General features: G+C 42.5%; 11 protein-coding genes and 1 long non-coding RNA gene across 26 annotated transcripts; 7 read left to right on the top strand and 5 right to left on the bottom strand.

Annotated features, from left to right (window-relative positions):
- Positions 1–3,193: 3,193 nt before the first annotated feature.
- On the bottom strand, positions 3,194–17,395 carry LOC118223486 (transmembrane protein 50B). Of its 4 annotated transcripts, none has more exons than XM_035410095.1 (7): positions 17,285–17,395; positions 15,159–15,453; positions 11,882–11,994; positions 11,473–11,540; positions 8,207–8,308; positions 6,763–6,823; positions 3,194–6,537 (listed from the first exon to the last, which is right to left on the bottom strand). In XM_035410095.1, exons 2-7 carry the CDS (start codon positions 15,255–15,257, stop codon positions 6,492–6,494), a joined length of 489 nt encoding a protein of 162 aa, XP_035265986.1. In that variant the 5' UTR covers positions 15,258–15,453; positions 17,285–17,395; the 3' UTR covers positions 3,194–6,491. The 4 variants fall into 4 exon arrangements, with proteins under 4 accessions (XP_035265986.1, XP_035265984.1, XP_035265985.1 ...); XM_035410093.1 differs by having other exon boundaries at positions 17,246–17,388; XM_035410094.1 differs by having other exon boundaries at positions 15,159–15,450; positions 17,246–17,322.
- Positions 17,396–18,230: 835 nt separating this feature from the next.
- Positions 18,231–22,294, top strand: LOC118223487. The gene is made up of 3 exons (XR_004764450.1): positions 18,231–18,395; positions 20,294–20,386; positions 21,604–22,294. It is a non-coding gene; the product is annotated as an uncharacterized LOC118223487 (long non-coding RNA).
- Positions 22,295–45,004: 22,710 nt separating this feature from the next.
- Positions 45,005–57,773, bottom strand: rrp1 (ribosomal RNA processing 1). 2 transcript variants are annotated; one of them, XM_035411923.1, is made up of 16 exons: positions 57,556–57,773; positions 56,935–57,017; positions 55,875–55,932; positions 55,384–55,469; positions 54,699–54,760; positions 53,617–53,746; positions 53,093–53,157; positions 52,484–52,695; positions 52,062–52,192; positions 50,423–50,520; positions 50,136–50,155; positions 49,294–49,458; positions 47,213–48,117; positions 46,487–46,663; positions 46,154–46,232; positions 45,005–45,427 (listed from the first exon to the last, which is right to left on the bottom strand). In XM_035411923.1, exons 1-16 carry the CDS (start codon positions 57,683–57,685, stop codon positions 45,240–45,242), a joined length of 2,589 nt encoding a protein of 862 aa, XP_035267814.1. In that variant the 5' UTR covers positions 57,686–57,773; the 3' UTR covers positions 45,005–45,239. The 2 variants fall into 2 exon arrangements, with proteins under 2 accessions (XP_035267814.1, XP_035267815.1); XM_035411924.1 differs by having other exon boundaries at positions 46,166–46,232.
- Positions 57,774–58,304: 531 nt separating this feature from the next.
- rsph1 (radial spoke head component 1) lies at positions 58,305–65,428 on the bottom strand. Its single transcript, XM_035409917.1, has 8 exons — positions 65,269–65,428; positions 65,073–65,186; positions 62,287–62,392; positions 61,920–62,010; positions 61,461–61,596; positions 60,322–60,393; positions 59,464–59,587; positions 58,305–58,574 (listed from the first exon to the last, which is right to left on the bottom strand). The coding sequence occupies exons 1-8, from the start codon at positions 65,326–65,328 to the stop codon at positions 58,396–58,398; spliced, it is 882 nt and encodes a 293-aa protein (XP_035265808.1). The 5' UTR covers positions 65,329–65,428; the 3' UTR covers positions 58,305–58,395.
- Positions 65,429–66,202: 774 nt separating this feature from the next.
- slc37a1 (solute carrier family 37 member 1) lies at positions 66,203–86,149 on the top strand. Of its 3 annotated transcripts, none has more exons than XM_035409915.1 (20): positions 66,203–66,394; positions 67,795–68,021; positions 69,247–69,328; positions 70,847–70,952; positions 71,540–71,618; positions 73,857–73,992; positions 74,408–74,484; positions 76,996–77,162; positions 77,406–77,458; positions 77,845–77,922; positions 78,277–78,402; positions 78,683–78,773; positions 79,811–79,873; positions 80,496–80,581; positions 81,037–81,085; positions 81,596–81,669; positions 82,334–82,412; positions 83,131–83,228; positions 83,780–83,844; positions 84,523–86,149. In XM_035409915.1, the coding sequence occupies exons 2-20, from the start codon at positions 67,966–67,968 to the stop codon at positions 84,536–84,538; spliced, it is 1,581 nt and encodes a 526-aa protein (XP_035265806.1). In that variant the 5' UTR covers positions 66,203–66,394; positions 67,795–67,965; the 3' UTR covers positions 84,539–86,149. The 3 variants fall into 3 exon arrangements, with proteins under 3 accessions (XP_035265806.1, XP_035265805.1, XP_035265807.1); XM_035409914.1 differs by having other exon boundaries at positions 67,789–68,021; XM_035409916.1 differs by lacking the exons at positions 66,203–66,394; positions 67,795–68,021; positions 69,247–69,328 and adding an exon at positions 69,935–70,354.
- A 3,241-nt stretch (positions 86,150–89,390) lies between these two features.
- Positions 89,391–130,563, top strand: pde9a (phosphodiesterase 9A). Of its 2 annotated transcripts, none has more exons than XM_035409261.1 (19): positions 89,391–89,648; positions 102,641–102,711; positions 104,255–104,332; positions 106,124–106,167; positions 108,420–108,474; positions 108,642–108,712; positions 113,566–113,650; positions 115,946–116,006; positions 117,436–117,552; positions 119,706–119,792; positions 120,106–120,210; positions 122,636–122,718; positions 123,393–123,549; positions 123,798–123,911; positions 124,303–124,407; positions 125,387–125,515; positions 128,182–128,277; positions 129,329–129,390; positions 130,315–130,563. In XM_035409261.1, exons 1-18 carry the CDS (start codon positions 89,586–89,588, stop codon positions 129,377–129,379), a joined length of 1,572 nt encoding a protein of 523 aa, XP_035265152.1. In that variant the 5' UTR covers positions 89,391–89,585; the 3' UTR covers positions 129,380–129,390; positions 130,315–130,563. The 2 variants fall into 2 exon arrangements, with proteins under 2 accessions (XP_035265152.1, XP_035265153.1); XM_035409262.1 differs by lacking the exon at positions 117,436–117,552 and adding an exon at positions 117,232–117,306 and having other exon boundaries at positions 89,393–89,648.
- A 310-nt stretch (positions 130,564–130,873) lies between these two features.
- On the bottom strand, positions 130,874–136,916 carry wdr4 (WD repeat domain 4). 2 transcript variants are annotated; one of them, XM_035409263.1, is made up of 11 exons: positions 136,681–136,916; positions 136,456–136,520; positions 136,068–136,214; positions 135,812–135,968; positions 135,321–135,433; positions 134,586–134,646; positions 133,801–133,905; positions 132,703–132,767; positions 132,057–132,243; positions 131,667–131,736; positions 130,874–131,313 (listed from the first exon to the last, which is right to left on the bottom strand). In XM_035409263.1, the coding sequence occupies exons 1-11, from the start codon at positions 136,783–136,785 to the stop codon at positions 131,102–131,104; spliced, it is 1,287 nt and encodes a 428-aa protein (XP_035265154.1). In that variant the 5' UTR covers positions 136,786–136,916; the 3' UTR covers positions 130,874–131,101. The 2 variants fall into 2 exon arrangements, with proteins under 2 accessions (XP_035265154.1, XP_035265155.1); XM_035409264.1 differs by having other exon boundaries at positions 136,456–136,518; positions 136,703–136,916.
- Positions 136,917–137,078: 162 nt separating this feature from the next.
- On the top strand, positions 137,079–148,055 carry LOC118223110 (calphotin-like). 5 transcript variants are annotated; one of them, XM_035409260.1, is made up of 9 exons: positions 137,079–137,309; positions 137,406–137,448; positions 137,963–138,029; positions 138,945–139,047; positions 143,436–143,998; positions 144,047–144,776; positions 146,425–146,488; positions 146,996–147,120; positions 147,925–148,055. In XM_035409260.1, the coding sequence occupies exons 3-9, from the start codon at positions 137,985–137,987 to the stop codon at positions 147,954–147,956; spliced, it is 1,662 nt and encodes a 553-aa protein (XP_035265151.1). In that variant the 5' UTR covers positions 137,079–137,309; positions 137,406–137,448; positions 137,963–137,984; the 3' UTR covers positions 147,957–148,055. The 5 variants fall into 5 exon arrangements, with proteins under 5 accessions (XP_035265151.1, XP_035265147.1, XP_035265150.1 ...); XM_035409256.1 differs by having other exon boundaries at positions 137,079–137,269; positions 143,436–144,776; XM_035409259.1 differs by having other exon boundaries at positions 137,079–137,269; positions 137,940–138,029; positions 143,436–144,776.
- A 1,278-nt stretch (positions 148,056–149,333) lies between these two features.
- ndufv3 (NADH:ubiquinone oxidoreductase subunit V3) lies at positions 149,334–158,765 on the top strand. Of its 2 annotated transcripts, none has more exons than XM_035409253.1 (5): positions 149,334–149,481; positions 150,027–150,150; positions 150,652–150,757; positions 153,467–155,605; positions 158,450–158,765. In XM_035409253.1, the coding sequence occupies exons 1-5, from the start codon at positions 149,369–149,371 to the stop codon at positions 158,629–158,631; spliced, it is 2,664 nt and encodes an 887-aa protein (XP_035265144.1). In that variant the 5' UTR covers positions 149,334–149,368; the 3' UTR covers positions 158,632–158,765. The 2 variants fall into 2 exon arrangements, with proteins under 2 accessions (XP_035265144.1, XP_035265145.1); XM_035409254.1 differs by having other exon boundaries at positions 149,427–149,578.
- An 833-nt stretch (positions 158,766–159,598) lies between these two features.
- Positions 159,599–174,025, top strand: pknox1.1 (pbx/knotted 1 homeobox 1.1). Of its 2 annotated transcripts, XM_035410979.1 has the most exons (11): positions 159,599–159,698; positions 161,973–162,081; positions 167,288–167,421; positions 168,542–168,713; positions 169,278–169,448; positions 170,268–170,382; positions 170,933–171,030; positions 171,996–172,124; positions 172,434–172,510; positions 172,970–173,133; positions 173,661–174,025. In XM_035410979.1, the coding sequence occupies exons 2-11, from the start codon at positions 162,031–162,033 to the stop codon at positions 173,852–173,854; spliced, it is 1,305 nt and encodes a 434-aa protein (XP_035266870.1). In that variant the 5' UTR covers positions 159,599–159,698; positions 161,973–162,030; the 3' UTR covers positions 173,855–174,025. The 2 variants fall into 2 exon arrangements, with proteins under 2 accessions (XP_035266870.1, XP_035266869.1); XM_035410978.1 differs by lacking the exon at positions 159,599–159,698 and having other exon boundaries at positions 159,716–162,081; positions 173,661–174,024.
- Positions 174,026–177,796: 3,771 nt separating this feature from the next.
- Positions 177,797–190,670, bottom strand: tmprss3a (transmembrane serine protease 3a). Its single transcript, XM_035409442.1, has 13 exons — positions 190,593–190,670; positions 188,909–189,173; positions 187,656–187,769; positions 186,333–186,449; positions 185,372–185,495; positions 184,687–184,815; positions 184,209–184,255; positions 182,850–183,015; positions 182,384–182,553; positions 181,855–181,950; positions 179,620–179,762; positions 179,087–179,239; positions 177,797–177,976 (listed from the first exon to the last, which is right to left on the bottom strand). The coding sequence occupies exons 1-13, from the start codon at positions 190,668–190,670 to the stop codon at positions 177,932–177,934; spliced, it is 1,647 nt and encodes a 548-aa protein (XP_035265333.1). The 3' UTR covers positions 177,797–177,931.
- A 9,023-nt stretch (positions 190,671–199,693) lies between these two features.
- On the top strand, positions 199,694–224,410 carry LOC118224326 (pyridoxal kinase-like). The gene is made up of 11 exons (XM_035411747.1): positions 199,694–200,043; positions 202,399–202,453; positions 211,932–212,036; positions 219,117–219,200; positions 220,900–220,934; positions 221,855–221,940; positions 222,085–222,130; positions 222,670–222,781; positions 223,039–223,175; positions 223,708–223,774; positions 224,259–224,410. Exons 1-11 carry the CDS (start codon positions 199,954–199,956, stop codon positions 224,369–224,371), a joined length of 930 nt encoding a protein of 309 aa, XP_035267638.1. The 5' UTR covers positions 199,694–199,953; the 3' UTR covers positions 224,372–224,410.
- The last annotated feature ends 576 nt before the right edge of the window (positions 224,411–224,986 follow it).

Below are 224,986 nucleotides of genomic sequence, written 5' to 3'. Positions count from 1 at the left end.
ATTGTACAGAGCGTACATGGGCTTGGAAAGTGAACGATGCTGTCTCGGCCATCATTACAGAGCATCCCATAAAATCCTTGATTGGATACAGACTTATAGGCTACCCCTTTCACACAGAAGAAAATAGAATTTTTCGAGACAGCTTATGTCTGTGTGAACACGTTGCTACAGCTTTTTAAATACCACATCAAAAACATCAAAAACGCCTCTCCCGGTGTTTTCGAGGCGCTTCGACTACCGCATTTTTCCTGTGGGAACGGGAAGCAGCATCGACGACTGCTTTCTGGGCGGCTTTCGAATTACGTTACAGATCTGCGTTCACACGCACCTATCTATCAACCGAAAAAATGGCATACAGAGGAAATACCTGGACCCACAAAGAAGTGGAAATATTATTACAGTTATTATTATTGACCCACACAGATCGTGTACTGCTGCACCCAAATACCAGACACCAGGCATTTCATTTCTCTCATTTGATTTCTTTTGAAGACATTGAATCTTCTTTTTTTGATTTCGTAGCCTCTTCGCCTATGCCTACGGTCCGACTCATATGGGCTTTGTAAAAAATGCGACCACTTGCACTTCAAAATGGAACATGTTTGTTTGTTTGATTGATTGTTTTGTCGGAAATGACAAGAAGATTGCAACGAAAATAAATAATAAGTAACGTTATAGCTTTGGGCCTACATCAAGTGTGTTACTATGGTAACCGAACGTAAACAATTCATTCACGAGAGTTGAGTTCTGTGTGTGAACGGTAAAGAAGGCTCGAATACCGCATTACAACTTCTGTGGGGAAGGGAACCTGTTACCGCATCGGAGGCGGCTCAGATGCGGTATTAGCTGTGTGAAAGGGGCTTTAGTAACTCAGAGGGGCTTATGACAAAGGATATCTGTCGCATGCACCTCAATGTATTGGGTGACTTCGTATGCTCTGTGGATGATCAAGATGCCTCAGTGCTGGAAAGAAATGCTGCAAACAAGTGAAGGAAATACCTTTATTTAATAAGGTATAAAACGGCAGTCTTCTTATTCTCAAGCAAAGGCATTTTGTTAGGAATGTTTAAAGTGATGTTTTTTTAAAAAAACGCAATAAATACATTTCTGGTGCCTTCAAGCAAACTCCCCTTTGTCATCAAATGTATTCAGTACTGTGAAATTTGAAACTGAGATTTGTATCATCTCATTGAATCAAATACAGATGAAAACATTTGAATGAGCAGGACCCCGGAATCCTTGTTCTCTAGAAGTATGTGATATAAAGACACCTGCTTTTCCACTTGAGCTGGAGTTACAATACATAATTTATCTTAAGTCATTACGTCTATAAAATCTGAAGTCTAACGGGGGGTGTCTCGAATCTTGGTCTGATTAATACTTCTCTTAAATTTAGATTTATGTATTTAAATAGCCATTTCAGTTACGGGTCTTGTGTCCCTATATGAAACATTTTTCTGGTTCTGTACCAAGTGATCCGACGTTGTTGTGGAAAACTGAGCAAGCCTGAAGGGTGAAAACAAAAACCTGCACGTACCTCTTCACTCCGGGAAATGGGAACCCCCTGCTTTTCTTTAGTTAATACAGCCTGAAGCGCAAAGGCTGAAACCAGAGACTGTAAAAAAATAGTCATGCGAGTTTCACAACGAGGTTCAGGAAAGTTGCTGTAGCGTGAAAGCAGAACTGAATCCACCGTGTGACGAAGTATGCGTCACTGCAAGCCGAAAGTTGGAAATGTCCAAATTTAAAATAGGCCTACTGATTACGCTGCTTATTACAGAGCATTCGGCTGTGAGTACCAGCTGCTACTACAACTTAGGTGTTTTTTTACTGTTGAATATATAAAGCAATATCGATTTCAGAAAGGAGTCGCCACAGTCAATCCCACTTTATTCAATGTTCTGCTTTGGTATTTACTTTTTCACTGTTTTTACGAGTACATGACAAAATGAGTTTGTATAGAACAAAAAACTGAACGAACTCCAAGCAGCAGATTCTAGTTCGAGTACAATAATTAAAAGTTAAAACGATATCAGAGATTGAGAAAAAATGTGTTTTGACATTTTCTGTAGTTATACCATCCAGTATTAAACATGCTTTTGCTTTTTGTTTTTCTGTTCGGCGTAATTTTGAAAGACCGTCGGTCGAAACCACTGGTAGGCCTACTTACAACTGAATCCACTGTAAAAAAAAATATAAAAAAATAAATAAATACAAGCAGTCAAGTAGGTAATCTCAAGCGTGGAAATCTCTACCTGAACCGAGTCATAATGTCGACTACTGTGCTATTATTTACAGTATTTACTTTTATGATGGCTAGTGTTGCTACTGTGATTGAAGATTTTGGTTTGAGTTCACACAGAACACGAATGTAGCGCCAAATTACTTACGAAGCAGGATGCAAAAGCTGCACACGCTGTGTTTAAAACACTGACTTGCAGACTGATTTATTGCATCGCAGTATTTGTAATTTTGTTTCCGCGTCGATTCTTGAAAGTCAAGGCATTGTGTTAACCTTCCTGTACAATTTGACTGCTATCATTAGAACAGGCCACAAAACCCCCACAGGCACAGATGTTCAGCAGTTTATGAGAATGTTGATTAAATAAAGGGCTAGAGGAGGAAGCAGAATCCTGTGTTCATTGCAGAATAAAGGCTTTTTGTTTGAGCGATTGTGCCCCTTGGTCCTAATAATAGCACTCACTCAACATTCTTCCCCATTGTGCCACATTTCCAGTGCGTTCATTACATCACACTTCAATGACTTGTCATACTACCTTTTCCAGAACAACTTACAAAAGGAGTTGCAGTAGTCCAGGCGGGAGATGAACAATGGGACTAAGAGGAGAGTTGAGGAAGGGTCAGATTTACCTCATTTTGTACAGGAAGAAACTGCATTTGCCACCTACTGCTGTTCTCAGAGAGGGGACATTCAGAGTGTTATATAAGCACTCAACACCAAAAACAGGACAGGCATAGCTGACTCATGCTGATCCTGCAGTCAGGGTAAGGGAGACCTTTCTTTGAGTGTCTGAAAAGGTACGGCACCTATTTGTTGATGAAAAGCTGAAAGCAGCCCTTTGATTGTTGTTTGGCGCCTGGGAGTACGCTTTTCTTTTGGGGAGTGTGTGTTGGGGCCCAAGGTATAGTTGCCAGCAAAACATTTCAATAATCACTCAACAGGACAGGCCAGTTTCATGTTATGATGTTTTTATTTTACTGTACGCCTTTTGTACATTTATATTCCAGTGTAAGACATTGAAGCAGAACTTGAATAATGACCAATTACATTATGTGCTACTAAACCAGACTCAAATATGACTGGCAGAGAAAAATTTGTATAATCACTATTGTTGTGAAATGTAGTGAAAATCTGCTCACATTTTTACATAATTTTTTTATAATAAATAATTTTGAGGGCACAGGGGGTGACTATACACAGTCATTAAACAAGCAATTATATAATTAAATGTACTGAGAATGCACTTATATAAAATAACAACAACAAAAAAACATTTTTTAAAAGAAAAGATATAATCACATTATACCTATGAGTGGAAATTATACAACAAACTCAGCCAAAGAAAATTTCGAAGATATAAAAATTTCTACAGCATTTCTACAGTGTTGCAGTAACACTGCTCAAGTGTCACAATGTTACTTTAACGTTTTGAATATACAGTACATTAGCTTAGATCACAATTCATGGGCAGAAAGGTTAAAAAAAAACTGGAGACCATAGAGAACAAAAGAATGAAAACAAACAAAAAATAAATTTCTCCATAAGCCACATATATATGGGCACAAAAGACTTTCAAATAAATGGCTCAAAATGAGGCTGGTCCACAATGAAATCCAATCAGACAGGAGCTCTCCACTGTACAGTCTGAGTTAAAAAGGAATTGATTTGTTCTCAAACTAAACGGCTGATGAGTTACAGATTTTAACTCATCAGGGTCCTGAAATTTGGTCTTCATGATGAACAACATACTCGTCAAGTTAAATAAGGAATGGCAATAAACTGTGACAGAATCACAGTTACACAACACGGTTTTCATGCTTTTCTCACCAATTTGGAATGCGCAATCAAGTAGGCTATACCCAAAATCATTTTGCCATCCCTACTGATGACGTGAGAGTGCACACAAGCCCACACTCTCCTCCATAGCACATTACGTTGCCACGTGGTTTTTTTTTTTTTTCACACCACGCCCCATAAGCCAAGCTTGCACATACATCAGTCAGACACCTCATGTCATTAGCAAACAGACCACAGGCTTCCGATGGACAAACAGGGCCTCTACAGAGAGCTATGGGCCATGGATCCTGGCTGATGGAACCCTCCCTGACCCCAGGCAATGCTGCTGCTGATTATGCGCCACCCAGTGGGGCCACCAGCCAGGCAGCACTAACAGGACCAGATTTGATCCCGGACCGCGGGACCCATCTGAGCACTAGAACGGTGCCTTAACAGGACAGTTTTTTTCTTTTTTATCCTTTTTTAAATCAATTTGGGCTATTTTGAACTAAAAACAGCCAATAAGCCTGTTTTCTGGAAGCACTTGACATGGTCACACACATCATTTAATCCACTGTGCTTCACGTTGATGTCACATCCACAGTACTCTCAGTAAGAAAAAACTCAAATATTAATTCAGCTGATGGCTACGTACTCTTGTTTGAACGTATGGTACTTTGGTTGTTTCCGTCACTGCCATTGTAGATAAGAATGAATGTTGAGTTTTGGCAAACGCATCAGGCAAAGCTTATTATAGCGAGCCAATTATTATTATTAGCTCAAGCCTCAACGAGCATCTCATGGGAGAATTAATGTTCAGGGTTACTCACAAAGGTCTATGAATATTCTCAAGGCTGTGAGTCTGGACTTTTTGACTAACCGTTTAGTGCAGATATCTAAAAGACAGGTCAAGTTGCCTGTTAGCTGGGAATTTGTTTTCAAAACTTAAAATAATTTACTCCCAGTTTTATAGCTTTTTCCATTACAACTCTCAAGATACATTCTTATGATACTTGATCTTTTGATCTTCTACACAGACGTTTTTATGGAGCCAGACTTGCCAAATTTTCACTCAGGCAGAGGTCCAGTAGTATGGAACAGTTCACTACCTTCTCACTTCGTAGTCACTTATTTAATACTTAAAAATATCTAAATCTGTTCCTCTCCTGAAAGAGTACAGCATAACACAGAATGTTGCACTCCATGTTTCCCTTTAATTTCATTCCGTAAATTGCCATATATATTATTTTATTATTATTTTATGTACAGCATTATTGATTCTTGTATTATTACAGGTAATATTAATTCATGTATTTTTTTTTTGTTAATTTGAATCTGTTTGGTTTGTACGTTATGTACGTTATGCATTTTGTATGTGTGTGTACAGTATATGTGCATAAAAATGTGAGTATGCATCTAGTAATATGCATTTGAGTTTGTGTGTTGAAAGTGTGTGTGTTTGTATATGTTTGTATATCTACGACAGATGTATATTCATTTATAGAATGCACGTTTTTACGTTTTTTTTAAACTACAAGCCCTTCGCGTTCTTTATACCATCCGCACACTTTATATTGTCACTATATTTTTTTCTTGTTTTTTCTTTCTTTATGAACTGCAAAAAAATAAAAATAAAAATGAAGAACAGTTATGGCGTTTGGAGCTGCTACAGGTATAACATAGCAGTTGGCACCTCTGAGGATCAGAGAAAATAAGCATGGAAGCTCTACAATAAATGATTAAAGCACTTAAAAGTAATTGTAAAAATTAAGCTACAAGTTCATGCAAATCACTTTTTCCCAAACTTTGAGGATGTGAATAATAAAAGGAGCATTGCAAAACACCCCGATAAATTGCAAACAGTTTGGTGATGGTCAGCGAATAACGGCTCGATACTCTGCCCCGCCTGTAGCTCACTAGAAGCCTGCAGCACAGAGCCTGGATGACTCTGTCTTTGAGGCCTTTGAAAGGGCTGGGCCCAGTCACAGCAAGTCATCCTGTGCCTTGCTGGCCTGCTTCAAGCTTTTGGGGGGGGGGGGGGGGGGGGGCAGGGGAGGGGTCTTGAGTAGGCAGCCACGCACTAAGCTTTGCTTTTTCTCTCTCACTCTAACAGTGCTGTTGCATGAACATAGCGCAAATACAGAATTTTTTTTTTTTTTTTTGGGGGGGGGGTGGGGGGGGGTGGTATTTCAGCTGATGCCCTGGTGGCACAGGTGTTAGTTTGAATGGTGGTGACACATGTCTGAGGTACTTGGCCGGGGGGGATTGGTCCACAGTGTCAAAGGAAATTGGTCCACTGAAACACCTGCAGTGGCATCCACAAGAACATCCGGCCCCAGAACTCAGTCCATGCAGGTGAGTCCAGGGAGGGGTAAATTAGATCAACACAAGAGAAGAGGAGGGGAGAAGAGGTTGGAGGAGGGGAGTAGAGGGGCAGAGTGGATGTTGAAAAATCTTGGTAGAGGCAGCTGCTCTAGCCCCACAGGTCCTCTGTCCTCCCAAACTTGTAGATTAGTGTGCTGAAAAACAGGTAGACAGACCTGATTATAAAACAGAAAAGCTGACAGACAATTGATCTGTTACACAAAGTGTGTTCATTGTTTGCTTTTCACAATAAGTTATACAGAATCAGCCCCTTTGTATATGCATCCGTCTGTACATATGATTCAGCGTGTGTGTGCATGCATGTCTGTGTGCATGGGCGAGAGACAGAAGAGGGAGAGAGATAGAGTAAGATCACTCACCTGAAAAATATCAAGGCGTTCTGAAAAAACACTGCAAGCCCAGGGTACACGGTTTCCCTCTCTGGGAACAAAAGAAAAAACATTAAAATGAGTACTTCTGAAACAGGACATACAGATCCCCTCCCCCCACCTTTCCCCACCCCCAAACACATCACCTCCTGAATTTGGAGACTCTGATTGGCTCAGAGTCATGTAAAAGGAAGCTGTGGTCGAAGGGGCTGATCGTCTCTCTGTGATGTTGTGATAAAACACCAGTGAGCAGCAAAATCAGCCTTTGCCCAGCCAGACAACATGGTTTCTGTTTTACAGTGATGCATCCTATGACTCATATTCACATGGAAGCGTATCACTGAAACACCAGGCCTCAACACTCACACCCAGCTTGCCAGATCAAGAAAGAACAACTGAAAAAAAGGACCATTCATATGCATTATCTTGGATTTATATCCAAACATTCTGTCTACATGTACATGCTGCAACAATGATTTCCATAGTGATTAACCAATGCACATTGCACCTGTCCCTGGAAACAGTAACCAAGTTTGTGCTGTCACAGTGTACAATAGCTTATGTGCTTGTGTAGAAGGCTGTAAGGTGACGTTGTCATTAGAAATATTTCCTAAAGCCTACTAAACCAGGACAAATGCAGGGGAAACCTCCAAAACATACCGTGTATCACTATAAAGAAGGAAGAACAGCCATACTGCTACCCATAGAGAAGGAAACTGGGCAGTACAGCCACACTGCTAACCATAGAGAAGGAAACTGGGCAGTACAGCCACAGTGCTAACCATAGAGAAGGAAACTGGGCAGTACAGCCACAGTGCTAACCATAGAGAAGGAAACTGGGCAGTACAGCCACAGTGCTAACCATAGAGAAGGAAACTGGGCAGAACAGCCACAGTGCTAACCATAGAGAAGGAAACTGGGCAGTACAGCCACAGTGCTAACCATAGAGAAGGAAACTGGGCAGAACAGCCACAGTGCTAACCATAGAGAAGGAAACTGGGCAGTACAGCCACAGTGCTAACCATAGAGAAGGAAACTGGGCAGTACAGCCACAGTGCTAACCATAGAGAAGGAAACTGGGCAGTACAGCCACACTGCTAACCATAGAGAAGGAAACTGAGCAGAACAGCCACAGTGCTAACCATAGAGAAGGAAACTGGGCAGTACAGCCACACTGCTAACCATAGAGAAGGAAACTGGGCAGTACAGCCACACTGCTAACCGTAGAGAAGGAAACTGGGCAGTACAGCCACAGTGCTAACCATAGAGAAGGAAACTGGGCAGTACAGCCACACTGCTAACCATAGAGAAGAAAACTGGGAAACTCTGCAGTGAAGCCACACTGCTAACCATAGAGAAGGAAACAACAGGACCTGTAATACCAGTCCAGCATGAAATGAGAGAGGACAGCGTGCGAGCAGGCACACAGACTTACCGGGTGATGGAGATGCAACGTAGGCCCCAAAAAGGATCCACATAGAGGCGATGAGAGAGCCAAACATCATCATGAAGCCAATGAAGAGCCAGACACGTGCCCCTGCAAGACAAAAATCACACACAGTATGGATATTGACAGACTTTGATCAAAATTCTATTAGAATATTTGTTTTTTAAAAATTATTATAATGATTAAATTATAATAAAATATTTCTCCTTAAATTTCCATAATTACTGCACTGCCATAAAATGTATAGGATACTTTTAGGTGTTTCTGGTTATGTGTGTACTGTCCACAAAGGGGACAGAAGGGCACAAAGACAAAGGAAGGTAACAAGCTGCTTAATGATTTTACATAAATCGCTGATGGATAGTGAAGAAACAAAAAGTAGGGTTGCTTTTTTACTACAGATAACAACTATTATCATGTGTCACAACTGCCTGAAGTATACAAACACCTTGAATATCACACCATAAAACAAAAGCAGTCTAGATCACGCACCAACAGTCTCTATCATGCATACAAACCTAACAATTAAATCCTTGTTCTCTATCGACCACACTATTATAATCCTGTAAAACCAACCAAGGGAACAAAATAGGCTACGCAGTGATAAAAAAGGCACTGAAAAACAGTCAGTTTGGCAGCCTGTATTGGCACAATCCACTTAGTGATTATTTTAAAAAAAACAAGACGATCTAGTTGGTTAGAGGCAAGGCAAATGCTGTGCGTTTTATTTATTTATTTATTCATGTTCCTGCTGAGGAAAAAACATGCCTCGCTTGAACATTTGTAGTGGAAATGCAGAGGTATTTCAGTGCTAGCTTTGCAAACAGTTCTCTCACCACAGGACAGGATGCCATCCCGCTGCCAGTGCTTGCTGTCAATCATCTCATGCGGCAGGACATTAATCTATGGTCATTTTTTAACATTCAAAACCTGATTGGCTATGCACCAGTGACAGGTCATTCAGACACACAAACAAAAAGGTAATTCAGATGCCAAAGATAAAGTTTTGAAACAAAGACCTTATTACACTTTTTTGTTATTAATTTTCTTTCCTATTTGAGGGTGATTCATTCTTACGGTTCATCATCAGATTCACGTTTCCGTCTCTGGTTATTCGGTTTGAAAAAGCCGCCGTTTGCCACTTACCAGTGGAGACTAGCTCTTCAGACTCATGCTTTGTGTGTTGTGGGTAGTATTTGCTTCATTTGACTTTGTATATTTGACCCTATTTGGTTTGATTCCGATTCCTGTCCAGCCCTTCTACATTGTTTGCTCAGTGATTTTGCGTGTCTGACCATTCACTCTTGTATTCCATTCTGATTCTTGCCTAGCCCCTCTGCTTTGTTCGCTGATTTGATTTTGTGTGAGACCACTAGCTCGTTCTCGACCTGGACTCTCGTTTTTCTACAAATCCTTCCATCGGGACACTACTTTGTCATACTTTGTTATTTTTGAAGGTAAGGCTGGGAGGAATTTTAAATCTCTGTTGGGGGTACGCTATTCAGACAATTGCTTCTCAGACTGCAGACTGATTGCCTCAGTAAACCTTTGAGCACTAGTCAGGCTTTAGTTAGTTCTGGACAGGCAGATAGGGACTGGAGTTACTCATCGGTCTGCAGTACATTTCCCATACCCACTCCCCAATCATTTCCCTTATCATACATCCTGTTACGGTCTGACCCTGGACCAGGTCATAACAGCTCTTTTATGGGCACAAGATAAGCCTAACGACCCCCTCAGACTGGAGGAGGCAGAAACCAGGATGAGTCATGGGGTAAAACAGATGGCCAGGACAAGGTATGCTCAAAAAGCCCCCCCAGACACCCCTGGGTTAGACCGGAACCTGGCTAAAACCAGTACCTACACTATGCACTGAAAGAAAGCATTACATAGCTGGGGATTATATGATAAATGAGGTGAAGTGTGAAAAATATCAACTGAAATGCAGGGGATATTGTATGTTATACATAGACAAGCACACTGAACCATTATGAGATGGTAAAATGAATTCATGACCACGTGTATGCATGCAGGGGAAAGTAAAGCATATTTATAGATATGTATGCCTACATAAGTGTTTGGATTACAGAGGGGCCACCACCTTGGACCTCCATAGAAAGGTATCTAGAGAAATGATAGGTACAATCATAAGATCGCGTGGCATCACACAAAACATCTTACTATCACTAGATTATGGTAGAGTATACTATGCAGTTTCTGTTTTCCTGGAAGAGAGGGGCGTCTCTTGGTGGTGGGTGGGGTTACTGTTGTTACAGCCTTATTCCTGGCCACACCTTATTTGGGCATACTAAGGGAATGGTGGAAGGCTTGCTCAGGATTGCACTTAAGGGAAGTCCAAAGAAACATTAAGGAAGAATCTGCTTAACAGTTATCCTGGTACCATAGTCATTGCCGTATGGAATCATCTGGTTATGTACTTTATTGGCAAACATGTTTAAGTTCATTTTCTTTAGCCAGCATGTCATCCTGTATTCAGCTAGAGGTACTGAATGTGTCCATATTTGCTCACAGACTTAACCGAAGATTATTTGTATTGACAAACCATCATGTTTCCACCTCATCTTCTATACAGCTTTACAAATACGTAGAACACAGTTATAAAACTCACTACAGTTGGTGTGTATGTTCTTAAGTGTAATGGTATCACGTGCACTATTGTACATATACTTCGGTCTCGTAGTCAGCCCCCAAATCCGCACTCGGAGCTAGGAGTTGCAGCACTAGATTTCTTAAGGGAATCTTAAGTCTTAAGGGACCTCTGACTGCTGCGCCAGATACAGGCTCAAAACTGAATTTCTAGCAATAGTTTACAGGTCTTAAAGGGCTTCAGAGTACTTAATTAGGTGACAAGTTTTAAGATTGAGCCTCTAGCAGCCTATTCTCAGTCAAAGACTTCTGAGGCAAAGCCAGAGGGGGTGCTGGTGCCAGAAATGGACTCCAGGATGCAGGTATGCTGTCCAGCACCAAAGCATACACACCGGTTTATCTCTGGGCTTCTCATCTTTCTCTAGCACCATTCAAATCTCTTTCTAACAAAATGTCCTAAACATTCCAGTTACATGTTTCAAAAATTAATGTCAGAGTCAGATAAGCTTGTTTTTCCTTCCTGCAACAAAACCCAAATCCTTACATACATTTTAGTGTAGTTCATTACAACAAAAGGGTACATGCACATATGCATGATTACAAACACCTCCATTCCAGAACAAAGAGAAGAGAAGCCTTTTCTTTACCTGTCCGGCCAAAGCAGCCCTCTCCATAGGTATCCCCCCGAACCTGGCCATTGGAAACAGCATTAATCCTGCAACACACACATACACAAGGACTTCAACAGGACTTCTCAACATATTCTGAAACCGCATGTTCTTCCCTAATGCAATAACAATTTGATAACAGTAACTCCAAAATGTGTTCCTCAGCTTCATCTGCTTTGTATGATCTCAAATTCCGCTTGTGCTAAGAGCAACATTTGCCATGTAATCAGCCGATCCAAAGAAGGACTGGCGAACACACAGTACATCTCCACCTGGCCCTGGTGGCACAGATTCCTCATTCTCAAACGGCGGCATTTTGACACAGCTGTGTTTACGAAGGCTCTCAGAAAGAGTGCTTCATCTCCCGACCCCGGACTCAGTCACTCACATGAAGAAGGCCAGCGTGGAGAAGACGCCGCACGTGTGAAATGCGTGGTTCAGGTCCGCCGGCTTCGGATAAGACACTGCAGCGTCTATCATGATCCACCAGCCAGTGAAGAACTGAGAGAAAGAGAAAGAGAATTAGAACTGAAACTGTCACAATTTCACAACATACTTAAGTACCAATGAAAACGTAATCACAAGATCATCAGACACCCCTGTAATGAGAGAAAACAAAACAACACTAATGTGTAGGCAAACTACAAGTGAAGGTCCAGCCTCCCGTCCCCACTGGCATGACACAGGGTCCCATCAATCCCCGACAATAACACCAACTTTGTTACATCATGCACAAGTGAGTGATTCGAAAATACCACCCTCAGCCTCACTGCCACCAGTCACCTCAGAACATCACCTGGCTCCACAGACCCTGTCGCCAGCCTTCTATTCTTTCTGCTGAGCCAAGCAGCCAGCTTCGCCTGCGCAAAAATAAAACTGAGCAAGCACACTCTCCCCTTCTCTGACACCTTGTACCTTGCCCCACCAATATACACCTGCCTCGAGAACTGAGTTTCTAGCTCTGCACACCAACCCCTTACTATCCTCTGCAGCCCCTCCGACCCACCACACTCAACAAACAAGTGCTCAACTGTTTATGGCTCTCTACAGAAGGAACCCACCCCCACAGTTGGATAAAGGTGTGCCACGTGTCCTTGCAATGCCCCTGTGAGTAATCCTCCACTGTAGATCAGCAGTATGCTTCTCTATAGGAGCCTTATCTGTAATCTGTAAGTGGACGGCCATGACCCTGTTCTACAAGTCCACAAGGCCCTGTCTACCCTCCTGCAAAGGGAGATACAGCAACACTGCTCGAGTCAAGTGCTGCTCTAGTCAAGCCTGATCAAAAAATGTCCATCAATCGTCTCCACAGTTCCTCACGTAGACCCCAGGGAAGCTCCGCCTGAGCCAGAGCACAGAGGCTGCCAGGATATTTCAGACCAAGGCTCTCCCTCAAAACGACAGAAGTGGCAACAACCATTTAGAGAACTTGGCAATAACCTTGCCAAACAAACCCTGCCAGTTCTGCTCTTAAAACTCTTCACTGCTAAGGAACATGCCCACAGAATTCATCCCACTCTGAAAAAGTGTGGTCCCTCCCACCATAAGCCCAAGTCCACCTCATTATCCCCAACAGCATGGGTCTCCTGAAGGAAGAGCACATCTAACTTCTGCTGAAATGCCTCTAAAATGAAAGCCCTCTTCATAAAATTCATTTCCACGCCTCCAACTCTGTTCATTAGCGCAGGAACTATTTACAAGGCATGAAATAAACAAATGTTTTTGGCAAGTAGCTAGTGGAATGCAGAAGAGCGAGCGTGTGTGCGTGTGTACAGGGATGGAACGCCATTCTCGGTTTCTCAAATGTACTGCAAGGCTTGAGGGCCAAATTAATACCCACAGGGGGAGGGTGTAGAATAGTTACTGGTTCACAAGCTAGTGCATCGTGGGAATGCACGCAGTTCATCTACCGTGCGCTCTGTGTGGGTGTGGGCAGCACATCATCGGCTAGATGCGCATAAACACCCATCCCAACCTGGGCAAAAATAACATTACAGTTTCAGTTCTGTAAGGAATGCCCCATCATCCAACCAGAACGCAGCCCTCAGATTAGACGGATTTCTGAAAAATCATTAATTGTGTCCTCGAAACTGGGTATGAGATGACTCTGTGGGTAAGTGCGTGTCATAAATTAGTCTGTGCTGAGCTGATAATGCAGTTAAGTTCCCCACCCAGCTCAGAAATCTGCTCTGAGCAATATTCAAAAATTGTCAGGTCATACACAACATACAGTGTGCCAAGCATGCAAATCTCAGCCTTAAAATTAACTCCATCCAGAAAATTCTGCTTGGTCCTTTCAGTCCCAGTGAACATTTTCTGTGGCATGTAGGCCATTTCATACATTAAGAAAAAGTATTTCATCTGTAACTGAAAAAGAACATCTAAAGTGATGACATCATTCAGATACAACTCTTCAATGTATGAATGGTTTTTTAAATACAAGAACACTGTGTAGCAAGAAATTATACATTTCTGGAGTCCTGATCATAATATTTGACATAATTAAAGGTTTAGAGACTTGCTTTAGTTTCATCTGAACAACAATCTCCACTAAATTGTCTGAATATTCATATTCTCTACAACAGTAAAAAGGATGGGTGTTGCTTGGGGTAGGGTAAATTTGTTGTAGGCTAAAGTATTACATGTCACACATTAGAAATCAGATGAATAAATAATATTTAACGTGAGGACCAACACACTAAAACAACTTCTGGTGGGACCACACAGCACATCAACAGCGGAGAATAGTTTCAACATCAAAATCAGAAGGAACGTGGCGCAGAATGCATTGAGCCACAAAGAACAGTTCCGCAGATTCAACAAGCAAGATTTCTGAGCACCTACCCTACACAGACCAGAATCACTGTCCTTTCATTTTCCCTTAATAGATAAAAAAAGATTTTCTAATCCGGTTTTCAGAATGACACATCATGCGAGACCAGGAAGCGCACTTCATGTGCTGTTGGTGGAGGGCAGATATGAACAAATAAAACTGAGATGGTGATGCGTGAGCAGAGGTGGTGCAATCTCTCCTGTCTGTATGTGGTCATGCAGGTGTGCAAGTGTGCCAGAATATAGGCTATGTGCTTGTGAGTCCATGAGTGTGAGTATGTGCGCATGCTAGCGAGTATGTGCGTATGCTTGCGTGCATTCAATAGAGAGTCGATTGTGGAAATCCCCCAGTGAGAGCTCACAATGTCATTTCCTGCTGAACATTCTCTCTCCATTTTGAATCACTCAACCCGTACAGTCCTCTGTGCCTTTCTTCCTCTGGCACTACTGCAGTCTCCCAATTACTGTTGTTCAGACAGATCTCCCAATCCTTAAGTTAGTCTCTTTACACAGATCTCACGTTCGCTCTTACCCAGGGAAGGCACTTCCATGCAAGCACACTGACACTTACACATCTCACACATACTGCTCATGCCCATGTATGTGTCCAATGTGCTCCAATGTGCTTGTGTGTGTGTGCATGCACACACACACAAGCATGTTGTCTCTTACTAACATAGACACACATTCAATCAATCACTCTCACACAAAACGTGCACGAAAACTTATACACTCTTATACCCTCATACAGGTGCACACACACACTCATTCACATTCCCCGACACACGCAGTCAAACTTATACACACAAACGCACATCCTGTCCAACACTCACCAGCACTCCAGCGACAATGGAGGCCACGGTGTTGCGCCTCTCTGCCCAGTCGATGCATTCGCACTCCGGCCACCGGAAGTTATCCAGGAACCCGGCCATGTCAGCTCCAACCCCACAGTTCTGCCCAGTACAATCACAGATCCCCCTCTGCCTTTCCTCACAGCTTCCCCTCTTCAGTCTGCTCTACTAGCTATCCCCGGGCACTGTCCCTTTGCCTGGGGTCAGTCCAATACAGTTTGGCTCAGCCTGGCTTGGCTCTCTGCTTCTTGGCTCTGGATTCTGGCAGCTCTGCCTGCTATAAAAAGCACAAGAGACCGATGAGACATCCCCATCATCACTCTGCACGTTATTTTGTCCAGTTAAAATCACATAATACTACAAATTAATTTTTGTAATTAATTACTGAAGACTTGTTCAGGAAACAATATTTATCTATAAAAACTAACGTACATACATCTTTTGCTAAATCTTGTCAATATTCGACGTGTTTGAATATCTAGATATAGGCCTAAATATTTGGAGCAGTAAATGTGGCTCGCAGTCAACCCTGAGTCAGGGAATGGTTGATTTACCAAGTTAAAGGAAAAGTTCTCTTTCTAGGTTTTTTGAAATATTGTCACTTTTAGTGTATGTTTAAATTGGCCCAGATTATTTCTGTCTGCAATGAAGGTTGTTTCAGATATTTAGACTAGGACCTGCTAGTGTTGTGCTGTTTTGCAACTCCCCTACAGATTTTGGCTGCCCTTCATGTGAGCATACACATCAAGATACATGCTATAAACAATCTCAGCTTTCCTATTTCTTTATTTCTTCAATCAAAATAAAAATGGTAATTAGTGTGTTAGTAATGGACAGCTATAACCCATGAATTGTAGATGGTTTATTGATTGCAATGAACCATATAACTGCAAAAAGTCACAATGTTGAACATTGTCTTTTTCATTGCAAATTGAGGTAAAAATCAGGAAGAGTAAAGTTTTCATTGGAATATCATTGAAGTGCCACAAAGCAAAGTCCAAGGTCTGACTCTAGCAGAAGCACAAAAAAAAATCCCAAGTGTTATTTTGAAACTCATCGGATCTATTTGCCGTCATTTGTTTCAAGTATTCTTGCAATTTAACTGTAATTATTATTTTTTTTTTAATGGCGAACATATCGCTCAACCCTCCTCGGTAACGCGTTGCATGTTTGCTTGTATTTTTGCGTAGACTGCGTTGTTGCTGTTCTCGTTTGTGTTGGTATTAATCAGTTTATCCTTCAGGGTCCAAGTTGAACTATGCGGTTGTTCCTTGCACTTGGAATGGTACTTCTCTCCAGGGTTTTCGACACACTTGTTCCTGGTTATGGTTATACACTTTGTTGTACGTCGCTCTAAATAAGAGCGTCTGCCAAATGCCTGTAATGTAATGTAATGTAATGTAATGCATGTATAATTACTCGGTTTTTCTATGGGAAAAGTTTAACTTCTGAGTTCCGGTGAAGTAAATCTAGCTAATCTTTGATTGTGCTACTGATCTGTTTTCGGATTTAATACTGTGGGGTGTATATGCTAGCTTTCAATAGCTAACAAAGTCGGCAGTTTGAGACTCCGTAGTTGACGTAGGTCAGCGACATGAAATCAAAAGCGAAACAATGTAACGCGGTAGCTATCAGTCTTCGCATAAACATCGTCCATTAACTGAGCATTAGCTAGTTAGCTAAATGTACAATAATTAGCTAAATGACAACGACCCACCGGAACCATACCTTTTGGGTTAACCTATCTAGTCTAACCGATACACCACTGCAGCTAGACACAATTTCTGATGTCCGTACTCGTGTTCGTCCAATGTTAAGTATAAATGAATACCGGGCCAAAGATGCTCCCGTGCAAAATATTACAGCTAGATAACGTTAGCTCGTTTCCTTTCTGGCAGTATAGAATATGGGTTGCAAGATTCTTGTACTTTTCTGTCTACATGGACATGCCATTAGCTAATTTCTAAATTAACGTAGCTAACGGAGTAGTCGAACTCATTTTCCACAAACTGTTTTCCATAACAATTTACTAACAAGCTCAGTTTGGACACTCGGAAACAAAACATTACCTTCAACAAACCGTTTTGCCCACCAGAAAGTCCCTTTACCTTTATCCAAGTTCCGCTTCCTGAAACCGTTCCAACCAACGATTGGGTAGGACCGCATACGTAAATGACGCAACGAGCATGGGAATCCTATCAGATCAGGATAAACGCTAGTGTGTCATCAGCCAATCAAATTACACCATGCTTCCGCACAATGTACATAGAAAGAAGACAAAAGGCAACTGCGACATCTATAGGATGTTAATGTTGTTCCATTGTATTTTCAAAATAGACTACTCAGAGACAGTACACAATAGTCGCGTCACCGTTCATTACAATGGTAAGGCTTATTAACACAAAAGCGCTACGAAAAAGTTGTACGTAGGTCCTTATTGAAAAAGCATGCTACGAAAATTAAGTCAAATAGCATACAAGTTAAACATAATAGAAAATACAGAACAAAACACAGAACAATACAGTTGCAGCTATAACGTGTATAAGCAAGGCATAAGTTCTGTGGTATAGCGCTCGTCTTTCAACACGATCAGAAGCATTTCCCCTAAATGGATACATTCATGTGTTTATATGTGGTGCTTTGAGTGTGCTTGTATCCGTAGGTGTGTTTGAGGGATTCAAAACAAATTCAGTTACCCTACTGTAAAATAAATATGAGCTACATTGAATTCCCAAAAATACTTTTAAAAAAACATATTTAAGTGTATATGGTCTGAAGGTTCAATATCTATCTTATTAGCTGACATCGGTTTTTACATTATGAGGTTAAATTAATAAAAATCCGAATTTTGTTGGACTAATGTTGTTTTGTATACCTAAAATCGCTACATGCAACCTTTTGCACACTATTTTCTGAGGTTTAGTTCCTAAGACGATGCAAAAGCTTTAGTCGACACAGCCTACACCTGTGAATCTGCCCGAGATAGCAAGAGTAATCTAACCTATTTTTTATGGGCGTTCCAGGCCCGATTCGAGGACTCCGCCCATATCAAAGTTGCGCTTCTTGAAAACAAGGGAGCAGGGAAACTCTCACAAGAACTCAGATCGATAGGGAGGTGAAAACAACAAAGGCTTATTAAGTAACAAAGTAGCTACACTACGCGCGTTGTGCGAAGAGTGAAAAATATTCGTCTGAAAATGGTGTGACTGATCGTGAACGGTGAGTTTACTACTTCGAGGTCTGGGGTATTTATTAATAAAAAATATATGGAATATTGTAATGCTAAAAGACAACGACAACCACAAACAATAAATTCAACACGGAGACCTAAAATTATCGATTAAGTTTACCATATGTGCTCGGGTAACGACAGTGTCACGAACAGATTTTTAGGCACGGTTATTTAAAAAAAAAAAAATCCCAAAAACTGTTGCTCGTTATCCTTTCACATTACAGCTGTTGCCGTGAATTGTCGGCGTATTATCTTTCCATAGTGTCCATAACGTAAGAGTTCGCGCAAGAGGATACGTCTCCCTGGTTGCAGCATCATGTTTAGTGGCAGTAGGCAAAATTTGCTACTTTAATATTAAATTGAGGAAATTATTTCCATCTGTAAACAAGTAATGTAAAAAACTAAAGTGTCTCTTGCCAAATGACTCAGCAAATGTATATCTGGCTTGGAATTTTGACAACAGGAAGAGAACATTTGCGTACCAGGAAGCTACAGTTGTTGGGTGTGGACGGTTCTGGGTGTAGACCACACTAAATGGGGGCGGGGTTGGGGGACGGGCCAAATGACATCTTCCATATACGTCATGACTTTCCACTGAGGAGCAATTTCCCTATTCATTGCCTTAACACAACCTTATCGCTTGTGAGCTGAAATGCAAGACTGATCCTAGACTGGAACTCCTCTTCTGAGAGTCTGTATGAATATGAACCTGGGTGTAAGGTTCTCTTCTCTTATCAGGGATGGAGCCACTTACCCAGCTCTCAGACCAGAGTCTGTATTATTTGAAATCGAGATTGAACTCCTGTGTGGAACTGAGGAGTGAAGAATAAACAGTTCTTTGACCTTATGTTTATAAGGACTAAGGTGCCAGTTAAGAGCTCTACATAGAAAAGATATCTATGTCTTGATCAACACCATCTCTTAGGTGAATAGTGCCCAACACTAGGTGCTTCTAAAATTTTAAGTGTGGCAAATAAATGTTATAAATGTGTGCATTGGCATGTAGACCTATGAATTCAACTGCTTTTATTTGTCAAATATTATTTATAAGACCACATACAGTCTGCCTCAATTGCAGGAAAATGTATTATTGCGATTAACAATGAGGTAGGCCTAATAATGTATGGAGACAAATTGTTGTCAAACATTTGCATAACATCTCTCTTCCCTCAAAAGTGCCTGTACACCACCTCTGGCAGGTGCCTGTTAGCAAGTCCTCATGGGCTAGCTCAGCAAGTGAGGATTCCTAAATATCTGTTGAGATGAGGATACTTTTACCTACAATGGCTCTTGTAAAATCAATTTAATTTTTAGGAATTAAAGTAGCACAAAATTTGCAGCACTTTCAGAATTTTCTGGCACGTATGACCCATTTTTTACTCTTGAGACACATGACAATTACTAGCTGAGAGCCATAAACGAATCCACATACAGAGTGTTAGTCACCAGATTATTGACAAGCATCTGTGCATTAACCAACAAACAGTGGTTTTGCATGTCTCATGATCAATATGTAGTACAAGCCAAGACAGTCCACTGCCATGGTATCCAAGGTCACTGGCCTTGGGTTGCTTGTAATATATGTTAACTAGGGCTACAGAAAGTGACTCACAAGGGGATGATTTTTCCCCCCCTGATTTTATTTGTCCTGATTGATCAGGAAATAATGTTTTTTTCCACATCATTAATGTCTCTGAGACCCAATAGTATTTTGGCTTCATTAGGAAACGTTCTTTCTAGCTACTGGCTGTCATTGTGCAAAAGCTTTTGGTGTGCGTTTAGGTTCTATCCAAGTCCTCTGCCTCTGACAGAGAAGTATTGATGAATCAGTATTTCTGGGGGGAATGTCGGATCTTTGAACTGGCATCTCTGTTCCCTCTGCCAGGTTGCCGCTACGTGGCGAGGAAGATCAGAGCTGCCGTCAGGGGGGAGGAGCAGCCTGAGAAGCCCATCAAATCGGCATGTAGCGCAAGCAAAGGTGAGAAAGCTACACCCCTCAGCTGGGAATGGGTGAGGTTGGGGGGTGGCACAGATGGATCTCTGGATGACTGGATTGACCTTTTCCAAAAAAAAAAAAAAAAAAAAAAAAAAAAAAAATTGGCCCAAACATTATGGGATGGTAGGGCTTCATCAATCCCCTTAATAGGCGCATTAGGTGGAGCTACAGTGAGCTATTAATCACAGAATATTTTTGAACATTTTTTTCAAGCGCATATCTTTATGGGCCCACCCCACTGGTTGCAATACTGCAGGAGAGTTAGTGCTGATTAGAAGAGAGCTGCATCTCTCACTGATTGCACCCTGTGAGCATCTGTCTTACTGTGGGGAGGAGCTAATGCTGTGGTAACCCATGGAGGCCCAGCCCAGCATAAATCCACCCTACCTCGAATCTGAGGGGAGATGAGGCCAGTATTATCCCAGCTTCACAGTTATGGCCGTCTAATGACTTAACATGAACGTGTTTGTACAGCATGTGATCGTAGCATGTGGTCTGTGCATTCCAAGTGCCCCCCCACACCCCTTGGATCTGTTGTGCATGGAAGAGGAATCTGATGATCTATATCAAAAGGGCTTATGTGGGAGAGGTTCTAGACAACCCCCATCTTGTACATCTGCCTTCCAAGACCAAATAAATGAACTTTGTCTCTTGTTACAGTGAGAGCAGCAGCAAACTAATGGCACAGCTGAAGCTTAAGCCTGTGATATCTTCAAAGAGCCTAGATCATGTAAATTCTGACCTGTGTATATTTGCTTTGCATCTCATTGACTGTCTCTTCTGAAACACTCATTCCCATTTGTGTCCTTATATAACAAACTTCAGAGATGCCACTAAGTTTTTGAAAGTTCTCTGCTAAAGATCACATCACCCCCTGGAGAAGTAATTAGTGCCATTATTTCCCTTGGTTGGAGACCTTGGTCTTTAGCTTAGCAAAGTTAATTGTATCTTTCCTTGCAAATCAGCCAGGGAGGACCACAGTTTGAAACGCACCGCAAACCTGGCCCTGTTACTCTTAATCAAGTACAATTCTTAAATGCTTTTTCCATTTACGGTATTTGATTTATTGCTATATGCATTTCTGCCATGGACCAAGGTTGGCATAGTCACCTTAAAGAAGTGCTTGAATAATGTAAAGTATACACCTGCTGGTCTGGGAGTGTTGTAAAGACCTGTTTTTGTTTTCTTCCTGCTGGCAGCGTGGAAGGGGGAGGGCTCCCGGCGTGAGCACAGTGTTCAGGACCCCATGTTCGAGCCCAAGCCTGAAGGAGCTGCTCCAGCCCAGAGCGTGGAGGAGTGCAGGTCCTGAGGGTAGAGCAGAGGGCGACTGACGTGGGGGCGAGGAGAGGACTGCAGCCTAACCAGGCTCTGCCCATCACAGCCATGGCCTTTCAGCCAGAGAGAGCCACCCTCTGTTAACTTTCCAGTCTCTTTAAAATCACTGAATCGGCCAGGACCAAAAGTCATCACCCCCAGACAAGTCAAAATATAATTTCCATTAAAAAATGTGAAAATGATTAAATTCTTACCTTCCCCTTTTCCTCCATTCCTTATCTCCATCTCCTTCTTTGTCTCTCCCTCTCTCTTTCCTTTCCCCTTCCATATATCTCTCCTCCCCTCTCCCTCCCACCCTTGCTCTCTCTGCCCCTCTGCTCCTCCCCCACTAATTTGCCCTCTGCTCTCTCTCTCTCCCTGGGCTCAGAAACAGGACGTGGTTTAACAGCAAGGCATGTGAAGGCCTGGGCAGAACTTCTCCACAGTGGGAAATGTCCAAGCCTGAAGACAACCCTTTGGGTCCTTGCTGTTGTCATTGTCCTTTGTTATTAATTCTATGTGTAGCTATTATGATTTGTAATGATCCTCAATAAATAAACTGGACTTTAATGCGTAGGCCTCTTCTATTTGCTTTTGTGGTTTGTGTGAGTATGTGTGCATGTGTGTTTGTCACACCTGGATCAAATTAGTGTTCTTAATTCTTTAAATTTTCTGCAGATTTCTGGACCTACTGTACCTACAGGCATATTATGCTATGCCTGAGCTTGCCTCTTCCTATTTATCTGACATCCTGCTCCCTTGGTAACCGACCATCCCACCAGGTACCTTAGAGCTGCTAATGTCAGGCTCCTCCACACCCCCAGCATCACACCTTTAGAGCCTTGGTGATTTGCAGCCTTTGTGCTTTTTCCAGAGCTGCTCCACAGGCTCCACAGCTATGGAGTGCTCTCCCCACTCCTGTCCTGTTCTTCTTCCATTGCTAAGGCTTTCTATTCTGATCTCAAAACTCACCTCTTCAGTGTGTCCTGTGAATAGTTGCTATATCTGCAAAGCCATTAATGCTCATGTTGTGAATTTATTGATCCTTTCTTCTGGTCTCCTGTTAGTCTGATTGTCTATGTATTTTCCTGTCCCTGATAACTATGCAGCATCTTTGTTAATGAAAAACACAAGAAAGTACTTTATTATTACTATTATTACGATTTAGCTGGGGGGTTCAGAGTTGAGGCTGGAGGCGTAAGGTTGCTATCACATTTTCTGACTGCTTTCATTTTGTACCAGCTGTGGAGTTGTTTGTTTTCCACTTGAAAGCTCTTCTATCATCCTATGAAAGCATCCTGCTCTCAAAGCATCTTGGGCCAGGGATTTAACAGGAAAAGATGTTCAGGTGTATGCTATCTACCATAAGCCGTGGGAAGCAAACCATGCTGTCAAGCCTCGCTGCAAATGAAAAAATCCAGTTCTGTCGTATTTAACTTCAGAAGAGTAAGATAGCTGATAATCACAGCCAGCTAAGAATAATTCTACGCGCATTTTACCGGTTAGAGGCTATGTGCTGTTAATTTTGAGTCATTGAAGAATGATTATTGTGAAACCTCAGAGCATGTTGGTAATAGGCCCAGTTACATAATGGTGCTGATACATTTCCCAGTAATGTTTACACAGCAGCAAGCCTTTAAAAAGCCTCTCTCGAGAGTGCTTTTTAAGGTTGTCTGCTGTATGTTTAATCACTCGGAAGTAATATTGTTGTTGATGCTGAGATGAAAGATTGAAAGAAGGGTCCTGCTACATGTTTTTGTGTAGCCCATTGGGGACACACAAGCAGTTTCAGAGCTGTGATACTGGGAAAAAATGGAACTTCTCTCCTTTAACCTCTGTCAGAGCTTCCTGCTGTCTTTTAAAGCCTAAAATCCTCCATCCATCCACACACATCCTTATAATTTCATGACAGATCTAAAATTTTGGGGGGGGGGGGGGGGGGGACAACTGTCATTCACAGTTTTGCTGTAGGAGACACCCATAAAAGGGGTCAGAAACAATATAGTATGCTTACATGTCCAGATTACAAGGCATTAAAAAATAGTTATGGAGCAACCAGCCACAGGTAGCGAGGGAACCACAAAAATTAGTTCACCACCATCAATATAACAGAAATAATTCTTAACTTCAACCCAAATATTCTACAATGAGCAAAGCAAAAGAAAAAGCAAAGTGAAAAACATACAAAGCTAAAATGAGCTGTATGCATTTAACGTGGGCCAGTGAGCTGTGCGATGAGTTGAAAGTTGATTTTATGTTTTGGCCCAAGAAGTTAAAGTTTTTGGCCCTTTGGAAAAAATGTTCAAACAGGCTATCGGCATAAGAGGGTCAGATGTATTCATCTAGATGGGGTCTGGATCATAAACCATGGCCTATAATCATAAAGTGTCTCAGACTAGCGATCAGTTTTGCCTTGTCCATATCCTAATCTTATCTATTATCCACCAAAAAACCTAAACTGATCCTAGATCCAGGCCTGTGCTCAAAAAAGAGTAGGACTCATGATCAGGACCCTGTTTTCCTCTGTCCATATCCTAACTTTATCCATTATGAGCTAAAGGCAAAAATGATCATAGATCAGTACTCCTACTCTAGCACGATTTATGACAATGGGCCCATATCTTGAGCTGTCAGTCATCGGTTTGCAACGAGACTAACCTGCATTGTCTTAAGAACAATAGGCCTCATTCACCAACCGTTCTTAAGAAGAATGTTCTTCTTAAAACCCACATACACAGTTTTCACAAAGATTCTGACATTCCCTAATGTTTTCTTATTTGGGATTTGTTCTTAGGTAAGAGACAGAATCTACGCACACTCAAGAACACACTTACGCACATTTGAGTGCTGACATGTTTGTGCAAAATAATTGGTAATTGCATTTTCATCAATTCTAGTTGTATAATATTATATTACATTTAAATTACAATAATATTTTTATCATTTATAATATTTTTAAATAATTATTTTTATTATTTTAAGGTGCATTAGCATTAAGGTGCCAGGTTCCGCCTCAGAGGGTGGTTGCCTCAGCGGAAGTTCATCTGTAAATAAATGATAAAAATCAAACCATTGTAATGACCTTTCATTTTTGAGGGTTTCAAAATGTTTAAATTTTGAATATAAACTAAGCACTTAGGTAGGCCTAACACTTTTTAAACACATGGACATGTTGAAGAAGAGAACACTTATTCAGAGGCATCACTAGGAGGGTGCGGACCGCACCGGGTGACACCATCAGAGGGGGGTGACACCGAAATGACTGGCAATAAATTTTTTGTGCAGTGTTTTGTGTAGCGATGGGTTGAAACAGCTAATTTCTCCAATGCAGTTTACTGCCGGTGATTTAATTAGTGAGACGAGAAGCGTTTTGTCGTTTGAATGCATAACACACATTTTTTTTGCCTCAGATTTGACATCAAACCATTAATTTTTTTACTTCATCAGTTGTGCGACCTTCTCCGGATACAGCGTTCACTGAACAAGTAATAGCATCCCATGCATCTTTTTTTTGTGCTATTTTATATCCACTACTGACGCTACTAAATATGACAGGTCGTTTGCTGTTCACTTCCTGCAGTAGTACCTCCACTTCAGAACTACTGAAGTTTTTCTTACATTTGGAGTGCTCCACTGTCTTTAGATTTTCGTTTGGGCATTCTTGACTTCTCTCTCAACTTTTCTTTTCAATTTCTGTGTGTGATTTCTGCGTGTGCACATGGCCCTGCAGTCTCATGCCCTTTTATGTGGATTGGTGGGGTGTTTACCTATGCTAATTAGGAACAACTGGCACTCAATGGGATTCATCATTATAAGAACACGGTTGCGAACAATTCTGTGGTTTAAGAACACGTCATGAATCTGACGTAGACTTTTCTTAGGACCTTTCTCAAGAACAAATTTAAGAAAAAACTTAGGAAGATATTGGTGAATGAGGCCCAATGAACATGACTTAAGAATTACTGAGTGGCTCTCTATGAAAATCAGATCAAATCACATTCCTCATAGAGCGAGGTATCCCACCCTCAATGGAAAAATGTAAGAACATTTTATTACTACGACAAAAACCATGAATTGAGTGAACCCACCCAAAAAAAACAAAACAAAAATTGGAAACTAAAAAAGGATACAGTGCGTTATGGGAAGACTGCTACTCTCTGGAGAGTGTAAATACACTTTCACAGATAGTAACTAGAAACGCAGCTTCAATATCCTTTCAGGAATCTTGGTTTGTCAATATCAGCGAGACATCTTTTCTGTAGCAAGAACTCTCTCTCTCTCTCTCACACACACACACACACAGACACACAAAAGGAATGGGAGCCAACACATCTGAAAGTGACAATTATCAATTTTCTGACAGCATCTATTCATGTGGTATCTTGAACAATATTGGATGAAATTCTTCCTGAAGACAGTTTCAGAAATCAGTTTTTTTTAACCCCGAATGAACTGGAACTGGGCCTGTTCCTGACTTACTTTAAATCCTTTCCTGGAAAAATTCAAGATAGCTAACTTCACAATTGCATCCTTGTAAACCTGGACATGTGAGCCAAAAATCACAGACTGGAGCTAACAATTATCGTATGTGAAAGAGAGAGAGTGAGACAGTTGTGTAAAAGCCAGCATTGAATAAGTGGCTGTCAGCTGAGTGAAAATGCAATGCAGAATAAGTAATGAGATGAGGGTCCCTAGTAGGGGCACTGGTGACAGGAAGAGGAGCCCTGGAGTGGTATTCATTCATTTCTAATGTCATTCTTCCCCCCTGCTCATATAATTATTAAAGACAGGGTGGCCTCGAAGAATCTTGTTAAACTTGGTTCACAGGCAGCCACATATAGAGCCAAATCATAGCCAGCTGGTTGACAATAAATGTTGGCAACCATTTTGGGGGGGGGGGGGGGGACAACTGTCATTCACAGTTTTGCTGTAGGAGACACCCATAAAAGGGGTCAGAAACAATATAGTATGCTTACATGTCCAGATTACAAGGCATTAAAAAATAGTTATGAAGCAACCAGCCACATGTAGCGAGGGAACCACAAGAAAGAGAAAACTTACATTTTCAGACTGGGAAATATAGATAATGGCCAACGAAATACAGCATAATGCCATATTGCAGTATAGGAATACAACACCAACGGAGAAGACAAAAATTTGGAATGACATCACATGCAAAATTAATTCATTGTGTACATATAACACAAAAAGCAGCAGAGAATATAAAGAAAAGATGGCATGATGTTAGCATACAAAAGAAAAAGTTTATGAGGGTAAAAGACAAAGGTTGTGGTCCAACTAAGTAAAGAAAATTAACATTGATAGAACAACAGGTTGAAAATTCCCTGAAAAATGATCAAGTTGTGCAGGCGAAAGGAATAGACATGGATGAACTTGTGATGGGAGAAGGCCACAGAGCGTGTAAAGATAAAACTGTATTCACAATTCATTATAGGCCCAATAATGATGGCATGCACGGAACAATTGTTTAAATTGTTTGCGATCAGAACTGCGTTTTTATACTAACTGATAGCTGCTAACTTCAATAGAAGTCTTGCATCCTTTTAATAAAGCAAATATAATTTCATATTTTATCTGAAAGTAAGTGAGAAGTGATTTGTAGAAACATGTATGAAACATATTTTAAATATTATCTCCTTTCCAGGAGTTCTAAAAATTATCATGCAAAGATGGGACTCACTGCAACCAGTAAATCCGATGTAGATATTGTAACCTTGCAACAACTTTTGTGTCCTTTAGTAAATCTGGCCCTTGGTTCATAAATGCAGCCCTGAGCCTGAAGACCACCTGTGGATTGACAGGTATACCAAGGTGTTAGTCCAGTCTGAGAGGAGGCAAAACCCCAAATGGCAACACTGCTTCCCACAATTAAGCCTGCTTGTTCTCTCTGATTTTGCAGACAACCAGCTGTAGATGTAGCTGATTTTTTTTCTATTCACAATATTGATTATTTCACTTGTTTGATGCAGCACAAGGCTCAATATAATGATTAGTTCTATCTTCCCCTTACCCTATAATTGTTTTAGATGAGAACTGTGCACAGCTGAAGATAAGTGCTCAGTGATGACCCTCAATTGGAGTTACACACATACACACACACACACACATACACATACACACTCACATTAAAAACTCATCTCGACATGACAGATAACACAATTCAAATTCAAAGCACAGGTTGGTTTCAATGTTCACTCCAGCATAGCAACAGTTGTCCTGTGTTCTTAACTTGGCCAATGGACAGCAAACTCAGATATCACACATTTTGATGCACGCATTGTAACATCAGAATGCCATTGCAGAGCTTTCTGGCCAAATTCAACCCCTGAAAATAAGAGCCGTCTCAATTTTGAAAGTGACCACAAGTTTAAGGTTATAAAAATAACCTTTCCAGTTTTCACAGAAGTATTCACTATAGAGAGTTGCAAACGACAGTGATGACTTATTTCCTGCTAGAAAGAGGAAAATCAGAAAAGGCATTGTGAGGAAAGTGCCATGAAACACAAATGCAAGCCCATGGGTAATGATTTCAAGGTCACGATGCATGCCACTCTGCTATCTCTCAGAGAACCTACTGCTTCCTGCAGAGTTGTAAGGAAAGAAGCTTCTTCAGAAGCAAGTGAAAGAGGCACAGCGGGTTTCTCTTCTGTATTTCCTCACCCAGTGCTGCATGCATGTTCAAAGGCTATTCTGGAAGTGCAGATTGTATGCCCAGCTTTTCAGTTAAAGAGTGTCGCGACGAGAATGGGTTTATGATATTTAAATGATAAGTCAAGGACAGAGAGGTCCCCTGTCAGATTAAATCATGCCAGACACCAGAAATGAACAATTGGTGGGCACCATGTCACAAGAAGATATTCATTATTACAAAATAAGCAATCTGTCTTTTTGTGTTTCCATAGCCCATATGGAACATCGTCTGGCCTTGTTAAATGGATTCTCTGTAAAACCTTAAATGATGACAAAGCTAATTACAAAGGTCCCTAGCCAAGAGAACAATATACCTCCTTATTGCTTGTCTGGGGTGATGTCAAATTGTACATTTGTAGTGGATGTCCATACTCTAGCTGAAATCTCCATTACACATTTACAATGTGGACAGGTAATAGAGTGAGAGAAGATGCAATTTGGTTTATGCATTCTTCAACAAACACATCTTTATTATGGTTTATCTCAGACTTTAGTTACTTTATTTCACATACCAAGAATGGGAAAATGTACTGGTGGAAATGTCAAATATGATGGTGGTTAGCACATAGTCACAGTTAAACGTAATGACAACAGTCACCAAAACAAGCTCACCAGGAAAAAAAGGAAACACCTGTTTATATTTATGATTTAGTTACACAAAAATGTTTATTGAATCCAGGCCCCAACACATCCTGACCAGACCTGGGTCAAATACGTATCTGTTTTGGATTCAAATACTGTTATACCCTTTACTGATCTTGTCTGGTGTATTGGAACCAATGAAATACTCTCAAAAAGTGCGAACCCCGCCTTCTGGTCATATTGGCCGACTCAATTACACCAGGCAAGATCAATAGAGCACATTTTAAATCCAAAACAAATACGTACAGTATTTGACCAAGGTCTGATACTGACATGATGGGCAGGGTAAGATCTCTACACAACCTTACAGGGGGAAAAAAACACAAAAAAGCATTGTGAACCAACAGCTATCAAAGAGATCATTATTTAATAATAAAGCTCCTCGCTACAAAGCTTAATGGTCAGAACATTATGTTCTCCAGACCTGTCTCTGAGCACTGCAGATGATCAGGACCAAGGTACGCTGTTGTTCATCCTAAAAATTCAAATTGTTGATCTCATGTCCATGAAACTCCTCAGCCTGTGAGCAGCTTTCCGATGTCAGCCAGTTCATTCCTTTTGTCCTTGGGTCCCTTATGTCTTTAGTCTTGCTCTGATTAAATGGGAACTAATGTTCTGTTTCTGAAAAGACAAGAAACCACACACCCAGCCACACGTACATGCAGCAGCAACACATACGCACACACACACACACACACAGCCACAATCTAACACACACACACACACGAGCACACACACAGGCACACACACAGAGTATCTCCCACACATACACATGTGTGCGTGGCCCTGCTACTACACCTGTTCTTCAGACTTGTTGGGATCCATCTGGGAGAGGGGGGCCACCTGTGTGGGTTTGCAGCAGCCAGTGCAGATGTACTTGAGGAAGCAGAGATAGGCACTGCCAGACACAATGACGGTTATGATGATGATGACGGTGGCTCCGAAAGCTGGGGACACTGTGTCGTTCAGTACCGACTGCAGTCCCCCAACTTCCCCCTCCCTGCCATCTGCGGGGGCCCCTCCAGGTCTGCTGGTGCTGTCAGCTGCGAAAGACGGGGTGCAGGGCGGTCAAATGGATCAATTCTTGATAATGACACCAAATAATTTAATATTACATTATTTCATAGTTTACAATAGCAACTTCTGACTATTAAACACATACACAAGCATGCACACACACACACACACACATACACACGCAAACACACATACACATGCACAAGCATACACATACACACACGCACACACACACACATACGCACACATGCGCACACACACAGACACACACACATATGCATACGCACACGAACGCACACGCAAACACACATGTACACGCACACGCATACACACACACACTTCAGCCTAGGTTCATTATGAAATTCATGCTTTTTGTGACTTTTGTTATTGCGGGTGATCATTGTTGTTTGTTGATTTTCTGTCACGTGATTATTGTTTGTGCTATTGTCGCATTGTTTTCACTGGTGATTTTGTTGTGCATTTGTGCTGTTGATGTTCCACTGTGTTATTTGTTATACAGGGTGAATTGTTTTTTATTTAGTTGTTGTGCTGTACTGATGTTGTTGTTGCACTATTTGTTTATTTTTTTGCTGTGGTTGTGCAGTTTTTGGTGGAGGAGGTATTGTGTTGTTAGTGGAATGTCATTGCATGGTGCTGGTTGTGATCCTGGGTTGATACCGTAATTGTAAACAGACAAGTCTGAGAAAGTGTGAAATAATAAATAAGAGGAATGCCAGGGTAGATTGGAAGGAAAGATTTCAAAAACATCTCAGAGAAGGGGTTGTGTCTAATTTATAAGCCTTTCACCATGATTTATCAGATGAAAAATTAATTTGGGGAATCACTCATTTGGCCTCACAGCATGGAGTGGGACATAGAATGGTTGTCACGCAAAGCTTTGCATTTACTATGACATCATACTTTGAAATGGTGAATCGGTAGTTCAAACATTTACACTTAAAGCTCATTAAAATGAGACACCAATAATGTAGGTAGAAGCTGTCTCACAGTGATGCTGATGATGACGATGATGAGATATAGACTTACCCTGTTGAATTCATGATAACAATGACAATTCATGACAATAAATAATGAAATATACTGAAATAGTAACAGCAAGTTGAAGGGCATATACAAGCAAAGCTGTCTCCCATATAACACACAAACACACGTACATACACGCTGCAAGCTTTTCAAAAGCCCTTATGTATGGCTGAACCAACGGTTGGACAATAAGGCTGAAAATTGTACACAAAGGTACCCAAAAGTCTAACAGTTTAAAAGACACAGATGAATATAACAGCATTCCATTTAGTAAGAATGTTGCATAAACGTACAAATATGGATTAAATCCAATGACTCATTTAAGCCATGAGGGTCCAATGAATTTCAAGTAAAAATCCAAAAGGCTTCCTTTTGTAATAAACAATCTCTAAGCCTATGAACCTCAAGGTAGCTGCAGAGCCATGTTGTCAGCCTTTATAGTGTCTGGCTAATGCGTAGTCCATATTACCATTGCATATGGCTGCCTTGTGTTCTGCTATATGTAGTTTTCTATATGTAGTTGTGTTTGGTTTGACCAGTTTAAACCATAATGCATGGGCATTTTAACATATAAACACATAACATGTGTTGACATACAGTTAATAAAATTGTTAATGGCTTATCACTGACCAATTTGAGGGTGATTGAAGGTTCTGTTAGGTCGACAATTGAAAAAACCACCAAACACGGTTGCTATTGACTTTCTCGAGATAAATAGGCGTACCAATTTGCCCCGGCAGGGCGCTCTGCCATCTTCCTCGTTAAGAGCAGGAAGTGACACGTAGCACAGCTCACAGGAATCTGCCCCTGCCGCTCAGACATCTGATCTGCACGAAATCTGAAATGTGCACTTTTCCTTTAAGCGATGGAGAAAGGGACGGGTAAGCTGCCATGTCACCAAAGGGAAGTTAGACAGGATGTAATTTTCTGAGGCAGTGTTGAGGAAGCTTTTGAAACCTGCTCTTTTCTTCATGGCTGGCTCAATCATCACTTAGTGTATCGCTATTTATAACCGTCACACAATGCTTCAGAGGGAATAAAAAATGTGGAATCTGTCATTATTGTGCACACCCGGAGTTGAGAGCTGGGGACCCTAGACCCAGAGGGGCATAACGTCAGCTACCACTTATCACGTTTTGTCCTTATTGCAGAGGTTACTGTATTCAAGAACTCAAGCGTGTGCATATATAATGGATAATAATGAACTTACGTTCTCCAAGATCGACTTTGTGGTATTAAATTCCGACAGTTCATCTGCAATTGTAAATTGCAGAGATACCATACAAGCCTATACCAGTGTAATTTGGCATTAAAACATGAACAATTAAAGAAATATTGGGGTAAAAATCTGAAGTAACAGTACTGGAGACTAAAGGAATACTAAAGCTTCTTTTTTTGTGCGAGCATTCTTTTTTTTGGCCCAGGATATCTTAGATGAAGGATATTTTAGATGCTTACAGAAATTTATCATGACATGCAAGCCACAATGGTCACTATATGGTATTTGGGGGGTTGTGGTCTAAAGCAGGAAAATACACTTCAAGTAAATACAAAGCAGCTTGCACAGCTAAGGTGTGCCTCCAGAGGCTATACATGTGTGCACTGCCAGATTATTCTCAAAAAAAAATTAAGTTTAATCTTATTTTGGCTTGGAACTATTTCCTATGGTGCATGCAACCTGAGACCATTATACCGCTGCCCTGTGAATGTACAATGCGAACACCTCTGGTTTACCTTGGGTACAGCAGGCCTACAGAAGGTGAGGTTGGTGGAAAGCCTCGTGGCTCAGTTAGTATCAGCCAGACTCCCCAGGACAGGAGAGAGGTGGGGCTGACAGCTGGGGTGTTATATTCATGGAACAGTCAGCAGCCTGTGCCCTGCCAGTAAACTGCAGCCGCACAATTAAGCCAGTGCCAATTAGAACCCCATGCCGAGGCAGTGTGGCCTCGTAGCAGACTTGTAACAATATTTCCTCTTCAGCACGGTGCTTACGCAACATGTTTATTAGAGCCTTTTATTTGTTGATGTTTTATTTTACTGTTATGCTATGCTAGATTGTGTTACAATCTATATATATCTATATATATTTTGATCTATGTGCCCTTCAGACCTTATTATCTTCTAAAGAGCTCTGTGGTAGAATGTATGATGGAAAATGGATGCAGAGAAGCTGGAGGTAGAGGGAGTGATGCTCCTGCTTCTCACCTTTGTCTTCTTTATCAGAGGTAACACCCACCATTCTTTTCTTTCCACCTCCCCTCCCTTCCTACCCTATTGTTGGGATAGAGGAACAGGTGAAAAAGCTAGCTATTGAATTGAATTGGTGTGAAATTAAGAGTAATCATGCAGTTTTCAATTGAAATAATGTAATGTTAACAACCTTCATGTGGCAATAACAGGGCAGCACCAGGGTTGAAGACTAATTAAATTAATGAACAGTGACCTAAACCCCTGGAAGGGAGTATTTGAACATTTTTGAATGGGCCACATCTATTCTCTAATAAGGATTGGTTCTTTATTACTTTGACACAAAGCCTTGATTCCTAATTAACCTTGTATTAAGGCGCTTTGTTTCTATTGTTATAAGAAGAGTTGTGTGCCTGTGTGGTTGCAGAACAGCACATATGCACAGGGGATTGGTGTATTGGGCTGTATGTGTATGTGTGTATGCGTGGGGGAATTATGTCGTTGGACATGTAATTCACCATTTGGCCGGTCTCAGCTATAAGAAGCATCAAAGCGCTCAGACAGCATAGCCTAGAAATAAGAGCAGGACCTGGGGCCATCTGAGGTGTAAATGTGTGTCTGTGTGTGAGTGTGTGTCTACACGTGTGTGTGTGTGTGTGTGTGTGTGTGTATGTGTGTGTGCGGGCGTCAGAGGGGGTGTCCATCCCTCTCCACCTCTCATCTCGTTCACTAGATAAAATATGCAGCTTCCTTTTAGTTAAGTCAGTTTGGGCAACTTGGCAAGAAGTTTGTACCAGTTGGAAGTGGGCATCTGAGTCCTGCATCTAGGTCTGGCATCCTACATTTCATCTGTGGTCTTTTGGAATATCCTGCTGTCTTTTGGCTTTTGAATTTCAGTCTTTGCACATCCATGGATTACTTTAGGACAAACACGCTGTGGTCTGGTTATTTTCTTTCATTCATTTCTTGAGTGACTGTCCATGTCTGTGACCTTTGTTAATTGTTTTAAGGTAGTTGAACCTCATCTTTAGATTAGATGTGAATATTTATTGTAATTGTAATTTAGTCAAAATCTTAATTTTAATCTGGTTGTGCAATGTACATTTTGATGAAGGTTGATACAACAGTTTGCTCTGCATATCAATTAATTTGGCGATTTAATAGATAACTGATATCTTTGGTAATAATGACCAAATTAAATCAAATAAATATATTTTACATGTTGGATAAGTGAGGTGTTTAAACTGTTGACGCACTTGTGTTCAGTATTCAGAGTGCCGGACGTCAAACGAGGGTGTTAACGGTTAAAACTGCTGGGTTCAGAAAAATTAAACATATTTCACTTAATCCTCACATCCCTGACAATGCATTTAGTTATTTTTTCAAGTGGGTACATAGTGGGGAAGGGGGATGGGCGAGATGTACATGTTGAGGTACTTGTACTCCACATTAAGGTGCAGAAGCAATACTTCATTTCAAGGACACATGCGGCTTCTACTTTTTTGTACCTATATAGGCCTCTCAAAAGCCACAATAAAGAGATTATAGCAAAAAGAGCCTTAACTCTTCTAATTTTGTGTTTGTTCATTCTTCATTGTAATGTCCTTGGAGCAACCCAAATGCAATTGGAGTATCCCTAGCTCAGTGTTTCGAGGATCCCCCCTCCCCCCCAAAAAACAAAAACAAAAGAATTGCTTTCATTGCTTTGGCAGTGTACATACTGAATTCTTTGTCTTCTTCTTCTCTTTTTGTTTATTTCCTTTTTTTCAGTAGCATAGTTTTGACAGCTACACATGCTATCACACCCATAGCATTGAGTTGTCTTCTCACAGCAGAAGAATGGACAGAAACACCTGAGCATTTCTTCAGATCTGAAGCTAGAGTGGAGCTTGATTTTTTCCTATTTCTCAAACATAAAATCTTTGTGATGGTGATAGTTTCGGTGGTCTACCCAGTTCTTGTACGGTTGTTAGGAGTCCCATTTTCTCTATATCTTACAATAATCTTTTCAACTGCAGTTCTGGAAACTCCTGTTATTTCACTTATTTTCCTTTGAGTTTTACCGTCCTAATGCAGTTGAATTATCTTATATCTAATCTCACCAGAAATATCTACTTTAGCAATTTTAGATGCACATAACAAAGAAATTTGCAAGGCAGATAAGATGTGTTTGGGTAATTGTTTGTTTGAATTTTTGAGTCACTTCTGAAGGCAAAGGGTTCTAACATAATGTCATTGACACTTTTGGTAACAACTTTTGTTGAGAGGACACTGTGTAACTTGTTTGTTGATTGGAAGTGGCAGTAGGGTGCACAAAAGAAAGAGTGGACAAATACCCAGATGTCATATTATATGTATTGGTGGAGGTTTTCAGAAATTTTCAGTAAAACGTTTCCTGCATTAAGGTCTGACAGAGAAAAAAAATTTAACTGAATGGCTGATAAACAAAAGGGTGGTCTCTGACTTTTGCACAGTACTCTATATGTTGAGTAAATATTTGTCACCCACAAACAATATGCATGTCTTTGCTATTACTATAGACCATCAGTGCAGTTCTACAACTACAAAGTAGCGGAAGTGAAATACAACTTGGGTATGTTGTAACAGCATCTGAAAAGTTTTAGTATAAGTCAAAGGTAGCTGAAGCCAACATTTCTTAGCATCTTTGATACTTGTCATGTAGGAATGGCTCATATTTTGTCTAATCTAATATGACACCTGCCATATTCAATTAGATGTGATGAATGTCTACAAAGACATGGATGAGAGCGAGCGCTTCCCATTGCCTATAGTAGCCTACAGCTGTAGGACATAGTAAGTACATGGTATACATGGAATATACAATGTTACATGAAAAGTTATTGTGGCTGCGCTTACAATAAGTGGGGCATGTTATAACACAGCGTTACAACGTGCCCCGTGTAGCTCTAGTTGTGCTCCTGTATGGCCTGTTAGTGTCAAGCGTCAAAAATATAAAATGATCTTATAACCCACAAGACAGTGATTTAAACTACATATATTTGTAGTTATCGTAGGCCTACACAAAACATTAATTAATCGAAAAAACACTATGGCGAAAACAATTACTTGCATTACGCTAAAACCACTTTTGTTGTAACTCGATTAAGTTTTCAGATCATCCCGCCACTCACAGGAGAGGTGCGTGGCTATAATACAAAAGTGAAAACAAGTACAGTACATCTTTCTAGCTCAGGTGCAACAAAAATGCCCATTTTTTAACATTCCCGCGTTAGTCTGTGCTCCGGTCTTCCCTAGTTGCCAATCCTCTGGTTGTGCAAACAGTTGAAAAATACATGGGCTAAAATTTCAGATATATACCTTGAACGGATGCAAGTGACACAACAGCAAAGAGCAGCGCTTCAGGAGACACAAAAATACCGCCTGCAGGCATCTTCTGAGAATATTCTATGGAGAGGGGCACAGTAGAAATTGATTTCAAAATTAAACTTATTATCAATAGCAGCGCTTTTGTTTGCATACGGTGATTGACATCATAACATAAATATTACACTATTATTACCGATATTAAATTTTTTTAAAAGACTGAGGGAAAACGAAAAACTATTGCCACCCACTGCTACAACACATCCTTCGACCACCCATAAATCCCCGAAATTGCCATTAAAATGTCAGATATCTACCTGTACAGTAGCTATACTTCCAGGTCACACCACCTAAAATCCTCCGCGGGAAATTCTCCTGGTGCCCGTCCGCGATTGTTACCTAAAGTGCAGGAATTCCACGCATTTTCGCAGCGATGTTTATCAGCTCCTTTCCGTCGAAAGCATCCATTTCCTTCGCCGATCTTCCAAAACGTAGGTTTATGGCAGTAAGTAACGTATTTACAATGAATAGTAAGCTCACTGTTGTACATGAAGGTAAAAATCGTTGTGGCTCCACGTTAGAGAAGTGAGGAGTAGCCTAATATATCCTTCACACCCGCCCTTAACTCCGTCAACAGCTCTCCTGTGAGAGATGAAAACTGTGCCGCGCTATGTATAGTGGAGACATCTGAGAGAAACCTTATGCCTAAAACTAAATCCACGCCTTCTAGTTTTTTGTAGATGGAGTTCATAGCGTTCTAAAGGATGCCAGTCAAATGACCGCATGATATATTAATAATAAAAAAAATATTTACTTTATGGTCTGTAGTTTTGATTGTTGTTGTTGCAATAATAATAATAATAATAATAATTATTATTATTATTATTATTACAAATGAGTGAGAGCGTTTATTAATGTAATTGGATAAACAGAGCAAACGCTGTATAAATAGTTTGTTTTCATTTCTCCATATTGACCAGCAACTATACCGTGTTCTCTCCAGTTTGATGGCTGAAGCTAAATATGGTTGGGTTTGACTAGTACTTGTTAGACCAAGGATGTCCTATGATTTTTTGGTGAGTTTTGACACACTTGTGTTAGATAGACCCTGTGGGAAAACCAGGTTTCTGCTGGAGGTGGTATTGGTGTGCCACTAGGGGTCAGTCTTCCCTCTGGACCTGGCAGACATCCATTACCTTGGTGCAATAAGAGGGATGCTGTAGTGTAGGAAACCTCATCATTCAAGTATTTTAACTGTGGTCCCAGCACACAATGCTCATTAAATATTGGATGACACAAGGGGTTCCTTGTGTCTTGGCTAAATGAGCAGTCTGGCCATCTGACTCCCCCAGGTTATTTTGGCTAAATTTCTCCTTAATGTCTTCCCACCGTAGCTGTGTGGTGAGCATTATGCGGTAAAATAGCTGTTTTGTTCCCTTTGAGCTAGACGTAGTTTGCCAAAGTAATGATTGTGGTAAAAACTTTTGGATGTAAACTAAAACTAAAGTAAATTTTGTAAATATGTTCTAAATCCAACAAAACCCTTCAAGAGTTTTATGTATGAAAACCAAGCTAGGTGTAATTCAAAGCCTTGTACCAAAGCCTTGCACAAAATTATTTAATCAATACTGTAGCATTTAACTTTTCCTTCAGTTTGATTCAGTAAGTCCAATTTCCATGTCCAAAAATATCACTGCTTGCTCTGCTTTCACAAGGAAAATGACAATATTCATTGTACTGTGTAAGCATTTGGACAATTACACAGTCTTTGTTGTTTTGGCTCTGTACTTTAGCACATAGGATTTGAAGCAAAACAATGAAATATAGGTTAAAGGTCAGACTGTCAGCTTTAATTTGAGGGTATGAATATCCATATCTGTGATCCATGCAGGAAATGCAACGCTTTTGTTAAATTGGCTGCTCAGCCGTCTCCTGGCCAGCTGTGTGTCTTTGTATCATTAGTTCATCGTTTTTGCAACATTCATAGTTTGTCTGATAATGGGTTCAAATTCTAGCCTGGGACTTTCTGTGTGGAGTGTGCATGTTCTCCCATGTTCTTTCCTCTAGGTACTCCGGTTTTCTCTCACAGTCCAAAGACATGCAAGTAGGCTAATTGGAGATGCTAAATTGCCTAAACTGCGTGTGTGAGGGAATGGTGTGTGTGCCCTGCGACAGTTTGGCAGCCTTCCCAGGGTGTATTCCTGCGAGAGCCCAACGCACACTGGGATAGGCTCCAGCACCCCCCGGGACCCTGCCAAGAATAAGAGGGTATAGAAAATTGATGGATTTAAAAGAGCAATGAAATAAAGCACCATAATAAAATTAATAAATCTAGCATGCACCACGTATGTTGTATATGACAATGCTGCTGTTGATAATGAGGCAGGACAAAACCACACAAGAGTTAAGGGAGTGCCTTGATAAGTGAATAGGAACGGATACAAACCTTCCCTGAATCTTCCTATTTTGTAAGAGAAAACAAATGTGCCATCTTCTGCCTTATAGGACACATGCCCCTGTTCATAATCTACGTAATTTAGGTACACCCCAACAATCTTTGGCATTAGATCTCCATGCAAGGTGGCGTACTCTGGTTTGGTCAGACGTCGCAGTTTTACGTCAACTGACCAAATCCCTTAAAAACCAAACTCCTGCCGTACAGAGGAATTGTACATTTGGGCTATGTCCACCATTTGGTGAGCCAGCCCCACTCTCCACCTCATATTGAGCCCCATGTCCACCTCTCAGCAGTGCTTCCCCGAGGTGAATCCCTCTCACCCAAAAACTCAGAGGCATCCCCCAGCAATGCGATACGCCCAAGATTGCTTCCCGTCTGGCTAGACCGTCCTTCCGAATACGGCTGTAGCTGGGTCCCAGCTTATATTTTCAGAGAAACATGGGACATAAAGAGGAAGAGATGGATTAAGGCAACAGGCAACAGCTCTAGAAATAGTGTTGGGAAACAGGACAGACACAGGAGGAAGAAAACTGCCTTTATAAAAAAAAGTCACATTTAACGACCCAGAATATTTGAATTTAGAAATCTGATCAGATTCTTGATTAGACTGCTTATTCACTGTCTTCATCAACAACATACTTGGAAATGGCATGAGGAGCTTGCCATTACAGCATATTCCATCATTTTCCATAAGCTCAGCTTTGTCACCTTTTAATGGGATGGAATAATTTTGGGTCGGTGACATTTTAGGTTTTCAAAATGTCAAAAATTTTAATAGTAATCATAGCAATTTTGAAAGCTTTTATAAGTTGTTTAAAGTGCCTCCTTGACTTTTAAAAATGTATTTGTTTAGTATTTACTTGGATAATTTGGTAATTTACAAACAATTTGTGCGATTTTGCTCCCTAAAATGTCATTCAGTGACACAATATTTTTGTTGAAAATGATCTTATTTAAAATACTTTTATTGTGAATACAACTCAACTAAAATCCATCTTCAAGCAAATAACAAATTATACTAGACAGATTTCCATCTAAAAAGGTATTAATACCAAATAATTATAATTTTATAGGAAACGTCTCTACTTTCGTAGAGTCAGTTCCCCATCGTTATAAAAACATTAAAATTTAAAACGCATTATTCAGTCACTTGTGATTATCATCAGATGTTTCAGTGGAATACATGGTTAATATTTTTTTAAATGTTTAATTTAATTGTTTTACTGAATTACATGATTTTGTTTCACTGAATGACATTGAGACTTTTGCTAAATAATTTATAGTGACATAGTATTATGTAAATTTAATCACATTTAGATGCAAGCCTGCACTGGCTGGCAGACAGGTGTTTTGGAGGAGAACCCTGGATTGCCTTTATACTCCTGAGCCAGCGGCAGGAGCCACATATGAGCATGCATGTGCATAGTTTGCAAATTGGAGACGGAAAATTTAAAAAAGCAAAAGATTAGTTTGTGTGTGAACTGTGAGAGTGTGTTTGCATGTATGCACATGAGCAAGTGCATGCACGTGTGTGGATGTGTGTGTGTGTGTGTGTGTGAATGTGAAAGAAAGAGAGAGATAGTATTGTGTTAAAATGATTTGGGTTTGATTAAAACTGTGATACTGGTCACGATATATGACAGCCTACATTGGCAATCTCTAAAACCGCATAACCCTATGACAGAAATACCCCTCTCTTGTCCTGGCTAGCCTCTCTTCAGGATCGGCCCCCAACTTTGCCCTGTAGTGTGCACATCTCTCTTTACTAGTTAGAGGCACCTAATGCAAAAAGTAAAATGAAAAAGAAAAATGTGGAAAATGGATAAAAATATAATTTAATCTTTTAGTATTGTGTATTAGACATAAATCTTATATTACATAACCTACCTGCAAAAAACGTGCAGTTCTTTATAAAGTGAGCCACTGGTTGTGTTTCTGTTATTTCACAGCACTATAAATTATTAATTAAAGCAGATAATTACACTAAATTCCATTCACCCAGTTTCTTCAGCCTAAAATTATTACTGACTTTCGTTTTAAAACAAAGATCAAAAGATCCTTTGGATTTTCAGGACAAGAGTTGGCTACATATTAGCTAGGATGCACCAGTGCACGGAACCATGTGCACGAGAACCTGACATTACTAAAAATGTGAAACTATCAACATCAAGCAATATCTGACATTCATTCTTTCATAAACTATATTTTTTGAAATATACGCTCACAAAATCAGCATTAGCTGTCGAAGTGGCACCTCAAATAAAAACCAGTCTTGGGCTGCTGGGTTGATTATCCTGTTAAGGAACTGTTTAGTATGTGGATGGACCCTACAGTTTGCTACAATAGGGTGACACACAATTGGCTGTAGCATCTCCAATGGACAGGAAGGTTTCAGTTAGTCTGAATTACAGTGTCGTATCGCACACCAGTGACCCCTGTAGTCCAGTTGTTAAGTAGCATATTAATGCTGAATAGTATATTGAAATACTGATCTTTTTGATTGTGAAACTAATGATTTATCAATGATTAACGAATTATTTAATTCAATATATTTAATTTAATTCAACAGGCAAAAATCGTAACGCACATTATGCACAGTTGCACTCTAACTCTAACAATTGGGTTTGAAATGTGGGCTGACGCACCGCTCCACTTCAAGCAAGCACACACACACACACACACACACACACTCACAGAGAACTGCTGGGTGATCCTGAATGTTTTTTAAAAAAGACAGACAGATGCTCGCTGGAATGGAAGTTAATAATTAGATTAATTAACTGGCTTCTTAAAAGCATTAAACTAACAGAAACTCCAGCAGCAACCCGAAAACAAGCTCATATATCCCAGGGAGTTTGCTAGCTATATTGAGACTGAAACAAATAGCCCCAAAAATCATAACTATAGTAGGCCATTTGGTCATTGAAATTAGTTTCAACATTACATCATCACCTCAAAACCACTATAGCTATAGCAAAGTAGGCAATTAAATTATCCATGATTGTGTGGTAATAATATTTCATTGTCATTTCGTAATTTACCATCAACTCAACATTTTTTAACCTTATTAACAGGCAGGAAGTTGTGACGATATGAGGTATTAAGTAGTCAACAGGAGGAGACCCACTAAATTAAGAGAAAATGAAAATGGCCTCGGTTAAAATTTGGACGTTCCCAGCTGGGGAGAAAAAGGGACAAAAAGCATTGTATAAATTTATTAAATTTTAAATAATTTTGTTTAGCCATTCCCATATCTCTATCCTCTCAGCAGTCCCACATATGCAGGAGACAGCAAAATAATAGGCATGCACCTTATTTGATCTTTAATTTTGCTTATATGGATTGGCTACGTTGACCTTGAGCCAAAAGATTCAGTTGGAAATAAGGTGTGATTTTTCCTTCTGTTTGGTTTCATTCTAGAAGCTGCATGATTGTGATAAATCAACCTGTCAGTCCTGTTCAAACAGTTTCTAGCTTGCTGCTCACTGAGACTACATATCACAGTTTCCCACTAACTGGCGCATGGTCAGGCAGTCTTCAACTGGACAACAGCCAGCCATCAGCTAATCAATGCTGGCTTGCTATGATGCAAGTTTGAAACCTTACATGGTTTGCTCCCTCATTCAGTAAAATTATTAACTGAAGTGAGCTAACAGCATCAGGATCTCTTCCATGTCCTCAATTTTTTCTGAATCAAAACAGATATAAGGGTTTAATGTAAACTCTAGCAAGTCTGACTAAAGCACAAGACAAGAACTTCAGATTACCATTGCAGACTGGGGACCCTGCAGTAGCCTACTTTCACGAATGAAAACCAGCCACACAGAAGTCCCCTCTGCTACAATAGTTCCTAGAAAGACGAGAGCTTCTCCACTGTTTTTAAAACTGCATTAGAATTTTAATTTATTCGTTTATTGTTTTGTTTTTAGCTTTGCCAAGACTAAAACTTTGTGATATACAATATAGGCTACGGCGCAAACTAGTACTTGTGGTGTGAGCCTTTACTGACTAAGCCTCTCAGGTCTACTGCTTCATCATGAAAACTAGATCATCCATTTAGGCGTTTCTGTTTTGATTTTGTTTTTTGGTCTCAGGCAAAAGAAGCTGTAATCATCGCAGACAGGACTGAGGATAAAAGTGGCTTATATATAACTGAGAGGAAAACGTAGCAGTTTAAATACTAACTCCTGTGGGACACAATATTACAAGTGGTTTTGTATGTTAAATACTGTGTGTGTGTTTGTGTGTTTGTGATTACTTCCCATTGTCTGGGATCAAATTGACCCCTAGGCAGACATGGCTTTCATCTAGTATTTTATGTAAGGAACATTGAGGTTTTAGCATGCCCAGCTGTCCAACAGAGTTTGGTAAAAATTGCTTTTTAACCTCCAGAAAGGAAGTTCACAAAATAACAGTCCATAGATGAATCATGAATCATAGATGAGTTTCTTAGAGACAGACAGACCTATTTTCCTCGGATGGTTTGTATTGTGCATATGCTTCGTTAATTATCTCTGGTTTACTGTAGCTGCAGTGTGGGTTTTAGTAATTTGAGTCCCAATGACTCATTCACCATTTCAAAAACACCTTCTGCAGATCCATGTGTGCTGGGGGCTTTAATGCATTCTTTAATTAAGTTTTTTTTTTAATTGAACAAATTTGTTTTTTCCCCATTTTTTTGGCACTTAGGTGGTAAGTGCAAGTTATGTGTTGAAGTGTGAACAGAGGAGCAAGGAGAGAATGAAAGGAAGTCTGAATGTACAACTACCCATCTACACTCACCATCCCCAATTATGCCTATAACTTGCTGGCCATTCTACACAATTTTTCTCCCAATATTCCTTTTATTGTGTCTGGGGGGTATGCATTGCAAATGGGGAAAAAGGCCCATGTGAAAAAATAGTATGCTGAAGGACACCTATTTTATACTTAAAGGGATATTTCACTTTGGAAAAACACATTTTGTGGAGCTTGCCCCATTGTATTTACATTGCGTGAATGCTAGCATCATCAGCTGTCCCTGTTGGCCCATCGTCGTTTTCCGGCTCCCAAGTCACTCCCATTCATTTTCGAGATTTATCGTTTTAAACCACAACTAAGAGGATAATAGATCAATAAAAGAGAGCATGAACAATACATGGTCTATGTTTTTCTGAGACAAGCTGTTTTCAGGTGTAGGTTAGCTATAAAGCAAGTATTTTCAGATAGCCTGGGCTACAGCATAGAAATACAAAGCCGTATTTTAATTTGTTTTGATGTTATGACATAAGCCTACACAACTACTGTACTTCTTGGTGGATTACCACTTTTGTTGAACAGATACAATGTTGAGTCAATGGTTTAACAAAACTTGTCAGATCTTCTTTTTCTTTTATAAGACAGGAAATATCTAAAATGCATCAGATATTTTTAAAACAGACCATTGAACATTAGTACTCTCTTTTATTGATCGGTTATCCTTTTTAGTTAGTTTGTACTTAAAATTTTTTGGCAAAGCCTCCAAAATTAAATGGAGTGAATCAAGAACTGAGAAGCCAGAAAAAAACAGCGATGGAACATCTGATGTTGCTAGTACTCATGTTATGCAAATACAGTGGGGTGAGCTCCACAAAAGTGAAATATCCCTTTAAGAATGATTGAAGTATAATGAAAGTTTATATCAAGTATATGAAGTATGCTTAGTATACTATTTTTAACATGGGGGTGCTTACATGCCTTGGGACAAAAAGGCTAAAGCACCTGTCCTCCTGGTGCAGCAATGAGCACTATGAGATCAAGCATAGAAAGCCAAAAAGAAATTATCCTTGAGAGCAAGCAAGAGGCCCTCTGGATACAAGATTAAAACCTCACTTAGCACAAAGAAACACAAAGAACATCGTCAGTAAAGTGAAGAATAATTTTACTGAAATGCTCAGTCACAGAAAACATAGAAGGGCTGTATTATTTATACAAAACTAATTATCTTTGTTTTGCCCCCCCCCCCAACAGGGGTCACACAACTTCAAATGTCCATTCCATTGCCTCTGCTGTGAAGAGAGATTCCAAACATACACAAAGAAATAATAATAAAAGGGTCCGTCCCACCAGGAAGTCTTTCGGGAGCAAGGATTTGGGGTTCTAAAAAAAATCTGCCGCCGTGGGCCGGCCCTTGGAGGAGCCATTCTTGTTTTTGTCATTTGTTGCCTGGGGTTTCATAGCAGCAGGTGACTTCAGCACCCCGAACAGCGGCTTCTGCTGGGGGTCAAAGGGCACACGAGAGGAGCCATCTGGACTCACCATCAGACTCCGATCCGACTTCCTGAACTCTAGGGGACAGAGATAAATAAAGTTTTATAGTTAATACACTCCATGAATATACATTCACACACACCAAGTTCACAGCTTTCAAGAAGTATTCACCCCCTTGACATTTTTCGTATTTTGTCCCGTTGCACCAAAAAAACTTTAATGCGCCAAAATATTTATTTTTTCACCAATACAATGAATTCAACACAATTACAATGCAAAATTATTTTTATTTAACTTTTTTCCAATCACTTAATTTGAAATTTGCAAAGGTATTTTCACTAAAAAAGTGCTTTGAGGCCAAAAAGCTCAATGTCAGCCTTATCAGGCCAAAAAATCATGCAACTGGACACGGATTTGAATGCTTAAGTCATTTTGAGGTTTTTATTTTTATTGTAAATCTGAAGACAATACTTTACTTCATTTTGAAATTAGACAGTTACTCATACAGTAGTCAGAAAAAAAAATCCTATTTGTGGGATGAATACTTTCTGTATGCACACGCATACATACACACACAAGAAAAAATATATCACCAATTAATTTACCAATTGTTGTCTCAAAGCCATCCCACAAATGTAATCAATTTCTCTGTCACATAGAATGTGGGTTGCCATGCTACTCTTTTGTAATGAATATAAACTTTACAATTTTTTGGTGAATTCAGCAGGTGTTCTCCTACTTAAACTGGAACGATGCTTTGCCCCTGTGATAAAGTGCTGGACGTGTGTAGGAATTGTACGTACGGCTCCACCGACCTGCGGTCTGGTTGTTCTTTAGCCCAAAGGTGACTTTCTTGGACTCGGATGATGGCGTCAGGGTTAACTGAAATGAGAAGACAAAATGAAAAAAAAATGAAATCAAACCGACGCTTCGTTCCTCTTCTGCAAACCTCTCATTTTCCGAGCCAGCTGACAGGACGATGAATGGGCCCCGTGTCTGGCACAGTCCCACTTTCCCCACATAGGTTAGTGTGAATAGATTTCCAGTGGCTGCAGTGCTGACTCGGCAAAGATCATGCCCGCTATAATGTACAATACAGCAGTGTGCCGTTAATGGGACACGGGTCTGGGCTGTACCTGTTTTTGTGACACGGGTGTACTGGGGCTTCCTTTAGCTTGCCTGCAGAACAGGGGAGTGGGGACAATGGGGCTCTGGAACTTCATGAAATCGGAGGCTGTCCCGGATGAGGCCTTTGCCTTCCTCTTCTTCTGGGCTTTCTTGGTCCCAGTAGGTGTAGAGGCTTCTTCACTCTGCTGCAGGGCACAAATAAAGAACAGGGGTCACGCCTATAACCAAGCCACCCTTTTCCAATTTCCCCCCTTGTTTCCCTTAACCTCCCCAGTTTAGAACTACCGGTCATCATGCCTTTAGATATCAGATAGCCAGTGGCCATTTCACCAATTATAGTCCTCACAGCACTTCAGGAAAGCCAGTGATGATTCTATACTCCACAGGCCTACATAACGCTTCAGGACAGCCTGTGACTATTCCACACCCTAGAGGTCACACAGTACTACAGGTGAGAGCTAGTGGCGATTGAAGTACAGGTGTGCCAGCTCACATCTCCAGGCCTAGATTTCCAGTGCTGAAGCTTGTTGTAACTGTTGCACACCCACAGAGTTTCTTCCCTTTCCAGCAAATGTACAGAATTACAGTTTTTATAGCATTTAGCATTCATTTTAAGTGCATGCATTTAACAAAGGTTTATTCCTGTTTTAGCCTTGTTTTTGAAGGTTTGGTTAAAACAAAAGCATGTAACGAGAGGACAGATTGATTTGGGGGGTAGCACCAGGGTGACTCACACTGCTCTGTTTGGCTTTCTTGCCTGCCGCCTCCACCTCCTCCACGTGTCCGTTGACTTGGGTTTCCTGCTCCTCCGTCGCCTCGTCTTCCTGGGTCGCCGTCGCCTTCTTCTTCCTCTTCCTCTTCTTCAGCTGCACAGCCGGGCTGCCGTCGCCGGGCTGCTCATCTGCGCAGCTCGCGTCTGCGCAGTCGCTCCCGGCGTCTGGCTGCGTCGGCTCTTCGGCTGCGGCGGGAGACTCCACCGTCTGCTCCGGCGTCTTTTTGTTCTTCTTCTTCTTGCTCTTCTTCCTGTCGGCCGCCGGCGTAAGGGGCGGGGCTTCTGCTTCATCTGCAGCCATCGTCTCTTCCTCCGCTGGAGCCGACTGGCTCTCTTCCCCTTCTGCTACTGCTGCGTTGGTCTGCAGCTCTTCCGTGTCAGCTTCCGACACTTCCACTCCTTGTGTGGATGCCTTCTTCTTCTTCCTCTTCTTCTTCTTCTCACTGCCCTGGCTGGAAACGCCGTCTGTGGAGAGTGTTTCTGATTGGCTCTCGGTCTGCATGTCAGCCACAGCCCCCTCTTCACCAGTCAGGGAGTGGTCCTGAGCCTCTGTGCCTGTCTGAGACAGGTTCTGAGTCTCTGCCAGCGGGGCAGACTTCACCCCACTGTCCGTGGACTCTTCCGCCGCAGGGCACGCCTGCTCGGTGCCAGTGTCCAACTGCGCAGTCGGGTGTTTCTCGGAGACCTCCTCAGCGGGTACCTTCTCCCCTTCCACCCCCACAGTCTTCTTCTTCTTCTTCCTCCTTTTCTTCTTTTTCTTGGCACCAGCTCCGTCGCTGGGCGTTCCGGTGGGCCCAGCAACGGAATCTGCCAGCCCAGTTGTGCGGCCCTGTTCTGAGCTGGTGGGCTTCCCAGCATCCTTCTTGACTAGGAGACAATTTGAAACAGGAAAAAAATGTAATCAATTAAATAGCAGCCTGCTTATGAAAATGAAAAACATGGAATGTGTTTGGCTGTACAAGGATACCATTCATTAACATACTTTGTGAGATCCATTCACCTGGTATACTGGAGCTCCTAACTCAAAGCTCCCAACAGGTTTCAATTTCAAAAAAGATGAGGCCTTTTTCATCTTTATTCCTAATACGGCTAGCTTCTGCCTGTAGATGTTCATAAATGCCTGTGATCTTATTCATTAATTCTGTGAAGCTATGTTTTACTGTATAAACGTGAATATATTTGTGAAGTGCAAACCTAAATAAAGAAGTAAAAAAGGTTACCCATTTATCTACTTGAATGCAAACAAGTTGGGGAATGTCACTTTCAGGTACTGAAAGAGAATTTAAATAATGCCTATTATCTTACATGGAGGAAGGGAAGGAGAAAAATGTTTCTAGTATTGTGCAAATTTATTAGTTCTTGCAATTAAGGAGCCTTCATAGTCCAACTATCCTCAGCAAGTTGCTTAAAGGGGCAGTTCATCCAAAAATGAAATTAAGGTATGCTTCCACTTACCAGAGTATTATCTATCCATCCAGATAGTTTACTGAAATTTTACAAGTTTTCTAGATATCCACGGCAGCTCACCCTGATGCTATAGACCTCAATGGGACCCACTGAGCTATTGTGGCCTCAAAGCACCAAAAGTTTACTTTAGAAAAACTCAACAGCAACATCTCTTTTCAAATAAAATGCCACAGTTACAAACATCAACAGAGCTTAACTGCATGGTTTCATCGAAATTGCTTTCGAGTTTTTCAAATTTTTGGTGTATTGAGGCCATAAAAGCTGGGACCAACTGAGGTTGATAGCATCAGATATCTAAAAAACTTGCCAAATCTAAGCAAAACCACCTGGATGGACAGATCATATTCTGGTAAGTGGAAACATACCTTAATTTAATTTTTGGGTGAACTGCTACTAATTGCAACATTTCAGAGTTTTTATTTTTACAACCCGTGTATTCAATTTTAACCCTTGGTTTAAGTTAAGCTGTACTGCACTGCAATGTATGACTTGCAAGGTGAAATAAACAATCATCAATTGTGCAATTGTGAAAGCTGTTGCCCGGGTAGCCATCACTGTTCAGGTGAACAAAGTTACCTTTGCGCTTCTTCACCGCAGAGCCCCCCTCTTCACCTGGCTCTTCCTTGGGCTCATCCTCCCTGTTCCTCCTCCTTTTCCTCATCTTCCTCCGGCTGCCGAACATCTCGTCGTCGTCTTCGTCCGTCGAGACCTCCGCGGGGTAATCGTCTTGCGGGAACACGCCTGGAGGGGAGGGAAGCGGTCAGTCCGGTTTCACAGTAAAGGCTCGGGGACACAGACCTCAGTCACAGATCAGCCGGCCAACATGTATGAACACAGACGTAGCATTATGCGAATATACCACATCATTACTGATGCACAAACGTGAGCGCTAACGCAAAATGAGCTACACTTTCAAGGCAAAGGGGAACGTCTCGTCACCATTGCTAAAAAAAACACAATGTGGGAACATCAGAAATGTTTGATATGAAGAAGACAGAGGAGGAGAAATGCAAACAAGTTGCATAAGAGGCCAAAGACAAAAGCTAGGGAAAAGGAAATGTATTTTTCATAAGGCATAAAAAAAAAGAATAGTTATTGTTGGTTTGGTTATATATTACACTAAGGACCGCTGTAACACAATGAGAATGGCCCGGTAATGTAACTAGCCAATACGATTCCACGGATTCAATTCATAAAACTGGTGTATTTTTGCATTGCTTTCAGTGTCGCCTCGTACAGAATACTTCAGTTCCGAATAACCCTCTTTCTCTTCACTCTCTAGACGCACTCTTGGGGGGTTCAGGCACACACCCATTTTAAAAGGTAACATAAGATAAACTTTATTATCCTTGACAGTGACATTTCTCTCAGAGGACAAATTCTGCTGTGTTACAAAAGAGAAGGATCGAAGCTCTTACCTTTACTGAGATTGCGGAAGCTGTAAGGGAACAAAGACAACCTGAGTTTAGGGAACGGTGCAGACTCCCCTCCCCAAAGACATACATGTAATCTATGTTCAGGATATCTAGATACTGCAAAGCTAGCAAATGACCAGTTTGCCTGAGCATGTACATGCGAGTGCATGTGTCTGCATATACTGCATGTGCCTCCATACGAGTGTGTGTTAACTGTGACATGTACGTGTACGCTGGCACTCACAGTACATGCTGAGTGAGGAGAATTTTAAAATAAGGAGTTTACTCACGTTCTGACCAGCTTGTACAGTTTCTTCCTGTTGAATGAGGGAATGTTGCTGCGGCTGGCCAGCTCAAACAGCCTCTCACCCAGGGCCTGGTAGTCAAACTACAGCCGAGTAAGAGAGAGGGAGGAACACAGAGATAAGCCTGATACCCAGAGAGAGAGGGGGGGACGGACTGCAGAGATACCCATAAACAGCTAATAAGGACATACAGAGCCCCCGCTACGATAAACACTACAGCCCAGAAGTGCAGTAATACCAGCTGGCACAATACAGTCACAGATGTATAGTTACTCTATTATTAAGGACAGTCCAGATGCACACAAACTATGTTCATGAACACAGCACAGACATACAGTAACACTGTCTTACTGAACACAGTCCAGATGCACACAAACTATGCTCATGAACACAGCACAGACGTACAGTAACATTGTATTATTGAGCACAGTTCAGATACAAACTATGTTCACTAACACAATACAGATGTACAGGAAAACTGTTAGTGTAACCCACTTACTGAACAGATAGCACACTTTACATATGTTAAAAATATGGTTTTAAAATATTTTGATGTCACATCATTTTTTTTGATGCACACTAGCGCAATATAAATAGTGCTTAGCAAGTAACTGGTGTAGTGTTTAATTTGACAGGCGTGTGTGGGGAAGTGTCTAACAACAAATAACACAGAAGTTATTTTTCTCATTTGTATCTCGAGTCGCATCTCAAACCCCTCCCACAACCCACCCGTGTGCCTTGACCCCGTTTGGCATGCACTGTTTACCAGCACAGAAAAGAAAAACAGCAACTGCTATGCAGTACTACTGTGACACAGAGCCCAGCAGGGTATCTACATTTACATTTCAGCATTTATCAGACACATTTATCCAGAGCGACTAGTACATATTACATTTAATTCATTTATAAAGCTGGCCATGTTCACAAAAGCAATTTATATTCGTTCCTTGCTCAAGGGTACAATGGCAGCAGCCCAGTTGGGAACTGAAACTACAACTGAGGACATACAAGTCAAGTTTTCTAACCATTATGCTAGACTGCCCCAAATCTATATCCGTAGGGAGCCACACAGTTACACAGAAATGGCTAGCAGAACCAGAAACACACTGTACCATTCGGTCCGCTGGAGAAGCAGATTTGTTATGGCCATGCCGACTGGCAGAGACAGCACACGCACCTGGCTTACGTTAACAATCAGCACAGGTGCTTAAAGGTGTGTTCCTCTCCACAGTTCGGGGTCAAGACCAGGAGCACACGCCGAGAGAGCGAGTCTGTTTTGTATTGTTTGTAAGAACACTAAAGATGGAGAAAGATGCTGGCAACTGAGAAGTTGTCCAGCTGAAAGCAGCAGCGGCCTGAAAAGCTTTTTTGCTTGTTGTTTCAGTGTACTGTTTCTGCCCAGAACCCGTGAGGGGGAAGCGTATGTTTTTTTTGCTTTATGTGATTTTGTGTTTGTGTGCGTGCGCTGGGGTGCGTGTGCTCTCCGTGCGACAAACGACGGTGCACACCCGGAAATGCCGCATCTCCCTCCCAGGGGTGTCACACCGGTGTGTGACCCACGCACGCACACACACACACACACACACACACACACACACACACACACACACACAGACAGACTGACCTGCAGCACTGGCCCTATTCCGTCATCATCCTGGGGAACATCAGAGTCTTCCCCCAAATCTGGCAGGTCACCTTCCTCCTCCTCCTCCTCCTCCTCCTCCACATCATCTTCATCTTCAGTTGTGGTAACTCCTGGAAGCAGTCAGGAAACAAAAACGATTAGGGGGAAAAGAAGGGCGGAATTCCAATCCTGCAGCTGTAGTCTACCGACACAGAAGGGTGTGAAGGCCCAACAGGAGGCTGCATGCCATACTGGAGGCCGTCACCCTGCCCAACAGTCACTGCTGCAGAATCAAATAAGGCCAGTCAGGAGCTGCAGCAGGATCACACAGACCAGGCCAGTCGTGTGCAACTCAAGTGCAAAAAAAAAAGACCTGCTGGCTCGGTGGTTTTAGCACGAGGGAGTTCTGCAGTTACACTCACCATTGACCCGCTTCCCACTGGCTTTCTTAGGTCTGTTCTGGACTGCTGTGCTCGCCGTTTCCTCATCTTCCTCCATCTCCTGGTCCTGGTCAGATTCAGACCCACCCCCGCCTCCCCTCCGCAACTCCCGCATGAGGTCCTCGATTGCAAAGGGGGCGTGGTCAACAATCTCATGGAATATGTTGCTGCATATGGCCTCTACCAAAACGTGACTGAGGACAGGGGGGAAAGGAAGTAGGTACAGAGTCAGAACAGGAAGTAGACAGACACAGGACAAGAATACGAGGAGCAGACAGACAAACTATGATCCCAGATATCAGTGGATATTTACCAACAAAAACAATAATATAAACAATAAAGACACTAACAATACATAAAATTAATAGAGGAAATAAAAAACAGAACTAAAACCAGGTTTCAAAAGTAGAAATGCTCAGTCCAAACTAAAGGCCTGCTGGCAAGGCGTTTCATAAATCTAAGGGCAGTACACAGAGAAGACGGCGGGTCATAAGAGTGCTAAATATCAGACTATGACACAAAAATAATAAGCGTGCATTGAGTGAACAGTAGTTATTACAAAGGACAGTACGCCCTCGTCCCTGTACTTACTCTTTTGTCTTTGCTGCCGTTTTACAGAACGGGTCGATGAACGTCAGGTTCTGCTCAGCTGTCAGCTGCAATCACAATGCACAAAATGCTTAAATGAATTTATCAATGCCGCACTGGCAGGGAACACCACAATGCGCATACCTCATGTCGAGAAATACACCAGGGGGGCATAGGTTTCAAAGTCGTTCAGCAAACACTCAACTTAAATTCAAACCCACAGTGTGTGTTTGGATAGCCACTAAGACAAATTATCTTTTTAAATGCACAGCCAAATTTCCCATAAAAATTCCTTTGCATGATGTACAGCAGAGTTCTTCTTACTGGGAGCCAAAGTTCTATAAAAATAGGCCAAGCGTTATGTATGAACTAGTTATAAAACTGTATGAATAATATGTATTGGTCATGGCAGGTTGCACTTGGGGTCTCTGTGCCACCGGCTGGATGAGTGCTGCAGGAGAGTAGGCAGCTTTGTTTCAGAGATAAAGGTAAACAGCACTGGCCCTCCGAATTCCTCTCCATCTTACCTGGGCTGACCCGACCTTCGCCAGCTCAGACATGTAGATGTCCAGGATGTGGAACTGCACTCCTTTAGGGGCGTCGCTGGTGCTGCGCAGAACCTGAGCCGACAAGAGCTCTGTGAACCTCCCGATCAGACTGGAGAGAGAGAGGGAAAGGGTGACAGAGTGAGGGAAGTGACTTTTTCTAAAAAAGCTCTGTACCACCACTGTACCATTCAGGAGGTTACGCGGTCTGATATGTGTTGAGGGATTTGCTCGGGATTAGGGGTTATCTTAACAGTTTGTCTACCTGTAACACTGCGTGAGAAGAAAGAGGTACTAGCGTGTCTGTCTGTGTTTTATAGAGAGAGAGGTATTCCAGCCTGTCTGCAACAGTGTACAGATAGAGACAGTGAATGATGGGTTTTTTTCCCTGTTCATAACTGCAGATACCTGGGACTCCAAACCTGATCATGCAGTACTCTCAGTAAGCTAACAACAAACACTCTGACCACTAGGGATGTGCCGATGTTAAAACGTCAAAGTACAATTATCTTGGCCAACATTTTCATGACACACGACATTATCTTGATAATTATTGAAATACGCTGAAAGTCTTAAAACAGTATTAAAACATACTTGAATGACTTTATTTATACCAATCAGAAAAGATGTTAGTAAAGCATTTTGTTAAACATATAAAAATGTTACCATTTTGGCCAAGTTGATAACTAGTTTTAACGAAATAACAGAATTCAGAATATACTTCTTTTCCCAACAAAATAACATGCGGCTTGTTTAAGTAAATGTAAACATTTTAAACAAAAATAAATAAGCAGAAAACATAAGATATTTGCTCAAGATGGTCATCAAAAACCCCATGTCCACTACAGACCCTTCAACTATGCAGCCTCATACCACCCATGCATGTCTCACAGAAGGCTTTTCTCTTCTTCCCCAAAGTAGCAGAGTTGTAAACTGCTGTCAAAACACAGACCTCTTAGCTCAAGAGGTCTGAAACTACCTACTCATGGGGGGAGGGGTATCTAGAATGCCGGTCAAACTGCATGTAGGTGGTGGGCAGGAGAGTTTCCAAATGAAATCCTTACCCAGTGTCCCATTCCCTCCTCTTCAACATCTCAAATGTCTCCCTGAGCACAAAGCGCACCAACTGTCAGAAAGAGAAAGAGAACGAGTGAGAGAGAGGTGCAGAGGGAGGGAGAGAAACATTGACGTTAACTGATGTTGCTTTTCAGGGGCAATCCAGAAAGACACGGGAGAAAGTTTTTCTGCTTATAAATAATGATGCAATCATGTTTGAGCCTTGATGGCTGACAGGGTCAGAGTCTTGATAAAATCACATTACAAATCTGGGACTAAAATAAATATATAAAATAAGTGCTGGACTGACCCTATTTTCTTGTTCATATTCCGCCGTCTACATTTCACTCTTCTTCGTTTTTGATATCTGAGCGTTATTGTACTTGCGCAACACATTGAAATAAACGCATCATTCGCTCGTCAGGTAAGATATCAAAAGGAATATTTACCTAACGTCATCTTCGATGATTTCATCAATTAGCAACTGAAATTACTGAGTGGGCCTTTAACATATTACCAGGGTCAGGGCTAATTCCATATCAGTTCATTGATTGAAAAATCCCCACAAAACATCATAGATATTTTTAATTAATTAATTAATTAATTAATTAATTAATTGAAGGGATGGAAATACAAATGACTCCACCCTTTATATTACCACCGTTATGATTGCCAAAAAAATCTTTTACTTACAGAGTAGAACTTGTCCATGCGAAGTCGGTCAATGCCATTCCACTCTCTGTTGATTGTCATCAGGAAACTTTCCAGAAACAAAAACTCTGCAAAAACAAAGTGCATTAATCAAACGGATGACAAAAACACTATAAAAAACTTGAAAACAGTATAACATAAAGTATTTTTAAAAACTGTGAGAGGTGCTTGGTAGAAGAGAATAGCAAATTGATAACCAATGAGAGGCAAGACAAAAAGAAAGCCCAGCTTGTTCCCCATGGCCAAAATTTCATAAGGTGTTAATAAAAAATCTTCATTGGTAAGGAATAGTATAGGAAGAAATGCATGGATTGTTCGACATGGTATCTTCTCCTGAGCTGTAAAGCGCAACATACAAATTGTATTTTTGAATGAGTCCATGAGGTGTAGTAATCCTGCACCCCCCCCCCCCCCCCCCCCCCCCCTTCCCCATTTTCCCTATACTTCCCGGACTACTGGGCACAGATACTTACGGGTGTCAACATTTTGCAACCAGTGGATCAAGCCAGATATCCGAGTTGACAGCTCTTCCTGTGGAGGGAGAGAGAACAGGTGAGAAAGAACCATCCATTATGTCAGTGCTTTCCCACTGCTGGTCCTGGGCCTGAATTCATAAAACATGTCAGAGTAGAATTCATAAAACATGTCAGAGTAGTAGTGCTGATCTAAGATCAGGTTAACCTTTTAGCTCATAATGGATAAGGTTAGAATATTGACGTAGGTGACCTGATACTAGATCAGCACTCATACTCTCAGATGTCTTATGGATACTGGATTAAGAATTATGAATTCTGGGCTTGGTATGCACAATGTTTCATAACATTTTGTAAAAGCTCACTTCTAACATTATGTTTAAATGATCTCCAACATTATGCAACCTTTTTTCAGATATGTTTGGTCCTGTTGGTGTGCATGTAGGGGGTGCAACCAGCCACAGGTATTGAGATATTTAAGAATCAGTGTCTGACTGTATAGAGTCAAACTATCAGCAGCCACAGTAGCAGTGTTCTCTCACTAGATAAGAGTGCCAATTCCATTTATAAAAAGGTTTAAGTACATGTTCTTTACAACTCGGCCCTTGTCTGGGTCTCAGTGTGCAGTTCTGTGCCATGTGTCCTTGGTTATAGCGGTGATGATGGTCCCAACAATACAGAAGGACTGCCCACATAGGCCAATGTGCTAAAAGTACATTGCAGCAGGGATTCTGAGACAGGACAGTGTAATCCCTCAAACTATTTGAAAAAAAATAGAGCCAACTGCCGGGCCTACTTCTAGTGATGAACAATTTACGTACCGTACAATAACGCTTCATTTTTAATAGACAGAACATAACACCTTAAAATAACTGAACATGTGCTTGCTGAAAATGAACTACTCGTGGAAAGGGAAGAATAGATCAACGCTGAAGCATGAGCCAAACCTACATACTGTTAAATAAGTTTAAAGACAAATGTATGGTAGCAAGCATGTTTACAACAGACTTAAAAGCATGCAAGTGAGTTGGATAAACTCAATCAGTGAAGATGAACTCACTTGTTGGAGCGGCTTGTCCTGCATCCACAGACAGTAGAAAAGTCCCTTCCATATCTTCAGCAACTCGTCAATGGTGAACCCACCTTGAGAAACAACGTGATAATTTTGTATCTGTATGTTCATGTATTTTAATCTTAACGGGTAGACGCAGTAACTGCAAGTCGCAGAGGAGGTCAATTAACATAGAATGTACAGTAGATGTATGTTTACATTTCATTAGCTAGACGGCAAATTCGAACGCAAACAAAATAGATCGGTTAGACTAACGTTACAAAAATCTTTGTAATTTAGACTCTTCACGCTACGTATCCCGATTGTCTGAATTGTAAAATATCCAAAGAGGATTACCAAGTATAGCATACCAACTATGTATACATTTAGCTAGCTAGCTTACGGCCAAAAAAAAAAAAACTTTTCGGATGTTTTGCCAAACGTAAACAGTTTTATGAAGTTAGCATGCGAACCTCTTTCGGACCTATAAGAAAAATGACGACTTATCGGTAGTTGCATATTTTTTTGCTATCGATACATAGCAGCTTCTTAGCCAGATTGTCAGGCAATGTTAGCCACGATAGCTAAACGAAGGCTCAGGCAAAGAGAGTGTAACTAAGGATATGTTACCTTCGGGCTTCTGCGACCGAACGCTGAGATACTTTCGCAGTTTTTTGATGGCCTTGGTTCGGATGGACTTCTCATTAGAAGCTAATCTTTGTGCGAACTGAACCTCAGGTTCTTGTAACACCGGCGCCATCTTCCTACTGTACACATGTGGAACCGCATACCCGTCACTTTACTTTTTCTCAAACACGTTTTTCGTGCCCACGACGCAGGATGATGACGTCCCAGCTGAACTGCGAATGGGGTGTCGACTGTCGGGGTTGTTGTAGATACTAGACTAGATTCCAAATATTTCCACAAGATTATTATCGCTAGCTCTTTGTTATCATTTTTATTACTGTTCTGTCTACTGTCCGTTGACGACAAAAAATTCCAGTTGAATGCATCTTCTGAAAATTAATTAAGGGGCGTGTCCTAAGACAATACAGTTGCAATCATAGAACGCAGCCTTGGTACTGCCATCCCGGTCTAACGGTGACATGAAATGAAATAACTACACTAAAATTAGGTCCTGATAATTTTTCCTAGTTTTTGTTTACATTAATTCGACAACAATAGCAATTGCTTTAGAAAAGCCAGTCTACGACCTCGCACAAGGAAAGGGCAGGTAGCTAGCGCCGTCTGATGTTAGATAATAGCAAGTAGTCTAGCTCGCTTTAAAAATCTTGTCCTTGATTTAGGCCTATACTGAACTTAAGCTTATATGTTGACAAGCATCCATCCCTCAATCAAACACCACAAAGACATTAAAAGACATTCACTAATAAAATTATAATTTATTATGAAAGCACATCAAATCAACTGAGTGAAGGCATCTGTGTAATCTGTGATTATTGAAGGAGGTCAGTCCTCTTTATCCTCTGGCTCAGGTGGTTTCTGTGTTTCGGGCTCTGGGGTAGTGGGGGTCTTGGTTCTCCCTGTTTGTTCCTCTGCAAGGGCCTGTCCCTCGGTCACCGTTGCTTCCACCTTCAGCTTCTCTTCTTCCTCCTGCTTCTCCTTCCCTTCCGGTCCCTTCCCTGGTTCTGTATGGATGACAAGTGTGACAGGGAAAAGTGGAACCTTCTCATTCAGAAAACACAACTGCAAACAAACACACACCCCTTATGTTACGTTTGCCCTCTTATTCTGAGAAAATTGCAACAAATGTGCCTTCAAAAGGGCAGTGCTCTTGAGGCAGACTTATATTTGCAGAGCAAAACTGCTCTTAGAACATGGGGAAGGTGAGACAAAGGCTTCTATTTTTAAAGGTGGTGGAAGCGGTAACTGTTTGGGGAGAAAAGCTGTGCTTGACAGCCTCCTCTGCCTGCCTTATAGGACCAAGTTTTACATTGTTCTAGAAGATTACCTGGGATACGCTGTGCTTTTTATGTCTACGTTTATTTTATTTTTGAGATGCTATGCAGGGTTTCTTGGGCTACCCTTCATTAAAGTTAGTGAAAAAGCTTGAAAATGATATTCATTTTTCGAAATATTTTGCCGAAGAGTGATCCAAATACTTTTCCAAGTGCACTTACTTATCCAAGTGAATACATCATCATGGGTTACTTGTTCATTAACAACAAAAGTAAAGTAAAAAGTAAAATCCAAGAGTTTTAGTTTTTCTCATCCATACACAAAATTGGAGCCTCGGTACCATCTGTTCGTTTACACAGTGAGTCATTTCTACTGGGAAAAAAAGTGTTTCAGGGTATCTTTATTGAAAGGTTAACCACAATCTTGGGAACCATAGGACATTCTAAAATTTATCACACAGTGTTTAGTTCTGTTGACAGAATTAACATGGAGAAAAAAGTGTTCCGTGAATTATTTGCCTTCTTTGGGTCAAATGATAAATTATTGATTGTTTTACTACACTCACCTACACAGTTGTCTAGCTGTTCAATAAAAGTCCCCAAGTTCTAACATGCTCACCTGGTGAGGGTGGTTTCTTCTGATCTTTGGCAGGGGTCATTCGCGTGAGACTGGTGATGGACGTCGGCCGCCATTTTAGAACCGTGGTAGAGATGGGGTCATCATCCTCGCCATCAGCCCCATCCTGTGGCACACAATGGTGAGGGAGCTTGAGAAAAGGCAGTTAAGGGGGTTTGCCTGGATGCCGTGTTAGGTGCAGGGGTCCCCACCCTTGGTCCTAAAGAGCCACAGGGTCCCATGGATCTTTCTTTCTCCTTACATTTAATGACCAATTAAAACCCACACAATCATGTAGAGGTGAGTTAACTGTGTCTTAACTTTAATTAATAAATTAAAAAGTGATGACCCTGAGGCTCTCCATTGGGCATCCTTGCTTAAATGGCATGCGCTCACCAAAAGCAATTTAACTTCTCCAGTGAAGCTGGGACAGTCCGTATGCACTGATTTCTATTAATTCTCTTCAACCTTCCCAATCAAATCCATTTTAGAAATGATTCATTCCTTTTAAACAAGTTTCCCTGCTGATTTTTAGTTTTACATTTTTTTGTAACGGCCATTCATATTTAAGCCCATCCCATCACTGCAACTCTCTCTATCCAGGCAGACGTTTAACATGTGATGTTCTTGCTTATCTGTGCTTAAACGCCTTACCTTGGATGCCAGAAAAGTGCTCTTTAATTAAAATTTTACATCAAAATTGTAAAATATTAATGTAAATATTTTCCAGGAAGTGGGCAGCAATGGCTAAATTCAGAAGAAAAAAAAAGAACAAAAAAGAACTAACTAATCCAGTCCAGTACATAACCAGTCTCTACACAAACACATATAGGCACAAGTTTCAACCAGAGTCAACATTACCTGATCCACCTGGGTAAACTCTCCATGCTGCTCACATCCAATGTCAAACACGTACTTCCCTGGTCCAGATGGCTGAAATGGAACAGGGTGTTTTATGAATGCATCACTGCAATCCAAACATAGGTATTGTAAATATGATTTAGACAAAGGCACATACACTCACACATACCCGCGCGCACACACACACACACGGATACATATGGACACACATACAAACACATACACACAATATTTTATATTAGGCCTAGAGACACAATGTTTGAGGTTAGCAATCAAAGACACTACTTTGTGTCCATCTGCTACACATCTCAGATTGTTTAAATAGTTTTATCAACTGCACAGCAGGGCTATCAGTTGTCTCCAAATTGCCTTTTGAATATGCTTTCCTTAAAATGGGGTCACCATATTTATAATACTGAATTTTAAAAAAAGAGGACAGGGATGGACAGGCATTATGTACACAATGCTAGGCCAGTGGTTCCTTAACTCCTGGGCCCCGTGTATGCTGGTTTTTGGTTAACAAGCTTTTAATTTTTACTCATTTAGTGCTTTTCATGTTTAGAGTGATTATTTACCCTCTTAAGCCACATCATTCCAGAAATAGTTTTGCTATATTGGAAACAATTATGTAAAAAGAGGTTACAGCATTTTTTTTTATCAAATGAAAAACTGAGGTTAAACAATAGGCTCCTAATTAGGTTGTTGAACAAGTGCTTTATTTCTTTAATAATTTGTTCCTTAAACTTATTAACACAATGCAGGTTTGACATGCAGAGCTATTTCTAGCTGTGACATGCATAGTTTGGAAGCCAGTGTACTAGGCTATTTGTTTGTTTATGTACAGTCTATGGAACAAACAAAACCTATCTGGACAATTTTAGGAATTTAGAAATCCCACCTGAATGGATATTTTTGGCGGTTCCAAAAAGAAGAAATGTCCAGGGCAAGAGGATCTCTCCTCAGCCTAATAAAAAATCCACACATTTGATCTAACATTGCTCAAAAAGATAATATTGTATTTTATTCATTTTTGGTTTCAGAAGAACTCGCCCTCCCAGCTACAGAGCCAAGGCCTGGGTAGGAGGGAAAGGGCGGAGAAACAGGGCAGGAATGAGAGGAGAGGAGGTTGTCTTGCTCACGTTGTTGTTAACAAAGTTGCCCTGGTATTTGTGGTTGAGGTGGATGAACTCGCCGGCTGACTCCATCTTGCCCGTCACCCAGGTGCCCACGTACCTGGATCCTGTGTCGTGGTATGTGTAGACTCCTTGCCCATGCCTATGCACATGTTTAAATACACAGATGCACACGCGTGTGTACACATACATTTTAGTGCGCACACACTCATGCGCACGCACACATACATGCACATCTGTGGGGCATAATGCCACAGGTATTACATTTACTGAACAGCTTCAGCAAGGTGTGCCTAAAATACAAAAATCACACTTTTAAAATTTTTTGTCAAAAGGTGTACTCTTTAATACCCTCAGGATTTCTAGAGTAATGTGCAATATTCTGTGTTAAGAAGATTTAATTTCTTGTTTGTGTAACCTTCACTTCCTGAGGCTGGTAGCAATTTGACGTTGAGGAGGCCATACCTCTGATGATGCAGCCAGTCTCCGTCATATATGTCTCCATTGGCATAAGTGTATACACCATGACCTTGGCGCTGGTCCTCAACCCAGCTACCTGAGACGAAGAGAGGAGTATACTTTTTTCTTAAATACATATAAGAAAAAAGAGAGATAAAAAGTAAAAAATGTAATGAAAGTGTTCCACTCCTATTTTTATGTCTTTATTCCATTATTTAAATTTTCTTGTATATTTCCTTTTCCACCAGTAATATTTCAGGAAATGCTTTGCAAATATAACTGTGCACTGAATATGCAAATGAAGAGAATTTCCTCTTGAGTTTCAACTTGAATTTTACCTGAATGTGAATGTTTAACTCATTCCCACACTCACCTTCATATCTGGATCCATCGGGGTAGTAGAAAGTGCCCTGTCCGTGCTTCTTGTTCATGTCGTATTCTCCAACATACCGAGCTCCATTTTTAAACCGATATGTTCCCTGGTGCACAAACATAAGACCAAGAAATCAAACAAACTATTTCACCAAAGTCTTTTATTATGCGTCACAACCAACTGCTGCCCACTGTGCCCCTTCTTCTCTTCACCACGAATGTCTTGCATCTCATTGTCGCCCTCTACTGGCTATGTAGGAAATAGCTATTCAAATTCATGATCCTTATTGGTCTATTGCACAACTTTTCACTACCTGCAGTAGTTTACAGTCTATCATTACCCCTGTACAACCTGCCCACTAGGCTAACGCATGTTTTCTGGCAGCTTGTTTGTTCTGGCATCTTGTTTGGACCTTGGCGTCCTGTTGAGGTGGAACAAGCTGTCCAAGTTTTAAAACCTCCACCTCTGCCATACTGCACCTCACTTCCCATAAGCTTCAAACCATAACCCCCCAAGATAAACCAAAATCTCAGAGAAGTTTGACCTAGTGTAATACTGCCCTTAGATATTAACGATCTGGCATCACAGCATGGTGGAGTTAGCATCATGCTATGGGGTTGCTTTCAACAAGACTGGGATGATTGTTGGCATCAAAGGCAAGATGGACAGATAAAGCCAAATACAGGTGCACGCATGCATGCGTGTCCATTCAGCAGTGTCAACTTGCTAGCTAATGTTTAACAAAATTCAAACCAGCTTCAACACTATGTTTTCGGACTGGAATACAAATACGACTGACTTGTTTAAGGTTTATTCACCATTCGCAATTCGATAACAACTTTATATTCAGTCATTTTGCTTAATTTTCATGACCTCTTTCACTCACCTGCTCTCTGCCTAGTTCCAGCTTGCTACTATGTGGGGCAATTATGCAACCTCCTCAACCAATCAAAATCAAGATTCTTGGAAAGCAGCATTTGAGTGAATATTCATATACAGTCAGAAATAGTTAAGAAATCATTCAGAGAGATAAACATTGGTAGAGATATTTTAATATGCCCTAAAAGTTGATGTCCCTACCGTCCATATGTATAACTATGGTAGGCAGGCCCACATAGGCTTCAGTGGGCTGTAATGCTAGCTTAGGATCACATTTGGGCTTCCCTACTCCGAATGTAGGTCACTGTTGAGCACTATGGGTGTGCTGGTTTGGTGCAGGTTAACACTGCTCTTGTGGACATTTTAGGCACAGTGTGTGCCTAAAACAGCCTCTGTGGTGTGACAGCGAGACATTATGTCATATTGTCTCACCCTGCCACTGAGTCATTGATGGTTTGTTGTTTTGCTTCTACTATATCCCCATTATAATGGTTTGGAGGCCCTAATTTGTCTCTGTCATACAAACAGAACACACTTGTGAACTTTTTGTTTTCTTTTGGCAGGTGTTGTGATGAAGACCATTGGAGACTAGAGAGGTAAAACGGGCTCTCCAGTGGCAGCAGTTTTCAAACCAGCATTTTGGGTTTTGCTAGATGACATGCAGGACTGATTTGTTCTGGAGTTGAAGCGCAGTTATATTTGGTTTATTTGATACATTGACTTGTATTCTTGTATCAACCACTTGACTGTGTGCTGCATTATTTTAATAACCCTTTTGGTGAAGGTTGGGTCTTCTGGTACGAATCAAACCACTTGTCTGAGTTCGCAACCTCAAACACATTTGGTTGCTCTCCACAAATTGAGTTTTCTTTGTCCCTGTTTAAAAAACCATGTTTTAGTGTGCATATTTCTGTGCTTATATTTTGTCTGTTTAGCTGAACTTAAAATTCTCTAAACAATGTGGGGAAACCCAGGAAAATGCCAGAGCCCTGGAAATGGCCCGAGAACTGGCCTGGCATGGGCCTAAAGACAGTTTCCTAGCTTGGGCGAGTCCACTTGTTTCCCAGTTAGAAATGTGGAAGTTGCCTTGGCATAGTTTTTGTTTATTTTATGTCCATATTCCTCTCTCACTCACTCACTCACACACACACAGTGTTGTAAGCCCTTTCCCTTTTGGTAGGTGACTATTATGACACACATCTGTACGGTCTGAAAGGACGTGGCATTTCATTTTTCAGTCAATCTACTTGCCAGTAGTTCTGAATATAATAATATATGACACATAAACAAAATAATCATAGCAGGGGCTTTTGTTAATAATTTCTCCTGGTTTAAAAAATGTGAAAACTGTGACAATGCAGTTATGCTGAAAAAAACAGACGCACCCACCAATGTAAATTGACTCACTTTTTGTTTTGTTTTTTTACAGCATGTGTGTTCATTTCAGCGTGTGTTTTCGACTGGCCCAGACTGTTTTCATGTGTGATAAAGGATATTTTCGACATCTAAAGAAGTTTCTAATAGACTACTGGCTGGTATAGGGGCAATGAAAGGTTTGTGGTTCAAATCACACATCATATTACACCAAAGCAATTTGTATAGTGACGTTAAGCCTCTGGGGGCTATAGGCCGACATGTGAGCAGATACATTTTATTGCATTTATTTACAAATAAAAACATAAAATGTTTTTTGTATTGAGCGAGGGTACTTCTTTCCTCCTTCAAGTTCAGTAAACAAAGCAGCAGGCAATTAAGACAATTAACTTCCGTCATCTTTCGCACAAACAAGGCATTACATGTAAACCATGCATATCGATTGCCTTGCTTGTGGCCCCAGATAACGTAGCTTGCAAAGCTACACCGTAGCCTATATGCCCGACTTTACAGAATAATCTTGTTTACCGTACCTGACCACTCCTTTTCCCGTTTTCATATAATCCTTGATAAGTATCTCCGTTGGGTAACACCGCTTTCCCGACTCCATGTCTCTCTCCTGCCTCGTTTCGTTCACCGTCGTACTCCTAATTTAAGATATTTTAAATTATTCAGGGATGTTATTAATCATACAACTAAATGCATGTATTAGGTTGCTGAAACACTCACTCCGAGGTTGCCCTGATCGTCATCAAATTCTTCAGATCCAGCGTCCGACATTGCAACCATTCTGTGATACACACGCGCTCAATTGCTAAAAGGGCCGTTACAAGGTAACCGTTTCTTGGCGACCGTAAAATCGTTTGTTACATGTTGCCAGGGCAACGGTCGGGACGTGGCGAGAAGTTAATCTTGTAGCCTGCACTATTTTAACCCTTTGAAAAGTAGCTTTTTGGATTTTTTTTTTTTTTTGTGTGTTCTAGAACTAAATTGCTTTCAGTTACCTGTTATTATTGTTGCATTAGCGGTCGAATGTTCAGTTAAGAACATTCTAATCACATTTATGATCTTACACCTTAAAGGGTTAAATGAAGTAAAACGATTTAAAGGGAGCGAAAAGTGTAGCCTATTTATTTTACACCATTCAAGCGTCTAGACAAAATATGAAAAAACTTTATCGTTAGCATAGCCTACATTGAACATTCTTGTACCCTTCTTGATTTGGCGTCAGCTCTAGTAACATTAGTCTTTGCTGTGCCAGGAGAACTGAGTGTCATTTAACTAGGCCTATAGGATAAAATTTAATAAATATTTTTAAATAGCTTCCAGCCAAGCATTAAATAAGAATATTGCCTGCAAAGCCAAATACACAGGCTACTTGACCATCAAGTTAACACTTCTAATTGGTAGCCTAGCCTGCATTTGTGCAAGTTATCATTTTAAACATGGCAAGGTGTAGGCTCAAGTTTCAAATCCAATTTAGACGACTTATTGTAAATCATTTATCCGAACTGTAAGCGATAAAAGTAGACCACATCATCGGAGTTCAAACACCCCGTCCAATAATAAAACACCCGGTTTGACATATAAGTGTTTTTTAGCGCGCAGTTCCTTGTTCAAGTCCTTTCGGTCACACCAAAGCAAGCTACAGTGTTGCAAGAAACATCATCATCACTCATGACGGACCGGTTCACTGTTCTGACGTCAGTAAGGACTCGATATGCCGAAACTGTCAGATTCTACGATCAGTGCCGTCTGATATTCGAGGGGAACCTATAGCCTACAATAAACAGCTGCTTGGGATTTAAAAATAAACCGTTTCTGGCGATTATATAATCCTCCGTCAATGGAAAAGGTAAAACTAGAAGATTATCTTTTTACACTTTGCCCGTTTGTGTTCTATTTGTAGGCTGTGTGTATGGGGGTGGTGCTGCACCGAATGGCAGCTCGCTGGCTCCTCACTGGTTTGAGACAGTGAAATTTCGTGCACGAGCCTGGGTTGGGATATTGATAATGTATCCCGAAAGGTAGCGAGCTATTAAATCATCTCAGTGATAATCTTGTAATTCGCCATAGGTAAAACTGAAAGCGCGGTCGATTCTTAACTGCAAGTCTGATGATTGTAATGTGCGACGAGAACATATTTTCCCTATCTTAGGCTGCAATCGCAGTCAGAAATTTGCATGTTAGATCGTAGGCTGTTAGGCTGTTTCAATAGGAAAGTAAGGCAACTCTAGGCTACAACTCTAGGATAAAACGAGAAAACAACGAATTAGACTAACCGATGATGGACAAGCATAACAACGAGGAAGTGATCCATCCGCCTATTTAAAGCGGCGTTCTGTGCAGTTAAGCTATATGCTAGCTGGCTAATTAACCAAAGGCTTTTGTTGGCGAAGTGATTTAATATGCCCGTTATTCATTCGCCCTATTGTACACCCTAAACTCTATAGTTTAATTTGGCAATTTGTGTTTACAATTACTTATAACGAAGCCACAGCATTTGTTCAATAAAGGATGTAGGCTTCGTTCCTTGAAGACGAGCTGTGTGAAAGTTGAGACTCCTACAATCCTCCTCACGCGGTAACACCACCAGTGACTTTGTGTCCACGTAGTTGAGAGGCTCATACCGCCGTTTGCTTCTGTAATGCGCTCTGAACAAATCCGCCCCCTTAAATCACACACAAACGCGCACACTGAATTATTAGCAACCAAGTGTGTTTCCCGAATCGTGTTCCAGTCTCCGCAGAAGGGTAGCGGTGAACCTTTTTCGTGGATGTTAATTTAACGCCGATAAGTGGTTCCGACCTGGTTCCGAGGTCGAGCGGAGCCACTATCATCGAGCAGCCACCAGTTACAAAAGAGCTGGTTAACGACCTCCAAGCAGACACTACCGAGTGTTTAGCTTTCTGTGGCAGTCAGCTGAAAGAAGTGCGCCTTCACACTCTCCAGTTGGCTCCTTTCGAAAAGATAAACTTTACTGTTTTACAGTGATGATACCAGGAAACAGACATTTCACACTCGTGAATAGCGCCATTTACAGCTTTGCAGGGCAATAAATGTTCAGCAATCGGTTACATTTTAGCAATACTTAGAATTTCAGCTTCTTAACATTGAAGAGATGGATAAATTTAGGTAAATAGGTTTGTAAGATGATAACTGCCCTCTCTTTTTGACACCAGCTCTGCGACTTTTTTTTACATTAGAAATTTAAAGTTAAGTCATGTGTGTGTGTCTTTGTCTGTGGAGACACAGGAAGGGACAGGCCCACTCTGAGGAGGGTACAGCTTGCCAGCATGATCTTCCATTGTTACCTCTTCATACCTTCTTGCTGGTCACACCTGAGGAGTTCTAGGTCTTCATCTTCCTCACCCTCCACACCATCCTGAGATCTCTTCCACCCAGAAATTGTGCAGCTCTACAGCCATGGCCCCTATCCCCCCCGGAATCCGCTTTCTTTCCTCCTTCAACAAGGACCAGTGGTGAGTGTGTGGGTGTTTATGCGCCTGTACATGCTTGTGTACATGCACTGTACCATTATGTGTGTTTGTGTGTGCATATGTGTATTGTACCTCTACTCTTTGTGTGTACGTATAGTATATGTATGTGCTGTACCGTGTGTGTGTACTTTGTCTATGTGTGTGGATCTGTATATGTGTGCCTGCATGAGCTGTGTGCGTTTGTATGTGGGTATGATTCACAGTGAGCAGGCCCAGCTTTCTTGCTGTCGTCATTGGTTTAGTCTGCGGAACTATACTGCGTATTTCACCACGTCTAACAGTAATGTTTTACACTAAATCAATATGTTTTATGATTCACAGAAACAATAATAGGTGTGACAGAATCCTATTCAGTTATCTTTAAGCCATTAAATAAAAGGATAAACCTTTACCCCAGTTTGCCAATACACACCTTTCAGGAGTGGAGCATGGAGGTCAACTTCCTGGACACTTGCACACTGCTGCCAGCCATGTGTATCAAATGAGGTCCCGCACCTCCTGGAGCCCCTCCCTCACTGTTGTACGCAGCATACCACCTGCCTGTCAGAACCCCCCTCTGCCTTTGCTCAGCTGGTCAAAGACAGTTGTGTTTGCCAATTGTGAAATCTGAGCCGAAATGGAGAGGCGGTGGTGGGGTGGCAGGGAAGGGAGTGGGGGTGTGCCTGTGTGCTTTTGCACAGTTCCAGTGAGTCCCTGACTGTAGTAGACAGAGCTGCGCATATGCTGCTAATCACTGGTCCCAGCCGCTGAGAACAGTTCCCCAGTAACTCTGCTTATGTATGGCTTTACTCTCCCATCACTACTTTTGCTTACAGCATGGGTGTATCAACACTAATTGCTGTATCACAATCACATTAATTGAAATATGGAATATATTATCAAGATGTTGCCGCAATTCACAATATAATGGGCATATATTTTAATCATTACCGCTTTCAGGTGTTGATAATTGTATATGTTTTAACTGCACTGCTTTGAAATTTATTTGTAGTTATGTTTTCAAAAACTATTTACACATTTACAATGTATTACCATATACTTGTTATGTATACTATACATAACAAGTATACTATACATATACTAGTTTCTGTAAGGGTACAGCACTTGGTCTTGCATGTACATGTGAGCAGGGTGGGTTGAGAGTCCCCCCGTCCCTCAAATGCCCCGTCCAGTCACATACCTCCTGTCGCTTTTTTGTCCCATGCAGGTACAGAGCCTTCACCTTCGGCCTCACCTTCCTGCTCTATACCAGCTTCCATCTGTCCAGAAAACCCATCAGCATCGTCAAGGTAAGCGGAGGGACACACCCTCCTTGGTGCAGGCATCCCCAAGGTGGCTCTGTCTCAAGTTGTTAAGACGGGGTCCATATTACTGAAGGAAAGCCTGAAAGTGTTGTTTTTAAATACGGAGTTGACTATATGGATGTCATTTCTCAACCCATTGTGGGCGTGATTGCTTGGATGATTCCAAGGGCCCTGCCGACAGCAGCCCTCAGAAAATATTATAAGGTAGGATTTTCTGAGGTGGTGCGAGATCTTTTCATGGTGCCTAAAGTCCTTGGTGGCGCCCCTGCATGTTGGTGTAGTTCAGTGGAAGTGCCACGTTATTATTAGATTTTTTTGAGACATTAGGGTTTCTGTCATTACTAAGTGAAGAAGGTGTTTGCTTTTCAGGGAGACTGTGGCACAGTATTGCTATCATAATCTATATGAGCCAAATCAGCCAAGTTGTTACTGATTTCACATTGACTTGTGGTTTTCAAAGCCAACGGCCATTTTGGGTTATTATTTTTGTGGCATTTTGTTCTGTTCATTTATTTTTATTTCATTAAGATACTGGTGAAAATATTTCCCTCAAAGTATTAGATTTTATGGAGAGATTCTAGGATTCTGCCCGGTTCTCAAAGGTTATTGAAGGAATGGCTGCACTCTATGGATTGTGGTCTTCAAATGCATTAACTTGCTAGACACACGCAAGGCCTTTCTTGTTTTGTCAGTGCATGTGCTTGACTGAGATAAGTGTTCTACCCTCCTGTAGCCCCTCATGTAATGAGATGCAAAACATTGTGTGCCAACTGGGCGTGTGAAACAGCCTGCTGCTTTTGGTTGGGTGGTCACCATGTTGACATTATCTGAGTATACTGTAGAACATGCTAGGCGCTAGATCTGCTGTCGTGAATTGGAGAGCCGTGAATAGACTGAACTCCCTAGGTAGAGTTTTGCCTGCATTTACTGCATGAATCTGCCCGGAACAACCACCAACAGTGCTGAAACAGAGTTAAGCCGCAATCATTCCTCATAGAATGTGACCTTGGGGTCAGTGAGATATACGTATGCATTCATTAAATGACAAGTCTAGGGCAGAATATAAACATACTCTGCATTATGTTCTCAAATTATTATTGTTATTATTATTATGTTTTGTGTTGTTCTGTGCACCTGCTTGTTAAAAAAAAACAATGCAAAGGAAAAATGATGCTAAAGTAAATAAAATAACAAATGGGAATTGTAGTATTGTGTAAATCAGTATTTGCAAAAATATTACTTGAATTGTAGTTCTTTAACTGGGTTTGTTTTGTTTGTGTCCGTATTACGTATTGTGGTGTTGTGTTTTGTGTATGTGCTAATGTATGATGTTGTGTGTGTGTGTTGTGTGTGTGTGTTTGCTCATTCTACATTGTGTCTTGTGTTTTGTGTCTGGTTATGTTGTGTGTTGTGAAATTGTGTATTTGTACTTGTGTTTTATGTAAATATGTGTTCTCTGTATGTGTGTTTGTACCTGTGTTTTGTGTTGTTGTGTATGCGCAGAGTGAGCTACACAAGAACTGTTCCCAGATCAGTGAGCTCGCTGTGCCGCATAGCAGCCAGCAGCCCTCTCTCCACAATGATGGAGACTGCAGCTGGAAACCCTTCGGTGAGCTGCTCCCCACTCTCTGTCTCCCTCTCATTCTCTCCTTCATCCTCCCCCTATTTCTGCTCCAGACTTTCTGTCCCAATTTATTCCTTTTCAATCTCCCTAATTCTCTACTGCTTGTTGTCTTCAACTCCTCTTCCTTCTCCCCCGGTCCCCCTTATGTTGTCTGAGGTGTTCTGCTTTCTCTTTTTGTCTCCCATGTTTCACACACACACACGCGCACACACACACACACACATGCACACAAACATGCATACACCCATGCACAGACACGCACACACACTCACACACTCTCTCTTCTGTGGTGCTCTTTCTGCTTTTAAGTTTAATTAGCAGGATTATTTGTTAGCAAATTTTCATTGTTAAATAATGTAAAAATGCTACTTGTTTCCTACTGTGACAGTTCACCAGAAATTCTGAGTCTCTCTCTGTACCTGCTGTGCCCATTCTGTCACTCTGCCTCTGTCTGTTTCTCTGTTTCTCATTCTCTCGCTCTCACACTTGAGTATTCATGCATCTATCTCCCCACCACTTAGATGAACAGGTTGTGTGAAAATGAATTTCCAGTACAGTCTTTCTGTTTACAGACAAGAGCAACTACAAACAACTGCTGGGAGCAATGGACTACTCCTTCCTGTGTGCCTATGCAATTGGCATGTATCTGAGGTAATACTGCTTTACAACACTGTGGGCATGCATCCTTGGTAATGTAGTTTCAGAACACTCAGTAAACATCATTAGGAAATTGGGGGCATGTATCTCAGATAACCGCTTTTAAATACTGCAGGTATGTATCTTCGGTAATAGCTTTAGAACACTAGGGCATGTATCTCAGGTAACAGCTTTAGAACACTAGGGCATGTATCTCAGGTAACAGCTTTAGAACACTAGGGCATGTATCTCAGGTAACAGCTTTAGAACACTAAGGCGGCGTATCTCAGGTAACAGCTTGAGAACATTGTTGACATACAGTACTGTGCAAAATGAGACCACCCTTTTGTTTATTCAATTTCCAGTCAAATCGGCCATTCAGTGCAATTTGAAAATAATGCAGGAAGCATTTACTTAACAGGGTGGCACACAGGGTGGTGCAGTAGGTTACACTGTTGCCTCACTTTGTTCAAATCCCAGTCGAGGCCTTTCTGTGTGGAGTTTGCATGTTCTTCCTGTGTCTGCGTGGGTTTCCTCCAGGTACTCCGGTTTCTTCCCACAGTCCAACCAGACATGCTGATTTGGTTAATTGGAGAGTCTAAATTGCCCCTAGGTGTGTGAGTGAATGGTGTGTGTGCCCTGTGAATGACTGGTGAACTATCCAGGGTGTATTTGTGCCTCTCACCCAATGCATGCTGGGATCGGCACCAGCTCCTGACTCGACCCTGACCAGGAATAAGCATGTATAGATAATGGATGGATGGATATTCAACAGAAAATTACAGAAAAGCCTCCACCACCTCATTTAATATCAAATCTATCGGTATTTGTTCACTCTTTTGTGTGCACCCTATTACCACTTTAAGGGCCATATTTACTAAGCACTTTGCAAATTACCCTCGGTGCTGCACAATTCTGCATCGCCACATGTTTTCAGTTTAGCAGGGTATTTACTAAGACTGGTTATGTAAATGAGCACAGCCACATCAAGTTCATTTCAATGCATTGCTGGTATTTAAGATGTGTTTTGCACTTGGCAGGAGAGCAACATTGTTGCATTGCTCCGTCTCTGGTGAAGTTCAGCTTTGAACAGGTGTCAGAATCCATGGATGCAGTGTCACCTTTAAATGTTAATGCGTCTCTTTAGTAAAAAAAAACTGCAGAACACAGTTTTAATATTTCAAGTTGTTCAAATGTTACATTAGACACTGACCTAGATTAAAAAGTCAAACAAAAGGTTTCCTCAAAAGGACACTGCATGTACAGCAGATGGTTTTCAACACTATATATTGCAAGCATATAACAGCAAAAAGCACGTTGTTTGCTTTAGCAATTCAGAGGTGGCATAACTGTAACAGCTGTTAAATTTATACAGGGACAGGACATCATGCTTTTTTGGTCACCTAGCGTTCAATTTCCACTAGAACACACTCTGACAACCATTCAAGGACCAGGCTGTTTTTGCTGGAAAGTAAATAAAAGAAAGGGCGGTCTCTGACTTTTGCGCAGTACTGCATATCTCAGAAAACATGGCTTTAAAACACGGTCGACCTGAGTGAACAGTTTTGTTGGAGTGGAACGTTGCGCTGGACCAGAGTAGAACATGTCCAGCATTAATCTGTAAACACTGCGTCAAGAATGCCTCATATCGTGTCTCACGGGGACAGAAGGGGAAAAACAGCTCTGCGTTTCAGGCACGTGTCAGGTCCGTGTTTTCGCAAGGGCTCCTTAATGGGTGGGAGGTTTGGATTGGCTCATAAACGCCAGCAGAAAACTGTTGCGAACGACTGACGAGAGCACAGCATGAACTCAAATGAAATTCCCATTCTTACGCTTCCTTCCTGCCCTTTTTCCCGTGAAAATGTCAAAATGACCCTGTATCCCTGTGTCCACTGCACCGGTTTATCTGAATGTTTAACCAATATCCAGTGCAGCTATTCAGAGGTTTGCATGTGTTATGTAACATCTCTAGCTGATCAAGGGAAAAAGTCCTTACCCTCTCCTTCAGTTTCATTTTGAAACTGTATGAACGGGTTGACGTTCTATAATCTTATGTCTGTTCAGTGAAGGGCGATGAATACACTTTTTGAAAGTGATGTATCATTGTGTTTGCCTTTTTGCAGTTTGTATTTCTTTGTGCATAGTCTGTCACTCATTGAATAAATGCCGTTGATTCGTGAGTTAAAAGCAAGAAGAGCTCAACCATTATTTTACCGGTGTTGTGATCTCATTTATTTCGGTCGCCCCTGTCAGTGGAATAATCGGTGAGCGCCTACCCATTCGCCTTTACCTGACGGTTGGCATGGTGACCAGCGGGCTTTTCACCTGTCTGTTTGGCCTGGGCTACATCTACAATATCCACAGTCTGGGCTTCTATATCTTTGTCCAGGTGAGAATCGGGATCCAAGGCACTTTTGTACTTCTGTCATGGGGATAAGGACTAAGGACATTGATTCATTTTTAATCGGGTTCTTTCCTTTTTAGAAGAGCAGAAAAGATACCTCACCATTTCCAATAACATTTTCCATTAGTGGCCAATAATTTAGCCTTGTACTTATTTTGCAATGTGTTTGACACTGACCAGTGATCTGGCAAGGTATTCTAACCTCGACCAGCTCTGTGTGTAAATGAATGGTTCTTTGAAATCAGTGCACATTTCCATCTTTGCCTCCTTTATTCTGGTGACAGAATGCAAACGGAAATGTGTTCTGTGAACATTCACATTATCGGTCCCTTTTTTTAGAAATGTGTGCATTCTCAGGTTGTCCGAGCGGTCCAGCCTAACCACTCTCTGCTGTTTACAGGTGGCCAATGGCTTGGTTCAGACCACAGGATGGCCCAGCGTGGTCACCTGCATCGGAAACTGGTTTGGGAAGGGAAGGTGAGTCGTCCGCGCTTCTGTTTTTCTTTCTCCTTCTTAAGGGAATTTAACATGTCCCCATAGTAACAGCCAGGGTGGAGCTTCACAAGGAAGTGTTCATTTGTTTGTCTGCGAAAACAGCCTTTGTTTGTTTTGTTTGTTATTTTGTTGTATGCATTTTGCTCTGGTTCCCCGGCTGATCCTGGCTGTCGTAGCATAATGAATTACCTTCCCCCAGCAGAGTAGCCAGGGATTATGTTTTCATATGTCTATCTGTTAGCTGGATATCTCCAAAAGTTATTAATGGATTTGTATGAAACTTTGTGGACAGCTTGGTCACAGGGAAAGGAAGAACTGAATTTTTGTACCGATTGCCCAAAAGGGGGTGCGGGTATGGGCGTGACTTCTGGCCAAAAGGCACATAACTTCTGAACAGATTCACATAACACCATGAAATAACCTGTGCTTATCAGCAGATAGGCAATCCCTACATTAATACAACAAATAGGGGGTTTCTGGCCACTGAACAAAAATAGTGCTCACTGGCTATGTGGTGGTATGATAAATGGCTAAAATGCTTAACCGTGGCTGAAATTTGAACAGCCATATCTCATCCGTTTTGAGATGCAGCCATAAAAATGCATGCATTTCCTGATGTGAAGTGAATGGAGGAAATTATGTAAATTTAGGTGAATATGTGACATGTGGAACTGGCATATCTAGACAATTGCTTAGTGTTGGCTAAGGTATGCAAGCTACTGTGTTTTTGCCAAGCAACACAAAAATTGGCATGATGTGTTTCATAACTTGTGAAAAGAGATCACTATATCTATGCACATTGTATTTTGGTTCCTCTCGTGATAGACAGAAGTAATATCTATGCATTTAATGAAGTGAAGCGATTTCTTTCTTTAAGCTAAGTATTTCCTTTTCTCAGGTGATTACAGCTGTTTATGCTCTATTGGGTGCTTTTAAAATGCACTCAAAAGAGCTCAAAATGAAAGTCAGCCTAGCCCCTTAGTTAGTTTCCTGTACCTCTGCCTACTTGCAGGAGAAGCCAGGTACAGTGAAATAGCACCCAAACTACGATTGCGCCAGAGGCGTCTTATTCAGTAAGGGAATGTGATGTGGTAAACTCTTGACAACTGAAGGCCAGATTTCAGTCTGGGCTTCAGTGTAAATCAGAGGTGCACAACAAGGTCTGATATGAGCTGGTCTGGATTTCTCTCTGCTTAATTATGGCAGAAGTAAGTTAAAATATTTTTTATAGGAATAATATTTGTTTAATTTTCCCTTCATAAGTTGAGCTCATCTACTGCTTCTGTGAATGTGGGAACTTTGCTACAGTTTTCATTTGTGCTGTAAGTTAAAGCATGGAGGTATTGGCATCAGTATTGGCAAGTACAGCCATTGATATCGGTTATTGATATTGGCCCCAGAATGTCCGCATTGTGCATCAATTTGAGTGTAGTATGGTGGGGGTAGGGAGCGATTCTGAAACCTTGTGTGGTGGCTGGAAAAAAAATTGAACTGATGCCAGTTAAACTGGGGGGTGTTGACCGAGGCTTCGCTGTACTGTCGTATAGACAGCAGGAATGTGATTTTTCCTGCTTTCCAGCTGTCACCTGATGTGGTGGAAAGAAAATGCTCATTTATTCAATGCTTGCCCTCTGGCAGAATAGCACCTCGCTGTTCCAGCTACTTAAGTCCCAGTTGTGACCGTGTTTTTTCAACTGCAGGAGACATTGTGAATTCTCAAAGATCTTGGCTACTGCCTGAAAATGTTCACATGCTGTTTTTCTTGAAAAAAAGCATGTCCTTGTCTTAGACTAGAAACAGAAAATAAGTGTCCAGTCAATAAAGATTAAAACTATTAAATAAAAAATTCATATACAGTACTGTGCAAAAGTCTTAGGCACTGTAGATTTTTAAATAAATATATAAATATAATACATAGTGTATATTTGCTATTTACTGCTCTTTCTATTATTTTTTTGATATTTATAACCTTTCATTTCATTATTTTTGAAAGCATCTTAGCTGTACAGTATCTTTTTTTACAGGTGCCTAAGACTTTTACGCAGTACTGTATTTTAAATTGAGTTTTGTAGCCATTCGCCTAAACTGTGATATTAGTCCAACCAAATTCCGACATTTGAACTCTATTGTGATGAGGTCATTCTTGTATAGATATTTTATTTTCATTATTGCAATTTAATTTTATTTGGATGTTGTGTCTGCTTTTAATAGCTAATTTATTTTATTTCATTTAAGAGATTCTATTATTAGCATTTGCACTGAAAGCTATAGATTTTGTTTACAAAATAAATAAAGTCATAGTTTAATTACATTCAAAACTTTGAAAAAAAATATGTTGTGAGTGTATGGAATCGTGACGCCTGATATATCATACCAAATCATGAGCTGTGCATATTGTTACATCCCTAGTGTGGTTGGGTGAGAAACAGTGCAGCCGGGTGTGGAACAGTGCGGTGGGGTGACTGGATGTCTGTGCTTTCTGTGCTTCCACAGGAGAGGGCTCATCATGGGGCTGTGGAACTCCCACACCTCAGTGGGCAACATTTTGGGCTCCCTGATCGCCGGCTACTGGGTCTCCTCCAACTGGGGTCTGTCATTCATCGTCCCCGGCGTCATCATTGCAGGCATGGGCGTGGTCTGCTTCCTCTTCCTGATTGAGCGTAAGTCCAGAGCCACACATCTTCCTCATTTATTTCATTTCCATGAGGTGGGGAAATTTGCCACGTGCTTTTTTTTTTGGGGAAGTGACAGATTTTTCTCCTTTGTTGAAGTTCTTTGCTCAGGACTCCTGATCTTCCTTTAACTTCCCTGCAGTACCGTAAAGAGTTATTTTAAAACTGACGAGGTCTGTACTGCATGCCTGTGCATCATGGATTGATACAAGCTGTACTCTATCTCTACAGATCCCAATGACTTGAAATCTGTCTCCTCGCAGAGTGCAGTTAACGGTAACACAGTGAGTATTTGGGCGTTTAATATCTCATTTCACTTAATCGAGATTGAGTCTGCACCTTATCAGCATTTGCGCAAAATATTTATGCTACTGTCTGTGCTCTTCTGGCGCTTGTAACAAACTGTATTGTTTTTTGCACTCATTGGTTGTATATGTGTGTGTGTGTGTGTGTGTGTGTGTGTGTGTGTGTGTGTGCATGTATGTGCGCACACGTGTGTGTGTGTGTGTGTGTGTGTGTGTGTGTTTGTCTCAGTCAACCTCTTTTTCTGGGCTCACAGCGTACCTCAGTTATCACACCTCTGTGGTCTTAATGGCTGCGTCTTTTTTAATCACATTTTGGTCTTAGTGTTTGGGGAGTAATCTAACGGAGCTACCTTCTGTCTCTGCAGAAGCTGACAAAGAGCTGGAATGGGGTGAATGGCCACAAAGGGACATATTTGCAGTACAAGAAGGGGAGTAAATCACAGGTGAGTCTGCTCCTGCACAGGTTAATATATACTTGTACAGATAGGGGCAGATCACAGATTAACCTGTACCTGCAGTACAGAGAGAGAGAGAGCTAGATTATAGGCTGAGCTGTACTTGTACAGGTGAAGCTACAGTATATATTTCATTGGAGGAAGGGGACCGATCTCAGGTGAGGTTCATGCCTGATCCCAGATCAGTGTGTACTCTCTAACTCAAACAAACCTGTAAACCCAGCACAGTGTGTGAAATGGCCTTGACTAAGCAGGGCAGTGAGTTCAGCGTTCAGCGCGTGCACAGGTGTGCACACGCGTGTGTTTGCATGAGATATTGACCCAGCGCCGGTTCTCCTTCAGAGCTGGGACACGGAGCTCTTGCTGCCCGACGGCGTGGGCGTGTGCGTGCCCATGCAGCAGGTGGTCGTGGTGAAGAACGAGGGCGAGCCGTCCGCCATCAGCTTCCTCGGAGCGCTGCGTATCCCGGTCCGTCGCCGACACCACATCACCTCGCCCTTATTAGTTGATATTCACATTATATTACAGGACTTTTATGGTGTCAGTATAATGTGATAAGAATATTGACATCAAACTGATCAATTCAATCAGTCTTAAGTCTACAAATACATGATAGTATCTGCACGTGTACTGACAGATCTGACCTAGTGAAAATAGAATATTCCCATTGAATTTCATTAGTTTTTACAGTAATTGTGTTTATAAGATTTTTTAATAATCTGTCTCTCTCTCTTGCTCTCTTCTCTAGGGTGTGGTGGAGTTTTCACTCTGCCTCCTGTTTGCCAAGCTGGTTAGCTACACGTTTCTCTTCTGGCTGCCCCTGTACATCACTAAAGCAGGTATTCCCAGCACCCCCAATAAACACTGAGGAGTGAAAGCATACTGATACTTCCTGTTTCTGACCCTCCCCCAGCCCCCTCCCCCACCCCAAACAAAATCATATTCTTCCTGTCCCTGGCCCATTAATTCAATGCAGGTATGTGGGCCACCAAAGGAAGGTATGTAGGGCAGTATTGTTCGCTCCCTCTGCCTCTCTCACTTATCCAGTTATGTGTAATACGAGATGTGCAGCAACATACCTAACATGATTTACCCCCCTTCCCCAACCCCCAAACACACACGCTCACACACACGCGCACACACACATGCACACACACACACATGCACACATGCATAAACGCTCGCACGCACACACACACGCACACACACGTACATGAACGCGTGCGAGCACACACACGTACGAAATTTGGGTTAAAGAATTATTTTAAATACTTGACCCTTAAGACAGCAAAAATTGCAACAAATAGCAACCAATATTCAGAATAAGATTCAGATGTTTTTATAGTTCCACATTTTGATTCACATTGTCATGTTTCTTTCTCAAATTCTCGGCAGCCTTCAGATCTGTTTTCAAACTTTAATCTTAAAAACAGTATTTAATATTTAATAAAATGTATCCAGTTTGCACACCATCTCCAGCCTTTTCTCATTTTGTGGATTTTTGTGTGGGTGCAGTGGTTATCGTTTTATGGAGACGGCATGAGAAATTATTATGAAAGTAAGTGAGGATTTTTTTAAAAATTGCTAGTGATTGTTTGAATTATGCAGCACAATTATAAAAATGGCTGAAATTAGTGGTAATAGAAAAAGGTGAAGACTGTCTTCTTGAGCTCTTTTATTAAAGTCAAGAGTAAAATGAACGCAGTAACAGGTGTTACACATATGGTCAGATTGAACCCAACTGTATAATGTAAATCCTTGTGCTTTAAATCCTTTACATATGACATATCCCTGTTTTAAAAACAATAACCTGCTCTATGCCTGCTCTGAGAACAGGAAGTTGACCTCTCTGACACCTGGCTACTTCCTCTTTCAGCACACCTGGATGCCAAGAGGGCAGGGGATCTCTCCACTCTGTTTGATGTGGGAGGCATTGTTGGTAATACATTTTCTCTACTTTTAGAATAAAAAAACATTTATTTGGTCTAGACTCACTCTAGATCACAAAGAAATGTGTCCTGTTCTGTAGTAGAACTTCTTGTTTCTGCCATGGTTCTACTTTCTGTTGTAGAACCATTGTTTCCAACAAGAAAGGTATATATACTAAGATTATTATAATATGATTTTTTCCATTATTTTATATTTCTATACTTGTAAAAAATTAATTTCCAGTTCAGATTAGTTTGTTTAGTTTTATGTCATCTGTTTTTATTTCATATTCATTTTGGAGATCCATGCATTACATGTAGTTTCAATATTATAGTTTCAGTTTCAGGGGATAATGTACATTTCAGTAAAAGCACTGTGAGAATCAAACACCTTTGCTTTACCAGAAAGAGAGTGGAAACAGCAGCGAATGGAGTCATTAGATGCTGGAATGGGGGAATACACTATTTTCATGCTGAGTGAATGCTATTTTTTTAAATGCCTGGTATGTTTCACAGACTATTTGTAAATATGAGGGGGAAGAGTGGCCAGTGGTTCCCTGTTCCTGAAGTCCCCCCAGCACTAGGTGGCACTGTTTGAGATTTCTGATGGCTGCTGATTTCTTGTCTGTGTAGGTGGGGTGCTAGCTGGGGTGATCTCTGATAAACTGAGCAAGAGAGCGACCACCTGTGCTGTGATGCTGCTCCTGGCTGCACCCACGGTGAGGCAACACCGCTTGCATGCGCGCATACACACACACACGCATGCATATGCACGCACACATACACACACGCATGCATATACAAGCGCATGTGCACACACCACGCACGCATTCATGCACGCACTCACGCACGCATATACACTTCTGTCCACACACAGACCTTCCCTCCAAGAACTGTATTTGACATTCCTGCTGTAGAGAGATATGCATTATTCATTGTTTGCTTAACTAAATGTTATCATTTTATGAAAATAAAATTTGCGCAGTGGGAATAGTAGCTGACAAAACAAAGCACTTAGAAACCAAGTAAATAAAGCTTTATGTTTTATTTTCCAGTATGTGAGTTTGATCATTTTGAATATGTGTCTCTGTGTGCTTGCGCGTGTGTGTGTGTGTGTGTGTGTGTGTGTGTGTGTGTGTGTTTGCATGTGTGTGTGTGTTTGTGTGTGTTTCAGCTCTACGTGTTCTCCATGATCAGTGAACTCGGACTGGGGCCCACTATTGGTAAGAGAGCAGGGAGGCTCCTTCTCCCTCTCCTTCGACCTCTCATTTTCCCTCTCCTTCTCTCTCTTTCTCCCCCTTGTTCTCCCCCTACTTTTCCCTCTCCAGATCGGCTGTTTTTCTCCTTGTTTTTATTTGTTTAGGAGGCACTCTCATCCGCAGTGACTTACAAGTCCAAGATGAGCGCAGCACTCTTCATAAGATTAGCGGAGCACAGCAAAATATCAAATCCATTGCCGATATAATGTCAGGCTACAAAATAATGCTACTCTCAGATAATGTGTAGGTAATTCTATAAAGGCTTTGTTGTAAGCTTGCACATAATCTCACTGCCTTTTGCGTGTGTATCCTTATCACTATGGGTATAGAGAGAGAGTACATGATCTTCTCTGTTCTGTGATTGTGGAATGTTGCAATGATGAGTTTGACATTTTATGGTGATGTAAATGTCATAATCACACAGTTTTTGGTTATTGCCCTATGCTAATGTTGTGTTGTGGTAATGTTCCACAGCCATGCTGCTGGTGTGCGGTGGCCTGGTGAATGGACCTTATGCCCTCATCACCACTGCTGTGTCTGCAGATCTGGTGAGAGACAGAGCATGTGTGTATGTTTGTGTATGTGTTTCTGTGTGTGGGTGTCCATGTGTGTGTGTACAGTATGTTTCATCTGCGTGTACATGTTTGTGTCTTATCCTCATGACTTACGACTGTCTTTCTCTTTATAAACCTTGTGCTACTGTAGTCCAGGGGTGGAGAACAACCGTTACTGGAGGGCAAGCATGTCTGCAGGCTTTAATTTCCACCTTAAGTGGGTTAATTAGCTGTATACACCGATTGCACTTTTCTCATAGATTAGACTGCAGTAAAACATTTCGTATAGGGGCGCAAGAGCAATCATCAGCCATTATTAATGATCCTGTCAATATACTGGGCTAATGTCATACTGCATCAGTGATTAAATCAAGAGTAGGAGTTGGCATGAAATCCAGAAACTGATGCCTCCCACTTAGCTCACCTCTGCTGCAGTCACATGATTTTGAGTGTCTTTTAAATGCAAAGTGTTGTACTGGAGCTGTGTGTGCGTGTGTGTTTGTCGATGTGTGTGTGTGCGTGCACGTGTGCTTGTGTGTGCGTGCATGTGTGCATGCAAGTGTGCTTGTGTGTCTTTTTTTGTGTGCACGTGCGTGTGTGTGTTTCATGTCATGTTTTAAGTGTGCTCTGACTTTTCTCCCTCCACAATGTGACCCAGGGAACACACAAGAGCCTGAAAGGGAATGCCAGGGCCCTGTCGACTGTAACGGCCATCATTGATGGCACCGGATCAGTAGGTCAGTGGGGTCCTCACCGTAGCCTTGATTGTCATCCTTTCACTTCTTCTGTCTCTCTGTTTTAAACTGGGGGTTTTCAAACACAGTCCTAGGGACCCTCTGTGTGTCCTGGTTTTCAAACGCAGTTCTAGGGACCCTCTGTGTATGCTTGTTTTCAAACACAGTTCTAGGGACCCTCTGTGTGTCCTGGTTTTCAAACGCAGTTCTAGGGACCCTCTGTGTATGCTTGTTTTCAAACACAGTTCTAGGGACCCTCTGTGTGTGCTTGTTTTCAAACACAGTCCTTGAGACCCTCTGTGTATGCTTGTTTTCAAACACAGTCCTAGTTGTTGAGTGGGTACCTGGTCATTGAAACTAAACCATTGGAAATGAAGTTCAAAGGAACTAATTACTTGCTACCAATTACGTTGTTAGCTGATGGCCTTCTTTGCCAACCCCGCATACATAAATGTAGCATATTGTCTCTCCATTCAGAGCAGCCAGATATAAGTGTGCAGTTGCATTGTGGGTAATACTAAAAGGCGTAAATCTGTGGTAGATAAAGGGCTGAATGCAAATCATTATGTATCATCTCCCCACCCAAGCTAAGTGCACAGTGGGCAAGGTGCAGTATGATGCCGTATGAATGGGAGAAGGGAATAGAGCACCCCCTGCTGTATGGGTGAGGGGTGGCAGGTCTGTAATGGACTTGCCAATGACCCCTTGTGTTCTTGGTCAGGAGCGGCAGTGGGACCCCTGCTGGCAGGACTGCTGTCGGTGCGAGGCTGGAACCACGTCTTCTACATGCTGATGGCAGCCGATGCCTTCGCTTTGCTGGTCAGTCCCGAGACCTTGCTGACCCCATCACTAACACTAATCCCCTCCCTGCTAACCATGACATTGACACCAGCTCTGACACTAATCCCCTTTCTGCTAACTTGAACACTGACACCAATTAGGTTTGAGTCACAATATTTGAATGGTTTGAAGCACATGTACACATGCACACTATACGTTTTTATTGTTAGTTGGCACCATAAAAGTGTTGACAGTGTCATTAAATCAGGACGTATGATGTGTTCAGTCACAAATGACAATAAAAGGGTCACATGCTAGATTGTGGGCTTTTAATGTATTTACACATACGTTGCATTCATGCCAGAAATAGTCGCCTCACGTGCTTGCTTTAATGACTTTACGCTACTAGCAAGCTAGGTTTGCTAAAGTTTAGTTATACCTGGGCCAGCTAGCTTGGTTATTAACGTTAAATAACATTGTTTTCCCACTAGGACTTTAGCCAGTTAGCTTGCTGTAGCATTTGATAAAATTTGGAGTGAGATTTATGAAAAGAAATCTTTGCCATGCTAACTCTATTGGCTGTTCTGCAGTTACTGCTCCGACTGGTGATGAAAGAACTTGGCTCTCGCAAGCCCCGTCCTGGAGCAGCCGTCCCGTGAGTGGACCACACTTTGTGTTCTCTCTCTCTCTCTCTGTCTCACACATACACACACACACACACACAACATCATAGGCAAAGTGCAGCACAAGCGATTGCAGTGCACCTATTGTAACTGTATGTGCATACACACATGCACACACATTGACCTTTTTGGCCAGGCACACCAGTTGTGGGTTTGGTATCACAAAAAAGGCACTCACTTTTAAAAGGATGTCATACCTACGGTGAAGTATGATGGTTAGTATTTTGATGATATGCAAGGAAGGATTGGGGAACAATTCCAATTGCTAGAATAGGCTACAGGAAATGTTTGGAAGCTGATTTAGCCTTTCTGAAGGAGGTATTACCAAGTACTGACTGTCTGACAACCAAAAACTTTTGCACATGCCATGTTCACTTTAGTTTATTATTTTGAATATGTAATAAATGCAAATAAATCTTAATCATGTATTAATATTTCCATGTGCAATGTGCAAAGAGGTAATGTTTGTCAATGTTCACTTACATAAATTATAAGCTTGACCAGGGGAACCAGAACTTTTGCATACAACTGTACTTGCATTTCAACACACAAAGTCAAGAGAAATCCTGTTACTGCTTTTAGTCAAATAATGCAGGACAAACTGAAACCAAACGTTAAGACCACTGTGTGGCTGTCTTCCCCCCCCCCAGGATGAAGGAACACTGAGCACTTTGAGTCCAGAGAGAGACCGCAAGCAAGCAGGAGAGTGTATCGATCACAGAGGACTGGGGACTTGAGCCCCGCGACTCCTCTGTGACTCCCACTGTCAAACTGCCCACTGCCCTGACCTCTGACCTCTGAACCTGTGACAGCTGGCGGCTCCGGCACAAGCAAGGAGGAGACGCTCCACATGCCACTGTCCTTCCCTTCCCTTCCCTGCACATATTTTTACATGCCTCTTTTCTATTGTATAGATTGTAGGTTTTTGTGACCTTCATATGCTTTTTATATTGGCCAAAGATCTTGTAAACTATTACATAAATTATAGGAAAAAATTTCTATAAGTACGTATATTTTTTATTTCTGACGTTAAACCGTTTATTCTCCGTTTCATTTTCTTCGTGTTTTGTGTGAAATTTATTTTGAATTTGATCATTGAAGTATTGTGAGAATATTTATTTATCTGTCCATCTTTATATTTAATCTGAATGCAATCATGCCAAACAACAATTTTTGTGTGAAATAGTTCTCAGGTTGGTGTGAGGTAGAGATTACTATCTGTAAAGTTAAACCTTTTTTTAAATCACAAACTGGAAGAGGTTATCAGTTTCAGGCATTCCTGAAACACAGGAAACGGCACACAGGAATTTTTTTTTGCAAAAATCAGTTTGTGAGAGATTTCTTTGATATGAAAAAATTAGAAAGAGATTTCTCTGTAAGAAGCAGTCTAAGAAATACATCTCTTTATGAAGCAGTGTGAGAAAGATCTCTCTACAATGCAGTAAGAGAGACTTCTCTGTACATAGTCGTCAGTCTTTATTTTCCAGTGCGTCTAAAATCAGCCTTGCCAAATTGTCCAACAATGTGCTTTGTGCAATAGAAAAATATTTAGAAAGTTCTGAATATAAAGACACATAGGCCTTGTACATTTTCTGAACATGAATAATGCAGTTGATGTTGAGTGATTGTTCATTTCAGAGGCGTAATATTGTATGTGAAGTTGTTCTATTTATTGTTGTAACAGACGGTTGTGCCCTGTGCCTGAAGTGCGTTAGGAGAGTTTTGATAAGAGCATTTATTTTTGAATGTTATTGTTATTCTTATAAATGTTACTATAAACTGTTACTGTACAATAGGGACCAAAGCTGAAGGCCTTCTCTAATGAAAAGTAATATGTCCAATTTCATAATTTAAATCTTAGCATACAGTGTAGAGTTTACTGTCATTTTCACCATAGTGCTGAAATGTCTATATACGTATTTCCATAAATTGCCTATTATATGTGACACGTTAAAAGAATGTGGAGACCATTCATTTTTATATTTATATTTATAATGTCAACATATTTTTGTTTTTGGTAAACCTTAATTTAGTTATAGTTTTCCATTTTTTAGGTTTACCAGAGACAGAATGCTCATACAGTAAATTGATATCCATTCTGTTTCATAATCTATACTTAAACCTTAGGGTACTGAGGTGGTCTTTTTCTTCTGTGGTGTAAGGTGATTTTTTTAAATCTGGTGTTATGAGTCCTATCTGCCTCCTGTTGGTTCTCCCTGGGGTCTGCAGGCATTGTTCGATTTGCTTATAATTAATAAAGAAATTTATGAACATAAATCTGGGTTTCCATTGCAGTTTATGTACCAATTTAATATAGTATGGTTTACCACCGGCCAGATGGCTAAACTAGCTGAGGCTACAAGAGCTCTGGGAGACTTCAAGGTTAATCTATACACAGTGGGAAACAGTGTCTTACTGAAAACCTAAAAGTCTATGCATCACCCCGTGGACTTCTAATCATCCTTACACAAGGGACTAGGGCTCTAACTGAATTAGACATCTATTAGCCGTATCTGACATAACTACCACCCAGGAGACCCCAAGCTGTTCTCATTGTCATCATTGATCCTGCTCCTATTCGCACTGTTGCTACTCCTACGGTCACAACTGTAATAAGCCATGCTCATATTATGCTAAGATATGAATGCTTTAAACAAGAATACAGATCTATATCAGAGCCTTCATATGTGAACGATTAAGTCAGAAATAGTCCACGATCAAATTAAAGAGTACCATTCCATGGTTAAATATAAATAAAACGTATAATCCACAGAATCTCACCCCAATGGCCTGCCTGCACAAAGTCAGGACTGCATGAACTGAAGCCAGGAATGGTAGATTTCCTTTCTGAAAAGTAGTGTGTGATGAATGGAAAGTGCTGTTATGACATAGGTCAGGGTAAGAGTACCTTGGCATTCTTATTTGAATTTCCTTAGTCTTTCAGTATCATTTGCTTTTAATGTCACTTAAGACATTTTTTGTCTGGAATTGTTTTCTATATGTGCCTTTTAAATCTATATAATACTTATTTGTCCTGTTGTTTTGGATTTGTTTCTCTTGTTTGAATAGCCAAGAAAGAGAAATACAGTCAGAAATAGGTATTTGGACAGTGACACAATTTTCATCATTTAGGCTCTGTACACCACCACAATGGATTTGAAATGAAACAATCAAGAGGTGATTTAAGTGTAGACTTTCAGCTTTAATGTAAGGGTTTTGTCAAAAATATTGTATGAACAATGTAGGAATTACAACCATTTTTATACATACCCCCCCCCCCCACCCCCCATTTTAGGGGCTCAAAAGTAATTGGACAAACTAACATAATCATAAATTAAATTAACATTTTTAATACTTGGTTGCAAATCCTTTGCAGTCAATGACTGCCTGAAGTCTTGAACCCACAGACCAGACGCTGGGTTTCTTCCCTGGTGATGCTCTGCCAGGCCTCTACTGCAGTTGTCTTCAGTTCCTGTTTGTTCTTGGGGCATTTTTCCTTCAGTTTTGCCTTCAGCAAGTGAAATGCATGCTCAATTGGATTCAGGTCAGATGATTGACTTGGCCATTGCAGAACATTCCACTTCTTTGCCTTAAAAAAGTCATGGGTTGCTTTCGCAGTATGCTTCAGGTCATTGTCCATCTGCACTGTGAAGCGCCATCCAGTGAGTTTTGAAGCATTTGGCTGAATATGAGCAGATAATATCACCCTATACACTTCAGAGCTCATCCTGCTGCTTTTATCATTAGTCATATCATCAATAAATACAAGGGAACCAGTTCCAGTGGCAGCCATACATGCCCATGCCATAACACTACCTCCACCATGCTTCACAGATGAGGTGGTATGCTTTGGATAAGGAGCAGTTCCTTCTCTTCTCTACTCTTCTCTTCCCATCTTGATCCTCACTTTTAAGAGTCATACATCATATTCTCATCTCTCTGAAGCGTAAAAAGCATCTCACAACAAAGGAAATGAACAGAGCTCCACCCTAAATGAGGGGTGTCAGACTCCTGGAGGGCCAGTGTCTGTCTTTGGTGTGTTTCAGCATGTGATTGATTCAAGCCGTGCAGCTGTGCAAGTTACCCTTAATAACATTTAAATACAAACTACTCAATCACATCCCTCAATTCATCAATTATTATTTTAATCAAAATGGGGAAGATCTGAAGATCACAACACTGGTCCAGTCCACAACAGTCCATGAGCTAATAGACACTACATAGTCTTGGCTAAAAGTCCTCGACAACAAAAGTGCCCCTCGTATAGTGACTCTATAGTTCATAATGCAAAATGTCTGAAAAACTTTCAAGCACTTATTGTACCTGAAGGAAAAGCACCTGTGGTTTGAGGACTACCAAAGACAAAAACCTCTGTGGCCATAGGAAGAGAAGGCTCATCAGGAGGACAAGGCTACCTATACCCAGGCCATCACGCTTTCATAGAGAAAAAGGAAATTCAGATCTGATGTCTGGGGTAGGCTAATGCTTTACTCAACTAAACACTGGTCAACTGAATAATTCTAATTTTCATTTCATGATATGACCATTTGAACTTTAAAATAATGGCCAACAAACTGTTTTGAAATATAGCCCGTCTTTATGGAAAAGAGGCCTGCAAATGGGTTGTTTTTTAGTTCTACTTTTTGAGGCCACTCAGATTGCCTGGTGGCAATGTATTGTGCTGTAATTGGAGCTGTTAGTCAGAGTAGACCTCTAATAAAATTACAAAAGATGAAAATATGAATGAGGAAAAAAATGATAATAGCTTTCAAGTTCATATTTATGTTTGCATAATAATATGAATGTGATCGTTGTGTATGTGTATAGCTTGAACTTCAGTGTTAATTGAATGTATACATAATTTGAAGATAATAGTTTTTATTATGTACAGCTGTTGCAACTTTGATTAAAATCAATTCAATAAGATACCATTTGCTTTTGCTGTCTAATACTGGCACATATGCTCTCTCTCGCATACACATATCCACATCATCACACTCCTCCACACTGTCAATCTGCTGCCCTGAACTGGAGTCTTCCTGATTGATTTGCCATCTGGCAAAGCATTTTCACGCCGCCTTTTAAACAATGCTACAGTACGGTTATCTTATAGTACGATGGTCAATTTTACAATAGCCTAAATTGTGGAGTCAGTGATTTCTGGATGTTTTCTGTTGTTTTTTAAAACCTGAAACAGCATTTTATCTTATCGAGGCAACTCTCTCTGCATTCACCATAGGCACGTCCTATCTTATCGAGGCAACTGTCTAAACCGTATAAACGCATTCACCATAGTCATGCCTATGCCTAGGCTACTGAATGCAGTGCGTGATCCCAACCTACGAAAATGAACGAGGAGGATGAAATGGTGTGGGTGTCTCTTGCAATGCCTGTCTCCCGCGTCTTTTAGGAGAGTGGTAACCATGACGATGAGAGGGACGCTTTAGTGCTCTTATCTCTCCAAAAACTCTCTCTCACTCTGTCGGCCGCAGCTGCGGAGTGAGGGAAAGAGGAGTGAGAGAGGAAAGAGAAGGGGGCGGTGGGCAGGTTGCGGAGGTGACAGTGAGGAGAAAAGTGACAGTCAGAAGAGAGATTTCTGGTTATGGGATAATTTAATTTCCTATTTATCAAGTCGCGCTTCGGTGACAGTTCTTGACAGACTACCGCTCTGACGGCGTTCTGCTGTCTCAGTGACACTGAGAGAGGGGTAGTGATGGGGTCTGCGTCGTCGGTGTACAGAGTTATCTACCTGGACGTCGATGGCAGAATTCAGAAGGTAACCGTGAATCGCGCGGTAATTCTGGCTCTGTTCCTTCTTGGTCAGCGTGAATAATGTTTCTGAGAAAACAGCAATGCCGTTAATTAGCCTTTAAGAAATCGGTTTTATCAGATGTTTATCACCGAAATTAGCTTACAGTAGTCTATGGGTAGAAATGGGGAAATAAGTAGCTGGAGTTGAATCAGCTGAAGGCTTATGTAACATTAGTAAAGGCTTTGAAAAGATACATTCACATTATTTGCAGCTGAGTGGTAATGATGAATAACCGTGTGATAGAGAAAAACGATGAATTTTTCTTCTTCTTCTTCTTCTTCTTCTTCTTCTTCTTCTTCTTCTTCTTCTTCTTCTTCTTCTTCTTCTTCTTCTTCTTCTTCTTCTTCTTCTTCTTCTTCTTCTTATTATTATTATTATTACTATTATTATAATTTAATGTTAGAAAGGCAGTTAAAGCTTAGAATGCTTTTACATATAACAGCATCAGCAGGTAACTGTTTACCAGTGCCCTGCGGTGGGGTTCCAGCTAAGGTAATGAGTATATCTTACATCCCTTTTTTTGTTTGTAATTCTGGCTGTCACTGAAACCTGTCATTTCAGCTACATTGTTTCCCCCCAAATTCTGTGTTGGTTCTTAACAGAGCTAAATAACCAAACATGACAAGAATGTGGTGTGTGTGTATATAATAATACAAATATAGAAATCATTTAATAGTAATCATAGATTGTATTCTGCTTTGATGTGCATATGATTATACATTATGAAAATTGATTTAAGAATAGCTAAGAATGCTGATAATTCCAGTTAAACACAATTTTAGAGCTAATTGAATTTCAGAAACAGCAACTGAGAACGAATGAGACCTATTCTGACTGAGTGCAGTTTTCAATAATCTTTGACCACAATTACATATTTCAGCATAACTATCAGTCCTCTTTAGATTCAGAGCTTCATTCTTGTAACTGAGAACATTATATTGAATCACATCTCTGAAAAATATGCAATTTAGCTTAGCTTTTAGATTAACACTGATAAGCAAAATTAAATGTAATACACTGATTATATAATGTGAATACAAATTAGAGCAGCGGTGTGCAGTTCTGTTGATGTACGCTCATAGCTTAACAAAATGGGGAAATTGTATATATTTAGTTATTAATCCAATGTATTGTGGCAATCAGCCCTGTCAATAACCTCGGTACAAGGTAATGGCGGAATGGAGCACTTTGCCATTGTAATTGTAAAGCAGGCAGAGCTGTCATAATCTGTGGTCTGTGGCCCCTAAGAGTGGGGGGGGGGGGGGGGGGGGGGGGGGGGGGGTGGCGGGGGAGTGCAAACTACGCTTCATATAGTTTGAAGGATTAAAAATAGACAGAGAGAGGGGCTTAAAGGGAATTCTGCCTGTTAAGACTTGTAGGCCTTAATATGGTGTAAATGCCTTCAATTATATAAATATGTCATAATAACCACATGAAAGATTTTTGTTATTTTAAAAATTAAAAACTTGTAGGTCCCCATTGTTATATCCATCGCAATGCACCCTGGGTAGTGATGTCAAATGGTTGCACGGGTCTCCCGGTCCATCGCTCTTGTCCATTGAGCGGCATTAAACATGTCTTCTGTTCAGTCTTTTTGATTGGAGCCAGAACAGGACATTACTCAGCATAAAAGCACCGAGGACAGCCGTCATCAAATAAATCGAAACGATGAAGATTGGGGGCCAAGGGAGATGAGAGTAGGGCATAAGAGATGGTGTCTGTGGAGCAACTGCTCGCCTTTGCCAACAGAGATGGAAAAGTTGTCTGTTGTAAAGAGCTCTGCTTTCTCACAGCAGCCGTTCAAAGTCACTTGACCATATGGTAAATATAAGTAAATACAGCCTATCCTCCAAATAAAACTTATTAGCTACACAGTAGGTTAGTTGCCATCACACAGCCATGTCATACAGTTATGTAGAACCTAGCCGACTTGGATATAGCCTCACTATATCCACGTAAAACCTGAGTTATATTGTGGTTAACCTCATTCGTTTATGTTGAAATGTCTCTCAACCTAGATTTATACCCGTCTAGATGTCTACATTTCGAATTTGCTCACTTGGTTGGCCACCTGTTCAGACAGCGATTAAAATAAAATAAAAGACAGTCTGGTTTCTAGGTGGCTCATCCTATTAAGGGACTGTTCTTGTGCATGAATGTACCCCACAGTTTGGGACTGAATCCTAACCACGGCAATGATGACTGTGGCCATTTGCACTGCAGGGTGATGCATAATTGGCAGTAACTTTTCCTTGGCTTTGCAGAAAGACTTTCAATCTGAATAAATGTTACATCACTAGCATCAGTGCAATTAAGTATTGGGTTCTGAAAAATTATAAAAATATTTTTATTATGTAAATATATATAGCAAATGATAGCCGTACCAAACCTGCATAAACGAGAGTGTATAATGTTAATGCCTCATGTGACTCTCATATCGTCATACTCAGTTTGTTCAGCAATAATTCCATGAAATAACTGTTTTTTGCTCAGCAAAAATGAAACCTAATGGGATGTGACTCACTTCCCGACAGGTACCAATTTGCCATGTTTGGCAAGATAACTGGTCTGCTGGGAAACCACTGAAATATGTGCATTTAAAAACATGGCTAGCAACATAACATTATGAGCTTCAAAGCCAGGCACTATGATGAATTAGCTTTATATCGTATGCTTTATCTTTGTGTTTTATTCCTGTAACAGTTCTGATTGCCGCTAAATCTAACATTAGCTAGCTACTTTCATTCAAGGTACAGCTAATAATGAGTCCTTTGTGGCTTAGATAGTGCTTAAATGTACAATGAGCTTCATAATGTTTGGGACAAAGACATGTTTTTTCATTTGGCTCTGTACTCCACAATTTTATATTTTTAATGAACAAATTTACATATGGTTTAAGTATACTTATCTATAAATACACTCATCTTTTATTTAAGGGTATTTTTATGCACTTTGGTTTCACCATGTGATAATTGCAGCACTTTTTATGCATAGCCCCTATTCCAGGGTGCCATAATGTTTGGGACAAATTAATGTTATGTAAATGAAAGTAGTCATATTTAGTACTTTGTTGCATGTCCTTTTCATGCAATGACTACTTGAAGTCTGCGACCCATAAACATTACTAGGTGCTGAGTACCTTCTCTGGTGATGCTCTGCCAGGACTGTACTGCAGACATCTTCAGCTCCTGCTTGTTTCGGAAGATAGTTGCCTTAGGTTTTCTCTTGAGCATATAAGATGCTTCTGTACGCTGCAGAATTAATACTGCTGCTGCTATCTACAGTTACTTCATCAATGCAGACAAGTGAGCCAATATCTGTAACAGCCATACATGCCCAAACCATAACCCCTCCTATATCATGTTTCATAGATCCACACGCTGGCCTCCATACATTGCTTTTGACATCACTCTGAAGTCAGTCGTGGTCTCATCTGTCCACAAGACCTTTATCTAGGACTCTTTTAGTACTTATTGAAGGCTCTTGTAGTACTTCTTAGCAGACTGCATCCTGGTCATTCTGCTTTTGCGGTTAACTAGTGGTGTGTATCTTGAAGGCAGTGTAACCTCTGTAGTTCTGTTTGTGAAGTCTTCTGTGGACAGTAGTCACTGACACATCCACGGCTGCCTCCTGTAGTCTGTTTCTGATCCATTTGACAGGTATCAGGGTTTTTTTCTTGATTATGGGGAGTATTCTTCTGTCATCAACTGGACTTTGTTTGTGATTAATGACCTTGCGAGGTTTGACATATGTTTCTGCCTGTTTTTCTCAGCCTCATAATTACTTCCTTGACTTTCATTGGCACAACTCTGGTTCTCATGTTGACAAATGCTAATAACAGACTCCAAAGTCAATCAAAAGCCTAGAATCAAGAATAGATACTGAAATCTTTTTTATAACTGCACTAAGGAAGCAATTGAACACACTGGACTTATCAGAAACACATATGAATCCATTTGTCCCAAATGTTATGATACCCTGAAACGAGGAGGGGGGGGGGGGGGGGGGGGGGGTTTGAGGTCAGGCAGACTATGTATAAAAAGTCATTTCTACATGGTGAAACCAAAATTGATTAAAAATACCCTTTAATAGAAGCTGAGAATCTGCACTTCAACTGCATGTACTGAGCTAAATCATGAAAAAATGTGTCCCAAACATAATGGAGCTTACTGTGTATGGTAGGATTGTGTCAAATATAGTGTTTGACATAGCATGTTACCAAACTGATTAACTTGATAAAGTCATCCAAGATAACTAGCTTATGTTGGCGTAACAGGAGCTTACATTGAATAAGAAAAGTCTTTTTTATAAGTAGAAAATTGCAGAGCTAATGGACATTGCCTAGGATAATGAAAAAAGTAAAGTCTAGATTAAAAACTTTAACAGAAGATAAAATCTAGTTTTTACTCCAATGGGGACTATGACTATTCATTATCCATCCATCCATTATTTAACCCACTTATTCCTGGGGGGTCCTGGATCCTATCCCAGCATGCATTGGGCAAAAGGCAGGAACACATCCTGGACAGGTCGCCAGTCCATCGCAGGACTATGACAATTTGTTAAATTAACTAAATTTTAAATCAAAAACATTTTACAACAAGCAACATATTCTATAGAATTTTGGAGCTAATGAAAAAAGTTTGGTTCTACATGCATACATGCACACATATTTTCATATTCACACACATACATAAACACACTCTCATATAAACATGCATTCATATACACATATTTCCATATGCACAAATATACATAAACACACTCGCATATCTATACATAATGTGTACAAATTCACATGCACATACACATACATGTACAGTACACTCAGGGACATACACAGCAGCATAGAATACATACTCACACGCATGCACACAGAACATACATGCTGTCTCACATCCTGCATACACAAGCACATGCACACACAGTTTCACTGGTAAATGTAGAACTTGTGTGCTGGAGTCCTGGATTAAGCTGCAAGGCCAGGTTTAGATATGGATCTTCACCTTGAAGGAGAAGGAGGGGGTGGAGGAGTCAGACGATGAGGAAGAGGAATGGGGAGCGTGGAACTATAAGAAAACACTCCAGCACGTTTTTAGAACGTGAAGTCTAGCCCGTTCTGTGATAAAGCTTTTTACAATCAGTCATGCTCCACTTTAACTAAGTTTGACAAACTGGGTCTCGGTCACAGGAAGTGGATCCTAACAGAATATTTGCACAGTTCCTCCTGTAGTAGAGATGTTCATGAAGCAGGCCAAATAAAACGAACAAACTTCCAGTGTACTTCCAGTGTGCATACAGTGTGTTAGAACGTCTTTAATATAACAATCCATAAAACGTTGTGTACTCAGTATTCTTGTTGTAAGTAATTTGGTTTCTCTCCGTCTGTTCCTCGGGCTATGGTAGGTTACAAAAACACGTACCTGTGCCCAACTGTGCATGCTGGTTTTTGTTCCAAGCATGATTGCAATCCCTGAATTGTAAGAAGCTGTTAATTGTTCTTACTTATATACTTTTACTGTCTATTAAGGAATGATTTGCATAACTAAGCTACATTATGTTAAAAAATAGCTATTTATGCCATGGAGAATAAATTCCCCATATTTCCATCCCCAAACATTCATTTAGATCTTTCATTTAGATACCTTTATTTTCTGCGATGTGCTATATGGCATACAATTCTTTTAGAAAGAGGTTATACTTTTTAATTAAATTAAAGACTGACTGGTGAAATTGTTACATTATTACAATTATGAAGACCTGACCACAGAAACGAAACCATTTGCAGGAAATGAAGAAAATTTGCAAGGAAAAATTGTATTATGTAACTGTTAATTAAAAAACGCTATGTAAGAATTTACACAATAGTAATTGATAGAGATCGACTGAAACAGAAACCAGACACCCTATAGGACCAAGTTTGAGAATCCTGAACTTCACATCCAGCAATGAACATATGTCTAATCCTCCTCTCAGAGGGTAGAGAATTTTCCTGTCAGAATGTCTAGGGTGCTATTTTGGGGGAGTAAGCGTCTCTTATTTAACTGCGGTTTCATCAGTTTATCATTTTATCTGGTGAAGCCTGTATCAACCGAGCCAGAAGAAAAGGCATTTGAGCTGTTTAAATGTGAGTAATTCCCAGCAGACTGAAACAACACTGGTGCTGATTATCTTTTTTTTGACACAACACCCGGGAAATATGCATGTGCTAGGGGTCTTTGGTCTTAGACTTTTAACCAGTAAGGTGCATCATTTGTAAGGGGAGACTGTTGAAGGTTTTTTTTTTCCCTTTCCTAAAAGTGTTTCATCTGTGTTTTTTAAAAATGGTTTTTCTGTTTCCTCTTTATCAGTAGCCAACACTAGTTCTCGTAACTTATGTTAATTAGCACTTTGCATACACTCATATTATCATGTCATGCATTTACTAAGTTGGTACTGTCATTCACAGGACTTATGTTGATAGTTTTTTATGCTTTGTCCTCCTTTTGTCCCCAATTTGGAATGCCCGAAATGTGTCCGAAGCATGTCATATCGCTGCAGTTCTTACCACACTACAGTTCACAAGCTGGGCTCACACAGACGTGAGTAGGAGGAAGACACTTCAAGTGAAGACCAACAGATGGACTTTGAGGGGTGTCCAATGAACCAACAGGGGTCAGTAGTGAGCAACGAGGTGCCATAATCCCTGCCAACTGAACCCTCCAATCTCTTGCAATGCTGGACCTGATTGTACTTTCCCTGTGGGGCTGCTGGCCACAGTTGGCATTGCAAGGACTAGACTGGGAGATTGTGTCTGTCACAAGATTCAACACATCTCTGAGAGAGACAGAATAGTTGGACACAGGGTGATAAGGTGGTTACGGTGTGTAGCATATATTATATCTTTTAAGAAGAGCATATGAGGAGATAAAAGCTTTGCCATTCTTCCTCACAGGGTGCAGACTCAAATAAACCTTGGGCTGATTGCACAATTCAGCCCAGGTGCATGTGCCACTTAACGAGTAGGCGTGGTCATAGATTTCCCTGATTCCTTCTCCCAAACGACTCCAGCCAGTGCTTTATAATCAATTGGCCCAGTGGCTCTCACCATGTGTACATACTGGGCTCTATAAAGTGGCTCAGCCAGTAAAAGTTCTCGTTGTGCATACAGGCTGAGGGCTGTAATCTGAAGTTCAAGGCTTGCCCTTGGCTTCATCAGCCATTAGTACATGTAGTATAGTTTAGGAAAGAAATCTCCAATGTTTGTAGGTTTTCGTGGTTTTCTTCCTAGCTTGTGGACTCTAGCCTGAAACACTGAAAACCAGCAGACATTGCAGCACCTACAGGACTGGAGTCTTACTCCCCTTTATTAGAATATACTTTACTGAAAATTATTCTTACCACAAGAAATTAAAATCACATTAAATATAAACATAGAAAGTCAGTGAGATACAAGCCTTGCCTTTGATCGGTGCTGCCTCCAGAAGTACCATGTGGACTGCCGGGTGCAAAATAGTCACTGGCTCTCCTGCCATTCTGTGTGAGATAATAGTAACTGGTTGTCCTGTTGGCTATAAAATAGGCACAGGCTCTCCTTTAATACAGGTGTGGACTGTTGTGTGTAAAATAGTCGCTTTCTTGTTGTACTATTTGACCTGAGCGTATTTAAGGAATACACACACTTCAGCTGCATTGCCCTGGCTGTACTATTGACAGAGGGCCTCATCAGAGAACAAAACTGGAAAATATTCTCTTGAAATAGATATCTGTATTCTGTTTGATATTTGCTAAAATGACTCTGCTCACAAACTGCACACAGGTACACAAGCAACACATAGACAACTGAATACACCCACACAATTCATTCTCTATTGATTGAAACGTGAGCTGCCACTGTGAATGTCGTCTATGCCCATCACAACAATGAAACCATCAGCATGGCCACCTTAGCAACACGATAGCCACAGGAACACAATGGCTACAGTAACACCACAGAAACAGCACAACAGCTTAGCTTCTGCATCCTATAGAACATATTGGCCAAGATTTGAGTGTATTCAGTTAGACTTTTAATTCTCAGACCACTAGATGATTCCATTACGGTTGGAACAGCTACTCCTTACTGTATATTGATGGTTTGGTAGATTGATGGGATGATTAACTGACTGGTTAGTTGTTGATTGACCTATGTGTATATTAGATTGTTTAGTTGGTTAGTTAATTGCTTGATTAATTGAATGGTTGGTTGGTTAGATTTATGTAGGCAGCTGTTTGGTGCAATGAGTGTTGAGGGGAAACTGATGGTGGCGGAAAGGTTGAGGTGTCTTCACGTGGGCTGCGGGAAATGCAGAACAGTATGAGTCACCTTGATAAACAATGAATGACAAATAATAAAATGGGACCAGGCAAGGGCAATGCAGACAGGATTCAATTTCAAGAGTTACCAGAGTGCCTTCTAATGGTATAATAGACACAAATTTATCTGGACCTACAGCAGTCAGTGTGAAGTTAAAAAAGGATACTATGATGTTTAGCAAGCCCAGGGGAGGCCAGTTCTGTTCCTGGAGGGTCTTTTTGCATTTGGGTTTTTGCTTCCACCAAATACTCTGACTTCATTAGCTAATACCTTGAGTACACATGCCTCTTAAGAATTACACCATGTTTCATATAGTGACACAAGACTGGCTCTTTAGCTGGCATTCATGAGCTAATCAAGAAATGTCCAAAAACTAAAATTATTGTGGTAGTTGAATAATTAAGAGCGGATGTTGGCATGAAATCCATAAAAAAGATTTTTGCCTACCCCTGTTTAGCCTTTGTCAGACCATATTTCGAGCACTGTGTCTAAACCCCACTGTAAAAATGATACAGACCCTTGGAAAAGTACAAAAAGGGCAATGAGAATGGTTCAGGATATCAAGGATATGTTATGAAGAGAAACTTATTAAGGCATTATTAGTAGCTTATTATTAATGGCTTATTATGCTCTCTCTTCAGGTTAGCATGAGCAAGAACATTTCATTATGGTTTTCACTTTGGTTAATAAGGTGGATCACAGACACTGCTTCAAGTTGAATTCTGATAGCAGAGCAAGAGGGCATAGGTACGGTGGCTCTGAAGTGCAACACAAAAACAAAAAGCAAACGCAAAAACAAGAACTTTCGGCCCTGAGGTGCAGATGCAACATACAAAAACAAAAAGGAGCAGCCCTGAGGTGCAAAACACAAATACAAAAGGAAAATGCAAAAACAAAAAGGAGCAGCCCTGAGGTGCAAAACACAAATACAAAAGGAAAATGCAAAAACAAAAAGGAGCAGCCCTGAGGTGCAAAACACAAATACAAAAAGAAAATGCAAAAACAAAAAGGAGCAGGGCTGAGGTGCAAAACACAAACATACAAAAACTAGCAGCCCTGAGGTGCAGATGCAACATACAAAAACAAAAACTAGTAGCCCCGAAGTGCAACATGTTTGTGTTTTGCACCTCAGGGCTGCTAGTTTTTGTATGTTTGTGTTTTGCACCTCAGGGCTGCTCCTTTTTGTTTTTGCATTTTCTTTTTGTATTTGTGTTTTGCACCTCAGGGCTGCTCCTTTTTGTTTTTGCATTTTCTTTTTGTATTTGTGTTTTGCACTTCAGGGCTGCATGTTTTTGTTTTTGTATGTTGCATCTGCACCTCAGGGCCGAAAGTTTTTGTTTTTTCGTTTTCTTTTTGTTTTTGTGTTTTGCACTTCAGAGCCACCGTACCTAGGTGGAAAAAAGAAGGACAATTTTCCATTAATATTCACAAATGCACAGTTATGAATGCATGGTGTAGCTTACCAGGACCTATATTAGAAACAGAGACCCTTCATACAGTGATGTTGATCATCAAACATGTTTATGCTCTGTAATCGTGTACATGTGAGGGAGGGGAAGTGTGAAGACCAGACGCGACCAAACAGGGGATCTATAAGTTACCAAAGGGGCACTCCAGTAACCACTGAGTCTCGTGAGAGACGAAATAAGAAAGGGGTGCTATACTCCTAAGGGACGTATCCCAAAAAATGAATAAACCCCTAAACGGGTAACTGAGGAAGAAGGAGTATATAAAGAAAATAAAGGAACAGGGAAAAGAAAAGAAAAAACGACTTCGACCCGAAGCAGAGAGAAAGAAAATGTCTTTTCAAAAACAAACAGAAGAAGTTCTGAGGCCAACTAAAACCAGGGGGGAAACTGGTTAGTAAGAGGCAGAAAGGTTTGTGCCCCAACGGTGACACAATAACCCCTTAAAACCGCCAGCCTCAGAATCTGGACATATACCGTCCTAATACCTTTCTCCAAAAAAAACAAACAAACTGAAGTCAGAATTCTTTTAAATTTCTTTGTTCTTAAAATCCTTACACCTTCCTCAGAAATACGACAGGGAACTGGCTAGAGCAAAACACGTTACACTCAAGCACCGTTCCACTGCCTACTGACGCTTTAAATACCCAGCCACAGGTGATCAGCGGAAGATGTGAGCAACCCACAGGTGAAACAGATCAGAGGTAACCCTGCAGGAATGCATGGAATGTTCAAGCAGGAACAATCCTCCCACAGGAACCAAAAATAACGATTAGCCGAGTGGCTAATCTGCAAGCTCGAACTAATCGTCCCCACACACCAAAATAACGATTAGCCGAGTGGCTAATCGGAATGCTAACCACTGAGCCGGTGCAGGCACAGAAAAATGATCTACCTGCACAGAAACCGTGACAGTACGTATGTTTACCAGCATACAAAGGAACAGATGATTGGCTGAAACATAGCCTGAATGATTGCTGTAGTACAAAATTCTTCAGGGAGGACAGAGTCTAGACACCATCTAGAATTGGCCCCAGATGGTGTCTAGACTGTATCCTACCTGATGAAGTTAAGTATCCTTTATCAAGATTATATTCCCTGTAAATATATTTTTTCACAGAATTTATTTGTGTAAAATGTAATTGATTCAACGGTGCAGTGAGATTCATGTCTTTAATTAAAGTATAACAGCATAATTTTTAAAATGACAGCTATTAACATATAATTTTACCAGTGTTAACCTTTTTTGTGTGGCTGTCATGCCAGGAAAAATCATCTTAGTTTTGGGTTACACCTTATAATGCAATTGTGAATGATATATGTGAGTTTATTTTAATTTTTTTGTTTGTTTTACAAAAGTATTTTTATAGGGACAATGCACATTGATTAACATTATTGTAAATGTGCCAGTAGCAACCAACTGGCTAGTTTTCAACTGCAGTCCCTTTTAACAGGAATCATTCAAAAAGGGCCAGGTGATGTCCCTGCTGAGTCTGTGACTGACCTTGAACTCTGCTAGATAAATAAACTGTCTCTCACAGCTGTCAGGAGCTGCCATTTACAGGCATATAAGTGCTCTTTGCCATTCCACATTTATCTCCCCTCTCTCCCTCTCTCTTTCTCTTTCACTCAGTCTGTCTCCATCCCAGCACCCCCCCTCTGCTAATATCCATTAACTTTGGTTTCATGCTGGGATCAGGAGTTTATTTTCAACAAAATGAAAAAGGGTCAAAGCAATCTGTCTTTGTAGAACACAGTCTAAAATATATTTATCAGCAAGTCAGGTTTGGAGAACCTGACTCTTTGAAAAGAATAAATAGGAGAATGCATTCAGGCTCATATATTTAGAATCACCCCTGGAGCCGTGTTTGTTGGGTGATGAAACAGGCTTTCATTCGGGACCTTTTCTTTAGTGTTTTAGTCTCTAAAGTCACTGGCCCCCATTATCAGACCTCTTATTTAGCCATGCTGTTTGCTTAAAAGTACATTTCAGTCACATATTGGTATATTCATGTCCATTGTATATATTTAGCCACCCTTTCATAAGCTTGCCTTTACGCTGCTTAGATTTTTTCTTGATGTGCCAGTTAAACGGTGAATAAACTCTACCCAGCTGCTCGTCTAGGCTATGGTGACCTCCCGCCTTGATTACTGCAACTCTCTCCTTGCAAGCCTGCCAGCTTGTGCCATACAGCCACTACACATGATTCAACATGTCGCTGCCCGACTCATCTACAACCTTCCCAAATTCTCCCACGTCACTCCTCTGCTGCGATCACTCCACTGGCTACTGGTCGCCGCCAGGATCCGGTTCAAAGTCCTGACCCTCGCCTACACTGCAGCCAACAGGACAGCCCCTATCTACTTGCAGGACATGATTCGATCCTATATGCCTGCTCGACCATTCCACTCTGCAGCAGCAGGGCGCCTTGTACCCCCTCCCACCCAAGTAAAGGGATCACAGAGCTTCTCCACCCTAGCTCCCAAGTGGTGGAACAAACTCCCCGTCCCTCTTCGAACCTCTCCCTCACTACCCATCTTCTTCCGTGGTCTGAAGACTCATCTCTTCAGACTACCTGGACTAACTACCACCACTCTGTATATTTCATTCTAAATCCCCCCCCCCTTTCATGACACTCGTTACATGTTCCCCCATCCCAGCACTTTTTGGTAATTTGTATTTGTCCTAATATTGTAGCTTGTTCTTCTGCCTAGTTGGCTTGGCAGAGGTTAGATCAGAATAGTGTTCACTGTGTGAACTAAACTGTGTTCTTGGTTAGAAATAGCTGTACAAAATAAGTATTGAATCTTATTGAACCTGTGTTTTGTAGTTGTCCATGATCATGAAATGCACTTTTGTACGTCGCTTTGGATAAAAGTGTCTGCCAAATAAATGTAATGTAATGTAGACGATGAGTGAATATGGTGAACAGTGTCTTTTATTATTGAGCAGACATGTTTGCTCATGTGCTCTCTCTCTCTCTCTCTCTCTCTCTCTCTCTCTCTCTCTCTCTCTCTCTCTCTCTCTCTCTCTCTCTCTCTCTCTCTCTCTCTCTCTCTCTCTCTCTCTCTCTCTCTCTCTCTCTCTCTCTCTCTCTCTCTCTCTCTCTCTCTCTCTCTCTCTCTCTCTCTCTTTCTCTGCCTCTGTCTCTCAGGTGGTGTTCAGCCGATTCTGCAGCCCCTGTGACATAAAGGAGCTCTTTTGCACAGCCCTGGGGCTGCCCAGGTAGGAGTCCCAGCTCTCTGACCACAGTCTGTGGCACAGCAGCTCCACATTATGACATAAATGTCAGGGATCGGCAGAATTACACTATGACATCTTGTTGCCTAATACAAAATACCTCCCAAGAATATATCTATAAACAACAATCAAAATGGTGGAGGCGAAGGTTGCTTTGCAGCTGGCACAGAGATATCAACCATATACAAAGGCGGATAGAAAGACATACATTTTCTAGACATATTTCAAATACAGTATTAAAAATTCTGCCTATCCTTGCTTAGTACAAAATGCTTATGTTGAAATCCTGCTGTATAACTAGACACACTACAGGGCCAAAAGTATGTGGACACCTGACATCCAACATTTCATACAAAATCATGGGCATTAATATGGAGTTGGTCCACCCTTTGCTGCTATAACAACCTCCATTGTTCTGGGAAGGCTTTGTACAAGATGTTGGAGATTTGTTTCCATTCAGCCAGAAGTCGGGCACAGATTGGGTGATTAGGCTTTGCTCGGAGTTGGCTTTCCAACTGAAACCAAAGGTGTTGCATGGGGTTGAGGTCAGGGCTCTGTGCAGGCTGGTCAAGTTCTTCTGCACTGTTCTTGACAAAACATATTTCTGTGTGGACCTCGCTGTGTGCCCAGGGGCATTGTCATACTGAAACAGGAAAGGGCCTTCCCCAAACTTTTGGAGAAGCACAGCATCATCTAGAATGTTATTGTATGCTGTAGCATTAAGATTTGGCTTAACTGGAACTAAGCAGCCTAGACCAAACCATGAAAAACAGCCCCAGGCCAAGGAGTATTCAGATACTTTCGGTCATATAGGGTAAGTGTGGATGCAGATTTAGAGTCAAGGGCAGGTGAACATCTGATATCAAATGTGTTCACCCTGGAGAAGCAATAAGAGTCTGATTAGTTGTGTTGGCTGGCCTTTAGCCCTCCAGGCTAACCATCTCTTACTGTGTGGTGAGGTTGGTAAGGGATGTGGTTCAAAGCCCACGGCAGACCTACCCCTGTTGCACAGACACCTGATTGGCCAAAGGAGTCACGTTCATGCAATGAGACAAACCCACTGATTGGACCTCTCTGCCTCCCCAACAGAGGCTATGGCCAATTAGCACTGCCATTCAGGGCTGCCATCCACGGCCCTCACACTGAAGCCACCAGTATACTCCAAACAAAGTCAAACCTTTGTTCAAAATGATTCTTTTCAAACAAGAGATAAACAAAAAGTCACAGTAAGTTCATGCCACCATTGTGAACTGTTCGCAAGCAGTTCACAAGTTCGCAGGCCTCCCCCTGTCTGCAGTTGGACCATCCAAATATCACCTGGTTGATGGTTGCTTGTGTCATGATTGATTGGCCAGTTAAATTTTCTTTTCTGGTTCATTTCATCACTGTTCTGTCTTGTGAGAGCATGTGTTGCAACTGAATGACCAAAGCTTTGATACAAATTGCTCCATGACGTGTATCGAATGTAATTTCACACAAATAACCACACAAAATTCATTCATTGCAATCCAATGTGTGTGTTTAATAGGAACACCAACATCTCCCTGTTGGATGTGAATGGAGCCATGGTGTCCATTGACCCCACAATGCCACGCAACTCTGAAAGGTAGTCTCACCTGCACCTCAAACACCCACTCATCTGTTTCCTGTTTCAACACATGCTCCTGGGTCACCAAGAGAGGTCTTTCCTTGTTTTACATGCGCCTGGTACATTCAGAGCATTTATCAGTTCCACTGCTTTCACCTGTGGTAGTAGAGGCGTTTACCTGTATGACATATACCTGTTACAATTATCAAGGATATGTACATGTGCTACATATACTTAGTAGATCAAGACAAATCTGTACCCGTGCTTTATGCCTTGATCTGAGTGAATACTCGATTCTGATTGGCTTGTGTGTGCTAAAACCTGATAGTTTTGGTCAAATGGTGTCTAGAATACAGCTATCTAGATTCCACTGGTATTGATACAAACTGTCCTACATGACGTCATATCTTTGTTACATTGACACTGTAGATGCATTTGTATGAGAAATAACAATTTCTGAACACATTTTGATGTGTTTATTTCAGTGTGTTATCATTGCATATGTAAACATTACACCAGGTTCCAGAAAAACTTCTGGGAAAAACAGAGCGATATCTCCCCAGCTCATTTGCAACTATGTGACCCCTAGTTGCTATGCAACAGCATGCACAACAATTCTACAAACAGTGAGCTAGCTAAGCAGGCTGTTCTATCAATGAGCCACATTTATTCTTTATTATTTATTATTTATTGTAAGTTTGCGAGCGTCCATGAAGGATGTTGTGCCATGTTATTAGCCCATTGGTTCCCATCCCATTACATAGGCACTTGAATGCAGACAGCTTTGCTATGATTTTGCTGGTAGTATAGTTGCAGTGTGTTATATGTACCCTTTTCATTATCACCTGTTCCATTGCATTCACCTGATACATTAAGAGAGGTCTTTACCTGTAATACATACACCTGGTACATTGAGGTCTTCCCTTGAACTGAGTACTCCTGGTGCATTAAAAGAGCTGTTAAGACCTCGTCATCACCTGTAATGCATACAGAACCTCCATTTCCTATGCATTGTACTGTACTGAGCTTGTATTGTACATGTGTCTTGCATACATGCATACAGCCTTACATTACAGGTGTTCAGCATTATTCTGATATTTTTCAGATATTATTCTGATATTTTCAGAATTATTCACTTTGATTTCGCCTAGCAGTGATCAGTGTGTGAGAACACTGTGTGTTAGCAATGTCCATTTCCTTCAGCCCTCATGCTCTTATCTCCTGACAGTGCCCATATGCAAAACATCTTTATTTGCAAGGCAAACAGTGCAGGCTGGCAGCTAAAGAGGAAACTCACTGCTGTCCCATGGTTTGGATTCAAAGTCTACCGTACCCCCTTCCCCCTCCTTTCTACCTGCAAATAAAGTGTTCAAATGTGCGTAGGGAATGTGTACACATGCACTTACCTTACATGCATTTGAATACTTTAGTTGTATACACAGGAGAACTTACAGCACAGTACAGCACATTATTGAAATATACAATAAGTACAATACAATTATTAATGTGGCCAGATTATCAGGTTAATAAATTCTAATACAAATGCACAAACCCAGACACAGGCATGCACTCTTGTACACACAACCACACACACAGACCTATACACAGCATAAACACAGGTCCATACATATGCACACATATATGCAAATACAATAATGTTCTACTCTCACTCTCACACATATTTTCCAGGTTGCTACTGCTCTGTAGAAGATGAATGTGTGTTCAACCTGTGGTTAAAGCTGGGGGACATATTACAGCGTTGCGCTGCTGGCTTTTTCACTGCTTGCTTTTGTTCTCTCGTAAATGAAGGTCACCATACAGGGTGGTGCCTCTGACCGGGGGACCGCTTGCAGGTGAGTCCTTCTTGGAAGGAACTAACAGGTTTATTTAATGATTACACCACAGCATTGGGGGGGGGGGGGGAGGGGGGAGCACAAAACTGTCACTGAGCTCAGGAGAAGGAGGTAGATTCAGGAGGGCAATGCATGCAATGGCACAACTTTTGGCACACACCCACTGCCTCAGAAGCGGAGGTGCAAAAGGACACACGCTTACACAATAGCATTCTCAGAACATTGCATGTAAAATTTTTACAGCTACAAAGCCACAATGCACAATGCCTCAAGAAAGGCGTGAGAACATTAAGGAGTAGCAGGAGAGTGTGGCACAGAGTTCTCTGCTGACCTGGCTAGCCCCCACCCCCATCACCGCAGTAAACCTGCTTTGAAAAGGTGCCAGTAATGTCTAAAGCAGCTTTCCTGTATAATTTCCCAGGCCTCCCTCAAACCAGCCGCACACACACACTGTTCTGTCTGCACAGGTGTGAACATCTCCATAAAGATGTTGTAAAAACCGCCCCTCTCTCTCTCTCTGTCTCTGTCTCACACACACACACACACACACACACACACACACACCACTGACTCGTTTATTTTCGGCAGCGCCATAAAACCGTGTAACTGCTGTTTCCCCGCCGTGTTGCACACGTTCGCCGCGTCCCCGGAGGAGAGCCGAGCCCGTGCCCCTGACCTCTGACCTCCGACGACAAACAAGAAAGCGCAACCTGCAGCGCAGCTGCACAGTCTTTCCCCCAGTCTGGGGTGAACTTTGTCCAGGACATGGCAGGCGCTGTAACAGCAGGCGGGTGTTTGTGAGCTCTTTGTTGCGCGTTCGCTATCCGCCGGAGCCGAAATGAATGTCGTTGCTCGAGGCGGCTGAATCAGAGGAGCTTTTTTACTCTGAGGAGATCCTGTTTGTAGAGCTCGGAAAGGTGAGCGGCCAACCGCAACGGCAACATCTGCCTCTCTCAGATATTTACCTGGATTTCTTTCCGTCTGCTTGTCTATCTATCTGTCTGTGTGTCTACCTACAAATTTTATTTATTTCCCTCTTTCTCTCCACCTTAGGTAAATAGTTATCTTCTAAATGAAACTTGAGTCAAGATGCAAGATTTATTTGAGTGTGTGTGTGTGTGTGTGTGCGTGTTGAGGGGATGATTGCCTGCATGGCTGTGGGGTTAGTGGTGAGGTTTACCTGCGTGTGTGTGGGGTTAGTGATGAGGTTTACCTGTGTATGTGTGGGGTTAGTGATGTGATTTACCTGTGTGTGTGGGGATAGTGATGTGGTTTACCTGTGTGTGTGGGGTTAGTGATGTGGTTTACCTGTGTGTGTGGGGTTAGTGATGAGGTTTACCTGTGTGTGTGGGGTTAGTGATGAGGTTTACCTGTGTGTGTGGGGTTAGTGATGTGGTTTACCTGCTTGTGGGGTTAGTGATGTGGTTTATCTGTGTGTGGGATTAGTGATGTGGCTTACCTATGTGTGTGTGGGGTTAGTGATGAGGTTTACCTGCGTATGTGGGGTTAGTGATGAGGTTTACCTGTGTGTGTGGGGTTAGTGATGTGGTTTACCTGTGTGTGTGGGGTTAGTGATGAGGTTTACCTGTGTGTGTGGGGTTAGTGATGAGGTTTACCTGTGTGTGTGGGGTTAGTGATGTGGTTTACCTGCTTGTGGGGTTAGTGATGTGGTTTATCTGTGTGTGGGATTAGTGATGTGGCTTACCTGTGTGTGTGTGGGGTTAGTGATGTGGTTTACCTGCGTGTGTGTGGGGTTAGTGATGAGGTTTACCTGTGTGTGTGTGGGGTTAGTGATGAGGGTTACCTGTGTCTGTGGGGTTACTGATGTGGTTTATCTGTGTGTGGGGTTAGTGATGTGGCTTACCTGTGTGTGTGTGGGGTTAGTGATGTGGTTTACCTGTGTGTGTGTGTGGGGTTAGTGATGAGGTTTACTTGTGTGTGGGGTTAGTGATGTGGTTTACCTGTGTGTGGGGTTTGTGATGTGGTTTATCTGTGTGTGAGGTTAGTGATGTGGTTTACCTGTGTGTGGGGTTAGTGATGTGGTTTATCTGTGTGTGGGGTTAGTGATGAGGTTTACCTGTGTGTGGGGTTAGTGATGTGGCTTACCTGTGTGTGTGGGGTTAGTGATGTGGTTTGCCTGTGTGTGTGTGGGGTTACTGATGTGGCTTACCTGTGTGTGGGGTTAGTGATGTGGTTTACCTGTGTGTCTGTGGGATTCTTTGTGCGGTTTACAATGTGCTTTTTAATTACAGATAAAGAGGAACTCTTTCAGAATGTACTGAGCCAGGTGGCTGAGCAGTTCTCCAGGTACACATACTTATTTTACACTATTGTTATTATTATTATTGTTGTTGTTATTCTTTATGTATTATTATTATTATTATTATTATTAGTAGTAGTAGTAGTAGTATTAGTATTATTATTACGGGACTTTGTGCTGCATGAAGCTTTTCCTCCATATGTGCATTCTGCAGGGCATTCAAAATAAATGAACTGAAGACTGAAGTCACAAACCGCTTGGCCATGCTGGAAAAAAGAGTGGAGTGTAAGTGACCCCCTTCGACCTTAAACATGTTTTTTTCTGCTGTATTTTTCTACAATGCAACTTGTAGTACCTGACTGCAATACAAATATTTAATATCATAAAATATTTTCCCGCTCAAGCCTTTGACAAGTAAAAAGTTCAGACACTTTTAATTTCTTAAGGCATAATGAAATTTGCAAGAACAAAACTTGTGTCTCTAAGGCAATATGGCTCTTGATGATGCACAGGGTTGCTTAAGAGGAAGTTGATTGGTGCATTAACGGGAAGGAACAGAGCTGGGGGATCCGGCATGCGCTTAATGTCCCCATGTATGTCATAGACTTTGAACTGTAAATGCTCAACGTCGCCCTACACATTAAAACTGTTACAGGGGTTGCGGGGTGGCTCAACCAGTTAAGGCACTGTTCTGGTGCATGCATGAGCCCCGTGGTCTCTGTTCGAATCTGGGCCATGCCAGTGCTCACTTTGGTTATTAGCCCTGCAGGGCATTGTGCAATTGGATGGGTGGGTTTGGTCAGTTAGGGGTCTGTGCCTCCCAGGATCTGCTTGCCGAAGCCGGACATGAACTGTCTTCCTCTGGCTCTCATCCTTGCGAGCTCAGCTTTGGGCTGTGGTGTGAATGAGCATGCTGACGTCTGCTCTCTCCCAGATCAGCAGCGGGGATCACTGCATCAACACGGCTGCAAATAACTAATTTGACATTCCAAATTAGGCTGTAAATTTGGCTTGTCAAATTTTTTAAAGATAATGTATATTTTATTTTATTTCATTTCAAAAGTAAGAGTATTAGCCTACAAGTACCAGAATAGTGTGGGGAGGATAATTATGTACTGTGAAGAGGTGCATTTTAGATGCTTCTTCAAAATTGGAGAGTCTCAGCATTCCAGATGAGAGGAGGGAGAGAGTTCCAGTGCTTTGATGCTGCACGAGAGAAAGCTCAACCACCAAGAGTGGAGGGCTGGGTTATGGGGCTGGTTAAAAGTCTTGATTTAGATGTCAGCCTCTTCAAACCAGATCAGGATTCAGGTGTGCTTGTCTCTATGCTTGTAATTCGGTTTGTGTGTGACACCTTTAATATTTCATAAGGTGGAGGCTGCAGCACACAAAGTGTACTTTGTGCTTTTATCCTGTATATGTTCTGAGAATTGTCATATCCTCCTGAGACCCAGAAGAAAAACATTTTGGTATTAAAATGTTTTGACATAACTCTGTCTTGGATGACAAAAACAAAAAATATTATTTATTTTCTCAGAATGTCCCTTTCAAGTTTCAGCATACTAGAATATATAGTTTGTGAGATTAGGCCCAGAGACTCATGTCTACCACAGGAGACAAAAATAAATAGTCAGGCCATATGAGGATAAGAGATGAGGGGCTGCATTTTCAAAGTTTTCATGCATGCATGGTCTAAAATGCAAGGCACAAATGCTTTTAGGACATGGCCAGACCCCATTTGCTAGTTTGACGGCGGATAGTTTGAGTGCAAAGTAAGGCAGAAGGTTCAAAAGGGCAGGGCTTAGTGGCTTATTTAATTAATCGGTGTGTCTTGACGTAACGTGAGATAAACCAATCAAAGTGTCATCTTCTATTCCCTTTAAAGCCGCCTGCATTTGCCACTGCGCAGATTGCTATTATAACGGCGGATTTAGCAAGACATTGAAAAAAAAGACAGATTTACCACTGTGGATAAAGGCCTGCTCATGCGTGAGTCCGTGAAAATTGTCTGAATGAACTGTGTAATGTGCGGAAAATTTGCTTTCGTTTCGGAAAAAGGTTTATTTTTCTTACTAGACTTTGTCTTACTAGACTTTTAGTTCTCTTTAGAATCGTTTTGTTCAGTCATGGAGTAATAGGTGAAATCAGCAGGGATTTAAATGCTTAAAGAAAATCTGGTCACTATAATCCAAAAAAATGTTTTAAAAACTAATAATTAAGGTTAAGAATTGGTGACATTTGAATTAATCTTTGTTTTTTGAATCGTATTGTGATGTAAAAAAAATCATCATGCACAGTGAATTTAAAAGAAAACATTGCAATGCATTAAGGTAATTTTAAATGTCCAAATAAATGCAATATTCACTGGACAAAGTTCTGGACTTTATTCAATCAAATGAACCCTTCTGTCTGCTTACCAGGCTGTAGATGAAACAGCTCTTCTGCCAGCTGTTCCATGGCCGTGCTGCTGCTGTGTTTCAGTTCATTAACTAGACATGCAGTTCACCACCACGCCTTCTAAGGTCTTGTAATGTGTCCACATTTACGTTGGAAATAATCCATGACTTTTGGCAATGTTCTGCCACACAAAAAGCACAACCAAAATATTCAGGCCATCTGAGGGCTGTATTGTAATGGTCCACCTGACTTGAAAACATCTGAAGTGCATTGCAGTAGGCTACTCCAAACTCCTGTCTCTTAGTCTACAGTGTGTGTTTTTATGAATTTTCCATTTAATGACAATTCATGCAGTACAGTATAGACATGTCATCAGACACATCTTTAGCCAATTTTATTTTATTACTACGATTGTCTAATTTGGGTCAATATTATGACCATCCATTATTACACGTTGAATATTTATTGTATATACACACAAAATGATTCACACATTAATCTTTATAATGCACTTTATAATCTTGATATATTTATGCATGTTTGTGTGTGCCCCTGACAGGCGGGAGTATGGGCTTAGCTAATACGCCTACATGGTGCACAAAGCACCTACACCATCCTGTCTGTTACACATTGCTCATTACAATCTTAATATTACACCCTAGCGATTAAACTGTGACATTAAAACCAAGTTTTGGTTGGTCATAATGTGAATGCTGGTTTTAAGTCATGTCCAAGTCTCATTGTTAGGGCACAATATTAAGATAGTAGTGTGCATCAAAATAGCAATTCTCAGACAATTACCATGACCAGACTTCATTTTGAGACCAACTCGCCCACACGGGCGCAAGGTCATTTACTATTTTACCAGCGTAGGCGCTGGACGGGAAAATGACAACTGCGTCTGTCTGACACTAGCGAAGACATTACGCGGGTTACTGCTGCATTGTGCTGAGTCCAAGCTAGAGCCCAAAGTGTTTGCTTCTGAGTCAACTAAAACAAATCTTTGTCCTGATTATGAACAAATTTTTTATTTATGAAATTTTTTACAATAAATTTAATGACTGGTTCCTACAGACATGAATTGATAAGGACCAAAGTTAGGATGGGCCTGTCTACGCAGAGACCGAAGCTTGCATAGGTCCCTGTGGAGAAAGTGTCCAGGATGGGTCTCTGATGTTAAACGGGATGCACGTAAATGCTGATACGTCAGATCTGTTTGGACCAACTCTATCGTCAGAGTCCACAGAGACCAATCCTGGCCTCTGTCTCCACGGAGACCCATCCTGAACCTTGGTCTCCATGGAGACCCGGTGCACAGGCAGCACAGGGTGCGCACAGAAAGTGGGAGGCTCAGGAAGAGCGCAGTGCTGAGTGCTTATGTGGAGGAGATGCCAGGGTCCAAAGAATCCTGATAAGAGCCTGTTACATCAATTTCATCTACCTGAGATAGTGTATGTGACAGTTAATATTAATAGAACTGAGAAGACAAGTAGATGGCACCGTGTGGCTGTGCTGTGGGTGACATGGTATCAGGGTGTCCGCATTTGTCTGTGCGTGTGTGCATGTTCCTCTCTGTGCGTGTGTGCATGTTCCTCTCTGTGCGTGTGTGCATGTTCCTCTCTGTGCATGTGTGCATGTTCCTCTCTGTGCGTGTGTGCATGTTCCTCTCTGTGCATGTGTGCATGTTCCTCTCTGTGCGTGTGTGCATGTTCCTCTCTGTGCTTGTGTGTGTCTGCGTATGCGTGTGTGTGAATGTCTGTGTCCATGTGCATGTGTGTGTATGTCTGTCTGTGTGTGCCTGTATTTGTGTGTACATCTATGTGTGTATATGTGTGTGGGCATGTGTGTATGGATCTGTCTTTGTGTGCCCATATGTGTGTGTGTCTGTGTGCATGTGTGTATGTGCCTGACTGCGTGTGCTCATATTTGGTATTTCTGTGTGCATCTGTGTGTGTGTGTGTGTGTGTGTGCATGTGTGTGTATGATGTGTATGTGAGTGGAGGTTTATGCATACACAGGTGTGGATATTTATGTGTTCATATTTGTGTGTTCATGTATGTGTGTGTGTCTTTTTGCACATATATGTATCCATATTTGTGCATGACTGTGTGTGTGAGTCTGTGTGCTCCTGTGTTCCTCCCCTGGAACAAATCACACCTGAGAGCTGCAGTTTGCCCATCACTGATCCTGCTGCAGCATTGTTTCTAACATACATTTTACTGCCTGTATTCTACCATCTTCGCTGGTTACCTGTGTGCAGTTCACCTGCCCCTCTTCTCTCTCTCAAATTAGTTTTTTTTTTTTTTTACAATAGAACTGCTAAAGCAGTAAATAGTATGCATATATGACATTAACAACAATGCTTCCCAATAAAGCACAACTAACACTCACTCCCCCTCCTACATACACAGATACATTCTTCCAACCTTTAAAAACACCCCCTTCTCTTTCTTTCACTCTCAACTTGTTTACCTGACTACCTCTCTCTGTGGTTACCTTTGTCTTTCTACCCTCCCCTCTCTCCCTGACTCTCTCTCTCTCTCTCTGTCTCTCTCTCTCTCTTTCTCATACACACTCTTGGTCTTGCTCAGTGGTTAGTGTGTCTGTGTTTCAATATACTCTCTCTTTCTGCAGTATAACTCTCTGTATTTTCTAAAGCTGTCTGTACCGATATTTAGGTTCTGTACATCACCTCTCTCTCTCTCTCTATGTCCCTGTGTCTTTCTTTATACCTGTTGCAGTGGAGGGCTTGAAGGTCGTGGAGATTGAGAAGTGTCGCAACGACATTAAGAAGCTCCGTGAAGAGATGGCCTCCAGAAACAACAGGTCAGTAACATTGAACTCTCAACCCTGACCGTTAACCTCCATGTTCTCTGCCCTCTTTTTTGTATATCTGTCAGTTGAGGTGCACTCTCTGAGGGGGGCAAATTTATTCCCACAATAGAAACCTTGATTCTGTGGGGATTGGGAAAACTGGCTCTACCCTTCCCAAATTTCTCATAAATCTGGTGGCTTCCATTGTTTTCCAGTTGCCTTTAGAATAAGAACTAGAAAGGCATGTAGACACATGCAGAGCATGCGGGAAATCATAGTCATTAAGCCATTGCAGTGGCTCTCCCATGGAGAGTGAGTTGTAGATTACATCTCTGGAGTCTCACAGAATATTCACTAATTTGATACAGTACGATGGCTCATACGCATAAAGATGACAAAATAAATTGAATGGACACTTTTCAGTGAAAAATTTGTGTTAACCATTCCTGCATTTCTCTCCTTTTGCTTTGTATTTAGAAAGATAATATTGAGGAAGGCAGGGAAGCATAATAGCATGCTTAAGCAATAACTCACGACAGACAGTGGTACAATATATTGTGATTATATCACAGCTCAAAGTTGTTGTGTGTGTCAGGCCACAAATCCCGTAGCTGTGATATAATCACAATATACCACGGACTGGAGTGAGTTATTGCTTTTATAAAATGGTTACCAAACATGATAATATAAATATTATAGATACAATCAAAATGAAGCCATTTTTATTGACAATTTCATTACAAGAATAATTAAAAGTAGTTCCCGGCTGGACAAACATGTGCACAGGTGGTTGCTATGCAACTTTAGTAAACTCTCTTTCATTCTGCCGAACTAGCTAGTAAACAAGCTAGTGTTAGTGACCTAACAAGAGTTTATGCCTTATTCATGCTTATTTGTACGTTCCAATTGATTGTGCAACCACTGCAAAACTGTCCAACATCAGTAGGATTTATTGCGTAAGTCTATTCATTTTGTTAGGTGTAGGAGACACATTCCTTGGCGTGGTGAAAATTCTGCTCCACGTTCTCTGGTCCCTGAGTTTTGGCTCCCTTGTGCCCACTTACGGACATAATCTTTCTCACCTCAAGGCACGCATATAGTTACAAATGTTTTGTGACTTGACTTGAATGGCTGCTTAGCTGCGGAGTGATAATTGAAGTAGAACTGTAAAGAAGCATTAGACATCATAGCCGTGGTATACAATTATTATGCCACGGCTATTAACCAGTCAGATTGCGAGATTTGAAAGCTACCCGTTTTATAACCTGATATGAAGTAAGGACGGTATGTAACTCTGTTGGGGGTGAAGCCAGACAATATAGGAGATACATCAACAACCTCACTCCCACGCTCACAGTCAGTTAGAACAGGAGTTCACTGGAGTTGACACCTATACTTAGAGCACAGGAGGTAATGTCAAAGACAGGTGTCAGGTGACACTCATTACACCTTATCAGTGTAATAAGACACTGTAAGATCTGACTTGCATAACCTTGAGTGAATTCTTAAGACAGAACATCAAAGAACAAAAAATTTCCAGAAAACTGAATGGTAGATTCCCATTTGCTTGTGAGACAATGTTTGCTAAACATTAAACTAAACAAGTTGTTATAAAAAGTTAATTTAGTCTTCGAAATATCAGAAAGCATACATCCCAAAAACAAATTTAACAATGTGACAAATGAAAGGATTAAAATAGCATATTTCTTTAACATTGCTATAATTCCAGATAAAATTGTAATGAAGGACCATGTAGTACTTCCAGAAAGCATTTACTCCCTTAAACTTCTACACATTTTGTCCTTTTACACCCTAAAATGGAAATTAATTGAACATATAAAATTCAACACCTTTATTGTGCATCACCTCTTATTTTATTGACATGATTTACATTTCTCATTACAGAAGTATTCACCCCCCCAATACTACAACACTGGGGAAGTTAATACTTTATAGGCTTTTGGGAGCTGGCATAGCTCTTCTTGGATATATATCATATATCTGAAAACTTCCATTTAAATATGTTTTAATTTCACTTTGCAACACAGCAAAAATAAGAAATAATCAATGAGGGGTGAACATTTTCTGCTGTACAACATTCAAGGGTCATCCAGGAAATGGGGAAAATGTTCATGCTCGTACCATTACCCTAACTCTCCTGAAGTTTTTGGAATGTTCTGACAGCTAAAAAGTGTTTGATTGATTGAATGTTTTCTTGATCTATTGATTGATTGGTCGATGTATTGATTGGCTGGTTGATTAATTGGTTGTTGCATTTATTGATTGGTTCATTTCTCCTCATTACAGTAGTTTCCTGGATGATAATAAGAAATTGATGCCACGCAGAGATGTCCCTTCTTACACAAAGGTAGGCCATCTAGACTATACCACACCCAGACAGCGGGGAGTCAATCAAAGTTTGTCCTTTTTTTTAATCTTACCTCCAACTTACCAATCAGTCCTATTGTTATTTTTAACTGCCTCATCCCCCAACTGGCTTAGCCTTTATTTTAATCTAAAAACTGGGAACATAAACTTGTAATTGATCTGCTGTGAAATATGAAATGACTGACTTGAGAGGTGACAGAAAACAAAACAAAACTTGAATAAGCTTGGACGTCAGTTTCTTATCCACCTCGAGTCAAAGAACACCTCACTGTGTAACTCAACCACTACGTCAAGACCCCTCTACAACAAAAGAACTGCACAGACGTATACCCCTGTATAAATACCGATTGGCTGGATAATTCGAGTGACTGCTGAGCATGCACATAATGGTAGGTCAAGGGTAGTTAAGGACAAATATTCTTGATGTCTCCAAATGAAATGTAATGCCTGTTATAGCACTCTAATTTTAAAAGAATTGGAGGACTGCCACTGGCATGCTGCCTCAGGATTCCACCAGTTACCGAGGGGCAGTCACAGAGGTCGGGTTCCAGGTTGGGGTCAGGGGTCAAGAACAGATGTGTGTAGGTTGGATGCAGTAAAGGAAGAGTTGTTAGATTGCCACTCACAGCCAGGTGAACATAGTAGGTTTCTGAACATTTGACCATTTTGGTATGTATGTAAGACAGCCAGGTGTGTAAGTTTCATAGGTCATGGTGTGTTGTTATAATAAACTGATTGACTGATTGATTTATTGATAGATATGACAGGTAGGTCCACAGCCAGTTGTGTTGTTATGACAGCTCTTGCTGCAGCAAAGTGTGTGACAGTCCAATGTACACTGTAAGTATGACTAACCAATGTGTAGGTATTACAATCAGGTATTTAATTTCAGTTAGGTGTGTTGGCCTGCCAGTCCAATGTATGGGTTGGATGGTGAGGTGTGTAGATACAACATCTAGGTGTGTTAGTATCACACTCAGTTGTGTTGGTCTGATAGCTCAATCCTTAGGTGTGCCAGTCAGGTGTGTTGGTATCACAACCAAATGTTGATACCAGAGAGCTGTTTCTATCACAGCCAGGTGTCTCACTATCACTGCCAGGTGTGCTGGTATCACGTGCAGGCATTAGAAGCTGCCCTACAGCCAGGTGTGCAGGTGCGGCACTCGTACAGGTGTGGGGTTAACTAGGAGCTCTGTCACCTGCAGTACAGGCTCTCGCAGCAGACCATAGATGCCCTCAGAAAGCCTGCTTTCGACATCTGGCTGTGGGAGTCCAATGAGGTAAGAAAAATGACTTCACGCAACCTTGCATTTCTCTTTTTTATTTGTCTGTCTCTCTGTTTGTCTGTGTGTCTGTCTGTCTGTCGGCCTGTCTGTCTCGTTCCCTCTCTCCCGTTCTCTCTCTGTCAGTGTGTCTGTCCGTCTGCGTGCCTCTGTCCGTCTGCATGTCTATGTCATCTGTCTCAGGAGGTAGTGGAGACTCTGAAAAAGCCCATCTTCAATGTGTGGCAGTGTGAGCATCATGAGGTAAGAATGATAATAACTAATTAGAGTTGCAGAAGGAACTCTTGAACTGGCATGTATACTGTATTACATTTGTGAAATTGTATGCATATTGCAGGTACATAATCTCCTTGCCGAGACATATAGAATAAATGGTATGCTATGCTCTGTGTACATGACACAGTAAAGGTGGAGTTGGTGGGCAGGTATGGTGCGGCTTACTATTGTTGGCATGCTATAGCATGAGTGAATAAGATGAGTCAGGTAAAGGTGAGTTCAATGAGTAGGCAGAAGTAGGTAGGGTGAGGGTTAATATTCTTGGCTGTGATCCAGCTAGGTATTTATCCTAGGTTATGGACGCTCAAACATTGCCCTGGTTTTCTTTTCTCCCAGGTAATTAACTGAACAATTAGTTCCACTGATTGGCCCGACTGTCCTCAAAATGACTCCCAGGTAAAGGGGAGGGTGTAAAACCAGCAGTTATTGGACCTGGAGCACTGTGATTTGAGTAACAGGGTCCTAGGTAAATAGCCAGGGTAGGTAGATTAAGGACTAACAGATTTTGCGTGTTGTAGCATGGGTAAATACATCTGATAAAGGTTGATCGAGCTGGTATAGTAAGGATTAGAACACAGGAATAATGAAAACTGCAGTGGCATTGGAGTAGTTTTGTGACAAAGGTGAGAACAATTACAACTCATTTCCAAATATTGTTCGAAAAACAAAGCAGTACTTGTCCAGTTCAACCCATTCAGTCAATGTAGAAATATTAATCTCCTCATATGGACAAGTTTAAACTAAGGATCAAGTACTGGCTTACATTTAAAAGGAAACAGTTAAAAATTCCTGGTGATTAAATTCAATCACATAATGTTTAAACCGTACGTATTAAATTAATTGCACATAATCTCTTTTAATCTAGACTATTTTTTATTACCCTACCCCTGCTGCAAACCATGTTATTATTATGAATAGGTCTAGCCTTCTGCTTTTAATTTTTTTTGTGCTGGTGATATTACTGCATTTTTAAGTGTTTAGGCTGGTTTAAGACAAACCACAATCTAGCACAGCACTAAGACTATGCTGCTGCCACATGTATGTGGTTCTAATAACCTCAGTGAAGCATGTGGCAGTGTGGGAATACTGCTGTCAGTCATTGTTAGTGCCAATTGACGTATTAGATGTCCCCGGTGGTATAATGTGAACATTTTCAAACGTGTGTGATCAAAGAAGGCTGTACTGACCTCATGCTGAAGAATGAAATGCAATTGAGAAAGCTGGAAAAAGAAGAACTGAAGAAAAATAATGGTGACCCTATTCATGGTGTGATTATTAGATGTTGTACAGGGCCATGAAAAGGTATTTGCTCCCTTCCTGATTTCCATATTACATATTTGCCACACTGAATGGTTTCAGATTTTTAGACAAAATATAATATTAAACAACTGAAGGAAACTGAGAAACACAAATGAAAAAAGGTATCAAACACCCAAATCAGGCAAAGCTCTCGATTTACCAGTTGATCTTCATGCCTACTCTCACCTGTGGTCATGAGCTAAAGGTGGTGACCAAAAGAGTGAGATTGTGAATATAATGGAAGAGTATCACCAGGGAAGTTATCCAGCGTATAGTGAAGTCTACGGGTTATTGACTTCCAGCAGTCATTGAATGCAAAGGATTTGTTACCAAGTAGGAAATATGACTTTATGTTAGTTTTTCCCATTACTTTTGCTCCCCTAAAATGAGGGAGCAAAGGGGGGAGGGTTGCTGTGTATAAAAAGGGCTGGTACTCCTACGGGGATCACCCAATATGGATGAAAATACTCTCGAAATAAAGCTGACAGTCTGCACTTTAACCTCACATTCATTGTTATACTGCAAATCTAATGTGCTGGAGTACAGAGCCAAAATAACAAAAATTGTGTCACTGTCCCAATACCTTTTACTTTTGCATTTAACTGTACTTGTATGTACCTCTCCAATATTTAGGGGGTAGGAACGGTCGTGCCAATACAAATGAACAAAAATTAGGTTAAAATTTGAAGGAAAAAAATAAGTTCACTAATCTGTGCAGAAATATATGCAGTGTGTTGCCCTCACAATTTATTTCAGATATATGGCAGTGGGCAAACGTTACAGGATGAGGAAGTGACCTCATGTTGTTGCATTGTCACCAGATGCTGAGTTGCTTAGAACATATGTACCATGACCTGGGCTTGGTGAAGGACTTCAATATCAACCCCATCACCCTGAAGAGGTGGCTGGTAAGAAAGGCGGGGCCAGGGGCCTCAGAGTTGTCTGATTGGTTGGTTCATCCTAACATATCCTAACCTGACAGTACTGCCAAACCTGTGTCACACACTAAGGCAAGACTGAACACTAAACCTGTGTTGCTCACAACACACCCAACCTGTATCCCTCATGTTTCTGTTTAACTCAGGGGACTGCAATCCTCATCCTAGAGAGCTGCAAGGTGTGTCGGTTTTGCAACAAGCTCAGCTCTTAATTGATCAAATAAAGCAGTCGATTGCAGTTATCTCACATGAAGTAGTTCCTGTATCCTTCTCCCCCTGACAGCTCTGTATCCACGACAACTACAGGAACAACCCCTTTCACAACTTCCGCCACTGCTTCTGTGTCACACAGATGATGTACAGCATGATATACCTCTGCAGTCTGCAAGTAAGTTCACACTTGTTTCCTACCCTCATGTCTGTGCACTCATAGGGAGCTGGTGTGACTCCACCCTGAGAACTGAACTTCAATGCTGCACGCATTAACTCTGGAAGCTCTATTTGTTAAAGGATGTTACAACCCATAACTCACCTGCCTTACAATAACCTGGTGTACGCTATTGGACGTACCATGAAGCCACCTCAACAATAACCACAACTCAAAAGAAGACCCAGTTAAGCAAAACTGGGTCTTCTTTTGTGATATATAAAATGCAAGAAGGCTTTATGATATAGCAAAACGGTGTTAGATCGATTTGTCCTAAAGGAGTCCTAAGCATATGTACAGGTTCAGCGCAGGCTGCAGGATCTCAACGGACAGGTAGATGTAACCCACGCAAGATGGTCCTTCTGTCTAAAAGTCCATCCTGCAGTTCCTTTCAGATGTTTTGAGTTAGAAATTGGGGTAATCGCTACCTATCCTAATAATCTGCACTCTTAAATAACTTTCTATGACTAAAACGTAACACAAAAGTTACTATTTGTGACTTAACATGTTATAGAAGAGTTTATAAGCCAAGATGGTGTTGTCAAGATGAGCAGATTGCAGACAACAGACAACATGGACTGTACGCAGAAGGCAATTCCGAGCTGCAGGCCTCAGACTCAGACCTACTTAAAAAGATGCACTTAATCAATATATATTCTGGCATCTTCTTAATAACGTTGCTCAGCGACGGTCCCGGCGTCCTCACCACAGGCATCCTTTAGACTGGTTGCCAAGCAATGGCGTGCGTCGTCTCTCGGGTGCATCTACGGATCCGCATCTCTGCGACAGGTCCGTGACGTCATTATGTTTGTCTGTAGGGGAGACAGAAACAAACGTGGCAGCAACAAAACACAACGCACAAAAAACACTGGGACGTAACAAAGGAGATCAGTAAATCCAGCCAGACTGGTGGATTTATGATCATCAGCATCTGGCTGTGTGGATCAACCTTACATTACCATTCAAGCCAGTAAATTGTTGTCCCGCAATGAAAGTTAAAGCGTAAAGGTTATGCTTTTGAGGACTGTCAAGAATTTTAACTGCTTCACACCTTCAATTACTGTGCTGTGTTAAAAGCCATTAAACAAACCACTGATGAAAAGCCAAAGCTTTTATCTCTCTCGTTACATCTCTCTTGCACTCTGAACATCTCAGATAAAGTATCCCTCATTTTCACTCTTTATTGCTCGCCATCTGTCTCTTTTGGTCCACTTTCTGTCTTGTTTTATCTATCTTATGTTCTTTTAAAACTAAGGAAGTCTTTTTAGGACTGAACTGCTATTATTGCTATTATTGTGGTTGTGACACATGTCCATTTGAATTGAATGCATTATCTCCTTTGAAACACATTTATATATCAATGGCCATACAATAAATCATTACAAATACTGTACTCTGTATGTATGTGAATATATGTGAGGGATTGTATTAGAATCAAAGCTTTCTGAGGTCTAGTCATTTCTTGTTCGTGCAGCAATGTGAGGTTTTTTTCTCCTGTAGCCACCATCCAATTTACCGTCTAGTAACCAACAGAAGTACGTGGCATAAATGATATGTAAAGACATAATATTGTACACCTATGTGACTGATAAATAACAATAGGCATAGACTTTACTTTGTTTATTTTGTTTTGTTTTGTACTATCTCTCTCTCTTTCTCTCTCTCTCTGTGCGCTTCCATGTTGTGTAGGGCACAGAGGCAATCATGTATTTTTTAAAGAGTCATCAGCAGTATAATTGGCTGAGTCATGCTGAGTCACTGCCAACTGGAGAATCTCAAAAACAAACAGCACACAGTGAGCAGCTATGGGCTCCCACAGAGCCTGGAAACATGCAACAACCAGATGCAAACAGCCACGCACAGTACGCAAACACGCGCAGCACATCTCTGAGCGGGGTGAAGGAGGTTGGGAGCTGAAGGACGAAGCAGTAATCAAGTGCTATCGTGCTCACAGGAAATTGGCAACAGCAAGTTTGGCCTGTGTTGTCTTTAGAGCCCTGGTTGTTTTTTCTGTCACGCAAGTGCTTTAATTATGGTAGTTGATACAGTGACCAGATGGATCCCTAATTCCTAGGGCTCTTTATGAAACCGTCTGTTTTCTATTCCAGTTTGAGAGTTTGAGAACCCTCACCCCACCCCCAGCACCCAAGGTATAGGGGAGGCATCTGGTCTCCCGCATTCATTTTGTCCGTTTGTGACTGTCCTGTGGGATGGTAGATCTGCCCCGGGCCATGTGGGAAGGCGAGTGGTACCATTCGTGTGTTGAATGATGTGGTCGATGAGAGTGCTTCAAATTTCAGAGCGGTGAATGATGCATTAAACTACGCGGTTGAGGAGTTATCTTGTGTGGCTGTGAGATATTGACCCATCTGTCCCTCACTCACAGGAGAAGTTCACTCAGGTGGACATCCTGATCCTGATGACCGCTGCCGTGTGCCATGATCTGGACCACCCCGGTTACAATAACACGTAAGAAAGCCCTTCATCCTCACCGGGCAATAGGAGGGGCAGCAGGGATGTGGGTGCTGCCCACCAGAGCTTGGCGGTCCAGAAATTCAAAACCCTGCCATGTGTTTCTTTCTCCCATGAGCTCAACCAGCTGATTTTACTAATTAGATGTACCTCCTGGGTGGAAAAATTGTGCTAATTAGCAAATCCAGGTGCTTGGGACAAAATACTGGGGCGGACCTTTGCTTTTTGAACCTGTATTTTCCACCTCTGCAGCCTGTCCCCCTTTGCTTCTGTCCCCTCCCCTTCTCTCTTGTCATCAGTCTTTTTGTCCCTCTGCCTCTCCTTTCTGATCTTCAGCATTACTCTTCCCTTTCTAAATATCTATCTCACATCTCTCTATATCTATCTCTATATATCTTTGTTAATTTTACCTTCACTCTTCCCTCTACCAGCCACATATTTTCTTGTCCTTGCTCATTCCTCCCTCTTTTTTTCTCACCCTTCTATATTCTCCCCCTCTCTCTAATTATTTTTTCACCTTTTACTTATTTCAATTCAATCTATTCTCGTCTTTAAATTCAGTTTCAAGGTTGCAAAGCAATAGCAACAACAGCAAGTGATTACATAACTGAGCTCCATGTTGGGGGAGAACAATCATTAAATGACTAATTCTGCCTCTCCTGTGGACTCAGGTACCAGATTAATGCGAGGACAGAGTTGGCGGTGCGCTACAACGATATCTCTCCGCTGGAGAACCATCACTGTGCTGTGGCCTTCCAGATCTTCTCCCAGCCCGAATGCAACATCTTCTCCAACTTCGACCCCGAGGCCTTCAAACAGATACGCCAGGTGGGTGTCTATGTATGTGTGAGCATGCACATGCTATGTGTGTGTGTGTGTGTGTGTGTATGACAGCACACATACGTGGATGAATTCATTTCCTTGGCATTAATTGCATTCTATTAAACAATTTCATTATACTTTCTCAGTGGTGTATGTATTTGTCTGTGTGGTCTGTTCGTATACTGTGTACAGTAGGGACATTGGGGGACTAACAGGCCCTCCATAGTGACTGAACAGCCTTTCTCCTGTCTCAGGGAACGATAACGCTGATCCTGGCCACAGACATGGCCCGACACGGTGAGATTCTCGACTCCTTCAGACAGAAGGTGGACAGCTTTGACTTCACCAATGAGGAGCACGTCACCTGTGTGAGAACTCTCCGTCACCACCCGCGCAGACCTTACCTTGGCTGTGTTACCTGTGCCTCATGCTTTTTCTCTGATGGCATCACATGCTATTGCAAAGCCAAGTTCTGTGCATTGACTGTGCCGCTATGACGGGAAAATCCTGACTGTGCAGATGTGCAACACTGTGTCTGGTGCATTTGTTTTGTTTCCCTGACTGTGTTGCCCTGTGCATTCAGTGTATCACTCTGTGTATATTATCCTATGTTACCCTATTTAGTATCTGGCTATAATACCCTGTGTTGCCCTGTATATTTAGTACATGACTGCAGTATGCTGTGTTGCCCTGTGGGTTACCCTGTGTGTTGCCCTGCCTGTGTTGCTATGGGTTTCTGACACTGCTGTCCTCCCCCAGCTGAAGATGGTGCTGATTAAGTGCTGTGACATTTCTAACGAGGTGCGGCCCATGGAGGTGGCCGAGCCCTGGGTGGACTGCCTGCTGGAGGAGTACTTCATGCAGGTGAGAACCCCACCTCCCTCTCACCTCACCCGTGTCTCACTTGTACAGTAACGTACTTCCTCTCACCTGCGCAGTACACCTGCCTATCATATGTGCAGTAACATACTTACCTCACACCTGCACTGTAGCATACCTGCCCCACACCTGTGCGGTAACATACCTGCCTCGTATCTGAGCAGTAACATAGCTGTCTCTCACCTGCACAGTAACATACTCACCTCTCACATGTGCAGTAACTCACTTTTTACAACCAGCTACTTAAATGTCTCTCAAATTAGTCATAAAGTACCTGACTTTCACCTGTGCAGTAAATCACCTGCCTCTCACTTGGGCGGTACCTCACTTGCATCTCTCAAGTGCCTTACATTCATGTCTCACCCATGGGGAGACTCACCTGTCCCTTGCCTATGCATTCAAGGGGCAGTTCATCCAAAAATGTAATTAAGCTATGTTTCCGCTTACCCTCAAGTTTTCTAGATATCACCCTGATACAGTGGACCTCAAAGGGACAAGGTTTTTGTGGCTTCAAAGTTTGTGGCTTGAAAAAAAACCACAGCAGCAAAGTGTCTTTCCAAATACAATGCCACAGTCACTCACAAACATCCACAGAGCTTAATTCATGCACGGTTTCATGGAAAACTACTATTTCTACCAAAGTACACCAACTGTGTATATCTGCGCAAAGTCTCAACCAAAGCACCTCAGTATTCTGGGGCGCAGTTTCAACATTTTAACAATGTTGACACTATGCCCCACCTCAGTGTAAGCTGCAGCAGATATCTAGAAAACTAATCAAATCTCAGCGAAGCTATCTAAACTATCTTTAACTCTTTAAGGTCTCTGTCCTCCTCAGTGGTATCTTGTACTTCTCTATAACATGTGTATAAGTTCTATAAATTGTGTACATATACATCAATCCAGCAGCTCATCTATTCATGCTGGGCTGACTCTTCTTCTTTGCTCTCTTCCATCTGTCCAGAGCGACAGGGAGAAGTTAGAGGGGCTCCCAGTTGCCCCTTTCATGGACAGAGAGAAAGTCACCAAACCCACCGCCCAGATCGGCTTCATCAAGTTCGTCCTCATCCCCATGTTTGAGACTGTCATGAAGGTGAGACAGGAAGCGGTAATGACGCATTGCTGATGTAATGGTAAATGGTGCTGATGTAATAGTATATGGTTTTCATGTAATTAGACAGGTCAGCAATGTACAAATCTTCTTGGTCAAAACGAGAAAAACACTTGAAACGTTTTTCTAATTTACATTGGAAGCCCTTCCTCTGCTTCACTATGTGATCATTGACCACGATATTCCAGGTCTGCGTGTGTCAACTGGTCTCTGAGTTTATACCTTGCCAATATTTATTAACAGTCACTGTGGTCAAGCACTCAGCCACAGTGTGCAATCTGTTTAAGGCTAAATGCGTGTGTTTTTCCGGCTGTTTTCCTTTTGTTGTTATTGACTGTAATTACTAGTGTTTGTAAGGTTGCAAGGTACTGTCAGAGGTCAATCTCTGTCTCACACACACTGCACTCATGATCTGCCACATACACATTAAGAAGCAAACACACAGAAATGCACGTTTACATCATGCATTGTGAGTGTGAGCACAGAAACATAACGGTATCTGTCTCCCCTGCTTTTCTACTCTCTCTCTCCCTACTTTCCTTCCTTTCCTCTCTCTTTCTTTTTCTCTCTTTCTCTATCATGCCAATTTTTCCCTCTCTTCACTACCTAATTTTGAACAGCTGTGATCATAATCAAGCTCATTTCAGTTTTTGATTGTAGTCAGTGCTGATCCATTGAACGTGAAGTAGACTGCTGCTCATTTACATTCCAATGAAGAGAAGTGCTTCGTGATTACATGTACAACAGAGCCAAACGAGTGAAGCAGGACTGTAGTGTGGATCAGTCTGTCACGACACGGGGGGCAGGAGCAGGTGCGAAAGTGAGCGTGCTCAGAACCACGCTTGTGGCTCCTTCGAGCACGGCTGGTGCAGGTCGTCTCCTGTTGCCTGCCAGCGACTTTTTGAAAGGCACGACTGGACGCGTCATCTGCAAAGGAGTGCCTCCCACACTGCCACACGTCAGCATGCTCTTACAGCGTCCTGATCACAGTATAATGGGTGAATCTCTTTGCATTGTCCTTTGCTGTCACTTCTGTGAATGGGAGTGGACACCCGTGAAGTAATAATAATGTTATAATAATCTTTGTTTATATAGCACTTTTCAAAACAGAGTTACAAAGTGCTTTACACAGAAATAAAATTATAATAATGACATAAGACTATTCTACTATTACCCATAAGACTAATAGAAAGAAAAGAAAATAGAAATAAATATTAAAAGAGAAATAAAATAGCATTAAACAAGAATAGAAAATGAATTAGTCAAAGACTAAAGGAATGCCTTCAATGAAAGTCTGTTTTAAGAAGTCATTTGAATGAGGACACAGAGTTTCAAAGCCTGATTTCCTCAGGCGGGCTGTTCCAAAGCACAGGGGCCCTAACAGAAAGAGCCCAGTCACCATTAGACTTCGCAGGACTTCGTAACAGGCAAGAAGGCCCTACCTGAGGATCTCAGACTGCACGTTGGCACAATAGTAACTCAGAGGTGTAGCTAGGGACTGCACCATGAAGTGCTTCAAAAGCAATGAGTACATTTTTAAAGCTTAATTACACCCAAGATCACCTTTTTCACTGTTAATGTGTTTATATGCCTACTTTATAATGAAAATCTTTAATCCATGCTGTTTTTTAAACATTTCTGAAATAATATAATTTGGCAGAAAAAACGGGTATAATAGGTCTTGGTGCCGGCCTCTAACATTTGAAAAATGTTTTCTGCATTCCACTTTAGCCCATCGTGATGTCGGAGTACCTCTTTAGAGATATTACCCAGTCATACAAATGTCAATTAAGATATCCAGCCGGAAAATTCTGGCCACCCACAAATTCTTCCGTTTACTTTTTAATACGATGGAACACTGCCGGCCCTTGATTGGCTAGATTGATTAGATTGGCACGCGCCCATGCACACACACACACACACACACACACACACCCATGTATGCGCATTTCCTCAGGCTGTTGTGGTACTACACTACAGCACTACACTATTGTCAATTGCTTTGAGTTTGAATGAGCGAGTAGCCTCAGTGAATGAATAACAATGTTGACAGTGAGGATAACGATGATGGTCACAGTGACGATGATGAGGATGATGATTAAAGACTGGTTTGTAGTTTGTCGCTGACCCTTTCAACAACTGTCATGCGACAAAAATGAAGGTATCGCACTACGTTATGTATATACTTCAGCTAAGGGCTGCAGGGAGGGCTCTGTTGTTTCTATGGTATCAAGACGCCAAACTGCTGATGTTTAGGCGTGGCCGACATTTGTGGAAATGTGGCGGCATCTGGTGAAATTATTGAGTAATAGAAGAGGAAGAAATTTTTTATCTACATTTGCTTTTTAAAAAATGGTGTGAATGGAAAAAAGAAGGTGGTCTGTCAGTCACATTCCCCAAATAAGGGAAAAACAAGGAAAATATGCTCTAGCCCTACATTGTACTTGCAGCACTTGATTATTTATTCCGACATTTTGTCTATCTCCTTTATGTTTATCAAAACCAGTCAAAACTCAAATAATGAAGCGGAGTAACAAAAAAAAAACATATCCATGACAATGAAGGGGAAAATATGTCACTTTTGTCGTATGCCGATTGGAGACATAATGGTGCATAATTTATGACCTGTCTGTGCCCCTTCCCCTCAGCTGTTCCCCCAGATTGAGGAGGTGATGGTTCAGCCCCTGAGGGAGTCTCGGGACCGCTACGAGGAGCTGAAACAGATTGACGACGCCATGAATGAGGTCATCGTGTGTGCATGCCTGTGTGTGTGTGTGTGTGTGTGTGTGGATGTGTGATGAGAGAACATGCATAAGCGTGTGTGTCTGTGCATGTGTGTATGTGTGTGCATGTGTCGTGTATTAGGGCTGTCACTTTTTCCAAAAATTGAGTTCACAAACAAATCTCATAAATAAGGGGAATCTGTTACAATTTGTTTGATTTTCCTACTCTCAAAATTTCAATAAAACTTTGCCTAAATGTGAAATTATTATGGGCCAGTTTTAATTTCCCATTAAACCTTTAGCAAAATAGTTTAAACATGCTGTGCTATAACTAAGAAATGAAGACAATATTCTCTTTAGTTTAAACTAAATAAAACCAGGGAAGATCAAAACAATGCTGATGATGCCATCACTGAAATGACTCGGTAGATCAACCATTGCTCAAACGAAAGATAAACAACGCATGAGTCCATCATTAATTCAAAACAATGGCATGGCTTTCTTACACTAAAGGGAACAATCTCCTTTGGAGGGGGAAAAATGTCAGCCTTTGGAGGATTCATAGGGCAGTTATAGCTTGCATAGCTTGCAGACGACTTTCTCCTTGATTATTGTTTTGTCTCCAATGACAGGGAACCAATAATATTTCTAAATGGCACTTTCCTGAGGTGCGGTGGAGTTACAATTTTTCTTGGCTCCTCCATTTGGAATGGATGGCCTAGGCTACGCGGATAGCATGACCCATACATGAACCTTATTGATAAGCTACCTAGCCCACCAGACAAAATAATAACATGGCTTGTTTATCGGTCAGTTTAATATTGAGCACTACCATAAGTGCAACACAGGTGACCTCAGAGAGCAACTGGGCTCCTTGTTCAACCTAGGCAAGGGGAGTACAAGTTTGAACCGTTAATTACATATTTAAAATGTTTCATTTTCCTGAGATTCTAAGTTTGTTTATCAAAAAAAAGTGACAGCCCTACTCTGTATGTGTGTCTGTGAGTGTGTGTGTGTGTATGTGTGTGTGTTTGTAATTACATTCCTAGCATTTCATTTCTCCATACTTCAGGTGCAGAAAAAGAAAAATGAGAATTTAACCGTGGGGGGGAAGAAGAAGTAATGGCATTAGAGGTTGGTGTATCTCAAACATTTATTTCACATTTATACCATGGTAGGGACAGGGATTGATTCTGAGCCATGTGGTACATCAGTGAACTTAGAATGAGTTCTTTAACCAAATACTGAACTTGACAGCCCTGTTATTGCCTCCTGGCATGCAAGACTGTTAATCGTACACACCAAGTAAAATACAAATCTTATTACATTCAAAGACAGGGGCCTACAATCCTGGTCCTGGTGAGCCACTGGGCTTTAGACTTTTGCTGTTACACAGTGCTTAATAGATAATTTATAGCAAGTAGCTTCTTGAATCTAAAACGTTGATTTTTAGGTGACAATTAAAATCAACTCTGTGGTGTTCGAGTACCAGGATTGTAGACCCCCCGCTTTTGTGTGTAATATCATTTGTTTTTAAGTGTGTGAAGTTAACAAGCTTACACCTCTCCACTGTGACCCTGAAGAAAAGAATGCACTTCAACAGTGACAAATAAGCCGACCAAAAAAGACTGATCTCACTCGGCAGACGAATATAAAGTAAAGGTGGCAATTCAAGCGAACTACGAGACACAGAGTAGTGGTCACACTTCCTCAAACTGCCCTCCGGCCAGATTTTGTAAATAAGCAGTCATGTGCCCAGCATGATGGAGGGATGCTACTACAGTTTGAGTGGGGGATCACCCGCTGTTTTTGAGTGCTCAGTCTTTTGTGTATAAATTATCTCAGCTAAGAGCACAGTTAGCACCACATCTGTGCACAGGGAGGGAGTAAGAGTGGCGCACAAAAGCAGTGCCTAAAAAAAGAACCGGGCGTCAGTGGCCATCATGTGAATGTAACCAAGGTGACATGTCATGCCTCAGTGTTTCTGTATAGTTGTCAGTAATGTGTGCTGGTTGGGAGGATATGGGGCGTGAGTGAACACACGCTTGTGTGTGACAGGGGTGGAGACACCGGCAGGGGGAGGGGACGGACCCAGACATGCTGAACGACAATCTGAAAACCATGATCAGGGAACCTGAAATTGTACAGCACAAAGAACTTCACTCAACAACAGTCTGCTTTTATCATTTGGGCCTTTTTGTTTGTTTGTTCGTTTTCTTCATTTTTAAAGTATCATTTTATACAGGATGTACAGATTTTTAGTCACTTTTTGTTCTTTGCTACAAATAAATAAGTTTACCATAATAAGCACCTGTCATGTATTCTGTTGGAGGGCACTCCTTTGACTATCTTTCAAGAGGTGCATGGTAGTTGCCAAAGGTATAGCCTTTGAACTTATTTTTTAGTTCCAGTCAATTACTGTGTGCTACAATGTGCAGTCCATTCTTATTTCAATTCAATCCACTTGAGTGTTAATCTTATGTCCCCAATCAGCAGCTGACATATGGTTGCTCAGTATTCTTAACATCCCTGCCACAAATATACTGTCATCCACCTCCTACCAAAAAAGTATTGCCTTTTGCTGTCCACCCCCCCCCCCCCCAAAAAAAAGAAAAAGTCAGAGAAGAAAATGTTTATTACAATAAAAAGGATCCAACTAAAAACTACATAAACACAAACCCATATTCATAAATCCAAATCATAATTAAACAACTCATGAACCTTCAGGGTTTAGGAGGCAAAAAGAAAACAGTTCTTTTCTTGTTCTTTAATCCCTTTAAGATTCAGTTATGTTCGGTAAACAGCACCCCAGATTTACAAGTCCCCCCCTCCAAAAAAAAAAATCTCAGCTGGAAACCACTGGCCTAGCCCCACCCCTCTTCTTGGCTTTCTTCTTTTTGCTGGCCCCATTGGATTGCGGGGGCTGTCCCGCCCTCTTCTTGGCTTTCTTCTGTTGAAGTTTCTGGATCCTCTCCTGCTTCCTCTGCAGGTAGGTAGCCATGTTGTCAAAGTTCACCTTGTACAAGTGCTTGAAACAGCTCTCCACACCTACAGAGTCTGTTAAAAAGGGATGCACACACACACTAAATCAATGAGACAAAGACACTCTCACACAGAGGGTCTCACACAAATACACACTAGCAAAATGAGGTCTGAACTATGAACTGTGTTATTCCCACAATGATTTTACATGGCACTGCTCTATTCAACCAATAAAGTTGAAGCAGGGGAACACAATCCACTCTAGGAAAAGAACACATGGCTGAAATGCATCCATTAGATTGTGGGTAAAGAGCTAGAAGCAGCACGTTCTGTCCAGTCCCATTCCATACAGCTGTGATGTTTTCCCTGCCAGTGAACCGTCCCTGCTCGCCACATTGAAAGCCATTGCAGGAGCAGGAACTACCAACCTTGAAACCTGTCCCAGTGGGAGCGCAAAACCTCCAAAACTCTCCTCAAGCCAGGATCCTCTGCACAACACTGAGAGAAAGCAGGAGAGAGAGGGAAGGGAGAGGCAGATACTGTTATGTTACTATAATAACAACATTTAAAATGCAGGATAGGTACACATATGCATGTGGGTGTACATGTGAATGCACGTGCCTATGCATTCGTACGTGTGTGGGAGTCAGAGTTTGTGATTAGTGCGAGCATTGAAGTGTGTGTGTGTGTGCGCATGCACGTTGATGTGTGTGTATGTGTGTGCTGTCCATGTGAGTGTATGCCTGAGTGCCGCTTATGAATGTTAGCGTGATTGTGTGTGCGCATGTTTGAGTGCGCGAAATATACTGTACATATACCTTCCAGCAGTCCTGTGTGTATGAGTACAGTATAATGGGGGTCTCTTTGCTTTCCTGTAGGACCCACAGCCGGCCTGAAGGGTCAAAGGTCAGGTCCCAGACGCAATGAGAGAGGGCCAGCCTCTCCCCAGGCGTGAGCTGGCCTTCCGGAGCCTTCTCCAGCCGGAACAGCTGCACTGCGAGTACACTGAAATCACAGCAACATTACAGCTCCACTATACCCCACTCCGTTTTTAAAAATCATTCAGCTAAAAAAAAATAAATACTAATTTTTAATCACTCAACGACCCATTTTCACAAAACGCTCAAGAGTAGCAGTGCTGACCTAGCATCATGGTTCACCTATTCATATACTAACCTTTTCCATTATGAGCTATAGTGATAGTTACCCCCCACCCCCACCCCAAGGCACAACTGTACTGAGACCACAATCTCGCTACTGTGTGTGTGTGTGTGGTTTGGTAAATCACTCATCATAACCTTCATAACCTTGATGTTTACCATTAGAAATATTACCCCCGTGTCTAAACATTGGGGCTGCCCAGGGGGTCAGCCTGACCCTGCTGCCTGTAACCCCATGGAGAGGTGAGGTAGGTGCTGATGGATTTCTTGAGGCGGGGGGGAAAAAGGCGGAGGGAACACTGACCTCTCACACAGCACCGCCACGTGACGACCGTCTGGAGAAACCGCAATCCTGCTCACGGCTGCCCTCTGGAGATGGAAGGAGAGAGAGAATAGACAAGGAGGAGAGCATTGGAGGCGTGAGGTTCGCAGCAACATTGGTGGTTCTCAATCATCCAGTGACCCTTTCCATTCAATCAATCCAGAGAAATCAGCACACAGAACACAGTGAAGGTGCTAAATGGGCTACTGCTGTCATTTTAGAACACATTGAAAACCAACTCGCACCCCAGAACTGTGTCACTGCCCTGGACCCATCATTGCTCAACCTTACGTTTAACTCAATTAAATACCGTGTTAGTATTTTCCTTACTCAGCTTCGTGAGTTTTTGGCATGTCTAAATCTGTCCTCTGTGTCTATGGTGGGAAAGTGCTATTTCCATTTAATTTTGGGTTTATGAAAGCAACAATTGTACATTGAATCAAAGCCAGTGACTGACAGACACATTCATCAATCTCTGTAGCCTTGTGTGGACCTGTGACAGGCAGATACCGGCTTCTGCAGGTCTCCAACCGACGTGGTCCTTCCTCAATACAGTCTATATGATTTACAACATACTATCACCTGGTTTGGTCTATGAACAAGTGTGGTCTCTCCTTGCCAATGTCTATGTGAGTGAAAGACAACGTGGTCTCACCATTTCGGAGTCTGTGAGTGACATGGCCACTCCTTGTCCATGTGTATGTTGATGTGAGCAACAGTGTGGTCTTACAATGTCTGGGACTGTAACAGCATGGTCTCACTATGTGCGAGGTGAGTCTGTGAGTGACAGTGTAGTTTCTCCTTGTCCATGTCTATGTGAGCGACAGTGTGGTCTCACCATGTGTGGGTCTGTGAGCGACAGCGTGGTCTCACCAAGTGTGGGTCTGGGAGCGACAGTCTGGTCTCACCAAGTGTGGGTCTGGGAGCGACAGTGTGGTCTCACCAAGCGTGGGTCTGGGAGTGACAGTGTAGTCTCACCATGTGTGGGACTGTGAGTGACAGTGTGGTCTCACCATGTGTGCATCTGTGAGCAAAAGTGTGGTCTCTCTTTGTGGCGTAATGAGTGTGAGTGACAGTCACCTTGTCAGTGTCACCGTCGGAGGGCTGGGACGCTCTCGGCTCCTTCAGGTCCAAGCTCTGTAGGCGCCGCCCCGACTCGTACTCCCACAGCTTCACTGTCCCATCCTGCCCGTAACCACAACAACATGAGGGTCATTCCAGGGTCAAGCGGCACTACCTCACTGGAGTCATCGAAGCAGGGGCAGCAATCTGTGACAGCCTAAGCCCTTTCGCCTGTTCTACGGCAGACCAGCCTAAAGTCGTTCCTCAACCAGCTGCAGCATCACTAGAGATTCAGAGTTAACCGGCAAAAAGACTAGGCTATAAAAGTCAAACATCAAGCGAACTGCAAGCTGATTTCCTTATTGTTTAAAGGGGCACACATAGTCTACTACACTCAGATTTCATATCAAGTTTATTTCATGTACAACTTCACTATTTGCTGTCAAAAGAACATTGCCCACTCCTGCATTGCTTTCCCACAATCGCACAGCATACCTTCTTACAGTTTGAACTTTATTGAAGCAATTTGTGCCTCACTGTCCCACATATATTTATATTTTATCAGCAGATACTCTCATCTCAATGACCTGAATAGCTCACACTAATTTCAATTTTACCTAATAATACTTGATATTTACAGCCACCTTGAATTTCAATCTGCAACATCTAATTTACAAGCTGTTTTTAAACTGCGACACGCACCACAGCACCAGGGTTCATTCTTGTAAATGGCTGGTTAAAACTGTGGGCTCCATAAATACACAGAGCCATAGTTATTCCCCATTGGTTCCCAAGGTTCATACCCCAGACCCAGAGAGCAGCCATTGTGGATGTGCCAGAGTGATGGACAGGCAGCTGACAAACCTACAGACAAAGAGAGAGGAGCCATCAGGAGGGGAGGGGCAGCATGTAGTTAGTGCCAATTTTCTTTTCTCTGAACAAAAAAGAAACCGTTTTTTATATGTACAGTATTTATATCCTCTGGAATGCTTTCTTACTCCAGTACAATTCTCTATGTAATTCCTTATAACTATTCTTTATACTGTGTGTATACATTTTGCATCTTCTGTATCTGTTCTGAAGTGCGTGTGTGCTTTTCTTATTTCATACTCCATGAGGGACGGCACCCATACAAAACTACATATACTTGAGAGTAGGGCAAAATATCTTTTCTGTCAAAACAATACATTTGTTAGCATTAGCACAGACACTTCTGTAGACTAAACTGATGGCTGACTCTGTATTCTTTGCACAGAAAGATTGGTTTCCCTTAAATTGACAATTAAACATTCCAGATGCATGCATCTTTGGAAAAGAGTACAATACTGTTTCAAAGTACGCAAAAGCAAAGATTCATGGAAATACCTGAATCTGTTTACTGAAATGATTTGAAGAGGAGCTATATGTCAATGACATCACTTCAAATCACCATTTGCATATAGATTTAAGTCTTGATTGTTAAATTATGAAACAGGTGACACCATTTTGCAGAGAGACCATACCAAATTATGTTTTTTTTTAGGGGGGGGGGCACTTACTCGCAATGGCCCAAGCAGAAGGACTGGATGTTGTGGGGCAAACTCAAAAGGCTGACGCGAATCTTCTCGTCACGGTCAGCAGTGATGACATATCTGTCATCAGTGCTCACGGCCTGCAGTGGACAGAGAAGTTTGAGGGGCCTGCCAGTGCACTTGGAGCTGTGTAAGTGAAATTCACCTTAAAGACTGGCATTAACCAGTGGCACTCGGACACCCTACACCACAATCTGTGGAATAACACGGTCAGTGCCCTTGATCGTGAGACCTGAGGCTCTACAAAAGGAGACATCACCCTGTATAAGTGTGAGTGTTACACTGTAAGCAATGCAGAGTGTATCCTGTGAGATACAAGATGTTCAAATCACTGAGAAGTTCTGCTAAAGTATGATATAAATTAATGGAATTGATTTTTACATATTGTTGAAATGTGTCATGCATAATTTGTGGAGTGCAATATGGGACGGGCGTTTTTGATTTTAAACGGTTCTTACAACACCCAGCAGCATGGACAGATGCCCCAGTTTCAGTTCGCCTGGCTTCTCTGGCTCGGACACGGAGAAAGAATAGACATCGCCAGACTTGTCTGCCACAAGCACCTGGTCTTCAGCCCAAGTAAACTGCAAGGACGTGCACCTCCGCACCACCCACCTTCAGGGTGAGAAGCATACAGTTATACCAAGCCGTTTTCGTTAATACAAGGGCCATTCAAAAATGCACGCCCATAGTGCTCTATGGTGAATACAGTACCTGGTACTGACGCACTCCCAGGAAGGATGTGTTCGGAAGAGTACGAGACGCTTGTTGTCATCTGTGAGCGCGAGGAGGCTGCCGGATGTGGAGAAGGCAAACGCTAGGATTCGGTCGCTACCTTTCTCCTCCGAACCACCGTCCTCACTTTGGGAGAGGAAAAAAGCAAAACCACATTAGCTAGTCCGTTTACCAGCTTGATTTGACAGTCAATGAATGCCAAATTAGTATATATATATATATTTAGGATAACATATGGTGCCAGGAACAAGTCATAGCTAGATGGACAAAGTACAAGTAGACTATGCCACGTATTTTCAGTTAACCGCACACCATCACCCCTCAAACAGTAGACAGCAAAGGTGAAACAAGTTGGAATTATAGCTACCTTTTATTATCGCTCTCCTTGGGTTTCTGCTCCGCCTTACTGCAGTCGAATACAAATGGCTCTCTAATTTAAAAATATATATATGGAATTGGGGGGGAAAGTCAATTGCCATCATATTAACATGACCAAAAATATAATCTTGAAACCAGTGTCATCACTATACTTTTAAGAGTCTACTGGAAATGTTAGACGGATACAAATGTTCAGGGATAAGTAAATCAAGCTCGAAAGCGTCGTCAATACAAACCGGTCCTGTTTGTTGTGAATGGCAATGAGATTTTTGCCACAGCACACCGCCAAATTCTCCCCATGGGCTGCCAGAGACGCCATAGTCGCTGCTGTTCTGCTGCCGCACTGATTTCACGTGGGGAGAATCGAGATCCGGTCGCATACTTAATACGTCATCCAAATAACACTGCTGAGTATAAGTTAAATTCCGGTTAACAAGGTTGAATTGTAAATATGTTTCTAGACATATTAAAATAAAAAAGAAGTAGAATCCCTGCTGAACAAAGTCTGACCACAGAACCATTAACATATATTGTGACATATTTGACATATGTCCGTTGACATATTTTCTCACTTATTCATTAGATGCCCAAACGAAAATTAGCGTACTTGTACAGTGGAATGATTTTTTATTTAAAGTAAAGATAAATAAAAAGGCTGCTTATGTATGATCAGCGGTGCGGCAGCACTGAACTCCTGGTCGGCTGGGTTCTACAAGTGAGCGACTTCAGGGAGGGGGGCGTGTCTCCGTAAGGAGTGAGGGACGACGTTAGCATTGCATAACCTGTCGTGCATCAACGGCCCGGTTAGTAGTAGTGGACGGAGCATTGGTGATATTATTAATTGTAATATATTTACATAGATTTCACATTTTATTGATACATTTGGAAATGTGTTCGGCCTCGGCAGGTAATATTTTAACTACTATTTTTACCCCACAGCTGTGAATCAACAGACGAGGAGCGGCTGAATCTCGCCGAAGGGGTAACTTTGCGCAGTAACCTAATTACTTCTTCCAATGTCAGCTTGTCCCTGAACATTATCATGGTGGAGAGACAGTTTGTAGGGAACAAGTGAAAATTTCAGTTTACAAGTGGGTTGCCTTTGGTCTTTTCAACTATATCGTAAACAGCTGATTCTAGCGATGCAATAAAAGTATGCGACATATTCTTTTCGCATTGAATACTTGTGGAATAATATGCTTAAAATGACATTTTGTTTGAATAGGAAGAATTTATAGAATTGTTGTTTGTTATTTGCTTTTTGTTGTTAGAATGGTAGCGGACATTACTACACTCTTTATTAAACTGGTTTAACTATTAAGAGTAGACTTAGTTGTGTAATACTGTTTTCAGTAGTCATGCAATTTATCTCAACGAGGTAATTGTTTTTTTAAAGATATTAAATGGTTACCATATTTGAACCGTACATGCTCCATTCATTGACTGAACTTCAATGAACTCTTCGGACCGAAGAATTTAAGTCCGTGTTTCCGTAGGGATCACTTTCACAGCGTAAAGATGGCGGCCTCCTTTCTTCGCTTAGGTCGAGCTGGGTCTCTCAAGGTAATGTAATGTCATTTATGTTATCCTCATAATATTTGTGTTGAAATGGATATTTGCTGTTTTACGATAATGTGATGTATGAATGTGTAACATGTCAATCAGTGGTCTGGTTATGCGGCTTGTTAGTTATCGCGCGAGCCAGGAACTTCGATACCTAGATAGCTATCATAGCTAGCAGGCCAACTGCGTTAATGTAGTGACACCTCTTACACTATGAATAATGCCAATGGTTTAAATGATTTAATTGGGTTAGCTTGCTACTAGTGATAGCATTAGCACTTACCAGCATGGTTGAGTATGCGTAATAAATACATATTCTCAGCTAGCTGGCTAAAGTAGGGCTTCGACTGGCCTACTTGGTTGCCAAGCTAAGTTCAGATATCGTACTTTTTGACTGCACGCGGCTTGCACATGAACCACACAACGTTAATATAAATGCTCTTTAAATCTGTATCTTTTGCTTCATATAAATTGTCTGGTTGATCAGATTTGAATTTTCAAACTTAACTGCAATTTCACTGTAACAAAAGCTACTCATTTTTTGGTAACGTGGATTTTCCCATCACAGAACTAACGTTATTTCTATTAAAATTGATTCCAACTGTGCTATTATTATCAGTGCGTCCATCCATTTGGCATACTTTTCTATCTGTAATTTTGATTGTTGATTGTGGTTATCGATCTAGAGTGCTCCCGCGTGACTTCCCTTAGAAGTTGTCAGTAGAAAAAGTAAAATATTAATTTTAAGGTGGAATGCAAAGTATTTTGATTGAGGTAGTTTAACCAAATAGGATTTCCGCAATTTTTACCATCACAAAAATTAGCCCAATTTAGTTTTATTGCTAATATTGTTAACGATATGAATGCGAATTTTATAGTATGAATTTTTCGTGGCGGAACTTTTTCCCCGTTCAGTGTCTGCAGTTGGAGACCTTGGGCACTTTGAGAAGAGCGCCTGCTGCCACACTCTGCACCAAGTCTGGAGGGCCAAAGAAACCTGACAAAAAGACAGGAATAAGTAAGTTGCAGACTTAATAGTTTTTTTTTCTATCGACATCTATTGCATTTTATTTATTTATTTTTACAAATTTGCTCTTTTTATTATAGGTTTATATTATAAAGACGAGTGCATTCTCAGTGGTTGATTGTACAAGTAGTAATGCAGGTGCATTAGGTTACTTGTGTGGGGGAAAAAACTAATGAAAAAAGACTGTAAAGGTGCAATGTTTATTTTATGTTTACACATGTTCGCACATTTCCTCAAGTACATTTTCAGGTTTTTCTTTGCTAATGTCAAGAACAAATCTGCGGGTGGCTCTAAACCCTTGTCTCGGAGATTTCCACCAATCAGCTGTTGGGCAGCTCCCTTCAAGTGACCTCAAACATACAGAGAAGATATGGTTTCGCTTCCCCCATGGAACGTTTGACACGTGGCCCTAAAGCAAACTCATAAAGCCTGAAGTCCGGACGATACGAAGACAGAAAATCACAGTGAGACCAGTTAAGCAAAACTGCCCCCACATGTTGTTTTAGTCTTATCGGAAATTGAATTAATGCATCTGATCCAGAAGAAAAGAAGTTCGGAACACGAAAGTGTGCAAGAACATGAGACACTGTGCTGAAGAAAGGAAATTGCTTCACCATCCCAAGGTCTGTGTAGTGATCAGAGGGTTGAAACCCAGAGCAAAGCTTCCACTGGGAGAAGAATATAAGTGCTTTTAGACTGAAGAGAAATAGTAGATTATTTAGAAACTATAAACCCTTCCCTGCCTCCCAAGACTGCTTGATGGGTGAGTTTAGAGTCTGAAGACAGATGGCCGCATTCAGGATGTCTCTGGCGTAAGAAGACAGTGACGGGGAAAGCCCACAGTGTTCTCACCATTCATGTGTACAGGGTTCTTTGCTACCAGTTTCCACAATTGTTGAATATGGATGAAAATGTTGGAACACGCTGAAGCAGGCATAGTAAATTTAATGTCTATTTTGTATGAATTATGAATGTAAGGAATAACTATTTTAGGAAAGGGACACAATGGATACCTTGCCATGCACAGATCCAGACAAAAACTGAAGACCTGAGAGGTGTGGAAGACATTACTGAAAGTGTGCTGCCACAAGCAAAATGCATGACTGCAAGCAATAAGCCAATCTCGTGTGCAGCATCTCAAACGTTTTCAAGGCTTCACCACCACACCAGTTCCTGTGTCTGATCAGGCTGTCTCCTTCACTGAAAGCAAGATGCCCAAACCCATCACCATTACTCCCCACAAGTAATGATATTAATAAAATCCCCATCCTGAAGATAAAAGTTCAGCATCTGCAAAGACGAGGGTAGCTAATGGCTTACTTCAGAAAACAGGGAAATGTGTTTCTGAAACCTGGAATGTGGCTTTGATGACCTGTGAACTTGAGGCATGGATCAACATGATGGTTCTTCAATGATGTCATTCACCTACTTAACTCTTCATTGCTCCAGCTGATTGCACCACCTTATTAAACCTGTGCCACCACAGAAGACGGACGATTCACCAATGGAGATGCAGTTCATGGACTTCTAGGGCTAAAAAAAACATGCTGTGATGGCCTTGAAATTGTCCCAACCCCAGACAGCCACCCCAGACCAAGTACAGTGACTATCCTAGTGGTTCATGGAGGGGGGGAAAAGGAAGGAAAATTTTATCCCAAAGAGACTCAGACTTATCCTCCACATCTGCAGAAGATCCATAATGTTAATGCCTTTTTAAGCACAGCATTTCCCCAAGGTTGCTTCCAGAAAATGTTTGTCTGCCACTGGAATCAGTCCATCCATCAATGTACACTGATTTGTGCTTGAATGGAAATTGGTAGCCATCTTTTTGAAATGCAACAGTTTTGGAATTTATAAAAAAAGGTTTTTCCCCCCACACAAATTATATAACCCATTATTTATAAGAGTATGTATTGTGTCTGTTCTGATAATACTATTTGTACAGTCATTCCACTCATTGCATTGCAAGCAGTGCACATTTGTTTGTTTATGGATGCAATGATATTTTACATGAAGAACAGTTCAGGTTTCTTGAGGTGGGAGAAACGTCATCTGTCCAACTGTTATAAAACTTTGTATTAATGATAATTGCATGTTAAAGCAAAAACAGTTTTGGAATGTTTTTTTTTTGTTAAAATGATAACACTGGCATTTTTCTGTTAATATCTTTGAAAATCCTTTGTGAAGTTGCAATTAAAATGAATCGGGTTTGCCACTCATTCCGTTTATCAACTTGTTCAAAGTATGCAAAATGCTTCAGTGCAAATCATCAGCCGAACTGCTACACTAATTTATAGTGGATGTTCTGGTTGTGGATTTGTAACTGTCGATGGACTTGAAAACACCAGTTTTTATTGCTCCAAGCCTGTCTACAGCTCAGTTTGGCTACCATTTATCGTAAAACAAAGTTGTCAGTGCTGAATACCTTTTTTGTGGTTATAGTAATATATAATTTGAGCTTTTTACATAATGCAAAATTAGCTAATTGTGAACTCTTTCCACACAGCCTGTAAATTGAGCTACTGTGCAGTTAAGGTTTAATAGCTACATAGGTGGAAGGGTAAATCTTGTAGATTAAAAGAAAGGTGCTCAATCCTAAGAAAATGTTTTTTTGAAACATAACATCAGACACGTTTGTTGTCAAACTAGAAGGGCAAAGCTCATAATGACATTGTTTATTTGATGGTATTTTACAGATGTCATGAACTTGTGTGCGCACTATAATGTGTTGGACAGAAAACATTTTCTGTAGCCTGAAGTGTATTTTAGTTAGATGGGTCAAGCTGTACAGTAGCACATTAAAACACTAAGATTCAGTTTGACTAATTTGGTAGCTTTTACAGTCCAAAGCAAGCATGATTGATACTCGGATGACTCTGCCAGTGATGGGTCCCACGCCTGCTAGCTAATAAGGGTCAAAAATAAATGATCAGTGAGGTGCTTGGTGATGTTTAACTGCCTCTTCAGTTTTCACGCCTTCTGACTGGCTAGTTGGGAATGCATGACATTTAACGTTTACAAAGTATCTTGCCAAGTGTGATGTGGGTTGATAGCTGTGCAGACAGGTGTAGATAATGGATGTATTAAAGGTATACAAGTAGGGGAGATGAAGATTGTACAAAATACAAGGAAGTTAATATGGTTGAAATGTAGGCTACAGCAAGACAAATTTGTCCAAATAGCATCAGCTGATTTGTTTTGTTGGAAGTTAATGCAGGCCTGTGTTGCCAAATATATGTTGCTTTTTTATACAGATACACAGAATTTTCTAAAATAAATTGCATGAGAACATTTGCTTTTTAGTAGATCTGTGGTTGAATGCTCAATTGCAAGAGTGTCTGTAGATGCAGACCTCTTCCATTGAGAACTTCCACATAAACCAATTTACTTTAGTATATTGAGCATGCTTTGTTTTATTACTCCTCAAAATACAGATATTTAGCTTTTAAAAATGAGCTGCTCGTTCACTTATTGATGAAAGTCAAAGCCATAGCTGACTTTTTGTTGTCAGTCCAGTGTAACAGAAACAAAGCCAGTTGATCAGGTAGTTGTTTGAACGTTTCTGTGACCAGATTTATGTTCAAGGTTTTGTTTAATGATTAACGTGTTAGTTACTGTTGAAGGAGCAGCAGCCTCTGTAGACTTCTGTAGGGCAGACTGTGACTGCTGCTGTGGGCCTGGTAGTGATGAGCTGTCTACTGTTAATGTACTAAAATAAGCTTTTTGTAATGCCATGTTGATATTTTTGGTATCATTCTCTGTTTACCTTGTAAGATAGTTTGGAGTTTCGGCCAATATATTGACATTAAAAAATTGGAATGACAGTAAATTCCATGGCCACTGTCAAAATGTTTTTCTTGTTAAGGCTGAAATGCTGATTATGGTTTAAGATGAATTTTCAAGCCTGCACAAGGTGTATCCAGAACTCTGGCGTGCGCAAACTTTGGACTGATTTGTGTTTGCCTAGGGTCTGTTTTAACCACTGAGCTTTTGTTAAAGGCACTTTGATCTGAATAAAGGGAAATTTCACATTTGAGTTATGCTACAATTTACTTTGATTGCTGTAATTGCTAAGATATATGCACAAACTCGACCATTTTGGAACAGTACCTTTTGCAGTGTCATGTTTTCTTGTTAATGGGAAAAGCACTTTGCATTCAAGTGAAGGTAGCCCCTAGGTTCTGCTGAAATTCAACTCCACGGCTCTTGATGGAGCCATTTTGTGCCTCTGCCAGTAGGTGAGTTGTCTGTCTTGTGCTGTTGATAGTTGCCAGTTTTGGGGACGAACCGCTCAAACACGATTTTAATCATTTTGAATGAAATTGCGTGATTTAAATTGAATCTCGTCTGCTTGCCCCTCTCCTTCCCCTCCGTCCTAGAAAAGGCCAAGGTCAAAACCTTCTTTGATATAGAAAAGCTCGCCCAACACCAGAAGTATGTGGAGTTTCCCAAGGACCAGTCAGCAGGCGCCAAAGTGGCAGCCGCAGCTGTAGCTGGCTCTGCCGCCATTGAACCCTCTCCGCCAGCTGCTGAACCGGCTGCTGTTGCCACTGAAGCTCCTGCCGTAGCAGAGGCCATCCTGACCGCTGATACGGCTGCCCCAGTAGTCGACACCGCTCCGACCATTGCCGATCCCGCTGTATCGATTGCTGAAGCCGCCCCAGCTGAGGCAGCCCCAGAAGTTGCCGCAGGAGTAGTTGCGGAAGTTGCCCCTGAAGTTGTTGCAGAAGTTATCTCTGAAGCTACCCCAGAAGTTGCAACAGCAGCCCCGGAAGTTGTTGTCCCTGAAGCTGCTCCAGAAGTTGCTGCAACAGCCCCAGAAGTTTCTGCCACAGAAGTTGCCCCTGAAGCTGCTCCAGAAATTGTTGCTGCAGCCCCAGAATTTGCTGCAGAAGTTGCCTCTGAAGCAGCCCCAGAAACTGTTAAAGAAATAACCCCTGAGGTTGCCGTGGAAGCCGCCCCTGAGGTTGCCGTGGAAGCCGCCCCTGAGGTTGCCGTGGAAGCCGCCCCTGAGGTTGCCGTGGAAGCCGCCCCTGAGGTTGTCACGGAAGCCGCCCCTGAGGTTGTCGTGGAAGCCGCCCCTGAGATTGTCACGGAAGCCGCCCCTGAGGTTGTCGCAGAAGCCGCCCCTGAAGTTGCCGTGGAAGCCGCCCCTGAGGTTGCCGTGGAAGCCGCCCCTGAGGTTGTCGCGGAAGCCGCCCCTGAGGTTGCCGCGGAAGCCGCCCCTGAGGTTGCCGCGGAAGCCGCCCCTGAGGTTGCCGCGGAAGCCGCCCCTGAGGTTGCCGCGGAAGCCGCCCCTGAGGTTGCCGCGGAAGCCGCCCCTGAGGTTGTCGCGGAAGCCGCCCCTGAGGTTGTCGCGGAAGCCGCCCCTGAAGTTGTCGCGGAAGCCGCCCCTGAGATTGTCGCGGAAGCCGCCCCTGAGATTGTCGCGGAAGCCGCCCCTGAGGTTGTCGCGGAAGCCGCCCAAGAGGTTGTGCTCGAACCTTCCGTAGATACTGTAGCAGCCCCAGAAGTTGCTGCAGAAGTAGCAGCTGAAGCCGCTCCTGCAGAAGCTGAGCCCGCTGCAGAAGTAACAGAAGCTGCTGCTGCTGCTGAAGCCGTAGCGGCAGCAGCTTCCGTGAGCTCTGAAGAGCTGGTTGATGCAGCTCCTGTAGTAGCTGAAGCTGCAGGAGAGGAGCTTCCTACAGAGGTTCCTGCTGAAGCTGTGGAGTCGCCTGAGGGTACACACCACACCCCCTATACCCCTTATCTTTCCTCTGTGGGGCCCCACTACCCACAGGAAGTCATGTTTCCATTCCCTGTGACATTCCTTCTTTTGAGTGTTAGTTTTGCAGATTACAAAATTCGTTATTGTTATTGTGCCCATTGCTTATTTTTTGCATAACACATTTTCTGTAGCTGTTAATGTCCCTGCTTAGAGCCCACCACCCACTGTATCTAGTCCTGTAGACTCAAGCCACATGCACACGCACACATTCCATAGCACTTGAGACCTGTATAAACTTTTGTGTAACTGACTAGCTCATGTTGCATTGCTGGATCATGACACAGCATGATTCCCTGCATCCATGTGTACCGTGGCAACACTGTTGTCCCCCTCCCATAGTATGCATTTGCCTGACTGCATGCCTGCTTGGCTTTCCACTGACTCTTCTCTGCCATGGTTTTTCACATCCATCACCTCCACCTGCTCTGGTAGCCGCAGGGTTTTCATTTCCTTTTGTGTATGGTTTTTGGTTTCTTCCTTCCTTTTGCCTTGTCTGACCTCCAAAAATCAGGGTACATTGTTGAGAATATTGCAAGCCTTTTCCAAGTCCTTGGATTAAAATTATTATTTTTTTGCCCACTGCTTTTTCTTCAGTTCTAAACTATCATTAACCTGCCTTTTTTATTTTTCCTATTTATTTTTTAAACTGCCACTGATATAATATAGGATGCTCATTCACTTTGGGATCTTCACAGATCGCAAAAGATCACTCCCAGTGATTTTGAAAAATAAAAATGTTGCCCAGAAAGTTATTTTAAGTTACGATTTTTGGTAACTGCGTGTGGAAAAGGTAACTGCGTGTGGAAAAGGTAACATGACATCCCATGAGTTAATGGTTAATGCTAAATTTACTGTCAAGCCTGGAGCTCTGGTGGATGTTTCCCCCTGGGAAACCGCTTACCCACCTGCTGGCCCAGTAGAAAGGATCCGCTGCTGGGAGTGACTGATCTATGGAGGAGTCCTTCAACGACGGCATTAGCTCTTTCTCTTTCACTACTCACTCTCTTCCTTCTGCATCCCCTCCCCTCACCTGGGAGTCGCATGAAGTCAGTCACCTACACTTTACAGTGGTGCTGGAAGTCTTTGTGTATGTGGTCTGATGAATACCAAAATGTCAGGGGCTGCCTTTTTCCCTCTTGGGTGACTGATGCATTCAGTAGGTTTGAGATTTACACCTATGTAATGCAGAGGTCATCAGGGGGCAGGGGGCTGGGACTGATTTGGAATATACGGTTAAATGGTGGTTGTGTAATGGTAATTGTTTATTTTGGTAAAACACCAAATCTGAAGCTCAGCGCTCTCCTGTGCCTTGAGCTGAACACTTTAATGAGTGTTCTTTGTACAGTGTGTAGAAAAGCATGAAGATTCACTGCACTATGATCTTTGTACTCTGCTCACCAAGTCCTCTTGTCATGTACCCTGAATATACACTGTTCTTGACCCATGTCTTGTTTTGTGAATTAGGGTTTAGCAAATGGAGTCATTTGTTTTTTATTTTTTTATTTACTCAAACGTGCAAGGGAGAATTTTGAAGCGCCCCAACACTGCGTGGCGGTGAACCTGTATGAACAGAGGGTAATTGTTTTTTTTCTGGCACTCAGCTCACCTGGATCCAGTACAGAAGCTCTTCCTGGATAAGATCAGAGAGTATGCAGCCAAGAGCAAGTGAGTCTGATAGCCATTTCCCTTCTCTTTGTCACACACTCAACAAAACATACACAGCCTTGCACACGTACACGGCCACGCTCGCTCACACTCACACTCACTCCACCTCACTTGTTCACCAGCACTCACTCTCGCTTTGTGTGCTCACCCCAGCCCTGCCCCATCCACTTCATTTAACTTCTCTGCTGGAAGTGAGGAAGTGCTAAATCATATTGCTTTGATCAGGGGCCCCCGCCCCCCTTCCCTGTTTTCCTAACCTTGCTTTTGTCTACAATCTTTATATAACACGAAGTGAATGTCACTCCTGTGATTTTTTTTTTTTTTGGTTCCCCCCCCCTTTCTGCCTATTTGACACATCTGTTATGCCCTTGTGAATTGTGAATACTGAACAGATTGTTGAAATGTAAATCATGTGGGAGGGCTGTATAGAAAATCACTGTACAAATGGACATCAAATCAATTTTGTTTTTGGCCGTCGAAGCTTACAGTCGATCTCCTTCTCCACAGATCTTCTGGCGGTCTGGTTGATGCAGGCGCCGAGTATCAAAAGAATTTGTCTGAGGAGATGACCAAACTTCAGCGGCTGTATGGTGGCGGTGACCTCACCAAGTTCCCAGAGTTCAAGTTCCCTGGTGAGTGGTTGGGCAGACACCAGCAGGGCAGAGTCCGCTACGAGTGTGACCCAAAAGCTCAATATTGGACCATAAGTCTATCGCAATTGAAATTCCCATGGTAACCTTTTATATTTGTAAGCTGTTACAAATCTGACAAAGGCGATCATACTAACCGTGGTAACTAACAGGGTGCCCAAATTTTTTGCACATGTCATGCTCACTTCAGTTTATTTTTAAACTACTGCATGTCGATGGTAACCAACATAAGAATTTGCTGAAAGATGTGTAACTTGTGTAGGTTGAGTCAGGTGCTGTTCACTTAGAGAATCATTGCAGCATGCACTTTTGTCCAGAAGTGCCGATCTGCATACAACTGTATTTTCCGAAGCAGCAGTTGAGAGCTGTTGGCTGTTCATGTGTCTAAATATGGGCATTTCGTCCCCTGGGGGAGAAGGTCCAGTCCACTCTGAAGAGTTGCAACTCAACAAGCTGCTGTCCTAGCATCCCACATTAATTTCTGCTTCAATTGCCTTTTACCCACTTTAAAAAAAAAAAAACTGAGAAGGTTTATTCTAAGCAATATGTGTTTGTACTTTGTTGGTTTAATGCCACCAACATCACATTTGAGCCAAAAAAAACCTAAATATTTGCTGGGGTGGGTCTTTGCATGTATTTGGTGGGATGTATGTAGACGGATTCCTTGTGTGTGAGATTCATGTTCTCTCTGTTGCTACGCCCCAGGATCATGATGTCACAGATCTTTCAGCTGGCAATGTGTGTGATTGGCAGTTAATGTGCCTTTGGTTTTATTTTGTTTTTCAGAGCCCAAATTGGATGAAGTGGCCCCTAAGTGAAGATCGTCAATGTCAATGTTTATGGCGTCTCCGTTTTTTCCCATGTCAGTAGTGGTTCAGCGAATCATGTCTAATAAAATGGAATTTGGGGGTACAGTGGCCATGTCTCCATCTCTTGTCTGTGAACACTCTGTGTGATCTTTACATTATGAAGTTACTGAGTAAGCAGTGGGGAAGCATATCTGGGACAGGAATAACCTGGATTTAGTGATGGAGTGACAGTTGGATGGAATTGTTGCTGTTCAAATGCTCTGCATATAATAAACATCTGCTTTGAAGAATGATGGTCAGCTCAGGCAAAGAATTAAATAGAATTAAATTCAATGTTCCAAAATTTTGAGTTTGAAAACATACATGTGCTGTGAAAACGGACCTGTGCCTTCAGCAGTAAGAAGCACAAGAAATCCCTTGTGTAGTTTTAACACCATTGTCTCTGGAGTACATGAAAATACATGTTTTTCACTGGTCACAGTACCCCAAACAAAATATTACCAAGATTTCCCCTCGTGACACAGTTTGGATGTTTTTAGAACCAATGTCAACAGAAAAACAAAAAACAAATGAAGTTGTATGAAATTGTGCCACATCAATATGAGCAAATAAATCTGATAGCCATGTGGCTGTGTGGAAGTGCAAATTCTGGATTGTTCAGTCCACAGATTCGTTTGATAAGGCGTACTCTTGGGTGGGGTATGCTTTCAGGTGCCTCTGGAAAGAGTGGTTATGTGTTTAGACTCGTCAACACTGCACAGTATATGCTCTGAAAAACTGGACAGGAGAGCTGTGCTACTAGAAATCCATGTTACTTTTTAGACTTCATAGAATGGGCATTGCAGTGCAGCTATGTTGGGTGCCACAACATGTGGGTGTTTGGAGAAATGAAAAGTAGCAGACAAATTGAAAAAAGGCATTAAAGAAGGAATTTATTTATATTAAGTTTCCACTAGGAAGAGGGGAGGCAAAAAAAAATTAGTTATGGTAAAGTGGCAGGAACAATGGCAGATGGCTATATACACTACAAAACTCAGTTTGGACAAAGGTTAAGGGAAAAATAAGAAAGGCTGTATTAATGGCCAGGATAAGGCTGGGGCACTCTGGATTGAATTCTTCATGGCTGATGGGGAGACGTAGATGGGTTGTGTGAGATGTGTATGGTACCCAGAGACTAAAAAATGGTACCGGAGACTGTTGAGCAGGTAATGATGGTGTGTGGCAAATTTGTCAATGAAAGAACATTGTTATTTAATAGAATAGTGGATGGTGGTGGAAGGGTCAGTGATATTGAAGACGTTTTTGATGAGGGGTACGGTTCAAGAAGGGTCTATAGGGCCGTTGCGCAATTACTATTAGAAACGTCATCACTGCAACACTAGGATCCTGGACATAATCTGCTCCACACTCCACCACAGTAGATGGCGGTAATCCACCTTCCATGCAGGTTGAAAATGGTTGTGAGCTGCCAAAGAAGAAGGATTATGCTAATGCTTTCGATACACACGGAACTGTATAGTTCATTGGATGCACGGTACATAACATTGAAGCTCATGTCTGTTGTGCGGAAGGGCATTCCCTGCCCAACAGGGGATTCACTGGCGAAGTGAATTTTACTCTCCAAGCGACAGGTTAACGTAGTAATAATTCTGCATTGGCAATACTGTTCGCTCGCTTTCATAAATGCAAATGAGCAGTCAGTCTGAAAATTGGGAGGAAAAAGTTTTAATTAAGTATTAAGTTCTGCAGTTTGAGCCGAGCATTTGCTCCCCCAGTTATAGCACGCAGCTAGCTGGCTGGTAGCTTATTAGAATTGAACGTCTACAAAAATACTTTACAATTTTTGTGACGACGCTGGTGAATTAATAGAGAGCTCTATCTTTTCATACTAGCTCTAACTAAACATACTAGGCCTACTGCTATTTGTGTGCAAGCAGTCATTTTATGTGATACAATGGAACTCATTTTACAATTGGATATCAACTAATCGTTTAGCAACTCTCCTTACAACATATTTTAAATATGTGTAATGTTTACCACTATAATGTCGGTTTGATCCATTTGAACTTTTCTTTGTAGTTTACGGGGGAGTCTGCGCAGTGGTCGCAGGTACAAGTGTCAGTGTTTCTGTGTGGACAAAAATATAAGCAGCACAAAGATGGCGGCTTCCTTGCTCCGCATAGGTCGAGTCGGGTCTCTCAAGGTAATACTAAAAAAAATAATTGTTTTGTGTGACAGCTGCTATGTCATATTTACAATGCGTGCGTTTGTGTTGTCAGTGTTTCAAATTTAATTTGATGTAACTGGTATTTAGAAGGCATAAGACAAATTAACCCCGGAGTTAAACTACATACCCAGAGAGATTCTCTCTGATGTATCCTTGTCTAGCGTTTGCTAACTTTATCAGCGTTTAGCTGGCTCTTGTTGTCCACCTGATATTCCTTCGTAATATAGTGATTTTCATAAGCAGTACTGTAGTAACTGATTAACGTTTTTGTTGACGATGTGTCATGATTGTAAGCTGCATTCTAGATAGTAACTTAGATGTAATTTCATTGCTACCTTCCTAGATGGCTAACTAGGAAACTGACAGCACACTGAAAGTTGCCAAGGTCTGGCGAATATTGCTTTCTGTGTGAAGTGTTCTCGTTGGTTGTGTGACCTTCAGGTGTAGTTACCGATTATTTATTATTTATTTTTTCAGTGTCTGCAGCTGGAGAGCTGGAGCGTTTTGAGGAGAGCCCCAGCCGCTGCCCTCTGTACCAAGGCTGATGAGCCCAAGAAGCCGGTAAAAAAGGCCAAGGCTGCAAGTAAGTGTAAGCAGGTGTTTTTTTTTTTCTTTTTCTTTATTTCTAGTTTAGTAAGAGGGTCCAACCCGTGTTTTTAAAACCAACAGAAATTAGTGTTTGAAAAACTGAAGCTTGCTTTAAAAAATGTATTTCTGCATACTTGTATATATTATTATTTATCTTGTCCATTACAGGGCATGAATGCAGCAAAATGGCTGTTGGATTTTAATCATTACAAATAACTGATCTGTCTTTTTACTGGTTTTGAATATGTGAACGATGCCACATGGGTGGAAAGTCCACCCTGTTAAGACTTGCTTTAGCTGAAGCTGAACCATTTTCTAAATACAGTAGAGATATCTTGTGTGTTTTAATTTTATGAACAGTCCAAGCACATTATCACAAGAGCTCATTACTGCTGTGACCAGGACAACAGTTATGGGTTCTGGTGTTATGACAAACCCTGTGTAGTAAAATGATAATTAACCCAGACACTATTTAACTAAAGCAATGCAAGTGTTCAAGCAGGTATAATGGTGAAATTTGTATGAACAAATATCAGAATTTTAATGCTACCTACAGAACAAAGAGTAAACATGTTTTGGGTCTTAAAAATGTACAGATAAGAAAATATTTAATAAGAAAACCCATATCAATGTATCTAGTATGGCATTCCCCGGTTCTGAAAGCTAGTGGAAGCATCTGAAACATTCTAGAAGCCTCTTGCATCTGCTCAAACTTAAATTTAGAAGACTTGAGGAAAGAAGTAATCCATTGCCGCCTTCTGCATTTTAAACAAAATCGGAGTACCCTGCAAATATTGCGTTAATTGACCTACACAGGTTATGAATATCGAAGTATTCACATGAATCTGAGCCTGCCAAATTTGAACCAGCAGCTTTCACTGCTCTGGAAGAGCCCATCCATGCCCAAACACTTGTGGACCACACCCCCTCTGTTGCAGACATGGTAATGGTATCCCCAAAAGAAACCAAAATTGCTGCTGAAGTTGTTGGAGTTGGAGCTGAAGAAGCTGCTGAAGACACTCCCACAGCTGAAGCAGTTACTGCAGAAGCTCCCGCAGCTGAAGCAGTCATATCCAAAACAGTTATTGCAGAAGCCCTAACAGATGAAGCAGTTACAAATCAAGAGTACCCTGCAGATTTTATGGTAATTGACCTACACAGGTTATGAATATAAACTTATTCGCTGAGCCTGCCAAATTTCTGTCTGCATCATTCACTATCAAGAGATCATCCAGAGGCTGCTGGAAGCATCATTGCAGAACCAGGAAGAAGATCCAAGGCACTGCAAACTTAGTCAGGAGCCGAATCAAACCCAACATATGTAGACTGCTACGTTCTTAAAGGAAGTATGACCTGATTAGGTGAGAAGACCTGAAAAACTTTTCTGAAACCACAACAGGCAGCTCTGCACATTTGCCTTACTCAATGGCACTGAGTTCCATGTTTGTGTGATCAAACAAAAATAGACTCATATTCTTTGGCAGTATATTTGATGCTGAACTTGAAGGTCACGTTGAGAAGAACATTTTCCGTTCTGTGAAATATTGAGGCAGATCTGTTTTTGCTTTATGGACATTTATTCTAGTGGGTTTTTTTTAAAACTAGGGAAGAGGATTGATCCAAACTTGTAAAAGGAGGGACATTACATCCTCCAGCTTAGAAGCTTCAACCGAGTCAAATGATGGGCTTTGTAGTATTGTATTGGTCCTCCGTATACAGTCACAGGTTTTGAGGGAGGGAAAAGAAGCATTGTTCTGAAGTTGCCATATCCACACTTAAGTTTGAAGAACATAATTTCACCTGAACTTATGAGAGCAGGTCATATGAAATAAGCATAAGCAAGAACCAAGAAACCTGGAGAGGCAGCAGAATTCTTGCTAGGTTGGATGCAAAAAAAGTCACTTTGGAGAAAATTCTGGAACCTAGTTGAAGGTTACAGAAGTATCATCACTGGAAGAAGGATGTGAAATATAGTGATTTCCAAGTTGTAATTACATTTGTGTATCACACTGGAACAATATGCAAAAAAGTAAAAAAAAAAAAAAGAAATACTATTGCTCTGTGCAGTGTTGGTAGTATTAGCATAGTATTATTTTAATTTATTTATGTGCATTACTGCTGACACCTGCATTTGATGTGCCAATTCATATTTTTTTGTACTGCGTATCCAAGGTGAAAATAACATGCATTAATAAATAATATATTATACATTCATTCACTGAATCTTTAATACAAATATAATAATATTGTGTACATTTTCACAAGCCTATGGGATTTTGAAAAAATAATACATTTATAAGTCTGGTTTACTGGTATCCTGAAGCAAACTAAATTTACCCTCTCGTTGAACTGGTTATTCAGAACTTTTCAGTCAAATGTAAATGTGTGAAATACACTGCACATTTTCTCCCCTTGTAGACCTGGTGGAGCCTATTATTCCTGTTAATTTCATGATTAAAGCACAGTATTGAAAGTAGAGTAGCTCAAGGTTCCTGCAGAGAGACCTCTTTCAGTTCTTTGGATGGGTTGGGGTGGGGAAGCAGGGAGCCATTTTGAGTTGGAGCCACCGGGTGAGTTGCTTTGCCTGCTGCCATGGATGGTTACCATGGGGATGACCTCATGACAAATTATCACTACCCCGTCAATGCTGATTAATACAAAATATATTTCACCCTGTTGTTGTCCTGTTTGCCATTTTCCTCAGCTATAGAGGCCCCAGATGAGCGGGGCACCCTGCTGGCCTACAAGACCACAGTGGCCTTTCCCACTAAGCTTTGCACCCCAGGCCTCTCTCCCGAGCAGGCTGTAGTTGATGTTGACCCAGGTGCAAGCCCCCTTGCTGCAGCAGCGGCGGCAGCAGCAGCACCACCACCGCTTGAACAATCAGCTTCCACTGCTCTGGAAGAGCCCAGCCATACTCAAGCACAAGTGGACCACGCCCCCTCTGAAGCAGTCGTATCTGAAACAGTTATTGCAGAAGCTCCCGCAGCTGAAGCAGTTAAAGCTGATGACCCCACAGTTGCTACAGAAGCCCCTGCAGCTGAAGCAGTTACAGTAGCCCCTTCATCAGAAGCAGTCATAGATGAAATGGTTGCAGCTGAAGTAGTTGCTGAAGCAGCCCCTGCAGCGGAAGCAGTCCTAGCCGAAAGTGTTGCAGCTGAAGCCCCTGCAGCTGAAGCAGTTGCTGAAGCAGCCCCTGCAGCGGAAGAAGTAATTGCCGAAAAGGTTGCAGCTGAAGCAGTTGCTGAAGAAGCTCCTGCAGCTGAAGCAGTTGCTGAAGCAGCCCCTGCAGCGGAAGCAGTCATTGCCGAAAGTGTTGCAGCTGAAGCAGTTGCTGAAGAAGCTCCTGCAGCTGAAGCAGTTGTTGAAGCAGCCCCTGCAGCGGAAGCAGTCATTGCCGAAAGTGTTGCAGCTGAAGCAGTTGCTGAAGAAGCCCCTGCAGCGGAAGCAGTCATTGCCGAAACTGTTGCAGCTGAAGCCCCTGCAGCTGATGCAGTCGTTGAAGAAGCAGTAATTGCAGAAGCCCCCACAGCTGAAGCAGTTGTTGAAGAAGCAGTAATTGCAGAAGCCCATTCAGCTGAAGCCGTTGCACCAGAAGCTGTTGTCACAGAAGCAGTTGCAGCTGATGGAGTCGCAGCTGAAATGGTTGCTGCAGAAGCCTCTGCAGCTGAAACAGTCTTAGCTGAAGTAGTCGCTTCAGAAGCTCCTGCAGCTGAAGCAGTCGTTGAAAAAGCTGTCACAGCTGATGCCCCTCCAGCTGAACCAGTCATAGTGGAAGAGGTTTTGGGAGAAGCCCCTGAGGCTGAAGCAATTGTCGCAGCTTCTGCTAGCAGTTCTGGACCTCCTGCGGATGGAGCATCTTCTTCCTCCTCCAGTGACTCGGACTCGGATTCAGACTCTGACTCAGATTCCGAGGATGAGAAGGCGGGACCGAAGCTGATGGCTGACGCCCATATGGAGACAGCGACTAAGTCAGAGAAGGAACCTCTGATCCTGGCAGCAGTGGAGCTGGAGGACCAGGCCAGCAGGCCACGGGACGAGGGTGAAGTGGTTTCAGATCCGGCTTCTACAGCCACCCCAGAAGCTGGCCCAGCAGATGCCGTGGAGGTGCTGCCTGAAGCTGCACCAGAAGTCTCCGTTTCTGAAGTCCCCCATGTCGACACTCCTGAAGTCGTACTAGCAGGCAGCCCAGAAGCCATTGACGTTCCTTCAGAAGCCAGTGTGCCAGACGTTCCTGCTGATGCTGCTGAGTTGGGTGCCCCCTCTGTAGTGAGTTCTGAGGACCTAGTTGACCCTGCGCCTGTGCTATCGACCGCCCCTGAAGCGGATACGGCTGCTGATGCAGTCTCTGAAGAGCTGGTTGACCCTGCCCTTGTTCATGCGGTTGTTGAAGCTGTGCCTGAAGCAGTCCTAGAAGATGCTGCTGTCAAGCCAGTAGTCGTTGCCGCCGAGCCGGAAGCCCTTGCCGCCGAGCCGGAAGCCCTTGCCGCCGAGCCGGAAGCCGTTGCCGCCGAGCCGGAAGCCGTTGCCGCCGAGCTGGAAGCTGTTGCCACCGAGCCAGAATTTAGTGTGGATGAAGCTATGCCAGAAGCTCCCACCGGAGTTGTTTCTGCAGCAGAACTTACCTCACCAGAAGCTGTCGCCGACATTGCTGTTGCCGAAGCCACCCCTGTAGAAACTGAACCCACCATAGAAGTTGCGGAAGCTGCTGCTGCTGAAGCCGTAGCGGCTGCAGATGCCGTGAGCTCCGAGGAGCTGGTTGATGCTGCTCCTTTACTAGCTGAAGCTGCAGGAGAAGAGCTTCCTACAGAGATTCCTGCTGAAGCTGTGGAGTCGCCTGAGGGTACACACCACATCTCTTTACCCCTTCTCTCCCCACTGCCCACAGAAACTCACCTTTTACTTTCGTATCTTCCATTCCTTGCACACATCCACCTTCAGAATAGTTTAACGTAATTGTACCTAATCGTTTAAGGGGTAAGGGCCAGAAATACAACCTAACAAAGCAGTCCTTGCTTTGCTCATAGCTTCATTTTCATTTTATCGCTTTTGAAAAGCTCCATGCTGGTTGATTTAGACCAATATATATAGACCTTTCCCTAAGAAACTTTATATTATATATGACAAGAGTCCCTTGAGCACCTGATTGGGACCTCCATTTGTTTTTTACTGCATGATGCTTGCAGGTTTTGTATCAGTATGTACTACCGGCATGATCCATTAATCTGCTGTACAATGCCTGCTTTGCACTGACTTGCTACTTCATAAGTAATATTCATTAGAACTTGACTTTAGGGCCCATTTGCCTCATTTTCTTTTTCCCCATTACACCTGCATGCCTTTTGAGATTTGACCTATTCCTCGCTTACCCGTTACCACTCCTGCACACAAACACACATGCACACACTCAGACGTGGGCAGCTATAAACACTGGTCTGTGGGCTGGTTCACCTTGAAATGTTCTCAACCCTTGAACATACTCATCTTCTGACCTGTTCTCTTTTCTGAAGACATTTCTCCTTGTGCTTTGAGGGTGTTGTCTGAAGTGCATTCTTTATCTCCTTCACTATCATCTGTTTACAACTGCTCACTGAGATACTTCTGTTACTGCTACATTTATCTGGTGATTTGTGATTTTATTTATTTATTTACTTTGATTATCAATATGTGTGACTTCTAAAGCTAATGTTAATGTTAAATCTGTTTCAGTGAATGTTGCGGATGCTTTGTATAGGCTGAAGGTATTTCTGTGGATTCAAAGTAGACGTAAAAGTTAATTCAGTCAGTTCTGATTATGCAATAAAAATGTTAAATGTTAAGGTTACACTGTTAAAGCTTTTGATAACTTTACATGTAAATATTTTATGTATTGGTAGGGGTTTACTGTATGTGTTATGGTTAATGTTAATGTTACAGTGATGCTTGGAGCTCCAGTGGATGAATCTACTCACCCATCTGCTACCTCAGTTTTATGAGAAGCTGTTGGGGAATGACTCATGAGCTCTGTAGATATGGTCTTTGGTTTTACGAAAATTTTCACTGTTCTCTCCATCTCTTAACCTTATTTCCTCTCTGACTCACATGTATGTATGTATGTTGGGAGAATGATGCATGATGTGACTGATGTTTAGTATTTTTATGGATGTATTATGATGCTGAAAATGCACCTTTTCCACCCCCCACCACCAGAGAGTGGTTTGGTTTTAGTCTTTCTGTCTGGTTGCTTTGTGGAATGCAAAGGCCTGTGGATGAACAAAAAAGGGCATTTGTTTTTCTAACAGTTGTCTGTCCTTCCAAGAAAAAAAGAAGTTAAACAAAATTTGACATTCATCATTCTTTAGAGGACTTTGGCTCGTGTGACAGTGCAGCTATCTGGTGGAACAGTGGGCTGAAGTATTGCTTGCCCCCTCAGATACTAATTCACCAGACTGACTGCTCTATCCAGAGTGACTTGCCGAGCTTGCAGATTTCTTCTTCTTTTTTTTGTTTTTTTTGTTTGTTGCCTATTTCTTACTGGCGGGTAATATATTGTAGCAGTTCAGGTTATGAACAACTTTAAAATGTGTTAACAGTTTTGGTCTTTAAATACCCTGTGCAATCGTTGACATCATCATTAATAAGTTATACATACAGAGCCAATGAAACCAAATACTATGATATGAAGCTTGTTTTATTCAGTTGAGATTTTGAATTGAGTTTTGAGGGTTATTTTATTCTAAAAAAAAAAAAAAAAGCAACAAAACACTTATTCCACTGCAGCCCGCTACAGCAGAATTAGATTTTGGTTTTTTGGAGATGTTTCTTGTTTTAAGAACATGGTGATTTAGTTTTTCACCAGTCATTTGTGCGTCTGCTTAGTTGGCTGTCAATCAGAAGTGAACATCCATCCATTGCCCAGTGCTAGTGTAGAAATTACATGCTGTATATACAAATTACAGTATTTTTGGATACTGACATAATGCTCTTCAGCACTTCAAATTCAACAAAAAAAGTGATTGCAGTGTTTTTAAATGAAGGCACAGAGGTTACCTATTTAATTCTCTTGTTCAACATCTGTTCCCATTATCCAAATCTGTGCCCTACTTGAGTTGCGTTGACATACTGTGCTATACAAAACAATATTTGTTAGATTGATTGTTGGTTGTCAATTCTCTATCATAAAGGCCTGTTTCTCATCCACACCACACTGCAAACTTTGTTTCTGAAACAGTATAGCAATTCACTACAGTATGATAGGCTGTGCTGTATGATGTCCTCTAATCTGGTCATATATTTCATTTAGCATCTTGCCCCTTTTATTGGGCCTGTTCTCACACCCCCCAGCTGTGACACTGGGAAAAGGAAGAAGCTCTTCCTTTGTAGGAAACGCCCCATTATACACCCCTTTGGGTGTGAAAATTGACATTGTCTTCCTGAATTTAACTACTGTGCAGACTGAATGGCTGCAGCCAGTCTCAGTCATATTAAAAACTTTTTCAGATGCCTTGGAAAAAAAACTAAATTAAGACTAGAAACTCATTTTGGTCCACACACATACTTATTTTCGTTTTATTTAACTTTTTAAAAATCTGTGCATGATGTCAGTCTTTGTAACCTTCTAAATGTACCAGTCATGCAGTTCTAGAAAATATTCCTGAGAGAGTGCCAGGGGCAGGTTGGTAACCTCTTTCTTTCTTCCTCCTGCCAGAAGCTGCCACAGCTGCTGCCCCTCCAGAACCAGAACCAGAGCCTGAGCCCTTTGACAACAGCACTTATAAGAACCTACAGCACCACCACTATCACATGTACACCTTTGTGGACATGGACGTGGAGATGGCCAAATATAGGCTACCCCAGCCCTCCTCTGGACGCCCCTCCCCTCGGCATTGAGTTCTCCAGCCTGGAGCCAAAACCTAGACACCCCCACCCTCGTCTGTGTGTCCTTTAATTAATGTCCCTGTTTATCCATGCATTTCCGAACGCAATTCTGGTAATAAAATACAAGAGTACTTCATTGAAGCTAAGACTGGTGTGTGTGTCTTGGTTTCATTACTAATGACAATCTCAGAACTTATTGATGGCACAACAGAAACTCTAGGCGGTGTCACTTCTGTTACTCTTTTAGAATGTGTTTATACATGTACACGTATTTCAGTGCTCAGTCCGTTTTTGTCTTATTTAGTCTTTGGACTGCATTAGGCTCTTGTATCTTTACATTTTGGGGCAATCTCACCATCATAATTTGAGATATACAATATGCTCACAAAATCTTACAGGACCTCTGTCATTTTACTTGCCATTGGATGTAGCCTGCAGAAATTAATTTGACAATATACTGCCCCACTTCAAAGCTTACGTAACTTTAAAATAGTTTGACCAATAAGAACTGTCAGTGTGAGCAAATCAGAAAGATTTATGGCAGGTGGTTCCATGAATTTGTAATACTATTGTCACAAGAAATTCATCAGTAATATTACATAAACTGATCTTGTTGGTATTAATAATTTCTTATTCACCATTAGCCATTTACAGTCAGATATTTTATTTACCAGTGTAATATGCGTTAAGTATATTAGGGTTATATGCAAACTTGCTACAAGTCTGGTTAATTTGTCTTTAACTAATATGCAGCCTATTAATCTCTCAGTTGTGATATTCTGTTTAAAGTGTCACATAAATTGAGAACTTGTGTTAGACCAATATTATAATTTCATTTTAGGAAACTTCAGCGTGAATTTTAGGGCAGATGAAGTCAGAGGGAGTTCGCTATTCTAAAGAAATACAATGCAGCAGTCTCCGGGGGCGAGAACAAAGCATTTTTACGTCATTATCTCCGCCCTTTTCATGAATATTTACACAATCGCAACCCTGCGTGTCGATACGCGATGACGCAACATGACATCTGCGGGTCCCGATTGCTGCAGCCGCTTGTCAGTGTGACGAAGATTGGCACTCAGGTAAGCTGTCACTCAAAATCTTCTTTTTCCGTTCCCTATCAATCAAACAATATGAGCTGCACTAAAAATGCCCTCGGCCAAACGAGGGAGCGGCGTAGGGTAACTTGGGGGGTGGAAACTGCGGGATCTGTAGGCCGACTAAAGATTGGAAACCTTGTACTGAGGGGAGGGAAAATATGTCGGCGCTTTTGCTAAAGGAAATTTCTGGAAAATCAAGGACGAGAAATAGAAGCAAGGCCCTGATTCTTTTTTTATCTTCTCCGGCTGAGGCGCGAGGGGAGGGATAGGCAGCTGTCCTTAGCTTGATTGATAGACTCGAGTGGGCTGGTTTTTTATTACTATTAAAGGGACAGTGTGATTTTTCAAAATAAAAAAATATATACATTTAGCGGACCAGCTAACTGGAAACCATGGTTTTACAGCTTTGTATTTTAAAGTTGACTGGCAGGCTAGTGTTGTTTTCACTAGCAAGATGTAGACTTCTAGCCTGTCATGGTGTAGCTTAGCCAACTTTGTGCTTATTGTATATTTGGTGGTAACGTTAGTGCGCGACGGAAGAGAAACATGGCGGATATTTGCAGTTTGCTACTTTGCATTTTATTTTGGTCCCAGCGCAACGAATTAAGTGGCCAGCTAACCATTTGCTTATGACCGTTAACTTAGATGAGATCCAAGCAATCTGCTGATCGAAAAATAATGTTGGGTGTCGTGTTTGCGTAGTAACATTTAGAAAACTAGCGTGCTTAAATAAAAACAATGCGTTAGCTGAAATTTCCCATTCTGAACGGGTGTCCAGATGCAGTTCGCGGTATTTGCTTCGCTCCATAGGTATCAATGTTGGGTAAATTAGTTGACTAGCGTTGGCGAACTAGCGATTCTGAAGGTTTCATGGGCGTGTTTCCACAACAAGGCATGAAGAAATGGGTCAGAAACAACTAGTGTATTTACAAAAATATAAGTTAGGTAGTGAACGGTGCACATTTGTTATATGTGTTGCTTGCTAACAACCTCCTTCGACCACCCAAATTTTTGTAAAGCTGCCCACTTCGCAGCAGTTTTAAGTTGGCTAACGTTAGAAGCTAGTTGGCTGAAATAGGAGGCTAATTTTAGGTACATGATATGGGTTCGGATATTAGTTATAGTTTAGTATATGTAGCCAACTAGACTGAATGAATCATTCTGATAAAATCGGTGAGTCTACGTTAACTGGGACTGGCTTCAACGCAACGTTAAGTTACCCTAGCCGCCCAAAATGCCTAACTACCCATGGTTTTACCTAGCTAATGTAATTGTGAAGTTACGGATCCATTTCGATTTGATCACAGAACTAGCTGGAGTTAGCTTGTTACGTTACACACTACACTTGAATGGCCGATTTCCTTTCAAAAGTGTAAAAAGTATATTTACTACGCCTAGGCTCTAACTTGCAGAGCCGGATGCTTTCACGTGTGCTTGCCGTTCTGCCTCCTCCACTGTGATATCGTAATAAATATGACTCTTTCATTGTGAAGTTGTGTATTTGAGAGCCTGTCATTATATTAAATAAATCAATCGCTGATAAACATATGTTATTACTGGATGGAGTGGTTTTAACATTTCATTACTTCTAATATTGTCCTTGAATGCACTTTACAAAGGGAATGCAAATTTAGGAATCTGAAAGTGTCCTAGTAAAATGAAAACTTCCCCTTTTGCAGCTCACGTATACATGACATTTTTGTAGACTTTCTGATCAAGTTTCAACGTTCTTAGTAATATTGTGATCGTTGTAATTACTGCATATTTATATGTTAATAAATGGATGAAGGAATGTAGATCCATTATATAGTGGCATCACAATTTGCATGTTTCGAGATGCTTGTGCATCACATAGTCATTGTAGCCTGCAGTAGGTTTTGGATAAGAATGGCAAGCGAGAAAGAGAGGGGGAGGCTGGGGGGGTCCTGAACAGCAGGCTGGTCATTCTAGCCAGGTCTTCAGATGGCAAATTTTTCAAGAGACTGATTTAGAACATTAGTGCAGTGATGCACACTCTAGCTATGAGTTTCCTAAGTTCTTACACAGTTACGTGGCCACAACCTCCTTCCCCCTCCCACTCGTAGTCCATCCTGTGTTACATTCAAAACGGCAATAAATAATCCTGTACTTGTAAACACTTCAGTGGAGAGCAGTATTTATTCAGACTTGCACATTTGTCTGTGTGCGTCCACCTGCATGTAAACATGAATGTGTGTGAATGTGTGCATGTGTCTGTGTGTAAATGTCTCTTTACAGGATTGCCGCTGTCTCCCAACTCTATAATGCTTCAGCACCCTCAGAATTTGCAGTAACCATGATGGAAGCTCAGTCGGTGACCATTGAGGAGTACCAGGAGGGAGAGCAGGTTGGTTGTGTCTGTTTTTCAAGGGGAACATTTTCACACTGCAGCCAGTAGAGGGCGATAGGCAGTTTGCCTTCATGGCCTATCCATAGTTTTCAGTTTTCAGTGACTGCTATGAAGGGATGGCGGGCAAAACAACATTCTAGCATGGATGACAACACTGGAAACTAATCAGCTGCCACATGCTTGAGTTGGTCTTGGTGCCAACGAAAAACGGACCATATCAGTAATTACTATGATTACAAAGATCAGTAACTTTCAAATATGTCCAGTGGGGTATTAGAAAATATACCTCACATTAAAACGCTGGTGTGTGTGTGCGTGTGTGCGTGTGTAACATTAGCAGTAGCACCAGGCTTTTTTTCAGGACATGCTCCTCCAAAGACAAATTAAACAGTGTCTGCATCCTTTTGTTCTTACGTATGGGCCATCAGCTCTCCATTCGTCTAGCGCACAAAGCGATAACGACCAATGCCCAGCCCCCAACAAACCACAGGTAGCTTCAAATGCTATGGATCAACAATAAACAGTTGACTGGCAGACAGCTTCTTGAAATGCTACTCGTATTTATTGTACACTTTTAGCAGTTTGAGAGATTTTAACACGCAATCTATCTTCAGAAAAAATGTTTCCAAAGTTGTGCTGCCGCCCTCTGCAGCAGTCTATACACAGGCAAATGCCTTACCAAAACAAACCTAGATGGGTGGCTGTTTTGGTTAAATAGATGGCTCCCTTTTCAAAGTAAATCTTACATGAAATCTTTATAAGGCTTCATTTGATGTTGTCTGGAGTTGTATAGAGCATATAGGCAAAAGCCAAAAAACTGCCACTATAAGACTGAGATGATTGGGTTTGGAGATATGAACCCGGATTAGGGTAAGGGTGTAATGAAATTTAGTTCTTGTAATGAATAAAAATGTTCTATAATGAAGAAAATAAATGGTGTGGTTGGATTTTGGAATTTGGTCATTTTGAAATGCAAAACCAATTAGGGTAAGAGCATGAAGTGTTCTCGCAGGAAAAGCAAAGGGGATAAAATGTGTCCTTCTTTGGGCAAACGGCACCAAAGGCTGAGTGCATTAAAAATAGGCAATTAAAAAACAGGTGCACCTTGTGTAAACCAGTAAGCCACAATAAGAGTAATTATGTTGAGCATGTAAACTCAGTGTTACTGGTTGCACTGTCCTGAGTGTTCACTTTACGTACATGATTATACAAAACTTGATGCCAAACTTTCCGGGTTTGCTTGCAGTGTCCCGAGTGAATAGGCATCCTGGTTTTGTTGGGAATAGCTGTTGATCAACAGCTAGGCTATGTTCTGTTCTGGCTTGTAACAGAAAATGCAGTTATTTACAAATATGCTCAGTTCAATTCATTGCACTGCCACAGAGATGCATTACAGTGGCCATACAAAAGAAAATCGGTCAAAAAACAGGCCTGAACCCCCGAAAAGCGAGCAATTGTGGTAAAAACAAACAAACAAAAATCCCCAGTGTAAAAAAAAAGAAACGCTCAAACTGTGGCAACAAGAAAGTCCCCAATGGGAACATATCCCACTAAAAACCCAGCTATAGAGGGGAAGCCCATCCTCTGCTGGCCAGCCTGATGTAATAGGTAAGCTAGAATAAAAGGTGATGTAATTTGCGGGATTTAACAGAGCAAACAATGAAGTAAGTTAGGCAGGTTACTGTCAGAGGTAGTTAAACTAGCAGGTAAAACAGGCAGTCCAACAGATGGATGTTTAATAATATGCAGTTCAGAGGCATGTGTGATGCATCAAGCCCTCCAGGTTGCATCTTGGCATGGGCTTGAACCAGGAGAGGGACGAGGCTGGTGTGGTCTGCAAACTCAGTGTGGGGTAAAGGGCAGAAGCCTCCAGTGAAGAAATGGAGAAGAGGATTTGGCACAATATACTTAAGGGATTAATTGCTGCGTATGTAGAGGCCTGAGTAATATGAAAAGGCCCCAGTGTGCTGTGTCATGTCAGCATATCTAATAGATGTGAAGAAAGGGGGTATACACAACCATGAGTGTGATCCTGACCAGAGAGAGTGATCCTGGGGCGACATAGCTCAGGAGGTAAGAGCGGTTGTCTGGCAGTCGGAGGGTTGTTGGTTCAATCCCCCGCCCTGGGCGTGTCGAAGTGTCCCTGAGCAAGACACCTAACCCCTAATTGCTCCCAACGAGCTGATTGGTACCTTGCATGGCAGCCTTTCACCATTGGTGTGTGAGTGTGCGCGTGAATGAGAGACATCAATTGTAAAGCGCTTTGGATAAAAGCGCTGTGTAAGTCCATTTACCATTTGCCATTTGAACAGACAGTTCAACAAAGCGCAGAGCAGCAGCATCATAAGCTAAGCTCACATAATAGCTCTTTGGTGCTGATTTACCCTTCCTAGGCATCTTTAACGAAAGGATTGACTAAAGAGGTAAGCTTTGCGGTCAGACAGAGCGTCTGAAGCGTGAAGATGCAAAGGGAGAGCTTGGTTCTGTACTCCACCATTTTTTATTTGTAGTCAAACAATTCACATGTGGTTAAAGTGCACATTCTCAGCTTTTATTAAAGTGTTTTATTAAAGGGTATTTTTTTGCATTTACCATGTAGAAATGACAGCACTTGTTATACATTTCCCCCCATTTCTGATTCACAGTTTCTGATTAGTCAGGTGTTTGCTTAGTGCAGGCGTAAGAGAGCATTCAATATCTAGTCTTGATTCAAGACTTTTGATTGCCTTTGGAGTCTCTTATTGATGTTTGTCAATGAGAGTTGTGCCAATGAAAGTCAAGGAAGTCATTATGAGGCAGAAAAACAATAATGTAAAAAAAACAGTCGGATACACAGGCCAAAACGTAGGATTACCAACGCCAACTGTTTGGGACATCATTAAGAAGAGAGCAATGGTGAGCTCAGTAAACACAAAGGACCTGGTAGGCTAAGGAAGACTTCTACAGTGGATGGTTGAAGCATTCTCACCTTAATGAGGAAACACACCCAAACTCAAACAGATCAGGAACTCTCTTCAGGAGGTAGGCGTGGATGTGTCTGTGACTACTGTCCACAGTTCTGGAAAAAGGTCTTGTGGGCAGATGAGACCAAGATTCACTTGTATCAGAGTGATGGCAAGTGCAAAATGTGAAGGCCAAAAGGAACTGCTCATAAACCAAAGCACCCACTCACATTTGAAACATGGAAGTGGGGGTGTTATGGTTTTGGAATGCATAGCTGCCACAGGTACTGCCTCACTTGTCTTCATTTACGATGTTACTGCTGATAGCAACAGAATGAATTCTGAAGTCTACAGAAGCGTCTTATCAAGTTCAAGAAAATACCTCCAGACTTCATCCTACAGCAAGACAGTGATTCCAGACATACTGGTAAAGCAGCAAAGTAGCTTTTCAAAGCCAAAAACTGGAAAATTATTGAGCAGCCAATTCATTCACTCTATCGGAATCCAATGAAACATGTCTTTCTTATGCTGAAGAGAAAACTGGAGGCAACCAGCCCCCAAAACAAGCAGGAGCTGATGATGGCTGCAGTACAGGCCTGTCACAGCATCACCAGAGAAGATACTTGGCATCTGGTGATATGGGTCACAGACTTCAAGCAGTCATTGCATGCAAAGGATATGTGACAGGGTACTAAACATGACTAATTTAATTTACATATGTGTGTATATACGTTCTGATTATTAGAAACTTAAGTTTCGATATCACAATCATTGTCTCAATTTGCTAACGCATCTATTATGCGGTCATTATGCGGCTCCTGGAGGAGAGAGAACGAATCACAATTAGGTACGAATGTGCAACAGCGGTGCTTTTGACATCTATGGGGAGTCTTTGAGGTGGGGAAAAAACCAGAAAAACCAGACTATCTAGTTTTCTAAGTGTAATTTTCAAATTATAACAACATCAGCATTATGTTGTATTGCTGTTCAAAAAGTTATGGCTGGATGGAAACCTAGTATAAACACTGAAATAAAGAAAATCACAATGCTGATCTATGTGACAGTTGGCGACTCTAGTGTTAACCTTCTGCCATCAAGGATGAGCAGATAGGGCCATGACTAACCAGATATTTTCCAGTTCTCACAAAAAAGTATTTTTAACGCTTCTGCTCTCAATCAATGCCATTGTTGCACAATCACATGTGCTTCGGTCACATGGTCCAAACAACCATCACTGAGAGAGGAGAGAGAATGAAAGGAATAGAGGTCTTCACAATAGAGAGAGAAGGAGGGAGTCATTGATTAGACAAGAAAAGTTGCTAATTTGCATGAAAGAGCTTGTATTAAAAATTCTGTTTTAAGAAGTTCCGCATTTGCGAAACTGGGTTGACCTTCAGTAACCAATGCCATATTGTTGCTTAAAAACCAAATGACAAAGAAAGCATTGCGGGTTTGTTTTACAATCCTGGCTGTCTGTTGGCACCATTCTCACCCAGGGTGCAAAACCTTGTGTGAAAGGATGTAAATGGTGTAATTTACATGAAAGCCACAATTCTGTCTTCTGACAAAGGAAAGTGGTGTGAAATTTTTAATCTGCTCCCACTCCTTAAGGAAAAGGAGTGTCTCTTCCTGTCACTTCCTGTGATGTCCTGTGAGAAGTTCTTCTAGCACTATGAAACAATCATAAACTGGTACATCCATGACATACTACCAATACTATAATCTGTCCAGGAAGAACGTAAATCCTCACCAAGGTATGCATCAGACACCTAGCCAAGCTAGGCCATCAGGAGCAGGGAGCAAGTCATGTGTTGACTGTGGTGGGGGTAGGTTCTGGAAGGCGTCTCCGACTGCATGAAGTAGTTGTTGTTTCTCTTTTATTCATTTAAAAATTTTTTTCTTAAAGCCTGTGAAATTTTCCTCTTGGAATGGAAGGCATGTGAAGAGGGTATTGTTAACCCTCTGACCCTTGCCCGCCCCCCAGGGGCGGGTATTATATCTGCTCGCCATCGGAGTCGAGTGGGTCGAACCCGAGGTCCTCGTCCGTTCACTCATTCCTGGCCGGCCGCGGATGAAAGAGGCGCAGTGTTTGCTCTCCCAAGCCTAGAGGCAGGTAGCAGACTCTCAGTCACACTGGCAGTCAGGAGGAGGTGGGTGCTGGGGGGCGTCACTCAGCGTAAAACGTCTTCGCCCTCCTCCTCACTCACCCCACATCCTTCCTTCCATCCCTTCCTCCCTCCCTCCCTCCCTCTGTCCCGCAGATGCAAGTCGTGGAGCAGCAGACGGACAGCAATCCAGACCTGAGGTTTCCGGAAGGGACTGCAGCGGGCGCCAGCAGCCCTCCTCCTCCTGATTCGCGGACACCTATGGATGCCGACAAGGAGGTGATCTACAGGTACACTCCTCCCTCCCTGTCCTTCCTGTGTGGGCTGTTTCTCTCTCTTCCTCCTGCTCAGCTGGAATTCTTTTTTTGGCTTGAATACACTGGTCTTTTTATGTGTTTTCTCTCTCTACATTTAACACTTCTGTTCAAATTATTTTGGGTGCTGCAGTAACCCACTTCTTGCTGATCAAAGCCTCCAGTCTGTGCTTCTCCAGACTGCTTAGCTGTTAACCAGTGTTCTACCTGACCCATGATTGCCTCATCTCACTAACAATGGTTGAAGAGTTTTTAGTGATCGCTTGAGTATCAGTGTGGTAAATGCCATGTGGGGGCACCCTTGTCCCTCTTTATCAACATTTTGTTGAGTTTGAGTTAATTGAAATTAAATATCGGAAAATATACTGCAGCAAATTGGCAAACATTCAAATAATCACCACATTAACACACACATTTATATATACTGTGTGGTTTGAATGTATTTGGACAGAGACACAGTTTTAGTTGTTTTTGCTCTGTACTCCAGCACACTGGATTTTAAAGGAAACAATGAATATGAGGTTGAAGTGCCGATTGCAAGCTCTAATTTGAGGGTATTTACATCCATATTAGGTGATCCGTGTAGGAATTACAGCCTTTTTTATGTATAGCCTCCCCCCCCCCCCATTTTAGAGGACTGTAAGTCATTGGACAAATTAAAATTATCTGAAATATAGTCATCATATTTAGTACTTGGTAGCACGTCCTTTGCGTTCGATGACTGCCTGAAGTCTGTGACCCATGAACATCACCAGATGCTGGGTATCGTCTCTGGTGATGCTCTGCTAGGCCTGTTCTGCAGCCATCTTCAGCTCCTGTTTGTTTCAGGGGTGTTTGCTTTCAGTCTTGCCGTCAGCAAGTCAAACGCATGTTCATTTGGATTTAGGTCAGGGGACTGACTTAGCCAGTCAGGAAAATGACATTTTTTGGGCCCTGAATAACTGTGTGTGGGTGCGTGCGTGTGCGTGTGTGTGTGTGTGTGTGTGTGTGTGTGTGTGTGTGTGTGTGTGTGTGTGTGTGTGTGTGTGTGTGTGTGTGGGTCCTTGTGTGTGCGTGTGTGTGTGTGTGCGTATGCATGTGCCCGTTTTGTTCTCAGGCACCCCCTGTTCCCTCTCCTGGCGCTGCTCTTTGAGAAGTGTGAACAGTCCACACAGGGCTCGGACTGTGTCACCTCTGCCAGCTTCGACGTGGACATCGAGAACTTTGTCCGCAGCCAGGAAAAAGAGGGCAAGGCCTTCTTCAGCGATGACCCCGAAGTGGACAACCTGGTGAGGAGCCGGCTGCTTCAGTGCGCTAGCGCTGCCGCTAATGCTGATATAACTACTACATGCTGGTTTTATTTTATTTAAAGATGGGCTAGCCTTGCGTGCCAGGCTAATACCTCTCTGGTGGAAGCCTGGCAAATGCAGTACACCTCACAGAAATAAACCCGCCCACTTTTCAGGACGTTAACAAGACTATAACTAGTCTCATCAACTGAGTGAAGGCAGGTCTAAGATGAAGGTGGCAGTTCAAGATGTTCCTGGTATGCCTGTCATCGCCTCAGTAAATGCTGCTCCTATAGATCTCATGTTAACGAGGCTTGAGATCTCGCAATCTGCCTGTCTGGCTTCCAAGACTAAACAATGGCTAAACAATGCAGTAATGTGATATTGTCCTGTTGAGTTAGGTTTTTATGATTGATATCCTAAGCATTTGTAGGTATGTCATCACATATCTCTTTAAACAAGCTGCATGGCTTTGCAGTAGTGGTGCACATTAAGTTAAGTACCTGAATGTGCAGCTGACTGCATAGCGTCTGCGCTTCTGTGTGTTTCTGCGTTCTTCCTCAGATGGTGAAGGCCATCCAGGTGCTGCGCATCCACCTGCTGGAGCTGGAGAAGGTGAGCGACCTGTGCAAGGACTTCTGCAGCCGCTACATCGCCTGCCTCAAGACCAAGATGAACAGCGAGACCCTGCTCAGCGGAGAGCCTGGCAGCCCCTACTCACCTGTGCAGACACAGGTACTCAGCCCGCAACCGTCTGTACAAACACTCAACCCACAACCACCTGTACAAACACTCAACCCACAACCACCTGTACAAACACAAGTACACTCCAAACCTTTCTCACCTGTACAGACACAGGTACTCAGCCCGCAACCGTCTGTACAAACACTCAACTCGCAACCGTCTGTACAAACACTCAACCCACAACCACCTGTACAAACACAAGTACACTCCAAACCTTTCTCACCTGTGCAGACACAGGTACTCAGCCCGCAACCGTCTGTACAAACACTCAACCCACAACCACCTGTACAAACACAAGTACACTCCAAACCTTTCTCACCTGTGCAGACACAGGTACTCAGCTCGCAACCGTCTGTACAGACACTCAACCCACATTCACAAACACAGATACACACTCAACTCCTTCCCCCCGTACAGTCACAACTACTCAACCCACATTCACCTGTACAAACACAGATACACACTCAATCCTTTCTCACCTGTACAGACACAGGTACTCTGCCCACAACTGCCTGTGCAGACACTCAACCCACATTCACCTGTACAAGCACAAATATACTCTCAGTCCTTACGCAACCCACATTCACCTGTACAAGCACAAATATACTCTCAGTCCTTACGCAACCCACATTTACCTGTGCAACACTCAATCCCTTCTCACCTGTAGTCACAGCTGTTCAGGCTTTTTTTTACCTGTACAGACCAGGATGCTCAGTATCTACATAACCATGCAGCTGCTGGTATTCACTGTGTGTGTGTGTGTGTGTGTGTGTGTGTGCGTGTGCGTGTGTGTGTGTGTGTGTTCTCCAGACTTCTTCCTCTTTCACAGGGACGTTCAGCCCCCAGGGGATTGTGGTGCCAGCCTCAGCTCTGCAGCAAGGGAACGTCACCTTGACGACCGTTAACCCAACCCAGGTGGTGGCAGGTATGTCGTCTATGAGCCTATGCAGGTGGCGCCCCCTCCTGCTGTTTGTGCAGAACGCTGGCTGATCATTACCACAGCTGAAAATGCTTCAGAGTTTCCTTACTCATGAATGAGCAGCGAGGTCTGTCGCTGCTCTGTTAGTCTGTTTCACTAAGTGTGTTGGTGAAACTGCCTTGTTTATTCTCCTGATGGACTGTCTTTGACTGTTCAGGCATCGTGTTCATTCAGATACGTTTAATTCAGTGTGTATGAATGTGTGCGCGTGTGTGTGTGCGCGTGCGCGTGTGTGTGCGCGTGTGCGTGTGTGTGTGTGCGTGTGTGCGCGCGTGTGTGTGTGTGTGCGTGTGTGTGTGCGTGTATGTGTGTGTGTGTGTGTGTGTGTGTGTGTGTGCGTGTGTGTGTGTGCGCGTGTGTGTGTGTGCGTGTGTGCGTGCGTGTGTGCGTGTCTGTGTGTGTGTGTGTGTGTGCGCGTGTGTGTGTGTGTGCGCGTGCGCATGCGCGTGTGCTTGTGTGTGTGTGTGTGTGCTGTGTGTGTGTTTGTGTTTTCCAGGTGGCACTGTGTACCAGCCTGTCACGGTTGTCACTCCACAGGGACAGGTAGTGACGCAGGCACTCTCTCCCGGGACGATACGCATCCAGAACACACAAGTGAGTCTCTCACACATGCACACAGACACCACTTTACATTACGTTTACTGTACATGGCCGGCATTCGTATCCAGAGCGACCTACGGAAGTGGAGAAGGTGTTAGTCAGAAATATCACCATGAAGGCGCAGGCTCATTTGGAATCAATGGGCCTCATTTACAAAACTTTTATTAAATTATTCTTAAAAATGTTCCTACAAAAAAACAATGTGAGATTTGTGACACGTGTGCAGACCTTTGTTTTTGTGCACATCCCAGACGTATGACATTATGAATGCTGGCTGTTTGTAAATTTTATGTGCATGTGCGATCCTGTTCATGTGATGTGCACAAGGAAACAGCCATGAACAAATACAGATAAGAAAAAAATGATGAATGTCGAAAAATGTTCTTGGAAAAGTTCTTAGACGCAGTTTACGATCAAATGTGATCATACACGTTTCGTGAATGTTTCCCAATAAGTGTGAAGCTAGCCAAACAAACCAACAATTAGTATTGTAAGCAAAAGTACTGTAAGTAACACTACACAGCTAACTTGTCTTTGCTCAGCTATTCCTAAAACGTCACTATTCCCAAAGAGAATTCTAAAATGAAAGAGGGTAGTTGAAGTGGGTAAAGGCTGCCATGGTGTAGTCTGAAGAGGTGGGTCTTCGGTCTGTGTCGTAAGATGGGGAGGATTTCTGCCATCCTGACTGCAAGTTTATTCCACCACCGGGGGCCAGAACAGACAGGAGAATGTGCAGTCACTGGGGGGGGGGGGTCACAGAATAGCTACCTAGCTAAATCCAAAGTTGAATCCGATGCAAGCTGTTGTTGGTTACTCTCTCTCTCTCTCTCTCTCTCTCTCTCTGATGCACATTCTCCCTTCTCTCTCCCTCTCTTTCTCTGTGTCTGTCACCGTGTTCTGTATCTCTCTCTCTGATTGGCCTCTTATGTTCCTCGTGGACCTGTTCTGTTCCTGTGCAGCTCCAGCTGCAGCTGAGCCAGGACCTGAGCTTCTTTAACCATGACGACAGCTCGTCCAAGAACAAGCGCGGAGTCCTGCCCAAACAGGCCACCAACGTCATGCGCTCCTGGCTGTTCCAGCACATCGGGGTGAGGGGGCGGGGCAGGGGCTGGGAAGGGGGCAGGGCCAGGCAGAGGGGCAGGGAGAGGGAGTGGAGCAGATTTTAGGAGAAAGGGGGGTAGGAGGGGCAAGGGAAAAGAGGAGCAAATGAGGGTGGGGCATGGCATGTTTGGGAGGGGCATGCGGCAGAGGAATGGAAATCAAAAACAAGATACTCCAAACAGGATTGCGCTCCTGTGCTGCAGCCTGACCTTGTGCGTGGAGGAGGGACAGGTAACAGGCTTATGGGGACTAACGGCTGCGCTGTCAGCTCACTGAGCATGCTCTGTTTCCCACAGCACCCCTATCCTACAGAGGATGAGAAGAAACAGCTCGCTACCCAGACTAACCTCACCCTGCTACAAGTCAACAACTGGTGAGTCTCGCGCAAGCATGTGCACGTGATCACACACACGTCACTTATACACACGCACTGATGCAAAAACACACGTATATACACACACATGCAGACGCGCATATACTCAAACACACTCATGCAGGCACAGACACTCACACACACACGCACGCATGCACACACACATACTCACACAGACACACTCACACACGCACACGCATGCACGCACGCACACATACTCACACAGACACACTCACACATACACACACACGCGTGCTCATGCACGCACACGCACGCACACGCACGCACGCACACATACTCACACATACACTCACACACACACATGCGCATGCATGCACACACGCACGTACACATGCTCACACATACACACACACACACACGCATACATACACCCTTACACACACGCACGCTGAGTGCTGTGAGGTGAGGTTGAGAGCCCCCTCCCTCCCCCCCATGCAGGTTCATTAACGCCCGGAGGCGGATCCTGCAGCCCATGCTGGATGCCAGCTCTGCAGAGACGCCCAAAACCAAGAAGAAGACCCCACAGAACCGCCCTCTTCAGCGCTTCTGGCCCGACTCCATCGCCTCGGGCGTGCCCCAGCAACAGGTCACCATGGCCGACGGTACGATGCTGGGAAGGGGGGGGGGGGTGAGCGAGTGGAAGTCAAATCTCCTTGGGTGACGGCGACAGGTCACACGTGGCAACGTAGCCTTCGGGGATTGGTGAAGATGTGTTGCCATGGGTACTGGCAGGTTATGGGTTCATGTCCCACCTGGGGCCATCTCCCCTCACATGAGTAGGGGACGGGCTTAGATCCTATGCGTCACTCTGGGTGAAACCCAGGTTATTGAACAATGTATTTAATTGTATTATATATATGTTCAGAAAGCTTTTTTCTCAAGGTGAAGTGCAGTTTAGTGCAGTTGAATGTGAAGTGTAAATGCTATTTTAACCTACTCTGTGCAGGGTGAGTGGTGGTTTAACATACTGTATGTGCAGAATGTGGGTAATGGTCATTTAATGGCACTGTATGTGGCGTGTCGATAGTGGTTTAATTCACTGTGTTTGGAGGGCAAATGGCATTTTCACACTGTGTTTGCAGTCTGTTTTGACAGTGAGAGGTAGTTTAACGCAGGCCACTCCTCGCAGGCACCATGGTGACGGTGAGCATGGACGGACTGCAGACGCTGTCGTCAGACGGCGCGACGCTGGCGGTGCAGCAGGTGATGATAGGAGGGCACAGCGAGGACGAGTCGGGGGACAGCGGGGAGGAGGACGACGGGGACCTGTCCGCCTCTAACATGGCCGAGCTGGGCCTGGATACCAGTGACTCACTGCAGTAGGACTGGAACCTGAGACGCACGGTCGGCACATACAGTACGCACTGAAGCACATGCGTGTACACAGTCTCACGCACACACACACACACACGTACTCAATCGCTGGCTCACTCACCCACACAATCCGTACACTGCAGACACACACAAAAAACACACACGCTTGCACGCGCGTGCACACACGCATACACACGTGCACACACACGTGCACATGCATACGCCCACACACACACACACACACACACACACACACTCACACACACAAACAATGCAGAGAGCACAACCGTAGGACAGCTGGAAGCGCCCCGTTGTGGTTGGCACGTGCACAAAGAGGGCGCTGTGCTGTGCGTCAGGAGTTTCATTTCAAAAGCCCGTTTTACAAGCGTAGCTGTAGGAGAGTGCACTTTTTTTGTATCATACGGTAAAGCTTCGAAAGTGTTAAGCGCACCCTTGAGCAAGTTTTTAAGGGCGGTGAGTTAAGTAAACGTCGATCACATTTTTCACCCTTTTGTTTGGGGGTGCAAACTCTTACTTATGCAGTCTGTCCTTCTGCTGGCATGCCTGTGTTTGAATAGCAGCGCTCACACACAGAGGAGGGCTCAAATGTGCCCATGAGATTAACAGGAAGATACCTTATTTTTTATAATGAAAACCTGAGAAATGACGGGTCTTTGTTTTGTGGTGTTTTTTCTTTTTCTTTTTTTTTGTAAGGAATATTTATGTATAGATTCATAATTAAGATAGCTGCCCTGTTTTCTCAGGGCCACGTGGATTTTTTTGGTTTTTTATACGAACACACAAAAAAAATTAATTGCAATGGATCGAAATGTTAAAAATGTCCATGAGCAAAATTGGTTTTAATGTGAGCAAAAAAAATTGCCTTACTTTTTTTTGTTTGTTGTAAACGTAGCCTAAAAGCACAGGAAAGCTGATTTCAGCATGGAAAAGGGCAACCGTGACAGGAAGTGAAACTGCGGTCCGTTTGGTGCATTTTGTACGCTTAGTGGTAATGGGCTGGATGTGCCGGGTGACCTTTGTGGACCAGGTCACTGATCCCCTCTCTGATTCTGGGCATGTTGGGTTGGTCTCCATAGTGACGCCTAAGCGCCCCAGATTTTTTGCTGCAGTGATTGCGGTGGTGAACTTGGCGAGGAACTGATCACATGGTTTTATTTTACCAGCAGCCAGTTCAATTTGTGCTCGTACCCTTACGGAGCTCAGAGTTCAGAGGCGCGGCGTCGCGTGAACATCTGCTACAGGATGTGACATCACCCCGGGAGAAGCAATGGAGAGCGTGATTAGTTCCCATTAACTGGGGAACCTTGGTCTTTAGCTCAGCTGACTCGCGCGTCTTGTTGTGCGGAGTGGCCGGCTTAGGGCTGTGGTTTTGAAAACCCCGAAGGAGACCTACCCCCATTATCCTGTCACTCTCCCTGAGAATGGCTCCCAATACACTGTGTACTTTGTAACGTTTGTCAGGAGGGATGAAATGTACCCAAAAGCCGTTCGGAGCAAACTGTTCACTGTGTGAGCGGTTGCACCACAGGCACAAAAAGATAAACTGCCTCGTGTGGCAGAAATGGAGGGGTTTTATTGCACGCGATATCTTTTATGTACACATAACAGTAAATAACTAGTAAAAACAATGATAGATAGAACAAACCGAGGAGAAGGAGGAATGGGTGGAGAGCAGCCACCCTCTTCAAGGCCCTGTTAGGGTTTTATCAGCTGTTAAGGACACCCGCACCTTTGTGATATTAAAAAAACAGCCACACTTGCAAAGCTGACGGATGTTTATGCAGTTACAGCCTCAGTGTGTGTTCACAATCTTACCTCAACACACACATATACACACACAGACACACAGGTGCTCTGTGAGTGTGCATGATTTGTGAGGTGTTTTTTTTTTTTTTTTTTTGAGGAGGGGAGAACAAAAACCACTCATAAAATGATTTGTACAAATAATTCACTGCATGAATTTGGGTCATTTTTCTTGTCTTGTGAGTTTTCTTTTTTTGCCATTTGAAAAATGATAAAGACACAAAAGTGAAGATGAATGAAATGGTGATCCTGAGGCTGGGTGCACTGCACCGATGCTCCTGCTCCTTGTCTCTCTCGAGCTGCTCATTCCTCCTCCCCCTCCGCTCACTTGCTAACTGTCTCTGCCTTAGAGCTTTATATTTTGGAATAAACTCTTGCCTAACCTCAGTCTCTGAATGGTTCTTTTTGTACTTGTCCTTAGAAGGGGCACATTAACCTAGTCACCATGGTGACTTGTTCTAGACTTTGGGTGAAGAATTGCCTTTAGGAATTGCTGTACTTTTTTGTTTTAATGTTCTCATGAATTTGGAATTGGCAATTTCGCAAGAATGTTTTTCCTTATCAATTCTAAATATTCAGAATAAGCAACATCTGCAGAAATGTTCATTTCTGATTCAGCCCTTACCTCACCGCTTCAGTAACTAGTCACACGTGTGGGGGATACAAAATGGCTGACAGGCACTGTGTGAACTGCATTAATAATCTAATGTGCCACATGTATCACATGTGGTCACGCACACAGGACATGGATCGATACTGTGATCCTGCTTCTTTAATGATTTATCTTAAAGTCAGAAGCTATAAAAAAATTTTTTTTAACATTTAAATTAAAACTATGAAGGAGATTTCATCCTGTTGGACCAACGGTCTGTTTATATTCGCTATAAAATGTTTTGAGTCATGCTGTGCTTCCAACTGTTTTAGATCTTGACCTCTGCGCTTCCGTGAGCCCTGTCCTGGTAGACCTGCCATGTGTGTGTTACATGGTGATTGGCTGGGCCACAGCGTGGTGTGTAATTAGTTTTGTCACCCAGGTAGGGAAGGTGTGAAGGTGGCAGAACTTCCCAGTAGTCTTTTCTTGTTTCCTTGTTTTGTTTTTGGTTTCCTCGTTCCCTAGTTGGGAATCCCTCGCCTCCTCTACGTCTTGTCCAATGCACAAAATGTCAGAAGCAAGCGGACGAGCCAAGCAGTACAGGATAAGAGAAACGGGAAGCTGGATTTTCAGTTAAATTTTTCCATTGACATGGCAGCTAGAATAACTCATGTACCCGTTGGAGTTCTTCCAGTTTCTTTTTTTTTTTTTTAAAGAGAGCAGAACAGCCTGTCCTCCTTCTGTATATTTTGCCTCATTCAGAGACAGAAAGCAGAAAGTGCAGTAAATTGAGAAGAGACCGCGGTTGTACTGGACCCCCCCCACCCACACGGGGGAATCACCAGAGGCTTGAGAGATGCCTTCCCAATGGACTGAGCCACACGCCTCGCTGTTCTACCGGGTTCTTACTCAGCCGTGACTGTTTCTATGTGTTAGCGTACATTGTACATGTTAATTAACATTTGAACTATAGTTTCATATTGCGTGTTTCCGTGCCCCGTCTCTCTTGCAAAATCAATACAAATCTCAAGAGGCTGGTTAAATGAACAAATACATTAAATGAAATAAGCCTGGAGGGGAGGAGATCTGTCAGCAGTCAGTGTGGGAGTAAATCATCGGATGCAGGGCGGTGCAACTAGAAAACGGGGAGTCTGGGAAAGACCACTGGGGGATGCAGCCCTGATCTCATCACACAGAAGCGATTACGTTTGATCGCAGAGTAAAAGTCAGCGGCGGCAGTCAATGCGCCTTTGAGGAGAGTGTACACGTGTCTGTGCTCTCAGAAAATGTAGAACGTGGCAAAAATGAGATGGCCTGACGTATACCATTGTGCATGCATGCATGTATGTACATGAACAAAAAAATTAGAGCACTCAAAACAATAGGCCTTCTAAATTATGGTCACAGACTGTCAGAGAGATCGGTGTTGAATGCACTGATGATAGCGTGTGGATCATTTCTGGGTTAATGCTGGACGGATCAGTTGGATAGATCTGTACAGGACACTGTCCAGGCTCCCATGGTGCTCAAGCTTAACAGAACGGTCAGAGTTCACAGAAATCAGCACTGCCAACAATGTGTATTTACAAATGCAATCATGATAAAATGACACGGTTAAATACAAAAAAAAAAAAAGTTCAGTAAAAAAATAAATATATGTACAGGTTTGTTCAGCTGTCTGTGCTGACTGTGGAGGGGTTCTGTGTCTCTTCTCTCTGAAAAATAGAAAACATTTTTTTTTAGAAGATATGCCTATGTGCTATTCTTCCAACAACAGGTAGACAAACTGTTTATTTCATTTAGAGGACAGAAATGTTTAACCCCTTCTCTCCGCATTTTTTTAACACCCAAAACTGTTCTTGAACCTCTGACCACAGGCATAATCCACTTCTGAAAGGTAACCCTTGGGAGTTTGTTTTCCAAGAATCAGAATTACTCAGAATTAATTATTATAATAAATATTACTGAAGCAAAGACAGGAGCTCAAACACAATAGAAGTTTTTTTGTTTGAGTGGATGCAGATACTTGTGGCTGTGCCTGGTCAGCTTAGAAACTCAATGGAATCACATTAAATATGCTAAGAATTATTGGATTTGAAGTTTGTGTTTTTGTTATTGTTATTTTGTAGGAACTGTGGTTTTATTATTTATAAATGAAACATCATCATGGGTGCACAAATTTTTCTCACCTATTTCTGCCCAGTTCTCCTTGTATCAGCAAGAATAACAGAACCAGGAGGCGACTGTTGTTAGACAACATAAGGACCACTAGAGGTCAGCAGCGCGTCACTGCTTGACTGCTGCCACATGGCTCTACGTGATTGGAGGAGGGGGAGAGGAGAGAATGAGACCCAGCTGTCAGTCATAGGTCATTGCACCAGTGGACAGGGAGACAGCTGGGAAAGGGAGAGGGAGGGCGAGGTGTCGTGTTCAATTCCCCCAAACAGCTGCCCACCATCAGCTCCCTTCAGTACCTCCTGAAACGCTTCCTTAAGCCTCTCTCCCTCTCATTCACTCTTTATCTCTCTCTCCCATCTACCTAAGGGGTAGTTCAGAGTATTTATGGTCACTGCAGACTGCCTCCCCCTTCCCACATCTGAAACTTCATACTCCTTCTTCAGCCTGTCACAAACTATTCTCCTTCACAGCCTCTCTCTCTTTCTCCCCCTCTCCTCTCCTGAGCCTGTCACTGGACAAACCATTCTAAGGCAAGTTCACAGGTAGAACACCGGTCATATACTGGGTTTGCGTCGTCCACCGCCACCACATACACACATACACACACACACTCACGCACTCACATACACATGCACACACATTCTCACCTCCATTTGTTCGTGGATCCAGTCCAGAGACTGGGTGATGCGTGTGTAGACTCCTGGCTTGTTCCTCTCCGCACAGCCCTGACCCCAGCTTGTGGCCCCCACCAGCTTCCACACCGATGAGTCCTCACAGGCCAAAGGCCCCCCGCTGTCCCCCTGTACAACCAGCAATTAAAACTCACAACCACTTGGTACAGATTCATATACACATGACGCTACAGGTAAAAAAACATTCACATACATCAGGGCACTACAGGTAATAACAGCATTCACATAACCACTAATCCTACAAGTAATGACATACACCACATACACATACACCAAGGTACAGATACTAAAAGTATATAAAACATGAACACTATGGTGCAGGCAGTGTACACAGGATTCTCTTGGAGGCCGGGGTGTCCGTGGAGGTATTGGCATAATGAGTGTGGACTCTTTAGCCAACCAATGGCCACTTAAATGCGAGACCCCTAGAGTGACGCATTGGAAGGACCCCAAGTTTACCACATACCTCACGCCCACCACACCCATACCTGGCAGGAGTCTGTGCCACCCTCGAGGTAGCCAGCGCAGATCATCCAGGGCGTGATGAAGCCCTGGTACACGCCCGGCTGGCTGCAGGCCTGGGTGGAGAGCAGCGGGACGCGGGCGGAGAGGAGGGACACGGTGGCTTCACCTGCACCAGCAGAGGAAACGCCAGGGGAGAGAGAAGTCCCTGCAGTCAGAGCAGGAAAACCCCAATGCACCAGGCCTCTGATCCCCCTAATGAGCGAGCATGTACTCTGCAACCGTTTAGCGTTTAGCCTGAGATTGCATTACACTGCTTTACAATCAATCAGCAGGCCCTCTTACCCAGACAACCCAAAGTGGAGAACATCAGTGCTGGAATTGGAAATGTTTTAAACGTAAGTGGAAATGTCAAACTAACTGCTTGCACGATGGAAAGTGCAGTGTTAAATTTGACTGTTATGAATGTCAATCTATAATGTTCCACGTAGCCCAATTATTTGTAAGCATAGCATATCCTATCATGTTTATGCTGATGATAGTCTGTTATACCTATCAGTCAAACCGAATGAATTAAGCAAATTGACCGTTTTGCAGAACTGTTTGACTGTTGTTTGGCGCTGGATGCTTCAAAACTTCCTCCAGCTCAACGCTGATAAAACTTTTTGAAAAAAGTTTTCATTCTAGGTTCAAAACATTAAAAAATGAAGTTAAACCTAGTTCTCTTTCCTGTAATGTGAAATCTTTCCGGAAATCTTGGTGTGATCTCAATCTTGTTCCTCTTATAACAAGTTAGTAAAGACGTGTTTCAACCAATTAAGAAATATATTCAAATGACATCAATCTTATGATTTGAGGATACAGAGAAAATTATACATGCTTTTGTATCATCACATTTGTATACTGTAATTCCTTATATACCTCTTAAGCCAAAATACAGCGACTAGGCTGCTAACAAGAAAAAATCAAATCAAATCACATATTACCCCAATTTTAGTTTACTTGCACTGGTTGCCAATTGTATTCAGGGTTGGTTTAATTAATCACTTACAAACTTTGTTTATCACCTCAATACTTTTTGCCTCATCAGACAAATCTTTGTTGGCTGTTCCAGATTCTAGGCTGAAGACGAAGGGAGATCATGCTTTTTCAGTTACAGCCCCTAGGCTCTGGAACAATCTCCCTGTGGACAGAACTGCTGAGTCAGTGTCATCTTTTAAGACCGCACCGAAGACACATTTTTATAGATTAGTTTTTAATGTCTTTTAATTTAGTTTCTGAAGACACTTTTTTATGGATTAGCTTTTAATGACTTTTAATTTGTTTTCTTTTTGGTTTCCTGTGTTACTATCTGTATACTGAAATTCCTTTTATTATCTATATATTGCCTCAACTTTTCATGTTTTATTTTTGATGTTTTACTGATTGTTTGCACCTTGTGCTTTTTTGCTTGAGAGGTGCTACATAAAAAGATAAATAAAATAAGAATATTGATTACACTAACACAAATATTTTCCATGTGTCATCTCACAACCCACCACAGCTTCTCCACCCACCAGTGGGTCCCAACCCACAATTTATCACGCCACCCAAATGCATTACAGACACTTTGCAGAGCTTTGCATGAATTAGGTAAATCAACATTATTTTTATTGTTCTGTCTCCAGTGTTACAGCAATTGCTGATGTATCCTTTTGACCCCCCCCCCCCCCCCAAAAGTTTAAAAAATAAATTTAAATAAACATACAGATATACAGTATGCGTATATATATGTGGGAGTTGATTGCAAAGAAAAGGGAAACAGTCCTGTTCAACTTTCTCACTTTGAACAAATTGTGCTGGGAATAGCTTTGGAGGCCATGAAGACCATATGGACCATATTCACATCTCAGTACGTTTTATTAGTCAGATCATCAAACGCTTTCACTTATGGTAATATGCTACACGGCAAATGGCTCCTTTAAAAAGGGATTCTGTTTTTTAATTGGTTGAAATATGGATTTAAAGATGAAACCAGTGGGGCCCTAATTGCTGAAAGTGCGGACACACGGTCAGAGATATGAAACCAAATGAGGAAAAATACAATGAATTCAAAGACAAATAAAATGTCAGTAAGCCCCGCCTACACTGTTTTAAATTCTTTTCAACTACATTCATTTATCAACAGATTGGATGTAACAAAAACCCATACCTACAGGGAGGCCCCAGAACCGTCTGCACACCACTGCCCTAAATCAACCCATCCATATTCAAAGACTCACCCCCATCCATCGTAGCCCCCCATCCAGAGATCCAACACATCTTCCCATCCTCAAACTTCTCCCCGAAGTTAGGGAGACAGATGGGCTGCACGTACCCTGAGGAAAAGATTCCAGCAGTCAGAGAACTCTGTTTCCCAGCAACACCTGGGAGAGGGAGAAATTCACCAGGAAATGATTTCCCTGATCTCAGCCCTTCTATGGGCTGGTGGCCAGAGTTGGCTACTGTTTGTCCAGCATCAGTAATGTTAACTTGCTATGTATCTACCAGCAATGGTAACAGGCTGTGCTGTTGACTCGCAACATTACTAGACACACTAATGATAAAAGGGGAACTTCACCCTAATTTGATGCTATTGTGTTCTCTTGAAAGGCTTAGCACAGTGACAGCCACAGATGATGCTACACACAGCAGAGTGAAAGCCAGAGAAACATGAAGAGTATAGATCAGGGAGGCCTGTACCAGGGTATAGGGAGAGGAATGCAGGAAGGGGGGGGGGGGGGGTGACAAGGTATGAAGGGTGAGGGTTACCATTGAAGTTGAGTGGCTTGGCCAGCTTCATGAGGGCTATGTCATAGTCAAGGGCCTTGGGCCTGTAGCGGGCATGGTAGAAGATCTTCTCCACAGCGAGAGAACTGGCTCCATTTACCGGCTGCTCTATCAATCCTACATGCACCGCCCACAACGATGGGGATGCAAACCTGGGGAGGGAGGCATACCATAGATCAGTGATTCCCAAACTTCTCCTGGGGTACCCTGAGCCAGATATTTTATGTGTCCCATCTCAAGCACACCTGATACAACTAAGCCCTTGATTAGTTGAATCAGGTGTGCTTGAGATGAAACATATCGAATGCCTGGATCTGGTTGGGGGTACCTCAGGATATGTTTAGGAACCACTAACACAGATAAATAGCACATAAGTGTGACTGTGTGTGTGCATGTGTCTGTGCATGTGAGCGCACGTGTATGCGTATTTTCAGTTTGTGGGACTTACCCATACACGCAGTGGGCAGCAGTCAGGATCCAGCGCCGGGCTACAATGGACCCTCCACACAAGTGCTCTCTCTGGAAGTGCAGACTGACCTGCCAGGGGAACTGCCCCTCCCTCGACAGGTTTCCCCCCACAATGCGCGTGCGGAACTGAGGCCTGGAGCCGCACTCTGCAGCGCACACAGAGGGGCACACTCAGGCACATGCATGCGCACATACACACACACTCATGTACGCAAAATTATGCACACCACTGACAGAGCTGAGGAAAGAACTAAAGATTTTGCAATTAGGCCAACAATTAAGCTAAAAACCACTGGAGCAGTTAATCCCGACTGGGAGAGGAAGCAAGTGTGTCTTGCCCCCATGTGCAATGAGGACAGATGATTTGGGACTGGTTGCATCTTGAGGACACAAAGTCTGAAAATCTACCGTGAGACACCATCATGCCAATAAGCTGTCTGGCAGGGTTGCCAGAAAACGGCCTCCATTAAGAAAAATCAACAAAAATAAGCATGTGGAACTAAGTGGCATTGGAAGCTGGTTCCGTCTGCCCGTGGCTTCAAATGGATCTATCAGCAAGCCAATGCCCCCAAGAATACCACAAAATAGTTAACTGACCACAAAATTACTGCTTTGCAATAGCCATCTCAGTCTCCAGACTCATCAATCCCATAAACACTACAGAAGATGACTCAGCAGTGTTATCCATATCCTGCAAGCAGAGGGTTCACAAAATACTGAAAATCGGGGGGTATGACACTTGTCAATTTTAGAAAGTGTTATTCTGATTGATAACATGAATAAATTAATAAAGTAAGATATGTTTGAGAACTGAAACACAGATCAGTTCTTGTATTTATTTTAGTCTTTTATTAATTGCTATCAAGGAAATAATTTTGGAGGGTATTGTACACATACACACACATTGTGTGATACAGGGACAGAGACACACACACACAGCCACGTGGTAAATTCTGGAGCATGCTTGTGTCCAGAAAAACCAGTCACAGGCATCAAAGCACCTGGAACCAGGAACGCATCACAGCCAAATGAGAGTATTGCTCCTCTCTGTCTCTGATAGAGCAAACTACATTCCCCATTGTCAGCAGGAAAAAAACTGACATCTGCAGAAAACCTCTATCATCTACTCACACTTGAATGAAAGGCATTGAGGAAATCCAAAGTCACGCTAGCCCCCACACACACTGCTCATCAAACACCCACCCTCAAATGTGCAATTAGAGCCGCTTTAAGCTGAAATGCCACATCTCCTCCGGGTTTGGACAGTTCTGATGAGCGGTTGGGTGGTTGTTTTTGATGCGTTCTCTGCACACCCCAGTTTCCCGTCTCCCTAACTCACCCACGCACTTGAGAGAAGTCACTTTCCCCGAATTGCACTGATTCCTACTGTGGAAACAGTAAGACAGAGAAGAATATCAGAATTAAACACGATACTGCAAACATTAATAGAATGTGTGAATGGAAACATAGCAAAAACACACATATGCTACATCTATCACATACATCCAGACTGCTTGTGTGAGACATTCTCAATGCTGAAAATGCTCAGAAGCGGGCAGAGTGTCTGTGCTGTGTGGTTTTGTGCGTGAGCTGATCTTCCAACATTAAACAGGGGCTATTAAAAACAAACAAGGAAGAACGCTGAAACCCACCAACCTACTCAAACTGTGGCGCACAATGCAGTACAGATACGGCCCTGTTCCCCACACATATACACACATTTACACACACATGCATACACACATACATGCTCTCTCAAACATACGCATGCACACACACACACGGACAAACTCTCTCACACACACTGTAGGCCCAACCTGACGTTGGTGGAGTTGTGGATCTTGACAGGCTGTTGGGAGGCAGGCTGACTCAGGTTGATTGACACCAGGTGGTCCTGGAAGTCCTCTTCAATGGAGGAAAGCGGGAGGGAACTGGATTCCACATAACTGTGAGAAATGGGGGGAGGAGATAGTAGCAACACTTGCTCTAGCTCACCCTCAACACAGTAAGGAGATAGCCATAACATGCATCCTGATAGCTTATGGAACAGGTGACAGCTGTGACTAGCACAGTCTCCAATAGCTGACATTTATCTCTTGAGATGATATAGCCACCGAGTTGCTGAAATTTCTACAAGGGTAAATCCTGACTTAATTTTTGGGGGTACAAGCCTAATTTTCTCAACCCTGAAGTAGTTGAGAGTGAAAATAATGGCACCATCATATCCAGGGTTATAGAACAGTGTTTGTGCACAGCAGATTATAAATTTGCTGATAAGCTGTGTTTAATGAAGATCACATACTGCATCTGCTGCCAGACTGGAACAAGTGTAATGTGAAGTGACATACTGCAGGGTATAAAGTGGTATATATCACAGGGTATGGAGTGATATATGGTTTAGAGTGATGTAAGATGATAAGGTAGGGAGAGGTGTATCATGGGGTCTGGAGTGGTGTATTACAGGGGATTGAGTGGTATATGGCTGGATAAGCATCCTGGTACCTGGAGTAGCCCAGCTGCTTGCAGGCAGAGAAGCCCAGGGTGGGGCTCCCGTCCTCAGAACAGACGGTCCTCCACACCCCACCGATCAGCACCTGGAGCACTGAGCTCTTACCGCTCAGGCGCACTGAAGGACAGACAGACAAGGCAGGAAAGACAGATGGATAAGTCAGAGCTGCCTGTGAAGATGATGCATATTGAAAGTGAAAGTTGTGGGCATCCAGTCAATGTGTGAACCTTGGAGGTGAGTAGTCAGTCAGTATAATAATGAAATAGCATATTTGAGAATGTAGCATTTAGTCAGCGTAGTACTGTAGCAGTTAGTCACAGAGAGAATGGAACAGAGCACTCATTCAGTGTAAGGAAGCAGCGGTTGGTCTGGTGAGAATGTAACAAAGCAGACAGTGACTGCACAAATACTGGGAGTAGTCAGGGACTGTGTGTACAAGCCCCAGTTCACAGCCCCACAACTGTCCTTGTGAATGACTAAGTCTGCCATGCCTAATGAGTGTCACCTTTTTTATTCATGCCATCAAGGGCGATCATCCTCATCCAATGCCCTCATATCTATGACCCATAATAGCTATGAATTTTTGAAAAAGGTATAAAAACTGTTTTCTGAAGTTACTATGGATTTGCTACCTTTCAGCATGGAGATTGCACAGTAGTGTTTTGTATGTTTATGTTTTACGTTCTGCACAGTAGAACAGAGAGCATTTTAGTGTCATGACAACATAGTGAGTCAGAGAAAAGTTTAGTGTAGTAAGGCAGAGAGGTTTGGAAGTTCATAATGACGCAGCAGGACAGAACAAGGTTCAGAGAATCATGACCGCATAGCGCTGCATAGAGATGTTGAGAGAGTCATTACTGTGCAGTGGGAAAAACAGCTTCCCCGGTCATCAAGTTGCAGATGCTCTGTGTTAACTGTGCTGTGACAGGGACAGGGAAGAGCCACGTGACTCACCACAGCGCAGCTCGTCCTCCCCGTGCTCGCAGTCGATGACGCCGTCGCACTGCGCAGAGCTGCTGATGCAGCGGGACGATGACCCACAGCGGAACTTCCCTGAGCAGCTGAGGCCCACTGTGGAGAGAGAGGAGCACGTCCAACACCAGCCCAAGAGAGAGGTGGGAAACGTTCAACATCCAGATTGAACTTACACAGACTTTTGTCTTTTTTGCTTCTGTGAGAAAAATGGTACTTTGTCACGACGTTGCACTTAAATCGTTTCATTCTAAATCGATGGTACTCCAGTCCATTTTAAGGGTGAGGTTTGAATGCTCTAAAAATTGAGTGATTTAAAGGTTCAAAGCGCTGATGGGCTGACAAGCTCCATTCATTCCTAGCGTCTGTGACGCAACATTACGTGTCCAAAATGCTCAAGAGCACAAAGTGGCAATTCTTGTGACCTAGCGTTGTTCAGTCCACGCATGGGATACAGGTGGGGGTGCGTAATGCGGTACAGGTTCCGAACCAATGCCTTCATCGTGCACACAGCAGAATGAGACAGAAGAAAGGGTGAGCTAAAGTCAGAGGTCCCAGCAGCTAAAAACTAATCAAAATCTTGGTTTTGACGATCTAGCAATTAATTTGCCCATCACTGCGCTCGAGCACTTACGTGCAATCTAATAGCACTCTACAAGCCATCTGTATGCACCCCAATGATGTTTGAAATAAAAATGAAACATTATAGAAGCCTAATTAGCACACAAATAGTGTATATTTTATTGCAGTAATTGGTGGAGCTAATTGCACTGTCATAATGTAAATCTATATTATGCATTTATATGAGAAGGTGGCTTACATGTATGTGGGGAAAAAATACTGTAGTACGATCCCTTGAATAAAATTCAGCCGCACAGCCAACCTACAGAACAAGTCAAAGTTCCCCACCACTGCTTCACACACACAGGTATACACACAAACAGACACGCATTCGCACATGCACACGCACACACAAACACGCGCGCGCGCACACCATCTCCCATTGCAGACTCCTATTTCTCCAACTGACCATTGTATAAGCCATGTTCATAGGAAATCAGCTGACCTCATTGCCTTCCCAGCATATCAGTCACCAGCAGTTTAATCAAATCCGAATGGTAAATTGACTCGCCGTTTGTTCCGAGCACGGCATGCAACCCGAGTTCCCCAAATATCCTCTGCAAACTTCGGAAACCAGCCTCTCCCCATATATAACTGGATATCGGACATAAAATATTCACAAGGCCCCAAGACCGTTCACTGCTATAATGGTTCATTACAAATGCATAGGCCTCTTGCGCTCACCTCCAACTCCTATACCAATAGCGAGGCAGAGCACGACCAGCACGCACGCGCCGACGAGGAGCTCCATCCGGCGAGCGAGAATGCGGCCGCGCAGCGTCTTCTCCGCCAGGTCATCTTGCATTACAGATGGATGTGTGCGCGTGTGTGAGAGAGAGAGAAAGAGAGTTAAAAATAAACTTTTGGACGGAGGACTGATGGAGTACACGCTTCTAGCAATTCCTATCTGTCAAACAAGGAGTGCCTGATAGTTACTTTTCTAGAGAAGCAATTTAATCCAACCTCCGTTGTCATCGTTGCAAATGCTCTCCCTTTTATCTTTCAAAAACCTTAAAGCCAGCCTTTGTTGGTTGCTAAGTGCCGCAATACAATAATCTATCTGAAACAGGCGCATCACTATATTGTTAAAACTAAGGAAACCTAATACAATTAATTATTTAGAGTCTGTATCGTTATGCGTATATGTACACAATTACCTCTAACACAGGATTTGGAGTGGAGGCTAATTTGTCACCCATTTAAGGCTGTCTGACTGTTTGTTTCTCAATCTGTTAGTCTTCGAAAACGTCTCACTGTAAGATGTATGGACATGCAGTATTTGTCTGAAACATGGCAATAGCTGCCTTTTTGGACAAGTTATTCCATTTTTTTTGGACAGGGAAAGCCAGTTATTTTGGCCACCATTATATCAGCCATGCACTCCACAGGGTGATACTTTAGTTCAGGATGTCCCATCTCAACTGAGAATGACCGGTGTTGGTCCAAGCTTTTGTTCTAGTTCAGCACTATAATGCCTGAATCATATAATCAATTGGTCATAGTCTTCAGTCAAAAATTTGCCTTTCTGAATGAGGTGTTTTAGTGCTGGGTTGGAATTAAAAACCTGCATCCTCTTAGGGCCTCCATGGAAAAGATGGGGCACTCTGATCAAGACCCTGGTTTCCAGGGTTTCAGTGTCTAAGCCAGGGGCCCCAACTCTGGTCATGGAGGGCCACATCTGGTGGTTTTTGTTTTTACCTTAAAGTCAATGACTAATTTATTAACCAAGAACCCAGGGGACATGAGCTGTGTTATTGACTGATTGATCTGTTAAGTGCTGTGTAAAAGCTATTTAAGAAACAAAAGTCAAGGTAAACGATTTAGTTTTGCTGATAGCTGCTGTGGTCCCAAAGATTACACAGTCCCCGAGCTGGGGCAAGGCTTGGGGACAGTTGCTCTAAGCTCTAAGTGTTCTCAGATGGGTGTGGTCTCCATACCATTTAGGAAAGGCTGCACCTTGGTAACGGGCATGCCTGGGCTGGGTGGTGCAGGGGCAGGGGGGTCTGTTGGAGGATTCTGGGATTCGGCATCAAGAGGAGGGCTCTCGGAGTCAGCGGCTGTGCCATCTAGGGGCAGAGTCCCATCAGGACTGGCGAGAGGGCTAACATTAATTGTGTTTGGAGTCTCGACAGCCGGTAGATCCTCGTCAGTCACTGACACCACCTCAATCCGGGAGGGGTCTGGTTCCTCCTTTACAGCCTCCTGTGGAGGGAGGAGCAGAAGCAGGAGAAGCAGTGTTGATGGATCACTCCAGGTATTGTTCATTGGGGCCTATAACTACACTGTGCATAATCATGGGAGTAAAGAACAATCCGTCTTTAATCCGTAAAATGTATTACTTCCTAGTATATGTACGACGTGCATGTGCATGTTTGATGAATTACAATTTTGTTTAGTTCATAAGAACACAATACATTTCATTTTTAAGAAATAATTTAATAATTCTTTTGACGCAATGTTTAAAAATGAGGGCCCAGGATGTTCAGTGTTTCACTGTTTTTTGACCCTCAACATAACAAAATAACAATTCATGTTGTAGAGAACAAGCTATTCAGCCCATCTACAGTAAGCACGTCATTTTGCATGTTGTCTGCAGAGAATTCATTATTGTGTTGAACCTGGGCTTGGAACAGAAAGGGTCTCTGGTTCTCCTGTGAGTTGTAATAAGCTTTTCTACATATTATTAACCAGCATTAATAACTCCTGTGTGAAAAATAATAAAATAAAAATGTGACGTGACTTGTGACCAGTGTGAAATTTATCTCAAATTTCTAAATTATTCTTAAAATAGCATGTTTTATAGCAAACATATAATAAAAAACCAATTAAATGTCCTCTTTTTCTTTATTTTGTTGTTGAGAGCTTTGTGCTCTAAGTTTCTCTCCATAACCTTTACGTGTGATGCATGGAGTTTTGTTGGCCCTTGTATATTTTTGAGTTTCTATGTCATTCTAATCACAGAGCGCGCAAACCTGGGCAGAGTATTCTTTATGTGCTTCTTTATGTTCTATGTCATAACAGCCAAATTATTATAATTCAATTACATTTGATTCAATATTTTAATTTGGTAGATGCTAGGCCACCAGGGCAAATGACACAAATGCAAGTGAAATGCATCAGAACACAAGCATCAGAACAGAACAGACTGATAAAAATGTACTCTACATACACGTGACAGCTTAAGATAGTGAAATTAAATATCAAATTGTACAAACATTTTATAAGCTTTTCTTAACACATACTAACTATCATAGTCAAACAGATAGAGCTTAAATAAAATAGATAAGTAAAAAAATGCTATATTCAAGAGTTAATGTAAGTGGAAGAAGTATGCATGTACAGCAAAAAGATAGAAATGCGCAGAAGTATTATATTATTTTTAAGCATTTCATTTCATTCATTTTATTTTGTTCGCTTTTTGTTGAGATGTAAAATTGCAGAGCATTTTAATCGTTTTGCCATGTATGCGTACATGCGTAGGCTACCACCCATGCCAACTCCTGGCAATTTGCTTTTCAATGAGGCAGAAATACAAGTTCTACCCAAGATGAGCAGTTACCAATGCCTATCCAAACACAAAAGTGGGAGTAGAAACAGGGAGATATTATGCAGTGTACGCACCTCTTCGGTTGACGTGCTAACAGCAGCGACCCCTGCCTCCTCGTCCGTCTGGGGAAGATTTGGTCCCGGCTCGGCCATGTCTTAGTCCACAGGTCTTCATTTCAGCCTCATTGCTAAGGGACAGTAGCCAAGTCAGCCATCAGAGCGAGGAGGGGGAGGAGACAAGAGGGAGCAAGATGAAAGGCCTCGGATATGCAGTAGGAGCCGGGTGAGATGGGTTTGGGGAGCGAAGAGGAGAGAGGATAGAGGAAGCTGCAGGGCAGGACACAAGCTGCGGAATGTTCTGGTTGAACCCCGGGGACTGACCAGCAGTCGCGTCTCTGCTCAAGTACAAAGAGACACCTGAGCAGTTGAGCACTGAGGAACTGTGCTGCTCTGAGGGGGCTATCAGGTGACCACACACCTCCCGCCACCTGTCCTAGAGTTACAGAGCAACATGGGGTTGCTTGGCACTGGTGGTGTTGTGGGGGGTTGAAGATGAAGATTTTACAGATTCCTGAAGTTCTAAACTGAATGTATAACTGTAATGGACATTTTCACCTTAAGAGTGCTAGCCGATTTTCTTCAGTATACAGTGAAACACATGCTTCTGGTGCTTTAGCAGTCGTTACTAAAAAACTTTTAAATAGCCCAACGTTTATTGTAGTCAGAAGGTAGGCTATGTAGCCTACAAACAAATAATTCATTTTTGAAATAACACAGGTATATTGTGCTGGTTGTTAAACAACCAATTTGCTACATTCTATCATCTGCGTCCCAGCGAGGGGGGCCCCTTGCGGAGGTACTGCTACTGTTGATTCCGCAATGACAGTGCAGAATCAGGATATGTTCCAAAATTGTTAGAACACCATACATTAATCACAATATAGGCTGGATTATGGCAAATCTGTTAGATACATAGCTGGCAAATCTGTGAACTACTAATGTCATCATTATTAAAATATATGTGACAGTCTAAGGATTTAGGGGACCCCTTACTGGGGCCCCGGTGTTGCTGCACCCCCCCCCCCCCCCCAAGCTTCGCTTGTGAGTGAGCTCCATAACTGTTGAGACAAATACTTATTTTTCTCATGATTTGGCTCTGTACTCCACAATTTAATATTTGTAATCAAACTATTCACATGTGGTTAACTGCTTAAAGTTTGAGACCCACAGACATTGCCAGGTGCTGAGTATCTTCTCTGATGATTCTCTGCAACGCCTATACTGCAGCCATCTTCAACTCTTGCTTGTTTTGGGGGTAGTTGCCATAAATTTTCTCTTCAGCATATGAAAGGAACATTTAGTTTGGGTGAATTACTTGGCCAGTAAAGAATTTTCCAGTTTTTGGCTTTGAAAAGTTGCCTTAGCAGTATGTTTGGTTCATCAATGAAGACAAGTGAACCAAAACCTGTGGCACCCATACTTGCCCAAACTATAACACCCCCAGCAACATGTTTCACTGAAGTTATGGATCTTGGACAGTTCCATTTGGTCTCCACACTTTGCTCTTACCATCACTCTTATAGAAGTGAATCTTCGTCTCATCTATTCACAAGACCTTTTTCCAGAACTTTGCCGGTTCTTTTAGATACTTCTTAGCAAACTGTAACCTGGTCATCCTGTTTTTGCATCTTACAGTGTAGCCTCTGTGTTTCTGTTTGTGAAGTCTTTTGAGGACATATCCATGGCTGCCATGGCTGATGATATATCATGACTGAAGAGTGTTTCTGATCTGTGTGACGGGTGTTTGGGGGTTTTTCTTCATCGTGGTGAGAATTCTTCGGTCATAAACTATTAAGGTCATCCTTTACGATTACTGAGCTCACCAATGCTTTTCATGTATAATTTGTATGTGTGTGTGTGTGTGTCTATGCGTCTGTGTATGTGTGTGTCTCTGTGTGAGCATGTGTGTGTGCGTTCCTGAGTGTCAGGTTTGTGCATGCCATTAATCTCTCCAGCTCAAGTAAATGCTAAGCTTGCTGTCATGAGAAAGGGCAGAGTAGAATCAAGGATAAAATTTATAGATATATTTGAAGTAAATATTTGCATAGATGTCCCCTATAGTAATATAGTTTCTCATCACTTTTTGTATGGTTAATACTTTAATCAAACTTTATTTATATAGCACTTTTCAAATATGAAATCAAATATGAAATACATACATACGAAGTGCTCCATATAATAAAACATACTTCTGTGTCACCTGTGGTGCACTCTACACCTCCACCATTTTAATTGTAATTTATAAACACAATTTATGAGAGGTATTTTGCATTTTGTAATAACATACATTTCAGTGTACTTTTGGCCAACCGTTTGTAGAGCCATGTAAGACAGCAGAACAGCAGCTTTCAAATCTTTGGTTGTCTAATCATGATCATAAATCTGTCCACAAAATGATACCCCCACCCACAAAATGAATTAAAATATCTAATGATACAAGAGAAGCTGTTAACTCTCTGTGGCATAGTGACACTGTTCAACCAATAGATGTCAACACCAGGATTGAAGTATGTCTTCGGCAATCTAAAGAAGTTCTAATTGAAAAGAACACTGGTTTTTCAGTGCGGACAAACAAACACACACATACACAGATTTGTTTGTTGAAACGAGGAAGCAGAATCCAATTATGTGAATTATAGTTTTTGATAATTGTAAAATCGTACTGTTTACAATTACTTTTAAATTGAAGTGTATCAATTCACCAGTGTTCTCTAAAATAACTTATACGCATGGTTATGCGTTCTATGCTTATGCTCTGCCTTATAATCAATTAAGCAAGCTACATTAGTTATACATAAGGGGTTCATGTCTGTGCTCATCTACTTCATCCATGAATGTGGAAGTTTTCAGTTTGCATGCACTACTGCTAATGTAATGTAAAATAGGCAGCTATCGACATCGCTCAGCATGAACAAACAAGCGGTTATCAATATTGGCCCAGAATTTCCATGTCATGCACCCCTACTTGGGACATACTGCAGTTTCTTTTCAGGATGTCTGAATTCTTGCATGCAAATATCTCTGTTCTTGTTTCTTCCTTTCCTACTCCCCTTAAATATTTCCTTATAATATGTATAAGTAGGAAATAAAGAAAACTGATGAAGAATTCAGGCACATGCAGGGCCTGCTGTTTTTTTTTCACCTAAAAAGCAGCAATCAGTTTAGACCCAAGAACCAGGTGAGGTGAGTCAACTGTGTAAGTACTTCAATTGGTACATTAAGCACTTAAATGAAATGAATTTATCTGAACAATTTAATTATAAATCTTTCTGTTAGATGGAATTTTTTTCATTTGAAATTAAATTTTCTAAAATGTTTTTGGAATATTTCCAAAGATAAATGTGAAAAATTGGTTTTGGCTTGGAAGAACATATTTTCTTGGAAAATATTTTCAAAAACTTTGAAAAGAATTTAAATAGTACTGTATTTTACCCAAGAGTCTGGGTCTTGTAAGTGTGTGGTATACAGTGGGCTCCAGAATTATTGGCACCCTTAATAAAAAAAAAGAAAAAAGGCTGCATATAATAAATGACACAGATAATAATCTATATGTTATGGTCAAACATATGGGAAAACTATATACATTTATTTCAATACATTTACTCTCATGCTTCAATGTTTTTTTATTAAGTAATCTAATTTTTTTCTGAAAACCATAGGTGCCATAATTATTGGCACCCCTAACAACTACTGTAAGTAAAATCGAACAAAATGAAATTGGCAATACAATTTTACTTAATTTAGTTCATCTCAGTCTAAAGGAACTATATTGTGTAATTCCATCACTTCCAGTTTCACTAGAGAATAAAAATGAGGTAACAAGCATACAAAATCCCTTTGTCATCCATCAGCATGGGAAAAGCCAAATAACTGTCAATTCAGAAGTGATCGATGGTATTTTACCGTCACAAGTCTGGTAATGGGTACAAAAAAAGACATACACGGTTAAACATACCACTTAGCACTGTAAGGGCAATAATAAAAATGTGTAAAACATATGAAATGGTTGCAAATATGCCAGGAAGAGGAAGCAAGTGCATGGCGTCCCCACGGACGGTGAGGAAGATGGTGAGGGAGGCCATTAATAGCCCAATGATCACTGTTTAAGAATTGCAAAGATTGGTTTGTTTCTTGCGGTCAACAAGTCTAAAAAAAAACATAAAATGGCACCTCCATACCAACTAACTCTTTGGAAGGGTGGCACAAAGACAGCCCTTACTGAGCACAATAAACAAAACCAAGAATCTGGTGCTTGCCAAACCTTATTGGAATTATGACTGGAAGAGAGTGCTATTGTCAGATGAGACCTAAATTGAACGTTTTGCCCATACACATCATCGACATGTTTGGCGGCAAAAGAGCAATGCATAGAGGAGAAGCACCTCATACCTACGGTCAAATGGAGGTGGGTCACTGATATTTTGGAGATGTTTTGCTGGCAGTGGTCCCGGGGCACTATTTCAGATCAATGGCACAATGAATTCAACAAAGTACCAGGAAATTCTGGCAGAAAATGTGGCTGTCTCTGCTAAGAAGCTAGGACTTGGTCATAGGTAGATTGTCCAGCAGGACAATGACTCCAAGCATACATCAAAATCTAAACAGAAATGCTTAAGTGAAATCAACATCCATGTTTTCCAATGGCCATCTCAGTCTCCAGACTTAAATTCCATCAAAAACCTGCGGTCTGAACTGAAGAGGGGGGGGGGGGGGGGGGGGGGGGGGTCCATAAGCGCAAACCAAAAGATATCAATGATTCTGAAAAGTTCAACATGGAGCAATGGTAAAAAAAAATACCTCCAAATGTATTCTCTAAATTTATCACAAATTATAGGAAAAAACTCATGGCTGTAATCTTTGACAGGGGGGTTTCACAAAGCATTAAACCAGGGGTGCCAATAATTGTGGCACCTGTTTTTTTGGGGAAATATTTTATTTAATATGAAGCATTAATCAAGCACACTACTTTACACATATTGGAACATAAAGCTTATGTCAATAACTGTATTATTTTATTTTTTTTTACAATTTTTTGTGCATATTTATCAAGGGCTAAATAAGCTTATAGGCTACGGAGTGTGTGTCACTTCCTCTTTAAAAACAAAGGGCAATCTGGCATTAGAAAGCAGGGGCTCTTCTGAGAAGTCAAGTCACTTAAGTTGTGGCATCTGATCGCAGTGACTCACTCCCGGGACGAGGTAGTGCAGTGGACCGAGTGCACGTTCTCTCTTAATACCCTCTTCCTCTGCCGTTCTCAGTCACGACTGGGGAGATAAAGAGGATTCCGTGACTCAGCAGCTGGGTGCAGAACAAATCATCGAGTCCTCATCGAGTTCTAAACCATGTTTTATCTGTACAGTGACAATCTGCCTTAGCACGGAGTAGCGAGTGACTGCGACCGCAAGGCTACCGCACTAAACGGATTTCCAAGTAGGCTACAGTATGTAGCCTTCAATTCTGGAACGTTTCGCTCAAAATTATCGACATATTTCAGGCTACATCTTTGCCTTTTTAGTAGTTAATAAAATAGTTAATCGGTGAAATAGTTAATAAAACGACAAACAAAAGTACAATGTTACGTTATATGGACAGTTCTAAAAATAAAAGCGCATCTCGTAAGGTCAACAAGGACAATAGGACAGCCTACCATATATCGATACATTCTGGTTTTCCGGATGCTAATTAGCTGTGATGTGCATTATTATGCAGCATCGTTATGTAGTGCTGAGTAATGTTATTGTTTTATATGATCAATTTAGATTTCTTATTATTTTTGTATGTCTGTTTGTATGAGTGAACGACGTCTGCACTTTTCGAGAGACAAACCATCAAGAAAAAGTGCGCTCGCCCCCACCAGTTTAGAAATGATAGGCTACATCACGACGCATAGCGACATAACATAAATGGAACGTACGACACATTATGGTAGGAAATTTGCATTCATTACACGGATGCAATGTGCAATACAGTTTGGGGTATTTAGTTGTATGATGGTACCCCTGCACGCTCAAGAGAAGACAGCATGGATTGGAATGGCACGCTTCGTAGTGACAGCAGCTGATAAAGTGGCAAACTGTTTCGCCTCATTAACCTCTCCAACGTGACGTCATAAACATGGCAACCGGGACTTGTCAGTTAAAACAATCACCTAGCAACGATGGAAAGTCTGCTGGAGATGAACAATAAATTTACCGAGTTCTTCCGTTCCTTTATGGTTTAATTTAACTCACCAAATGTTGAACAGATTCTGGTCTGCCTTGCTGTACGTTCTGCCACATAAAAATGACAGGCTATTATTGAATAATCAGTTATGTTAAGTTCACCGTGCACAAATTATTCACCATTTAAATTTTTTGAATCGCCTTGATTTGTATCGCCAGCCAACAAAAATGGGTTTGCAGCCATTTAGCTGAGTACATTACAATGTGCATCCTTTTGAAATTTGGCTAATTTTTCCAGCTACAATTGAGTAGGCTAAACGATTTAAGGTATTGATGAACTGTTAAAGCACAAAAGGCCAAGTAATGTAGTTAAATCGTGAAGTCTGCTTCCAACTACTCCCACCAGGTCAATATTAACGGTAGGCTATATATCACACCCATAATTGCCAGATCACTCCCATAAAACACATTTAAAAGGATATTACGTTTCCTATCTCCCAGCCCTGCTGAAAATTCCAGCTAAAACCAGCAGGGATTCTAAACTGGTTTAAGATGGTTTCAGATGTGTTTTTGACGCTTCTTGCTGGTCATATTTGTTCTGTGACTGGTCAGAGCTGGTCTCTAGCTGGACAATACTGGTCAAAGGGGGCCCTAAACAAAAAGTCTATATGGGGCCCTTTGTTTTGGTCGAAAACCCCCCAAGCCCCAGCCAGCAAGATTTGGCACCAATTGAAATATATTTAGATTAATGAAAAAGCCATTGTCTTAGGGAACACAATCATTTATTAAATATATATATATTTATATATATCTTGGAGGGAGGGGGCCCCGAACCAATCGCGGGGCCCTAAACAAATGTTTACTTTGTTTATTGGGTCGGGCCGGCCCTGAGTAAGCTGGTGGTCTAACTGGTGGACAATATAGGTTGGTGACTATATAGGCTAGTCAGCTGGAGAACAGCTGGTGAACGGCTGGTTGGCCAGTTAAAAGTGTTGAAAACACAGCTTAAACCAGCTTGACCAGTTTAAACTGGTTTAAGTTGGAATTTTCAGCAGGGAGGGACCATGTTTCTGAAGTAATGTGCTGAATGTTTCTGAATGTGGCCATCTTGTTCACCTCTCGCTGTGGTGGGCAACCAAACACAGGTTTTTTAAAAAGACTTTTCTCTTTTAAACCGGCACAGCTGTCTCTCAGAAGAAAGCTTTTTAAGAGAAACCTGGCTACAGAAAGCCACAGAATACATATAAGTGAGGTTATGTGGCTGTTCAGGTTCAAAGTGCCCCGAATTGGCATGCTGGCTGCATGAGTCATAGCATCTGGTGCTAACGGGAAGAACTCCCAAATCTACAGATCTGACCTCTGCACTCCGTCCTCATATCCATCCACACTGGCGTAAAATAAAGAAATACAATTAAAATGTTCAGTGTTAACTCTTAACATAGTAGGCTACATAGTTATGAAATGTACTCTACCAAGAGTCCATTTATTAAAACTAAATGCTTTGCTGTGCACATTGTTGAATAAAGTAGTGAATAATACCAATTCTCATCACATGGGATGCTAGCTGTCTGAGGTCTGTGCTGTAGGATGGTAATGGAAAGAGGGCACAATTGTAGGTGGTCGTGCCTGTAGTATGTTTGTTTTATTGTATTTTTATTTATTTCTTCTTATCATTATTATTTGATGGACACTTTTTCAAAGTCAGCCTGTAAACACAAACACATTTTTTTTTTTTTTTTTTTAACCTTTTCTAGTTTTCATGGCTCGATCTAAACCAGTGGAAGCGTCACAGACTACATTTTTGCAGTTGTCGGCAACATATTTTATGGAAGCTATTCTGCTTAAGTAGACCATCTTTCTCCATCTGGGATTTACAACCTTACACAATATCAGAAGTAAATATCCAGCTGCGTTCCTTAATACAACATGTGATGTAATTTGCTCTTTATTACACTTTGAGAAGAGGTGATATTAAGCATTCATTTGAAATCATTGACATTTATCAGACTGAGCTGGTTACTGAGCTGGTAACATGTTAACAAAGTTAACATTGTGATATTGGGGAATGTGGCTTTTGTGTAACCGTTCTAAGCAATGAGTTCACCAAAGTATGAAGCAATATTGCTTTCAAATACTATTTTACTGCCATTTTCTTTACGTTTTGCTCTTACAATCTTTCTACTTCTGTGACATACGTTCAGTATATCACCTATATTAACTGTTCTGCATGAAATAAGATGCATAAATACATCGATAATAAATCAACGATGCGAATGAGGATTATTATTATATTTGCTCTACTTTTAATCTGTCTTGATTAGACACTTATTGCCGCCGAATATCGAAAACGTCACGAGCCTTCCATTCATTCATAATACGTCAGAGTCATCCCCTTTGAGTCAGCCGCTGCTTATTTTTAGATAGAGACTTCCCATAGTGCGACAATCTCCAGGAAAGACCCTACCTCTGTACAACTCCGTTGCAACCAATTTCGAATCGCTTTTTGAGTTGTTTGTTTCATGAACCCTTTCGGCAATGAAAACGCTAATACGTTTTTTTAAATGGGACAAGACAAACTGGTAATCAGTTGCAATATAATAGGTAGTTTCCCTGGTATTGTTTGGCTCGTGTGCTCTTGTTTAACGTGTACACTGCTAATAGATAAGCTTGTTGAGCAGAAAGCAATCAGTCAGTGGGCAATTAATTTCAGTCTCACCTGAAAAAGAGATATATTCAGAACTAATAAAATGAAAATTCATAATGTATGTAGCCTAGTTAAAATTAATTCACCAGAACATTGTGTGTATGAGTATGTGTGTGATCATTGCCTAACAAATTTCAAAATGTCCATTCAAGAATTATATACACTAGTTTCAAAATACTGAATAAGGTCAAAGAAAAAAGGAAAAAAATGAGCCAGAACCGATGTCACTGTAGTGAACCCTCGTGACGTAAGAGCGGTTAGGTGTCTGTTTGAATTGCCTGAAGAATTTCGGTCTGTCTTATCAATGTGTGTTTCTATGCGTATGTTGCGTGTCCTTCAGTCCTGTCTCTCGTTTCTATTTTTATCATCGCAGGTTAGCTACTTTCCAGACTGTAAAGCTCAGAATTGCTGCTGTCTGTGCAGCTAGCTAGCTACACATATAGCACACGCTTACACTCGCGCCAGCGTCCAAGCTAGCTAGTAGTAGATCTGATCTAATACAAAACTCTATATGCACGAAATGGAATGCAGAGTATTATCAATTCAGAGTCATGTTGTCAGGGGATACGTTGGTAATAAATCGGCATCGTTTCCTTTGCAGGTAAGAACATACGTTATGGGTTGCATGTCATTTCCAAGCATAAATCTTTTTCTTTTTTTTAAACAAGATTTACAGGAGCGGCAAATTATCTTTGCAAACATGTATGAGTGTCGGTCGGTACTGGCTAGCAAGCTAAAGGTCACATGGTAAAATATCGTCTCAGCTATCACATAGTAATGCATGTGTAAATTAACATATCCTTAATAGTTTGACATTTGATATCAATGTGTCACGGGCAGTGTGTTGGTATATTACTTTAGTAAGCTAACCAAAATGTATTTCGTGTCATTGCGATTGTCTGTGGGGGTGTATGCCTGCGATGATAATCGTTATCATCATGATGTAGTTAGCAAGTAGACCATGTGATTGGAAACGATTGCCTTTGGCTAGCCAGCGATGGCGAGTAGCTAACAGGTAGCTGGATAGCTGGTCATTTGGCTATATATAAAAAGTTAACCCCCGGTTGTCTCTTGAATTAGAGAGTGACGGTCTCACTGCATTTACATTTGTATGTGTGACTAGGCGAGCAATGCAGACCCGCTTATCAAGCTGCATCTTGTCGGCTCATTAGCTCGCTAGCTACCCGTTACTTGACTGAGCATCTTTCGCCGAGTTTGGCTGACGAGCATTCGAAGTAGACAATAATTAACCGTAGCTTTCAAATATCACCATCATCATCATTTTCATCTTCGTCATAAATAGCGTATGTCTAACTTATAGGCGATGAGTGCCTCAAAGCAGATGGCTGAAAATAGCAATGTTAATAATACAGTCAAGGTTAGGATATTTTCAAAAATGACAGGAAGAAGGTTGTCTGGCTTAAAAGCGTATGCAAGAGCGCGTAATTGCAGTTTATGTCTGCTGTATTTATTTGATTTAGATATCAAATTGCGTTAGATATCATGTGCTCTGACTGTCACACACAGCAGCCGAAGTACTGGAAAATAAGAAAGAGGGAGGCGGGTAGCTAGTTTTGAGCAATAATCCGGTTGGGATGCTGCCTGAATGCTTGTCTAAATGGCTGATTATTTGCTAGACCTGACGTCACAACCCGGAGTGTGTGTGTGCGTGCGTGCGTGTGTGTTGGGGGTGGCTGAGCACATTGAAGATTCTGCTCGTTTGTGACTCCCGTAAGAACTGTTGTTGATGGAAGCGCTACTAATTCTGTCACCTGTCAGTCAAACAAGCTGGTCTGCATTTTGTACTCTTTTTATTTACATAAGCTTAAAATGAGGCATCTTGCCCTATTTCGTTTGGAAACCAAAACTGCATTTGAAATCGGTTAGATTATGTTTAAATCCCCACCCAGCAGTTTACAGGTGTTATAAATTATGAAGTTATTGAAAATGTGTAAGATAGCTGATATTTCCTTTCCACTCTTGAGCTGGGACTAGTGATGAAAGACAAGATTCACGAACACTGAGGTGGAGTTACTGTGAACTGTAACTCATTGGCTTGTTTCAACAAATCAAACATTTTTGCTCTGCACAGTATTACGCAATGATTGGTTTGAATCACAGGTAGCATATACCAGCTTTGTCCCTTTTTGGTTTGGTGAAACATCATTCTCCCATTGTTGTAACTAGGTTAGCAGTAGCCAGAGCCAGTGCTGATTGATGTGGTAATTTCTCAGTGCCCACCCACCAGAGACAACTGCCTGGCCTTTGCCCGCAGTCTTGGCACAGGTGCTGATAGTGGCAGCTCTGTAGTCACTTTGCCAGCACCAGTAATGCCAGTGTGTTGAGGTGTCTATTTTGTCATCTAAATTGCAAAAACAAAAAAACAAATAACAAAATTGTTGAGCAAGCCTGTTTCCATTTGAACAGTGGGAAAGGGGGTTCCAGATGAGTACAGGCAACAGGAGTCGAAGCTTGAGTATTGTGTTGCCAGGCAGAAAGTTTGCAACAAAAAATTTGATGGCAGAATGCACTACATTACATTACAGGAATTTAGCAGGCACTTTTATCCAGAGTGACTTATACAACATTTTACTTAGCATTTACATTTATACAGCTGGATATATACTGAAGCAAGCTGGTTAAGTACCTTGCTCAAGGTAGTAGTACTTGGGGTTATTTGGAGGCGAAACCATGCTTACTGCCAGACTTACTTTTTTCTGATAAACACAAACTGAATTGCTTAGTTTCTTTTTTGAATAACCCCATAAAGAAATATAAAATTTATCTCACTTCATCATTAATTGTCTATAAATTGGGTCAGAGAAAATGGCCACCTTTGGTGACACTTTTTGGTTGCCCTGGACAGCAGTAAACAGCTTGACCCTGCCGGTCTACTCAGACGTGTGCTCTCTCTGCTTTCTGACCCTCTCCTCCTTCGTGTCCTTCTCTCACACAGGTGCTGGGGTTTGAGGTGGACTCCATCAATTCGGTGCAGTTCTCCAATCATACGGGTAGGTGGGACTAGGGCTGTCTCTGCAGTACATATCCATTATACATTTTGACTGATGCTACCAAATACTATAAAGTAGCATCCTTATTTCCGTCGCCTGATTTCCAGAGCATGGATAGGTGAAAGCAACAGGAGCCTCAGCTCGTCAAACGGTAGTCACCCCAGATCAGTTAAATGATAAATGGCGAAGGGAGGTAGGATGCTACTTCAGTGTTCGGACTGAGAACTCTGATGATGTCACTGTAATGAGCTGTCGTTTAGTGATGACTCGTTTTTTGAGCTCTCTCTGACAGCGATTGGCTCTGTATGTATCAGATTGCTCAGGGTTGTGCTTGAGGCGGTACTAGTGCATGTTGAGGTCGTGCCCTCATACGTGCCACTGTTCTGCCGGTTCATCATGAGGAACCGTAAAAGGAAGTCGGCAGTGTGGTACAGCTGGTGGTTTTGGTTGTTTTCAGTGGATAAACAATTTTTTCTGGCAGCTGAAAGAGGGGTCACAATTTTTTCAATAACCGTCAATTCTTTAGTCAATTCTTTATTTAACATTCCTGTGACACATTGAGGGTGGGACCCTCATTTTCTGTGGTGCCGAGGTACAGTGAAACCAAAAGATTTTGATGAAATAAGAGAAAAAATAATACCGAGCATCAGTTCAAATAGTTACAATTCAAATTTACAAGATTCAAGATCAAAGATCTAACATTTTTCAGTGTTACAAAGGAATATAGTTTCAGTATTTTTGCAGTTAATAATGCAGTTCAGTAAGCCTTTTTTCATGAACGTGAAGAGCGTCACAGAGTGAAACTGCAGGGACCACACAGGTAAATAAGCCTGCTGGCTGTCTTGTGTTTCTATCCTCAACAATTTTAAAAGGATTTCTGTCTGCTTTGCAGTCTTATGAAATCTCGTTTTAAATTGTCAAATAAATTCATTAATTCATTCATTTATTCAAACATGAATTATGTTCCCCTTGTGGTTTATTAGAGGTCATGTAACCTTATGCTCATGTGTGCACCAATTATGTCACAGCTGTGTGAATTTGAAGTAGGTCTTGAGTGTGCCAACACAATGCAGTTTGGTTCCTCTTGAGTCTTGGCTGCAATTCATGGTGGTGGAGATGTTGGGTAGTTTAGTTTGCAGGTGGCACAGATGTGTATAGGTAAGAGGTTAACAGCATGTTTGAATTGTTAAATACATGCATTCAAACAAATGCCCACGTCTGCTATCATAGTAGTGATGCGTGGACCTTCCAGATCCGCTGGAAAGTTCATAGTTGAGCGCAGGGGCACCCAGGCAGAGAGGATTTATCTCTGTTTGTCCTGTCTTCTGTAGTGATCATGTGCCTGCTGCAGCTGCGCAGGAAGCGTGACCCCTCTGCGACCACCACGCAGCTCAACTGGCGAACCAGCGACGGGCTCGCAAATAACGTTGGGCTTTTCAAATTTGAGAGAAAAAGAAAGCAAAAAGGACAGGGCGCAGCGCGGTTTAAGGAAAATGAGCTGTAGCTCGATACCCTTGAGCGGCGGACAGCCGAGCGTTCCGCGCCGCAGGCCTGGAAGCGCGCGGAATCCCGAAGGTCTGGTTCCAGAAGCGTCTGCGCTGCCTCGCAGTGCTCGACAGACGACTGCGCAGTGTGGGAGCCACGTGACCTCGCTCCCGTAGGGAAGCTGCTGCTGGCTGACGGGAGCCATGGGAGGAGGTGTCAGACTGTAGTAATATTACTCCATCTGTGCGGCGTACTGTCAGAGAGGGAATAAAACATTTGTCTCATCCTGTCTCTGGCTCCCACGGCGTCCGCTCTGCTCCTTTAATACATTCTATTTTTACTGTCATGTGTTTTTGTGGTATTTATAGGTTTATTTCGGCCTTCCCACTGTTTATCGTTATTTCACTGCAGCACACCCAACGGTGGTGCTGACTGTTGTATGACCTGCAATGTGCAAAGGATTTTTTTATCATAATTATTATTATTGTTGTTGGAAAAGGGGGCTAATGAGAAGTTGGACTTGTTTACTGATGATCTGGCTTCGGTTTTATTCACGTTTGCTGACATGGCTGTCAGATTACAAATGAGCTTCATTAGCTAAGTAACTTCATACAGTAACTTACGTATGTATTCCATTAAAATGATATCTCTTGGTTCAATTATGAATTTCAAGGTGCTTTATCGGCATGAAATTACACTGTGTGTGTGTGCATGCATGTGTTTGTGTGTGTGTAATGTTATTATGCCCTCGTTCTCTGTCCCAATTTGTCCTTGAGCAGGGCCACTTTGGGCCACTTTTGTGCTCGCCCTAAATCCGTTTGATTCTTGTTTAAAACAATCCTCCATGGATCTTTTTACGATTTTGAGGTTGGCAGGGCAGGGGCAGAGGTTTAAGAGCACTTCTCAGTTTATTGATACGTGTTTAGGAAGGAGGATGAGATGAGGAGGAGCTTCCGTGGAAACCGAGGTGCTGTGTGTTTGTCTTGTGCTGAGGGATTTTCATTCCGTGATGTGTTGGCTTAACAACAGAGTTTCATTTTACTGCTTATACTTTATATTATACAAATGCACATGTTAATGTGTTGTTCTCATTTATTTATCCTTACACATTTCAGTATTCTGGTCTGAGCTTATGTGACTGAGCCTGAACAGGTGTGAACTGTTGTGAGGTACATTGAGTTTGTGCTGACTGGTTTAAAAAAAAACAGCTTGGTGTGATACCGCCTGAATATTTAATTCAGAAAATCAAAATGGAAGGGGGGTTGGGGGATGTGCTGGTGCGTGGGGGGGGGGGGGAGTAAATGATTGTCAGGGTCGGGGACAGGCGACAGCCCGTGCTCGTGGTGGAGACTTGTTGGGCTGGTAAATTCACGAAATGAGATTTCTATTTTAGGTGAGTCCCCATCCACTGCCGCCCCACAATCTGTTTCTGTGCTGTATTTTGCATTTGCTTGAGGCGCTGAGCGCCTACGTAGCTCGGCTGTTTCCTGAAGTGTGACGGTGACACACCTCATATTTCAGAAAGCGCTGAGTAGAAATGGAAGGAGAGAGGACGGAGAGAGAGAGAGGGAGCAGGAAAGCTATTGAAATAGCAAGGCACTGGACGGGGTCCCTGTCCCTGCCTGGAATCATGTCCTCTCCCTTTCTTCAGTCCTCCATCATTTCGCTGATCTAAAGTGACAGCTGATTGATTAGTTTGTATTTCCGCCGTATTTACCTGTCCATGCTCTGTGGATCGGGTGAAGGTAGGAAAGATATGACTTGGGAATTTTCCCTGGCAGTGGGAGACAGGCCCTCACACCGATACCCTCCCTCCCTGGGTGGGCCTACAACCTTGTGGGCACCAACCTGAGGGGCTACTAGCCACAGCTGGCACTGGCACGGCCAGGTTTTCTTATCACAGGGTGCATCCACTCTCTAGAAAACAAATAAACACCGTCCGTGCTGCTTGAGTTATATTAACGAGCGTGTTAAATGCCTGTTATTTAGTTCCGTAGTGCAGAAGATTATTTATTAGAACATAAATCTCATTTAAATATCTCTGTATTTGTTTGAATATATCTTTGGTTTGCACTGTGTCTCATTACACTGATTGAGTGGCCTATACGTTTAAACTGTAGTCTCTAACTATAGCTATGAATTTCCTGTCCCTTTATTATTAAATTAATATTTAGTCTATTATATGGTGGGGAGGTTTATTTTTATGAGATACTATGAAACATGATGCTGTGCTGTGGTGTTTATTTGCAGTATCAATGATGTCCTCATTTCATTTTCATTGCGATTAGCGTCGCAGTGTTGAGGAATTACAAAACTGAAGTTTAAATGAGCTTGCTTCATTGAACTCGGGGGCTGATGGGGGGGGAAAAAGAATGAAGAGAGGAATGAAAGAGTGAAAGGATGTAGGAGGAGAGGGAGGGAAGGAGGAGATCCCACAGCTGCTGATCTCTCCATATCTGTTTCCCTCCTGTCTCCCATGCCAAAATGCAGTCATGGCCTCTTCTCCTCAAATGATTTATGCATTTTTTCTCCTGAAATGACTGCCCCTTTTTTAATACCGAAGGGTGAATTAAAAACCGCATTCCGCATAAATTTCTTTTTTCTGAGCTAATCCAGCCTTCTCTGCCCCGTGAGCAGTTAATTAAAAATTGTTAAATTTAGATGCCACTAATCTCATTTCTCACTCAGTTTGGATCTGCTGGGCGTGTTGGGTTTGTGAGAACTGCTTGGTTAATGTGTGCTGGTGGTCGGAGCTTAGATGGTTCTATATTATTAATGGTGTAAGTGAACAATTTCCCTACCCCAGTGCTGCATACCTTTAGACTTAACTTTAACTGTGCCAAAGTGACGATGGCTGCTTGACATCAGCACAGGTGGACAGTCCAGGTTGGGCATTATGTTTGGGGTCCTCTCTAGTGTATACAAACACACATACACATACACACACACACACACACACACACACACACAGCTGGAGGGCAGACTGATTAAACTTCTGCATCTGACAAGTTGTCCCCGTTCTTTTGTTCAGTTTTCATGTGCAGTGACATTTGAGTGCTCAAGCTATTTTAGTCAGCTAGTCTTACTGCTTGGAAGAGTTTCCTGGTTAAACAGACTCTGCATCACCCGCCCCATCTCCCTGCTGGCTACAGGTAGGCAGGCTCACGGCCACAGCGATCTCACATGCAAGGTCTCTGGGTCTCTGCACCAAAAATTCCACCTCCAACAAATATAATTGTACATTCCTACACTAGCTGCTCTGTTTCTCAACTTCTATATGAATACTTGGTGCTGAGAACTGGCCATGTTGTACTGCGTTGAACTTATGATGAATTTATGAATTTTGCCATAGCTGTAGTTATTAGTTAACTGAATTTAGTAAATATGAATTAGTATTTCATAATTTGAAATTGTATATAAAGTTTTTAAATTTAATTTGATTGCATTTCATTGTTTGACTTTGAATTTCTATGTATGGTTTTAAAACTGAATGCTGTGGTTTGAATCTGAATTTCAAAAAATTTAACTTGGATGGATCCCATTGAAATTCCATTTTTTCTGTGTTCAGTTTCACTTCAGTTAAAAGCTGAGTTTGAAACGTGCCAGTTTATTCAACATTTCAACTCTCAAAATGCCATGATTTCAAATTTGGCTCTCCTAAAGCTTTCAGTTTGTGAACATCGCAATATCATCAGTCTGATGGAGTGCATCACTCTGTTGTCATTGGCCATTCCTCATTGCCAACAATCTGTCAGACTCCGCAAACTACATCCGCTGTGTAATATTGCGATTACATAATTAAACGTTATTGAAATTTAGTACAGTCATACTCATGTTAGCAAATATAAAACAGTCTATTAGAGCTACGGTATTGATTGTTTTGCTACTAGACAGACCACTATATGCTACGTACGCTAGGCTAACGTAATGTGGACTTTCACAATTTCAATACACTTTGTAGGGAAGGGGGAACTCATGTCAACTGCCACTTGTCATGCATATCCCACCTGGTGATGCACAGAAGCCATTTTGCACCAGAATACTTGCCACGCATCAGCTAAAATGGAGAGTGTGGAATTATTAAGCCTGTTCAACTTGGGGGTAGAGATGGTGGCCATATTGAGAAAGCAGATTTAATACCCTGCATTAATAACCTGTTCTTTTAAAAAAGTTTTATAAGATCTTCACTGACTGAGTTAGGACCGTAGTTTTATATGTTCACCGCAGGACAGAGTCTGTTACATCGTGTCCTTGTCACAGCACTGGGGCAATGCATTTCCTGCTGGAGCCGGTGGGAATACAGGCCTATAAACATCACTTACTCTAACAATATTGCTTTCCCAGGAGGCCTTCCTTCTATATACCTAAGCACTGCAAACCTAGCCCTGCTTAGCGTCAGCAGGAAGTTTAGCTGGGCGGATGGAAAGCCCCTCCTGTGTGTCTGTCTGTCTGTCTGTCTGTCATGGGCATGGACAAATTTGGGTAAAATAATTGGCTTTGAGTCTAGGAGGGAAACATTGCTATTAAAACTAGGTGCTTCACACACACACACATTCTCTCTCTCCCTCTTTCCCCCCTCTCTTTCCCCCTCTCTCGCTCTCCCTCTCTCTCTCTCTCTCTCTAACCCAATTGCTGTTTTCTCAGCCGATGCCTTTTTAATCAGGACCGCTTACTTCCCCCTCGATTTTTCTTCGGCAATTACAGCCTTGTGCTGGACATTTTCACTGGAGCATTTCAGATGAAGTGCCTTTCTCAAAGGTTACAAAAGCGGAGCCCCACCAGGGGACTGAGCCCGCTCCCTAACCGCTAAAGCCGCCCTCTGCGCGTGCGCGGGCGGGGCAGTGACTGCGCCTCCGTCCCCTGTGCCACTGGAGCCGTGGAGGGTCTGCAGTGGATTGGCCAGCTCTCCCAAAAACGACAGGGGGTGACGGAGGAGAGGAAAGGTCATTTAGACTCTGGTCTCATCCACATTCCCTGCGTTAGCATCTCTCCTCCCCTCCTTTATCGTCTCAGTGATCTGGAGCGATGACCGTTGAGTTTGACTGGCTGACACTTGTATTGCATTCACCTGTCCTTGTGCTGTCGTCCAGCTGAAGGAAGAAAGGACGTGACTAGAGTTTTCTGGCACAGCTCAAGGGCTTTCATACTCAGTCCTGAGACTCACCGGTGGCTTAATGTTTTTTTTGTTGCACCCATTCTATAGAATAATTAAGGTTGTGTTTTTTAAATTGTTCCGTAAAACTCATTTTAACACAATGTAGGTTCAGCTCGTTGCCATTTGCTTTTTCTTATTTATTCTCTGGAACCAGGTGTCCAATAGGGCCGTCAGAACAATTTCAGAATTCAAACATTGTGTTTGTATGTAAAAAAAAAAAAAAAATTAGTCCCAGTGTTCGAAAGACAGGTCAAAACGACATACATTTCCAATGCTCTTTATATGAGTATGCTTAGTGAAAATTTTGAGGTAAAGCTGCGGGTTTGTGTGTGTGTGTGTGTGTTCATGCGTGCGCAAGTCAGTTTGAGAAGCGTAGTACGAGGCTGTATTTTCTATGTTCTAGTAAAAACAGCCCTCAGCTCAATGGTGGTGGAAGCTCTCTATTTCTCCCTCGCTCTCCCTCCCTTAGTCACTCTCGTTCTTTCTCTCTCTCTTTGGTTCAGTGGTGCTCACTCTCTCAGTGCCTCTCTCTTTCACTTTCTCTCTATCTCTATGCGCATATGTATGCGGTGTGTGTGGATTGGGGGGGGGGGGGGGTCTGAAAAGCCCTTGGAAGATGAGAGTCATTTTAGATTTGCAGCAGCTGAATGTGATGACGACAGAGGCTATGCTTATCACAAAGATTTCCCATTCACACACACACACACACGCACGCACACGCACAGAATGATGACAGAGACAATCTCTTAAGCCTGCACGTGTTCACAAACACAAAGGCACACACGCACACACACACACACACACACACGCACACATTCAGGAGGCGGGTGACTCTTCATAGTTCTCTTGGCCCTCCGGCCTCCTTCTGTCGTGTTCCTAAGCAACGGGTGCCATACCATGTGATTGGCTGGATGACTCACCTGGATTGTGATGTCACGCTTCCAGCGGCAACGTCAACAGCCACTGATGGAATGGTGGTGCCCCTCCAGCCACACAGATAAAGTTGTTTCTCCTCTGCGGGGGGGGGGGGTTGACGCGAATGGGTGGGGGCTGACGGCACCCCTTTCCCCTCCCCCTATTTGGGTGATCCTGTCACTATGGCTGGGGGCTTCTGCGGGCCTTCTGGATCTCTGCAGCTCAGCAGCTGAGAGCGCCCTGCGTGTCCTCTTATGTTGTCTTTCTGGCCATTGTCCTTGTAGGGGCAATACTGCCTTTTCTTGGTTTCTTTGTATAAGCTTTTTTCTTTTTTTCTTTTGATGAATTAGGTGTTTACTTTAAGCAAGGTGCTTTGAATCGATAGCGGATCTGTGTTTGATCTCACCGGGCACAGTAATTCTCTATTTTAATTCCTCGCAGACAGAAATACATTTGTTGGAAGCTTGCATGTGACCTGCAGGAAGATGCGTTTAAAGGCGTTTGTTCTGCATGGTTTCTTTAACGTTGTGCCCCTAAACGAAGCCGGGGACGGCTGCCTGTCAATCGCAATCAGTTCAGCTGAACCCGGTCACCATTTGCATTTGTGTGACCGTGATCTAAATTGACTACCATCACTAGCTAATTTCTCACGACCGCGCCCACTACGCTGCATTTCCTTCACAGAGAGCGAGGCGTTGTCCACCTGCTGTCTGTCATAACACCTTTTGGGTGGGCTGCAGCAGTCCAGACCGAGTCTTGGTTACCAAGTCAGGGTCCGCCCACAGCTTGCACCGGTACTTGGGATTGGGGACTCGGGTCGTGTGGGTGGGTAGGATGCGGGGTGACACTGATAGTAGAGCGATACCGTGAATCACAAGCTTTCCTGGTAGCTGTGATTATAACTGTTACTGGATCTGATGCTGGTTAATGGTGATTAGTCATCGCCTGATGCGTAATCATATTGTTTGTATGGATATGCTATTATTTTTGAACGACCACGTGACTGGAATACCCGTAATCTGGAAAGTAAGATTGATGAAACACGACTACCAGTCACTCTGTGTGTGGGTGTGTGCATGTGTGCGTGAGTGTTTGAGGTTTTATGTAACCTGTTTGAATGTTTTCGAGAATGTGTGTGTTTGTGTGTGCGTGTGAGACAGAATAGGAGCATGTTTTTCCATTTTGTGTTTGTGTACATATGTGCATCTATGTGTGAGTCTTAAACCTATGAGTTATTAAGCTGTCAGATATACGTTTTTACATTTGAAACACCGTTTTAAATATTTTCTCTACTGTGAACTTTTTCTGAAACTGTTTCTTCTGTACATCTGTGTCTGGAAGGTTCCAGCTGGAACTGTAGATATACTGTCCTTGGCCATACTTCTTTATGAACATGTATAACTAGTCGAAACTCTTTTTTTTTTTTACTGAAACAGAGGGAGACAGTGATTTTTTGGGGGGTAGAGGGCTATTTCACTTTGGTTTAATGTAAGTAATTTTGTGGAGCCTTCTCCATTGTATTCACATGGCACGAATACTGGGAACATCTGCTGTCCCTGTTGACCGTTAGCAGCATCGCCGTCCCTCCCGGTTGGCCGGCTCCCAATTCACTCCCATTCATTTTCAGGACCTCGCCGAAATTAGTAGTTTTAAAGCACGTCTAACTACGGAGGGTAATAGATTGATAACAGGGAGTACCAAGGTCGAAGGTCTCTGTTTTTTTAATATCTGGTGTATTTTCGAAGTTTTATTACAAAAGATTAAATATTTAAAAAGATCTGCTAAAAAAAAACAGACCTTTTGAAATAGCCTTTAAACACCCACAGCTTGAATGCCTGTTATTCTTGGTGGAAAGAATCTTTGGCTGCGCTCCCCCACTGACCTCTGACATCTGACCTCTGACCTGTCCTGCCTGTGTTCTAGGTTACGCCCACTGGAAGGGCCAGGTACTGACAGCAGACGAGCTGCACGTTCTCTATGAGGGAATCAAGCTGAATAATGTCAACCACTACGACTACGTGCTGACAGGTGAGTCCCCTGCGCTCCAAATTCTCCTTCCTGTCACTTGGTCGAGTCCTTTTAGTGAAGGTGTGAGATCCCACAGGCTTCATGTTTGGGATTCCCCAGACATCGCTGTTGAGAAGGAGGGAAACATTGAAACTAGGTGCACTCATATTCAACTCAGGCTGGGGGTTGTGACATCAGAGGTGTTTGATTACAGCCTGAAAATAAATCCTCTCCTTGATCCTGTGGTATGCACTGACTTACTTACTAGTGAAATGCATCATGGGTAAATCATTTTTTGGCAGATTAACGTTAGCATATCAGGATTTCTCATGCTGGTAGACAAGCCTTCAAAGTCCTCTCATTTTGCAAAATAAAAGGTTTTAGAACTACAGGCTTTTATAGAGAACTTAGAAGTGCTTTACTGTTTTGATGAAAGGTTCCACATTTATCTAGAAAACCTTTATGTCCATATTTTATATAATCAGTGGGCTGGGTCAGTATTCACACTATTCAGATTTCTGCGGTTTGTATTTGAGTTGCTGAGACCGCTTTCATTTTCATTTTATATTGCTTTATTGATTGTCTAAATGTCTGGTATAGCCTAGCTTGCAGTTTTTGTGGGTCCCAGAATTAGGGTGAATTGGACCTTGAAAAGGCTTGAAAGGCCCCAGATTTTGTGGCGTAGGTAAGTTTGGAAACTCTTAAAATATACAGTCGCTGTCTGACCTTCTTCATGCTCCTTGAAGGCCATGGAGCCTGGAGAAGGTGAAAAGACTGAAATATTCCAGCTATCTCATCAGGAATTTGCTCAGGTAATAGAATAATTTTGCAGTTCAGTAGAACCTCAGAGATACAAATACCTTGAGCGTGGAGGTCGTTTGGAACTGTGAAATGCAACTCTGAAAGTGATGCTAAAATACACCATTGAAAAAAATGTGAGTCCTTTGTTGATTGGAATCCCTGAATCACTATGGCCTTATCTATAAATATAGAATACGGTCATTTTGCAGCTATAAACATTCAAAAGTCTAATTGGTTGTGCCATTTAGAAAACGCAAATAACATATTCTATTTTTTAGACATGCCCCTTGCCCCCGTATATTATTGAGTTTTTAATCAATGGAAAGTGGGACTCGTTTCCATTTACGCTCACGTTTTTTGCATCAGTGACAATAAGGAGCTTGGTAATGCTAAACTGTGAACGGTCCTTCTGGACCGATACACATTCTGCTGACCGGCCTGTCTGTGGCTTGTATGACTTGTGTATCTGAGGTTCTGCTGTAGCACCGTGCTCTTCTTCTCTGATTTAGGCATAATGCTAAGATTAGGCTACCTTTGACGGGCAGCACCTACAACGAAGTGGTGTGCAGCCAAGGGCCCACGCAGTCTGAAGGGCCAGCCGCACCGGGACAGATAAGAGCGACAGGGGGGGGTGCGGCTGCGCGGTGTGACGGTTTGGGAACGGTGCTCATGAACCTGGGCGGCGGTGGAGCGTTGGCACGGCAACCTTGAGCGCAGGCGCTTAACCTGAACCGCTGCCGTAAAAATATCCAGATGCGGAAGCTGGGCCAGGTAAGCGCCGCTAGATACGGCGTCTGCTAAACGCCTAATTGTAACGTAACGAGACGATGCGGAGAGGCGCATCGAGCGGATCCCGGCGCGGCGCGCCGTAAATCAAGGTCGAGCGAGCCTTTTCACCGGTCGTCGGCCGCGATTGACGCCGGAGTCGCCGCCCTCTGGGCTTGGCGTTTGGGCTCGAGCGGCTCAGAGGCGGTTTGTATGCGGCCGGTAACCTCCACGCCGCCGCCCATTAGCATTCTGTCCCGCGCCTGTCCCGAAGTTCTCCCAGTCCTCCCGGACGGAGGCGGCGGCGGCGGCGGCGGCCGGTTAGGCGGGCGATAATGATGAAATGTAAAATGGCTGGTTCGACGCGGGTCCTGCGGGAGGGCGGCGATTGAGGGGACGGAGCCCGTTTCGCCCGCTTTGTTTTATTCGGATTGACGCTTTCGGGACCTTTCGGTCACGCGGTGCGTGCGTCTGGGCGGAGAGGGGGGGGGGGGGGGGGAACGCTCCCTGATAGATTACGTCTCCTTCGATGTCACCTTGAGAATGACAGCGTGACACGCGGTAAAAAGAGGGGGGGAGAGAGAGAGAGAGAGAGAGAGAGAGTGGAGAAAGTCGGGCGAAAGGGACAATGAGCAAAGAGAAAAAGAATGAATCTCTTTAAAAGAAGGAAGCGTGAGACAGGACAGTGTGAGACGAGAAGAGGGGAAAGTGAGGTAAAAAGGGAAGAGATGTGAAAAATTGGAGAGAGTGAAGAGATGGATGAAAGGAATTAAAGATGGTCGAACGGGGAATGGAAGAAAGAGAGAGAAAGCGAGAAAGAGAGGGATAGTTTAAGCTGCATTGCTAATGTTTTCGCTCCTTTTCTATCCCCATTTCTCCCTTTTTTCCACTTTGTCCTTTCCTGTTCCCTCTCCTTCTTTCCCTCTCTGTCCCCTGCCTCCCCTCCCCGCCTCTCTGCCTACTGTAATCTGCCTCTCACCATGCTAACTGAGCGACCAATCAGAAATGACATATCTCTGAAACCTCCCGCCTACAGTCGCACAGTTCCCTTTGAAGCAGCTGGGGAGGCAGAGCCAGTTTAACTCACGAGTGACAGTTTTGTCCACTAATCACAGTCCTCAGGACAAAAACCTTTGGGGTCCAGAATGCATTGCCTTTTTTTTTGGCAGAGGGGGGGTGTGGAGGCGGGTGGGGATTTTTAAAGAAGGCAGTACTCCAGTCCTGCAGATGCAGTGATCCGGATTTAAAGACCATTAACCATACAGAACCAGACCCAGACCCATTTGTACCTGCACATTGCTCAGTTCCGTTTACGTCAAAGTGCAGGAGTTACTAGCCTGTACTTATACTACAGCTATCACTACTAGCCTACATCTTGCTGTTACTTGCTATTCCTCTTGCACTAAAACTACTACAGCTGATACTACTATTAGTACTGCTGCTAAATGGATGCTGTGTAGTAGCAGTATCACTGGTAGCTGTAGTGGTGGGCATAGTGACAGCTCTGTTATTTCCACGGCAATGGGCAGGGGTTGTTAGCCTTGAGCCTACGGCTAATAGAACTACAACTGTTGCTACTACAACTCCTAGCACACCTATAACTGCTTATACTAATACTAGTAGTGCTGCTGCTTTACCTCCATGTATTGAATCCATCCAGTTGCAGGTGGTCTTATCCATGGTGAATTACAACACAAATCACGGGATTGCATTCAAATAGGCTAATAAGGACTACAGCCATGGAAGGAGAGGATGATTAATAATATTCAGAGAGAGTTATTGACACTGTGACAGTGCTGTAGTGTCAGTGACAGTGTTGTAGTGAGTGCTGCTACTGCTACTAATGCAACAACCACTCCTGCTGCAACTGCTTTTAATTCCGTAAATACAACTACTACTGCTACCATTCTTTTACTAATACTACTGTACTGCTAATAATGCAATTACTTTAATACTTGTTCTCCCCACCACTGGGCCTACTTGTGTCATTATTAATGATAATTACGGGAATATAATGTGCTTCTTAATAGCTATATAAAGACTGCATTCATTGTTTTTATTGAGGTTGTATCAGGGGTTATTAATATCAGTATAATGTTCGTATAATGGGTCTGTTAATGTAGATGCCCTGTTGTTATATTAATGTTGGAATAATTGGATAATAATGATACAACGGATATATTTAAAACTGTATGCTAATTTAGAAAATCTGTCAGGTGTTGCCTCCGGATGGAACATTAAGATGTTCAGCAACGAAATCGACGCAGTCACAATGGCACGTGGCGGAGTTTGTAGGGCAGCCGACTTTCGAGCCATATACCCATTCCCCCCACACAGCTGGGGGCTCGATCCCCTGCACAGCACTCTCTCAGTCTCTTTCCCTCTGTCTGAATAAAGTTTTAAAAACATACGAAAGGAGGGTGGGTTGTCCTCTCCCCTTTAAAAAAAAACGAATAAACGAATTCAGCGCAGGGCTGTTCGGTTGACGCAGAGCTCGGAACCGGCCCACACACCTGCACGCGCTCACTCTCTCATTTACACACACACGCGCGCTCATGCGGATATGCGCGCACGCACACGCACCCACACACGCACACGCACGCGCACACGCACACAAACATTAATTGTTATACGCGATAAGGAACCGCGTCGTCAGCAGCGCGGGTGGAATTTTCTCCCGCCGCCCTTATCGCCATTCTTCGCCGTGGCACCTGTGCGGAGTCAGCACTGCAGGGCTGTGAGGGACAGGTACGCTACAAAGGACCCAGCACCCTCTCCCTCTCGCTCTCCTTCTCCCTCCCCCTCCCCCTCCGCCCGCCCGCGCTCCCGACTGACGCGCTGGGGCCTCTGACTCAGTGCGGGAAGCAGGATGTGAGAAGGTACGAGTGTGCGAGCGCGTATGACCGTAATGACCGGAACAGCAGGCCGTTTAGCCCGTCTGGCCTCCTCGTTTACCTGTGATCCAGGAGGGATCCAGCACTGCATCCAGCCTGGACTTGAACACCTCCATGTTCTCTGCCTCTACTCTACTGCATGACCTGGCAGACTGCTCCAGGCATCGATAGCTCTCTGTGTAGAAAAATACTCTTCGTATCATGCAAATACAGTGCCTTCAGAAAGTTTTAACCTCCACGTTAACTATTTCCTGTTTTGGTGTGTTGCAAAGTCATACCAACATATATTTAAATTGATTATTTTTCTATTCCCAAAAAAAGAAACTGTAACATCAAAATGAAATGAAGTATTTAGATTTTGTCTGAATTAGGTTAAGGACTTAATTGATAAATGTTAGGGTTGCTTTTCAACAGGAGAGACTGGGAAGCTGGTTGGCATCAGAGGCAAGATGGATGAGCTAAATACAGGGTAATCCTTGAGTCGGTTGAGTGAGTTTCAGTCTGGAGATCTGCATTTAGGCCAGAGATTGATTACCCAACAGGCTAATCGCCCAAAGCGGCAGCAAAAACTGTAAAAGAACGGCTAAAACAAGAAGGGTCAGCAGTCTGGAATGGCCCAGACTTAAATTCTGTTGAAAGTCTGTGGTCTGGAAATTGGTGTCCACTGAGGCTCCTCATCTAACTTAGCAGAGTTGGAGAAACTTGGCACGGATGTCGGATGTCAGAATGGGCAAAAATTAGCATCGTAAATGTTTTATTTTGTTGCTGAATGGAAAAAAATTAAGATGAATTGTAATTTAAGGTGTAAAAGGACAAAATGTTCCTGTTACAGGAGTTTGAGGGGGCGAATACTTTCTGAAGGCACTGTCGGTATGTGCAGTGCGGTGTCGTTCGGCTGGTCTTCCGTGCGTCCTGCTCCTGTTCAGTTTCCAGAATACGCGCGTCCGTGCGGCGCCGTCATGCGCCGTTAGCGTAATGGGAGGAGAAAACCCCCCCGAGAGCTCTCGGCCGCTGTCAGGACGCTCTCGCGGCGTCTCTGCGCTGTCACACTCCGTTAGCGGCTCCTCGGAGCGCCGGGGACTCCGAGATGGCGTGCCTCCTGGCAGCAGCCTCCGCAGATGACTGGGCCGGACTCTCCTGCCGAACGCGCCCCGCCGACCGCCGCGGACCGCCAGCTCGTCGGGTCCCAGGGGTCCTCCGGATGTCCTCTGGTCCTCACAGCTGCGGGCACCTAGTCGGCCAGTAGAGGGCGTTTACCCCGAAAGAAGCCCTCACTACGGGAAATTTTGCACCGCTCTCCAGGGCTGCTGGTTAGAGTCAACACTGGCGCAGTCAGGATTCGGTACCAGACCCCGGGTTGCGCTGAAACCCTAAGGCTTGACGGGATGAGCCACCCGGCATCCCACAGCTGGAGCTCTAACGTGGGGTGAAAGCACGTATGGAGTCATTCGTTCTCTTTGAAACACAAAGGCAGCCACCTAGCCTGCCAGGCTTACGTTTTTTTTGTTCCAAGCCAGGCAAAAGCAGTTCAGTCAAGAGTGAAAATCCTGGCCAGTTTTGTGGCATAGCAATTGCTTTCTGACCAATCGCATCAGACTCGGGTCTCGAGTGAAGACAGCGATTCAAACCAGTTCCAGCTAACTATGCAGGGAAGTAGTTGACTAGCTAGAGGAGGCATGGATTCACCACATCACCGCCCTGTGAACAAAACCTGTCCAGTGTCTATATTGAGACCTCCTGGTACGCCAGTTGCTGCTGCAGTAAGTTCTCTTCCCAGAAGGTGAAATGAGAGCGCCGTGCGGTCCGACCGACCGTCCGGTCCGCCCGGCTCGACCGCAAGACTTGTGAAGGCGGGAACGTCAGACCTCTGGCCTCTTCCCGCACCTGTTGTCACCGAGAACGAAGAATTGACGAATGGCCCATTCCCGGGCCGGTCGATCCTCAGGATTGACCGTCGAGAAGCAGGGGAATCGATTACGCGGCAACAAAAGCCTGAATCGGCGTAATAAATAACGGCGCTCCTGCCCCGTCTTTTTGCGCGGCGTTCTGTCACCCTTTCATTCAGCCATCTGCTGTCAGCCTCCCCTCGGCTGGGCTCCGGGTTCCAGGTTTTAACGCGAGGTAACAGGGCTGGGTGAGTGGCGGGCTGAACGGATGAGCTCACACTGCCCTCAAGAGGATTTTTACCCAAACTGTCTCCTTCAATCTTAATTTCAGCCATGTTTTGGCTGACTGCCCTTTCCCTTTCTTCTGAATCTGAAAAGAATCAATTGCTTTAATTACTCACAAGGAGGAATGGACTCTGAGATTGACTCCGTATTGGATTTTCGGTGCAGGCCATAAGTATTTGGACAGTGACCCAGATTTTTGCTGTTTTGGCTCAGTACTCTAGTGCATTTGAAATGAAACGGCGATGACGAGGTTGAAGCGAAGACTGTCGGCTTTAACGTGAGGGTATTGCTTTCCATATCAGGTGAACCGTGTAAGAAATTCAGCCCTTTTTATACATAGTTCCCTCATCCTTCATAGTTCCCCCAAAACAACAAAAAATTGTGTCACTGTCCAAATACTTAGGGACTGCACTATTTATACTTCAGTGTTTCATTGTTGTTTTTACCCACAATCCTTTTCTTTTCCACAGGGTACACCAGAGACACGTCCTTCCTGGAGATGGTGGTGGACATCGTGCAGGAGCTGAAGAGGGCGAACCCTAACCTTGTGTACGGTGGGTCCCTGTCATGTCCTTTTGCAGTTTAACCTCTAGACCTTTAAGCGTATATGTACAACATTGTTATTGGATCTTTCCTTTATGCTTGACACAAGTTTTTTTTTTTTCTATTTTGAACACCATGAATATCGACCCATCCTAATGATTTTCCTTTCATATCTCTGCTTGGCCTGGAGGTGATTTATGAGAGGGAGTGAGTTTGCAGCATTAACTCTATTTTTCTTTCAGGAGGCCTTGCTGATTTTTTTTTAAAAAAATGCATTTTTATCACTTTCATTGACGGCAACATCTCCTGACTCAGGTCTGGCTCCGGGCTCAGGCTTTTAAAACAGCCTGCCTCAGTTCGGTCTACATCATGTCTGTCCGTTTCGGTCCATCGGTGGGAGGGAGGGAGAGAGGGAGAGAGAGAGGGAGGGAGGGAGGGAGGATGCGTTTTGAGTCCAGGCCATTTATTACCCTGCTGGAGCGCTTGGTTATTTGATGGTGGTGCAGAGGGATCTTTGAAAGACTGAACTTGGATGGAGAAACCCCTGTGCTGTGAATCGGGGTTCTGTGGCGCTTCCCTCTCTGGCCTCCGTGGGGCAGTAGCGCTGGCTGACAGGGGTGCCTTGGCTTCCTTAGTGCCTCTTTCTTCCTCTCCCCCTCTGACTCTTGCTGCCATCATCCCTGCGTTTTCTCTCTTTCACTCTGTTTCTCTCATCTTTTTCCTCGTCCTCTGATTTTTCCCCGCATTCTTCCTCCCTCTCGTCTCTCGACTGTCTTTCTTTCCTTTTCACTCTTTACCCTCTTTCCTTGCTCTCGCACCTTTTCCCTCTTCCCTCCTTCCTTCTCTCCCTCTTCCTCTCCCTCTCTCTTTCCCTTTCTCTACCTGGCCTTAGATGTCGCTTCTTTAACTGGGGGTGTCCCTGCAAGCCATTCTGGGATATCGAGGGTGGCATTTGGGAGGACCAGTGCAGAGGGTGAGAGAGCCCTTCCTGTGCTCAAGGTCACTGCTGTCGTCGTCCCCCCCCCCCCCCCCCCCCGTATGGCTGCTGGAGCGGGAAATGGCCCCCGTCAGCCACGCAGAGCGGAGGGAGCGCGCTCATGAATGAGACGCGTTATCGCCTCCGCCGCTGACGTCAGGCGCCTCTCAAACGCGCTGCGGGGGGGGGGAGGCGTGACCAGTGGGGGACGTTCAGCCAGACGGACTCTGTTCTCTCATTCTGCTGCTCTCACTCCTGCCCCATTCGCGTGTCTCCAGACAGGAGGCCCTGTGCACCTCCTCCTTCTGATGTGTTTGTTTGTTTCTCGTGTGGGAGAGAATGAGAGGCAGAGAGAGAGAGCGATAAGGAGGTGTTTTTCTTTATTAAATGAAAAAATTAGATATTGTGAAAACTCTTTCTGTTTTCTGTGTTTTATGACGTGCATGAGTACTTGTATTTTTTTCTTCGTTGACTATTTCATATCTTATGAATTTGAATGATATCTGTCTAATTGTCTGGTTGTAAAGAGACAATAGCAGTTTGCCATTTAGTAATTAATTAGCCATTTAGAAAGGTATGCTTGTGTGTGTATGTGTGTGTGTGAGTCTTCGTGTGTGCCTGTGTATGCCTGTGCGTGTATGTGTCTTTGTGTGCGTGTATGTGTGTGAGAGTCTTTTGTGTACGCGTGTGCGTTGAATTGAGTGCTCAGTGTGTTCTGTCCTTTTCCTCCGCAGTGTGTGACCCGGTGCTGGGGGATCATGGCTCTATGGTGAGTGTGAGGTTTTATTTGCTTTCTCTCACCTTCTCTCCATGTGTTCCTTTCTCATTTTCTCTCTCTTCCTGTCTCCCTCGGCCCCACTGAGAGCTGCAGGGTCAAATGGTTTTCATTGTTACTCAGCACTTAATTGATCAATTAAAGCAGTTGTTTACACTGCTATCTCATTTCGTCTGATTTCTTGGGTCTGAACTGCTTGCTAATTTAATGCGAAAACAAAATCTAGCAGACCAGTGCTTTATCCCCTCCATCTCCCTCTCAATTTCTCTTCTCCCTCCTTCTCTGCATTCCTCTATTCTGTCTGTATTGATTTGAAACGTTTTGTTATGTATTCTGAAGCAGAAACTCTGTCGTACCTTCTGTAAATGCACACCCACACACATATGCAAACACAAATGCACAACATTTCCTCCCCTATTGCAGTATATATCCCGGTATGTGTATTATAGTGCGTGGTTCTGTGTGAGGCAGATAGCTGTGGGCTCTCACGCTGTGGTGGAGGGGTACTTACCTGCTCATTTACTTGCCTTACCTGTGCTGTAGCACACCGAGCCGTTACTGTGGTAGAAAGCTGTCACCCAGCCCTGCGCCGTCTGAGGATGAAAGGGCGCAGCGAGATCTTCTCTCTCAGCCAATCCGGGATTAATTAACGCCCGCTGTGATGTTGCACTTTGCGTAAGAAGAGGGATTTGTAGAATGCGGGGGCAGTTGGTGATGTCACAGCCTGTTATTTCACTGAGGCAGATTATACGCAGAGTCTCCCTCCCTCCTGTGAGGAGCGTGGGGAACGCAAAGTGATTCAAGTGTGTCTGGGAAGGGGAATTGTGTTGTATTTTTAGTTGATGTGATCGTTTTGATTACTGATTGTGCGGGCTTGATTATTGTGCCCTCCCCCATCCCATTTGTGTTTGCAGTATGTTCCAGAAAACCTCCATCCTGTCTACAAGAACAAGGTGGTCCCTGTGGCTGACATTATCACACCCAACCAGTTTGAGGCAGAGTGAGTTATCGGGCTGCTCGTATGTCTGTGAATGTCAGAAGTGGCACTTATGTGTCTGTGAATGCTACAGAAATGCCGTTTTGTATGTCTGTGAATGCAACAGAAGCACTGGGTGTATGGGGAGTAATTCTGTTTGTACCGCAGGCTGCTAACAGGGAAGAATGTCAGCACAGAGAAGGATGCAGTGGAGGTGAGTCTAGTGGAGGTGTACATATACAATATATCTCATCTGTACTGTACTGTACCTCACACTGTACTTACACTACTTCACATCTACACTACTGAATGTGTGTATACACTACATCACATCTACACTACTGAATGTGTGTATATACTACACACATTTACACTATATGTGCATATACACTACTCACATCTACACTGTGTGTATACACTACACACATCTACTCTATATGTGTGTATACACTACACACATCTACACTATATGTGCATATGCACTACACACATCAACACTATACAGTATGTGTGTATACACTACACCACATGTACACTATACTTTTGTATACACCACATCTATATGCACTACAGGATGCCAAATCTACACTAAACTGCAGCTACATATTTACCTCACCCCATCTCCACTGTACTATGCTGCATCAGCACATGCACTACATCATACCTGCACCTAGACTGCAGCGCGAGCCGGTTTGCAAGTGCTCGATTCCCAGCAGAAATACACATGTGTTTGTCCCTGTCTCACCTGTGCAGGTGATGGACCTGCTCCACAACATGGGCCCTGACACGGTGGTCATGACCAGCTCTGACCTGCCCTCCCGGCTGGGGGACCGCTTTCTGGTGGCCCTGGGTAGTCAAAGGACAGGTAAGACCAATGTTCCATACTCCTGTGCGCGTATGTGTATGTGTGTGTTTGTGTGCATTTGTGTGTGTGTGTGTGTGCGTGTGTGTGTGTGTGTGTGTGTCTCTCTCTCTCTGTGAGTGTGTGTGTGTGTTTGTGTGTAATGATTGTGTGTGTTTGTGTGTAATGATCTGTGAGTGAGACTGTGTATGGCCATTAAGTCTATTTATTTGTGTGTATGACTGTGTGTGTGTGTGTGTGTGTGTTCCTGTCCCCTCCAGTGAAGCCGGATGGAACCAGGTCGACCCAGCGGATCCGGATGGAGATCCCCAAGGTGGATGCGGTTTTTGTGGGGACAGGAGACCTGTTCGCTGCCATGATGCTGGCCTGGACTCACTACCACCCCAATGACCTCAAGGTCAGGAAAACTAACCCACCAGCAAACGCAACCCAAGACCAACCCAGAACCTTACCCCAATCCAGAAATAACCTGCTGCTCCTTACAGAGATACAGGCACTAGAAGTGTCATTGGCACGTAGTTTTCAACTGTAGGATTCATTTTCAAATTTGAATGCCCTTCATTTAATCATAGTAACAAATGCATAGTTGATTATTACATTATGCGTGCACACACACATACACATGCATGCTCACCTACCCAAAAACCAGAATTTTTGAACCCAGAATTATTGGGGAGCAAAGATATCATAAGTAAATCTCTCAATTCAATTCAATTCAGTTCAATTCAATTCAATTCAATTCAATTCAATTCAATTCAATTCAATTCAATTCAATTCAATTTCAGTTTCTCTCTCTCTCTTTCTCTCACTCTCTCTCCCTCCTCTCCTCTCCATTCTCCTCCCCTATGCAGTAGTATTGTCAGTCATAGAAATATCTTGGAATATGCTTCTGTTTTAACCTGGATGGTCCTGTCTCTCTCTCATTTCAGTCAGCCTGTGAGAAGACCTTCTCCGTCATGCATCATGTTATACAGAGGACTATCTCCTATGCTCATGGTAAGATGCAAGAGCCTGTGTGTGTTTACACGTGTGTGACATTGCTGGTGTGTGTGCGCGTGTGCATGTATGTGATTTTTGTCTCATATCCCCAAACGTTCTTCACCACATTTCTTCCTCCTGATTTAGTGCTTAATTGTAATTGTAGGCGTGCTCCACTGTATTCCGAAACAAAACACATGATAGTCATTGGTGTTCTGTGATCTTCACAATCTCCTTTCCTCTCTCCCTCTAACTCCCCTTCCTTCCCCTCTTTTTTGCACTTTTTCCTTCTCCCTTTCTTTTCCCCTCCCTTCTTTCTCTCTCCATTCTCAATCCTCCTTTCCCCCTTCTGCCCATTCCTCTCGTTCCTTCCTTCCTTCCCCTGTCTCATTCCTTCTGTTTCTCCTCTTTCCCTCCTACTCCATCTCTTCCTCTCTCTTTTCTCCGTCCCGCCTCCCTCTCTTCTCCTGCCTCGCTCTCTCCCTCCTCCTCTTCCTCTCAGACATGGCTGGTCCGGGTCGAAGGCCCAACCCGGCGCAGTTGGAGCTGCGTATGATTCAGAGCAAAGCAGACATTGAGGACCCGGCCATCGTGGTGGAGGCCACTGTGCTATAGAGCACCACCCCCCCCCACCCCACCCCGCCCCACCTCCTCTACCCTGCCCCCCCACCCCACCCCACCCTAACACACAACCGCACAATGTATAGATGTTGTACATTTTGACCTGTAATGTGACATTGCCTTAGAAACAGAGCACAACATTTCCATGAGCCGAGTTCAGCAGGGTACCGACGGAGGAGGGCGGGGGAGGTGGGGAGGGGCGGGGGGAGGGTTCCCTGATCACTCTCTGACTCCCTCGCCCTCTCACTCCCTCTTTGAGCTTCTCTAACCTCTTTACAAGTCCTGCACATACAGTCCCACTGTGCCCCTGGAACTGTGTCTCCCACACAAAAACCCACAATCCCGAGCTGTCCTCTGGCTTGGGATCAGGGTTAAGAGGGCAAAAGGGTACAATAGGTCAGTGCTTTTGGGCTTGTTTTGCACTACGTCCAGTCCTGGGGGGCTAGTGTGTCTGCTAGATTTTGTTTTGTTTCAGCACTTAACTGCTTAATGTAAGTCAATGATTGGCTAACGAGTTCACACGTCTGGTTTCCAAGGCCTATATTTGCTGCTGATTTTAAGGAAACTACAAAAACCTCCTGACACCGAGGCCCTTTGGGAGTTGTGGAC

This window comes from Anguilla anguilla, chromosome 3 (assembly GCF_013347855.1).
Source record: "Anguilla anguilla isolate fAngAng1 chromosome 3, fAngAng1.pri, whole genome shotgun sequence".
Lineage (NCBI taxonomy): Eukaryota > Metazoa > Chordata > Actinopteri > Anguilliformes > Anguillidae > Anguilla > Anguilla anguilla.
The sequence above is the reverse complement of the archived record's forward strand: the minus strand, read 5'-3'. Positions and strand labels throughout refer to the sequence as shown.

What these genes read in the sequence shown, in the direction of transcription:
- LOC118223486 (XM_035410095.1), bottom strand. Translation starts at nt 15,257, where the DNA reads ATGGCCGGGTTCCTGGATAACTTCCGGTGGCCGGAGTGCGAATGCATC. An exon ending in CCATTGTCGCTGGAGTGCTG is followed by an intron (nt 11,995 to 15,158) that starts GTGAGTGTTGGA and finishes TCTTTCTCTCAG; the next exon opens with TTCTTCACTGGCTGGTGGAT. An exon ending in CGTTGCATCTCCATCACCCG is followed by an intron (nt 6,824 to 8,206) that starts GTAAGTCTGTGT and finishes TTTTGTTCCCAG; the next exon opens with AGAGGGAAACCGTGTACCCT.
- rrp1 (XM_035411923.1), bottom strand. Translation starts at nt 57,685, where the DNA reads ATGGCGCCGGTGTTACAAGAACCTGAGGTTCAGTTCGCACAAAGATTA. An exon ending in CGAAGGTCGGGTCAGCCCAG is followed by an intron (nt 53,158 to 53,616) that starts GTAAGATGGAGA and finishes TTGTGATTGCAG; the next exon opens with CTGACAGCTGAGCAGAACCT. An exon ending in ACGGCAGCAAAGACAAAAGA is followed by an intron (nt 52,696 to 53,092) that starts GTAAGTACAGGG and finishes CCCTGTCCTCAG; the next exon opens with TCACGTTTTGGTAGAGGCCA.
- rsph1 (XM_035409917.1), bottom strand. Translation starts at nt 65,328, where the DNA reads ATGGTTGCAATGTCGGACGCTGGATCTGAAGAATTTGATGACGATCAG. An exon ending in ACGATCAGGGCAACCTCGGA is followed by an intron (nt 65,187 to 65,268) that starts GTGAGTGTTTCA and finishes ATCTTAAATTAG; the next exon opens with GAGTACGACGGTGAACGAAA. An exon ending in GAAGAAACCACCCTCACCAG is followed by an intron (nt 58,575 to 59,463) that starts GTGAGCATGTTA and finishes TCATCCATACAG; the next exon opens with AACCAGGGAAGGGACCGGAA.
- slc37a1 (XM_035409915.1), top strand. Translation starts at nt 67,966, where the DNA reads ATGGCCCCTATCCCCCCCGGAATCCGCTTTCTTTCCTCCTTCAACAAG. An exon ending in TGATGTGGGAGGCATTGTTG is followed by an intron (nt 79,874 to 80,495) that starts GTAATACATTTT and finishes TTGTCTGTGTAG; the next exon opens with GTGGGGTGCTAGCTGGGGTG. An exon ending in CTGCTGTGTCTGCAGATCTG is followed by an intron (nt 81,670 to 82,333) that starts GTGAGAGACAGA and finishes AATGTGACCCAG; the next exon opens with GGAACACACAAGAGCCTGAA.
- pde9a (XM_035409261.1), top strand. Translation starts at nt 89,586, where the DNA reads ATGGGGTCTGCGTCGTCGGTGTACAGAGTTATCTACCTGGACGTCGAT. An exon ending in CACCCCGGTTACAATAACAC is followed by an intron (nt 122,719 to 123,392) that starts GTAAGAAAGCCC and finishes CTGTGGACTCAG; the next exon opens with GTACCAGATTAATGCGAGGA. An exon ending in TTGACGACGCCATGAATGAG is followed by an intron (nt 128,278 to 129,328) that starts GTCATCGTGTGT and finishes TCCATACTTCAG; the next exon opens with GTGCAGAAAAAGAAAAATGA.
- wdr4 (XM_035409263.1), bottom strand. Translation starts at nt 136,785, where the DNA reads ATGGCGTCTCTGGCAGCCCATGGGGAGAATTTGGCGGTGTGCTGTGGC. An exon ending in TGGGAGTGCGTCAGTACCAG is followed by an intron (nt 135,969 to 136,067) that starts GTACTGTATTCA and finishes CTCACCCTGAAG; the next exon opens with GTGGGTGGTGCGGAGGTGCA. An exon ending in CCACTGGGACAGGTTTCAAG is followed by an intron (nt 131,314 to 131,666) that starts GTTGGTAGTTCC and finishes CCTTTTTAACAG; the next exon opens with ACTCTGTAGGTGTGGAGAGC.
- LOC118223110 (XM_035409256.1), top strand. Translation starts at nt 137,985, where the DNA reads ATGGCGGCCTCCTTTCTTCGCTTAGGTCGAGCTGGGTCTCTCAAG. An exon ending in GAGTATGCAGCCAAGAGCAA is followed by an intron (nt 146,489 to 146,995) that starts GTGAGTCTGATA and finishes CCTTCTCCACAG; the next exon opens with ATCTTCTGGCGGTCTGGTTG. An exon ending in CCCAGAGTTCAAGTTCCCTG is followed by an intron (nt 147,121 to 147,924) that starts GTGAGTGGTTGG and finishes TTTGTTTTTCAG; the next exon opens with AGCCCAAATTGGATGAAGTG.
- ndufv3 (XM_035409253.1), top strand. Translation starts at nt 149,369, where the DNA reads ATGGCGGTAATCCACCTTCCATGCAGGTTGAAAATGGTTGTGAGCTGC. An exon ending in GTCGAGTCGGGTCTCTCAAG is followed by an intron (nt 150,151 to 150,651) that starts GTAATACTAAAA and finishes TTATTTTTTCAG; the next exon opens with TGTCTGCAGCTGGAGAGCTG. An exon ending in AGCTGTGGAGTCGCCTGAGG is followed by an intron (nt 155,606 to 158,449) that starts GTACACACCACA and finishes TCCTCCTGCCAG; the next exon opens with AAGCTGCCACAGCTGCTGCC.
- pknox1.1 (XM_035410978.1), top strand. Translation starts at nt 161,959, where the DNA reads ATGTCTCTTTACAGGATTGCCGCTGTCTCCCAACTCTATAATGCTTCA. An exon ending in AGTACCAGGAGGGAGAGCAG is followed by an intron (nt 162,082 to 167,287) that starts GTTGGTTGTGTC and finishes TCTGTCCCGCAG; the next exon opens with ATGCAAGTCGTGGAGCAGCA. An exon ending in ACCCCGAAGTGGACAACCTG is followed by an intron (nt 168,714 to 169,277) that starts GTGAGGAGCCGG and finishes GTTCTTCCTCAG; the next exon opens with ATGGTGAAGGCCATCCAGGT.
- tmprss3a (XM_035409442.1), bottom strand. Translation starts at nt 190,670, where the DNA reads ATGGCCGAGCCGGGACCAAATCTTCCCCAGACGGACGAGGAGGCAGGG. An exon ending in GGTGCAGCCTTTCCTAAATG is followed by an intron (nt 187,770 to 188,908) that starts GTATGGAGACCA and finishes CTGTAATGCAAG; the next exon opens with ATGACCTGGCGGAGAAGACG. An exon ending in GGAGGACGAGCTGCGCTGTG is followed by an intron (nt 185,496 to 186,332) that starts GTGAGTCACGTG and finishes TCTGTCCTTCAG; the next exon opens with TGCGCCTGAGCGGTAAGAGC.
- LOC118224326 (XM_035411747.1), top strand. Translation starts at nt 199,954, where the DNA reads ATGCACGAAATGGAATGCAGAGTATTATCAATTCAGAGTCATGTTGTC. An exon ending in CTACGACTACGTGCTGACAG is followed by an intron (nt 212,037 to 219,116) that starts GTGAGTCCCCTG and finishes TCTTTTCCACAG; the next exon opens with GGTACACCAGAGACACGTCC. An exon ending in GACTATCTCCTATGCTCATG is followed by an intron (nt 223,775 to 224,258) that starts GTAAGATGCAAG and finishes TCTTCCTCTCAG; the next exon opens with ACATGGCTGGTCCGGGTCGA.